This window comes from Apodemus sylvaticus, chromosome 2 (genome assembly GCF_947179515.1).
Source record: "Apodemus sylvaticus chromosome 2, mApoSyl1.1, whole genome shotgun sequence".
Classification (NCBI taxonomy): domain Eukaryota; kingdom Metazoa; phylum Chordata; class Mammalia; order Rodentia; family Muridae; genus Apodemus; species Apodemus sylvaticus.
In genome coordinates this window covers 12,102,029-12,390,386 of record NC_067473.1, presented here as the reverse complement: position 1 = coordinate 12,390,386, position 288,358 = coordinate 12,102,029, and the positions used below count along the sequence as shown (strand labels likewise).

The following is a 288,358-nucleotide window of genomic DNA, read 5'->3' as shown; positions in this document are numbered from 1 at the left end:
CTTTGTATACAGCCCCTTCACCCCCAAAAGGAACAGCTCTCCCTTATTTCTGTGATCATTTGTTATACGAGCAAAACTAAGGTTTTGACATCCCTCAGACATCACTTCTGCAGCCTTATTTTAAAGACTGAGAATATAACACAGTGGTAGAGTGTTTGCTCAGCACCATATGGCTTGATCCTCAGAACTATAAAATATTTTAAACTTTTATGGTTAAAGCCTCGGTTTTTTAGCTTACACTACACTGGCTAGCACAGAGGAATAAATGAACTATTCCCTGCGTTGAGATTATCCAGGCTGCAAAACTTTTGCTCCTCTCAGTCTTACTACATTTATCATCCATAGACCCTTGGCTAATTTCTCTTTCAGGAGTAAAATGAAAGATGGTAACAAAACATCACAACCCTGCAGTCACCAGCATGGGGAAGTTTCAAGCTGACTAAAAACATGAAAATAAATACAGAAAATTAACTGATAACCCAGTCATAGGAAATAGAAGCAACAAATCAGTTGATCCTGAAGTAGCATGGTCTGCAAATTTTGTTAGGATTTCTCACATAAATGGGCCCTGTTACCATCACCATCCAACTATCCTCATCACCATCCAAGTATCCTCATCACTATCCAAGTATCCAAGTTTTGTTCTTCCACCTGAAAAATATCCCCTTCAGTGTCACCACCACAGTCATTGTTACTTCTTAAAAGCATAATTAGCTTTTCCAAGTTTTACTCTGTTGATCTTCCCATATCTTCAAATCCTTAGAGCAGAACGGAGCAGTACTGGTTTTATTCTGTGCACTGTTACCACAGTCTAAATCATTCTTGTTGGTCACATGCATGATTTCACAACTCCTCATGTTTTGAATATATATGTTCAGAACTGATCATTTAGTATTAAGTGAAGGACTGATCTTCTGTGCTATGGAGTAGGAGTAATGGTATTCTCCAAAAAAAAGTTTATTTAAATTTTATATGTATATTTATAGGCAGAATCACAAGTATTATAAGCTCTTAAAAAGATAAAAGTAAAAATAGTAATAGAATGGTAGTGAGTTTTTCAGATATTCTTATTGATAGTCTTTTCTATATTCATCTTCCTCCCCTCCTAAAAGAGCCCCCTTCCCTAATTACTGAGTCAGATTACATGTATTCTGCTATTTTCATCTCTATTACCCCCAAACCCCCAAATCCTCAAACCCTGGTAATGGTCCCATTTTAAATTCCTCCTTTCTACAATTACTCTCAGATATGTACACACACGTGAAGAGATGCCAATGACAAAGAATATAAGATACTTGTCTTTCTGAGCCTGGATTTTCTTGTTCAAAACATTTCCAAGTTATGCTATCTGTGAATTTCATTTTTCTTTGCAGATGTATAACATTTCATAGGGTATATGCACATTTTGTTCATTCATTGGATGAAGGACAGTTAGGTAATTTCCATTTTTTAGCCTTTCTGAACAAAGCATCAATGACATAGCTGAACAATAACCTGCAATGTAGGATGGTAAGTCCCTTGGACATTTACCAAGAATAGGTTAGCTGGGTCATATGGTAGATTCATCTTAACTTTTTGAGATTCCCATAGTGGCTACACTAGTTTACAATCCCAGCAATAGTGAATGAGGGCTCCCTTTTCCCTGCATCCCCTCTAGCATTAGTTGTTGGTTGTTACATTTGCCATTCGGCCTGGAGTATGATGAAATCTCAAGCTTGTTTTGATTTGCATTTCTTAGATAGGCGTATAGGATGACAATAATATTATTAAATATTTTGTAGCCGCTTTCTTGTTTCTTTTCGGAACTTTCTATTCAGGTCCCAGACCCACCCATTTATCAAAAGCCATTTGGATCTTTATTCTATTTTTTTCAAATAGAATGAAATGAACTCACTTATTTTACCTTGTTCTATTGTTATTGTTTCAAAAGAAAATAGGTATATATATATATATATATATATATATATATATATATATATATATATATATTGATTATGATTTCCCCTCCCCTAATTTCTCAGGTCCACTTCATCACCTGTCCAAATCTACACCATTTCTGACTCTGTGTTTTTGAATTCCTTGTTTATTCTGGATATATTAAACCCTTTTGTAATGTATATAAGCAACTAATCTGTGGGATATTCACCTGGTTGTTTGCTTCTTTGCAGTGCATAAGATTTTTAGCTTTATCAAGTCCCACTTGTCATTTTTTGGCTTAATTTCTGAGCAAAGGAGACCTTTTTAGGAAAGTCCTTTCCTCTGCTTACTTCATATAGGGAACTGCTTATGATTTCTACTAAGAGCGTCAACATTTCAGGTTTCACATCTGGGTCTTTGATTAATTTAGAGTTAGTTTCTGTGTAAAGTGATAGATTCACAACTAATTTTACTCCTTTTAAGTGGACACAAAATATTCCCAGCAACATTTTTTGGAGATGCTTTCTTTTATTTACCTTACATCTTTGGAATCTTTGTTTAAGTATTAAATGGCTGAAGTTATATGTACTCATGCTTGGATCTTTGATTTTTCCCATTGGTTTACATGTCTGTTTTGGGACCAACACCATGGTGTTTTATTATTACATTTTTAAAACTATAGGCCTGTAATGTATGCTAAGATCTGGAATGATAGTCCCTCCATTAACATTCTTTTATCTCAGGATCAGCTTGGTTTTCTGGGATCTTCTATGCAATCTTGATTTAGCACCATCAGTGGAGCACAACTTTATCTCTACCTTGAGACTGTATATTTCACACAAGTTATGTTCTTTTCTCACTAAAGTGTCCTTTATAAATTTTCTAGTTTGTACAGGATTGAGTCCAGTACAGAACAGAATGTTCCTCATTAAAGTCACATTCTCCAACCCAGTATTACCACTGCTAAGGTTAATAACTTGTTCATCTTTTATCTTCTGTAGCTATTTTGCACTTAGATTATAACTCTCAGGAAAGAAGTCTCTGCCTCTACAGAACTTTCATTCATTATGTGAGGTGATTCTAACATAATTTCCTCTTCCCACTATTCCCAAACTTCTACGTGCTGTTGTGATTATAAAAAGATAAAGAGCTATTAATATATGTTCTGTGGAGGTGTGGTGATGTGTGTGGGATTGGCAGGCCTATGCTGAGGCATCCATTCCCCCTGAGAGACCAGCCACAGGGCAATATAGTTTAGAATAGAGTTTATTCAGAGCATGGGGAAGGGAGTTATGAGGATAGTAGAGGCAGAGAAAGGCAGAGAGGAGAGAGAAGTAGAGGCTGACCATGATCAGGTGGAGTGGTGGAGGGAATGGGGACAGAGGGGGAGCAAGAGGGCAAGACGCAAGAGAGAGGCAAGAGAAGAGAAGTAGACAAGGAGCCCTTTCTATAGTGGGCCAGGCCTACCTGGCTGTTTGATGCCAGGTAACTGTGGAGAGGGGCATACCTGGCATGTGCAAGGTAACTGTGGGATGGACCTTAGACAGAATCCTAACACCTGCTCCTCCGTGATGTCCTGACCATATTCCTACCTCATTATGAGACATAATTATCTATTGGTATTTTAATATCCTAATTTATATTAACTGAGGTGATTGCCAGCATATTAAACTAAACACAAGATCTTTTTTTCTAAATTTCCAATTTATCTCTTATCATGGCTTCATTTTCCTGTTAGTTAACCCTCTCCTTGCTCATTGTATAATGTAAGCTTATTGAGTATTGATCCTTTATTCTTTGATTCCCATAAAAGACCAGGTTATCTTGGATAATTAACCAAAAAATATTCATGTTCTATACTGTTCTATACATCTAATCAGTTTATTCTCCACCCATGTATGTATGTGATGGAGAAAAACAAGCAAATAAGTCTCTCCCCTCTATCTCCATAGACTAAGGTAGAAAGGCTGTGAGACATTCATTCAACCTCAAGGCAAATTCAAACAAGAATCTGTTTCAGAGCCATGTGTAATGATGCCCTTGGTGGCCAACTAGGAGAGAAGCATCTTCTCTTTTTTTCTGTCTCTGTACTGACACCAAACACATGGCTTTACATATATACATTAGGTAGGTGAGACTCTGTTACCGTGCTACACAGGATGAGAAATTGCTTGTTTAATTCATAAAGCTAGGAAGGGTTTCTAGGAAGACATGTCTCAGGCTTCTTGACATGCACTGTGTGGCATTTTACTCTGGCTAACTTGTTTTTCTCGTGACTCTCATGATGTAAATCACCAAATCAACCCTGACCTTGTTAAGGGATTTGGAGATCTACATTTACATATGTAAATGTGTAACATAGTTCAATTAGGGAAGTCACAAACTGCAAACTCCATCTGGATCCAAATTCAAATAAAAATCTCAAATCCATCTCTATTTTTATTAAAATACTATTTACTACTCATTATATTCCATATCCATTTGTGAAAAGGTGAAGAGTAAAAGTGTGGGATTGCTAATACATAAGAATATATGAAATTGTAAAGTTTCAAAATATAGTTTGTATTATTAGCCCGGCAGTGGCTTAAAAAAGATATTTGTTCTAAACATCTTATTTTATTGACAGGGAGCTATAAATTAATGCATGTGTATACATGTAAACTTATTCTTTTTTAAAGCTGAACATCTGACAACAAATTGGAAATTATTGCAATATAGTGTAATACATATGCGTGAACATGCTGTCCTTTAATTTGTGTGTTGACACTGAAGCCCCTGTTTGCTAATATGTGCTGTTAGGGCCTTTGAGAAGTAAGCTTAGATGAGATCATGTAGCCTAGTCAGGGTTGTGATGAAGTGATTCATACTTCTACAACAACAATAGATATAATACATTCTACAGTTTGGATCACTACAATCCACATAGAAACTTGACAGGCATGGTGACAGCCTATACTCCTTAACATTATGTATGCAGAGATAGGTAGACTCTAAGGTAAGCTGGCTAGATAGACTTTTAGAAATTATTAAAACTCCAGGTTCATTAAGGGACCCTCTATAATAGAGAGTCAAAATAAATAGAAAGTGATGATTGGAGAAGATACCCAATGAAAATATGCCTATCTCAAATCTCATAGGTAAAAAAGAAATATCTCAATAGGTAATTATAAAGATTATTTTTACTAATATATAAAACTTAGCTGACATCCATACTAGCAAAATGGTGAATGAATACATGTGTAAAATAATATTCATCTGTAAAGGTATGGTGTGTATGCTTCTAACCCCAGAGACTGGCTAATAGAGTCAGAAAGATCAAGAGTACAGTTTAAGACCAGCCTTTACTAAATAGTGTGTTAAGGCTACCCACAGAACATGAGGTTCTGCCTCAAATTCAGCAAAATCAGCAAAAATGTTACCTTGACCTATATTTTATCTAAGGCAAAGCTACATAGCTCCAGAATAACCATTCTAACTGTATGGAAGTTCAGAAGCTAGTTGAGATACACAGATCTTGGCTTTAGCTAATCTCAATACATAATGGCTTTCAATTTGCAAAACAATTCTTTACAATATAGCTTTAATTGGATTTTATAAATTCTCAAAGTAGCTTATAAAACCTTAAGAATTACTTCATTGTGGAAATTGTTAGGAAAAGAAAAACTGGCAATCAGAGTATACTTTTAATGCACAAACTTGTTTCAGTCTTTTCCTTCCCATACCTGTCTTAATTAGGGTTTCTATTGCTGTGAAGAGAGATCATGGCCCTAACCCTCATCCTAAACTCTTACAATGGAAAACATTTAATTGGGACTGAATTATAGGAGTTTAATCTATTATTGTTTTGGAAGGAAGCATAGTAGCACACAGGTTGACATAAGTAGCCAAGAATTCTACTGTAGAGTAAATTTCTTGTATGCTGTATTGAAGCATCATCAATCACTTAAAAAGATGATGGGCAATTAGCTGAGGCAGGAACTAGGATGTTGGAGTTCCAGTAGGGAGAGAACTGGGATAGAATCAGGCATTGGAAGAAGAAATTCCACGCAAATTCTGAGGAGACAGACCCATAAAACTGAGGATAGGTATCCAGCCATTTGACAGACCTTAGACAAGTTTAAACAGGATAATTGAGTTATGAACTAATGGGCATGAACCAAAACTGGTGGCCTAGGCATTTCTTCATAGATAGTAAGTCTCAGAGTCATTACTTTGGGAACTGTGGCATGTGGAAAAGCCCACAGTTACATTCTACATCTGTTTTGGCTGGTTTGCAGCAGGGAGAGAGAGAGAGAGAGAGAGAGAGAGAGAGAGAGAGAGAGAGAGAGAGAGAGAGAGAGAGAGAGAGACATGGGGACTGGCTTGAGATTTTGAAACCCCAAAGCCCATGCCCACAGTGACACACTTCCTCCAACAAGGCCACACCTACCTTCACAAGGCCACACCTACTAATCTCTATCAAGTAGATCTACTCCCTAATGTGTAAGCATTCAAACCATGAGCCTATGGAAGCCATTCTTATTAAAACTACCACAATGCATTTAATCTACATTACGTTTGCCCATCACTCTATAACTTGCCTATTCACTTAAATCCTTAATGTTTATTTTAACCCAAGTGTTCCATAAGCTTTATGCCTTGACATTTCTTCCCTTCATTTATCTACCTTCCACTTTCTGCGCACTCAGCTTCTCACTGGGTGAGCTCTCCAGGGTTCTCTTTCTTATAAGTGCTCTGTGAACTTCCTAAGGCAGCTCTGGAGGATGGCTGCCTGGGGAACACGCTTCTTTATCAGGAATTTGGTCAAAGAGACCAAAGCGAAAGCTCAATAAAGCAAATTGTGGGCGGAAGGACTGACCTTGGTTTTGTTTCAGAGATACAGTCCATCACGACTGGGTGGTCACTGTGGCAGGTGACAAAGTGACTACTGAAGTGTGTCCTAGTTTTTGGTTACAGGATTTTGGCAGCCAAGACCCATAAGAGGGGGAGGAATGGGTAGCTGTAAGCCTCACGAATTGCCCTCCAGTGATCCTTTAATCATGCCTCTCATCTCCCCAAACAAAACAACCAGTTGGGGACCATGTGGAAACATATGAGCCTGTGGGAGGAGTTTCACATTGAAATCACAGTAAAAGTTCAGGAGCCAGAGTCATTGAATCTTAGCATTTTTATTCTAGTCAAAGTGCAACCACACACTATTACAGGTATAACAAATGTACATGAGACCATACCTAATGTACAACTAATTTTTCACTAAAAATACATTGTGAAATCTATATTAGTAACCTAAATAACTTTACATTAATGAATGTCATAAAATTTGTTTATCCCTTCTGATAAGTCTTTAAATTAAAATTTAAAGTTTTAAACTAAAATTTTAAACTAAAATTTAATTATTTAATTGAATGATATTTATTTTGTTTTAAGATTTTCAGTTGTATGTTTCTAGAAGTAAGACAGTGGAGAAAGTTAAATTAATTTAAATATTTTATAATATTTTAAAGTGTTTTGCATAGACAGTTTTCTCTGTAATAAACATAATAAAATTAAAATCAGTTTCCAAATCTAGTAACAGTGCAAAGAGGACTACTTTCCTCTATAATGTTAGCTACACATAATAATTATATTTCAGTATTCAGCATTTTTGTTGTTGCTGTTTCTTTGATTATTTGCAGTAATAGATGTTGAAGTTGTAGCTTTGTACACGCTGGGCAGGTGTGTCAACAATGAGTTATATCACCAGCCTGAAGTTATTGTAGGAGACACTTTCTCTCATTTTAATTATACATGTTTATAAGCTGAAAAGATGGCTGCTTACCATCACCACTAAATTTTAAGGAGCTCTCATTTGGTTGTCCTAAAAACATGTTTTGCATCTTTTTCAAATATTTACTAGGAATCACATTAATACTGTATGAAACAATCCCCACTGCTCTGCATGTTGCTGTGGCTGGATTTTATGTTGTTCTTCATAACAAACAAAAATGATTAAATCTAATTCAGTGTAATTCTTCTCTGAGAGATCACAAGCTCTACTGAGTTCACACTGAAATCCCATGAAAGCTTTTTCTACCAACACAGGCTTTGGAAGAGAGCTCTACATTCCCTGGCCTGTTATGCCAAAAAGGACTGGTATAGGAAGAACCACCGCAAGCAGAATCTTGTACAGATAAAGCTGATTTGGAGGAGAAATGAAGTGATCAACACGTGAGAGCTATTCCTTAGTGTGTCACCACAGTGCTGGGACAACATGACATCTACACATCATCCCTGCCTCAAGAGAGGCTTACAACTCATAGCCACATAATCTCAAAATCTCCAGGAACTAGATTAGTGGTTTTGTTTTCTTTTTAACTCCTTTCCCCCCTTTTTCAAGACATCTATTTGGTACAAATGAGTCTCAATTCTCATCTCTTCTCTCGTTACTTTTCTGTATGTTCCATGTGACTTAAGCATTCTCTTCTGCATGTTTTCTAATGAGATTATTTATTTGTATTTCAAATGCTATCCCCTTTCTTGGTTCCTGCCCCTGTCCCAAGAAAGCCCCTATCCCATACCCCATACCCCTGCTTCAGTGAGTCTGTTCCCTTACCCACCAACCCACTACTGCCTCCCCACCCTGGCATTCCTCTATACTGGCACATCAGTTCTTCACAGGACCAAAGGCCTCCCCTCCCACTGATGTCTAACAAGGTCGTCCTCTGCTTTATATACAGCTGGAACCATAAGTCCCTCCATGTGTACTTTTGGTTTGGTGCTTTTGTCCCTGGGAGCTCTAGAGTGTCTGCTTGGTTGATATTGTTGTTCTTCCTATGGTTGCAAACACTTTCAGCTCTCTTAGTCCTTCCCCTAAGTCCTCCATTGGGGTCCCTATGCTCAGTCCTATAGTTGGCTGTGAACATCCACATCTGTATTAGTCAAGCTCTGGCAGAGACTCTCACAACACAGCTATATCAGGCTCCTGTCAGCAAGCACTTCTTGACATCAGCAATAGTGTCTGGGTTTGGTGTCTGCAGATGGGATGGATCCCCATGTGGGTCAGTCTCTGGATGGCCTTTCCTTCAATCTCTGCTCCACTCTTTGTCCCCACATTTCCTTTAGACAGGAGCAATTCTGATTTAAAATTTTGGAGATGAGTGGGTAGTCCCATTCCTCAACCAGGGGCTATGCTATTTTGCTTTTCTCAGATTCATCCCTTTCTGAACACAAACCTGTAACACCTATCTCCACTGGGAATCAATACCTACCCTAGGAATGCCTTTTTCCATTCTGCTTTGCTGGTCCCATTATTCTGCTTCAGAACTGCTTTATCTTTTCAATATTGTGCTTGCTCTATTGCTGTGTGTGTGTGTGTGTGTGTGTGTGTCCCCTCTTAATTTAATATTTCTTATTAATTCAGCATATATGCTCTAATAAAAACCATATTTACACCTTTTTTTAACCAAAACAAAAAACCTCAAATGACCAATATCTTCCTTAATACTTATTTTCCTATTTCCATTATTTCTATCATTTTTCTTTTTAAATTAAATTAATTAATTTAATTTCTTTTTAAATTAAACTTTTCCTGAATAGTTACACAGATAGTCTTCTTAGAAATTGTGCTTTAATCTTAAAGACCCCATTATAAACAAGAGAGAATCATTGGTCCTCCCTGTCACTGTACTTCCCAAAGCAAATATGCACCATGATATTATTTGTAATACACCTTTTATTTACCACAAAACTAGCTTTCCATGTGACTATGCAATGATTGATTTCTCCCATTCGATATCTTACATAAATGAAGCCCAGTTAGTGATGGAACTTACTCATTTTTACTAACCCCATCTCACAACGTGGATAAATATTTTGATCGTAGATTGCACTAATCTATCAGATGAATATTAATAATAACACATTGAAAAAATGTATAATTTTGTCTTCTAACATTTAGTAGCTTACCTGCCACTAAATAAAATAGGAGGAAGAGGCATGAAATTTGAGAGAATGAATGCTGAAAGTTATCATCAGGAATGAAGAAATGAAAGGAATTAGTCTGATAAATTACCAAACACTTTAACAATAATTCATAAAGAAAAGAACTATAAGAGTGTCACAAGTAACTTTTAACAATTACAGAAGAGAGGCACATTAAAAGCAAGAGTGTGAGATGAAAAACATACTCTGTAGTGACTACTAAAAATACTTAAGCAACAAGACTAAGACACTGAAAGGAAATGGATAGGAAGGAGGCAAGGCAATGCTTCAGTAGGTAATGAACAGAGGGAGTTACTCTGTATTTTACACCCTCTGTTTTTATATCCAGAAGGATGGGAGTCAATGAAAAGGTCAGGCTGAGGAGGCAAGCTGTTAGGATGTGATTGATGGTAGACCAGAAGTCAGGAGTGCCTTCAGAGGGACATTATTCTCCTTTGAATTCCTAGTTCCTTTCTTAATTCTTGGCTCAAAACAAAAGTAGAATAAATAGTTTTTGAATTAATAGATGAAAGAGTAGAGGTATATCAAAAAGAAAGAAACCCCAATGCGACCACTGGAAATGATAAAAGCACTGGTAGGCTAATAAAAATGCCTTGCCAAGAACAAACAGCATGAGGAATTTTAATGTACACCTATTTCCAGAAAAATGGGAGGCATAGTACTTGATGAGAGTGAGTAATGGACTAAGCGTGGGAGACTGGTTAAAATAGAAAAGAAATAGTTGTAGAAATACTGTAAGGGAATAGCGAGTAACAAAGATAAAATATGTTTAAGATACATTGACATTTCCAAATAAAATGAGAGAAATTCTCCCAACTCTCAAGCCCTCCGTACATATTGACATTTTCAAGGATGGACTGAAAATCAAGGATGTATTGACATCCATCCTTCTATATATTTTCACTCGTCTCTAAACTCCAAATATGGTACATATGCTAGGTGAACACAGAAGCCTTCAAGAGGGGGGCATACTTTTTCTTTTTAGAGCTGACCACTCAGTCATTACTGTTCTTTGCACATTGAGTAGTCATGAATCTGTGCATTCCCTATAGTTCACTACAAAGAAGCTTCTCTGATAAGGTCTGAAAGTAGACTTTGTCTCTGTGTATAACCATAAACATTTAGAAGGCATTTTTGGTGCCTTTTCAATTTAGCTAAACAGTGATGACGTTCTCCCTTAAGACCTGTGACCTTCCTATTTGCAGGTGCTTGATTGTTTTGACTAGGCACGTGTTCGTTCAGGTAGAGTAGGCTCCAGATCTAATCTGTTAGTAGTTAGCCCCCTAATATTGAGCCACTATTTTACTAGTAGTCACATCTTGTTTGATAGATTGGCATTGTAATTCATTAGACTGAAGCTTAATAAAACAGTTTGCTCCCTACCCCAAAGTCTTGAATAGCATATGGTTTTGAAATCTCACCAAACTAAAATGCAAACACTGTTTTTTTCATATGTGAATCCTAGAGTTGAATCTGCAGATGTGTTTGTTGGAATATCTGTAGAAGTGAAGAAACTAGAAAAAGGTTTCTGTGAAGTTGCTGCCTTAAACTGCTTTGTGTGCATGCATGTGTGCTTGCATGCATGCATGCATGCATGTGTGCTTGCATGCATGCATGCATGCATGCGTGTGTGTGTGTGTGTGTGTGTGTGTGTGACAAGTATAACATATATGGTATGAAAATAGAGAAAGTGAATATTGTGGACAGAAATCAAGTATCAAGTGGGCAAGCACATGACATGAGAGTGTGTTGAGGAAGTGTTAACCAAAACAAAGTACATATTAAAAATCATATTCAAACCTACTACTTTCCAAGCCAATGTTTAAAATAAGAGATGTGTTTATAAATATAAATGAATATCCACTTACAAATATATCACAACAATTAATAGAATACTGGTTAGAGTAGAAAAGAAATGGTTGTAGAAACCCTGTAATGGAAAAGAGAGTAATAAAGATAAAATATGTTTAAGATACATTGACATTTCCAAATAAATTCTGGAGTAGGCGGCAGTAGCGCTTGGTTTCTCCTATCAACGGCTCCAGTACACCTGCAGATAGAAATTCTCCAAACTTTCAAGTGTCATAGGATTATATCTGTCCAATTACATTAGTGAAGAGGAGGCCTGTGATTGGACAGGGAAAAGGGAGGTGGAGCTAAGAGTTACATAGACAGGGAGAGTCTCAGAGGAGAGGAGAAGGAAGGTGGTGGTGGACATCAACCCGCATGGCATTTACTAGCGACAAATAGTAGTGATATCATAAGGTAAGAATAATTGGGATAAAGATTTTATTATTATCAGTTGGTTCTGAAATTATTGTATCGGCTTCTTATAAACTGAGGATTTATTGATACATAAATCTGACTGGTCAATTATATAAACTTTTAGAGTCTTGATTCTACCAGGCTGCTGGGAATTATGATATGCAACTGTGAGTTGGCAGTTCCATTTAGTTACTGGAATGTGAAATCGCTCACTACATGGGTTTATGGCTATGGAAGAACTAGCAGCTCCAGGGATAAGAGCTGGGAACCCAGCAATTGGATACAGCGGAGGCTGGCTGGAGAGAATAACTCAGCAAGAACACGCTGGTGCTGGCACTAGCACAGGTTTGATTTTTTTTATTACTTTCTTTATTGACATTTCAGATGTTATCCCCTTACCTTGTTTCCCCTCTGAAAACTCCCTATCTCATTCCCCCGTCCCCTGCTCACCAACCCATCTACTCCCTCTTCCCTGTCCTGGCATTCCCTTATACTAGGGCATTGAGCCTTCAGAAGACCAAGGACCTCTCCTCTCATTGAGGTCTAACAAGGCCATCCTCTGCTACATGTGTGTACCCTTTGGTTGGTGGTTTAGTCCCTGGGAGATCTGGGGAGTACTGTTGGTTCATATTTTTGTTCCTCCTATGGGGCTGCAAACCCCCAGCTCCTTGGTTCCTTTCTCTAGCTAGTCTACTGGGGACCTGGTGCGCAGTCCAGTGGTTGTCTGAGAGCATCACCTCTGTATTTGTCAGGCACTGGCAAAGTCTCTCAAGAGAAAGCTATATCAGGCTCCTGTAAGCAAGCACTTGTAGGCATCTGCAATAGTGTCTGGGTTTGGAAACCATATATGGGATGAATTCCCAGATACAGCAGTCTCTGTATAGCCTTTCCTTCAGTCCCTGCTCCATATTTTGTCTATGTATGTCCTCTCATGGGTATTTTGATCACCCTTCTAAGAATGACTGTAGTATCCACACTTTGGTCTTCCTTCTTTTTCACCTTCAGATGACCTGTGAATTGTATCTTGGATACTCCAAGCTTCTGGGCTAATATTCACTTATCAGTGAGTGCATACCATGTGTTCTTTTGTGATTGGGTTACCTCACTCAGGATGATATTTCCGGCAACACTTAAGCCCGACATACAAAATGACATTTTCAAGTAATCCATATCCATCCATCTATATATTTTCAGTAATCTCTAGACAGATTCATTTTCCAAATATGGTGTATATGTTTAGCTAGATAAGGTGCATTAGTTTGAAAAAAAAGCAAGAAGGTAAGGATTAGGAGGAGGCAAGGCAAAAAGCAAATGATGTAATTATATTGCAATCTTTAAAAAGTAAAAAAGTAATAAAAATAGAGTTGGAAAGAACATTCAGATAATCTCTTCCTATGAGCCATTGCACACTTAATAAAAATTTCAACACCGGGTACATGATGCTTCTTTATGAATGATTATTTATAGAGTCCAACAGCTTCCAAAATAATCAGATTTTATTTTCCTTTTCTTTTAGTTGTCCATCAAAGTAAATGGTAAGACCCTCTTACCATTTGTGTGAAAATACTACACATCCTCATTGCAATGTTTAGAGGACCTTATCTGGGACTGAGTTAGAAAATTTATCTCAACAATTTTGCCTTATTTTAATAGCTTTTTATTACATTTGAAAAATTTTATATGCATATATTTTGAATAGTCTCACCTCTGACATTCTCTCACATTCCCCCCATCTGTTTATACCCCTCTCTTTCTATACATATTCATTTCTCACATTCATACCTTTATGTCTTATCACTCACTGAGTTTAACCAGAGGTATATATATATATATATATATATATATATATATATATATATATATATATATCTTGGATTCAGGGCACATCAATAAAGAGGATAAGGTGGAAATAATGTAATAGTTTGAAGGCAAGGATAAGGGCTGTAAAATACCATCTTCTTGGCATAACACAACCATTTTAATCATAATCTCCTTGCTTTTGGCCTTTACATGATTGGGCCTCTCAGTAGTCAATCACAAACCTTGGCAAAGCACAAGGGTCCTGTCCCCACTAGAAAACTTTTGGCTGCTAGCATTTTGTGGGGGAGAAGAGTCATTGTTTTCAGCTGAATATCCACTGAAGGTCAACCAAGTTCTATTGTACAATTCCAAGCACTTATGTTTTATATAGAGGTTCATTATTATGTCATTTTCCTCTCAAACTTGCTCTTGTTTTAGTCATCACTCTTCTGTTTGAGTTGCATCCTTTTACTGTGATATTCCTGCCACATGTGGCTCGTAATTCTCAGATAGCTTCGGAACTTGCAAAGACAATGCACAGATGCTGGTTTTGCTAAAAATTGTTTATGTTCCTAGGAAATCTTTTTTATTTACAGCTTCCCCCCACCTGCCCGAGTTTTATTTCATACTTTTATATCACTCCCCCTTCCTTTTTCTCACTCCAACTTTCCCCATTTATCTTTCCCTCAAACATCTTCTATGCCCTCAACTCTGAAGATAAATTTGTTCTTTTCTTTGATTACTATATACATATATGTGTGCATAAATATATGCATACACACACATTTCTTCTGAATATGATATTTTCCTGATTATGTGTGTACAGTCCATGGCTGATCACTCTGCATTGAACACTCAATAAAAGTTCTCATTCCTATGAAAGGCTAATTCTCCTTTCAGCAGTAGGTACTTGTCTGTAGTTCTAAGGATGGCATCCCATGATTATTCCCCATTGCATTTTAATATGTCCATTGAACTCTGGAGGGTCTGGTTGGTTGTTATTTTTGTCCTTCCTATGGGACTACAAACCCCTTCAGCTATTGGGTTATTTGTGTTATTGGTGTTTAACTTCTTGAACTCTTGATGAAATTTTGATGTTAGCCCTCTTTCAGATGTAGGGTGTGAACATTCTTTCTTAATATGTAGGTTGCAATTTTGTCCTATTAACAGGGCCCTTTGCCTTTTCAGTTTCATGAGGTCCCATTTAAAAATTTTTGATCTTTGAGTTTGAGCCATTGGTACCCTGTTGAGTAAGTTGTTCTCCTGTACCAATGAATTCAAAACTATTCCCCACTTTATGTTCTTTTAGATTCAGTTTATCCAGTTTTATATTGAGGTCTTTGAAAAACTTGGACTTCAGTTCTATGCAGGGTGATAGATATAAATCTATTTGTGTTTTTCTACATGCAGACATCTAGATATACTAGCATCTCCATAAGCTAGAGATGCTCTTTTCCCATTGTACAGTTTGCTTGTCAAAGTGTCTGTAGGTATGGAGTTTTATTTCACTCTTCTGTTGAATTTCATTGATCATCCTGTCTGTTGCTATACAAATATTATGCAATGTTTATTACTATTTCTCTGTAGTATGCCTTAAGTACAGGGATAGTGATATCTCTAGAAGTTCTTTTATTGTTCAAGATTATTTTAACTATCCTCAAATTTTTTTCCTTCACTCTATGAAGTTGAGGATGGTGTGTCAAGGTCTGTTAAAAATGGATTAGAATTGTTATGGGAATTGCATTGAATTTGTAAATTGGCTTTTGTAAGAGGGCTATTTTCTCTATGTAAATCTTACCTATACTAGAGCATGTAAGACTTTTCCACCTTCTGATATGTTCCTCAATTTCTTTCTTCAGCAACTTGAAGTTCTTGCCATATAAATCTTCTACTTGCTTGTTTGGATTTACACCAAGGTATTTTATATCATTAATGGCTGTTGTAAAGGCTGTTTTTTCTCAACCTGTTAATCATTTGTCTAAGAGATGCCCACTTTTTTAAAAATTAATTTTGTATTCTCCCACTATGCCAAAGGTTTTTATCAGATGTAGGATTTTTCTCATATAATTTTTGGGTTTGCTTAGGTATCCTATCATATCATCTGCAAATAAGAATAATTTGGCTTCTTCCTTTCTAGATTGTATCCTGTTAATCTTCTTTAGTTGTCTTATTGCTCTGGTTAGAACTTCAAGTAATATAGTGAAAAACATAGGGAGAGAGTGGGCAGCCTTGTTTTTTCCCTGAATTTAATGAAATTGCTTTAATTTTCTCTCCATTTATTTCAATGTTAGCTATTGACTTGTTGTATATTGCTTTGATTTTGTTTGATATGTGCCCTATATCCTTGATTTCTCTAATATCTTTAACAGGAAGATGTGTTGATTTTATCAAAGGCTTTTTCAGCATCTAATAAGATAGTCATGTGAGTTTTTCCTTTCAGTTTGTTTACATAATGAATTATGTTGATGAATTTTCATCTATTTGAAACATTCCTGCATCCCTGGGATGAATCCAACTGGAATTGATTGATGATGTATTTTATGTGTTTCTGGACGTTGTAGATTTAGGTTAAAATTTGTTATTATGTTAATCGGGTTCATAGAATTGCACTAGAATCCCTCATGCAAGATGCTGAGGGTCCCTGCCCTGAGCTGGTTCTGATTGGAAAATAAAGTTGCTGATGGCCAATGGCTGGGCAGGGAGACAGATGTGGGACTTTAGGATTTATGGTTAGTGGTACCAGAAGAAGAAGGAGTTAGGATAGCCATACCAGGAAAAGAATAAAAAGCAGGCTTCAGAGCTTCGAAAGACAGTGTATCAATCATGTAAGAGCCCATGAAGAGTGCCCCAGGTCTCCCACATTGGATCTAGGGTAGCAAGGATAGAATATAGATTTTAAAATGTAATAACTCAGCAGTATCAGAGGCATGGCATTGGCAACTTGTAAGTTTGGGAGTGGCCCAGCCATTGAGCTGATTAAATATAAGGCTGTATGTGTTGTTTGTGTGTGTGTGTGTGTGTGTGTGTGTGTGTGTGTGTGTGTGTGTGTGTGTGTTTCATTAAGGAATCTAGAGCATTGGGGTAGGTAGTGATGAATTCGGTCTGCCTCTGCCAGGCTATTTGAATAGCATTAATCACCTATAGCAAACTGGATTCAGTTTGAAAGTATTTTATTGTGCATTTTCATCAATGTTCATAAGAGAAATTGGTGTGAATTTCTTTCTTCTTATTATTATTCTATTTATTTACATTCCAGTTGCCCATCCTTCTCAGTCCTCCCTCTCACAGTTCCTAATCCCATTCCTCCTCCCTCTTGCCTCCAAGAGGGTACTCCCCTCACCAGGTTTTCCCATTCCATGGTGCCTCAAGTCTCTTGAGGATTAAGTGCATCTTCTCTCACTGAGGCCTGATCAGGCAGACTTCTGCTATATTTGTGCCAGGGGTCTCTGACCACCCTCAGTCTTTGAGAGCGCCCTGGGTTCTGGGTAATTTGAGACTGTTGTTCTCCTTATGGGGTCGCTCTCCCCTTCAGCTTTTTCAATCCTTACTCTAATTTAACCATAAGGATCCTCAACTTTAGTTCAATGGTTGGACATAGTATCTGCTTATGTCAGTCAGCTGCTGATAGTGAACCACAGGTCAAAGTCTATGTTAGGCTTTTTTGAGATTTCATTGCCAATGCACTTTTAATCTAAATCTCTTCACCTATGCCTCAGAAATACTCTACAAAAAAAGGAAAAAAAGAAATCACATTCTTCACCAAATTATCACAAGAACCATCCACAGACAACATATTAAAACTCTGTTTTGAAACTTTTTGAACCAAACCCCCATAGTCCAAATCACCCTCAGAATAGCTGTCTTCCTTGCTTTTACTAGTATGACCTATTCAGCCCAACTTAAACCATTCCACAGCTTTCCTATTCCAAAGTTACAAAATCTACATGCCTTCAAACAAAAGCATGGTCAGGCCTATCAGGACAATACCGCAGTCTCTGGTCCCAACTTCTGTCTTATTTAGGGTTTCCTTGCTATGACGAGACAACATGAAAAGGTAACTATTATAAAGAAAAACATTTAATTGGGGCTGTCTTACAGTTTCAGAGGTTCAATTCATTATCATCATGGTGGAAATCATGGCGGTATCTTGGCAGACATTGCATAAGAAGAGCAGAGAATTCTATATACTGATCCAAAGGCAGCCAGGTAGGGAGGGTTTGGATCAAAATGGACAGCCTTGACCTTACTTGAGTGAGACCTCAAAGCCCCTCCTCAGGGACATACTTCCTCTCACAAGGCTACACCTCCTTCAATAAGGTCATAACTCCTAATGGTGCCACTGCCCAGGGAACAAGCATATTCAAACCTTCATACTGTGTAGTGGAATTTTCCCCTAATTCACTATGATAATAAAAACAAGGAGCCAATCCTGGGTGAGAAGGGGGTGAGACTTTTGGATCCGAGAGAGGAAGAGAGAAGGCAGAAGGAGAGGATTGTTATTTTGGACTGCAGGAGCAAGGCAGATACAATGTAGGTCTAAGAATGTTAGTTCAGGTGGCAGATTCACCAGAATCGGCCACCAGAAATTTTGCACCATAGAATAGTTGAAAAATTTAGGAGGCTGGGCTCTGTTTTCAGTAATTGTGTTATCTGTTAATTCTAAACTAAGATTATCTGTTTTTTTTCCTTCTGCTGCAACTCAGATGGGACAAAGGAAAAGAACATAGCTGAGGCAGAATTTGTCCAGGCTTTGGGACAGGAAGATTGGGCTTAGATTGATTGATTGATTGATTGATCAATTGATTGATTCTCGGCACATTAATTTCCATAGTGGCTTCATTAGCTCTCATTGCTACCACCAGTGTTCTTCTCTTTCCAGCTCCAGCATTTGTCAGTTGCTTTGTTCATCTTGGCTGTTTTAACTATGGTAAGAGTAAATCTTACAGCTGTATTTATTATTATCATCATCGCCATCATCATCACCATCACCATCATCATCATTATTATTATTATTGAAGATAATGAACACTTTTTGAGTTATTTCTAAGCCATTTTTATTTCTTCTTTGGACAACTGTCTGTTTAGCTTCATAGCCCATTTTTAAACTGGGTTTCTGTTTCTTTGATGTAATTTGTACATTCTGGATATTCAAACTCTCCCAGAATTATAGCTGCCAAGGAATGCTTTCATTCCTATCAGTTTCTTTTTTTCATTCAACTGATTGTTACCTGGACAGACCAAAGATTTTGTTTTTAGCCTAGATAAACACTTAAACTAAAGGAAACAATATAATTCTTTTTCCAACTCTAATTTTCATTGTTTACATAAATGTCAATAAAGCTATCTTTCTTAACACCAGCCCAAGATTGAATAAAAAAGTAACAAAGTATCTATTAATATATACAGAGAATCCTTAGACATAGATCTCTCCCTCTCTCACTTCCTCCACCCTCTTCCCTTCTCCCCAAGCCCCCTCCTCTCATAATCCTTTACAGCAGCTGTAGCTAGATTTCTGCTGCTTTGTGAAAGGCATCAACAGCTGGAATGAGGAAGGTGTGTGGGGCCCTGGGTTTGTTTTCTTTCTTTACCTACTACCTTTTGACAAGGACTGCCATTGTTCAGGAAAAATTTCTAGATAATGGGCATCAGCCTTCCTTTTCAAGCTTCCTCTTTGATGCTGAATGAATGCACACTAAGAAAGAAGACAGCTCTGCTCTAAGTTAGAGGGCAGTAGAACTCTGCTGTCTGGATACTATTCCTTAGCTCATCTCCATTTGAACTTTGTAAGACCAAGTAGCCCCTGAGGAAAGTTTGAAGCAGCATGACATAGATAAGGAGTAGACTCTGGATGAAACTGGAAGTGTGGTCTAGTGCTAGCTTAGCTCCCACTTTAAGGATGAAATTGAGATGCTAACTCTGTTTATCATCTTTTTAATTGTTATCACAGTAGCCAAAACTTAGATTATTGAGAGAAATATACAATAGAGATCATGTAAGACAGAGTCAGAATCAGGTACACTATAGGCACTTAAGAGAAGCATGTCAAAAATTGTCTCCTTTTGTTTACTTAAAGAAAAAAGCAGATTAAGTTTATTTAATAGAGATTTCTCTGGTTTCATTGCTTATTTGTTTTTACAATTTAAAGATGTTTTATTAAACAGAAGCAGCTGTTTTTCTTTGAAGAATGACAGAAATGTGTAGGAAATTTCTCATTCTACAGCAATGCATTTACTTTAAACTCTAAAATTAAGGCTTTTTTAAATCCTTAAATTACACATATTTTCTGGGGAAGATGTCTCCTTTTCTACCCCAAGGTTTGGTCACTATAAAACTAAATTATTTGCATCTTGTGGTTGTTACTCTAAGGGATTCAGATAAGAAAACATTGCTCTACAGAAAAAGTTGTTTTCCCACCCAGTATTTTGAGACAGGATTTCTGTATATAGCCAAGGCTGGATTGGAATTCACAGTGTAGACAAGGCTGGCTTCAAAGTCACTGAGATCTACCTGTATCTGCCTCCCAAGTACTAGATTTAAAGTTATCTGCCACAAAGCCAATCAGAAGAATTCAGGTCGCTGAAAGCAGTGTTTTTCTTCAAAGCCATCTTTCTTAACATTTATTTAGTAAAGAAAGGCAATTGTCAATAAGAAATTTTAGTAAGTTCATTATACTGTAAAGAGCTTGCTATTTCTTTATAGATAGCTTGATCTGAATTGTAAACAAATTTTACAGTCAATGTTTTAACTTAAGACCTGTGTATTTTGGACAAAATATAAACTTTGCTGTTAAGTCATTGAAATTACAATGAAAAATTAAAATAAACAATATTTTCAGAAAATGTTGGGTACTTTAGAAACCACATGAAATTAAATTTTAAGTCATATTTATCAAAAGATATTAACTTATTTTAGTACTACTCTGAGATTAATCATGTAAGTATTTCCCTGGCTGGTAGTAGCTTTTATTGTATGATATGACTTTTAAAAGATACTCTTTCTGTCATTTTTAAATTTTATTTCTAAAACATCTTTCACATCTTTTGTATTTTTGTAGAAACAATCTAGTTTTTCATCTGGTTCATTCTTATCCATTAGTGATTATTGAAGCATTTTGCCATGGTTATGCTAACATCCCTGGCAGATGATTTTAGCATCCTTGCCATTTCCAGTGTTTCCCTTTTGTTCTGTGAGAAGCCGGTTTTAAAGAGGAGGGAGTCACTCAGAGAATGAACCACCTTCTGTTAGTACCCTGGGTTAGAGTCAGATTTCTCCATGGGGTGAAGGGTTATAAGCTACTTTGCTTCTAACCTTTCTTTCAAGCTTGAAGTCTGCACCAATTCTATGTGTCTTATTACATCTTTCAAGAATTCTCCCTCTTTTACCTCTGCTGTATTTCTAGGATTTTACCCTGCTTAGCAAGGAGAAGTATAGATGAATAATTGTGGTGTCTTCTGTACTTGAAGACAGAACTATATGTTTCACAGAGTGAACATCTGTTCTTTTACAAGTTAAGCACACTTTGTAAAGTAAGCAAATAAATAGCACTTTCTTTGCCAGATTATCTTTTCATCCTGAGTTTGACTAAAAATCTGCCACAAAGATACAAACCCCTATGCTTAGATAGATGTTTTTAGAAATGTAAACATATGAATTTGAGAATTGCTTTTCTAACTCTGTGAAGAACTGAGTTCGGATTTTGATGGGGATTGCATTGAATCTGTAGATTGCTTTTGGCAAGATGGCCATTTTAACTATATTAATCCTGCCAATCCACGAGCATGGAAGAATTTTCCATTTTCTGAGGTCTTCTTTGATTTCCTTCTTCAGAGACCTGAAGTTTTTGTCGTATAGATCTTTCACTTGTTTGGTTAGAGTCACACCAAGATACTTTACATTGTTTGTGGATATGGTGAAGGGTGTCATTTCCATGATTTCTTTCTCAGCCTGCTTATCCTTTGAGTATAGGAAGGCAACTGATTTTCTTGAGTTGATTTTATAACCAGCCACTTTGCTGAAGTTGTTTATCAGCTGTAGGAGTTCTCTGGTGGAGCTTTTCAGGTCACTTAAGTAGACTATTGTGTCATCTGCAAATAGTGATAATTTGACTTCTTCCTTTCCAATTTGTATCCCCTTGACCTCCTTATGTTGTCTAATTGCTCTAGCTAGAACTTCAAGTACTATATTGAAAAGATATGGAGAGATGGGGCAGCCTTGTCTAGTCCCTGATTTTAGTGGGATTGCTTCAAGTTTCTCTCCATTTAGTTTGATGTTGGCTACCGGTTTGCTGTATATTGCTTTAATGATGTTTAGGTATGGGCTTGAATTCCTGTTCTTTCCAAGACTTTTAGTATGAACGGATGCTGAATTTTGTCAAATGCTTTTTCTGCATCGAATGAGATGATCATATGGTTTTTTTTCTTCGAGTTTGTTTATGTAGTAGATAGCATTGATGGATTTTGTTATATTGAACCATCCCTGCATCACTAGGATGAAGTCTACTTGATTATGGTGGATGATCGTTTTGATGTGTTCTTGGATTCTGTTGGCAAGAATTTTATTAAGTATTTTTGCATCAATATTCATAAGGGAAATTGGCCTGAAGTTCTCTTTCTTTGTTGGATCTTTGTGTGGTTTTGGTATCAGCGTAATTGTGGCTTCATATAAAGAGTTGGGTAGAGTTCCTTCTGTTTCATCTGAAATAACAAAAAACCCAGGATAGCTAAAACCAACAAAAGAAATTCTGGGGGAATCAGTATCCCTGACTACAGAGCAATAGTGTTAAAAACTGCATGGTATTTGCACAGTAACAGACAAGTGGACCAATGGAATAGAATTGAAGACCCAGAAATGAATCCTATGGTCACTTGATCTTCGACAAAGGAGCCGAAAACATCCAGTGGAAAAAAGATAGCCTTTTCAACAAATGATGCTGGTTCAATTGCAGGTCAGCATGCAGAAGAATGCAAATTGATCCATTCTTATCTCCATGTACTAAACTTCACTCCAAGTAGATCAAGGATCTCCATGTAAAACCAGACACACTGAAACTAATAGAAAAGAAACTGGGGAAAACCCTTGAGGACATGGGCATGGGGAAAAGTTCCTGAACAGAACACCAATAGCTTATGCTCTAAGATCAAGAATTGACAAATGGGACCTCATAAAATTACAAAGTTTCTGTAAGGCAAAGGACACTGTTAAAATGGCAAAACAGCAACCAACAAATTGGGAAAGGATACTCACCAACCCTACATCTGATAGAGGGCTAATATCCAATATATACAAATAACTCAAGAAGTTAGACTCAAGGGAGCCAAATAACCCTATTAAAAATGGGGTACAGATCTAAACAAGGAATTTTCACCTGAAGAAATTCGGATGGCAGAGAGGCACCTTAAAAAGTGTTCAATATCATTAGTCATTAGGGAAATGCATATCAAAGCAACCCTGAGATTTCACCTTACACCAGTCAGAATGGCTAAGGTCAAAAACTCAGGAGACAGCAGGTGTTGGTGAGGATGTGGAGAAAGAGGAACACTCCTCCACTGCTGGTGGGGCTGTAAGATGGTACAACCACTTTGGAAATCAGTCTGGTGGTTCCTCAGAAAACTGGACATGACACTTCCAGAGGACCCTGCTATACCTCTCCTGGGCATATACCCAAAGGATTCCCCGGCATGCAATAAGGACACATGCTCCATTATGTTCATAGCAGCCTTATTTATAATAGTCAGAACCTGGAAAAAACCCAGATGTCCCTCAAAGGAGGAATGGATACAGAAAATGTGGTATATTTACATAATGGAATATGTACTCAGCAATAGAAACAATGAATCCACAAAATTTTTAGGCAAATGGTTTGATCTGGAAAATATCATCCTAAGTGAGGTAACCCAATCACAAAAGAATACACAAGGAATGTAATCTCTGATAAATGGATATTAATTAGCCCAGAAGCTCTGAATACTGAAGGCACAAATCGTATAACAAATGACTCCCATAAAAAAGTATGGAGAGGGTCCTGATCTGCGAAAGGGTTGATCTAGCATGGGAAGGGAATATAAGGACAGAGAAAAAGGAGGGAGGTGATTGGAGAATGGGTGGAGAGAAGAAGATTTATGAGACATATGGGGAGGGGGGATCTGGGAAAGGGGAAATCATTTAGAATGTAAACAAAGAATATAGAAAATAAAAATATTTAAAAAAAGAAATGTAAACATAAAAATATTCAGGAAATATTGTACTTAGATTAATTTTAAAAATCTTTAACAAAACTAGAGTTGTTTATAGGAATTGTCACGTGACGGAGAATAAACAGAACAGCTATCGTCAAGAAGCTGCTCCTCAGTCATGTCTCAATCTGCCTCTGTTGCTGCTTTTTAAATCATGGGATTAGAAAAAATGCTAAAATAGGAAATCATTAGTATTTCATAACGGAGTTGAATTAGGAGGAAGTATTATTACTGGACAAAATCTATTCTGGGTATAAAACATGATCCCCACCCTTTTATGAAACATTGTGTAACTTATAACATACTTTGGTTTATTTACACAGATTAGACCTTAATTAATAATCTTTCCTTTTCTGTAATGCTTCCTGAGCTTGTAATCACTAGTGAATGCAGTAATCCCTAAAGGAATTTATTTTGGAAAGGAGTTTTTGTTACGTTAACACACAATGTATATTCACTTACAACCTCATAACTTTACACATGGCAAATACTTTAAAAGTCTCTTCCAAATGACAGGCTATTTTGCCTATGAAAAAGTCTTCCAGATCTCAGCACTCTCCTGAGTAAACAGACTGGATTATACACCAATTTAAGAACTTGTTCAAACTTGAACTTCTGTTGAAGACTGAAATTGAATGTGTTTTCATCAGATTTGGAAAAATGCCTAGCAAAAGAAAATGAGACAATAATTTTGGGGCCTATATCTTAGCCTGATTTATTAAAAATGTCTGATATGTTTTTCCATTGCTGGCACTATAAATGGTATGTGCCATTAGCTGCAATACATTTCAAGTACCTTTATTGTAATTCTTTATATCAAAAATAAAACCAGGAGGATAATAGTGATTTTATTCCAGTTAAGTTTTAGCCTTTGACAAATCTTTTTGAGAACAGCAATTTTGCTCAACAAATTACATATTAATATCAATCATTGCCAATGAAATAAAAAACAATTATATTAAGTTTTTGAAAGACTATTTTAATGCATAAAAATATCTGGGCTATTGAAGAGTTGCAGGGAACCTTTACCTTTCAAGAAGACACAGTAGGAAGTCTGTCATTAAACAATCTGCTGGGCAATACCATGTTTAACTCTCCTCATTGTTTGATTTTACTGTATGTTTGTATTAGGAAACTGATTCACATCCTCTGCATGTGATCTAAAATTACTGTCTTAGGATATTTGTGATCAAACACCAAGGATCACATAGCACAAAATAATAAGGTACCTGCCCACGAACCACATCATTCCAATCCCTCTAGTTTTCCCTTTTACTTTTTGTGAAGTTTCTTTCAACTGAAAAATAAAGTTACTAGCCATGTTACCAGATATATTTTTTCTATATTATTGCTCACCCTTCCATGACTATTAAAATACTTGTGTAACAATCTGATGTCAAACTAAGAAAGAAATATGATTCAGACCAAAACAGATATTGAAAATACTTCTTTCTTTCTTTTAGGGGATTCCTCATGCTTTCTGCCTTATTCACCTGTCTTGATATTAATTAGAAATTTCATAGCTCTGCCTTCAATAAATGAAAAATAAAAATTTCAAAAACCAAAGCTCACTTTGTTGACTAATTTTCAAATAAACAAGAACTACTGTAAGAAACTCCCACTTTCATCTGCAAGGCTGCACAGGTGTCTCATATACCTGCAACTATGCAACTCACTTCCAATAGTCTGGAATTTTCCAGTTGAGTGTTGGGAAATACTGAAAGGACTTTGGTATTTATTATTATTATTATTATTATTATTATTATTATTATAATCATCATTATTATTTATTATTATTATTATTTAATCTTTTTCTCAGTACATTCACCATCTAGTCCCCACTGCTCCCCATCACCCTCCCTCTCTCCCATCTCCAAAAGGATGTCCCCACCTCCCATCCCCACTCACCAGACCTCCCCACTCCCTCAGGGTTCAAATTTCTGAGGGTTAGACACATCTTCTCTCACTTAGACCAAATCAGGCAGTCCTCTTCTGCCTGATCTGTATGTTGGGGGCCTCATATCATCTAGTGTATGCTGCCTGGTTGGTGACTCCGTGTCTGAGATATCTCAGGGATCCAGGTTATTTGAGACTGCTGATCATAAAATGGGATTTCCCTCCTTCTCAGCATCTTCAAGCCCTTTCTCAATTCAACCACAGAAGTCTACATCTGACTCTTCAGCTACATAGTGGGCCCCTCAGAGGGTAGCAATGCCAGTCTCCTGTCTGTAAAGAAACCACAGCATCTGTAATAGTGTCAGGCCTTGGAGCATCCCCAGAGCTGGATCCCAATTTAGGCTGGTCACTAAACCTCCCTTCTCTCAGTCTCCTCTCTGTCTCTGTCCCTGCAGTTCATTTAGACAGAAACAACGGGTCCAGTTGCCATCCCATAGTCAAAAGGTATCTATTCTTAGTAGGTGAGCAACTGTAAGTCAATCAAAATTCTGTAACTGTGGAAGTAAAGAAGAATGATATCAAAGGGAATATTTTAGTCTGCATCAGATGGCTCCCTCCCAAGAATTTCTGCAACCTGTGAGCCCCATGGATCCATGCTCCTAAGATGACACTGTGAAGCCTGGTCTTAAATACAATAATAAAAATAAAGCATTTAATTTATTCTATCATAAGTTGAAATATGATTCATTTGCATTTCTTCTCATTGCTTGGTAAGCAATTTGAAGAGTAATGCTTCCTAGTTTTAGTATGTTATATAATACGTGAAAACATCAGTTTTCTCTGTGTATGTAGTAATACCCTAAGCAAAAAGGACTATAAAGTTTATGTACAAATAATATAAATTTGGACATAGAGTAAAACATGACATTAAGTTTGTAGTGTAACTAGTTCATCTAAGCAATAATCTCTGTGACAATTCTGATGTGACTCTTGAGCCTCTATGTAAATATCATTTAATTGATACACGGTATAACCTATTGCCAAGGCAGCCTGACTTTTTACTGGAGATGTCCAACTGAAATTTTCTTATTCATCAAAGTTCTCTCCATAAAGTTTTATTCTCATGGCTTATATTCTCATGGACATTATGCAGAATATCTTTATCTTTGCAGTTAGTTGTATTTATCAGCACAGCCTGAGTAACACATTACATTTACATATGTCAGTTCCCTTCTAATATGATAATGATTTGTCTTTTTGTAAAGTTAGAATCAAGTAATAAATCACTTTAAGTAAAAAAAAAAATAAACATCTTACTGTTTCATGTTTTATTCTGAACCCCAGGAGACTTTCAATTAGCAGTGAGATATTGCCAACGACAAACAACACATCAAAGAAAAACAGCCATGCTATATAAGGAAAAGTTTTAGCTTTAAATATTAAGATATGTTGTAGAAATGAGAACTGTGAGATAAATGCATAGGGAACATTAATTGTTTTGAATACGCAGGGTAAACTTCATTCACAGGCGTTTGATTAAAGATGCAAAAGAGTAAGTAAATAAATCGAGGTCCTAGGGAAGTTTTCTACAGGAGTGAGAAGCTTAAGGATGTAAAGCATCCAAGCTGACAAGGAAGCAGGCAAGGAAATGATTAGTAGAAACAACTGCAACATGAGAAATGCTGGGCAGTGTAGACACTGCTCTGTAGACCATGGTAAGGACACCATGAGCCTACTGTGACATCTTGACTTGAGAACTTACATTGTCTGGTTTATTCTGTTAATGTATTCAGACGAGTCTCTCAGCAAGAATGGGGTACATGAATAAAACTAAACTATGGCCTTATATGGCTTGTAACGTTGCTTGCTAAACTCTCTCAACCCAAGTTTCTATTGTGTCTTCTACTTGACAACTCCCTTATCAGTGTCTCCTGGAAATGTGGTTCCAATAATAGGACACAATGTCCTAATGATGCGATAGGAGATGCTCAGCAGACAATGACTTCTCATGATCTGAATGCCATTGTTCCAGCTTTGCTAGATTGTTGTCAAAGCATTTCCTAAGTAATCTAAGTTATTAATGGGGAATTAAACACATATCTATGTTTATCTTTTGAAATTTTATCCTGACTAACTTAACCCAATGTTTCATATTTCCTGCATTATTTAAAATATAAATTTAGTGCTCAATAGCTCTATTCTTTTACCTAAATTATTAATCTATTTTTTCCTAAGGCAGGAACACGGATGGAGGATTTTGTGTTTGCCTGTCTAGTATCAAGATTAACAGGGAAGGACAGAGGTAATGCTCCTTTTTTCAAGTCAATGTAAGATCATTATCTACTCAATGATTATAATTCAGTTGTAAAACCACTCATTTTATTCTTTCAAAATGGAGCTAGAACTTACCCCAGCAATTCTCACCCTGGATGAATTGAGCATATTAATCAACTGGAACAAAATAATGAAATAATAAAATTTGTAGATGGAGAAACTGGAAAAAATTTATACTGAGGTCACATAGCATCCAAAGAACATGGTGTTCTCTCTCCATCTCTCTCTCTCCCTCTCCCTCACCCTCTCCCTCACCCTCTCCCTCTCCCTCTCCCTTACCCTCTCTCTCCTCCCCCCCTCTCTCTCTCTCTCTCTCTCTCTTTCTCTCTCTCTCTTTCTCTCTCTCTCTCTTCTCTGACTTCTAGTTTCACAACCTTTGTTTTATGTGTTAAGATGGAATGCATGTGGTTACCAGGAAGGCAGACATTACGAGTATGGACGAGAAAGGAACCCTAGCAGAATCTGGTTAAATGATAGTAGAAGAACAGTACTGGGCTCAGAAAGGTTCAAATAGATAGTGAAGTGAATGAGGTAAGTAGGGAAACAAGGGGCCAAGAGAAAGGTAATCAAAATTCAGTCTGGGTGAAACAAAACTATATGAAAATATATGACCCTTAAAGTCAAGTAAAAGATATGAGGGAATAATGCAATACATGTGACATAAAAAATGGAAAGAATCATACTGGAGACTAAAGTTTTAAGTGATAGCTGGGGGAAAGATGAAACTTGAATGGAGGTATTGAGGCACATCAACCCAAACCCTTTTGTAAGCTAAATAAAAATAAGGTTTTCTTTCTTTATTTTTTTTTTGTTGGTTGGTTGGGTATTTTTTTTGTTGTTGTTTGTTTGTTTGTTTGTTTGGATTTGGTTTTTTTCAAGACAGGGTTTCTCTGTATAGCCCTGGCTGTCCTGGAACTCACTCTGTAGACCAGGCTGGTATTGAACTCAGAAATCCACCTGGCTCTGCCTCCCAGAGTGCTAAAATTACAGGCGTATGCCACCACTGCCCGGATTTGTTTTTATTTATTTTCTATATTAGTTGTTTACGTTCAAAATGATTTTCCCTTTCCCGGTTCCCTCTGCCCCATACGTCCCATAAGCCCTCCTCCCTCTGCCTGTTCCCCAACCAACTCCCTCCTACTCCTCTGTCCTGGTAAACCCCTACAATGCTGCATCAAGCCTTTCCAGGACCAGGGCCCTCTCCTTCCTTCTTCTTTGGAATGATTTGATATGTGAGTTGTGTCTTGGGTATTCAGAGTTTCTGGGCTAATATCCACTTATCAGTGACTGCATTCCATGTGTGTTCTTTTGTGAATGAGTTACCTCCCTTAGGATGATATTTTCCAGTTCCAACCATTTGCCTAAGAATTTCATGAGTTTATTGTTTTTAATTACTGAGTAGTATTCCATTGTGTAAATATACCACATTTTCTGTATCCATTCCTCCACTGAGGGACATCTTGTTTATTTCCAGCTTCTGGCTATTATAAACAAGGCTGCTATGAACATAGTAGAGCATGTGTCTTTATTGCATGCCAGGGAATCCTCTGGGTATATGCCCAGGAGTGGTATAGCAGGGTCCTCCAGAAGTCTCATGCCCAGTTTTCTGAGGAAACGCCAGACTGATTTCCAGAGTGATTGTACCAACTTGCAATCCCACCAGCAGTGGAGGGGTGTTCCTCTTTCTCCTCATCCTTGCCAACACCTGCTGTCTCCTGAAAATTGACAAATGGGACCTTATAAAATTACAAAGTTTCTGTAAGGCAAAGAACACTGTCAAAAGGACAAAATGGCAACCAACAAATTGGGAAAAGATCTTCACCAACCCTACATCCGACAGAGGGCTAATATCCAATATAAACAAAGAACTCAAGAAGTTAGACTCCAGAGAGCCAAATAACCCTATTTAAAAAATGGGGTACAGAGCTAAACAAAGAATTTTCACCTGAAGAACTTCGAATGACTCAGAAGCACCTTAAGAAATGTTCAACCTCATTCTGTCATTAGGGAAATGCAAATCAAAACAACCCTGAGATTTCACCTCACACCAGCCAGAATGACTAAGATTAAAAACACATTTTTAAAGGAAAGACAACCCTTTTTAAATTGCAATACAACTGTAAGGTTTTCATACATGCCATTTCTGAAACATAGCTTATTACACTGTGAACTTTTCTACACACCTAGATCCAAATGCTATGAGTGAATAACTCTGTGATCACCCATGGATGAGACATTTGTATCAGCTTGATTCTCAACATCAAACATCTGAGAGGAGAGAACAGGAAGAGTGTAAAGTTGGAGGCTTGGAAGAGTTCTGTGAAATTCTGCCAGCTAGATATGGCATTGGCACATGGATTAATAACAGATCTGGTGGTTGCTTGAACAAGCCCTGGATAAGATCTGACTATCAAAATTCTAGCCTGGGGTGGGTAAGGGCTACCAAGTTCACACCCATAGATGAAGGCAGTTGATGGCTGGTAGTGGAAGAAGAGTTTTTTCTTTGTGATAATGGACACCAGTGGGTTTCCCATGCCCAGTGGGTAATCCTGTAGCTATGTCCACATGTACAATAATAACTGAATTCAGTAGAAAAAAGGAATATAAAAAAATACATGCATACAGACAATAACAAACAAATGAAGTAAGGAAGAAAATCTGCCCAAAGATCTTGGACCGAGATGTGGGAGTGCTAGGTGAAAATTTATGAATAAAACACGTTGTAGACAAGCATGAGAATTTTCAAAGGGTGAATTAACATGTCATTTATAAAAATAGGGAACTAATCCTGAGAGACAGTGAGTCTTAGAGAGCATCTGTAACTTTACCTGCTGAAACAGCTCTTTCAATTTATTGACTGTTTTAATTTATGAGACTAATTTGTGGCAAGGCTGGCTTCTATCTACGATACTGAGTGCACATAAAACCAGCTAGACTGGAAGAAATTAGTCCATGGCTTCTGGAGAAACATGTCTCATTGTCACAAAGCTCAGGTAACTGAAGAAATATATCATGTGATTGTGAATGTATGTGAGAGATAGAGAGAAAAGGAAGGAGGGATGGGATGATGAAAAGATGAGAATGAAATTTATGGATGGATTCACATTTATCTTTCAGAAAACCATTAGCATGGATTCCTGGTGTTGCTGCATGTGATATTATGGACTGTGTGCATTACTAAGGTAATAAAAATGCCACCGACATTACTATGAATAACTAATACAAACAGGACTTTTCAAAACCTTGAAAATACCTCCTTACACAATCCACTGCAGTCTTCTCTTCTGTGCCTCTGTTCATAATATTGCTCTTCTCCTGATGCTGCTGCTACACAGGATCCCTCAGGACCTGGTATGCCAGGAAACTTTCCTGTGAGGTCCACCTGTGCATGAAGAGGCTTCCCATCACAGATGCCTCCTCTTGGTGATGTTGGCTCACTCTACCTTATGTCATAAGCCACAAAGGTATGGGCTTTCCTATCCAGCAGACTACTTTATTTTTCTCCATTTAATTTACTTTTGAAACCATGTTACTATTTTATCTATTTTTCTGTTCCTCCCTAGATTGTATGACCCATGAAATGGGGACTTTTCTCTATTCAGCTTATTGTTGTATTTCAAGTACTTAGAATCATGCTTTGAATATAACAGTTAAGCCGTATTTTCAAAATTTATAAATGAATTATCCTATATATTGGGATTTCTAAAAACATTTATTTGCTAACTGTTAAAAACCCATGAAGTCACTGGAGAAAATTATTTCAAAAGTCATAATTGCTTTTATTTTTAATTAAATCTTATTGTTTATTCTTTCATTTGAAAATCTTTAATTGTATATATTGATGAGGTATAAAATGACTATGATTCATGACTATAAGCTAAAATGATTAGGTCAAGTTAGCTATCTTACTCAAATCCTAAACATTTTGTTTTAGGTCCTTTGAAATGTACCACAGGAATTTTTTTTAAACAGATGATAAACTGTTATTATGTCCATCATGTTGTAAAATAGAAAACCATAGTTTCCTGTTGAAATATTATGTTACAACCTTTGATCATCCTCTCCCTACTGTACTTGGGCCCTGTCTAGCCACAAGTTTAGTCTCTGCTGCCCTAACATCAGTTGTTCTGGGTTTCATATGAGTGAGACCATGGAGCAGTTGACTCTCCATGTTGTTCTATTATATATAGTGCAATCCACGAGACTGCAGATGACAACAGCTCCTTCTGTCTCGAAGCTGCATACTGTTTGTATATGTACATTGATGCATTCATGAGTCCACTTTCTCAGCCATTTTGAGTAGAGCTTCTATGAACACAGAAATGAGATAGCACTTGTAAGTCTGGATTTCATTTCCTGTAGATCTTCACTAATTAGTGGATTTTTTTTGAGATCACATTGTAACCTCATTTTTTTTTTATTTCTGAGGAGCATTGAATCTGTTCTTCATAAGGCATTTGATAAACCAAATGTCCACTAAGCATATCTGTGAGTCCTTTTCAGTCCACATCCTCACCAAAAGATGTTATCACTTTCTCATTTTTAGAACGAAATTCTGATAGATGTGAGAAGATACCTCACTGTGGCTTTGTTTTCATTTCCTGTCGATCACTCAAGCTGGACTTTCTTTTCTTTTATTAATCTTTTATGTATTACTTTCTCTAGCACTTATTGCACATTTAAAAATGGATTTCTATTGTATTGCTAATATTTGCATTTTTCAGATATAAATGCCTTATTGGATATATGGCTCACAAATATTTCTAACCAATTAAGAGCTTTTGATGGCACACTATTGATGTCTCTTGATAGCCTGCTCTTTAACGAAGGGAGATGGAGTGGATGTGGGTTATGGGAGAGGGGAGACTGAAGGGTTCTTGGAAAAGTAGAGGAAGGACAAAGTGTGGTTGGACTGAATTATATGAAAGTAGAATCTATTTCCAATAAAAACAAATTTAAAATGTTATAATTTGTCTTTGAATTTAAAGAATCTATTGGCTTATTGTCCCTATCGTAACCCACAATGGTTCACAAAATCAAAGTAACAATGGCCCCAATGAAGTATAACTCTTAATTTATCTGCAGATGCTAACATTTTCATGTATAGACATCTTAGCACCAATAAATCAGATGCAATTACACTTGATTACATAACTTATTTTCTAGCTATTTAAGGTGAGTTTGAAGAACACAGATCTTTAAAATAAAAATACACATAATAGAAACACATGGTTCCTAATTTTTGTCTAACATTATAAAAATAAATGAATAAAAGTAGTTTTATATCAATTGTAAATTTTTCTTCAGCCTTAGATATCAATGGTGTGGAGAGGAATGCATCTATTAGAAAATTGAAAGGTCAGTCTATATCAATAAATAAAAAGGCCAAGCAAGCCTTTTAGATAATGAAGAGATCTCTAGAAGGTTAATGAGTTTCTGCCATTAAAAAAATCTATTAGTCCTGGTCATGAATTCCAAATGTATTACAAAGATGATTGGACAGAATGAGATTGTGATAAATTATTATTGGCAATTTTATTGACATTTAATCACTCACATTTCAAAATTCAGAGATTCAGAGATCAGAATTCAAACCCCATTATTTTATATACTTGAGATCTTATTGAATAATGATTTTCTATTTTAAACCTTCTTCAACTGAATTAAGCAGCTTTGTCCTTAATGGATGCATTCTTCCATCAGGAGGATTTACACATTATATTTTGTGAATGTGACAGGGCACAAATTAGCTGAGTCTAGATCTAAGGAGGTTCCTAATAAAGGTTAAAATGTTGGTTTGACTCTTGGTGAGATTTGGGAGGTTTTCCATCTTTATCACAAATAATTTATTCCATTTCCAGAATAAAGAGTGAAAAAAATGATAGTGATAGGGACAAGCCTAAATTCATCATGGTTCGATGACATCTGATTTTACAAGATGGTCATTTCTGTTGACACCAGAAAATAACTTCCTTGAATAAAGTTAATTAACATTTGTTTTTTATTCAATATATTCTTTATTTACATTTCAAATGTCTTCCCCCTTTCTGGCTCCTCACTCCCCAAAAGTCCCATAAGCCCTCTTCCCTTCCCCTGTTCCCCCATTCACCTCTTCCCACTTCCCTGTTCTGGTATTCCCCTACACTGCTGCACCGAGCCTTTCCAGAACCAGGGGCTACTCCTTCCTTCTTCTTGGACATCATTTGATATGTGGATTATGTCATGGGTATTCCAAGTTTTTAGACTAATATCCACGTATCAGTGAGTGCATACCATGAGTGATATTTTGAGACTGGGTTACCTCACTTAGTATGATGTTCTCCAGCTCCATCCATTTGTCTAAGAAATTCATGAATTCATTGTTTCTAATAGCTGAATCGTACTCCGATGTATACCACATTTTTTTAATATCCATTCCTCCATTGAGGGACATTGCTACTTTTAACATACATCCAATATTATAATGACAGACTATTACAGATGCTCATAAGTTGAGGTTTTAATTAGGATGACACATGCCTGGAGTTTTGCATGTTTGAATGTGTATTACTACCATCCAAATAAAAGCCTTTCCAGAGACTGAAGTTATATGGCTGGGAAAATTTTACAAGGAGATTTTGAAGCTGGTGAGGCTATTCATCTTTGCCACAGAACACTTTACAATATGTGTTTGTGTTCCTCACAGGGATCTATTTACAGCATTTATCAAATTCAGAGCAAATCAGAATAGTTGCCTATAGTACATGCCACTAGCATAAAACCAAAAAAAAAATAATAAAGGGCATAAATTAAAATGTATTTGAAGAAAACAACATTTTAGTATGAGTTTTATTACTTATTACTAAAAGAAGATATAAATTCTGGTGAATATAATCATATACATTGTCTGGCCTTTTAAATGCCCACAATAAACATCCTCTCAAAAGCAAACTAAGGCATTTATTTACTGTAATTCCAAAGCATTCATCAAAGTAACATAAAAATATTGGACAGAGAATATACATCTTTATGTTTTTTAATGTTGTGAGAAACATAAAAGTCTATTCTAATCATGAATAACAAATATACTACTGAGTTGGAAAAAGTATTAATATTTTGACTTAAAGCAATTAAGGTATAATTGGCCTTTGGATTTCCATCACACAGTAAGAAATGAGAGCAACATAAGTGACAATTAAAGTCACCAAAATCTGCTTAATAAAATTTCTCAGAAAATAAAGGAAAATATTTGAATAATATGCCTATTGATATGAACATTCATTCTTAAATATATGAGCATGCCTATGTTTCAGAAAATGTGTGAACCATGAAGAAATAAAAGAATAAGTGAGGAATATATATATATATATATATATATATATATATATATATACATATATATGAATCATGTCTATTTGAACATTAATTTACAAATACTGATCATTAGCTCTCATGCATTAGTGCTAAAATAGTAAATTGTGGTATCACAAAATACTTTGAAGCACTAATCACACTAGTATAACCAGAAAGTACACATAGATCTACTGCATATATAAAATTATTGAAAAGTTTCAAATTATTGAAAATCTAAGACTAAATCAAGGGCTGATGAAGTGGCTATAAGCAACTCTGTATACAAGTGTATAAAAGTGTAGATAATTTATTAAAGGAACTTTTGTTAGATTTCTACAGTGCAGTAGAAGGAAGAAATATCATAGAGGGAACAAAGGAATACCAACAGTCTATAGAAACAAAGAATAAGAAAACACCAATATCATAAGCACATAATTCACAGAGTAGTGAGATTAAATTTCCTACTACAGATTCACTTCATTTAAATCTTGATCAGAGAAATAACTCCTCTATTCATTCTATTCAACAATTCTGTGTTTCAGAGAAGAAATTATCTGCATGATTGTGAAAAAACACTGGACAATTAATGGTAACTTTAACAATCTAATTTAATGAATCATGCATTTAATACACTTGCTTTCAACTTCTTTTTGTTTATGGAAAGTGGCAAATTTTAAAACATGATACTGTGTTTGCTAGACTATTCTGTCTTCATTACCACAGTTCAATAGACTATCTTCAATGGGTAGTGCGAAGCCTCTGGCTTTGTTCTGTTCTCTCAAGATTGCTTCTTCATTTCAAGAACTTTTGTGGCTCTGTATAATCTTTAGAATATTTTCTCTACTCTACTGGAAACTATCATAGAAGGTGGTAAGAGTTGCCCCAAATGTGTGGAGAATTTTGGACGGTAAAATTTCTGAAATAATATTTAAGTACCAGTGAATGTCTCAGAACTGATCTATATTAAATTGAACGTATATTTCATTTTATCCTTTGCATACTTACCTGGTAGACAATTAAGTATTCATATAATAAACAGCTAAAACAGATTAATAAGGATAGCAAACGGAATATTTTTTTTATTATTCGATATAATTTATTTACATTTCAAATGATTTCCCCTCTTCTAGCCCCCCCACTCCCCGAAAGTCCCGCAAGCCCCCTTCTCTTCCCCTGTCCTCCCACCCACCCCTTCCCACTTCCCCGTTCTGGTTTTGCTGAATACTGTTTCACTGAGTCTTTCCAGAACCAGGGGCCACTCCTCCTTTCTTCTTGTACCTCTCATTTGATGTGTGGATTATGTTTTGGGTATTCCAGTTTTCTAGGTTAATATCCACTTATTAGTGAGTGCATACCATGATTCACCTTTTGAGTCTGGGTTACCTCACTTAGTATGATATTCTCTAGCTCCATCCATTTGCCTAAGAATTTCATGAATTCATTGTTTCTAATGGCTGAATAGTACTCCATTGTGTAGATATACCACATTTTTTGCATCCACTCTTCTGTTGAGGGATACCTGGGTTCTTTCCAGCATCTGGCAATTACAAATAGGGCTGCTATGAACATAGTAGAACATGTATCCTTATTACATGGTGGGGAGTCTTCTGGGTATATGCCCAGGAGTGGTATAGCAGGATCTTCTGGAAGTAAGGTGCCCAGTTTTCGGAGGAACCGCCAGACTGATTTCCAGAGTGGTTGTACCAATTTGCAACCCCACCAGCAGTGGAGAAGTGTTCCTCTTTCTCCACACCCTCTCCAACACCTGCTGTCTCCTGAATTTTTAATCTTAGCCATTCTGACTGGTGTAAGATGAAATCTTAGGGTTGTGCAAACGGAATATTTAAGCATTGTATTACTTACCTATTTTAACATTATTAATTGCTTACCCTTGCAGTTTTTCATTTAACATTCTTGGTCATTTATAAAAGGAACCATGTAAATCAAAGCTACAAATCAGGAGAAAGTTCATATGAATGTGTTTACAATATGAATTACTCCCTTTTATGTTTCAACACTATTTCCCCATGTGTTGGCGTCCCTTTAACCTTCTTTAAATGGTATTTTATTGTCTCATAATATAGATCTTTTCCATGTTCTTTTTTAAAATTTCTCTATATTTTAAGACATTTGTAAATGAAATCATTCTTTGGTTTCCTTTTTCCATAGTTTATTGCTTTTAGAGTCTTTTATCTTTTGTAGCCTCACTGAAAAAGGTATTTAATCTCAGGTTCACCCTGAGAAGTGGGGTATGGTTCTTTGCATCTACTTTCTACCATGACAATAAACTATTTGGAACCACAGACTCTCTTTTCATTGAGATCCACCATGGAGAGCCATGGGAAGGCCTTCACAGAGAGCCTCAGTCTGGTGTTCCATAGAAGGCCTCTCTGCACTCCCAGCCCCAACCAGCACCAAACTTTATACCCATCAAGCCAAGCACTCTCTTCATGGGCCTAGCCAGTGCTGCCTCCCCCACCCCACCTCCACCCCTGCCTCAGGCTAAACCTAGTCCTTGCCCCCAACTCAGTTCTCCTCTCCTTTGGAACTCCCAGTCTCTACTCTTCTGAAGCTCCCAGAGATGCCTAGATGTTCAAGAACCTGAGAATCTCGTGGCCTGGCCTCATTGCAGGCCCAGGGATACCTAAATCAGCTCTGGATTTTCCATATCACAGACTATGCTTTTGTGCCACAGAGCCATGTCTTGGGGCTTCCCTACAGCCCACACCCATCCCAGCAACAGCAAGTAGCAGTGCTCAGTGGCAGAGCAGATTCAGGCCAACAGTTCTACACTCATTTGTATCTGAACAATAACTAACCATTATTTAAAAAAAAAAGAATGCTGTTTTTAGTCAATGTTTCCCTATGTAGCTAGACTGCCTGTTGATCTTCCCATTCACCTTCCAAATGCTGAGACTAAGGGCCTGTGTTACCACATGCTCCATTTGATTCCCCAATTATTTTCTTCTTTCAAATTAATTACTTATATTTGGTATTTCCCAGTTTATGCATAGATCCTGTCTACTATATGAAAATATCCACAGAAGATGAAATCATACACAATCATAAATAAGCAACCATTTAATACATTCAAAGATTTCAAATGAGTAGAATAAAGGCATGTTTTTCTATACAAAAGTGCATTCATTCTCATGTATAGATGAATATTCATGAATATTCTAAAATAATGAATGAAGTAATAGCAATACCAAGTAATAAGGATGAATGAATTAGAGGAAAAATAGAGTCACAATTTTAGTCTATCATAAACATGGAAATTAGTTTATGACTAATCACTAATTAGTCAGCAGGCTCTAAGTCCTAAATTACATACCACTACAATAAAAAAAAAAAAGAGGTTATGCTTAGAAATGTAAGCCTCTTTAACCATCCTTCTCAATTGTTATTTATTAATTCAGTGTTTATTTTTTGGGGATGATGAGTTATTTAGAACTTCAATTAAAGCACAAGTTTCCAAACTTGTGTTGTAGGTAACATTCAATTGATTGAACACGAATAGACAAATAGCAATATATGGCATTATGAAAAGATACAAATAAAACTTTTCTGGATTTTAAAACTGGAAGATTTCCCACTGATCTCATAATATTGGAATGTGTTGTGCAAACTGCTGAGAAAACCAATCAGTAGTTCTAGGCAGCAATAAAACCTGTGAAGAACTACAAAGGAAAGGTTAATAAAATACCCACCATGTTGCACCAGCATTACAGGTTAAATACCAGTCTAGGGGTTAAACGACACCTCTCTAATTGGTATCAAGGCTCACTGAATAGGATGGAACATATGTCATGTACTATAAGTCTAGCCAACTACCTATGACACAGAGGTCATAAATCCTAAAATGTGACTAATAATCCCATTTACCTATGTAGTTCTCCCTCATCACCAAAGAAGCTAAGGACATTTTTGCTTGTTTTTGTTTGTTGTTTGTTTGTTTGTTTGTTTGTTTGTGTTTTCCACAGCAGATGTAAGCTACTCCAAATATACACAATTGGTCAACTGCAAAAAACAACAGCCTGTAAGGTGTTTGGCTCCATTTGGGACATCTACACAAAACTACTAAACCTTTGTCTCTGGGAACATTTTAGGAGAAAGTGTGGAAATATTGAACAGCCAGAGGACAAGCACACCTGCTGCTGGAGAGTTTATTGCATAACTGATAAGGATGCTATACCCATGAATTTGTAACAATATGGCCACCTAAAGACCTACATACACGCACATGGGAAATTTCACAAGTTTCCAACCCTAAATAAAGCATTTCAGAAAACTAATGGTTTCTAGAAAGGAAGATTAGGTTTCCTTGAAGGATGAACCACCCGATGGGTTATCAAATTGTAAACTGTCAGTAAGAAATGTGTGTATATATCTTTGCATAGTAGCAACACAAAATGAAATCAGTAATACACACATACATATGTGTGTGTGATATAGATGCAGATGAAGATAGAGGTACAGATATAGATATAGAAAGATAGATATAGATTTAAAGAGGCTATCAATTTGGGAGGGAGTGTGGGGACACAGGAGGAGTTAGAAGATAGGGAGGAAGGAGTAGAAATGATGTAAAAATCACAGAACTCAAGTATGAAATTCTCACAGGGTAGGGAAATCTTTAAATTAAAAATATAAAATTTCAAAACAGTATTTTCCATTGAAAGCATTTTTAATTCAGATACATTACTCTCAGAAAAATGAAGTCTCTGTTCATAAAAATAGAACCACAGAAAATTATTTTGCCTTCCAACATATTGTAGTATTATTGATCCCAAAAGCATAAGCCAGTGACTTGGTTTATATTTAGTTTGACATAAAGAGAAAAACAGACTTGATATATTTTAATTCTTAGCTAAAGTGTAATATTGGCTAAAAGCGATTGGTGGGATTAAAAATCATTTGAAAATGCTCTTCATGATCATAACCTTTCTGGCAGCATGCTGTTTTTTTAATGTCCTTGGCAGAATAAAAATGAAACAGTCTGTCCAATAGTAACAGGTTCTGAGCCCAGGAATGTGTAATATTTCACTGTCTGGAGAGGATCTGGCCAAGCACACAACCCTGTTTCTACCTCTGCCCTAGCTGGAAAACTAGCTAGCAATAATAGCACTGTGGATCTCCCATGGATACCAAGGAAATTCCTGAACTCTGTGATCAGAATATTCTCTCTGCTATGAATACTGAGCAACTATACATGGGTAGGATGTTTTACCCCTTTGCATTTTATTGTTATCTGTTCCCAGCATCAGAAAACACTGGGGTTCCTTCTAAGTAGATTATTTATCTTTCAGTAATGAGCATAACCATTTATTTGGCATTGTGTCTATGGCTTATATAATGAAAGGATTTCCCATATTGCACTGCAAGAAGAGTTTTCAAGTTTAGTTTGTGTCAAAGCGGGTGCAATATTGCTAAATTAGTCAGATTTTGACTTTGAATACAGGGAAACATTGGACTCATCAAAACCAAGTTGTCAGGAATATCTGAGGTGGCTATACTACAGTAACTCTAGATGACTAACACTTCTCGAAACAAGTGGCAAAGACAGATAAAATTACAAAGGAGGGGATTTGTCACTGCAGACTTGCTGACTGGAGGGGAGCTGACATCCTGTGGGAAGCCTCCAGTCTTGGATCATTCGCTGCATACACACACACACACACCACAAACACACACACATACACCACAACACACACACACACTCACACACACACACATACATACACACACACAGTACAAGCACACAAGCATATACACATACACACACACATACACACACACACCACACACATACACACACATACACACACACACATACACACACATACACACACACATACACACACATACTACAAGCACACAAGCACACACAAACACATACACACACACAAACACACACACACCACACACACACACACATACACACACACATACACACACATACACACACACTACAAGCACACAAGCACACACAAACACATACACACACACACAAACACACACACCACAAGCACACACGCACACACACATACACAAGCACATAAACATGTGCACACATACATTTCAATAAATGCATACTCCTTGTAAAGAAAATATGGTACTATGAAAAGAAAAACATTACTATGACATATGCAAAACTAAAACAGAGGGAAGGAAAGGGGTAAAGATGAAGGAAGATGGGTGATTATGAACACCATTCTCCTTTGAAACACTACTTCAAGTCTACACATGAAGAATATAAAATGCTACATAGAAAGTAAAAGTCAATTAAAAGCTAGGGGCAGTATTTGGAAGTTTTATTGACCTAAGGAAATGAAAAACTGTAATCAGAAAATTAGTGGAAAGAAAGACTCTGTACATGTCAAGTCCCTAGTACCCAAGGTACCCCTGGATAGAAGATCAGAACACAGGATGAGACTGACAAACTGCAGCCTAAATGATTCAGTTCAGCAAAGCAGTTTATTCTGCCCTTCTCCCTATGGGCTCTCTAGCAGAGCACAAAGTAAACCTTCCTTGAGACATTTGGCCATCCAGGTTCTCCAGAAACCCTCTCTGAAAGCTCCCATCCTTTAGTGAGATACAGGCATAAGCCATCTCACTATTGATATTGGTGACTATGAGTTCTAGTTCTATATTAACATAAATGATATTTTCTAAAATCACAAGTTTAAAATATCTATTTAAATGCTATGATGATTAAGATAATACAATTACTATGGCAAATTTTGAACTGATTTTTTTAAAGACAGTGTAGCCTAGACTGACCTCAAGCTCAGAATAATTCTGCTTCAGCTTCTCTAGTGCTGAAATTATAGTTAAATTGATTTAAATATTATTTATCATAAATGATAGTATTCATAAACTGTAATATTGGTTTTTTCAGAAAATGAAGCACAGAGATTTTAAAAAAAAAGTCAAGAAAAAAACAAATATGGAACATTATAAAATTAACTACACATGTGTCATTATATTTCAAGTCTCAGAAGCAGAAGAACTGGAAGGCACAGAAACATATTTCAAAAGAAACTATGAATTCCAAAACTCTCAAATGTAATTAAGTCACAGATGAAAAAGCACTCTGTAGAAGCACTCCTCAGAACTGTGGAACTCAGTTCAGATACACTCTCAAGATGAATACAGTAGAAAACAATAGGCTATTAAGAAATCAAGAATGGAATTACATTATCATTTCAAAAAACAAAAGAATGAATTTAAAAAGGAGAGGCAAAATCAGGAGTGTTGGAACTAACAAAACTGGTTAAAACAGAATCTTTCTGGTCTGGGAAAAGAGGCCTATGAAAAGCGATTGCTAACATGGGGTCTACTTGTGATAATTTGAAGTTTCCCCTTCATATTAAAACGTTTTTTTTTAAAAAGAATAAAAACATCTCTTCTCTATACATCTAAGAACCATTTACAAAAGTCCTGATCATATGAGTTAAACAAGAAACATGCAAAATGTTATAGGTATTGGTAAATGTCTGTAAGTATTATTTTTTTTAAAAAAAATAGAAAGCACAATATAAAAGTCCCAAGTAATCCACAGGTAAAACTAGAAAAACAGCACACTATAATGATATACTCCATATGCAAGAATCACTGTGTGTGGTTTTTCAAGTTACCCTAAAAATAATATAATTAGTGACCAAACTAAAATTAAATGTCCTAGAGAAGATCTAATGATAGGTATACGAGACTTTCACCAGACATTACAAATAATACTTAAAGAGGACTACCAAGGTCTCATATTAATACAAAATTTATATATAATATTAACATTCATAATATTGGTCACCATTTCCAATTTTGAAATTTCAATTATTTTCCCTTCTATATTGACATTTCTCATATGTGCTGACAATCTAACACGCACTATGCACTTAGTTGCCACTGTATGGTAGACAACTGTGGCTAGGGACAAGACAACTGCTTTGTGGTATTTAAGCACCATAGTGTAAAAGGTATTTAGTAAAGTACAGACACACAGTGAATCCCTAATCAAAGTGTGAGATTAAATATAGACCATTGAAAATAATATATTAAGGAGATAATAGACAAACTCAACTTCAAATGGACCCTCAAGGGAGTTGAAGGAGTAAGTTTAGATTAATGCCCTAATTTGAAAAGGTACAGAAGTGAATTTAGGTGGTGCTGGAAGAGGATTATTGAAGCCTTCATGTCTGTGAAACTAAAGGAGGAGATTGGTAACAGGGCATGGTAGTCAATCCATTAAAGTTAAGTTTTGATAGTGATTGGTTGACTGGCTGATAAACCATGTGAAGGGCTTGCTGGGGAAATGGTGATTTTGGCTCCTACTTAGGGGCTGTAAGTAGTGCAGGAAGCAATGAGAATGACTGGGATAAGAATCCTGATATTTAGGATGGAAAGATGCCCTTGGCTTCAGATACACTTGGGAAACAGATTTAAAACCCACACTTATAAAGGTAGGTAGTATTCATATTAGCTGGGAATATTATGATATTAATATTTTATCCTGAATACTCTTGGAAGAAGACCCCTCTACCTTAGCAGTAAAGAAGAATGTTCCCAGTTTAAGAGTTAAAACTCCAGAGTCCTCTCAGTATACAATATCACACATACACCTGTATCTCTCTCTTTAGGACTATTTTCTTTTAATCTTTATTCACTATGGAACAGTAACCTAGCTTATGCATTCAATTTTTATGGATGCCAAGTGGGTACATATTAAGATTTACCAAGGCACTAATGTGTGTCAGGTGTGGTGCTTGATATCCCACACATACTCAATTTTCTTATTTTTTGGGATAAACTGTTTTAAGTCTATTAGTTCATATGCTGAAGCCACAGATGGAATTAAGTTCTGGGTCTGCACAATTCTGATGGCCACATTCTCTTCATACTTTCATCGTTTCCCTGTTTTGTTTATACTCTCCTGTGATTTGCACAATGATGGGTTTCCCCTGAGTTACGATTCCTGGCTTTTGACTGTGAATCTTAGCCACGGCCAGATTTCATAGTTTTATCTTCTGGCTTCATACTCTCCTGGTGCTGTTTGCTTATTAGCCTCAACTGTCTCCCCCAATCCTCCAGAAACTGAAACCTTCTTTCTTTCATATATTTTTGGTATGGCTAGCAAAATGTTGGCACTGTACACAGTGCCTTTTGAAATCTACTCTAGATATATGCTGTTTATTTCCTTATCCCTGTGTCTGTGACCACTGCAATGCCTACCAGCTGTTTCTCTGTCTGGCATGTGCCTTCTCCTGTGTGACAGGGGGAGGGACTTCCTGAAACCATCTTACTTTTCTTGCAGAACTTGGCTTCCACAGAAATTTGGAAGTGTTGCTAACTACATAAATTTGAAGAGTTGTCTCTGTATTTTAAAAGCATGACACACCATGCTTTAGCCCACTTCAGTAACAAATGAGCATCTATTCTTAAAACGAAAACCAAACGCAGAGAGATGGCCAGCTCAGCTCCTTTTTTTCTTGTGCCCAGATTTGTGCATTTTTGACAACAGAGTAATTGTCTTTATTAAACTAACTGGGTTGTAATTGTGCTGCCAGAGAGGAATGTTTAAAAAGTGTTAATTTTTAAAATATGGGGGAAAATTAGCCTTAGTCTAAAAAAAAAGCATTTGATTAAAGTAGTGGAAACCATAAGAGTAAATCTGGAGAATATAGTCCTGTTATTATTCCATTTAGAAATGAGAGAGTGACACTGAGAGAACTTATCTGCACTTAATGTGCTGTGCCTCCACTCAAGCTAAACCCCTAAGCCTCACATTTGATTAGAAACATCAGGCTACTGTAAGTTAGAAGAGCAAATGCATTCTTTGCTGGAAAATGGAAGGAGTGGCCCCTGTCCCAGATAGGTCAGCCAAGAGCTAGAGGGAGGAGAAGAGTGGAACAAGAATCAAAATTTATTAAACCATATTGTATGCATTTAAAAAGCATATTTTATGTTATTTCTTCCAGGTAGAAAGAAGAAAAATCTGTTAACAATTTACACTGTTTATTTTTGTCGCCCCAAGAAAGGGTGTCTGTTAATTTGGAGTAATAATGAGAACATCAAGTTTTTCATTATTTTGGAACTTTTTATGAATAAATATACTTTTAAACTTCTTCTTTACGTGTGTGTACAAGTTTCACTATCCAGCCATTGCAGATGTATAAAACTCCAAGTATCTGTGTTCCAAGACCCTGAGTCACTTTCCAGTCTGGCTTTCCCTTCTGGCTCTGTGGAGTGAGGACTGCTTAACCTTAAACTATGGTGAATGGACAGAGAAAGTGCTAAGCCCAGGTTCTCCTCAGAAGAGCATCTGTGGTTAGTAAATTGGGACAGCATTAGATTGCTTCTTACTTTCACAAGCTAAAAAGCAGCATTTCTTTTTTCTTATAGTACCCTTTTAGGCTGTCCAATAAATATTGCTTAAGAGGGGAAACTAGCCCAGAAATTTTTGAGACTGCTCTTTGGAGCCTGGTTTGGGTGGCTGATTCAGAACTTTTCAGCGTGTCTGGTTTCCCCAAGGTCACTGGCTTTGATTGGGCTCTGGTAGAGCTAGAGATATGCTGTCTCACGCAGATTAGGAACACAATTTTGGACCAAAAAGTTGATACGCAGTATTTCTTCTTCTTTTGTTCCAGGGCTTTCAGATGTGCCATGAAGCTGCTAGTGTATGCTCTCTCCCGTTTCTTTTTGTAGGCACTCAGGGCTATGAGTTTCCCTCTTAGCTCTGCTTTTATTGTGTCCCATAGATTTGGGTGTATTGTGTCTTCATTTTCATTAAATGATGAAAAGTCTTTGATTCCTTTCTTCATTTCTTCCTTGACCAAGGTATCATTGACTAGAGTATTGTTCACTTTCCATGTGTATGTGGGCTTTCTGTTGTTTTTGTTACTATTGAAAACCACTTTTACTCCATAGTGATCTGATAGGAGGCATGGGATTAGTTTGATCTTCTTATATTTGTTGAGATCTGTCTTGTGACCAATTATATGATCGATTTTGGAGAAAGTACCATGAGGTGCTGAGAAAAAGGTATATCCTGTTGCTTTAGGATGAAATGTTCTATATACATCGGTTAAATTTAATTGGTCCAAAGCTTCTAGTAGTTTCACTGTGTCCCTGTTTAGTTTCTGTTTTCCTGATCCGTCCATTGAGCAGAGTGCAGCGTCGAAGTCATCCACAATTATTGTGTTAGGTAAAATGTACGCTTTGAGATTTAGTAAAGTTTCTTTTATGAATGAGGGTGCCCTTGCATTTGGAGCATAGATATTCAGAATTGAGAGTTCTTCTTGGTGGATTTCTCCTTTGACCAGTAAGAAGTGTCCTTCTGTGTCTCTTTTGATGACTTTAATATCAATTTTATGTGATATTAGAGTGGCTACTCCAGCTTGTTTCCTGAGACCATTTGCTTGTAAAATTGTTTTCCAGCCTTTTACTCTAAGGTAGTTTTTGTCTTTGACACTGAGGTGTGTTTCCTGTATGCAGCAAAATGTAGGGTCCTGTTTACATATCCAGTCTGTTAGTCTATGTCTTTTTATTTGGGGAATTGTGTTTATTGATGTTAAGAGATATTAAGGAATAGTGATTATTACTTCCTGTCCTTTTTGATGTTATTTTTAAAATTTGATTGGTTATCTTCTTTTGTGTTTGATGAAAGGTTACTATCTTGCTTTTTCTAGGGTGTAGTTTCCCTCCTTGTATTGGTGTTTCCCCCCTATTATCCTTTGTAGGGCTGGGTTTGTGGAAAGATATTGTGTAAATTTGGTTTTGTCATGGAATATTTTGGTTTCTCCATCTATGATGATTGAGAGTTTTGTTGGGTATAGTAGTCTTGGCTGACATTTGTGTTCTCTTAGAGTCTGCATGAGATCTTCCCAGGATCTTCTAGCTTTCATGGTATCCGGTAAGAAGTCTGGTGTAATTCTGATAGGTCTTCCTTTATATGTTACTTCCCCTTTTTCTCTTACTGCCTTTAATATTCTTTCTTTGTTTAGTACATTTGGGGTTTTGATTATTATGTGAGGTATTTCTGTTCAGGTCCAGTTCATGGGCATCTCTCTCTTTAGGTTAGGGAAGTTTTCTTCCATAATTTTGTTGAAGATATTTGCTGGCCCTTTAAGTTGTAAATCTTTGCTCTCATTTATACCTATGATCCTTAGGTTTGGTCTTCTCATTGTGTCCTGGATTTCCTGGATGTTTTAGCTACAAACTTTTTGCATTTTGCTTTTTCTTTGACTGTTGAGTCCATGGTTTCTATGGTATCTTCAGCATCTGAGATCTTTCTTCTATCTTTTGTATTCTGTTGTTGATATTTGCATCTATGGCACCTGATTTCTTCCCAAAATTTCCTATTTCCAAAGTTGTCTCACTTCGTGATTTCTTAGTTGTTTCTACTTCTGTTTTTAGATCCTGGATGGTTTTGATCAGTTCCTTCACTTGCTTGTTTGTGTTTCCCTGTAATTCTTTAAGTGTTTTTGTGTTTCTTCTTTCATGACTTCTGCCTGTTGACCCACGTTCTCCTTTCTTTCTTTAAGCAATTTTTTTTTTTTTTTTTTTGTTTTTTTTATTCATTCACAGCCTCCTCCTGCGAGATTTTTTGTTTTTTTTTTTTTTTTTTTTTTTTTTTTTTTTTTTTTTTTGTTTTTTTGATTTTGGTTTTTTCGAGACAGGGTTTCTCTGTGTAGCCCTGGCTGTCCTGGAACTCACTCTGTAGACCAGGCTGGCCTCGAACTCAGAAATCCGCCTGCCTCTGCCTCCCAGAGTGCTGGGATTACAGGCGTGCGCCACCACTGCCCAGCTTCTTTAAGCAATTTTTGCATTTTCTCTTTATTGGCTTCTATCTTTTGACCCATATTCTCCTGAATTGCTTTAAATGTTTTTTTTGTGTTTCCCTTGTAAGGGCTTCTAATTTTTGATCTATTTTCTCCTGCATTTCTTTACGAGATTTATTTATGTCTTTCTTGTGTTCCTCTAACAGCATCATGACCAGTGATTTTAAATCCAAATTTTGTATTTCTGGTGTGTTGGGGTATCCAGGACTTGCTGTTGTTGGAGAATTGGGTTCAGATGCTGCCTTATTGCCTTGATTCCTGTTACTAACATTCCTTTTTCCATCTGGTATCTCTGGCGTTAATTGGTCCTGTTGTCACTGGCCGGTGCTTGAACCTCCTGTGAGCCTGTAAGGCTATTTCCACACCACTGGATGATTGCGTTTCTCCTGGCAACAAATGCTGATGAACTGCCCTCCTCTTAGGTGCTGATGGAGCCCTGTTGTGTTCTGCCTCTAGCAATGTTATATTTCAGTTGTCTCTGTGAACCTGGTGCTGTTTGTCTGCTCTGTCAGGGAGAGAAGATGGTGACAGGGATGCCCTCCAAGTGCCGGCCACCCCATAGGGCAAAGGACCCACACCTGACTGGCACACAGACAACCGCTTATCTGCCAAGGTCCTGGGTGCAGGCAGCAAACCAGCGGTCTGTGTCCCCAAAGATCTTAAACTCAGGATATCACAGTACCTGGGGTGGCTTGTCCTGTCCAACTGGGAATGAAGATGGTGACAGGAATCCCCTCCAAATGCCTACTACCCTGCAGGGCACTGGACCCATGCCTGGCTGCCACACAGATGAACTACCAATCTGCCCAGGTCCTGGGTGCAGGCAGCATCCCCGCAATCTGTATCCCCAGAGACCTTAAACTCGGTATATTTCAGTACCTGTGGCTGCTTGTCCTGTCTGACCTGGAGCTAAAATGGTCCAGTATTTCTTCTCAAAGCATGTCTTCTCAAAGGTAACACTCAGCTCAAGTTGACTAATCAGCAGGATTTCTAAGCAAAGTTGCTTCCAATCCACAGAGTACTGGTCCAGAACAAATCATTGTAGTTCTGGACAGAACCTCTCTTTCCTAGCACTGAAAGATGATGCCAAGGTTCAGAATTAGGCTGTCTAGTGGATATATACTTGGCTCTCTCAGCTGCACTAGCTGTCCCTGGCTCTGCACCTGGTCCACCAGTCTTACACCCCCCCCTTTTTTAAATTTTTTTTCACTGTTTTCTTGTGGAAACTTTTTTTCTCAATTCAGGTGATACAAATCCCACAGAAACAAAAACTGTCCATGGAAGCATTGGAACTTGTTTGTAACTAGGCTAGGTTAAATATGACCAAGTGTAAATAAAGTGCTTACAAGAGGGTTTTGATTCACCTGATTTCAGGCTGGGTGTATCAGGCTGGGTGCCATGATATTTTGAAGAGATATAGTAGCAATGCTAGTGTTAGATTAAGAGAAATCAGAGGATATGAGTAATAAAGGGGAGTTATATTTATATCTGTGACATTAAAAACATTTAAAGAAACAGTTACATATGATAATATTTTACAATATCAGCTACAAATGTACTAGTACAAAGATAGAATATGCCAAGATGTATAATTAAAAAAAAAACATTTTGAAGCCCTAGCCTCATTACTTAGTAGGTAATACCTTTTCAGGACGTCTTCTTTGAATTATATTTCTGTGTTTATGTTCCTTTTTGTTTTAGCATAAATTATTTAACATAAATAGCAGTTTCCATGAGGTAAACAAGATAAGCTTAAAGTAAGAAGTTAAAATTCTACTCTGAGGACCCCACATTGAACTCGAGTTGTAAGAGGGCAAGTCAGGTCTCAACATGGAGAGACATTATGCAAAGGAAGTAGAACAGCTGAGGAAGCTGCTTATTGGTGCTCTGAGCTTTAAAACCACAGATGATAGCTTCAGAGAACATTTTGAAAAATGGGGCACACTTGCAGACTATGCGGTAATGAGAGATCCCCAAACAAAACGTTTCTGAGCCTTTAGTTTTGTGACTTACTCTTGAAGAGGTAGATGCCACAATGTGTGTTCAGCCACACAAGGTTGATAGGCATGTGGTGGAACCAAAGAGAGCAACATCTAGACAGGGTTCTGTAAAGCCTGGTGCTCATGTAATGGTGAAGAAAATTTTTGTTGGTGGTATGAAAGAGGATACAAAAGAATATAATCCGAGAGACTACTTTGGAAAGTATGGCAAGATTGAAACCATAGAAGTTATGGAAGACAAGAAGAGTGGGAGAAAGAGAGGATTTGCTTTTGTAACTTTTTATGCTCATGACACAGTTGATAAAATTGTTGTTCAGAAACACCACACTATTAATAGGCATAATTGTGACATGAAAAAAGGCCCATTCTAAACAAGAGATTCAGTCTGCTAGATTACAGAGAATTCATAGATGTGGATCTGGCAACTTTATGGGGCATGGAGGAAACTTTGGAAGTGGTAGAGGAAACGTTGGTGGAAGGGGAGGCTATGGTGTTGGAGGTCGTGGCAGCAGAGGTAGTTATGGAGGTGATGATTGGAGATATAGCAGATTTGGAGGTGCTGGTGGCAACTATGGTGGTGGTCCTTGTTCCAGTAGTAGAGGAGGATATAGAGGTGGTGGACCAGGATATGGAAACCAAGGTGGCAGATACTGTGGAGGAGGAGGAGGATATAATGGTTACAATAAAGGAGGAAATTTTGGCGGAGATAACTATGGCTGTAGCAGGAACTATAATGTTTTTGGAAATTAGAGTGGACAGCAGTAATCAAAATATGGACCCATGAAGGGGAACCATTTGGTGGAAGAAGCTCAGGCAGCCCCATGGTGGTTGTGGGTCTGGAGGTGGAAGTGGTGGATATGATAGCAGTAAGTTTTAAAATAAAACAGAAACAGCTACAGTTCTTAGCAGGAGAGAGAGCGGGGAGTTGTCAGGAAAGCTGCAGGTTACTTTGAGACAGTTGTCCCAAATGTATTAGAGGAACTGTAAAAATCTGCCACAGAAGGAACGATGACCCATAGTCAGGAAAGTCATTGCTGCTTAAACAGGAAACCCTTCCTGTTCAGGACTGTCATAGTTACAGTTTGCAAAAAGAGGAGCTATTGATAAACACGATGTAGTGTCAATTAGATGTGCATTCCTGAGGTCTTTTATCTCTTGTAGCTTTTTCTTTTTCTTTTTCTTTTCATTACATCAGGTATATTGCCCTGTAAATTGTGGTAGCTGTGCCAGGAATAAAAAATTAAAGGTTTTTTATCTTTAAAATATACTACTCTGAGAAAACGAAGAGGGGAAAAAAAGGATTCAGGGTGTTTAGATCTCATAGTAACAAACACTGGCTGTGACTTGACTCTGATACATAGAGACAAGACTGAGCTTCCACACTGGGTGCCTTAACAGTCAGGTGAAAACCAAAGAAAAGTGTTGATTGTGTTTGATGTGTGAAAGCTTAATCACTATGAATAGAGTCTACTTCCTCCTGCCTCCTTATGTTGGGACCTTGATCCTCAAGTGGCAGTGCCGAGAAAGGGTAGAAGCACTGTAACATATCACTTAAGCCAAGCTCAACTTTGAATGTCGAAATTCTCATCAGGCATCTCGCATAGGTTTTGCAAGATGAATGTCTTCCAGTGTTCCAGTTCTGTGACTATTTAGTCTTCTCTTCTTCCATGTTCTTCATTCATCCTGCCATCCGTTTTGTGTTGATACTTCTACAGAGGCCCCTCCCAGTGGCTGAGGAAATAACAATGCCCATCTTCCAAGTTTTTAATCTAAACAACTTTCTTTATAGAGAATCCATCCTCAAGGATTGTTTATAACCATGAAAAAAAAAACTACTATAACATTTTGTCCATGTCAAATTTTCAGATGAAGAAATTCATTTTAAAATGGCTTTTGGACTTTAAAGACAAAGAAAGCTTCTGTCTTTGCTTACTGATAAACAATGTTAAAACAATCAACTGAATCAGTTCTGGGTTGTATATTAAAATGACCATGACCATAGTTAAATTCCAAGGCAGATGACAAAAGTCAGCACAAATCATGCTCTTAATGTATCCAGCTACATTTCTCTGTCAGACTGCACATTTTTTACTATTCTCCTAGACCAGGCAATGTGATTTGTAGGGTTATATTTTTCAAATATAATTTCAATGTTAGTAAGGGTTCTCAAACTCTTTGACCCCCCTTTCTAGCCGACCATCCAATGTTAGAGGAGAAAAGGTGGCAAACAGGACCTGTTTAGAAGTAGTTCTTTGGGGGCGATTCCAATCTCTATTTGTCAGAATACCAACAGTCCAGTTCAAAAGAGTCTGCAAATACTATTCAGCAACATTGGCACATTCTTGCAAAACCTGCTAGGCCTCTTCCACAGAATTGGCAGGAATCAGCTGGAGCAATCAGGATGAGCTGGAGTTCTCTGCAGAGTCTCTCTTAACAAAGTGAAGATCATTGAAGAAGCGAGACAAATGAAGATCTGCACAGCCAGCTCTGCAAGTCCTCCATCACTATCTGTTGAGTCTCACTCGCACTCTTTCCAAATATCATGTGTCCTCCCACAGGGTCTTGCCTCAGCAAAACACCACGTGAGTCTGCATCACATGAGACAACCAAAAACTTCCCCTTCAGTGATTTGTCTTAGTCAATGAATCAACAACAAATAAGCAAGAACCAAAAATTCTGTGCACTGATTGGGTGATTCCGTGTAGTGGTTTTGGAGCTCTTCCAGCATCCTATAAATAACATCAACATAGAAGAACTGATGGCACAGGTTGCATTGGTGACAGTCAAAAATCCAGCAGGGATAAAGTGGGACTATTCCAGACCAGTCATCTCCAGTCATCTCCAGCTAGTGCCTGGGCTGTTCATTCAGTACAGAAATGAGCTGATGTGGTTAGGGGAGTAGTGCACCAACGCCACACTATGCTGGAGTCTGATGAATTCTGAGTTGACCTTAAGGTGTAGCTGCTATTTCAAGCCACCAAACATGGTAGTATCAGCATGCTAATATCCAAACTAACAGAACAAGGAAATCAAATTTTACTTAATCTTTGAGAATACTATTATATCATTAGCATGAAAAAAAGCGAATACATGGAAGTTGGAAATTGTTTGATGGAAGAAATGACAGAGTAGACATATGAACAAAGTCAGAGCAATATTGTCATCTACTCTGTCTATGTTGGCAGTGCATGAGAGAAGTTAAGTTTCAAATCACTCGGGCCCAGGTGACCGTTCAATCTGGGAGTTATTTGAGGTCACCCGGCTTTGTCTTTGCGTTTATTTTTGAAGCTGGCAGACTGAGGGCTTAATGTAAATTAGCAACTGAACACTATTAGCTTCCAAGATTCAACCAGATTTTATCTGGCGAAACTTCTCTGTCCTATTCTCATAGTGAACAAGAAAAAAAATGTCCTAGGAAATCCTGCCAATGTGGGGGAATAGATGATTCTCAATAGGACAGTCTCAAATCTGGGCATTGGGTGTGGCATCTTCCTTTGTATATGTCCCCAATTTCAGAAGCATTGTTAGGATTAAAAAGCCTGGCTTCCATGCAGTACTAACTTGAAATCAAGAAGAAAGTTTTGTTTTTGTTTGTATTGAAATGGCCTACTGTGCCAACATTTTTGATCTGTTATGTATTTGAACACCAGCCAATGATGACATTTTTCTAGGTGAGGGGGGTAAAGCTCTTGTTGGTGTTAGAATAAAGAATTCTCCCTGTGTACCAAAGCAATAGAAATATGAGGAAAAACAACACACCATTTAACCAATTTAATCCATACCAACCTGGATAAACCTAAACAAGTCAATTCTTTTCTAAGATACCCACTGTACACAGAATAAGCTTGATACACAAATTACCTTCAGGCAGTTCTGATTTCTAATCACCTAATTCAAAGTCCTGTAAAGACACGTAACTTTGCAAAGCATTTTAATTACTGTTTAGTTTGATTGTATGAAAATGCTTTTTGAAGAGTGAAGACAATAACTAAAATTCTCTAATTTGTAAAAGCATTCTAGAATAACAGGAAAAATGTATATAACAGAATGAATTTTTTATGGCCTCAAATACGTAAGAATTGCATTGTCATTATACTGATAAAAACCTCTCTTGTTGCTTAAAAAATTGCTCAGTAAATATCATTGTAATGCATATTTGTTGGGCATGGGAATATAATGCATTCCTTTTTGACCTGCGAAGTGCATGACTTAGGAACTACCCCACTATGGCAATTGTGTTTGTCAGTTGGTCAGAATATATTGACCATCTGTCATCTTTTTCATTTCTGTTTGGCACTACCTGCTGGAACACTCAGAGTGCCTTTTAGTATTAAAATTATCTTCCCATTATGATCTGCTCAAGTCAGAGTGTTTCTAATTATTAGAGAGCATAACTGTTAAAGCTATCACTCCTCCTGTCAGGGTTTTGTCTGACAAAGCACGCCTGAGCAGAGTGGTGAGCTTAGTGGAAAAAAAAATGGCAGCAGCAGATGCAGAGGTGCCCACTGCTACCAGAAAGTTTAAATAAAAAAAATGGGTACAACATTGAAAAAAGAAACTTAGAAAAGAATGCCCAACTGAGAACAAGTTTGGTTTATTTATCTGTGACGTATGAGCATCTCTGAATCACTGCAAGCAAAGTTTAATGAATACAATACATGTAAATATTCCAGGAAGTGGACAGATTCTATTTATGTATTTGATCATCACCATGGACACATCCTTAGCAATGATGTTGATATTTCATTGTTAACATTGCTCAAGGGAAACATTCCAAGAACAATCCAGAACAACTGCAGAAGGAGCCGTCTTTCGTCAGCTCTACTACATGCCAAATCTATTTTAATTATCCTTTTTCAGTTTCCTCTAATACTATAAGATTAGCAGTTTAAAAATATTTTTCTCAACCATATTTAGAACCCAACATAACTAGACAGATGAAGCCTAAAATATCATAATATTACTTCTCTCACTCAAAGATAATTAAAACACTCAAGTAATACCACAGTACAGATGCTTCTTCATTCACAGTAAAGTTGATCAAGTATTAAGGTGCTAATGTAGATACTAAATGCTATAGGCAATTGAAGATCTTGTGATGTGAAATCATTCCTGCTGTTAGAACTGTGGAAATCCACTGTTCTGACCCAGTTCCTAAAGTCTTTTTCTGAGATACATGATGAAGTTCATGAAATACCTTTAAAAGATAATAAAAGTTTTATGGCCATGTGGCTTATGGTTTTTGTTTGTTTGTGTATTTCATTTTCACATTTATTTTCATAATAAAAATTTGTATATTCCCACATCTATATACCTACAAATAACAGTAAAATTGTGCTTGTGTCTCTATACTAGATCAAATTACAAATCTTGCCACTCTATCCCCTGTATTTATAACCAAGTCCTAGCATTTTCTGGTTATATGAGATTAGGAAAGTTTATTTAAATATTATGTTCTTGGCTTACAGATCCCTGTACTCGGATGGGCTTCTTTATCTCATAGGTTCTTTTTGTCTTTTTATTTCATTATATTTTCAGGTAAGTGCATGTTGTACATTGAACATAAAGATCAATGTAAAACGCTTAGTCAATTGTGTGCATTGTTTGTTTCCTTCCATCTCTTGATATTAACGTGATGGATGTATACTGAGTAAGTAGGGATTAGCAACTTCAAATAGTGACTTGAAGGATATTGAATTCATCAGCATTTTCTGCTTTGCCTAAACATGATGTTTCCTCTCCTAGAATGCTTTAGCTATTATCTTTATTTAAGTCTCGAGTCACAATGTATTAACTAGCCATGTACATTTGTTGTATATTAGCAATGACTTTTTACATCTAAATAATAACCTCATTATTTATAGCTTATTTTATTGTCTTTTCTCTCATCTCCTTCATTTCTTTCAACTCTATTATGTTCTGAGAATGCAAAAAAAAAAAACAAACCAAAAACAAAAAACAAAAAACAAAGAACAGTGTTTCATGCATACTTGGGAAGTTAATTAGATGAACGCATATCCATGCCTTTTGGCAATGCGTTCATCCCATCTCCTGTATTTTTTCTACTTTATATTGTTGCCATATTTTTATCTTATAATTAAAGTAGGTTGATAGAGATTCCATCCATTATGGAATACTACTTGCTTCATCATCAGTTTTCTCAACATGAAAGGTTGAGAAACCTTTCTGTATGGTTTATACTCTTGGAAGTGAGCAGATTGTAGAACGTTCTTGTTTGATTTCAAGAAATTGTAGTACCATTCTAGCAATGCATGAAAAAAAAATCTTACCCAAAATGAATACAACACCCTAGTAAAAATATGGAGAACTAGTAGAACATGCACTGTGTGATACTGACACTACAACTACAAGGAAATGTTTCTCCATGAAACCACTGTTTATTCTCTTTTCTAGAGGAATTGAGAGAACGTGGACTGTTCTGCACTTGGGCTTAAAAATAGGCCTGACACACTGGGTCTCATAATTGCTACTTCCAATAGAGAAGTAGCTGATTGAACTGCTCTCAAACACTGGTCACTAAGCACAATGGTGGGTGAAAAGACATAATTCCCTCAGGGTAATTTGGTGCCTAGCAAGATCCTAGAAAAAGTCCTGGAAAATGGCCAGGGACCAGGTGCTACAATGCTGCCTGGCAGTGTCCATTAACAAAAAGGCTAGAGTAAAGAAACTGAGAAACACATGCGGACTCCCAGAGAGCTGGCTGACATTTTCAGACACCACACATTAGGGAAAGAGCCCTGCCATTATGAGTGGGGCTGCGGAATTTGCACATTAATATTAATGAATCCTCATCTGAACCCACGGGCTGATGAGACCGGCAGATATCATGGCTATCTTCCTGTAATGAAGAGGATCTATTGCCATGTCCGTTTAACTCAGGACATGTAATTATAGTATACATATAGTGAACCTTAACTTAGACATGCTTTTGAGTAACTGGGTTTATTGTAAATTTCAGAACACATTCCTCAGGCTATCACGGATCTCGACTACAGTTACCTAAGCTGCAGACTTCAGCCTTCTCTTGCCTGGAAATACACAGAGGTAAGTTCCTCAGATTGGTTTTATTTCAGGGGATCAAGAAATCCTTTAACAACACTTTATAAACCCCCAAAACCTAAGCCTTTGTGAATGAGTCTGGGCTGTTGCTTTCCTTCTTGTCTACGATGGCCACAGACAAGGCAATGATAACCATCCAGGCTTCCTGTCTATCACACACATGTTGATTTTACTCAAGTGCCGTAAGTTTATTTCTGAATAAATCACTACCATCATATTCCTTAGATATGGTTTCACATGTTAATAAAATAGATTTTATGAAACAGGTACGTATCTGGATTCTACTTTGGCTGTATCTATGTCTCGTTCACTGTTGATAAGGACAGAGAGATCAATTTCCTTGTCTGCTGATTTGAGAATAATGTGTAAAACAAAGACTGGCTGTCATAATTGGCAGCATGGCTGGTGCTCTTCAATGGATTCAGATCATTTAATTAATATTTATCAGAAGCCCAGACGGAGACTGGCAGTCTATGGGGTGCCAGCCAGCCCCACCCTCTCTGCTTTTAAGCCATCTGCTGAGCTTATGAATGGTAGGCAAATAGCCACCTTGGGAAATATGTCCCTAGGTGCCCCCATGCTGCTTCCAGTTTGTTACTCCTCTCTAGCACAGTGAATGGCTTAACTGAATGGAAATGATAAGCAAGGCTTTGTGACTTGGAGTTTAACTATGCTTCCTCTGTAGGGTACTTGAATATCCAGACTTCTGTACTTTGTAGAGTATAGAAATTTACAGTTATCATGCCAAGCCCAGCAAAGCCCTGTTGGGGACAAAGTGACATGGTTCCTGCCCCTGGGACAGAGCTCCAGTGTGAGCCTCCAGGAGTGTCAGGGGCTGCTGGGGGTATAAGGCTTGTTTGTGTAAAAATGTACATATTTCACACTCACATTTCTGTGAGGAATGTCCTCTCAGTTAATGTTAATGACTCCATGATAATCAGACACCAGGAGTCCAGGAGTGGAAGGTCTGTAGATGTCTGAGCAAAATGGAAAACATTGGGACCTTCAGGACAACCCTTAAGACTATGGAAAAGAACTCTAACTGTATGAGTTCAAAGGATGCTGTATAAATTATGAGGGATTCATGAATCTAAAGTTACAAAGGCAACTACAATATGAGCCAGCTGGTCAGAAAAATAAAAAGACGGGCAGATTTCTGAGTTCAAGGTCAGCCTAGGAGAGACAGAGCTTAGGCCCAGGTGTGGTAGAAATGGTCGCTCTAGGACAGCTTCCCACCCAAGTAGCTTATCCTTTGTGCTTAACAAAGGCCAGCAGATCTCTGAAATCTTTTGCACTGTTAAGAAAAAAGTGTTTGCTTACTGTCTGTTAAGATTTGGAGTAAATGACTGGATGCATATGTAAAATAAAAGACTGGACCTGTGCACTGCAGGAGATGAGCTTTCTAGAGAACTTTTTAGTTTAAAAGAAAATGACTTGGAGAACTAACAGCAAACACACACACACACACACACACACACACACACAGAGTAGGTCATGAACAGAATGATCTTGAAGAATAGCAAGCAAGCACAATGTAGACAGAGAAATCTCGTGGAAGAAAGCAGAACATAGAGAAGCAACCTGTAAAAGTTTATCAAGCAGAACACAGGGTGTCAGCTTGTATCCATGATTTGACTTCAAGTCATTTCTTTTGCCACTTCCAGACACCCCTTCTCTCAGAACCCTTCTATGGATACCCCCCATGAGATCAGAAATGGGTCTGCTGGTGCTGGAGTTACACACAGCTGTGAGAAGGATCACATATGTTCTAGGAACTGATCTTGGGGCTTCTCTGTGAACTGTGCCTGCCTTAATACTGAAATAGCAGTATTTATTTATTTATTTACTTATTTATTTATTCATTTATTTAGACAACTGCAAAATAGCTTTCTCTCTAATTTTTTGTACTCAGAATATTTTTTCATATATTTTTTATACTTAATCACACATATCTTTTTTATTTTATTCGATATATTTTTTATTTACATTTCAAATGATTTCCCTCTTTCTGGTCCCGCACTCCCCAAAAGTCCCATCAGCCCCCTTTCCTCTCCCTGTTCTCCCACCTACCCCTTCCCACTTCCCTGTTCTGGTTTTGCCTTATACTGCTACACTGAGTCTTTCCAGAACCAGGGGCCACTCCTCCGTTCTTCTTGTACCTCATTTGATATGTGGATTATGTTTTGGGTATTCCAGTTTTCCAAGCTAATATCCACTTATTAGTGAGTGCATACAATAATTGATTTTTTGAGACTGGGTTACCTCACTTAATACGATGTTCTCCAGCTCCATCCATTTGCCTAAGAATTTCATGAATTCCTTTTTTCTAATGGCTGAATAGTAGTACTCCATTTTGTATATATACCACATTTCTTTGCATCCATTCTTCTGTTGAAGGATACCTGGGTTATTTCCAGCTTCTGTCTATTATAAATAGGGCTGCTATGAACATAGTGGAGCATATATCCTTATTACATGCTGGGGAATCCTCTGGGTATATGCCCAGGAGTGGTATAGCAGGATCTTCCAGAAGTGACATGCCCAGTTTTCTGAGGAACCACCAGACCGATTTGCAGAGTGATTGTACCAATTTGCAACCCCACCTGCAGTGGAGGAGTGTTCCTCTTTCTCCTCATCCTCACCAACACCTGCTGTCTCCTGAGTTTTTAATCTTAGCCATTCTGACTAGTATAAGGTGAAATCTCAGGGTTGTTTTGATTTGCATTTCCCTGATGACTAATGAAGGTGAGCATTTTTTAAGATGTTTCTCCACCATCCGAAGTTCTTCAGGTGAGAATTCTTTGTTTAACTCTGCACCCCATTTTTAATAGGGTTATTGGTTTGCTGGGGTCTAACTTCTTGAGTTCTTTGTATATATTGGATATTAGCCCTCTATCGGATGTAAGGTTGGCGAAGATCTTTTCCCAATGTGTTGGTTCCTGATTTGTCCTTTTGATGGTGTCCTTTGCTTTACAGAAACTTTGTAATTTTATGAGGTCCCATTTAGCATAAGCTATTGGTGTTCTGTTCAGGAACCTTCCCCCTGTACCCATGTCCTCAAGGGTCTTCCCCAGTTTCTTTTCTATTAGCTTCAAAGTGTCAGCCTTTATGCGGAGGTCCTTGATCCATTTGGAGTTAAGCTTAGTACAAGGAGACAAGGATGGATCAATTTGCATTCTTCTGCATGCTGACCTCCAGTTGAACTAGCACCATTTGTTGAAAAGGCTATCTTTTTTTCCATTGGATGTTTTCAGCCCCTTTGTCAAGGATCAAGTGGCCATAGGTGTGTGAGTTCATTTCTGGATCTTCAATCCTGTTCCATTGATCTGCCTGCCTGTCACTGTACCAATACCATGCAGTTTTTAAGACTATTGCTCTGTAGTATTGCTTGAGGTCAGGGATATTGATTCCCCCAGAATTTCTTTTGTTGTTGAGAATAGTTTTAGCTATCCTGGGTTTTTTGTTATTCCAGATGAATTTGAGAATTGCTCTTTCTAACTCTATGAAGAATTGAGTTGGGATTTTGATGGGTATTACGTTGAATTTGTATATTGCTTTTGGCAAAATGGCCATTTTAACTATATTAATCCTGCCGATCCACGAGCATGAGAGGTTTTTCCATTTTTTGAGGTCTTCTTCCATTTCCTTCTTCAGAGTCTTGAAGTTCTTGTCATACAGATCTTTTACATATTTGGTAAGAGTCACCCCAAGGTACTTTATACTGTTTGTGGCTATTGTAAAGGGTGTCAGTTCCCTAATTTCTTTCTCAGCCTGTTTATCCTTTGAGTATAGGAAGGCCACTGATTTGCTTGAGTTGATTTTATAAGCAGCCACTTTGCGGAAGTTGTTTTTCAGCTGTAGGAGTCCTCTAGTGGAGTTTTTTGGGTCACTTAGGTAGACTATCATATCATCTGCAAATAATGATAGTTTGACTTCTTCCTTTCCAATTTGTATCCCTTTGACCTCCTTATGTTGTCGAATTGGCTGAGCTAGTACCTCAAGTACAATATTGAAAAGATAAGGAGAAAGGGGGCAGCCCTGTCTAGTCCCTGATTTTAGTGGGTTTGCTTCAAGTTTCTCTCCATTTAGTTTGATGCTGGCTGCCGGTTTGCTGTATATTGCTTTTACTATGTTTAGATATGGGCCTTGAATTCCTGTTCTTTCCAAGACTTTAAGCATGAAAGAATGCTGAATTTTGTCAAATGCGTTTTCAGCATCCAATGAAATGGACAATTTCCTAGACAGATACCAAATACCAAAATTAAATTAGGACCAAATAGATCATTGAAACAGTCCCATAACCCCTAAAGAAATAGAAGGGGTAATAGAAAGCCCTTCAACCAAAAAAACCACAGGACCAGATGGCTTCAGTGAAGAATTCTGTCAGACCTTCAAAGAAAACCTAACTCCAATAATCTTCAAACTATTCCACAAAATAGAAACAGAAGGAACACTACCCAATTTCTTCTATGAAGCCACAATTACACTGATACCAAAACCACACAAAGATCCAACAAAGAAAGAGAACGTTAGACCAATTTCTTTTATGAACATCGATGCAAAAGTACTCAATAAAATTCTTGCCAACTGAATCCAAGAACACATAAAAATGATCATCCACCATGTCAAGTAGGTTTTATTACAGGGATGCAGGGTTGGTTCAATATATGGAAATCCATCAATGCAATCCACTACATAAACAAACTCAAAGAAAAAAAAAAACACATGGTCTCTGTAATTTTTAAAGTCTACTTTTAACATAGTTTTATGTCCAGTACAAATTTGAGCAAAAAAAAAATAATTATAGAAGCCTCCTTTATAGCATTGCTTTAACACAGGCATGTATAGCATCCAAAAATGAAATGCATTTAAAATTCAACAATCTATACTACATATCCCATGTCTGGTGCTGCATATTCTCTGTTAAAAAAAAGTGTCAAACATGATTCAACATTGTAATCTGATACTCTATAGTTTTGCAGCCCTAAAATTTCTCATGTTCAATCTATTTATTCTCCTGTTGACTATATTCTCATCACTACTAGTTTTCTAGAACACCTCTAGTTTACTATTTAATAGAAGGATCACATTCTTAGAATTTATATTAGCAAAACTTTACAGGTTGGCTTGGTGATCCTAGTAACATATATTTAATTTCCCCCTATGCAGCTGGAATTTTTATTGTCTTTGCATTCTTTTGGGGGGGTGTACGCAGTGTACTTACAATTTTATGTGTGCATGTGCATGCCTGTATGTCAGTACTATGTGTCCATCTGTGTGTCTTTTGCAGGCAGAGGCTGCTTTCAGAAGGCTGTGCTCATTCTGGCCTCATTCGGACAGTCTGTTCATTGAATCTGAGACTTGCTTTTTGGAGCTATGCCAACTGGCCAGTGAGTTCTGAGAATGCTGCTATCTTCATACAGCACCACAGCCCCTCCCTGCACTGGGTTTACAGACTACTGCAGCAATACTTTGGTTTCTATGTAAGTACAGAAGATGCAAACTCAGGTCCTCGTGCTTGTATAACAAGTACCATTGAACTGCCTCCTTACCCCGCCTATTTGTTGACAGGCACCTAAGCTGAATCCATATCTCAGCTATTGTGAAAACTTGAACAATAAACAGAAGGCATGCAAGTTGACTTTTAAATGCTGACATCATTCCTTTGTATGTGTCCATAGGAGTATATCAGCAGGCTCATATGATGGATTTGCTTTTCATCTTTTGATGGACACCCATAATCTTGACCTCATGGTCCTCTCACTAATTTACATTCATCTGTAAATTCATCCACATCCTCGTCTTTATTTTTTATTTTTGATTGCATAATAGCGATAAAACTAATATGAGATGAAATTTGATTGTAGTATTGGTAGTATCATATCACAGCTAACATTATTCAACCATTGTTCGTACATTTTTTGGCCCTTTTCTTTTTCTTCTTTGCATAAGTATCTAATCAAATCATTTTCCCATTTTTATTAGATTTGTAATGAATTGTTCCTTTGCTTTAAACTTTTAAATTTTTTTGGATACCTATACTTGATCACATGAGTAACTGGCAGGGATTTTCTGTAGAACACAAGATGTAGCTACATTCCCAAGTATACACAGGTTTGGAGCTCAAGCCTTAGTATACTCAAAAGAAAAATAGTCTTTTAAACCAACCATTTTGGAACATACCTGTAATACCAGTCTTCAGGAAACTGATGCAGAAGGACCTTGATATATTCAAAGTCAGACTGGGTTATGTAGTGAATTATGGACTGGGAAAATACATAAACAAACAAACAACTCACAACAAAACCAACTACCTTTTCTCACTCTATTCATCCCTTCTGTTGATTATGTATAAAATTTTAATTTGGATAACTGTATTTTTCAATTCTCAGATTTGGTTCCTGGGCTCTTTGAGTCATAAGCAGGCAATCGCTGACTGGGATGATATCTTTAAGAGTCTCCTATATGTTTTACTTTAGATTTAACTTCAGAATTCTAAGTCATCATGAAAGTCTTGGTTCCATTTTAATTTGATCTTTCTATAGTGTGAGTGACAAGCGTCAAGGGTCAGTCTTCTACTTGTGGTTATCACACTCTTAGTGATGTTTAGTAGGATGTCATGTCTCCAATATATATTTTTGTCAACTCTATCAGAAGTTGTTTTCTCTGTTCCGTTCTGTTCTAGAAAAAAAAAAGACTTGCATTCCTTCTTTTCTTTTATCTTACTGATTGTTGAGACATTCAGCATGATTCAGATTTGACTCACTCAGCCTTTTATTCCTAGAACTTATAATAAGTCCTTTTTCAACGTTTCTACCTTTTTTGCTAGCTTTTTAATTTATGTCCAACATTGTATTTTCAATTTCTTTAACTTTTTTCTTTATTATGATGTGTTTATGTAACCTTTCAATATTAATCCTTTGGGATATTTTATTTGGGTTGTGTGTGTGTGTTTGTGTGTGTATGTATGTGTATGTGTGTGCGTGCTCGTGTGTGGTATGGTGTAGGCATGTGCATGTGCACTTCCATGGCTTGTAAGAGACGTTTAGAACACAACTTATAAAACTCAGTTTTCTCCTCCATGCAAGTCCCAGGGATCACTAAACTTAGGTCCCCAAGCTTAGCAACAAACACTTTTACCTTTTACCTACTGAGCCATCTAGCCTTCTTTCTTTTGAACTTTTTATCAGGAATTACATAGATGTGATATCTTCACAATAGAGATTACCAACTCTGGTGTGTACAGTATTACATTGTTTCTTTCTCATGTTACTGTATTGAGGTTTGCATGTTAAATTACATGGATACAATTAACCATTTTTATGTGTCAACCTTCTTATTAAGTGACTTTCTCCAAAAAAAAGGTATCTTGAACGTGTGTAATGTGTTTAGATAATGTGTGTACAAAGTCAGAATCATAGACCCCTACCGTCTCTACAAGTCACAAAGAATGGCTATACTCTAGTAGTTTAGGCAAGTGAAATACAGAGAATAAAAGTACCAGTAGTATAACCAGAGAGACTATGCCTAAATAGACAAGGTGGCCTTGATCACAGGAGTTTTCTTGCACTTCTTGGTTTCTCTGTTACTTTCAGAGGTTTTGGTTCCTATAAAGGTGCTGCCCAAGTGCAGGGCCTCGGGCAACTTTAGCAATTAAAGAAGGAATGAAGCCTGAGGTTTCCCAACCTTTCTATTGCAATGCTTGCCAGCAATCATCAAGTGGGAGTGGATGTCCTCTGGAGCCAGGTAACATTCTTTTCAGCTGAGGCACTTGCTGGGGCAAGGGAGAGTAGACTGTGGCTGGTACCAGGAAAGATTTCTCTTCAGACCTTTAGCTATGCCTTCAAGCAAAAGTCACATTAGCCTTGCTAGAGTGGAGCTCTGTAGGAAGAAGCTATAGAGTTCTTTCCCACTTGGTTAGTGAGTGATATTTACAGCACTGAGTGAGTGAGGGGGCAGAATGTGCTGGATAGGCAGCTACCTGAAGTCCTGTGAAGCCACATGGATTCAGATGCTAGGCTTGCAATAAAGCTGCTCACGAGGATGTATCCTATGCTCCTTTCCATGTGTCTGTTCTTATTCCCTACAGTACAGCTCTACTAGTACATTTATATTAGAGTCTTTCCATCAAGCCAAAGGAAGTTTGAGGCAGAGTTACTCTTCCACTCAGTACAAGCTACTATTTATGAAGAACCAAATCTGAACTATCTGTAAGCATCCCAAATTGAAATAGTTTCCATTCAAACTATGGGAGGTTTTTTATTATTATTTATTTATTTATTTATTTATTTATTTATTTATTTATTCATTTATGAAATGAACTCCTGGAGAAACCTATCCACAGGGCTGGAGAAACATCTTCTTTCTGTCCACAACTCAACCCTGCAGCAATTGGGTGTTCAAGCCCACCCATCCACACCCAGAGACAACCTTTTTGCCTCCCAGAAGGCCAGCTCTAACATATCTCACAGAGCTTCACCTTACTACAAGGAAGCACAGGCTCCAATCAGAGACAGCAAGGTCAGTTAAAACCAGACATAATCAAATGACAAGAGGCAAACACAAGAACATAGGTAACAGAAACCACATGGTACCATCAGAACTCAGTTCTACCACCACAGCAAGCCCTGGATATTGTAACATGCCTGAAAAGCAAGATAATGATCTAAAACCCTGTATCATTAAAATTATAGAGGACTTTAAGGACAAAATAAATAACTACCCTGATTAGTCAGGATTCTCTAGAGTCATAGAATTTATGTGTAGTCTCTATAAAGTAAGGGAATTTGTTGATGAGTTACAGTCTGTAGTCCAACTCTCAAACAATGGTCAGCAGCAGCTGTGAATGGAAGTCCAAGGATCTTACAGTTGCTCAGTCCCATGAGGCAAGCAGGTGAAGAAGAGAGAGCGAGTTTTCTTTCTTCCAATGTCTTTACATAGGTGTGACCCAGATTAAAGGTGTGTGCTACCACACTTGGATCAGGGACTTACTTTGTCCCAGGTGACCTTGAACTCATAGATCTCCCTACCTTAATCTTCTGTGATTTATAGCCACTATGCCTCAATATCTCCATGCCAAGATCCAGGTAAGAAACTTGTATCTTCCAGCATCCAGATTAGGATTACAGGTGAGCCTTCCAATTCTGGATTGTATTTCATTCCAGTTATAGTCAAGTTTAGAACCAGGAATAGTGTTGTCACAGGAGAATTCAGGTGAACAGGTAGAAGCACTTAAAGAGGAAACACATAAATCCCTTAAAGTAATACAGGAAAATAAAATCACACAACAGGAACTGAACAGAACTGTCTAGGATCTAAAATTGGAAAGAGAAACAATAAACAAATCACAAAGAAGGCAACCCTTGAGCTGGAAAACCTAGGAACAAGATCAGGCGCTACAGTGCAAGCATCACCAATAGAAGACAAGAGATAGAAGGGAGAATCTCAGACAGAAGCTACCAAAGAAGATATTGACACAACCTTCAAAGAAATCACAAAGTGCAAAAAGCTCCTACCATAAAACAAACAGGAAATTCAGGAAACAGTGAAAAGATTAACCTAAGAATAATAGGAATAGAAGAGAGTCAAGATTCAAAAACCAGAAAATATGTTAAACAAATTCATAGAAGAAAACTTCCCTAACCTAGAGAAAGATATCTCTCCACTAATCCAATCTTATAAGGATACTAGAAGGAAAATTTCAGCACAAGAAAGTAAACTACACTCAAGAAAAAACAAGAAGGTGAGGACCTTACCTCAAATGCCCAATGGTGAGGAGTTGTAATTTCAAGAGACTACCTCCAGTAAGATAGCCAGGGCCCCAGTGGAAGGATGGGGCCACCTACCCATCTTCAATAATTTTGACCCAGAATTGTTCTTTTTTAAAGAAAGTGCAGGGACAAAATGGAGCAGCAACTGAAGAAAAGGATAGCCATTGACTGGCCCAATTTGGGATCCATCCCATGTGCAGGCACCAAACCCTGACACCATTACTGATTCCATGAATCCTGGCATGGCTGTTCTCTGAAAGCTTCTACAAGCAGGATTCTAAGACAGATACTTACAGCCATCCTTTGGACTGAGTTCTAAGACCACTGTGAAAGAGTTAGGTGAGGGATTAAGGAGGTGAAGAAGACAACAACCATGTAGGAAGTCAACATTATTAACTAACCCTGACACCTCAGAGCTTGCAGACTAAGCTACCAACCAAACATACATGGACTGGTCCTTGATGTGGCATACAGCACATAGGTAAAAGAGGACTGCCTTATCTGGCCTCAATGGGAGAAAATGTGCCTAATCCTATAGATACTTAATACCCCAGGGAATGGGGATGCAGGGAGGGGTTGTGAATTGGGGGTGAGTGGGTGAGTGAGGGGGGTGGGTAGAAGGATGGGAAAGCATCCTCTCAGGGCCAGAGGGGAAGGAGGATGGGATGAAGAACTCTGGGAGAGTGGAAGGGAAGGAGGAAACATTTGAAATACAAATAAAAAATGATTTAATCAAAAGTTTAAATAAATAAATAAATAAATAAATAAATAGCCATTGGAAGCTACAGACTGGACAGTCAAGGAGGCCTTGTTCTTATCATAGGTATAACCGTATGCTTGTAACAAAATTTAAGGATATATTTTTTAACTTGTAGGTGATTTAAGACCAAGGAATGTAAATGAAATTTCTGTTACTCAGAATATGTACACTCAATGGGAATCAAGATGGTAACTCAAAAATGAGACTGCTGCTATAAACATTTCAGCATATGTAACTATGTGGAAAATAAGTGAACCAACTAGATTTTCTTAGACTTCAGCTTTATTTCAGCTAAAAAAAAATATAAGTGTAATTATATGAAATATTAAATAAACCAAATGACTTAACAAGACATTGCTGAAATTATTGAAGATAGAAATGGATAGTTTTAACTTCCTTTTGAATTATCTTGGTACTACCCTTCTCTGTCGCCCTTCATATTTTCTTTCTTTCTTTCCTTTTCCCCTCCTTCCTTCCTTCTGTCTTTTCTCCCCTCTTCTTCCTCTACCTCACCTGCCTTTTCTTGATATTCTCCTTCTCCTTCTGCCTCTGCCATTCTGCCTTTTCTTGATATTCTTTTTCTTCTTCTGCCTCTGCCATTCTGCCTTTTCTTGATAATCTCCTTCTCTTTCTGCCTCTGCCATTCTGCCTTTCTCTTTCTGCTTGTGCCTCTACTTTTACTTCTTTTTCTCTTCTTCTTTTTCCTCCTCCTCTTCCTCTTCTTTTTTCCTCCTCCTCTTCCTCTTCCTCTTCTTCCCTCCCTCTAACATTTAGTGAATTAGTGTTGGGGGAAGTTGTACTGTGTGCAGAGGTACATATGTAGAGATCACAGGACAACTTTTAGGAGTTACTTCTCTCCTTCCAGTTTGTGAACGCTAGACAACAAACTAAAGCCATTTGGCTTGGTGGAAGGTATCTTTACCCTGTGAGTTATTACTGGCTCTCCTCAATTATTTTGTTAGTATTAATTAACATTTTTCATCATGACTGATGATTAAAATCTCAGTCCTCACACATGCAAGCTAAGTGTGTTACCACTGAGCAGTAGCTCCAGCCCTTTTTCATTTTGCTTTTACTTTAAGGCATGGTTTCATTAAGTAATTCATGCTGGCTTTGGTTACAATGTGTAACACATTTAACCTTGAAATTTGGATCCTCCAATCTCACCCTCCAAAGTTTTAGGATTAAAGTCTAAGCCACCTGATTACTAAATGTTTTCAAAACAATTGTGTTTGTTTTGTGATATTCAGTAGATACTCTAATATTTATATAAATGCATAGCCATACACAAGTCTGTTCAATTTTTTAATTCTGCTACTGTTTGGCCTCTGGTTCTTTTAAGGGGATAGTGTAGCCTTATTCAAAGAATGCATCTAGCTTTAAAGATAAACAACATAGTCCTTAGAGTCTAAGTAAAGGAACATATCCTAAAAACAACTCCTGAATATTGCTTTAGATATTTTTTCAGATACCAGGTCTGGAATTTGTTACATATACAGGCACAACAAATAGGAAAAACAAACAAACAAACAAATAAAGACCAAAAACAAAAACAAAACAAACAACAAATCCCAGACCTCCAATCCAAAATTACAAAATCACATTCAGAAAAAAAATATATTAAAGCTTCTCCCTGCCTAATTGCTATTTAGAGGAAGGCAGGCAGAAGTGGACTTGAGAATAACTGAGTTTTGGGGTTAGTCACAAACATGAACTTTTTCCAACAGGTTAACTTTGGTAGTGGTGTAACCAGAAAAAACAGTGACTCCAAGTTCTGTAAACAAATAGTCTCTTTTATAACAGCACCCATTCTACAAGGGACTTCTTGGTTTATCGTTTATTTGAACCATTTTTATTTTATTTTATAAACATTAGTGGTGAAATGTGATGTTTATATGAGAAGCAGAGAAAAACATTGTGTTAATATAAGACTTCAGGGAAGAAGCTATCATTCCCAGAATACAATGTCTGTGAGTCTTGCTTAATTAGGAAAAGACATATTTTAGGCAGTTTACAAAGTTAAATATATGAAGACAGAAGAATGATAAATTCTTCTCCTCTTTAGTCTAGGATTAATTGAATCTTTCCTTAATGTGGTTCACAAAAGGAATAACATTGGTGTGGGAAAATGAAGCTAAAGGGGCACTGGGAAAACCACATACGGAATGGGCATAGCACTGCTATATGCATGTTCTTAGACAAAGCTGTGTAAATAAAATTCAGAAAGCAAGTATAGAAGATGTAAGTATAGTGTTGTCCTCTGAGCACATAAAAGAAGTTAAAGAAATTGCTTCTCTCTCTGATCCTGCTGTTTCCTTTCATAAAAACCAATTCTATATACATACAGAGTGGTTTTATTATGACAAAAAAGTCAACAATCCTTATTTACACTTACATGTATACAACATTCTTATTTACATTTATAACTGGCTATCAGGGTTGATTTTATATTGTGCTCTTACTGCTGGATGAGTCATATACTTGCATGTAAATACAATTTGAGAAATATATTTTAAAAGTATTCTTTCATGATTGCATCTACAGAGCATTAAATAAAATAGAAAAGACTACTAAGATTATTCCAGGCAAAGCAATGTAGAGAGCAGGCCATGGCTATAAGTATTTTAAGAAACAAGGTGGGAATGGGGCCATGTTATTGGTTGGAGATTTTGACTCCTTTCTTAAAATAAGTGATGGGAAAGTCAAAGGACCTTGAAGCAGTGCAAAAGTTACATTTGCTCATCCTTCTTTAAAAATCATGATTCCTATAAGAACATAGTTATTTGTTGCAGGAAATATTAAAAAAGGAATCTGTCAACTCTCCACACTCCTGCTTCTCTCAACCTACCAACTCCCTGGAAGGGCTGGACCATGTTCCTCCTCTAGTGCTAGCTAGCACCCGGCAGACCACATGATCCACACAGGGTTCTCTCAACTCAGCCATCTCTCTGTGGGTCCCTTAGCAGATCTCTGCCGCCAGGCCCACTCAATGACCTCCCATGCAATGACCACCCACCCTATAGTCATCCATCACAACACCCAATTTCCCGGTAGAATCAAAACTCTTAAAGCTTATAGTTAACCAAACAGATTTATGTATCAATAAAATCACAATTTACAAGATGGCAATACAATAATTTCAGAACCAATTGGTAATGATAAAAGCTTCATCCCAATTATTTTAACCTCATGATATGATAACTACCTGTGGCTGTTTCCAGCCTCCCTGGTTCTTATCTGCTTCCATTCTCCTTTGCTCTTTCTCTCTCTCTCCTACACGTTCTGTCTCTGCAACTCTTAGGGCCACCTCCATTTTCCCTGTCCATTCACATGCCTCCAGCTGCCCTAATGTGATTGGACAGGGAAAATCCTGCAACAGTCATTCTAAACTCCAAACACAATCTTGGACCTAATGTTGGATTTTTAAATAGACCACAGACTAAAAGCTAAACTTCAAGATTACATACTTTTCAAAACATTAAATCATAAGATTAGCTTAGTGTCAGTACAGTTTTTCACATTGGTACCTTTTTCCTATGAATTTCCTTACTACTTCAGATTTTAAGATTTCCTACACCCTTGTCCCATATCTAATAATAATATTTTGCTTGTCAAGTTAATATATCAAAGATACTTACATGAGAGACAACTCTATTCTTTGTGAAGGGAATCAGTGATTTCAAAATTTAGTACAAATAGGTTTTTAATGTTTGTATGTTAGTAAATTACATTTAGGTTGTTTGCAAAGGTCAAACTAGTGAGTTTCTTTGAAGTTACTTAGCTAGCAAAATTTGCCAATCTGTATTCAGCTCTCTTTTCTGAGGGAAATATTCCTGCACTGAAAAAAAAAAAGAAGGAAAAGAAAACATAAAGTTTTCACTTATGTAAATGTAATCATGTATTTAGTTAGTTTTGTTCAGCTATTTGAATGTGACCATGCCTATATTATTTTATTTGATTTATTCATTTTTTTTTTGGTGAGAGTTGAAAATGGCCTTGAACTTCTGATGCCTCTGCTTCTACTTCTCAAGAGTTGCTGTCAGATCCAGAGCACAGTGCCAGGTACTTTAATACTCTACCACATGAACCACACCCCAACCCCATAAATACACTTGTTTTTAAAGACCAGGTTTTAAAAACACCATATTTATTATTTAGTTTTTACCTCAGAAATACACAGAAAGGCATTTGTCAGTGCAAGTTCCACAAGGAACAGATAGCAGCTATATAATGATAAAATAATAGCTGCTTCAGATGATACATATGTCTCTTTTTATTTACAAAATCCACATTCATACATATATAAATGTATATGTATGTATATGCAATATATTATAATAGTAAGCTAACAACCTTTTTAGAAATGTTTTTACATAACATTTGATTTGCATCTCCATTTTTAAAACCACAAAGGTCCAAGGTTATACACTATACATTAAATGAATGTACAAAATTACAAAGTACTTCAAAGAGTGAACCATTCAGATTTCGATACTACTCATAAATTGCATGTAGGTTGTTTGCAAAGATCAAACTAGAGAGTTTCTTTGAAGTTGTTTAGCTAGGAAAATTTGCCAATCTGTATTCAGCTCTCTTTTCTGAGGGTAATATTCTTGCACTGAAAAAAAAGAAGGAAAAGAAAACAAAGTATAAAAAAAGTAAATGAGGCTACAAATATTTTATTGTATTGTGATATGGTATATATTTTGGTAAAAATCCAAATAGTTCATTGGATATAACATAGAAAAATGCTATCATAGTTAATTTACTATAGATAGATAACATCTTTTAAAAAATATTAGTTCATCCTTTAACATATACATTATTATTTTATTAATATGGACTGATGATGTCACATACACTGACTACTTTTGTGTGTTTGTTTTATGAAACATTTGAGATATACATTTCAGACTAATATTTATTACTACTTTGAAAACATACCCTCAAATCTATTTACTCAAAAGCCACTGACTTTATTCTCAAAAAGTTCTTTGTGGTTCTAAACACATTTTACATACCCCTTTTTACTTAATGCAATGCTAAGCACCTAAACTTGGAGATTCATAATGTATCACTGAAGATATCTGAATCAAGAACTTGGTTTTAGGGTATGTGTGTGCATGTGTGTGTGGGAGGGGGTAGAGGAAATTTAACCCAGCAAGATGGCTGCTTTGATAATATTCAAAGACCTTCTAGGTCTCTATGATTTGGCTGGAATGCAGACTTGCCTATAGTATACACATTTGATCCATCTGGCTGTAATTCTTTAGTATATACCTCTAATCCCAAACGATGATTTCTAATTGAGGGGGAGACAAAATGATGCATCAGAGAAAGATTTGACAGAATGAGTCAGAGATAGGATACTTCCAACACTCAGGAGAACAGCCATTTAAGAGCAGCATAGAGGGAGTGTGTCAGTTGAATCAGTAGACTTCTTTCATGCATGGAATTCACTTCAGTCATTTGGGAATAAGTGCAGTAAGTGCAATGCATTGGAGTTGAATTCATTTGTGAGTTCATGCAGTTCAGTGTAGGTCAGAAGAGCCAGTTGAAGACAGAGAATAAGAAGGAGACAGATAATTGGAACAAATTGCAAGAGTTATTTGAGGCCAAGCAGAGCAATTCAGAGAGAAACTAGGGGAAAATCACATTGAATCAGTTATTATGGAATGGAGTTTGAGCCAGAACAGCTGAGTCACATCAACCAGTAAGGGTTCAGAAAGAACTAGAACTTACTCAGCAATAAGTATCTGAGATGACAAATAAGTTGCATGTGTGTGTGTGTGTGTGTGTGTGTGTGTGTGTATGTGTGTGTGTGTGTGTGTTTGAGTGCAGAACATTTCTGCTAAATCATGCTAATTATTGAATAAATTTAATTTTTAAAAATAAATTCTAAACATTATAGATGAACAAGAAATGAAAACTACTAATTTAGCATAAAATATATATTTAGTTCTACTTACTCACTTGGTTAAGTAGACAACACTGATGCATACCTATAGTTAATTATAATAATTATATGCATTGGTAAAATAAATATCTTTCCTCCCAAAATAATAGAGTCTTATTATGAGAAGGGCAAAGAGCAGGAATCAAAAATTGTAAGTTCTCAATTTTGTGAAATTTACATTATGAAATTAATGAAAATTAAAAAAAAAATTTCCTCAGCTAAGAAACCTGTGTAGGACCAAAGAAAGTATTTTACCTGTCTTAGGTGTGAAGCGATACTGAAGAGACAGTTCCTATGAAGAGTCACCATAACAATCACAACTCTTCTAAGAAGAACATATAGGTTTAGAAGTTTACTCCACTATCATCATGGGGAAGTACAGCAATGGACAGGTAGACATGGTATGGGAAAGGGAGCTGAGAATTTTATATCCTGATCTACAAGCATTAGGATGTGGACTGAGACCCAAAGCCCACCTCTTCATCATGTACCTCATCCCACAAAGCCACACCTGCTCCAAAGCCACACCTCCTAACAGTGCCACTCCTTATGGGCTTACTGGGGTCTTTTTTTCAAACCACCACACTATCAAAGCCCAATTTGGTTAAACAATGAGGTTTGCTGGGGTTATGTGCAGGATTATGAGTGAGGGGCTACTTACAGAAGCAGAAAAGATGCAAAGACCGCTACATTACCAAGAGATGACCCAGCATGGATGAAAGCATATGAAGACTGGAAATCTACTACACACTTTGGAGACAGCTCTGGAGGTTAGAAATGAGTACTTTGATGTAGCCAAGTTTGACCGAGACTCTTCAAGGCAACTAGAGTTGTCTGAGCCTTTCTTTGAAGATCCCTTACTCTTCACATAAACTTGGAGGTAAAAAGCCTAGTGTATTTACTGAGTTTCTGGGCCTTTGAGAAGCTAATGAGTTGTTTAGTTCTTGAGTGTTAATGAGCTTCTCTGTAGATTGGAATGTTTCACAAGTCTTTCATACTGAGTATTAAGGAGCTTCTGCCCAGGTAGACTCTTTTATTTCAGAGAAAATTACTAAACTACAATTAAAATAATTTTAAATGAATAATAATGTAAACGATAAATGCAAAAAATGAAATGGAAGGTAAAGGGCATTGTATAAAGAGGATTCTTTTTGGATAGAGTAGACAAAATTTTCCTATTTGAGACACTAGATAAAATTATAGAATAGGAGCTATGGGATAAGGGGGAAAAGTTCTATGTAAGAAATATGCAAATGTGGGCAAAATATAACGGAGCTGGAACTGTTAGAATATGGAAGAGGATAGACACAGTTAGAATATGGAAGAGAATTCATAGATCATAGTTACTTAGATTATGGAAATGGTTGTACAGGTCAGAGTTGGTTAGCATTTGGAATAGGACATGTAGATCACAATTGGTTAGAATGTGGAAGAGATAGGGTAGATGGAAGCTAGTCATAATATGAAAGAGGAAGAGTAGACTATATCTAATTGGATTAAGGAAGAGAATAAATGAATATGAAATGGTACAAAGGGTAGATCATATTTAGCTATAATTTAAAAGATGGTGGCTCTGTCACAGTTGATTAGAATATGAAAAAGTGTGGGTAGATCCCACTCAATTATATGGGGCCTGCACATTATTACCAGGATACAAAATGTGAAAGATAAACAAAGACACATTTGGAGATGGAACAAAACCCAAACCAAGTGGGGCTTTACTGAGCTAACACCAACTGTTGCTCTTGAAGAAGAGCTTATTTATACCCACATGGGTGACAGAAGAGAATGTGACAGTCTTGGAATTCTGCCTCTTACTGATCTAAGTTTATCATATGAGGCAATTTCTCTCCTTCCTTGTTTTTCTTTTCGCTTTCTTTAGGCACCAGGGATTTTGTGCACAAGGCCTTGTGATCTGCCACTAGTACAGCAGCTAGGGACTCTGATGATGGCAGATGATAATAGAATCACAGTCATGTCACATTACAGTTTTATTGTCATTGTTTTTTTTCAATCTTACTAGGTTTGAAAAAGATAAAAATCATAATTTTCTCAACAGAAACTCTCATGACTATGATGTGAGTTATCAAACTGAAGAGACAACAGAATCTTATTTCAAATGAACTGTATACAAAATATAAGACTAGGAAGTGAAGGTGAGAATACCTTATCAGAGGGATGGGTGCGTGGGAGGTCTTGTGCAAAGCAGATTTTGAATCCTTAGTGGACAGTTATAATGGATGTATTAGAAATCACCTAATTGTTTCATATAAATTGATGGATTGGGGAAAAGATTTTAGAAAAAGATAATTGCAAATCAGTGTTCTAGAGTGAGATAAAGACTGGGTGAGGACAGATAGACAGGAGCTATTAAAAAGAATGGAGGCCTACCAATTTAATTTTAGCAAACTCATTATTTAGCTGGCTTAGATCTTTGGCCAAAATGGAGTCAGTTATGACATCAAGAAGGGTGCCCCTTGTTGGATCTAGTCACTTCTGGGAAATAGAGACTGAAGTTCTGTACTTCTTAGATGTCTTTGGGTGTCTAAGTGGAATAAGAATATTTCATCAGAAGAGTGTGATGATGGTCTCCTGCTATCGTAACAGTCAGAGACATCCCTCTTTCCACTACTTGCTTACAGCAGTTCACATTCCCAGCAACATTTACTTTTTTCCTAATGCTCTTTTGCAACTCTCCTTAAACAACTCTTTTCCTTCAGCCTCAGGTTAGGTCTGGAGATCTCATTCTCTCACTGTCTCACTAATCATCAGTGCTTTAGAAGCCATTAAAAAATATTTTCTTATGACTATGAGAGGGTATCAAAATTCTTAAGAAGTGATGACCATCAGGTAATTGATACAATTAAATATACATGAAATATATAGAAAATTGGCATAAGAAATGGACACATCTACAGTAAGAAGCAGAAAGGTGTTGCATGAACAATGTCATTTAGCTATCATTTGTTTTGTCATTTTGAGGGGATTTTAATAAAACCATGTATCTGTTGGCCTTTAGTTATCCTAAAGCCCCTGATTTTTTTCAGCTCATACAGATGATAGCCCTGGTATCAAAGAAGACAAGCTTACTAATTCACTGTGGATTTCTTCTATGTCTTAGTGAATTCAAGTCAATGAATTCAACCAAGAGTGATTTTTTTTCTACTCACAAATGAGAATTTTTCTTGAGTGTGTATTAGGTGTTACTTAGTCAGAGATGTGGGAACAAATCTTTCTGATGAAAATTCTTAGCAAAGGAATTCTATTTAAACTAAAAAGAAAAAGCAAATAAACAACCAATAAACAAAACCAAACAAATTACCATGAGGATAAATAAAGATAATAAGTCTAGACCTTCTCAGCAATTGTCCACTCACTCCACAGACACTCCATCTCATTTTCAAGTGACTGTTAACTTTTAGACTTCATACACTCAGCCAATAGAAACAAACAACCACCACCACAACCAGCAACAACAAAAACCCTAAAGCAAGAGAAGAAATAAACACTGAGAAATACCTTCTAGCTAAGTATCTTTGCAAGTCACTGTTTCCTATTTGAGGTTTCATTTTTACACACTAGTAGCAGTGAAACCATTTGCATTTATTTTACAACTGGCACAGTCAAAGATGAAATCTTCACATATTTCTTGAATTATCTCTCTCATATTGCTCTACTTGGCATCTAATTTCTGTCTTTGCATTAGGAAGTCAAATAATTGGAGATTTTATTGCACACTGGTAGTTACTTGAGCTCTAGTCTCTTTCCAATGGATTTCACTTCACACAAATGAGAAACCATTCCATGTAACCACATTGGATGTCATATGAATTGCAAAGTTTCATCCTAGTGAGTTTTTGAAGATGAAGGAGAAATGAGTAACTGATGTGTCAGGCACGTTTTCTTATGAATGCTGGACACCCATGTTTATTCATTATCCTTTGTGGCTCCTTAAAGCTCTTCAGGAGAAAAACATCTCAAGCACTACATGTCAGCAATACAAAGCAACGACAAAGTCAGGCTCTAGGCATTTTAAAGCCCCCATATTAAAAATTCCTTTCCTGGGTGAGGTAGAGGTCATGGCCCTGCTTTGCTCTCCAGATCCTCCAGAGTTTTCGAAGCCAATGTAAGTGGAAAAATCCAGAAACTGCATTATTCAGTGAAAGGGAAGTCTAAAAACTGCAAATAAATAATGATGTGTAAAGAAATATCCTTTGAGCTACAAATTATAGTCATGTTAACACTAGCAAATAAGTATGGTAAAATAAACATGCTGTGCTAATTTTCTTTCTCAAAATACCAACATTGTAGCTTTCTGGTTGGTTTAGAAAATGGGTGAAGATTGTTTTCCTCTATAGATATTTGCAAATATTCACTAGTAATGTGCATTATTACTGGTGACCTTTTAAAATATATTTTTGAATGTGCAAGATTTAATGTTATAAAAATGATGAAAAGAAATACCTTCCCAAAGATAAGTCAGTTTCTAGGAAATATACAAATCTCAGGCTAGTGTGACGGTCAATCAGTATGGGACCTACCCTGCAATATGAGAGCCTGTATTTGGTTCTGAAACTGCACCCAACAATGTGCTTGTAATCTCATAGTACGGCCAGAAGCAGCAGTGTATATGGAGCCCACATGTTCGATTACAGATCTTGTCTCAACAAAAAAGGGGCATGATAAAAGAAGCCATCTTAGCTCATCTATGGCCTCCAAGTGCATAATACATACATACATACCTATCTACCTACCTACATACATACATATACATATACATATACAAAGGTAGGCATGTATACAACAGGCAAATACATAGATAAAATGTCATCAAATGCTACCAGAGCTTATCAATTACCATCTGTTCTTTTAAGGATTATTTCTCTTTGTTCTAAAAAATTGCCTAAACTCTATTATGTGTTTTGACTATATAATTTGCATATACAGATGAATTGTGTTCAGACTAATTTATAAAGACATTTTTAAAAACATGCTGTTATTTTGATAAATAGTAGGACATAAATATTTTAATTGACTATAAATTATTAATTCAAAGGTAAAATTATTCTTTCAATTCAAGGTAACCCTGATAGTAAAGCATTTCATAACTTGTATTTCAGGATGGTTGAGAAAATTAAATTCTGCTATTGTTCATCTTTGTCAACTTAACATAAAGTAGGGTCATGTGAGAATAAGGAACCTCAGTTGGGGAATTGGATTTCTCAGAATGGTCTGAAGACACATCTGTGGAACATTTTCATTTTTGTCTTTAATTTAGAAAAATATTTTAAATATTTTAAAGGTTATAATTACATCATTTGTACTTTCCCTCCCACCTGCCCATATACTATTAAATACTGAAATACAACCTGGTCAATCCATATAAAGCTATTTGTAGGTTTTGTTTCTAGTGGTAAACAGTTGGTATTAATTTGATATGCTCTTCCCTGGTGTGGTGGTTTGTATATGATTGGCCCAGGGAGTGACCCTACTAGAAGTTGTGGCCTTGTTGGAGTAGGTGTGTCACTGTGGGTGTGGGCTTAAGACCCTCATCCTAGTTGCCTGGAAGTGAGTCTTCCACTAGCAGCCTTCAGATGAAGATGTAGAACTCCCAGCTCCTCTTGTACCATGTCTGCCTGAATGCTTCCATGTTTCTGCCTTGATGACAATGAACTGAACCTCTGAGCCTGCAAGCCAGCCACAATTAAATGTTGTCTTTTATAAATCTTGCATTGGTCATGGTGTCTGTTCACAGCAATAAAACCCTAAGACACCTGGGGAAGATCAATTTTTCCTCTCAGTTCTTAGCATCCTCAGTTGTCTGTCATTCCTTCTCTGGGGACAAGGCTTTGAACCCCTCCTAAAAATCTTACTATCTATATTAGTGCTACGCTTGTTGAGGTCAGGCTTAAGGAGCCCTGTTGATGAGATTTTTGAGAGTATAACTTCTGCTACTTCTAAGAGATGCAATCTCACAGCAAACTTCTCTTTCTCTGTACTTGGAATCATTCTGTCCCTTCTGGCCAGTGTGATCTGTATCATCCTTACTTAGCTTAGATGGGCCTGGGCCATATAAGAAAGTTACTGAAAAATCCTGGGAGTGTAAGCCAGCCATCCTCTGTGACTTCTGCGTGTTCTTTCTCCAGGTCCTGATTTGAGTTCCTGCTTTGCCTTTATGTGATAATGGACTATAGGATCTGATGGCTAAAATAAAGCCTTTCTTCCCCATGTTGCTTTTGGTCATGGTGATTCTCCCAGTGACACAATCATACTAATCCCAATGCTTTTACACATTTAAGAACTGAAAATTTAGACTCATTGGTCACCTTTTTTTAAGTTCTTCTGTTGAAAAGTCCACAAGAAAAAAGTTATCTCAGAATGTGTCCAGGCTTCGGGGAGAAGGAAGACCATGCTTGAGGTGTCCTAATCCACTAGTGGAGCGTAACACTCCTAAGACAACTTGAGACACTCGGAGACCCTGGATGTCACTGACAGGAGCCAGTGAGTTGTAGAGAAATTGAAGAGAAAGAGAAGGATGTGAGCACAATGAGAAGAAGCAGAACTGGAGACTCAAGGGCAGTGAGGAACAGCCTGATATGAGAAGCCAGTGATGCCATCTGAGACCTAGGTGAGTTCCTGGTCTGTGCTACCACTAGGACCCATGTCTGGGTTTATGGTACTTTAGCACCATGGTCTCAGAGGAGAGCCACACCAGGCTTCTGTCTGTAAGCACATACTGGTATCAGCAATAGTGTTGGGGTTTGGTGTTTGCATATGGGATGGATCCCACAATAGGGTCGTATCTAGATGACCTTTCCTTCTGTCTCTGTTACATTTTTGTCCCTGCCTTTCCTTTAGACAAGAACAGTTCTGGGTTAAGATTTTTGAGATTGGTGGATGGCCCCATCCATCAACTGGGGCCATGTCTTTCTACTGAAGGTAGTCTTCTCAGGTTCTATCTCCACGATATTAGGATTTGAGCTAATGTCATCCTCTTTGGGTCCTGGGATCCTCTCACATCCCTGGTGTCTGTGTCATTCTAGTGGTTCCCCCTTCTGTTTCTGTACTGCTACATATTTCTATTCACTCTCCAAACCATCTGGGACTTTTGGGTTTAGGTTACCTCTCTCTCTCTCTCTCTCTCTCTCTCTCTCTCTCTCTCTCTCTCTCTCTCTCTCAAATATTTTTATTAGATATATTCTCAATTTACATTTCAATTGTTGTCCGCTTTATTGTATCCGTTTCTCTGTTGAGGGGCATCTGGGGTCTTTATAGCTTCTGGCTATTATAAGTAAGGCTGCTGTGAACATAATGGAGCATCTTCTGCATATATGCCCATGAGTGGCTTAGCAGGGTCCTCTGGTAGTACTATGCCTAATTTTCTGAGGAACCACCAAACTGATTTCCAAAGTGGTTTTACCAGCTTGCAATCTCACCAGCAGTGGAAGAGTGTTTCTCTTTCTCAACATCATTGCCAGTACGTGCTGTCTCCTGAGTTTATGATCTTAGCCATTCTGACTGGTGTGAGGCAAAACCTCAGGGTTGTTTTGATGAGCATTTCCCTGATCACTAAAGATGTTGAACATTTCTTTAGATACTTCTCAGCCATTTGAACTAACTCAAACAAATCAGTAATCAAAGGATAAGCAGGCTGAGAAAGAAATTAGGTAAACAACACCCTTCACAATAGTCATAAAAGAATAAAATATCTTGGTGTGACTCTAACCAAACATGTGAAAGATCTGTATGACAAAGACTTCAAGTTTATGAAGAAAAAATCAAAGAAGACCTCAGAAGGTGGAAAGATCTCCCATCCTCATGGATTGGCAGGATTAATATAGTAAAAATGGCCATCTTGCCAAAAGCAATATACAGATTCAGTGCAATCCCCATCAAAAATCACAACACAATTATTCATAGAGTTAGAAAGAGCAAACCTCAAATTCATCTGGAATAAAAAAAAAAAACAGGATAGCTAAAATTATTCTCAATAGTAAAAGAACTCCTGGAGAAATCAGTATCCTGGACTTCAAGCAATACTACAGAGCAATAGTGTTAAAAAGGAATTGGTATAGTGACAGGCAGGTATATCAGTGGAATAGAATCAAATACCTAGAAATGAACCCACACACCTACTGTCACTTGATCTTTGACAAAGGACCTACAACCGTAGAGTGGAAAAAAAAAAACACACCATTTTCAACAAGTGTTGGTCCAACTGGCAGTTAGCCATCAGCAGTATACAAATCAATCCATTCTTAACTCCTTGTACAGAGCTCAAGTCCAAGTGTATCAAAGACCGCTACATAAAACCAGACACAGTGAAACTAATAGGAAAGAAACTGGGGAAGAGCCTTGAGCATATGGGCACAGGGGAAATTTTCCTGAACAGAACAATAATAATGCATGATCTAAGATCAAGAACTGAGAAATGAGATCTCATAAAATTACATAGTTTCTGTAAAGCAAAGGATACTGTCAAAAGGACAAAACAGCAACCAACAAATCAGGAAAAGATCTTTACCAACCCTACATCTGCCAAAGGGCTAATATCCAATATATACAAAGAACTCAATGAGGTAGACTCCAGAGAACCAAATAACCCTATTAAAATGGGGTACAGAGCTAAACAAAGAATTTTCAACTGAGGTTACCTCACTCTCAGGATGATATTTTCTAGATCCATCCTTTTGCCTGGAAATTTCATGAAGTCATCTTTTTTAATAGCTCAATAGTATTTTATTGTGTAAATATACCACGTTTTCTGTATCCATTCTTCCATTAAGGGACATCTGGTTTATTTCCAGCATTTGGCTATTATAAATAAGGCTACTATTAATATAGTTGAGGGTATGTCTTGTTATATGTGATAAAGTCTTTGGGGAATATACCCAGTAGTGGTATAGCTGGGTCTTCAAGTAGAACTCTTTCCAATTTTCTGAGGAACCACCAGATTGATTTCCAATGTGGTTCTATCTGTTTGCAACCCCACCAGCAATGGAAGAGTATTCCTCTTTTTCCACATCCTTGCCAGCATCTGCTGCAACCTGAGATTTTGATCTTAGCCATTCTGATTGGTGTAAGGTCTGATTGGTGTATTGGTCTCAGGGTTGTTTTGATTTGCATTTCCCTGATGACTAAGGATGTTGAACATTTCTGTGGGTGCTTCTCGGCCATTGGAGATTCCAATATGTACCATTTACTTCTTAATTTTAGTTATGCAGTACTCTCCTCATAAATTCTATATAAAACTCTAATTTAATAAAATTTCTATATCTCACATTTCCAATTTTATTTTTCTAATTTATTTGTGCTTGTATTTTCTAATAGAATTATAAATTGATTCACATACTAATAAGTAACTATGAATTTTCCAATTCAGCATTTTTGTAATAACGAATGAATTTTAATCCTATTTAATTGAAGATAAAATTAGTTCACAGAAATCTTACCATGATAAAATATATTTAAATACTATATCTCTAAACTGAACATCATACTAAATAAAGGTTAAAGAATGGAGCAGTAATTAAATAATAATAACACAATATTTAGAAAATTCTAATTGCATACACACACACACACACACACATACATATATATACTTGTTTCAAACCATTTTACTATCATGGAAACAAATATAACAACATACATATTATGGTTGTTTGGATATGCATTGACCATGTGGTATTATTAAGAGATGTGGTCTATGGTGTATTTGAACCTGTTAGCCAACCACAATTAAATGTTTGGCTTTATAAGTCTTGCCTTGGACATGGTGTCTCTTCACAGCAATATAAAAGTTGTAAACTATAAAACATTTACCTTGACTCCAAGCATCACTCATTAACTGAAATTAAATTGCAAGTTCCAGTGAAGCATATGTTATAATCCTAAAAGTCTGTGAATAAATGGTTTATTGCAGAGATTTTTTCCTGATTTATTCTAACTAGGCTTTATTTGGTAAATGAGGTTTTACAGTAAACAAAACTGAAGAATAAATTAAATCATGAGAAATAGATCACGTCATTGTGAAGCAGCACGATGAAGCCTGAAGGGTCACCTCCACACCATAACTCCTCCATACGCTTGCAGCCATCTAAGGACTCTACCTGTGGTCCAGCATTTCCTCAAGAAATCCTTATTTTAAAACCTGCAATATAACAACAACAACAATAATAATAATAATAATAATAATAATGTAACATCTGTAATGTACTAATAGATGAAACCAAACTAACTCTCTTGCAAAATTAGAAGATCTAAAGAGATAAACACACTTCAAGTAGAAATCTGAAGAAAAAGAAATCTCTCTTGTAAAATCTGTTTTTCTTGCATTTCCCCAAGTTGATAGTGTATTGGAAAGGTTCTAAAATTTGAGATCTATGAAACTGGGATCACAATATTGGGTAAACATGTAGCATCAGAAATCAGTGTTATGGTTGAAAATGGCTGGAAATTGTTAAGATAACTTGAGGATAGGAGGATTGCAAATATGGACACATAAATCTGTGCATAAAGATTCTTTACATCCTTGACTGGACCCTTAATGTGTATAAGCAGAAACTCTACAAAAAAAATTAAACACAAATTAAAAAAGAAGAAAAACAAAAAAAAAATCTTAAGAAAGCTAAAGGTTATAAGTAGAGAATACTGATGAGATTTCAATTGTTGATGGCCATACTACAGTTAAGAATTCTGAATGTCCTTGGTTATAGCAGATTAAATGAAACCATAGGGCCCATCCACATCCTTATTAAATTTTAATTCTTCAAAATCAAATCTATGTCATACATGTTAGCTTATCACAAATACACTAACACAGCCTCTTGCCTAATTCCTTCTTTGAAAATGACAAAGCTTTTTGTCTATAATTTTGTCTTACTCTTACTTCCTCTGTGGCTCTCTGTGACATGGACACTCCATTGGGGATCTGGAATATGATAAGCTGCCCTATCAATCCAAATTGTCACCTGGTCACATAAGGCTCTTATAACCAGCTTTTCTTCCAGATACGTTTTCAGAGTACTTACGGTATTACACAGGGTATTCCCCAGGGGCTTCCTGTGAGTAGTCTCATGTGTACTCCATGATGAGTTTTCCATACCTACTAAGAGGATACTTTCTGGAAATTTCTAAAGAACCAATTTCCTTCTTTAGAAAAGAACCAAGGAAAGACCTAGTTTACAAAAGCTCTCTGGCTTTCAGTAAGTCAAAGTGATTTCTTCTCCCACTGCCTGGAATCAGGCCTGGGAAAGAAGCACTAGTTCATGAATAATTTTATCGACTATACAATATTGACTCTTCCATGTATATTCTCTAGATACGTTAGAATTTTCTTTCATAGAAACTTTGTAGTTTTATGAGGTCCCATTTGTCAATTCTTACTTCCTCTGTGGCTCTCTGTGACACGGACACTCCATTGGGGATCTGGAATATGATAAGCTGCCCTATCAATCCATATTGTCACCTGGTCACATAAGGCTCTCATAACCAACTTTTCTTCCAGATACATTTTCAGAGCACTTACGGTATTGCACAGGGGCTTCCCTTAGAGCATAAGCTATTGGTGTTCTGCTGAGGAAATTTTCCCCTGCACCCATGTCCTCAAGCGTCCTCCCCAGTTTCTTTTCTATTAGTTTCAGTATGTCTGGTTTTATGTGGAAGTTCTTGATCCACTTGGACTTGAGATTAGTGCAAGGAAATAAAAAAGGATCAATGGAGTACTATTCAGCCATTAGAAACAATGAATTCATGAAATTCTTAGACAAATGGATGGAGCTAGAGAACATCATCCTAAGTGAGGTAACATGGTCTCAAAAGAACACTCATGGTATGCAATCACTGATAAACAGATATTAACCTAGAAACTTGGAATACCCAAGACACAATGCACACATATCAAATGATGCACAAGAAGAGGGAAGGAGTGGCCCCTGGTCTTGGAAAGGATCAGTGCAACAGTGTAGGGGAATACCATGACAGGGAAGTGGGAAAGGGTGAATTGTGGAACAGCAGGAGGGAAGAGAGCTTATGGGACTTTCGGGAGGGGGGGAATCCAGGAAAGAGAAAATCACTTGAAATGTAAATAAAGAATATATCAAATAAAAAATTAGTTTACACTAAAAAAAAAAGAAAAAAAGAAAAAAAGAATTGTCTTTCATGTTTATTTGCCCTAATCCCCTATTAAAGTCAACACAGTTTCATATTAAACTTTTCCTGTTCAAATTATAGTGTTGTTTAATCTTCTAATTAAACTCAGATTTTGACTGTGTTAAGATATACAATATTAAGACATTACAAGTGATTCTCCTTTCTACATTCTGTGGGAATTAGATATTTTATAAGTGCTGGTCCTAGTGTTAAATACTTAGCAAATGCTTCTTTAAGAGCGTGCTTTAATGTAATATTTAGCACACTGCTTTGGCTCAGAGTAATTAATTGTCACAAAGTGATAAATTAAGTCTTTATATTCCTTTAATGAAAGAATCGTTTCATTGTAACATTGTTAAAAACTACTGTGCACTGCTATGTATTTTGGCACACGTTGTTACCCAGAACTCAGGAGGCAGAAGAAGGCAGATCTTTTTCCTGTCCAGGGCAGTCAGAACTACACAGTGAGGCCCTGTTTAAATAAAACAAAACAAAACAAAACAAAGCACAACACAACAAAACAAACAAAACAAAAGATCTAGGGTTATAATACTCAGGAGTACTTAGGTAGTGTTATAGTACTTAGGAGATATGCTAGCTAGTGCTACAAATTTATTTTTAAAAAATGTTCACTACAACTACAAAAATTTAAAAAATCAAAACAAAATAAATATTTATCCAGACACAGTGTTGCACACCTTTAATCTTTGTAGTCAGTCCTCAGAGTTAAGATGTCTGAGTTTGAGAGTGGTCTGGTCTACAAAGCAAGTCTCAAGAGCAGCTTGAAAGCTGTTATCCTGCAAGGAATACAAGGCTGATAGACAAACAACCCTCCACTGACGGCCACCTTCACAAAGCAAGCTTGAATCTCTGTATTACGTTGTTGTCCCTTTTAGCTACCTTTAGACTTTGATGGTATCCTGTATATTGCTTAATTGAAATTGTGACTTCCTGATAGTTCCTTATACAAGAAAGGTAATGAGACCTTTTAATACACCAAATCCCCTATGAAGGACAAATTTATTAAGGCTATTAGATGAAATTCTAACAGGAATAGCATAAAATTCTCATTTTATGCCATTGCTAAACTTTGTTTGAACTTTCCTGTTCTGACAACTGATTACCAGGGTCTATGAGTGGTTCCTGTAGGAAAATTACATCTTGTAATTGTTATTTTCTTTTGACCTTATAAAACTATAATTAACAACTGAAAATTGTACATATTCAGGATGTACAACAGGATGTTCCGATACGTGTTTTAAAGAGATAACCAAGATCCTGCAGTCATTAGAGTCATTGAGTCATTAAATGAATCTGTCATTTAAGGAGTTGTTTTATCCTATCAGGAAAAGATGTATAGTCAACTGTCCATAAGAGTTCAAGTATAGATCACATTACTGGCTCTAGTAACTACACTGTGGGTTTTTGAAGTTTACTATCCCTTCATCTGTAGGCTTATAACCCATGATCAAATTCTTGATCCCATGAGCCTAGAAACTGAAGGGTTTTTTTAACTTCTATGATCTCAATTTTTAAACTAAAATAATTAATTATACATTAATCAAATACTTTGATGTAAAACCAGCCCATGATTCTATGGGCAGATAAAACAAGTATTCATTCTTTAATATTTACCTGAATTCTTCTGGGAGATTTATCATTAAAAATTATTATTATTGGAATTATTGATAAAAACCCAACAAATGAGTTTAAAGGGGCTATCAGGGATTAAATCTTTTGGCTTCTCTTTTAAAACTCTGCTATTAGACAACCTGTTAATAGCAGTCCTAGTTTTTACCAGCAAAATTCTTCACATCAGAAGAAAAATAAAGCAAGTATATAAGGCAGATATATGAGGCTCTGGAGGAACAGGTGTGAGCTGGTCCCAAGTAGCTTTTCCATGTGTGAAATACTAAACTATTAAAACACATTGCAGATCTTTTCCCCCTTGCCACAGTCCTCACCACTCTAAGACTTCTTTGTCCTTGCTCAGAGCATTCTGTTTTGTCCTCTGCATGTAATGAAAACCTTGCTTCAAAGGAAGAACTTGACAGATGGTGAAGGTGAGATGAGGATTATTTGAAAGAGTGGACCCCAGCATTCCTGGACTCCATGTGCTTCTCACTCTGGCACTGAAATCTTACAGGGTCCTAGGGTAAGGCCGTGGGCATCTTTGGAAATTACATTATTTTTAAATGAAAGAACCCTTGTTTATTAACAGAAGTGCTTTTTCTGAACCCAAAGTTGTAATAACCACTTTCAATCTTGCTTGACCATTATCACATTTTAAGATATGATTGTCAAAACCATGTATTATATGCACAATCAACTTGGCTGTAAAATATACAACAAATGGAACATTTCAGGACAAGCCTCTGTTTTACGCTGCATTTTGATTGTCACTTACAGCTTAGCTTTCTCAGCTGATACTTGATCACGATATCAAATATACATTAGGTCTATGTTATAGTACTGGGCATAGTTCATAATTACTACAATCCCACGCTGCCGTAAATTTTAAAATTTATCTTCATATTCAGACCACACACCGAGGTAATTAGACAGTCAGTTTCCTATCTCCTCCTTTCTCTCTGAGTTCTCTTAACAACTCAGATTACTGTCCTAGTCCTGGGAATTCAGATCAGGACAGAGATTTTTAACATGTTTATGAAGGAAGCAAAGAGGAGAATAACTGGAGAGAAATCAAGTATGGGGTCTTTATTTAGAGATTGCATGATGGAAGCAGAGAATGTATTTATTCTAAGCCAGACTGAGCAAAACACTGAAGAAGCAAGGACAGGAAGTGGGTTTGCTGTGGTCCCCGGGGGACAAGGGAGGGGTGACAGAATCAGCCCTCTCCATTTCTTACTAATGTGATTAAACCACATGATCTTTGGCCTTTACAGAGACTTTGCTGTAAGAAGAAACCAATTGGATGCAGTCAGGCTGCTGTTACCATGTGGTCACCTGCTCTGGGAGCTGGTATGAAAATCCATAAATTTCAGATGTGTCAGTAGCTGGCAGCTGATAATAATTTAAAGTTCTATCTAATGTAGGCAACAAGCAAATTATTGCTTAGGAATCCAGGGAGGCAGCAAAATACCATTCACAAATAGCTTTTGTCCTTGTCTTTATTTTTTCCTTCTGGAATCTCAGCTGTCATCTTTATCAGGCATATCATACAAACCCCACTAGAAGAACAAACAAGGCACTTTTAAATTATAATTTAAAATGCTTTGTATAAAGCAAAAGTGTAGACATTTTGCAAATGTTTGCTGTAAATGTTTATTAGCATAACTTTACTGTAAATGCTCAACGTGTAAATTCTAGTGATCCTATTTTCTTAGATGTCAGGTTGCATCTTACTTTTCTACATATATACCACTTACTTTGTTTGAAGCCCCCTTTCAGCTTCCTCATGCCCTGAAGCTGGCAAAAAGCCTCCCGACTTGGTATTATCAGGACCAGCATCTTTCACCACGAATTACTCCTAACACTCTTCATCCAACCCCTTGGTTCTTTTAGGCACTTTGGCTGCCTTGCCTACTTTTACTACAAGATCCCTGTCTGTGCTGTTTGCTGTGTATGAGTATTCCCCTTACTCGTCCAGCCCCTGCTCAGGAGGTCTGGAGTTGCACAGTGTTGGGCTGCAGGACACTGCTCTGAGGGAGTGTGTCTAGGTAGGAGGCCTCTTGCAGCTCTTTCTGTGCCTTGTTGTGCCCTGTCACATTCACTATGGATTACAATCTTTCTGCCTTACTGAAATCTAAGATTTGGCAGAAAGGAGGCTTGAGATTGTCTAGTTTCTTGTTCACCCAGCATAGTGTGCCAGATATTTCTTGGTGAGAAATGAACAAATTAATTACAGGAAAGTCAGTTACATGATAACACTATGAGAGCCACCCATGTTATATAAGTGAATTTTGCATTAGGAATGAACAAATCTATAATTTTAAGCAAGTAAGAACAATCTCAGTATTTCTCATGTCATCCTCTAACATCTCAACATAATTAGTTATTCAGAATTACAATACAAAATAAAAGTATAGTAAGTTTTCAAAATACATCTCTCAGAGAAGGAAAATCAAATTAACAAACATTACTTACCAGATAAAATTACCACACATTCAGAAAAGGAAGTAAAACCAGAGAAAACTCAAGATAACAAGGCACTAGTGACAGCAAATGTTGGCAAGGATGTAAAGAAAGGAGAACACTCTTCCATTGTTGGTGGTATTTGCAAACTGGTACAATCACCCTGGAAATCAATCTGGATGTTCCTCAAAAAAATTAGAAATAGATCTACCACTCTTAGGCATTTACCCAAAAGATATCCCATCATACCACACAGCCACATGCTCCATTATGTTCATATGGGCCTTGTCTGTGATAACCAGACGCTAGAAACAACCCCGATGTCCTATGACAGAATATTGGATACAGAAAATGTGGTTCATTTACGCAATGAAATACTGTTCAGCTTTTAAGAATGAGGACTTTATGACTTTTGCAGGCAAGTCCAGAATACCTAGGGTACAATCCACAGAACTCAAGAAGGTTAATGAGCAGAATGGTCTAAGAGAGGATGCTTCAATTCCATTTGAGAGGCAGAAGAAAGCAATCACAGGAAGCAGAGGTAAGGATGGACTTTGTTGGAAGAGGGGACGGAGAGGAGAAAAGGGGAACATGATCAGGTATTGGGTGTGGGGAACAGAAGAGAAGCCCTGAGGGTCAGCAGAATGAATGGAAAATGCAACCTTGGAGGATGGGAGGTGGTGACACCCTTTAGAAGGTACCAGAGACCTGGGAGGTAAAAGACTCTCAGAACTCAAAAAGGTGGACCTTAGATGAAATGTCCAACACTGAGGAGAGGGAACTTGCAGAGTGCACCTTCAGTACAAAGAAAGGGCATCAAGTGGAGGGATGAAGTTTCCATTACACAATGAAAAACTCTGACTCCAAATTGTTTCTGTCTAAAAGAACTGGAGGGACAAGTATGAAGAAGAGGCTGAGGGAAAGGCAATCTAGTGACTAACACAACTTGGGTTCTTTCTCAAGGCGAGCTCCAAAGCCAGACATTATTACTGATGCTATGGTGTGCTAATAGACAGGAGTCTAGCATGGCTGTCCTCCAAGAGGCCCAACAAGCAGCTGACTGAAACAGATACAGATACTTACACCCAACCAACGGCTGAAGTCAGGACCACTATGGTTGAATTTGGTGGAAGAAGTTGAATAGGATGGAGACCCCACAGGAAGACCAGCAGTCTTAACTAACCAGGACACCTGAGATCTCTCAGACACTGACCTGCCAACCAGGCAGGAGGTACAAGCTGGTCCAACTCCCCTGACACACATAAACCAGTGGACGGCCTAGTCTGGTCTCTGTGGGAGAAGAGGAGCCTAACCCTGGAGAAAGACGCAAGGCCTCAGGGAGTGGGGAGGCCTGGCAGGAAGAGGAGTGGGATCTTGGAGACAGGAGGAGGAATGGGATGAAGAACTGTGGGAGAGCAGACTGGGATGGGATTAAAGACTGAACTTTTTTTAAAAAGTAATAATAATAATAATAATAATTTTAGAAAAAGAATTATAAAGCCTTCTAGAATCTGAACCCAAATCCAAGACTTTCAAATCTGAAGACAGGACAGATAAAATGAAAAATAGTATACTATACAGCAAGAGTGTATCTCTGTATGCTTCAAAACTTGATCTACCAAATAAGATATGACCATTGACCCAACAGCAATAGGATTGTTTATGTGAGTAACCAAATACTCTTCTGATTGGGAAGAAAGCCTACTTAACACGAACAGATTCCTTATTGGTTCTGAAAACATAACAAAAAGTCATGCCTACTGAAGCCACAACTCCCAAAGGATCATTTAGTGATGCTAAGTGATCTTGTTAAACTGTCCTCTAAATACGTTCATATTCATAGATATATAGTGCTCTCAGTGATGGTCAGTAAAGCTTTCATGGACTTAACGTAGAGTCAAACTGTTCAAAGTATTAACTGTCAGTACTCAGTTGAAGGTGCATCATTTTATACCAATACCCTCAAGGCTCAGAAACTGTAGAAAAAATATAATAACCAGAAGAAGCGTAATGCTGTAAAATGATGTCTTCTGGACATGGCATGTCTATTGTATACATTAAGCCATAGCAGCTGTGATTGTCTGCATGAGATCAAGCCATTTAACTTTCTGTCACAAAGGAAGGAGGGGCTCAGAACTCTGTACTCTAAACTAAAGAACTTCTTGCAAGTTGGTGGCTTTTGGGAGGAACCATTAACAGCTGAAAACTTCTGGAAAAAGAAGAATCTCTTTTCTCTGGGAGTGGCTACTTGCAGGTGGATGACCCCTCATCTGTGTACTTATGGCTAACAGAGAGATAGAGAAAACGAATGAAACTTGTGGGGAGGTGTTTTGAATGTGGGAGAAGTTGGATGTGGAGATTGGGGAGTGTATTATAAATATAACTTTCAAATAATGTACTACTGAAATGTCTTTGGAGATACTTTACAGCCATGATGGAAAACTACTTTCTCAAATTCATAGTTGGATAAATTAAGAAATATTACTTCATTCACAAAGAGAGAAATAATGTTATAACCTCCCCAAAGACTTCATTCACATACTCTTATGAGTTTTGCTACCTGGATAGTATCGGAGGACAAACAAGAAATTCGGTGAATTGATAGATCCACTAACATATCATTGGAGACCCGTACATAGCTTCCCAGGGAGCCAGCATTTTGCTGATGGTGTAAAGCCAATACAAAGAAAAGGCTCAGACATACTCTAACCCAGTGACTCTTCTGAAAAGCAAAAAATTTTTGTCTTCCTTTACCAACTATGTTTTTTTCTTTTCTTTCATTCGATATATTCTTTATTTACATTTCAAGTGAATTTCCCTTTCCTGGATTCCCCCTCCCTGAAAGTCCCATAAGCCCTCTTCCCTCCCCATTCCCCAATCCACCCCTTCCCATTTCTCTGCCCTGGTATCCCCCTACCCTGCTGCACTGAGCTTTTCCAGGACGGAGGTAGACTCCAGAGAGCCAAATATCCCCCTTAAAAATGGGGTACAAAGCTAAACAAAGAATTTTTACCTGGGGAATATTGAATGGCTGAAAAGCACCTGAAGAAATGTTCAACATCCCTATTCATCAGGGAAATGCAAATCAAAACAACCCTGAGATTTCACCTCACACCAGTCAGAATGGCTAAGGTCAAAAAGTCAGGAGAAAACAAGTACTGGCGAGGATGTGGAGAAAGAGGAATACTCCTCCACCTGGTGGGGTTGCAAGCTGGTACTACCACTCTGGAACTCAGTCTGGTGGTTCCTCAGAAAAATGGGAATGATACTTCCAGAGGATTCTGCTATACCACTCCTGGGCATATACCCAGAGGATTCCCCAGCATGTAATAAGGATACATGCTCCCCTATGTTCATAGGAGCCCTATTTATAATAGCCAGAGCTGGAAAGAACCCAGATGTCCTTCAACAGGGGAATGGATACAGAAAATGTGGTATATATACACACTGGAGTACTATTCAGCCATTAGAAACAATGAAGTCATGAAATTCTTAGACAAATGGATGGAACTGGAGAACGTCATCCTAAGTGAGGTAACCCAGTCTCAAAATTATATTCGTGGTATGCACTGACTGATACATGGATATTAGCCTAGAAACTTGGAATACCCAAGACACAATGCACATATCAAATGATGCAAAATATATTTTTTAAAAACTCTGTTTCCTGAGATTATATAAATCTGAGGAAAATCACACATGCACATTACAGACACAAAAGCCTGGCATTATTAGGAAATGAAACTATTTTAATGTGACTTGAAAGTTGTAGGATTAGAATGTGCTGTTTGTAAAAGTGAAATGTGTTTTATAAGTTGCAAATCCTCCCTGTTTTTCCATTGGTGATGAGTGTTTATTGTCGATTTTCCTTTATTTTTTAAGTCTAAAACCTGTAGATCAAACCAGGTAATAGAAAACAAAAACAAACAAAAACCAGATTACTTTGTAGTCTGTTGTAGACTGTGGTAATCAAAGTGAGTACAATATCTCAGAAGCACAGTTTTCCAGCACTTTACAAAGTCTCCAACATTTTCCTCCAAATCTTTTTTTTTTTAAACTCATGAACCACTTCTTTTTTCTTTATTCGATGTAATTTTTATTTACATTTCAAATGATTTCCCCTTTTCTGGCCCCCTACTAACCAAAAGTCCCATAAGCCCCCTTCCCTCCCCCTGTTCTCCCACCCACCCCTTCTCACTTCCCTGTTCTGGTTTTGCCCTATACTGCTACACTGAGTCTTCCAGAACAAGAGGCCACTCCTCCAAATCTTGATTTCAGGACTTCACACATTTTTAGATGACCCATGATATTGTCTCACTCCCTAAAATGTGATGCCAACAATGGTTTCTGTTGTGTATATGACATGGGCTGTCAGAAGATTATAAGAAAGCCACAGCAATTCTTAGCAATGCATTTTCTAATCTATCAATTTCATTTATGCAATAGTTTTCTAACAAAGGAATTAAAGAGCTTTCAGGACAGTACAGAGTCATGGACACATGTTAACGTGTTACACTTAAAAGATAGTTTAACATTTATGTTTGGTTGCATCAAGGAAACCAGAGAGTAATTTCCCGTAGAGCCAACAGTGTGATTCCCAGCACTAAACTGCATTTTACTGGCATTCCCTATTGAAGAAGCGTCATCTTAATACTCTTCACTTGCAACTCTTACACTTTTTATTTTTAAATTGTAGTAAACAACTTTCCCCCTAGGGATTCACATAGAATTTTAATTTGTTTTTAATATTTTCATTGGAATCTCAAGTCATAATTCAAATCACATTCTGACCAATTGTTTTCTGGAAGTATTTTGAACAGGCAAAAGAAAAATATAATTGGTTTCACAAGAATCCTGCCCATAATCAATTTGTCATCTCATCTGTAATTTTTTAATAAAATTTTGATTTTAAAAAATAATTAAGGGAACTTGGGGTGCATAGATGAAATATGCATGCAGAAATTCATTTTATGACTTGTATCAATATTTTTTGAGTTACACAAAAGTATTTTGCATATATCAAAATCAATATTTAAATTTAAACTATATACAATTTTTTTTAAAAAAAATCACAAAGTAGGAAATAGGCTTATCTTATTGACTTGCAAAGTAAAAAAAATACTGACTAGGTGGCTTGTCAAGGCATTTGATAAGTATTTGATAAGCCACAACAGAAACTCTGGAATAGAGAGAAACAGAAGAAAAATCAATGAGAAGTCAGACCATCATTACACAATCGAGCATTTAGGAAGAGAGGCAAGCAGCCCAGGAGTGCAGAATTTTGGCAGGTGGATAAAGGTTCTATATAATTTCTTATTTGCTGCATTTTTCACATCCTATTTATCCATATTTATTCCTCTTCTTCCTGTGAGGAGCATCGTGGGGTGCTTTCTCTCAGACACATGCTGTCATCAAGAGTGATTTGTTTTCTGAAGCATCGCTGACCCACCCAGAATACAGGAATCTGCTACCAGGAATTCTAACTGGCTCAGATTAGCATGGTGTTAAGCAACTAGCATTCAATTTTGAAATCTTATTAAAGGCATCTGGAAATAAGATGTACTGATATTCAGACGGCACACTCAGTCTTCATTTATTAAGATGGAATGAGTGTACTGTGGGAATATAAAAAGGATCAGAAGGAAGAGTGGAATGAGTGGGAACACATGAACAGTGAAGAGGGAACAAACAAAACCTCCAGTAGCAAGTATGATGTACATAAAACTTCAGTAATGTTGGTATAGTTCCAATGTTTATCTTATTTTCCATATTATCTTCCTCCACATTTCAAGGCTCTAAGATTTTGTGCAAATGAAACTCATTGTCTTCATGATACTTGTTACCAACCATGAGAGAGATAGGCGGGATCTAACCACTGACTCATAAGGATGTGCATTTACAGAAATAACTGAACATAAACTATTCCCAAATAGTACTGAGTTGAGTAAATGAAACATAATGTATACAGACATGGACAAAAAGTCTAGGCAAAAATGTAATCTTTCAAGAATTATCACTGTGCATTGCAATTAGGACACCCAAGAAGCATTATAAGTGATTTATTTTAGGTCATTAATTTTCAAAACATTCAAAAGCTAAGTGTTTGAATAAGTAATAAATATTATTAATGTCTTTTAACATATGTGGGAGCTATAGTTCTAGAATTTGCTAGAATGACAAAGGCCAGAAAACAAGTTAAGAAATGTTGTTTATATTTAAACTAGCTAGTTTTAAACTCTGAAAGATCAATATAATATACTTATTATATATCATAAATATATATTGATAAAATTGAAAGTAGAGCTATCTTTAAGACTGCTAAATTTAATGGATTGTCAGAAATGGAAAATGAAACAAATATTTCAGAAATTTAAAAAGGAAGCATTATTTATGTCCTGGAAATCAAAGATGCTGCATGGAAGAATTGAAATTTGATTTCTATTTATGAGCTGCTACCAATATTGTGCATGGTAGTACACATGTGTACACACACACACACACACACACACACAACTACCCCAATCTCACCCCTCACAACTTAATAAAGCTATAAAAGTTACATTTGAGCTGAATTATTTTAACTATGAAGCATCATTTTTGAAACTACATAAAAAGAACAATTAAGAACAAATACATCATTGTTAGATTCATATAGTATGTGAGATGGATCAAAGCATATTCTAGAGCACAGAATCTGATTTGATGCTGGAATAAACAGTTTGATTTTGAAAAGAAACACCCAGATAGTAAGAAAATCCTAAGGGACCACATTCCTTTTTCTGGACTAGGATTTTCCTTTAATCTCAATTGAAGAGCTGTTCAACTTCACTCAAGCTCATCAGGTTAGTGTCCTTTCAGTTCAAGACATAGGCAAGGATGTCAGCTGTCACCTAGATAATATACAAGAAAGGAAAAATGTAGAATAGAAAGCAAAGCTTTTTTTTTTCTTTTTTAACCAAAGTAGTCAGAAGTTTCAAGGCAGAATTTATATTGTCAATATTTGTAAATTATGTAGAATACATACCAATTTTAATTCAGTTAACTAAATAAAATAATTAAACAAGTGGATTAAATTAGAATAGTTACATTAAATACACATCTAATATTAACAATTAGGATGAAAATTAGGAAAGTATTCTATTTGTAATGGCACCTAAATATATATCTAGCATTTCTGTATAGCATAGATAGATAGATAGATAAATAGATAGATAGATAGATAGATAGATAGATAGATAGATAGATAGATAGATAGACAGACAGATGATAGATGAAATTGAAGTGAACTAGATCACTGAATGTAAAGTTTGATTTTGTAAAAACTATTATTTTTTTCTTGAATGTGAAAATTGAACATTCCTGCAATCACTCTTCAGTAGTTGATTTTTACCCAGGTGATAAAATAATTTTAAATAACTCACATTAAGACAGATAAAAATGAAAGATGATAATTTGCTTAGCTATTAAAATTGATTAAAACTATAATTATTAGAATAAAAATCACATATGGATTAAGATTGCCATAAGTTACTCTAAATTAGACCTAACATATAAGGAACACGATATATAATAAAAGGAACCTCACAAATTGATGATGACCATATTTCCTTTTTAACAATTTGTAAAGGAAAATTTAACTTGTTACCTTATACATCAACTTTAATTACATATAGTTATATAGCTAAATTTTGAATGATACCATAACAATATAAGAATAAGGTATGGGGAAACATTTAAATATTATTAGTGACTTGAATCTTTTGTTTGATGATTCTGTTTTAGAAATCTATTAGTCTTGTAATTAAATGAAAGCCTATGGGTTTCTATTGAGAGATGCATGGAAACATACACACACACACGAATAGAAAGAAAATTCTACCATAATTACAGTAGGTACACAATGAAGCAAGAAGGAACAAAGAACTCGATGGTATATTAATAAAGCACACATGATTGCTCTCACCTTGTCCTTCAGAGTCAATTTTTCTTCCAGTTGTCCCTCAGATCCTTGAACTAAATCCAATCCTGCTTATGCTTTGAGATAATAGAAATAAAGTTCATGTTACTGAGTAAAGATTCAGATAATGTTATTGAGTGTGTGTTGTATTTTAGTACCCATATCAAGCTACTTGTACTATCATATTCTCTCTAATATTTGAGACATTGCTGAAGGGAAACTGTGGAATGTTCCTGAGAAATGCGATGCCCCTGGGCTTTGTAAATTGTCCCTTTTGGAGTTAAGTAACTTTATTTGCTTCATTTTAACTTGAGTGAAATATATTCCCTGAAATACAGCTCCTTTTATTAAACTATGTGTTGTGTCCACATGAGGTTTGATGTGTGCCCAGGAAGTCTGGTGATAGAAGCTCGATGACCACTGTGGTGGTGTAGGAAGTTGGAAGAAGCTTGTGAGATTGGGCCTAGTGGCCCTTAGGTTAGCCACTTTTAGTACCACTTGAACCTTGAATTCTTTCAGGGACCCTGGGAATTCTCATCAAGATGGGTTGTTATAAAAATAAAAATCCTACCTCATCAATTTGTCTGCTTTCCTTTGTTATCATGTGATCCCTTATGTGATATCATATGTCCATTGATATAAAATGGAGACGAAATGACCGAGTGGCTTCATTTTGGAACTCCTATACATTGAGCTAAATTAATTTTTTTCTTTTTTTATCAGATTTTTTATTTACATTTGAAATTTTATCTCCTTTCCTAGTTTCCCTTTTGAAAACCCCCTAACACACCCCCTCCCCTGCTCATCAGCCTTCCCATTCCCACTTCCCTGTCCTAGCATCCCCCCTATATCAGGGCATCGAACCTTCTCAGAACCAAGGACCTCTCCTCCCTTTGATGTCCATCAAGGCCATCCCATGCTACTGATGTAGCTGGAGCCAAGGGTCCCTCCATGTGTCTTTGGATGGTGGCTTTAATCCATAGAGTACTCCTTCTTTGAATTTTATCATTGCAGCAGAAAATTAATTAATGTATTATATGAATCCCCCATACAAGTGATTTTTGCTTTATTTGTATTTCCCATAACACAAATTAATTGATAACCAAATATACACTTGTTTTCTGATGCCCAACATTACCACAGTATCCTGTAGTTCTGTATGAACATGGGTTATGGATTATATGTAATCTTTGTTTCCCAGAGTCTTGTTCAATATCAAGACATTTCAGGTATACAGAAAAGTAGATGTTAAATAAGTATGAAGATAAATTATAAAGTCACAATGTTTCACAATGTAGCATAATTCTAACATGCCAAATTAGCTCATCCAGCAAACTTGGTAACAACTTTTAACTATTAAATAGAATTTATTTTCATAATGAAAGAAAAGAGTCTACGATTATGTTAAGTAGCGACAGTGTAAAATATAGATCCATTTTGTCTCATGAACAAGGTCATTAAATTTTTATATGTAATGGCATATACCTTTTCTCTCTTAGATAATTCAGTGTGCCAGGTTATATGAACCAAGATTCAAACTATGAGTCCCCTGCTTCTGTCCTGGGAGCATCAGCTGGGCAGACATTGGATTAACAGATATACAAAGTCAAAATGGATTTTGTCGTAGACTCTCTGGAATTTAAGGATAAAGTTTCAAAAGACTCAGACAAGCTCTAGCAAATCTTGGCACTGGTACACAGCAATCAAAGTAGGAAAGGAAGAACCGGTTACAGTTGGGTGCTTTAAATGCTGAATGCTAAGTTTCAGATGATCTTAGGCATTATGAAATTGTCATTCTTGTCTGAGAGATTTAATTTCTCTACAATGTCTTCTAAAGCTACCCTTGAAGCCATAATTGTTATTAAAGGTTAGTTTAATTAACAGGTTTTGTATAATACATTTAAAAGTAGTCAGGTTTCATGGTATTTTTACAAGATTTTGTCACTATAATTAATAATTAAAGGAGTTTTCACATCTATGTTAACAATGAATAAGTAAAAATCAGCCTCCAAAAGACTAATGTAATCATTATGTAATCTCTTAAATCAAAGACACAGCCAAAGAAAAATTTCTAGCAATCAAATTTTCTATTAAAAAATTGTTATTTTTATATAACCAGATTTAAGATTTGTATCACTACATACATTAGGATGTAAAAAGTTCTGTTTCAAATTCTATTAAATATACCTTTAGAAATAGTGTCTAGAAAACAGAGAAAAGGTATGAATCATGAACTTTTATCCTTATTTTTTAAAGTTATTGACTTTTTGATGGTTGTAAGCATACAAAGAAATCTATAATAGGTTTTAAAGGGGTTCTTCCAATGAAAAAAGTAGAAAAACTGCCATATAATATTAAATGGGGGATTGTCATTAACACTCCCAAAATATGAACTATTTCCTTTGCATCCAAAAGCCCTCCTTTAGACATAATGTGCTAGGATGGAGGAAGTACCCATGGGAACTTCTGCTACCTGCTTGGAGGAGAAGGGGAGGGAAGGGAAGGATTGTAGGAAGGGGCGACTGGGAGGGGGGCAGTGAGTGGACTGTAAAGTGAATAAGTAAAATACAATAATGATGATGTCAAAAAAAAGTTCTTTCAATAAAAGGGATCATGGTAAAGTTTTAGTATATATACAAAATGGGTTTCCAATGATGGAAGAATAATCATTTATGATGAATGTACAATGTACATTTATGACAATTGCATGTGCTATGTCTTTGCATGGCTTTATTTCTGTCATGGGTCCATTTTCATTGTATGTTTTAAATATTTGGTGGAGATTTTCTGTGTCACCAGGAATATTGGGAAATGTTGAATATGAACAGGCCCAAATGGCAAATGTAATGATGGACTAGGCAATACTTCATTGGGTTTGGGGCAATGATGATGATTTGGAGGAGGGTATTAACAAATGACTTCTTGAAATCCAAAGTTCTATTCTAATTTCTATGTACATATTCTCCCAATTGTAGTTTTATTCATATAGCATCTGGTAGTCTGCTACCCAGTCATCATAGTTCATGAATTTTTAACATTCACATACTGTTGATCTCAGACTTTGCTATGAACTCAGCAACATTTTACCCCCAAAAACATACACCCACATATACTTTTGCATGAGCACAAAATTTCAAAAATATCACCACTTACCTATCAAATATATCCATTTAAATATAGCAAAGAACCTTTGTTCATAATGTTTCCTTAACTACATATTTTCTGTAGTCTAATGCATCCAGCGCCAATGATTTCCAGGGTATGCTGATTCATGTATGTGAATCACAGGGGAGGAGTCTTGTTTTGTAGATCAAACACCCACCATGGCTAATTTAATGCGATCAACATGCTAACAATCATTGGAGTTAAGTAACTAGACACAAGAGCACACAATCAGATAGCATTTCACAATGTACAGACACTAGAACAAGTCTCAAAAGCATGAGCAAGAGCTTGCCATAGACAATTAGAAAATTATTTGTTTAGTATATTTGTGAACCCTCATATAATAAAATATCTTTACTTGCAAATTTCTATAACTTATATTTTTAATAATAACTGCTTAACAGCTGGTAGAAAAATTCCTGCGAATTTAACAATCCTTTCTCGAAGGCTAGTGCAATCTTGTTTCACAGTCTTAGAACCTCCCTGTCTTCTACATCCCTGCTAATTATGGTACAAAAACAAAACATACGTCCAAATGAGAGGTTCTACAGAAAGATGACAAAGGGTCACTGTGACAGTCTGCCAAAACATGTACTCAAGGTCACCATCAAGATGTCCTGTGACATTTTAATTTTCCTTTCTATAAAAGACAGCAGCAGAGCTGTGGCCATCTGTCATTTCAGAGCCAGAGATGTCATCACGTTTAAATCCGAGTGTGAGTATGGAGGCCAGCCAGGGACAGCCACATCACATACACTCTGCCCTCTCTTGTATAACTTTCCTGGAAACACCTTCTGGCACACAGTAGTCCTAAGAACACAGTTCAGGATTCAGAATGTCAAAGGCTTTTATTGTTAGCACAGCCAGTAGAGAGCAAGGGAGAGTTCCACTATGAAGATCTTCCTCTGATCCAAGTTCAGTTTTGTGATAAGCCCATGAAGCACCTGTTATCAGCTAATCTCATTATTTTTTAAAGGTCTTAAATCTCCATTTTAACGAGAGCAACAAAAATCCTAGAGAAATTATGTCATTTATTCAAGGGAGTAAATCACATAGAAAGATTTGAAGTTAAGTTTGTCAAGTGTCAGATCCACTCCCAAGTAATTGTACCATAACCACCTAGGGTAGTGATGACATTTATAGTAACTACCTAAGGTAGGGATGACATTTATAGTAAAGATTGACATTTGAGTAGCACTTATAGTCTAAGCAATAGTCTCAGTGCTTCACAGGCACTAATTTAATACTTGACATATCTAGACATTAATTAGCACATTTTTCCCTATTGTAAGATATTAGCTCCTGTAGACATATCTTTGACTTAAGAATAGGATTCGTGAGAAATGTATAGTGTGAATCATATCAATTGTACTATCCACCCCAAATCAATAAATTTAAACATTAAAAAACTGACACTTCAAGATTAAAGAAAAGTGATGCATTGCCGCTTTGCTTCTAGGAAACAAAAGAATGGGAATCTAAACCAGAAAATATAAGAAATATGGATAATGAAAAAGCAGAAATTATATATTATGAATAGTCAGTTCAATTTGTCAAAGTCCCCAAGAAGAGTAGTAAAAGCTTTTTATGCTATCTATAAGTGAGCTCATAGGTAAAAGAATGATTTTGATTTGAAATGAAAAACTGATTGATTGATCCTTAAAGGATAAGAAACAAATCTCCAGCTATCCTTGAGGCACTCTCTTCATATAAATCTGCATGCTTAAAACCAATTAGAAACTAATTGGACCCTTGGGGAACCTCAGAGTCTGAACAACCAAGCATACACACACACACACACATACACATATGCTTACAAATACACATACACATACACACATACATACACATACACACATACATACACACACATACACATACACATACAAATACAAATACACACACATACACACACATATACTCACACACATACACATACGCATACAAATACAAATGCATACACACATACACACACATACACTCACACACACACATACACATACACGTACACATACACATATACATACACATACACTGGTTGGACCAAGGCCTTCCTGTAGACTCATAGCATGTGGGCAGCTTGGTCTTCATGTTGGTCCTGATCAATTTGAGCAGAGGCTATCCCAAAAGTTGCCTGTACATGGGATATGTTCTTCTAGTTGGGATGCCTTTTCTGTCCTCAATGGGAGAGGAAACACCTAGCCTTTCAGATACTTCCTAAGGAAGGGGTAATCCACATGCTCAGAGGAGAATGGGAGGGGAGACAGGGGAAGGACTATGCAAGGAGGTGATCATCAAGGGGCAGTGAGTGAGCTATAACGTGAATAAATGAAGATATGAAATAAAAATAATGAATAAATAAATAAATAAACAAATAAATAAAATTTAAAACATCCAATTAGAAAATGAATGGCTTCTAGGAATTAACTCCATCCTTTGTTTAGATCCTTAAATGAGGTCACCTAGATTTATTTTTTTTTTTTTTTTTTTTTTTTGGTTTTTTGAGAAAGGCTTCTCTGTAGAGCCCTGGCTGTTCTGGAACTCACTCTGTAGACCAGGCTGGCCTCAAACTCAGAAATCTGCCTACCTCTGCCTCCCAAGTGCTGGGATTAAAGGCGTGCGCCACCACTGCCCAGTTAAGAAGAGAGTCCTAAACATGTTCTCTCAGTTACTAACTGCAGAGCCTGTTGTGTTTGCTGAGACCTAGAAGACAAAGCCTCATAAGGGGACATTCCACATGGCAGGCACTTGTGAAGCCATGTCCCCCAGTGCACATCAGAAGCAGTCAATAATGAAGTTCTACACGCTGGTTTTTTTTAATTTATCCAACCAGAGATTTTCATGCCTCCATTCCTCCCATTCCCTCACCCTCCACTTCCCTTCTCCCATAGATTCCCTCCCCTGTATATTTACATGAAAAATGGCAAGATTCCCAGGGATATCAACCAAATACAACATAGCAAGATACAATAAGACTAGTCACAATCTTTCATATCAAGTCTGGATGAAGCAGCCCAGTAAGATGAAAAGGATCTCAGGAGGAAGCAAAAAGATTAGATATACCCTCGCTCCCATTGTTAGCAGTCCTATAAAAATCCCATGCTAAACAACCATGACATATATGCGGATATTCCACGATTGAATGTTCAGTCTCTCTGAGTGTCTATGAACCTTTCTCAGGTGATTCTGTGGACCATCTTCTCCCCATTCCTTCAGCTCCTCTTCTCGTGAGTTCCCTGAGAATAGCTAGTGTCAGACTCTGGGTTTCTATTTCTAATCCCATTAGTTGCTGAATGAAGCCTCTAAGCAATTAGGGTAGACAGAAATATATGGTTATAATAGAATTTCATTAGACCATTTCATTGATTGTTTTTGGTTGGTTGCATGGTTGATTCTGTCCTAGGACTCAGGACTATCTAGAGTCAGGCATGGACTCTTATGATGTGGTTCGTTTAGACCAGTTATTGTTTGACTACTTCTACAAGTTCTGCCCAAACATTGCCCGAGCACATCTTGCTAAGGCATATGGTAGGTCAAAGGTTTGTGGCTGAGTTGGTATTCCAGTCCTGCCCAAAATCTTGCCTTGTTAGCCAGTTTAAGAATCTATGAGGTTGACTCTAGCTAGGTCTTCCACAGTTAGGAGACCTGTCTAGGGACGCCCTTGTAGATCCCAGGGAGTTTCCATTGCACTAGATTTCCATATTGTCCCCAAAATGCTCCCCAAATCCAGTAGTCTCTCCTTGTACTGCCTCCCTCCACCACTATCCCACCTGATCCCTCCTGTTCCCATCCCCACCTGCCCCCATTTCACCAGAGATATCTATACAAAAGTCTGCACCTGTGGTGGATTTCCTTCAATGGCTTTATTTGCCTTCTGTGTGGGTAACAAATACAAAGAATGTCCATCCTCTGTCAGTCAAGCTCCTCATTATTTTGACTATTGACTACTGGAAAGTTCTGCTCCTTATTGCATAATTAAATGTATAATATCAGTATTATAGAATAGACAGTCTCTAAATCTCTCCTGTCATCTGAATCTACTTTCTTAACATACTTATTATGAACTATGTTTCTCTAGAAGAATAAAAACCAACAGAATGAATATATACTAAATAGCTTATTAGATCAGTTTATGCAATACAGTCAGAGTATTCCAACAATGGCTGTCTTCATATTGGGAATGATAAGAACAGATAGTTGAAAAATCCATGATGTTTCATGCCTCATAACCTGGTGGTGAAGCCCTGGAAGATTTCCAGAGAGTCATTTGTTTTCAGTCCGCCATTAAGAGTACAAAGAAGCTGGGTTCTGATAGCAGAAAGGAAGGTAGCCGTAGCCGTGGCAACAGAAAAGGGGCAGATGAACTCCCTGTTATATGCAAAGGCAATGAAGCAGAAAACACAGCTTCTCCTTTGGGCATACTTTTGTCTGTGTAGCGTTCCATGTGCTGTTGATCTTCTCAACTTAAATGACATGATCAAGAAAATCTTTCATAGATGTGCCTGGCAGCTTATCTTCTTTGATACCATGTCCAGTCAAACTGAGTAGCCTAAACAATAATCCTTTGCTTTCTGTCCTCCTCCCACTCTAGGCTATACACTTCACAGCACAAAGGGCCTTTGATGAAGTTCCTCCATAAACCTAGATTCACACCTTCCACTCTCACTTACAAAACCACTTCCTCTTTTATATCTAGGATAAATGTGGGATCCTCATTTAAAAAAATAATCTTTCCTGAAGACAAAGCTTAGAGTAATTTTCAGTGCACAAAGATCAGATTATAACTGAACAGCAAACTAATACTTGTTTTAAATTTTTGTGAAACCATAATTTTCTTTGTGTGTGTGTGTATGTTATTTATTTTTTGTCCCTAGCATGGGTAGGTACAAGAATCTATTTTGTCCTTTCTTCCTTCCATAATATTTTACACCAAGAAGGTCATCAGCAACCATTTTTCAAGAGATGATGAGTAGATGAACAGCGAGGTCTTGCCTGGTATGTGATCCCTTGTAAAAGAGCTGTCTTTACTACAGAGAAATGCTAATCATGTGTCTGTTTTCTGATAGTCACATCTACGATCAATCTTCTTTAATTATCTGATGTTTTGGGTTCTATTTGAATGCTGCTGTAAGTATAATTAGTAGTCAAAGCATTCCCAGGCAAGTTTGCAGCTGTCAACACATTACAACAAATGTAAAAAAAGACAAAGTGATGCCACTTGGACAGCTGGCATGACAAAACTTCCTTTTGTTCAACTCACTGACCCATACTTAAGTAGAAGTGTTGATGCTGTCCCTGGCTTTGCCCTGTGTAATTTAAAGATAATGAGATTATACTGTAATTGTGTCATTTCTTCTTTTCCCACTCCAAACCTTCTCATGGACCCACAATCCTATCCTCTGTCAAAGTCATGGCCTCTTTTTCTTAAATTATTACATATGTGTACATATCTATATATTATACATATGTATATATGTATATATCTGTATACAACAATATACAAAAACATGCACGTACACATAAACATATACCACGCACACACACACACACACACACACACACATACATATACACATACACACAGTCTGCTCAGTGCCTGCATGTTTTCAGGGATCCCCATGGGGTATTGGCTAATCACTTGATGTGCTCATTCCTAAGGAAGACCTTCTTTATGTTTCCACTGCTTCTTAATTGCCTGTCATACTTTGTCTAGTGAGTATTTCTTCTTCCACATTAACATATCTGTTTGTGTTGTACAGGGTGTACTTAGGCAGCCATGTTGGTGAGATTTCTGACATTTCTAGGAAATAGTATATCACAAAACTTCCTTTTCCTCTGAGTCTTCCTGTCTTTTTGCCCCTTTTTGCTTGATCCTTGAACCTTAGCTACAGAATTTGTATGCCTGCTCTATAAGCTATGATTGGGTTCCATAAGTATTTCTTCTATTTGGTTCTATCTTTCTGAGATGATCTCAATTTGTTGCAAAGAGAAATTTCCTTCATGAGTGATGAGAAATACATTAACATGTGGGATTAAATATAAATATTTAGAATGTAATTAGATACTAGGCAGTAGAGTGGCAGTTTTTCCTTCAACACCCGTGATTTTATTATCTTTGAGCAGTTTCCAAAAGTAGCCATGATTCCCCTCTTATTAAGTGGGCCGTAAGTCCTTAATTCCTTAAAGAGCCTTGATTACCACCAAGATATAAGTGCCATTGTTGCTCCTTTCGGGTTATTGTGCCTTTGTGGAGGCTCAACTCCTGTTTGCTTCTCTCCTTTACAAGCTTTCATGGATACATTCTGGTACCATGGAAAGGTTGAGGTTCATAGATCTTTTCTGATGATCATTTCTTTTAGAACCTTTTCCTAAGGTATACATTCAAAATTACCCATAGAAATAAATTATGATTTTTCACTTTAGAAAGTTTCCGAGTTCAAGAAGAACTACATAAAAAAGAAGTAAAAGAAAGTATAATTAACTATTTTATAAATCCAATTGAATGAAATTAAAAATTAGGAGGAGGTGGTAGTATAGGAGTGACTTTAATGAATGGAAAAATCAAAGGGAAGAAACTAAGGCATGAGACGTTACCATGTGCTGAGAGCCTGAACTTAGGAAAAACTGATGACTAAGGTCGCATTGCAAAGCACACTACTGTACTTAGAAACTTCTCTTTGATCCTATAGAAAATAGTCACTCAATATTTAATGATAGAAGTAGAATACAGATTTATTTTATGCAAAGGAACAATGATGGAGTAAATTGAATAACTACAAAAGAAGAAACTATAGCTTTCTTACCTTTTCCCAGGAACCGTGGCTCCCTGATTATACTTGCTAAAATATTATTATTATTATTATTATTATTATTATTATTATTATTATATCACTATTATTAATTTTTAAATCTCTGTAGAAAGCTCTGGTGACTCAGTGGAGCTTTGTCAGGAGTAGGAATATAGGTGATAATGACCAAGAGTGGCCGGATATCGTATTTGAAGCATTGGGATATCTGGACCACTTAAGATAATGGATATAATCTTCCAGGAGGCAGAAGCTGCATAGAATTATGCAGAAAGAACTAGAATACAACAATGTGGATCTTATTTATTATCTGAAAGTAAACTTTCCATCTTTGAAGTTTGAAAGAAAGGACAAAATATATGATTCTTGTCTCTCACCTTGAGCCTGGTATCTGCTCTGGAGAAGCCTTGGCTACAGGAGCTATAGAACCCAAGCCCAATCTGGAGGGCTACAGAACCCAAGTATCCCTGGAATAACTAAAAAGAAAAAAATTGACAGGCCTTAGAGGAAGATGCTTTTTAACAAGTAGTCTCACAAAACTGAAAGGAAAGATGGCAAAGCAAAGCCACATTTGTGGAAAATGTCGAAACTTGAGACTAAGTTGTGAAGTAGGTAAAGGAGCAGCATGGGAGCACAAAAAGAGTTGGTCCTCTACATGCTGGAAGCTTGCAGCCACTGCTGCTGCAGCCCTTCCTCCTCACCCTGCTCTGAAGAAGGAAGCTTTGGGCAGTAAGCACAATGTCAGTTGGTCATGCCGGTGAACCTAAGGTCTACAGTACTGAGAGTTGGAAGGTGTGTGATAGCCTGGGGCTTGCTCAGATCCTGCTCGGAACGACCTGCTTAGCTAGAAGATCACCCTGACTCTGGACAACAGCAGAATATCAGAGAATAGCCTCAGTGATGGTTCAATATTGTTGGCCTTTCAGAAACGGGAAACCTTGAGCCAGACCAATGACTGGTTACAAGGAATATTTTCAAGTACAGCTGTTTTAGCATTGAATCTGCATATTGCTTTTGGCAAGATGGCCATTTTGACTATATTAATCCTGCCAATCCAAGAGCATGGAAGATTTTTTTTTTCCATCTTCTGAGGTCTTCTTCAATTTCTTTCTTCAAAGACTTGAAGTTCCTGTCATGCAGATCTTTCACTTGTTTAGTTAGAGTCACACGAAGATACTTTATATTCTTTGTGGCTATTGTGAAGAGTGTCATTTCCCTAATTTCTTTCTCAGCCTGCTCATCCTTTGAGTATAGGAAGACTATTGATTTGCTTGAATTAATTTTATATCCATCCACTTTGCTGAAGTTGTTTATCAGCTGTAGGAGTTCTCTGGTGGAGTTTTTGGGTCACTTAAATATACTATCATATCATCTGCAAATAGTGATAATTTGATTTCCTCCTTTCCAATTTGTATCCCTTTGACCTCCTTTTGTTGTCTAATTGCTCTAGCTAGAACTTCAAGTACTATATTGAATAAGTATGGAGAGACTCCTGGGCATTTACCCAGAGGATTCCCCAGTATATAAGGACCCATGCTCCACAATGTTCATAGCAGCCCTATTTATGAATAGCCAGAAACTGGAAAGAACCCAGATGTCCCTCAATGGAGGAATGGATACAGAAAATGTGCTATATTTATACTATGGAATACTACTCAGCTATTAAAAACAATGAATTCATGAAATTCTTAGGCAAATGGGTGGAACTGGAAAGTATCATCTTAAGTGAGGTAACCCAATCACAAAAGAACACACATGGAATGCACTCAGTGATAAGTGGATATTAGCCCAGAAGCTTGGAATACCCCAGAAACAATTCACATATCAAATGATGCCCAAGAAGAAGGAAGGAGAGGTCCCTGGTCCTGGAAAGGCTCAGTGCAAACATGTAGGGGAATACCAGGACAGGGAAGCAGGAGGGAGTTGATTGGGGAACAGGGGGAGGGGAGAGGGCTTATGGCACTTTCAGGAAGGAGGGATCCACAAAAGGGAAAATCATTTGAAGTGTAAATAAAGAACATATCCAATAAAAGCACAAAGAAAAAAATGCTGTTTTAGTAACCAAGATATACCATGTTTTTTCTCCCACTTAGATGTACAAACACGCGAAGGGGAGGTGGGAAAGATGTAGGAACTGAGCATTGCATCAACAAAGAAACATCCATTTTCTCACTCCAGCCTTCTAGAAAGACCTCTATGGTCCTTGCTGCCCCTGCAGACATGTTGGTATCAAATGGTCAGTACTATAGCTGGGGAATGTGCTGGCGTTCACGGTCCACATTGCCAATGCAGGTTGTGTTGATGCCCGAAGTCTATGTGCAAAGCTGATGTCAGTGCTGCTGTTAGAGGCCCTGTTCAAGTCCATGGCTTGTGTGAAGGTCCATGGTCTGTACTGCTGTCTAAATCAGTGTTGATATCCATGGTGTCTGAGTCATGGCCATGCTGCTACATGGGGTCATGCTATTGTGTGTGGCCTGTGCTTTCTCTGGGGTTATGATGGTCACTGTGGGCCAGGGCTGTGTTGATCTCTGTGGTCTGTCCTGCCACCGGGTGACCATGGTGAGGTATGTGGACCTACCTGGCTGCTTCCTGAGGCCATGGAAAGTCTGTGACTGTGCTGTCACTGACTGTAAAATGGCAAAGAAGCTTTTATTGCAGAGCTATTGATGACTGCAGAGTCACAGTTGGTAATGAGAGTCTTAGACAGCTTCTGTGACAACCTCTCCTCCTTCCCCCAGGCCCCCAAAAAAGAAACCGTCTAGACAGGAAGCCATTGAAGAGAACTCTTAAAAATTGTGATAGGGACACTGATTTGGAGCTCTTCACATCTGATGGCTTCTGGCAGAGGTGGAGGTGGGGAAGGATTCAGTTTTCTTGAAGGGACTGACCACAGGAGTTTGAGCATGTTCCAGTGACTATATGGGACTTGGTAATTTCTTTTCCTTTTCTGGTGGGAGGTTACAGAATTGCAGGGTTGACCTGGAAGAGCTGAGAGCTGAATCTGAGCAGGGTGTGTTATGAGAAATTCCCACATAATAGATAAACAGATCATATTGGAAAAACTAAATAAAAATAATTGATTCTTCATTTTCCACATGTATCTCCAATTTAATCAATGTTTCCAGAAGTCATTTTGTAATGTCTCTAACTTGGCAGCAGCAATTTTCTCTTCAAACCTTTCCTAAGACAAAACAGTAGAATATTATTTTTTAAAAAATGAATATAGTATTTTCAGACTTTCACAAATATGTTTTTTATGTAAATTATTATTTTAGTTATGGTTTCCGATTAATTCTACATTCACTAACTCATTTCATGAACCATTTTGATTAAACATTAAACATGGGCATATACTTACTCACCAGGTCAATCTGAGTAGATGGATAATAGAATCTCCAAGGAGGAGAAAAGCAGCAGTTTCTTGTCTTGAAAACTCTATGTACAACTCGAACTTTCATCGTAGTATTAATTAGTTACAACTATCCTTTGGTCGCATCCCCTGCAAGCCAGCCTACCAACCACTCTTTGATTGCAGGAAGGAAGTGGTTCCAAGGCTAAGAGCCAAGAATTTCTCATTCCATTCCACTCATTGCTTCTGTTACTGATTTATTGAGTAACATTAAGTAACAGTTCTGTAGCACTTCCCTTTGCCCTACCAAGCATGGCAATGCACGGGAAATTTCAGTAATGTGGGCACAGCCTAAGGCATGACTAAAAACTAGGTGGAGATCAAAAACACATCTCTGGCATGTCTTCACAATGTGCCAAGAGATGGCTCATTACTGAGTAGCTACAGAGAGACATGACTCAGCCGGTTTCTGCAATAGGCTGCCAAGGCAGCTAAGAAAAGGTAGGAAGTCTCTGAAGAACAGTGAGTGTGTGTGTGTGTGTGTGTGTGTGTGTGTGTGTGTACTGACCGTGCTGACTGTGGAAGAGGAAAAGGATTCTGTTATTTAGAACTTGGTCTCTTAGGGAACAATGTGATTATAAATACTTGGATTTTTGTCAATGTAATAGTATTAAAATGAGTACAAGTCTGCTCTCTGCTTACAGTTTTCCCCAATGCCACCAATGGATTTAAAAAAGCCTTGAGACCAACTCTTAATTTGTGGGCATTAACACTCCTCTTTGCATTGAATGTTTAGCGAAATTATAGGATTTTTCCCCATGAAAAATGAAGAATATTCTGTTGACAGATAATTAAGAGAGCTGTTAACTTGTTTCTTTAGAAATAGATACTAAATATGATATGGGCAACTGGGTAGGAGTGAGAAGACAGGCAAAGAGAGTCAGCCAAGTCAACAGCCCAGATAGCATCTAATTGATATTTTGAATCCTAGCAAGTGATTGTAGATACGCAGTTGATTGGAGGTTTGAAAATTTGATGTTAATTTGTGACTTGTGTGCCATTGTCTCTGCTATATATAGATTCTAAATGTTGTTAAATATGAATGTCTGTATTATTCATCATATCTCTTTTACAATGGAAACTGGGTAACTAAGTCAGAGAATGATCTCTGTATTCACTTATTGGGCAATAGCTGTACAGTCCTCAGTTGTGGAAATTCATGAGTCAAGACTCACTGGACAATTTCAATATGGTTTTGAAATAGTTCTATAATTGTGTTTTCTGGGTCTCTACTTCTGGTGCTACCTAGTCCTAACTACAATCTGGTCATGTTCATGGAGCTGAAGATGGTCAGTGGCTAACTGAAAACCTACATTGAAACCTTCACAAGGTTGCCAGCTATCTTTAACTGAGTCAGGCAATTGTCTATTTCATCAGGGCAAACATTCCTGTTCTAGTTAAGTCTATGTACGTTTGGGCTTTGAAATGGGTAGTGTTCTAGAAACCACTTTGGGTGGAGAGATTTGTCATCCACATATCAGTCAGAGTTTCCACACACGTGGACTGACTCTTATTCATTTTTCCATTTCCCAGAAGGCTGTCCTGACATTTTTGTCCTGCAGGGCTCATATCAAGCTGCAGTGTTCCTTGTCTACTAATTCTTAAAGTGGTTATGGCAAGGAAAAGAAAACACTTAGAAAAGTGTCATGTGGGTGAAAATTCGGATTCAGTACATTACACACTGGTAGTATACGCTATAGTAACTTCTTCCAGATCCTTTTTCGTGCATTAAATTTGTTTCCCTCTGGGAACTGAGAGGAGAGTTTTAAGGGCTTGAAGTAGAGTCCGTCTACCACCACTTAACAATGTTGAAAGACCGTAAAGACCACAAACTTCCTTGTGATCTAACTCTCTTCGTTCTGGTTGGGAAAGCTCTAGGGAGTAACATACACTAAAGAGCTCATGCAGTCATACTAACTTCTCTACCTTGTGCCTGAGGATGGCCCTGTGCCATGACTTTACTCCTTTCCTACCTCCTCATACTTCTTCCTATTGCTGGAGTAGTAGCTGGAGGCACTTCCTTAATAAATCTGACACCACACAATTGGCTTCTGCTAAACCTGACCACCACAAGGGAGACGTGAATGAAAACTGAGGGAGGGGAGTGGAAAAGAACCACTAGTAGTTTGGGAAGAAAAAGCAGAGGATGTGGAAACAGGCTAGAAGACCGCAAGGTGATCTGGGAAGAAAGGCCTGCAGTATGTGCAAGCAGGATGCGAAAAGGGCAATAGTGCAACCCGGGGCCACATGGGTATGGGGGACCCAAACCTGATTAAGCACGAGCCTTGAATGTAAAGTCCTTGAGCAACAAATTTCAACATTTGAATTTCATAAGCACATAGTCCTTGTACTCTAGTGTTTACTCTGTAAGCATCACCGTTCTATCTATAAAATGAACTAGGATGTGAATAAAATATTTGGAGTGACTTACAGATATAGTCCCCCAGTTCAGGTATTGAACTGGGGTGAAAAGTTTGAGAAGCTCAAGGATGAAAAGTTGCTTAATACTGTCAGAGTAGTAAAAAGTTTACAGGACATGTAATGATGACATAGCATTCAACAAAGAATTAGCCACACTAAAATGTTAATAGCACTCATCTGAAAAGCTTAAATAGAAGAAACCAAACCTTTCAAGCAAAGGACTTTTTAAGAAGAGAAAACTATGCAACAAATTACAATTTATCTACTAATGAAATAAATACAGCATCACTGAATATACACATTTCAAAAATTTTTATTGGCATTCATGATGTGCTTAACACTATACAGGATATCCTTACAGTATATAAAATTTTGAAAATGTAATTATTCTTTCAGTCCTACGTTTTGTGAGCCATTTTATATAGTTATTTGACTAGAGATCATAGCAGACAAACAGACAAATATGTATTCTTTGCATGGAATTGACATTCCATTGGATCAGAAAAAAGAAAACAGGAAGATGATAGATACATTTATATTTAAATATATACTAATCAGATGTAATAATACATATGACACACACATACATGCACACACACACACACACACACACACACACACACTTGGGATACAGGAGCTAGAGAATAAATTAAATGGCTATAAACTTTGTCCTTACCCTATAAATTCAAAGACTCCCTGAACTTCTACATAACGTCAAAGGACAAAAATTTATTTTTTTATGTTGTCAGTTCTCTATAGCAATGAGGAGAGAATTTCATACAGCTCACTGAGCTGTGTAGTAAGGAGAGATATAAAGTGATGATTGAAAGAGCACTGGTCAGGTGACTAACTGATATGTATTTTATCTGCGACTCTGATGGACATTAACCTTATTGCACTTGTAATTTACTAGGCTGACTGTGGGATTCCAAACCCCCTTCGAGTCTAGGATGATACATGTTAACATAATTTTAAAGTAAAGAAGTATTCAACCAGATTTTAATGTAATAAAACAGAAACATGTTTAGAAGGTAATATTGTTTTCCATCCAAAAGACAACTAAGAATATCTTCTAAACTAAACAAACAACTCTTGATAATTTTTGCCAAGTTATTAATTTTCACAACCATAACGACGAATGCAAACCCTCTGCTTTAGTGCATTTGATTTGAATTTAGCTTTTACTCTCCATACAGAAATGAAGATGGGCAGGGTTTTATAATAAGGTATTTATAGAGACCAGCTATAAATAATTGCTGTAGAAAAAGATAAGGTGGCCTACACTCCCAATGAAATGACCACACATTAGAGAGAGTCCAGTCCTGAAACTGGAAATGGAATGTTCAAATGTTCATTTCTAAAATGGACTCACCAATGTTTTTATGCCAAAATTAAAATAATTTAATCTTCACACTAAATTATAGTGTGACCTAAAGAGATTTACAAATATTATTTTATCATATGACAAAAGCAATGAAAGGAAGGTGAATAATGAACCAACTTTCTTCCACAGAATAGAACTGAATGAAGAATGTAGGCCTAATGGTTTACGGAAATTCACGTACAAATAAGATAAGGTCAGGGTCTGGATCCACTTAAAACCCATTAAAATGTCATCAAAGCTACTGATCCACTGCACTTGAAAGATAATTATACTGCCTGGTGATAAAGAAAATATTCCCAAAGAAGCTGATTGTCTTAAAGTTCAAGACCAGTGAATGATTGAAAAGTTGTAATACTGAATACCTACATTCTTGTTAATTTATTAAATGAAAGAGCACAGCACTTAAAAAAGACCAAGATTGACTTTAAATAGAAACAATTGTGTGAACAAATCCTGGGACATTTTTTTCAACTGACTTAACACTATCACTTATGGAAGAATTTTTGGAGTGCATCTTTAAAATGTTTTTGTAAATGTTTCCTTCTTATAATTTTGATATTTATGTAAACAGATGAATACAAAATAATATCAGAGGGTCAAGTGTAACATTCAATACATCCATCTAAACAGGATCATCAAGTTGGATTTTAGTAATCTGGTGTAATGCTAGCACCCAAGGACTGAGACAGAGGAATTATATGTTCAAGGCCATCCTGAGTTGTATCAAAAGACCATCCCACAAAAACAAACAAAATAATTTTAAAAACAAAAATGAGAGAGGGAGGATTGCATTTTGAAACTTTCACCCTGTAGCTAAGGAAGGGGCGCCCAGACTTAAAACTGAGGGCAGGGATAATAGGCTTTTCTGTACCACAAATAATGTTGTTGATTTTAAGGGATTTTCAAGATTCTCATGTGCAGTAACCTCTTAGAACAGCCAGTATTTAAACAAGTTCTGCTGTGAACACATGTGTGAGCACCTGTTTCTTAATGGGCAAATCTTCCGAGTGCAACCAAGAAACAAAACCAAATACCAATGACAGAAGACAATGTAACAGCCCGTTCATAGAAAAAAGCAGCAGGTGGGAGTTAAAGGGAAGGAAAGCTTGTTTAAAACTATTGACAGGCTATTTGAATAAAATTTGTTGCTGCTGTTGTTGCTGTTGTTTTAAGTAACCGAGTGTTATCCTATATTACTGTTGAAGTGATTAAATATTCAACAGTAAGGTAAACAGAGTAGAGCTATTCACAGGCTTTCAATATATTCAGAAGACAGAAATTAGTAGGGAGATATATGTGGGTATGGGAAGGGAAGAAGCCAGCAGCTGGACAGAGAGTCATTAGGCACTGCAGAACTATAGAGAGGTGCAGGTCTGCAGACATCCTTCACTGTAAAATATGAGAGACTTGTTTATTGATCTTGTCTTTCCCAAAATTGATTATGGAACATTTGCAAGTTCTGTTAAACCACTTGATCAGCCTTCCATTTGATTTATTTCATCTTGAAGTATAACCCAGTGATTGAGTTCTGCTGAGCCCACAGTCATGGACCAACATATCTGAATAACCTAATTTTACTGGACAACTTAAGAAAGTTAGAAATAATAAAAAGTCAACATGAATAAATAAATTACCTAGAAGAAATGTACTTCATGAAAAAGGAGGACATACCCACAAAAATAACATAGGAACTTTAATTTCAAAAAATGCTTTGAGACATAGTTTCATGTAAGTTGTCCTGGTCTTGAACTCAGTATATTCTAGAGGATGATCTTGATCTAATGGCTTTCCTGCTATCATTTATCTTTCCAAGTATTGGAATTATAAACAGTACTGAAAATATGAAATAATTTGAAAGAAATAAAAAAGAATAAGTGGAAGGTAAGGAGAAAGCAGTAAAGGTAGAGAAAGAGGAGGAGTAGCAGAAAAGAAAAGAAGAAGATGAAGAAGAGGAGGAGAAGAGTGGACAAAGAAAGAAGAAGACAAATCATATTAAATTTAACCTTGAAGTCATATTGAACTGTGTAAAAGTGGTTGCTCATGTTGGGCTGAATCCAGGTTAGAAGGATAAGTTATTTCATGAAGATCAAAAAAGAAGATGAGCCATAGATACCAACAAATAAAGACTAACCAAACAACACATTGTTGTTGTCCTTGGATGTCTCTAGAAACTGATATTAATACCCTAATTGCTGAAGATACCACATGCTTTAGATATAGTGAGCTGACCCGGAAGCTTCCTCCCTGAGCTACCTCTGATTATATATAAAGATGTTATGCAAGATTCTAAGGGAAAAGAGAAGGTAAAATTCTTAATCAGCTTTAAAGTCTATGGACAGAGGATGCCAAGGATGTAATAGTAATGAATATATGTTGAATGTAACCAATAATCATTTAATTAGAGATGAGGATTGTTCAACAGGAGGAAATGGATGCCTTATTTTAGCCTACCTATGACTGATGAGGTAAATGGTGGACTTTCCTAAATCAATTACATCCTTAATTATTCTTATATTCTGGGATAGGTATAGTTCTTATTTCTCATTAAAGAAGCTTATTTTGTAGCAGATGGAAACCATTACTGAATTGTTAATGGTTAAAATATGAAGAACAATTTTCCATGGGGTGCCCATATATTCCCAGTGAATATATCTACAATCCAGTGTCTATACCTGAGACTCTAGAAACACATCAGGAAAGGGAAAGAAACATGTTAGAGTTAGAACACCAGGATGAATGCTATGAGACAGTGTCTTTTAGATATGACAGGGCATTTCATCTATGAAATTTTAACAACATGGTTGCCTAAGGAAGACTTGCACAATGACTACACCAGTTGACATACAATGTGAATGAGAGAAGTCTCAAAATACTGAAGAGCTATAGGCTAACAAGATAAGTCAAGTCATTTTCCTCTAAAGAGTCTCCTGATAGGTTATTCAACACCAACTGATCACACCTACAAGCATAGACATGTAACAGTATAATTGTATAGTGTTATATGTTATTTATCTATAAACAGATATACAACTCAGCAAGTTATATTTGTAGATACATATTCAAAAATCTATACACATTTGTGGTGTTGGGACTGCCTGTTGTTTCTGTGGTGTTTTGGCTTCTATGAATGTGCAATTGATAAAAATATATACATGTATGCATGTATCCATGTTGCAGGAAATATTAAAAAATGAACCAACCAAGTTCGTGTGCTCCATCCAGGTACTCTCTGCCCACTAACTCTCTGGCAGGGCCTGAGAGCCCAAGTTCCCTTCACTGCCATGCCAGTCCATGCAACCCGGTAGAAACAAAACTCTTGAAGCTTATAATTAACCAATCAGAAGTATGTATCACCAGACGGTGGTGGCACACAACTGTAACCCCAGCACTTGGGAGGCAGAGGCAGGTGGATTTCTGAGTTCGAGGCCAGCCTGGTCTACAGGGTAAGTTCCAGGACAGCCAGGGCTACACAGAGAAACCCTGTCTTTAAAAAAAAAAAGTATGTATCGATACATTCTCAGTTCATAAGATGCCAATACAATAATTTCAGAACCAATTGATAATGATAAAAGCTGCCCTTCTAGAAGAGATAAATTATTCCAATTACTCTGTTCTTTATGATATCATAACTGCCTGTGGCTGTTTAAAACCACATGCGATCAGGATCTTCTTCCTGTCTGTCTGCCTCCCTCTTGGCTTCTCCCCTCCTTTCTGTTGCTCTCTGTCCCTGAAACTCTTAGCTCCACCTCCCTTTTCCTTGTCCAGTCACAGGCCTCCTGTACAGAGCCATATTGGGGCAGTCATGCACATGGTCCGAGTTTGACATTAGTCAAGGACAATCCCTGGCTTCTGGCAGGAATCTGCTGTTAGGACATAATAGGGAAATAGGTTAAAGCAGAAATTTTTATCCTTGGGTAGTGTGCTAAGAGTGTACTTGACTATGGTCAAGGTTAACTTCTCCCAGATAGCCAGGATCCTGCTCCACCTAGGGTGGAGTGCTCAAAGTAAAGGTTAAGTTCATTGTTCCTCCAGGTCTAGGAATTCCTGAATTAAGCAGGTGACCCACCCAGCTGCCGGAGCAGTCAAGACGAGGACCTCCAAGAGAAGCTAGACAACTTCCACCAGAACTCAGCCCGGAGTCTGGGGGGGAGGGTTCGGGGGGGGGGGGGGAAGGGTTTGCCCAAACTGTTAAAACGTCTGGCACCATTAAAGTTTCTGGCTTTGATCAGTGAATATTGTCTTGGCCCTTGTTCTTTTCACCCCTTCCCTATTCATCCTTCAGCTTCTGTTCCAGCAACCCACTTTGTAATAACTGCAGGCAGCTATGGAATCCAACAGAGTGGCGCCCGGATGCAGGGATCAATTCAAGAAGACTTCCTGAGGTGACCATGTCTTGGCGAAGCTTCGCGGAAAATGGAAAAAGGAAAAGATGGTATCCTGCACGGTGAACTAGAGGATACGGAGGAAGTGAGGCACTATGGACCCAGTGCTGTACTCGCTTAGGGGGCAGACAGTGAAATATGGGGAAGGAATTTGGCAGGCATTTGTCCAAAGCTCCTAAGAGCTGATTCAGGTGAAAAAGAAAAGGGTTTTAAATATAGGCATAGGTCCGCAAAAGAGCTGCTTTAAAGAGGAAAATTGATGCAATTGCTTAACAACAAGCGTGCTTTTCTTTCTGTGTATCTTTCTGTGTTTGTCCCGGTGCACTGACTGTCTATGTGTACGTTTATGTCCTCTCTGTGTTTTTGTGTGAATGACTGTTTGTTTCATGTTAAAAAGAAAAATTGGTAAGGATTTCATCTGCTGTCAACCTCTTGAGCCAGCCACAGTTTGTGTGGGGATTGATTTAAAGCCGCGCCGCAGCAGCGCAGCTCACTCACCCAAGAGGCAAGCATGGCTGGGGAAAAGCTGCTTTTAAAAGCCCAGAAGCCTCAAGTTTGGGAAAACTTTGGTTTGGCTTGTGAAATTCGGGTAGTCGCTTTATACTTGTTTCTAATTGGTTTTAACAGTATAAGGTTTTGCATGTCTTGACTAAAGAGTTATAAATTAATTGGTTATTATTTAAAAGGTATAGTGTTATTAAGAAAAGGTTAGTTTAAAACTGGTGATTCAGTGTTGGAGCCATCTTAACTAGCTACATGTGGCCTAACGCAACTCATGCCTTGTTCTTGTTTATAATTGGTCTTAAAGGTATATTTTGCATGTCTTGACTACATAGAATATTGGCTCATAAGTCATTGGACATGATTTAAAAGGTATATGTTATTAACAAAAAGTTAGGTTAAAGCTGGTAGTTTAGGGTAGTCACCATTTTTAAACAACACGTGGCATGACTCAACCCAGGAAATACAGGCCTTTAAGATTCTTCTAAATTGGCATGGTGTTTTGTGTGAATCTTAACCTAGAAATTAGACTTATAAAGATTAAGATTTAAAATAATGTCTCTTTAATAAGTTACACTGGCAGACAAACCTTGCGCTGTAAAAATGTGTTTGCCATTGATTTTAAAGAAAATAGATTGTTTAAAATTGGGATTTGCTTGCAAAATTGCAGTTGTGCTCTAATGCAAGGAAAAATTGAGTTACAATAAAAATCGCCAGTGTGTCATTGGCTGCAGTTTTCAGTTTGCAGGTTCATGATTCTTAACATATTTTGTAATTAAGATAATTTTAAGAGTGATACAGCTGTGGCTTTTATAGGCCCATTTCCACTTTTCCACAAGTTTATAGGATCCAATGGTAGGAGCAAAATTTAACCCTCCAAGATTAAAAAGGAGATCTCAGTAGAAATATATTTGATATCAAGCATGTTCCTTTGACCATGGAATTACAGGTTTCTTTTGTTTAATCCTCAAAATGTCCTTGCAGGACAGGTGGTTTTGGGTGTGGTCTTAGATAAAAGGCTCAGATTAGAATATATTTACATTTGAGGAATCTAATATAAAGTCCTTGCCAAGGACTTAAGGTGGATCCTCGGGTGGATAAAAAAAAAATTACATTTGAGTTAATGCAAACTTAGAGCTGCCTCAGGGGAAGCTAGTGAGGAAGCTTTGAGAAATTATTTCTGCCTTACAGGCCCCACGTAGAGAGTGTTTGGCTTAAAAAAAATTCTTATCCAGGTGTGGGTTAAAATGCTGTTCAAATCTATGAAAGGTCAAGGAGGCTATAAAGGCATTAACATTTGGCCTGTCTACTCTCTACAAAATTATTGTGGATTTAAAGGGTTGGTTTTTGCTTTACATTCTGATAATTATAAAAGCATTTGCTTCTAACTTTAAAGAAACAACAAAGCAATTTCATTAGAAGGTTTTTGCCTCAAGCGATGGCTAATAATAGTCTTACCTCATGTGAGAAAAAATGTTTTGTCTCTGTTTCAATACAAGAAGTTAGGATCTTAAATTTTTCAGTGTACAATGTTCATGGAATGTTTGTTACAGGCCTTTGCTCCTAACTATGGACTTTTAGAATTCTTAGGTAAATGGTTTTCAAAGGTTGTTAGGATATATTAATTGGCTTTCTCCTATATTAACCTTATTTTAAGCTTGCCACAGGAGGTCTTAAACCTCTGTTTTCAAGATAGAAAACGTTTGTTGCTTGCTTCAAGCAGCAATCAAATTAATTATTATTAATGGTTGATCTATTACATGGCAAGCATTTTTAGGCAAAATTAATAATTGTTATCCAAAAGATAATTTGTTACCATCAGATCACATGTTCCATTAAGTTTTCCCCTGCTTCAGCACAAATACTATAGCAGCTATTTTTGAGATGTTAAAAAAATCAAGCTTTTAATAATAGTATAGCTATATATATATATATACATATATATATATATGTGTGTGTGTATGTATATATATATATATATATCATGGTTTAAAATTGCTTAAAATTGTTTCCTTTTTAATACTGCTAATTCTTAATTTTTACAGTTTATGCAAATGTAATTCAAATTTCAAAGAACAAAGGATATGTTCTCTAAATGACTGTCCTTTAGGTATTTGAAAGCTAACCCAAAGGCTAGAGAGACAGATACAATATTCTTATATAATTAATCTTTTAAAAAGAGTGCCTGGACAAGACTCTTTAAGGCAAGGCACATAAAATTTGTATCCCAGACAGGCTATATAAAAACAACCGGATGTACAAGCATATTATTTATATCATCAAAAGGGTAATGGCTTAAAAATTAATTTTGTATTTTTGTGCACATCAAATTATAAAGATTTGTTCTTGATGTCCTCAATTTCTACCTCTACCACATAATGGTGTTAATCCTAGAGGACTTAATTATTACAGAAAAATGATACTCATATTTCTAATTTAGAAGATTAAAAAATATGTGCATGTGACTAATGATTCATTTCTTGGCTTTCTAGTTGCAACTGCTCTAACAGAAAAAGCAACTAAAATGCTACATTTATTTTATATAATTACAGTTATTGCCTATGTTATGGTATATACTTTGTGTTCCAACTCAACTTAATAACACAATATCTTCTTAAAAGAGAGAAGAGAGGGGAAATTGTGTCCCTGTGCATATCATTTAAATTATGCTTGTATATTTTTAAGAAAATTTTAAAATTTGGATGCCAAGGAACTCCTTGCTGAGTGTATGACATCCTGTAATTAGGCATATTGATGTCTAGATGAAATGAAGGAATTCACTTATTGACATATGCCATGATCCTGATTTAATATTGGGGAAGAAGGCATGTCCCCTATGTTTTTCCCACAGAATGATGCAGAAGCATGCTAGCTGCCAGAGTGATTGGTGTGGCATGCTGAAGATATGCTGACTCTGTGCTTGCTGAATGCCCAGACCATGGTAACATAAGAGCTATATTGGGTATATGTTCTTGACTTACTTTAACTGTCAAATGTCCCAGGTTAGACAAATTGCCTAGCTTCAAGCTTTTAGACTTTGTGGGACAGAACATGGAGACTGTTAAGCTAGCTTAGGAAAAATTAATCTAAAGAGGAGTTATAATGACTCTTCTCCTTATTGTGATCAGCTGACTCAACCATAGACTGGTCTAGAAATAATTCCAATATTGAAGATTCCAATTTTGAAGATGGCTAACAATCTTCAGCCAGCTGTGTTAATTTAAAATATAGTCTCGACTTTTCCTGAGAAGTAACAGCTTATCTCTTGATACCCAAGGCTACCTCTCCCACCCCAGAGGCCAAGCTTTGTGTTGTTTGAGTTGTTAATTTGCAACTGAGTTGGATACTTCAGGGACAAGTTAATCCATTCCACCTTTAACTCTTGACCTTGTTAAGCAGACTGGCTGTCTCCACCCAGGCTCACCTGGATGGAGGGATTGCATGTCTGTTAAAGACACTTGCAGACCCCCTGGCTTCAAAACTTACACAAGTGGATCTCCAAAGAGTGATCCACATAGAACTCAGATCTATGTGTGTTTGTTTATGAACAAATATGGGTACCAGTGAGACGTGTGAGGCAAGGCACCGCATGGGGAGGTGAATTTCTGCTTCTGAGTCCCCAGGAAGTATACCTAATTGCATAGGGCTTAACGTCGAAAGGCTGTCCTTAAAATAATAAGGGAGACTATTACCCCTCCTCTGAAAAAGACATTATACAATATTTAAGAGGAATTACGGTCAATTTTTCCCCTCCTGGTTAAGGCCCGCCTTCTTATGAAGGATATTTATCCACTTGTTTTCTACCTCCTCATTTTCAAATTAATAAAAAAGGGAGGAAATGTACAGAGCCATATTGGGGCAGTCATGCACAATCCCTGGCTTCAGGCAAGAATCTGCCCTTAGGACATAATAGGGAAGTAGGTTAAAGCAGGAATTTTTATCCTAGGGTGGAGAAGCTCAGTGAAGGTTAAGTTCATTGTTCCTCCAGGTCTAGGAATTCCTGAATTAAGCAAGTGACCCACCCAGCTGCTAGAGCAGTCAAGATGAGGACCTCCAAGAGAAGCTAGACAACTTCCACCAGAACTCAGCCTGGAGTCTGGGGGGAAGGGTTTGCCCAAACTGTTAAAAGGTCTGGCACCATTAAAGTTTCCGGCTTTGATCAGTGAATATTGTCTTGACCCTTCTTCTTTTTGCCCCTTCCCTATCCATCCCTCAGCGTCTGTTCCAGCAAGCCAGTTAGTAATAGCTGCAGGCAGCTATGGAATCCAACAGCCTCCTGCTGCACTGATCTTTTAATGTAATTGGACAGGGAAAATCCTGCCTCATATACGTGTGTGTATGTGTATGCATACGCATATGTTTGAACCTGTGTATAAGTATTATAAAGGGCTTTCCAAAGGAGCAGAACCAACAAAACATATGTATACACACATACTTGTATACGCACTCAATAACATTTGAGAAGCCAGAAGTCTGTGAAAATATTTTAAATTAATCTTTCTACAGTTCTTTAGACACATTGGAGAATTCTTTTTAAAGGACAATTTAAAATTATCAATTATTAATGTATTAGATAATTATAATTTTTATATGAATTTAAAGTAATGTATATCTATTTAAACATTAAAGAAAGGGAATGATGAGTGACCTTTCTAATTTAATAAATTAAATGTAAACAAAACATTGATGAAATTTTAGGCCTTAGAAGATTGTGTCTTATTAAGATTCTAGTAAAAGAAATTTAAAACAAAACAAACTGTACTTAAGTATGAGAATAAATAAGAACATATTCAATTTCTAGAATGGGTAATCCATTTCCTTTCTATGTTATATAATTTTCATAAAAAATTATTTAAACTATAAACTGAGAAATCAGGAATATATATAGAATTTTACCCTTAAAAATATTTCAGGGAAGAATCTAAAAATTAACTTATACCATTTGTGTTTTTATTAATTGATTGCCAGCTATTAAAGAAGTTCTTGAAGTTTGTTCAAAAACAAATATAAAATTCAAGTGTGTTCTAAAGGTTGAAATACAAACTAAACACCTTTGGTGACAAAATTGTGACCCTTAAAAACATATTACACAAGATGTGTGTCCTAATTTGCATGTGTTGAATTGCCCTACTATAAAGGACAACAAAATATTTGGTTTAGGTTTCATAAGTCCACAGAACTGTTTAGTTGAATTTAGCAGCCAGCTACCAAGAGGTGATGTGTGTCCAAAACTTACTCAGTTCCTGGCTGTAAAATTCCCAAGAACTCAAAAATGAAGTCTCACACCATGATAACATTAAAGAACATGAAGAACAAATGTTATAGTAATAAGGAAGAAAACTGAAACTGTACGTTATTGTATTTAATTAACCAATTAACCTACTAATAGCTTTACTAGATGGACAATCACCTTTTAGTATATGAACACAAGAGTTTTAGGCAATCCAGTTGACAATTTGTATACTGGGTACATTCTACCTTGTGGTTTTAAATCAGCCTTGCCCTGATAATGATGAACATAGGCTTAAATGAACCATGCAAGCTTGTTTCTTGATTGCAATTAAACCTATCTTCCAAAGCAGCAAGTTAGATGTTTGCAAGGAATACACTGTATTTATATAACTATGAATGGACTTGAGTGGATGATAACATCATTTGCATTCTTTCTTACTGGTGTGGTATTTTGCCTGGGAACATCTTACCAATTTTCTTTTTTCTAAACATATTTCTTACATTTCTAGCTTCCTGTTTCCCATGTCTGTTTTAGGTATTCCTAAGAAATCCAAAACAGACTGAGACACTGATTTTTCTCTCGACCTGTCTGTTTTTCCATGGCAAAGAACAAATATTGTTTGGATTTGTTAGTCTAGTTGGAGAGACAATAGGACAAGTATCCAAAATAAGCAGAAATTCTCAACAATTTTAATAAACTAAGAAGAAAGTAAAGGCTTCGAATCTATTTATTGTACGTCTTTATTAAATATAAACTCCATGAATGCTAAAAGCAGGAAGCACACTTGTTTTTATATAGCACAACTGAATTTGTTACCTGGGGCCCAGGTAGAGAAAGGTTGCTTAAGTCTCTGAACCAGATTCCTTAATGCACGTTGGATATACTTACAACTTTTTTAATGTTTATTCTTGAGATTAAAAGGGCTGATCTTTGCGAGTGTTTATAGGGTTGGTGAATGTCACCTGAATTTCAGGTGGTTAACTATTGTGACTAAAAGTAGGTCAATTAAAGAGAGTCAGTGCCTCGGGCCTTTAAGCTTCCTGCTCTCACCAGTCTGTCTAGTGGAAATCCTTGCTAGACAACACAATCAAGTTTGTCATATGCCATTCATTATAAGAATGTGTCTGCCAGAGTAAAAGTTGTTCGTGCAATTTAATACTCTTTTCTAGTCGAGCCTTAAAAGTTCAAGAAGAGTAGGAAAATACTCAATTCTGAAGATTTCATGGAAAAGGCTTTGGAACACATTGAAGCGTTATAGATGGGACCCAACTAGTCACAACTAACAGTTCAGCATTTACTTCTCCAGCTGTTAGTATTCCTCAGTCTCATTGCTCATATCTGACAACCAGATGTGCTTCTACAGGCCTCCAATAGCTACTCCAGGGAAATGGATATGGGAAAAGGTGAGGAGAATGCTTTAGGTACAACAGTTCGACCAAAGCAGTTGCTTTCCTCAAAGGACTAAGACCCAGAGCATGTGTACATAAGAAACATTATCCATTAACTATGAAACACCTGTAACTGCACTTAATCCCAGAAACACAGACATCAGTCTCACTGGGCTTTTTGTCTGGTAGGTACCATAAAGACAGAGTTCACATTTTACCCTGTGATGAACGTGTAGATAATTGCAACCTTCTTTTACCATTGCTGTTAGACTCATATGATATTTTTGAAACAAAACAACAGCAACATAAGCACACACACAGAGAGTCTTACTATGGCCATTTTTTCATTCTATTGTACAAGCTAAATTCCCTAAAAAATAAAAACTGTAGCTCTCACCATGCTTTAGCTGAATATGCTAAACTGTATCTAAGATGTTTAACAGTGTTTTAAATATATTGAAAATTTGGGCTTGGTAATTTTAGTTAATATTTATTTACTTGCTGGGCTGGAGGGTTTTCCAGGGTCTCAGATATATTAGGCAAGTACTGTACCACTGAACATTCTCCCCCACCCCTACAGTATAATTTCTATATATACATACATCTTATTTCAAACTGTAATATCAACAATAAAATTGTTTTCCTGGTGAGGTTTTTCCTAGAGAAAACTGCTATCATTGATAGTAATTCATCTTCTTTTCTATTCCTTCTCCTCCTTTTTTCATGTTCTTCTTCCTTCTTCCTTAGATCCTGAAATTAGAAACCCTAGAGTCGTAGAGTCACAGAGAAAGATTGACATAAGAAAAAGATGAACAGTCAGGACCAAACAGAAAAACCCTGTCTTGAAAAACCAAAAGAAAAGAAAAGTGTGAAAGAAAAATAAACAAAAAGAGAGAATTAAAGTATCAACAGTCGGGGATAAAGAAGGGCAGTGAATTGAGAGAGAAGATGGAGATACACTCATCCTGTTTAAAACAAAACAAAGCAAAACAAAACAAAGCAGTAACGAGTTTGATGAAGGAAATTCACAGCCCATCAGATAGCCATTCCACTTAAAGATTTCTAGGACAGATCTGTTTGACTGGCCTGGTCTCAGAGCTTGTTTTTCTCCCAGGCTGGCTAAGTCAATGAGACAGAGGGGTGATGCAGCCAAGGACGATATTCATTGGAACTTCAGACTTCCAAAAGATATGGTGTTCTTCAGTGGTGCTTCACAATGGCAATGGTTTTCCCTAAGACCCTTTAGTGGGAAAACTGTAGGGAACTGGCACCCTCCAAATGCATGTGGGGTGTGGCCCTTGCATGTCCACTCTTTGAGTACTTTCTCCAAACAGCTTCTAAAGTTTAGCTAATGTTATTTCCCATCTGTAAGGAGAGAGTCAAAGACAAGTGCCTAAAAATCATGAATCTCCCCTGGATCCTCTTTGGTCAAAGCATTCCAGGCTCCAGAGCAGTTTGGAGAAAATCTCTGATGTGTCTAAAGGTTTTACACTATTGTTTAATGTCCAGGTGAGCCTGAGGCCTGATGACGACCTTGGGCTTGAACTTTTCCTGGTTAGTTCCTATCAGTGTCTCTATGACTCACTTAGAGGTGTGTCCTAACTGCAAATGTTTCACAGCTAAGTAAATACCATTAAACCCCAGGAGCAGATTGGAAACTATGTACTCGGGCTCGGTAGAGAGGAACTTGGTGCAAGTTTCACAGGCTGTGATTAAACCTAAGCTGTGTCACACTCTCCAAAGCTTCCTGAGTAGTCACGAAACCCAGAACTAATGCTCTGGGATGTTGTAAACATATTTTGAGTTAAAAATCTCTGCTAAGTCAACATTTGACACTCATTCACCTAGTGGTTTGTGTTGACCTCCCTGATACTTAGATACAATGTGTAAGAAAATTCTACTTTACCTGAGTTTGTATATTAATTAGTATCAAATAACTTCACAGTTTTCAATTGATAATCATCTTCCTATTAATTCAGTTTGCAATTGCATATACTTGGAGACACTGATTCAGTTTTTGCTTATATGCATATAAAAACAGTTGGGGTAGACATAACGGTGATCTTAGTTTCTTAAGAACATTAAGTATAAATAATGTTTACTCCTGTTTGCTTTTTAATATAGTCAGATGTTTCTGGCTTGCCCTTATCTCTTATAAACCTCTGTCAAGAAGCTTCTCATATTTTAATTACATCTGTCTTCAAAAAGATAGCTTAACCCTTTCTATACTAATTTTTGAAAGGATGCATTTGTTAAATAGAAGGTTTTCTCAAAATGATCTCATAACTTTGAAGAGAATTCTTGAAATACTATTTACTTGTTGAATTCAACTTTTCAATGAGTAAAAAATAAAGAATTATATTATGCATAGTCAAATGATACTTGTATTTACTGTAAAATGTAATGACATGGCATCTGAATTCAATAAGGAGCAACTGGTAATATCATTTAATATTTTAAAACCAAAGTCAAACTATCCATCTGATTTGACTCAGTTTCCATCACATCCCCTGTAGTAACCACCTTCCTAATCTCTGTTTCTCTGAGAAAATTGCTGTTAATTTTATAGATAAGTAAAGATGCAGAACATTTGCTTCTTTGTTTTAGGCCTATTCCACTCAACCGTGGTATTCTTCATGCTTGTGAAAAGGGCAGACCTTTTCTGTAAGTCTGGAAAGTGTATACAGTGGAAGTTATGGTATAGTGTCCCAAATCTGGCACATTCTCGCAGTTGTTTCATGATGACTATGACTGATACCTAGGCTGATTGATTGTTATGAATATTGGAGCAAGGACTATGAAAAGACAGAGATGTGGATCTCCTGACCTCACATACTTCAGGTAATTATTCAGAGGAGTACTTGGGATTATATGCTAATTTTGTCTTTAGTTTATAAAGATATTTCATACTGTTTTCCACAACAGTTGTGCTAATTCATATCATCTGCCACAGATCGTGCCTCCTGTCAGCAAGTTTTTCCATCTTTCTTTTTGGTATTAACCATTCGACAGCTTTGAAGTCGAATCTCCTGTCATCTTCCTGTGGCTTTCATTTGGATTGCACAAGTGCTGAGTGATATGGAGCCTTTTGCAGCATCTCTTCTTGCCCGTTCATGAATGTTCTTTTGAGGAAATCTCTTCAGGTCCCTTGTCCAATATGTACATAGGTTAGGTGTATACTGCAGAGATAGTCGACCTCAAAATGCAGACCATCGCAGTCAGGTGAATCCTGCAGCGATTATAAACTTCTTTGACTTGATTTCCAAATATCTCCAATATCTGGCAAAAACCATACAATTATGTCTGTTGGACATCAGAGGTGGTATCTACATAGACACGAAGAAGATGCTCCCCTGTAATCACTAGCTCTGGCAGCTCTCCTTCCTAGGTCCTACTAAGCAGGGATTCTCTTTTGTAATCTTAGAGGTGTTTCCCGCGACAGCTTTGATTAGAATTTAAAAATTCTACTTCGTTTTGTAAGGCAATTGCGGAAGTACACAGGAAGTAAATGGCACTCAAGGTTCCCTCACAGAGCGACACCTACTGGTCTGAAGCTCACAGCGATTTTTTTTAAAAAGCAAGCTCTGCTCAGTTTACAGGGAGTGAAAGTCTTTTCCTTTGATGTTCAATCATTTAATTCACTACGTCCAGAAGAACACCACACACACACACACACACACACACACACACACACACACACATATCAAAGTCAGTTGCGTAGCTTAACGAGTTTTTCTGAAAGCGGGGCTGTGAATAGCTCTCCGGTGTGTAGATTTATGAGTCCCAAAGTGTTGGGACGATTGGAAACAGCATTCTTGAAAACAAAACAAAAGTGAAAAAATCTTACAACTTCAGTTTTGGGAGTGTCCCGGAGAGGAAGGTGCTGGATATGATTCAGGGGGGAAAGGTCAGCATAATTACTGATTTCAGGACATTAGGGAAACGCTGCAGGAAACAATACTCAACAGATTACACTTCTGGGAAAAGGGATTAGGTTTTTCCTCCTCTCGCTTTAGATATTTTGCTGCAGGGAAAGACAAGATCCGTGCCCTTTTAAAACGGTAACTCTTTGCCTTAAAAGGATGCAGGGATCCTTCCTCTGGCAAAACAACTGCCTTTGCACTCGGATATTTACAGCCTAGCCAAGCCTGCGTGTTTTTCCAAGAGGCGCGCATAGCAAAACTGTCTGAGCGCGCTCAGCGAGTGTTCACTGAGAAAGGCAGTGTGTTACGGAGAAGAGTCTAGCCTACAGCAGAGCCTTCCCGCGCCGAGGCCAGCCTGTGCTCCGCCCTCCGGCTCGCTGCCACCGGCGGCCAGGCGCACCCTGGGTGGGGCGGCGGCCCGTGCAGATGCGGCAGGCCACGCGGGGCCGCTGCTGCAGCCGGCTGGGCGGTGCGCCCGGGCAGCCTCAGCCGCGCGCCGCGTCGCTGTAATCGGACACCGAGCGCTCGCCCCCCGGCGCCCGGCCACTTGCCATTCACTCGGAGGTGCGGGGTTGAGCGACGTGGAGAAGGGCTCCGGGTGTCGCAGCTGTGCGGCCCGGGATTCTACTACAAAGAAACTCAGCACCGGCCGGCAGGAATCCCACCCTCGGGACTCTCAAAGTCTTTAAAGGTCTTCTGGGAAAAGGACCTAGGGGACTGGGAATCCGAGCCCTGAGCAAGTGGCTGACTTCTGGACCTTTTCCCATCTCGGTAAGCCGGACTCAGATTTTCAGTCTTAATCAGCGAAATAGAACTTTTCTGGGTCTGTGTACTGACTTTTTCCCCCCACTTTGGTGTGCTCTAGTCTGGGCATTTTCTTAGGAGCCCACGCGGCTCGTAAGGAAAGCGCTCCCGGAGGAGCTGAGCTTGGCTGGAGGTTGCGGCACCTGCCAAGAGTTTAAGTTGCTCCAGAGCCTTCTAAGGGGGAAAAAATCAGTGGAAGTGACATAAAATAATTATACTCTCGTATTTGCTGATAATGGATGATCAAGTACTAACAATCACTTTTAAGTGTGCGAGTTAAAGGGTCGAAGTTGTAAAGAACTTGGGTGGGGGGGATGGCAGTCATAGCCCATCACTAGATGGGACTGAAACCAGGGTGTTCTGTTAGATAGATCAGCGCTATCTGATCCTCATGTCAATTCTAGGCAATATTCTTCGCAATTTATGAAGTCTATCTTCTTTAGGGGTGGCATATTGGATTGTGCATTGGTAATAGCAATATGTAAAAATGTACAAATGTTTTTAAGTTGGTTAATAAACAAACAGACTAAGGTTGGACATATTAATAGTATCTCTTCCTCCTGGTTTTAATGACTAAGTCAACAAATCCCAGGGGTAAAATTCTAAGGGAAAGTTACCCATAAAAATCAATTTTCTTCTAAGTTAATTTAGGGATGACAGGGTGAAGAGGTTGTGGAAGCAGGAAGAAACTGTTTCTCTTGAAAATTACCAACACAAACATCTCTAGGGTTTCCTCCATCTGTGTGGTAAAGGCATAGAGTTTCATGTTGAGCTCTTGCAGCATATGTGCTACCAAGAGACCCGGTTAGAGTTTTCTTTAAGATTGCATGCTCTGCTTAATTGTCCTTTTTCTTCTGTCAGAGAAACAGCCTTTCCAGTTTTTAACTGCACTTCCTTATTGAATAGAATCAATAATGCATTTTCAATTTAAAAAGCCATATGACACAAGATCTGTAAGGATGTATTTCCAGACTAGACCTACTTGTCATTTTGCTGTATAATTACACTACATGAGAAGTGGTGGGATTTCTTTCGTGGTCCTGAGTCGACATGGCATGATGTGGCCTATGGGGCTCACACGGGTTTGTTCTAACAGTACCTGGACTCCCTTTATACATAGACATTAGTTAATAGCTTATATTAATTTTATAGCTACAATTTTCAAACAAGAATATTGTCTCTTTGATTCATTGTTTGAAATTTTGATGGCACACTCTCTGGTTGATTTATGTATAATATGCCTTGGTGGATATGAGGCTAGAGTGGATTACTCACCAAGAGGTCACTGGTTTAAATTTGGCAGGAGTCCATGGTTACCTCATCTGCTTCACTTAACTACTGCCTGGTCGTCTGCATACATTGGCAGATAACTGACTGAAGTGATTTACTAGTCAGGGATGGAGCACAGGTAGATTTATGTATGGAAACACCATTCCAGAGGCAATGAGAGCAGAAGAGTCAATGAACATGCAGTGAACGGGTGCCCATGAATAGGATTGCGGAATCTACTGTATTTATTAGGGAGAGTATTTTCAATCTTCAGTACTCTATCAGTATAATTGAATGGGTTCTGGAAAGATGAGGTATTGAGATGCGTTGTGGGGAATCAATCAGTTTTTTCACTGAAGCTTTGTTCTGCTTTGATGTCAGCATCATTTTTATGGGAAGATAAAACAATTCTCTGTTGCAAAGACTTCCAGACACAAATAAATCCAAATGTTTCCATTTGAGAAGTAAAGTCATAGCACCTCCTACTGCTTGCTAACTGCAGACCTTAGGCTGCAGTTCTCAAAGCTGTTATCTCTAGCTTGCCAAAAGTTTAAAGAATATTCCACAAATCTCTTATCTTTCCTTTAAAGGTATTTTCCTTTGGATATTAACTTCCAAATCAGAAGAAATGGCATTCCGGACGATTTTTGTCTTCGTTGGAGTATTTATTTGTTCCATTTGTGTCCAAGGATCTTCCCAGCCCCAAGCAAGAGTTTATTTAACATTTGATGGTAAGAAATTTGATAAAACTCATAAAAAATATTATTGGAAATATCGCTTTTTTAAATTTCTTATCCAGATGAAAGCTTAACATATTGAAGAGAATAAAATCTCATTATTTAGCTCTCAAAATACTACCAGGACACTCTTTAAATGCCATGAATATTTATTATTGGTTAGCGTTTGCATTGGAGGGAGTATTTATGAAAATATTAAGATAGCGTTTGCTACCTTAAGTTTTATCTGAGTTGAATGTATAGTCCAGGGAGATAATAAAGAGCTCAAAGTGTATCATCTTTTATGTCATCTGGTTGTGCTGGAATGTTGCCCCTTCTCACAGAATTCATCAATAGAAAGGGTTGCATGGGGTTAGTCACTGTAATAACTCCAGTAAGCTCCAATTATTAGCTTCCAAACTGGAGTTGTTCTTAAGTTTTTTTGTTTTTTTTTTTTTGTTTTGTTGTCTGTCTGTTTGTTTGTTTTCTAATCCAAAAGCATTTCCCATGGCTGGTACTTTCTTCTTTTCTAGTGAGGTGAAAATTGCATAAAAATTTGGGACAATGCATTGATTATTGTTGTATAAAACATTGTTTGCTTAAGCTTAGAAAAGTAATAATTTGAAACCCTGATTTATATAAAAGGCCATATGGTGCTTTGAGGGTGTGGATACTAAATGTATATGTGAGATTAATGTATACTGTTCACATCCATTCTTTATGGATGGTTGGGTTAGTCATGTAACCGCTATGAAATATGAACTAGGTGAGAAACATCACCTTCCCTTCAGGACTACTTATATTTCTCTTTCCAGATTTTACACAAACCCTGTCATAAGGTATGCTTAGTTGCTTTTGATGAAGGTACTCTAAGGCCTTCACATAGCAACTGCAGAAATCACATTGATTGACACTTACCAGTCCTTTTTTCGCTTTCTTTTCAAGTTCTTAAGTGCTCCCCCAAGGTCACTATGAGCACTGTCGAAGCCATATTTAGAGCTTATTGAGTGTGAGTTTCTAATTGCACCCTTAACCTTTGTGCCTGACATTTCCCCTTAAAACCATAGTCATTCTGTTTAGATGTGAAGAACAGGGCCAACAATGACTGCTTTGAAATCCTTCTACTTTTCTTGAATCACAAAAGCATTTTACAGTTGCTTGTATTTTATCTCTAAGGTTGAGATTATCAATGCAGAATAAGATAAAAAGAAAGAAGAAAAAAGAAAAAAGAAGGAAGGAAGGAAGGAAAGAAGGAAGAAAGAAAGGAAGGAAGGGAAAGAAAACCTTAAGAAAAAGTATAATTACCAAGGAGATGCCATGGTCTGGTAGACCAGATATCTGAGTCTGGTCCCTTCTGTGGTATTAATACCATCACAGACTTTCTGTGTAAATATATATAGCAAGTGATGATTCACTTAGGATATTTCAGCAAACCTGTCTTTACAGAAACAAGTACAATTTATATTTTCCAGAAAAAGCTGTGTCTTTTAGAAGAAAGTGTCAGTACTCTATAGGAGAGTGGTTGCTGGGCCATAGAAAGTGGAAGCTATTATAGACTATGTTATTGTATGTCTAGTGCTTAAATACTGATAAATCAAAACATATCCACAAAGACTAGGTGGCCCCAGTGTGGGGGTTATGTAGACTATGGCATGGTAAAATAACCAAGTTATCACTAAATAGGTCTTCACACGTGGTTCATTTCAAAATTATTAGGACTCAACAATTAGAATAGAATCACATACCACAGAGCCAACTTTATAACTCCAATACTGATTTGAAAATATATACTCACAATAATAATCTAAATTAAATTTTTAATTTTAAGATAATAACTTCAAACATTTCTACAAAGAAGTAGTAAATATTTATATGTTATGAAAATAATGTAAAGAAAAAAAGTTAAAATGTACAAGGTTCAATAATTAAGATCATATTCTTTAGAGTTTACCATTTACCTAATTAACACGGATAAATTTCTTATTATTTAATAAATCCATTACTTCATAGTAACTTTATTTTATAATAATGCAAAGAAGTTACAAAGTTTCCTCCAAAGTGGTTTTTTATTCAGGTGTTTTTTGAGACATTGTCTAACACTGTAGCTTTGTGGGCATGAAACCTATTATGTAGCCCAGTCTAGTCTTGAGATTCTGACAATTCTCCTGATGCAGCATTATGATAATTGTAAATTTTAGTCTTGCATTACAACCACTAACTTTTAAAAGTTCATTCTTAACATCAAGGTATAAATTTTATATACAAGGTTGTAGGGTACATGGTTGCATATTTAAACACAGATCTGAGTCTTATTTTATATTTCAAATCTATGGCACTATTTTTGAACCTGAAATCTAGAATTTGAAGGCATTTGAGGAAACTATTGTTGCATCAGACAGAGGTTCGTTGTTTCACCTGTCTCATGTCTGCAAGTCCTCTTTAGTACCTTGTCTGCTCCCTCTTTTGTCTTGTAATCTTCTCACTCCCTGAACCTGGCTCTCCTGTCTGTCTCTTCTTGTGTAAAACATTATTAAAAACTGTTCAGACTTGTCTTACTTGAAGCCCAAGTAAACACTGCTGTCAATGTAAAGGTGTGTGAAAAAGAACTACCTTCAACATCCACATTCCTTCCCTTCTTGCACTGGATTGATGGAGTGATAACATTTGGGGGACTGTGATTTACAGACTGGCTTTCCATGTTGACCTAGTGCAGGTCAAGGAGATGGCTATCACTCCTACCTGGAATGGATATCAGATGAAATAAATTAGTTACATTCCTGCTAGCCGAGTCTTTCATATTATAAAATGGAGATTTCTATTGGTTACTTTGTACGTTTTACATAATTTTTTATTCCAAATCCCTTTGAAACAAATAGAAACGTGCTGCCAGTGCTATATGGACTATTTATTGCCATAAAAGCCAATAGATCCAAAGATTCGTATTTCATTGCTTTATTTATGTTGATATTTTTTTGTCCAAATCAGTAAGGGTTGCATGGGAAGACATGGCTACCTGTGTTCAAGGAGAAAGCCTAATATACTAGACAAAGCCTTGTAAAAAAAAAGTTCCATCTTCTCCCCACAGGTATTCTATTATATATTATTTCAGGAAGTTAGTGTTCTATAACTTGATAAAATGAATCAGCTATCTTTAAATGCTTAAGAGATGTTTCTATAGTTCAGATAATGTTATCCATATTGAATTATATAAAGCCCAATTATTGTGGTAAGTAGTTTAAAGATTATTTCTCTTTAAAAATGAAATATATTCCTAAAAATAAGTTATCATATTTCATTTTTATCTTTCCTTATTCTGTAGGGTCTGTATTAATGTTTTCTATTTCATTACTGAGATCAGTACTATGCGTACCCATTATGTCTTAGTTCATTGCTAAACAGATTTTTAGTAATCTCTTTAGATATGCAGAATTTTTAAGATTTTTCTCATGTTTTCTATTAAATAACCATTAATTTACCTACTAAAATTTACTATGAACTATATTTTTCCTGTTCTTCAATGTGTTTTTCTTTTGGGAAATTCCTTGCATGGAAGCTCCCCTAAAGGAATTTAGTTTTTTCTTCTAGTATACTTACTTATTCATGCTATAGATTTTCCTCAAATGTCTACAACAGACTTTGTTAACATGCGCTTATTCAGTCAGTTTTTTCCTATTTGCTTAGCTTCTTCTTTATTTTACCTCTATATTGGTGATTCAACAATATTTGGATTTAAAAAGTATTTTTTTAGATTTCCAGTTTAACTTCCTGAAGAAACACATATTGAGTGATCACAATTATATAAAATTTATTTAAACATTTTATAACAGAATTTGGTCTATATTAAAAATAATGTATATTCTGCTTTTATTGCACAAGGAATATAAGGAAACAAAAGTAGATATAGATTGTTAGTAGTGTTTTTATATACTTATTTATTTTCTACCTATTTGCTTTTCAATTGCTGGCATAAGCAGATGGACTGTTAAACTATATATTCATGTGTTTCTCCTTCATATTCTGTCAAGTTTTGTTTCAAGTCTTTTGTTTCCATTTTTATACTGATATATCTTGAAGTACTGTACTCCCCAACTGTTGGATACGTTTACATTATGAAAATCTCTGATTAGTTCTGGTAAAAGTATCACACACAGTTTTGATTTATGTGACATTTACTTTTGTATAGAATAAAACTATTATGATTTATTTATCATTAAGTGAGAGATATTCATTATACATTCATTGATTTAATGTGAAAATATTAGGACATGTATTCAAATATATATATGCACCTAATGTTGTATATATGTATATATATATATATATATATATATATATATATATATATATATGTACAGGAATATACATCTATGGATATATGCCTAAAGGCATAATGAGAACTAGATTTAGCTGAAATAGAGAATATCAAAGCTTAAATTCTTGATCCATAGCTCTGATTCTTTTTCAAATCTTCAGTTCACCAAATGGTCCCCTTAGCTTTGGCTCGGGGTTCTTTTGAGGCAATCTTTTAAAATATCTGACAATGTATTCAATAATATTTTGTATAATGAACAATAGAACCTGAACAATAGAAAGAAACACAGTAAATGTTCTTAACAATCTGTATGTTGAGGGTGTCTTATACTTTCCAGGTGCGGTATATTGGGACAGCTGTGTAATCTCCCCAACCCAGATGTTATCGTCTGTAAGATAGTGTATCCGTTATGAGTGTTCTAAAAAATAAATGAATTATGTTTTTAAGTATGGCCTATGATGCATATCTATTTTAAAGCTGGGGTAGGTGTGTAGAATTTAGCATTTGTAAATGCCCCTAATTTTAACTGCGGTCTTCATTTGTGCTCTAAAGGACTCTTTTCTACTTGTTCTGTAACAGTGCTTCTCAAACTTCCCAGTGCTGCCACCCTTGAATCCGGCTCCCCATACGTGGTGACCCCTAACCACTACTCTAGAGACTGGCATTCATTGTAATGAATGAATCTTGAATTAAAATAAGTTTTGATATCTTTCTATCCTACAATACCTTAGCTATAATAACCTCTTTAAACTATAGCCATCGTGAAAGCCATATGAATTTGGCTACCTTAAATCAGTGATAGATTCCACACAGAATACAATAAGTCCCTGCTGATCTGTCACTCTAGTAGAGTGTAAGTATCACAGAGTATTCAACTGCTTGGCACAGATGCCTCTATCTTCATCCTGTGATGCATATTTAGTGATCAATATTTTAAAAGTCTATCAAGCCTGATCTAGCTAATACCCCACAAAGTATATATGTTCCAAATATTGAGAATTCATATAAGTCTTTCTTAGTTAATCCACAAAATTCTTCCTAATTTTTCTATTTCTTTCCATAATAGACCTTTGAACCTATAATTTTTCACTAATTGAAAAATGTTATATATTTGTGAATCTGTCCTAGATCTTGTTTGAATTCAATACATGCCAGCACCTCTAGAAATGATCAGACTTTTATATACTCATTGCCTCTCAAGTATTTACTGTTTTTAAGATTTTTATTTTAAAAAAATCTCATTTATTATGATGATCTTGGACACGACGAGAAAGCAACGTCCTTGGTTTGCTGTCGTGAATGTCATGGCACGGTGTATGACCTGGAATGCTCCACAGTAGTTAACAGTGACAGGAAGCCTCAGGAGGAAGAGAATGTGGGATCACCACTGCTCCCTGACATCATGATGATATCATATGTATGAAAATTTTTCATGAAAAATGAGTAAATATCCATATATATATATATATATATATATATAAACTTTAGAAGCTCATATATATCATGAAATGTGCACATATATTGTTTAAAGTTTTAGATTTTTTCCATATCAAATGTGAATACATTGAAATTCAAAAATGTTTGCCCTTTGGAATGCTTTTAGTATAGAGAAATTAGAAGGGATCCAGCTGTAGCTTTTCACTGTGGTATAGTATTTAAAATAATGAGTTTTATGTGAGTTTATGGGGGCATACATGTATTATTGTTATCAAAAGTAATAAACTTTAAATACCTATGTTTTACCACTGAGTGACAGCTGATATTTTTAAGGTGGTTCATTAGAGACAATCTGTTACTAAAGTTATCATTATGCCCTGTGTGATAGCCCATTCCTTTACTCAGCACTCTCAAGAAAGCAGCTTCTAAATCTGTGGGAATTCAGCACTACTCTGATTTATAGAATGAGTTCTAGGCCAACCAGGACTACATGGTGGTAGCCTGTCTTGAAATTTTACAAAAGAAAAATAAACAATGTACTCATGTGGAGGTTTTGCATCCTCTAAAAACATGTAAAATACCACGTGCTACCTAAAACAATACTAAGTACTGAGACGTCACTTTTGCTGAATATATTCTTAAGTCAAAAAATAATATCTTAAACAAAGTAATATAAGAATAAGGTGAAATGAGCAATGGAAATCTTTCAGTCTGACAATCATCTCTTTCAATAGGCTCAAGTTTAGCTCTCTCTTCACATTTCCTTTGGGCTTACAATTCATAACTATCAAGGTCCTCATTAAAAAAAAAGCAAGGTAGAGAAGTTGACTCTATGAGTCTGCTATTCATTGCTGGCCTCGGCTCACTAAAATAGCAGAGACATCCCACTGGAAGACTGCTATTTAAACATTAGCTTCTGATTATGTTACGTGGCCCTCGGGAAGAAAGTGACACTCATGGCATTGAAACCCCCTGAGGATTTCCTGTTTGATATGTCTTTTCTTGCTAATACTGACCAATCTCCCAGCTCAAGCATCACTTATGAATGCAACTGGTTTCAATGCACAGAAGTGACTGAAGACAAGTTCAGAGTTTGGAAACAGGAGCATAAAGGGTAGGGAGGAGCCTTGCCCCAGCCCTGTGATTTACCCTTCACTCTGTCTCCCTTTTTGCCTTTTTCCACTGCTGAATATTCAGTAATAAGCTGTGAAAGTCCTCAGGCCATGAATAGTATGCAAATGAGAGAATTTCATTTTGGATTATAAAAGACAAAACATCTTTTATCTTATACTATCTCCCTCCTTTGACAAGCACCTTGGTTAATTAAGCAACACATAAAAGGACCCTGGAGAATTAGTGAACCACATGCAAAGCTCAAAGAATTGTTATTGGATAATAAACTGAAAATAATGAATTAGTTTTCCGTGAACTCCACTAACATTGACATTAGCAGGCACAGTGGTTGAAAACAGATTGTCTTGTGGTTACCCAAGAGATAAAAATAAAGCCGGTTGTTCTTGATTTCTCCATTCATTGGAGAATGCTCATTGTGAATGTGATAAATCTTCTGAAGTTTTTAGTTCTCAGGAAAGCAGGGTACTATGGTACCTTTGTAGCCTCCTTCCAGTAGCCTAAGTTAACTGCCATTTAAGGATCCTGTTCACCTGCATTTTTTTTTTTTTAATGAACCCAAACTCAACAAAGCGCCCAGTATAAATAAAAAGCACTTAACTCTTTCTTTCATGATGATGTTATTGATAAATGCAAATGACGGTCAGATGTTACAAAATCAGAACATTGAGGAGGCTAACTCTAGGATTTAACATAAAACAGCATGCTTAAAACAATTAAAACATTAGGGGATAAGAGAATAAGAGAGGAAACCCAGTTTTTCCTGCTATAGGAGTCTGGCAAGCTTACATAGAGACAAATCTCATTTATAAGCTTGAATTGAAGAGGAGAAAGTTAAGTTCAGGTATTGCAAAGAATGACTTGAAAAAATAGAACAGAAATAATTTCTATGATAAGCTATTTATATATTCTTAGAAATACTTTAAATGAATTTGAAAATCTGTATACTATTCTTGAAAACATTATTTTTATTCTTGGAAAATTTCCTCAGATTCTATTAAATTTTGTTCTGATTCCAAAATATGAGGTTATAATACTATGCCAGTATAAAAGTATATGATGCCTCAAAAGGATGCAGAGGTAATATCTCAGACAAGAGAGGTAGAATTTTGTCTTTTTCCTTTTTAGTTGTACAATTTTTGTCTTCTATGTTTATAAAAATGTTTAGTAATTTGTATTTAATTTATAGTAACAATCATTAACAAGGTCTTTATTGTAGGGAATGTTCCAAATAGTTTGTGGTACTTCATGTAACACTAAAAATACTGTAGGGTGAGCAGTATTTCTAGCCTCAAAATGCAGATTAGAAAATTAAGAATCTGGCTTGATATCCTAGGAATACAAATGGAAATAGAAGCCGTCACATCAGACTGGAGAACTCTGGAGAGCTGGAACCATTTCTACAAACACTTGTAGAATTAGTTCCAGGACCTACTAAAATCAAAGTAAATGAAGATGGCATTTCATAAAACTCACTCTCTCCCATTACATCAGAGGATAACACAGTCCACTGTAAAGTCCAAGAGGTCGAAGTGGAATAGAGAATGTCAGGATAGGAAGAACCAAAATATCATGCATGTGGTGTGAGCCAATGGCCTTAGTGTTCTACACAACACAGAGGGTAGCTGTAGATCATGATAACCTATTACGTCATTCATAATGAATTAGATATGAGGTATTTGAAGTAAACCGATACAGATACAAAGACCTGACCGCAGAGTGGTATATAAGTCATTGAAAAGTATGTCCTGAAGGCCCTGAGTTTAATTTGTATCACCAGGTCAAATGACCCTGCACTCAGAAACTACCCATATATCTAGAACTAATTTCTGCTTGAAGAAATGGAGACATTTCTCATCATTGCATAATATAAGGATAAGCATGCACTGAATTATCACCCATACTGTGATGATAATATGTACAATTATTTTTGTAGATACAAAACAACAACAAAAAGTTTAAAAGTAAAATGGAAGCCAGAAGAGCACTAAAGTGTTTTTGCTGTTCCTTGAAATGGCAAATCACTATGAGGTATCCGTGAATCCTTCCCAGAACACAGATGTTCGTTTGCTGCAGGAAAGATCTGGTCTTATGACTGGGAGAGGAAGCCGAGCTCAGGTGAAACCACTCTATGGGAAAGCATATCTTTTACTTTCAGTATTTGTCTTGCAAAGTGATCAAGGCACATTCCATGCATCCTATGCTCTCAAAGAAACAGTGATTCACGTGCCCTTCTTCATAGCCCTGTAGCATTACCTAAATAGAGCACCAGAACTCACTCAGTTTTCCCACGTCCTCCACATCTTTTATTTGAGGAGCCCTCAGAACACTATACTTTTGGTTTTCATTCCATTACTATGAACAAAAAATGATACAGAAAAGCAATGTATGCTTCACATCCCTGAGAAGACCCCAACACTCCTTTGCATTCTTCACTTTCAGATTTGGATTAGGGTTGCTTCAATTGTCAAAGAGAACACATTACCGAGTGAAGAAAAGAGAGGTGAGACTGTTGCTAACACAGAGGACCAGCTGGCAAGAAAAGCCCGGGACAGGCAGAGCCCAGGGCTTAGCTATGTGCTATTTTAGGTCAGGGAGAAATGTGCTGAGCTGTAAAAATGGCAAGTCCTCTCTTCTCATCCAAGGGGCAGGCTTCTCCTCAGCCATCATTTCAAGCCTCTCTTCTTATCCAGTAGGAATTTACAGCCTTGGAGAGCTCAAGGTTAACACATTAATTCTGCAGAGTGCATTCTTCTTTTTGAAGAATTCCGTGTTATCTCTTCTGTTATAGAATTTCTCTGCACAGAGGCCCTAAGAGACTGAGTCATTGTTCACCTCCCACAGCTTGATGGTAGTTCTAAGAGCACTAGACGATAGGAAAGCATGAGAAGATTAATCACAAACAGAACATGTGTCAAAGCAGAGACACTCTACAAATCAAAGCACTAACCCCCCCCAAAATATCAGGTCAAATATGAATATTAACAAATGTAACTCACGATAGTTTCTTTAAACTATATGCAACACTTAGCTTCAACATACCTTAATTTTTAAATTGACTTTAATTATCTTAAATTTTAATGAGATCTCGATTTTGATAATATTTTAAGACAACTACACAATAGATTTTTATGTTGCCTATCTATATATTATGTAAATCTATTTACAGTACTAAAATCAAATCCAGAGTCTCAGTTGGCTGGACAAGCATTCCACAACTGTTATATACCCATATATCCAGGCCAGTAACATATTGCAAATAATTGTATATAAGAAATATATTTCTCATAAAGAGAACTCAAAGACTGAAACAAATCAACTATCATATTCATTACTTTAGAAAGGATTAATCATTCTTTTAAATCAGATGTCCTTTTAAAAATTATTTGATTTTTAAGATAATAATATAATTGTATCCTTTTTTCCATTTCTTTCCCTCCCAGTCTCTGGCATATCCCTCTCCTTGCTCTTTTTCACATTCATTGTCTCTTTTATGTTAACTACTGTGACACCACTACTCATATACATATACAGTCCTGAATACCTAAGTACAATATGTTCAGTCTGTGTAATGTCATGAAGGCTGCAACCTTACACATGCTAATTATTTATATTTATATCCTTTAATTATTGGAAATTAATTAGAATGATTCTTTTGTCTTTTCTATGTTGCTGCTCTTGCAATCAGGTTAACTTGATGTGTTGCATGTATTAGAATGCAGGATTCCCATCACCAGTTTGTACATGATTTTTCCTACATGTTAAATGCATCTTCCATAGTGATTTGAAGCGATGCCTGTAAAAATGCTAAATATTATGGACTAGCAGTTGAAGTGCTTGATTATAAAAGTATAAAAGTTACTTCTTCATTAGTCACTTTAGTATTTGTCAGTTTTGTATAATGCAGTGCCCGATGTCTTTCTGGTAGAAAGAGATCAAAGAAATTAAAGAGATTTCACAGAAGACAGTATCTATGATCTAAGAGGAAGTGCAGAACGTTGACCTATCAAAATAAAATTTTGATTCAGTGTCAGATTAACCATGCTAACAAAGCTTCTGCCAGATTATTTCATAAAACATCTTTTTTAAGATCAAATCTTCACTCTCTAAAAAAGTGGCTAGATCTTGGAGAATGGATCTGTATCTGAACATAAATGGGGAAAAACACATTTTAGTTTAACACCCAGGAACAGACTGTTGATCTGGGAGCTGGCTTACCAGGTAAAGACACTTGCTGTCAAGCCTGACACTCAATCTATTGAACCTATATGGTGGAAGGAGAGAAACTACTCCCACAAGATATCATTTGATGTCCACACTCAGTGCACTCCCAGTATCATGTGTGCCTCTGTGTGCTCTCTCTCTGCCTCTCTCTCTCTCTCTCTCTCTCTCTCTCTCTCTCTCTCTCTCTCTCACTGTTTGTCTGTATGTTGCTCTCTGTCTCTGTCTCTGTCTCTCTCTCACACACACAAATATATGTAATATAAAATCTGTATAGAAAAACGCTACTCGGTTGAAAATAAGTAGAAGAACAAATACTGACGATCAAACACTAATTACAGTAATGCCAAGGGAGAAAAATGATGTAAATTATTCTTTAATTTGACAACAATTATTGGAACATTTAATTTGTGTCATTGGGCAACCAGACACATCACCATTTTTTGAACTCCATCATTATGTATCTGTACCTAAAAGTTGTAGAAGAAGATGGGACGAAATTGGAGTCTTGCTGCCATTTTACAGGAATGTGAGTTTGAAAATAACCATTCTTTATAGAACTGATCTCTCTGGCCTCAAGAGCTTCCAATTTTGTTGATCCTTCTAGCCAGATTGTCACTGTATAAATATAAGCATATGGGTTCCTTTTCCTTTCTCTGAACAGTCATACTGGGGACATTTCTGGAGACTAGAATGTTGAACTGGAATAAAACAATGAGTGTATTATCATCACCAAAAGAGCATTTTGAATTTTATTAGAAGAAACCAATTAAGATGTTATTTTCAAGCAAAGAGCTTGGCATGGCTTCAGAAAATTACTTTCCAGAGTCAGGCAGGGGCTTAGCTGGCACAGAGAACCAATCTTGCTTAGAGTTTTGACAGCATTAATGCACATGCCACGGTGCTTTTCTTCTTTAAGCTGATTCTCCTAAAAGCCATGCTTCCTGCTACTGTTCTACATAATTGCCTCAATTCCAATTTCCATTAGTCCAGCAAACCTGCTGCTACTAGAGTTGCGAGGCCTCTGTGTGAAAATCTAATTATTCAAAACCTTTTTCAAGGCAGTCAGCTGATACCCATGATATAGATATATTTTAAGTTTTTGATATATTAAACAGGATAAAAAATGATTGTTTATGCCATTTTAATCCCTTGTTATTCATTTAATCATCTTGTGAGCAGTTGTGTAAGAACTTGTCTACTATAAAAGAAAAATGCACATTGTAGATTTTTTTGGACATGTAAAATGGTAGATGTGGATTAGCTGCAGGACATTGCAATATTTGAATTAGAGGCTAAAGTTGATGATTGCTTTCTTTCTGATTATGTTCATAAGGTGTGTGTCTCCTTGAGATCTGCTTATTTTCATGTTTGTTTCCTAGAAACTTTGTCATAAGGTATGCTTGTTTGGCACAGTGGATGAAGAACTTACCACATGATCATCAGGAATGGAGTTAGTCCCCTAAAGTCCATGAGAATGATGGGTAGGTAGATGGACCAGTTAGCATTTAGGAGACAAAGACAGGGAACGCCCACCCCTAACTAGCTAGACAGACTAGACAACCTATTCTTCTGGAGACCTACAGTCATTACATAAGCTGGAAATAATGGAGGACAACAGCTCACATCAACCTCTGGTCTCTACAAATACACACATACATAGATATGTATAACTGGATATACAAGTATACTCATGTACATGGGAATAGGCATATACGTACATGCACACACATGCCAGCACATGTAAGAATTTAAATACAGTATATACTTACTTACATAATGATGGATGCATGCTTTGACACAGCCTTTTGTTTATGTATGTGTGTTTAGACAATGGGAGAAAAAGATGAGCATGCTGACCATGACATCATTTTTAGGATCACAAAAATCCCAGTCTCCGTTCTTTTAGCAGGAATGGTGTTAGAGAAAGCTATGTGTTAAGATGTGCTATTTAGTCACATTTGGAAATTAAAATCAGTGCCAAGTGGCATTTCAGTGAAATTTCCTCTAAGATGACTGATTTCCAAATTTCACAGTCAATATATGCAACTAAGACAGAATTTAAAACACTTTCTAATATTGCTTCTGAGGTGGGGAAAAGGATATAAGGAGGTAAAAAGGGATATTGGAGTTTTAATACCTGAAGCTCTCTTCACAGACAATTCTAAAGTACGTATTAGTATTCAGGCACAGACACGCAGATCTCATTCGCTTCAAATTGGAAACTGGAAAATACAATTAGAGTGCATTGTTAGGAACTTAAAGATCAGTATGAGAACAAAAGTTGTCCTTTTTCATGAGGAACTGTATGTCCTTCCATCTCATTCTCTTCCTGCCTGCTTTATGTGTGGACATAATCGAGTAACTGCATAAAAGGAAGACAAGTTCTGCAGGTATATTAGTCCAGTATTATGTTTTGTATCTGTCTATGCAAAGAAGAAACACAGCACATGCTCTCTCTTTTGGGAGGCCTCCCATTAGAGTAAACGGAATGAGTCAACCACACAAAGACCTATTATGCCAGCCAAAACTTGGTGTGTACCATAAAAGAGGCAAAGGGACCATACAGAGGAGGTGATTCATGGAAAACATACATCTTATATTAATTTAGAATTTTAGCTTCAACCGTCCCCCCCACCCCACCTAAGCATTACTCATGTCTCTAGCAGTTCCTGTAGTTGTATCTCTGCCACAGACAGAAATAGGAGTGAATAAGGTAGAACACCAAAGATAAAGCTATTGCTTAGCACAAGGTCTCTAACAGTCCGAGTCAAAGTGCTCTTATTGGGCTTTGTTTTGATTTTGCCTCCAAATTCCTACCAGTTCTGGTAAGTCTGTAGTCATTATGGCTGCATGATTTATCCTTGACAAGGTGGACTTCTGCTTGCAAGATGAACTCTAAATGCTCAGATCACTTAAAATCTTACCACCTCCAGTGGTGATAGCCACAGTTTTGACTGTTTTCCTTTATCTTTTCAAGACCCCAGTCTTCCCTTTGTCTCCTCCTGTAACAGCCATGATTAAGAATTAAACCAAAAAGAGTACCTGCTCACTGAACTGTTGTTTTCTGCCCTTTTCTTTGTTTTCCTTCTTCAGAGCAGCTGATCTGATTCAGGACCCTGACCTTGCTAGGCAAGTTCTCTACCCCTGGGCTGAATGACAAACCCCTGGTTGCTCATTTTAATTCAGAGCTTTGCACAAACTTACAGCTCCATGCCTCCATTTCCCTCACAGTGTGGGGATTGCATGAGGGAATGTATTTTGAATATCAGGTACCCAAAATGAATTTATCAAGATGAATTGAAGTATCTTTCATGCTCAATGACAAATTCTGTTCTAGAGTTTAGGGGTTTCTTTCCTGTAAGCTTTGTTCTCATTGCTTCTTTGCCAATTCACTGACAGAATATAAGACTTGGACTCCGTACATTCTGTAAAACTCTATAATTGTGAATTTTGGAAATGGCAAGTAGGTTTGAACTGTGACTATAGAACAGTGATTCCCAACCAAGGATATCAACTGCTCTCACCTAGAGGCTGTTAAAAACCCTGATGCCAAGACCACCTCAGACTAATTGATAATTTGTTCCTATTGTAAAAAGTCCTGCAGTTCTCTTCTGAGTTCCATCTTTTTCTCTCTGTCTCCTCCCTCATTTCCATCCCTATCCATTAGCCATTTTCTTCCCTGTTCTTCCCAGGGAATGAGGTAGCATATTTCTCTTATTTTAAAATGACTGAGTCTTAGCTATTATGTTACAACAACATTAAATTGCTCATCAAGTTATGACGGAAGAATGTAATGGATCATATCCTATCTTGGCTTTTCTTACAAGTCATAGAATACCAATGATTCCCAAGTCTACCTTAGTGTGTTCACATCCTTCTTAGTAAACTATCCTAACATGGGTCTTAAACTTAATCATTTTACCAATGCTACTACTGCATAAATAAGAAATGCTTAAGACATATCTAGGATTACAATGTGAATATCCAGCTGGGTAGACTCCATTAAGGATTGTAAAAATCAAAATGTGAATTGAATAATTATCCTTCCCATTAATGGAGCCCAAGGAAATAGACTTTCTCGTCAGAAGGTACTCTGCTCAATATTAAAATAGAAATATTAGTATATTACAATCATGTCGATGAAGAAAGTTATACTGTTTCACAAAATAGTTGACTTATTTGCTGATTGGAACATTGCTGACCAATGTAAACCAGCTTTAACTATAAGTTGGCAGTTTGGAAATCTGAGTGGCTTTCTTATAATCTCCATTTTCTACTTTGATTTCTGGAGTTTATTCATCTAAATTAGATGTGGTAATTCCCTGTACCACCCTCAAAGTAGGCAATCTATGACTCACTTTCCCCTACCCAATGACAGCAGAACTGTTAAGGGCAGTGTACAAATGAGGTGTTGCTGCAGTATTTCCCAGTTTATCTTTAAGTCACCCAGCCAACTATTTATACAACATTTGTCCTAGGCAACATACTGTGAAACATAAGTTACACATAGGTGAATACTTCATTTTTTCCCTGTTCGTCATTTCAGCAATAAGGAACAGAAACTACATATATATATAAACCAAAAGCAAAAGCAAAAGCAAAAGCAAAGCAAAGCAAACCCAACCAAAACAAAAACCCACAAGAAAACCAATGGTGTGTTAGTGCAATGCAAAGAACTAATCATGAAATGATTTCATTCATGTCTTCATTTATTACACAGAGAATCCTTTCTTTTTTTATTTAATAGATGGTTTGTATGGCTGAAAGGGATGGTGCTCATAGAATTAACTTGCTTTAATTATCCAAAACACAAACAATTGATTCTTCTTTGCACGACCTTTACTAGCTAAGGCAAGTGCAGAGCCCACCACACAAGGCTCAGATTTTTCCACCACTTAAAAACACATAACGCTTGTGAGTTTCATTGACTAGGCTACAGACTGAAAATTATATTAATTTATTCTGATCCGATATGGTCATTGTGAATGATGTAATGTTTGTAAAACAAATGACATACATTGACAAATGCTGAACATAATTATTTGAGATAAAATAAGTAAATTAAAAGAAGTACTAACTTAGGGAAGACTTTTTATTCTTTGTAGTGACACACAATAATAGAAAGTTAATATCTAAATAAAATGACAGTTCTTGTAAGAATGCCATGGTTCCGGTTGTATGGAGATAAAGGAGAACCCATACTACACAATACCACACCAGTTTTTATCTTCATTTTCCCTCAGCCAGCTATGTCTCTTTGAATCTTAGTTTTATATCATCTTCTTTCATATGAACAGATCTTTTCTATGTCATTGATTATCTTTGCAACCTTCATTTTAATTATCATTTGCCTTTCTGAGATCCATGAAGGAGGCTGAAAGTGACTGAGATTGTCAAATGCAAGGCCACTGGTTAAAGCTTATATCAGTAGTTCTTTTACTATTACATCTTTCCTGCCATTTCCATCCTCAGAAAGAGATATCAAGTGCCCATGACTATCCATGCATCACATGTATACACAACACACACACACACACACACACACACACACACACACACACAGAGAGAGAGAGAGAGAGAGACAGAGAGACAGAGAGACAGCAAGAGAGAGAGAGCATTGGTTTGTGTTGTTTCTTATTTGTGTTGTTCTGGTAGAACTACATTTTTTGTTCTCATACAGTCATAACAACCAATATTAAATGCAAAAATGTTATCTATCTGTTGTAGAATTAGGCTGTTATTTTTCTAGTAGTTACTAAAGGGGACTCATAGGTGGAAAAATAAAAATAGGATTTTCTATTTCAGACATGTGAGTCAGGGGAGCAGCCGAGATTTCAAGGCTGCTGATTTCTAAGTTTGTGGGTGAAGGGTTTAGCATCATAGACTTTTAGTAAGATTGTGGTCAGTCTCAGCATCCCAGTGACACCAAGGGGTTTGTGTATCCTTCTCATTGATACTTATACCCCACAGAGCCTTCCCATTTGTAACACATAGACACATTAGGTTTTATTTTCCTTTTTCTTTTCTCTTTCTTTTCTAAGTTGTAGCATCAGCACTTATAAAGATGAAGAAATCCACATACCTTAGGAGAAAAGCACATACTATAAACTAGTCTTAAATGGTCAGGGCAAGGGGAAGTTCCATTTGAAAAGAATCAGAAAGTCAGCAGAAAGTGTAGACTAGGTGTATTACAGGTTACCATAGGCTAATGTCTAGCAATAAATTTTGTAACAGCCACTTCTGAAGACTAACAAGTAGGGTGAAGAGAGAGAGAGAGAGAGAGAGAGAGAGTCACAGCATACACTTTGCCCCTACAAGAGCTTAGTCTAAGGAGTTGAGGAAGTGGTTTCCTTTTTACTTCATAAATGTACACATGCATGCTTACATACATACATACATACCAGACAGACACATGTGCACATAAATTCGCAGCACACATACATGCATATACAACTTTGACCAAAGGCAATCTGCCATGTGCCTGTCCTTGACAATAGGTTTGATTGTGGCAGCAGCCTAGTAAAATGATACTGAACACGTGAAATAACTGGGATCTTATGGCTTTTGTAATGGATGTATATAGATGTGAAAGTCTTTACAATTACCTTGATTTGACACAAATGCTTATATAAAGAGGCACCCATAGTCATTCTATGGTGAAATTTGGTTTGAGGTTCAAAGCCTTGTAAGTTTTCTATGACTGGATCATGTTATTAAAGAATAATAATTATATCTCATACTAAGAATTAGAAAGATATTTCAAAGAAAAGGATGTATCTCTTGGCGAACTTGAAAATTAAAACACATAGAAACCATTATGGTGTGAATTTTAGCACTGAGATCATGCCTGCTGTAGTATGGGGATGCTACTTTGTATAGTCAACACAAAAAAATAAATGCAAATCTGCCATTTCTATTCTTGTGCTCTGTAATTTTCCTTTATATCTTATTGTTTTAGAAAATAGTATGACATCTTAGAATTTCCTCAAATCGTGTTTATATGCCTAGAGATAATTGAAATGGTAGATTGTAGAACGTTTGAAAATGAGAATCATAATTATATTTTCTATGCAATATATGTTTTTTGGCTATATTGGGATTTAGAGTGAAACTTCACCTTGATTTTTCCACATTCTGGAGATATATTTGAGATTAAGACAAGTGTTATAAAGTCCAGCAAGAGCAATTCTTTTTGGCATTGTCTATTATGCATTTTCCTGGAAAGTCCATTCTTCTTGCCGCCTTGTCATGGACTACATTTTTTATGGCCATTAATTTCCTTACAACTCATAATCTCTGAGATTTGGTGATGCTTCTCTGTGCTAGCCACATGGTTTGATGTGCATATTTAAGAACCTGAATATGTTTTGTGTATCAGAGGCTTGAATTTCAGCAGACTTTAACACTTTTATGAAAAGTTTCCCACTTTTTGAAATTCTGGTGCAAAGAAATGTGTTATAAAAATTGAGACATCACTGTGGATGGCCATGGGACCCAATTCATAGTATACTATATTATCCATCTAAATAGTTGGAGCTAATGAGGTGATAAACAAAGACATTTTATTAACTTTGCCAGTGTAACAGCTAAGAAAACAAAAACAAAACCCATACCAAAAAAAAAAACAATAACCACCACCACAAACACACACACACACACACACACACACACACACACACATTTGCCTTCTACTTTCCATTGTGTTCTACTGTTCAATTTTTTTTTATTCATGACCACAGTGTACCACACATTCCACTTAGTGTGTTACTTTACACCACATGGAGGCTAAGCTTTATTTGTAAAGAATGGGTAGGAAAAGGTTTCACTACAATAAATGGCCCCTTCAAAGAGAATGTGGGTTTAGGGGATCCAAGTTTGTTTGTGTACTATTCAGACAAATCAGTGACTTGGTGTTTGATGATTACTACCAATGATTAGAGATGCTTTATGCTGCAGCCTTATTTCGAACAGTTTATATGAGGCAAAATGCTAAACAGTATTCTAGTACCCAAAAAGAATATGTACCACTTTCCTGTATTTGGGACCAGAATTTTGTTACTGAGAGAAATACTAGATTCCATCTAGTCTAGCCCTTTTATGGTATAGCTGAATGACAGTAAAAGAGATTAAGAAATTTTGCCTCTGAGCAAGAGGAGTAAAAGTGGTCTTTACCTGTTAGTTGTCTATTTAAGGGGTCCTACATCATTATGTTCTGTCTTACTTAACTAATAAAGAAGTAAAAGTAGGACTTGAGAAAATACAGTGTAAGGACAAGAGGGCCAAAGAGCAGCACGACAGGGCTGGAAGGCAATGGTTTTAACTTGTGTTTCTCAGTCCCTTTGGGAGGTCACATATCAGATATGCTGCATATCAGATGTTTATATTACATTTCATAACAGTAGCAGAATCACACACGAAGTAGCAGCAAGTCCGTTTTATGTTTGGGAGTCACTACAACAAGAGGAACTTTGTGAAAGAGTCACAGCATTGAGAAGGTTGGGAGACAATGCGTGAGAATCCAGGCATAGCTCATTACTTAAAATGCCAACTATGTGTAGTTAGTGTCTAATGCAGAATAAAGAAAACTGATCTAGGTCATCTTTGCTCAAAATCGCCAACTACTTTTTATGAGTATCAGAGAAGGTACTAATTCCTCTACTTTGAAGACCTTTACTTAGGAAAAAATTGTGTTTTTTTTTTTTTTTATTGAGCTATATCTAGGACATCTATATTTTAAAAATTTATTTCATTATTGGGTGAAAAAAACATGAAGATTGAAAAATGTAAAGTTTAATTTTAATAAATAACCTAATAAAATGAAATGTTAAAGCGTTAAACCACGAGGCGATATAATTATATTCTGCTTTATTAGGAAGGCACAAACTATCAACACACAAATTGAATTTAGTGCTGTTTCATAATGCACTATATGAAACATTGTCACAGTATTTAAATGAGAAACAGAAGAGTGTATTCTAAATACATCTCCTGCTTCCTATGGTAATTAAAAGTATTCCGTGGGGTTCATAAATTCATCTTTTTTAATTTTGTTGTCTTTAAGGAGATTAAATACTATAAGTGTTATTCTTTCAAAATAATGGCAAAAGTAAAATTTCTTTGGAGAGCTGTCTAGTTTTTTCATTGTTCATTTGTGGCAAAGTTTAAAATTGCAGCAATTTATACCAATAGTATTTAAAAAAGTACAACTATTTTCAGTTACCTTCCAGTTATGGTATAATATATATCATAAATATTATATATAATATAATATTTTATGTATATATAAACTTTTTAAAAGTTCATTGTGTTTATAAACATTTTTAAATGATAAACTGATCTTTTTATAATTTCAAGTAACTTTTTATAGTATGTGGAATATTATCAATATATTATATGAATTACTTTTGTAACATTGGAATCTTCATAATCCTGTTATAATCTAGTACAACACAATTTTCCTTAAAATGATTTTAAGTTAGGCTGATCACCTAACACTGTGTGTGAGGCTTTGGATTAGGAAGAACATTTGTTCATTGTCCATTTCTTGCTTCTACTAAAAATATAATCCTATTAGGAGACAAGTGTACAAGAAATGACACTCTTAACATTTAGTGTTGAAGGCTAGCGAGATATTGGGAGAATATAATATCTGAACTATACTGCAGAAAGATAGAGTTTAGGAAAACACATCCAAGTGAAAAGAAACAACAGATCTTTGGTTAAAAAGAAAATTTTTAACCAAATTTACTTTTTAACCTTAATTTACTCTCTCAAGTCTCCAAAACAAATATAAAATGAAATTGATGGTGTTGGCTGCAGAAATGAAGATGAAATGGGATTGGAAAGACTATCTTCCTAACTCATTTTTTCAAATGATGAGCATGCTGGTCATAGAAAAGAAGCTGGTTGATGTCTAAGGTGTATACAGAAGACAATGAGGGAGTAGTACTCATGCTTCTCTCTCTGCAGGAACATAACTAATAGAACGAATACATATTAAAAGATTTATTAGCCTGACTCACACAGTTCCATCTGAGGATTCCGTGCATGGGTGTCTCACATGAAAGATCCTAAGAATCGCATAGCTACTCAATCCATTTGTCTGCATGCATCGCAGGCCCAATCTGGAATTGAAGGCCGAGAGCATTCCAGGAGAGTCATAGGTATTTAGTACACTTTGCAAACCAAACAATACTGAATTTTGGTACCAGGGAAGGAACTTAGTGGCACCAGGGTAGATGGATGTGCCCATAAAGTAAAGGCTAGTAGGCTAAAGGCAAAGCTTCCTCTTTCTTCTCCCTTACCTGGGCTCCCACTGGATGGTACTAGCATTTAACCCTATGTTGTTCCACCTCAAATAATCTCATGATTAAAATCCCTCAAAGGAGTGCAAAGGGGCTATGGTTTTAGCTGATTTCAGATCAAGTCAAAATGACAGCCATGATACAGAAAGCTACATTAGGAGCCCAAAATAAACAAACCAGAAGATGGTTACAGTACAAGTAGCTACTCTTCTTGCCACACCTTGTGACTTCCCACCTAGGTCCATCTACTCATCAAAGAACCCTGTAACAGGAGGTTTCCCACGATAAAAGCATAATGTTGAGGTCCCCAGTCTTTACATACTGCCTCTTCCTAGCTGCTATCTTAAAAAAAAAAATTTGTAAACTATTCTGAGGAATATCAAAAGAAACACAGGTTTTCTTAGAGCAATGAATACTTCAGTGAAAACCATCATAAAATAAGCATTAACAAGAGTTATTTACCCACAGTGAGATAGGGTTGCTCTCTGCCAACCATTGGACTGAGCAAAAGGTCCCCAGTGGAGGAGCTAGAGAAAGGGCCCAAGGATCTGAAGGGATTTGTAGCCCCATAGGAGAAACAATAATATGAACCAACCAGTATCCCCAGAGCTCCAGCGGACTTAATCACCAACTAGAGTACACATGGAGGGACCATTGGCTCTAGCTGCATATGTAGTTAAGGATGGCCTTGTGGGACATCAGTGAGAGGAGAGGCCCTTGGTCTTGGGAAGGCTCAATGCCCCAGGATAGGGGAATGCCAGGGCAGGGAAGCGGGAGTGGGTGGGTTAATGAGCAGGGGGAGGGGGATGGGTTAGTGGGTTTTTGGAAGGGAATCAAGGAAAAGGGAATAGCATTTGAAATGTAAATAAAGAAAATATCTACTAAAAAAAAAGAAACTTAAGTATCTGGAAAGCAAGGCAGCCCTGCTCTGATCTTCCTGCAGTCCTCAGTCTGGTTCAGGATGTTTCTGATCAAAAACTCTGCCACTGAGCTATATCCCTTAGCATGATAGTCTTTTTAAACATTTTCTGCTAAGGATATTGTGCCTGTGTTTGTGTTGGTGTACCAAATGTGTGCCTTGGAGGCCATAAAAGCCATTAGATTCCTTGGAACAAACTGGAAAAAGAGATGGTGTGATCCACTGTGTAGGTACTGGGAATCAAATGTGGGTCCCTTAGAAGAGTAACTCCTGCTCAAAACCAGGGACCCATTTCTCCAACCCAAAGAAGCTGTCATGAAACTCAGGATCCACCTGTCTTACTGGGTACTAAGCTTATAGACATATGCCAACCACCGTCATATATATTTTTATAAATGTTTGTAAATACAAATGTCAAAATGATGTACTGAACTTGAAAGCAATAGTATATTATTATATCCTATTATTATATCCATTATTATATCCTAACTCTGATAAAAATTATTCCGTGACTGATTTTTTCAAATGAATCAACCTAATTTCACAATCTCTGAGGATTACAATTGATTCCCCCAAGTTTGCTTCTAACTATCCAATTCTGAGAGAAGGGCAAAATGTTCTCTATTAACTCAAGAGTTAATAGTTTGCTTTCCACTTTAAAGTTTACAATTACCTTTAAAATAGCTTTTAAATCAATAAATATCTTCCTTTATTGATAGTTTTTGTTGTTTTTATTTTTTTCTGATAGGAACTCACTGTATAGTATAGGCATAGCTTGAGGTTGCTATGTAGTCTGGGCTAGTTCAGCTCTGTGATGTCTCTTCTATGTCAGACTCCTGAGTGCTGGGACTGCAAACATGAACTATCACATTCAATGTCTCCCAAGTATTTTATTACGTAAATTGAGAAAATAATAATGTGAATGAGGATTATACATGTTTTCCTTCTTTCCTTTCTTTCTCTCCTTTCTTCCTTCCTTTTTTTTTTTTTTGTTCTATCTTCCTGTATCTCCCCAAGTTTTTCAAATTATTGAAGAGTTTTGGAAAAGTGTGTTTTATTTTGTAAATTTTGACAGTAGTGAGAGAAGATATGCTGTTTATTTGTCTTGTTTCCATTAAGGATACAGAAGAAATCCTGTGGGCCATGGATAGGGATGGGTAAGGGCACTAGAGTGGGGGTTACTCTCTAACAGAATTTTCATGGTCAAGATGTACACAGGATTAGATCTTTAGCTCCAGAAAGGGAGTTACAGGAGGGCTTGGATGCCTGTTTGGAGTTCTGATATTTTATTCATGAACTATCAAGAAGTTAGCCAAGTATCACAAAATTCTGAGTATATCAGAAATTCCTGCAAAAAAAAAACCAAAAAAACCCCCCAAAAAACAAAACAAAAAAACAAAACAAAAACAAAAACAAAAACAAAACAACAACAACAAAAAAAAAAAAAAAAAAAAAAAAAACCACTGTGAAATCCTAACTTATGTTCTATCAAACAGATAGCACTGAACCAAGGTATAAAACAGTCTACACAGGAAGGACTGATAGGTGCGAGTCTTAAATGATAATCTTGTTAATTCAGCAAAGCCTGCAGCGGGATGGAAATACTAAAGTGTAAAGGGGCTAAAGTGTAATGCTGCAAAGTTGTGAAACAATAGTGTTGCAGTAGATGATACCTGCATTTGATGTGTAGGACATTGGCTTAATGTTCTTAGTTTTTGGAGAAAAACAATCCTGTGCTACAGCTATCACATGACCTAGAGCAAAATGTTTAAGAGTCTTGCCAGTCTGTGCAGTTTCTCTGAAAATCTTGTTCTAAGCTCTGTTTCTGCTTTGGTGTTTCTGGAACTCCATGAACTTTGTATTTTCTCATGTGTCAATATAATTGGGCAAGTTCACTCTCAAAAAATGCAGGCGTTCAGCTTTTGGACCAGCAGATTTTAAGGGAGAAAGGATATTTAATAGAATAGTTTAGCCTAATCTAAGTAAGAAACATTGTTCATCCCAGACCCTGAGCTGTTTAGAACTGTATTCTTGAGGCTTTTTTTCCAGATTCCTCTTGAAAACAGTCAGCGTTCTGAGACTGTTTTCCTTTTATTTTCCATACTTTTAGCCTTAACATTAGTCATTCTGTTAAGAACCCAGGGATGTGTGAGAGAAGGATCTGGGTGTAAGGGAGGGATCTTTGACAGCCTGACAGCCTTGGAGGGCCTCGTCTTCAGCTAACATGGACTCATAAAGTCAAGAAAGCTGTTTAAACGATTCCTTTTTCTGCTTTCAGTTTATTCATAAAAATGTTTCATCAAAAAATCAGGACAACCAATGTTAAAGATTTCTCTATTAAAAGTATTAACCTTAAATGGGTGGAAGACACAGCTATCAGGTGATAGATTTTTAGCAATCAGGTTAATTCCTCCAATGTATTGGAATTCTCAAAACCAATGCTTTCTATTATAGTATATCTACTTTGATTCATCTCATCATAGTTTAATTCCGTTTTTCAGTTATAATAATAGACTATACCTCAGACAATGATAATTTCAAAACTGAATTATTTAAGCAAAAAGGTGCCTACAGGTTACAAAAATAAAATTTACATGGCTGCCGCCCAGCTCAACTCTAGATACTTGACTTGGTAAGCTATTTGTAAATCTATTATTAAAAATTATCTGGTTGAAAAACATAGTTATTATTGTATATTTCTACAAATGAGTCTTTGATTATTTTTTACAATGTTTGCTTTATTGTTATATTTACCATTATAAATGGTGCTTAGATGAGCTACATATCCATTTTTAAAATACAGCATTCTTTGGCAAAATATACTGGTTTGAGTTTATCATAAACAAAATAATATAGATTGTTATAACAATATAGTAGCCATACTGTTTTGAAAAATATGTTTTAAAGATTAAAATATAAGTTAGAACCTCTACTATGCATGATTTGAAAATTCTGTCACATAATCTAATGCAAAAAAGGAGATATGGATATAACCACATGAAAATACCAGTAGCTTGTAGTTTTTTAAATAACATTAAAAGGCAATGTTATATAATAAAATCGCTACAAGATTCAAAAACAGATACCTTGATTTCAGATGACTCAAGTTGGTTCCTAGCACTCTCATGGTTGCTTACAAATCTCTGTAACTGTGGTTTCAGAGAATCTAGCACCCTTTCTGTCTTCCGCAAGGTCTTACACACATATGATGCACATGAACTCAGAAACACACATACACACAACAAACAAACAAACAAACAAAAGACTAAAAACGTAAGCATGGATAAATCTATATATTGTGGCTGGAGAGATGACACGATGTTTACGGTGGAATGCTGAAGTCTTGTGTTCAGATTCTGCACCCAGGTAACAAGCTGGAGAGGGCACTGTGCCTGTAACCTCAGCATTTTTACAGAACAGCCAGGGCTACACAGCATTGTGTACAGCAGGAGCAATACATCACTGTTCCTTGATGGCTGACTGCATATCCATTAAAACACGAGATTCAGGTAAAAGGAAAACCCTGTCTCAAGTAAACAGGACCTTGAATGACAGAGAAGAACATTTGACTCCTTCAATTGTCTCATATGCACAGGCATACATGTGTAGACCTATACCAGACACACATACGTCATGCATGTTTTTTAAACCCTATTAAACATGCTTAATACTAGACTGTTTCCTTACATTTAATATACTTAGAGGCTTTCTGACTTTTTTCTACAACATGTAATGACTAGTACATATCCATTTTTACACGAACTCTGTATTTAAGGTAAGCAGGTCTTTCAAGTGACTCAATATATTCATGTTCTCGTTACCTCTAAGACAAGCAAAACCCATTACTAACATCCTAATAAGGAGATTGACAGATTAAAGGTATTAGTGTTAAAACTTTGCCTCAGGTGACTGTATTACTTAATACTATAATTTGTTAGACGCCATACAATGTTTTCATTTAGGGATTTGATTCATCTACTTAGTTGTCAGTTTAATCTTTCTGCCTTATTTTAAATTCATTTCTGAAGGGAGGTTCTTCTTGGCTTGTAGTCTCTGTTTCTGTCATTACATTAAAATGGTTTTAGCTGGGCAGTGGTGGCGCTCTCCTTTAATCCCAGCACTTGAGAGGCAGAGACAGGCGGGTTTCTTAGTTCAAGGCCAGTCTGGTCTACACAGTGAGTTCCAGGACAGCCAGGACTACACAGACCAACAATGTCTCAAATAAAAAAAAATTGGTTTTTAATGACATCTTACCACTGGTGGTGGTTTTTTTTTGGTAGAAATTTTACAACAAAATTAGAAACACTGGATTGTAAGTACATGTTTGACCTAAGATATTTTAAATCAATTTGGCATATGATACCTTAAATTTTGGATATGCTCTGTGAAATTACAACACATTAAAATAAAATTTTTGTCATGGAGCATTTTCATTTAACTTGTTGTTAGCTATATGTGTAAGACCTAAAGAAATACATGGCATACTTAATCAATATATCCTGCCAATGATTTTACACTTGTGTGTACATCTGGAGATCCAAGTAATCAATATTTGAATGAGAGAACTACTAATCATAATTTATTACTCAACAATACAAGATTTCCTGTCTTATAGATTTTGCTATTGAAAATATTTTTTAGTGGAATTACTAATTCCATTAAATTGTTGGATTAATTAATTGATGGGATTATTAATTTCACTAAATAAATTCAATTTTGTTTAGTTCCACATTCAAACTCTATTAGCTTTTTTACTTTTAGGGACTGAATACACGTTGACAGATTTTAGCAGAAGAAAAATTTCATAAAACTTATGACATTGCTTATGACTATTTGAACTTTGGCTATCTGAACCCTAAATTACCAACCTTCTAAACCATTTGTCATAATAAGACTAGTGCACGGCAGATTTCTTTAAGGAAAATAATTTGAAGGGGCATTTGAGATAAATTACTAGGTAAAGGCACTTGTCACTAATCTGATGGTCTTACCTTAGTGTTCAGAACCTAAATGGTGGAATTCCCTCACCTCCAAATGCACACTGTGGCACCACACACTCATACACACACACACACACACACACACACACACACACACACACACACAGAGAGAGAGACACAGACACACACATAATGTAACACATTGTTTTTTTTAATAAAATGAAACTTAATTCAAGATGTAAAACACCCAAACTTTTTCTCCCCATTAATTGTGGATATGTAAAAACATATATTGTGTGTATTTTTGTTGACCATCATTGTATAATAGACATATTATTAAATATTACAAATAAGCCCATAAAAGTAAACAAAGTATGTTTTATATTCAATTTTTTGGTGGGTCATTACTCTTCATATCTTCACTAAACATAAGCATTCCCTAATGATTTGGGACACCTCCGTCTGAAGGAGTCTGACAATCTGAGTATGTTATAGACTTGGTAGAATCTTATAAACACACAGCTGCTCAGTCTCAAGGGAGACAACTGGGTCAGAAAAAGCAATCCATTCTCAGCAGGTTTGTTGGAGTAGATGCTTAGCTCAGCAGGTTTGTGTAAACTAGCAGCACACTGGGCAAAGGCATGGCAGATTACAGAACTGAGTAAGGAGACTCCCTGATTTGGGGAAAAGACTCAAATGAACCCTCTTCTGAGCGAATTAGGCTGGGATGGAGGTACAGAATGGAGTGTATAAATGCCTTTGTTCAAGAGAATATTCCTAATGGGTTTTAATATAACAAGTTTACACAGATGGAACAATCACTTTGAATCAACATGTTAACATATCAATGAGACTCTTCATTTTTCAGGCTTAACAGTTATTGTTATTTGAATCCCCGAATTTTTAGAGAATTTAATGGGGATGATATAACTCTCTTTCTTGTTTAGATATTAGGTATTTAGATAAAGAAAGTAGGATGAGGTATATACCAATGCCTCAAATGAATATAAAGACATTATGTAGCTTTTCGAGACACTAAGTACAATTCTCTTACAGAAATAATACAAGAAAGAATTGTGAATTGCAAGGATATAAGCCAGTTAACAGACTTAATCTGGAGAATTGCCCATGGTCTTATTGCTGAGGCAGTGCTTTCCTGGAAAGACAGTTTATGGAAGTTTTGCATGAGAAGGATTTCATACAAAGAATAACTTGAGCACAACACAAACATGAGGTTGACACTTCCTGGGAACTCAGGTTTTCTTAAAGTGTTTTCCAAGGTCTGCTTCAGTGTGCTGCTCCATTGTTGCTACATATTCTGGTCTTGATGTTTATTATTCTCCAGTGCCTCAGACCGTTTTCCTGTATTATCAACATATACAACCCGGGTTCTGATCATGTCATCGCAATCTGGTGACCTTTAGGCAGATATTTATGGTAGACATCAAAGAAGCTGTAAACACATAAAAATTTTCCTCTGCACAGAAAAGCTCTCACTTCACCGTAGTTATGGGACATGTGGCCAGGGTTTACATCTGCACTACCTCCCTCTAGTTTATTTGGAAAACAGTGCTGCCATTTGTAAGGCGTTCACTGCTTATATTCTCGCATCAACACATTTGCACCAAGCAATTTCACTCTGCCCAGCCTTCCTGTTTACATGGATGGAAAATACTGTCTGCTTATCTTCATCGTGGACTTGTCAGACAGAAGTCTGTGACACATGTGAGTCGTTTATTTATTTCTATGTTGCCGAACAGTAGTCTTTTTTGTGCCTCATACTTTATTAGATATTCTTCTCTTTTATTATTGCATAATTGCACAGACGAATGAGTTTCATTACTTTAATGATCTTCAATCTCCTATTTCAAATCCTCCTTCTACTTCTGCTGTTCCCTTTCCTATACCTCCAGTCTCTCCTTTGGCCTTAATATCTGTATCCATTTCCTTTTTTGCTTTAACTATTATTGTAACATGTATTCTTGGTTATCCAAAGCTTCAGCTCCCAAATAGAAACAACACTAAATGGATATGTCAGATAGTCTAGAGTGTCTGATTTTGAAAACTGAGATAATAAGGTTGAAATTTTTGTAGCAATTAAGGACTAATTTTGCAGGTACAGAGTCTGCTGGAATAAGAGATGAAAACAACACAATCTTAGGGTTCTAGATTAATCTAAATGTTATCTGTAAATTACAGCACTTCAAATGTAGAGTTATAACTGAAATATTTCATACATTTAACAGTGAAACTTTACTTGCATTTGCATTTGCATTTACATAAAATTGCAAATGAATTTCTTTGGAATAAGTTCTAGTGATAAGATGAATATGAAAATACTTTTCAATTTTTATTAATTTATTCTGATATATCATTCAATTTAATACAACTCAAGTTAAACATACTAAGGCTAAGAAAATTTGGTGAAATAAAATTTCTTCTCCCACTGTGGCCTTCAAAATCAGTGACAGTGATAGGAACCTCAGTGTTCAAGAAAGGAATGTCCTGGTTTTACTTATGACAATGACCCTGATCCTGGAGCCTTTAGAAATTTTTCTTGAAGGAAATAATGTTGCCTAGGTGAAGAGAGTGGGGATTCTTTTGAAATAGGGATAACTGATGGCATAAAGGATGAGTTGATACCTTGTAACATTTCCTCCTGACTTAAAGTTGGGTTTTGATATTGAGAAAGTCTCCAGAGCCGAAGTAGTTACAAAGATCCTGCTTAGCAGTCCTGAGGGCACCCTGACCCTGCACAGGTGTCTACTGTGGGGAAAAAAACAAGGATGTGTGAGCTAAGAGAGAAATACAACTGTCATTCAAAATGACATGTTGATCTTATGTTTGGATATTGAAAACTGTCTTGTGTGAATGAGAGACTGGCCTCATGTAATAAAGCATGTAATAAGGACTACAGCAAAGCTACGTGGAAGAAGAACTGACTCAAAGGTGCGTGCAATAAGGCATGCATCAGATTTTCCTGGAGAAACCTGTTCTGAACGATTATAAAATTAATGTACTTGACTATTCACATGCCTTGCCTCTGATTTAGTTTTTACTAGTTCCAGTCAGGAAGAGACCAAGGACAGCTCTTCCTGGAGCTGGGCTTTTCCATGTGTGTGCTTATGTGTTCTGCGACCTACAAGAGAGTCTAAACTTCATGTTCAGTCTCTAGGTACCAAGAATCAAATATTTTAATTTGTATTAATTTAGGGTTTACTTTGTTTATAATCATGTTCATTTATCTGTCTGTGTAGGGACATGTGCTTGTGAAAGCAGGTTCCCAAGGAATCCAGAGATAGTTATTATGCCCCCTGGAATCAGAACTGTACATTGTTGCAAGTAGTAAGCTAGAAGAGCAGCAAGCACAGTTACTACTGAGCCATCTGTATCACCCCAGAATAAACAGCTAAGGCCTCTTTACTTTTGGAAAAAGGATGATGTATTAGAAATAATGCTTGTCCATTTGTGCATTTTCGACACATTACTAAATGAAACAATGAACTTATAAAGTAATAAGAGGCATCTTAAGTGACTGAGAAAAGAATGTAACCTAATGTAATAGAAGAATGTGTCTCAAGCAGTTCACACATGAAGAGAAAAAAAGTAGCATTTCCTTGGACCACCCTGTTTGTGCCTTGTGTCCTTATTCCATTCCAGTAGATGTATTTATCTTCCATTTTTCTTTGTTGCATAAAAGAGTTAGGTGAACATTACTTCTTGGTCTAGGTATTTCCTTTATAGCCTTTTCTTTTTAAAGAAATTTTATATGTGTATATCCATTTTTATGTGGAATGCATCCAAATTAAACATTGATGTATAAAACTTTCCCAGATAACCCACAGTTTTCTATTGGATGTCTTTACTCTATCCTATGGTTTAGACAAAAAAGAATAAAGAATATATCCAATTAAAACAAGAAAAGATCTCTTGAACCTAGGCATGCATGCAAGAAAAATAAATTATATGAAGTGAGACATGAGGTAATTGTGACTCCTTCAAGGGAACACCAATCCTAATCTGCCCTAGCATAGCTCCTGAGATGAAATTGTTCACTGACATTTTGCTTAGCTGATAACCAAATCTCCAACGAACACTTCTATGTACCAAGAGCTCTATTAAGTGGCTTTTTATATGATTGTATTTTAACAAACATGGAAACTCTATGAGGTATACCTTACCTCAAGTGAAATACTAGAAAAATGTACTCCTTAAGAGTTCTAGAATGTAGCTTGAACATACCCATTTCTAAGACCACAAATTGCATGCCTGGTACTCCTGTTCCGTTGAACACTATATTATAGGTACATATTTTGCTTCCTGTACTTTTGCTACTCAACACTAGACTAAATCTCCACATCTTTGTTTTGTACTCAGGCATTTGAGTCACCACATTTTCACTATGAGATCATTATCGAGTATAACTAAGGTTATGTGAACACAAATATTATGATAGAATAAAAGATTACTCTTTTAGCATTATTATTGCTGTGATGAAACACTATGGAAAAAAGCAAGTTGGGAAAGAAAGGGTTTATTTGGGTACCTTTCCACATTACAGAATGGAGAATATGTACAACTTGGAGACATTTCAGTCATCTAAAGCATCCATTAGCATCAGTAGCATTTGGGGGCATGAATTCAGTGAATTGTATTATCAGTCAAACTTGTCAAAGTCAGCATTTATTTTGGCTCCTTCATGAATGGTCAGGGGAAATTCCGCATTGCATGTACAGAACTGAATAAAACATAGCTACTTTTTCTGTACCTTAATAATCTGTATTAAGAATATCTACAGCATTTTTCATTGATTAGAATATTTCCATTTGGATAACATAATGTATTTAGAATATATGCTATTAAATAGCAATATTACTTGCATGACTAGCTTCATTCATTGCTATTTGTTTATTTTCTTTCAAAATGATTTTTATTTTATGTACATTGCTGTTATGTCTGCATGTAAGTCTGTGTGAGGGTGTCAGATCCTCTGGAACTGAAATCTCAGACAGTTGTGAGCTGACATGTGGGTGCAGGGAATTGAACCAAAGCTTGTAGGAAGAACAGCCAGTCAGCCATTGCTCCAGCCTCCATTTTCTCTTTAAGTCATATTTGTATATGCACATGTGCAATCAGATCCACACATAATAGACATCCTGAGGGTGTTAAGATGCTTGGAAACTATACTTTCCATGACAAATGGTTTGTGGCTTCACATCTTGCCCCTCATGCGGTCTTCATTTTCATGCACTGGCTGAATAGAAGGTTTTTGCCCTACTAATTGGTTATCTGCACAAGAGACAATATGAATGCAATTCTTGTAACCTTATTTCAACTCACTACTGCTGCTATGCAGCCAATCACAAATGCAGTTAATTGCTCCCATGATTGCTAAGATAAACATCACATGTAGGAGAAAAAGAGGCTTAGTTTTTTCCACATATAAATGATAAGCTCAGGGTGGATGTAGCAATCCTGGCATTCACTTTCTTAATCAATTACACATGTAAAGGCCTTTAGGAGTGCCAAAAGTTGTCCATTATTTTTTGTAGGGATTTTATAAATCACAGAGTGCACTCAGAGGATGTATCAATTAGATTTTCTTGGAAGCTAGTGGTGCAGTGCTTGCAGTAAAAATGACTTCAACTTAATGTGTATTTGAACCTCCTCCTTTATTACAATTATTTTCACATATACTGATATAAAAGTAGCTATGAAACTGCAAGCAAAGATATATTTGAAGTTTACTTGTAAAAAAATGTTTACGTCATTCTTATCAAGTCTTGTCTGAAACATCTAAAAACTTGGGAGAAAGTGTGTGTGTGTGTGTGTGTGTGTGTGTGTGTGTATGTGTGTGTGTGTGTGTGTAGGCCAGTGGTTGATGTTGACTGTATTCTTCAGTTGCTTGCCATTTTACATTTTTGAGCTATGGTCTACTGCTGAACCTATAACTCACCAAATCAACGTTGCTGCTTTGTCAGTGAGCTATGTGACTCCACTTGTGTCTGCCACTTGTGCGCGTCACTTTTCACAAGAAGTACAGAGACATCTAAACTCAGGAGAACCCCGTGCTGGCATAACAAGCCCATTACCCATTGAGCCATCTTCCCAGACCCATAGTTCACTATTTATCATAAAAGACGAGGTACTTCCTAGGAACAGGTTATATTGTGTTAAATGAGACCCAGTAATAAGTGTGCAAGAATGATTGAGTACAAAGTACACGGCCAAAAACATAATGGAGCGCTTCTTTCTGTCATACAACAATAATGTATAAGTACAGGTTAGTATGAAGTTGCACTTTTTGTCTAAATGAAAAAACACTGAAAAACTTAGACATGTTGAAGTATTTGCAGATAATGTAGCATGAATTCCTAGCCTAAGAGACAGCTGTGATGTTAAGCATAGCACCTCACATCAGGGTTATTGTGGTCATTTAACACATTGTTTAGTACATGTCCCAGTGGTATTTATACAGACGTGAGGAACACTGATGCACAGTACTCTTACCGTAGAAGGCCTTATGTTCTTAAGAAAGCAGATGGATATACAACAATAGCATATAAATTAGCAAATTATTCTGTATGTTAGGTAATGTCACATACAAACACACACACACACACACACACACAGAGAGAGAGACAGAGAGACAGAGAGACAGAGACAGACAGACAGACAGACAGACAGGTGTGTGTAGAACATGGAACATGAGTGGGGGAAGGAAATCTACAATATTAAAAGCAGGCCATGAGCTGAGTTACTCATAAAGTGTAGTTACTTATTGCCTGGATTTATGGTAAGATAAAATTACAAAGTTTCTGTAAGGCAAAGGACACCATCAAAAGGGCAAATCGGCAACCAACAAATTAGGAAAAGATCTTCACCAACCCTACATCAGATAGAGGGCTAATATCCAATATATATAAAGAACTCAAGAAGTTAGACTCCAGAAAACCAAATAACCCTATTAAAAAATGGAGTACAGAGTTAAACAAAGAATTTTCATCTGAAGAACTTCGGATGGCAGAGAAGCATCTTAAAAAATGCTCAACTTCATTAGTCATTAGGGAAATGCAAAAAACAACCGAGATTTCACCTTACACCAGTCAGAATGGCTAAGATTAAAAATTCAGGAGACAATAGATGTTGGCGAGGATGTGGAGAAAGAGGAACACTCCTCCACTGCTGGTGGGGTTGCAAATTGGTACAACCACTCTGGAAATCAGTCTGGCGGTTCCTCAGAAAACTGGGCACCTCACTTCCAGAAGATCCTGCTATACCACTCCTGGGCATATACCCAGAGGATTCCCCACCATGTAATAAGGATATATGCTCTACTATGTTCATAGCAGCACTATTTATAATTGCCAGATGCTGGAAAGAACCCAGGTATCCCTCAACAGAAGAGTGGATGCAAAAAATGTGATATATATACACAATGGAGTACTATTCAGCCATTAGAAACAATGAATTCATGAAATTCTTAGGCAAATGGATGGAGATGGAGAACATCATACTAAGTGAGGTAACCCAGACTCAAAAGGTGAATCATGGCATACACTCACCAATAAGTGGATATTAACCTAGAAAACTGGAATACCAAAAACATAATCCACACATCAAATGAGGTACAAGAAGAACGGAGGAGTGGCCCCTTGTTCTGGAAAGACTCAGTGAAGCAGTATAGGGCAAAACCAGAACGGGGAAGTGGGAAAGGTTGGGTGGGAAAACAGGGGGAGGGAAGGGGGCTGATGGGACTCTCGGGGAGTGGGGGTCTAGAAAAGGGGAAATCCTTTGAAATGTAAATATAAAATATATCGAATTAAAAAAAAACAAAGACTTCTCAGAGTGCTTTATGTGACTGGAATCTAGTCCATCATTCTGTCTCTACAGCATTTCGGATAGGGCACTCAGATGTCTGCAGGTTCCCTGCTTCCATTTCCTCTGCCTCTTGCTTTCGCTGTGAGCCAGGTATCATGTGCTCTCCTTACTTAGAATGCTTGATTACTTGTACCTTGGAAACAAGCACTGTTCTTGTCTTAGGGGAAATATGCTCCATCATCCTCTGTCCTTCCCAAGAAGCCCTACTCAAAGGATTATTTTCATTTCTATGTGTTCACATAACTTTTATTCCTTACCCCCCCCCCCAAAAAAAAGAGCCCTCCTAGGCCCAGTGTTTCAGTTACTCTGCATTTTGAGTTACATAAATTCTTTTTTTTAAAGATATATTCTTTATTTACATTTCAACTGATTTCCCCCTTTCTTGTTCCACCCTCCCCAAAAGTCCCATAAGCCCTCTTCCCTCCCCCTGTTCCCCAATCAACCCCTCCGTCTTCCCTGTCCTGGTATTCTCCCATATTACTGCACCAAGCCTTCCCAGGACCAGTGCCCTCTCCTTCCTTCTTCTTGGGCATCATTTGTTATGTGAATTGTGTCTTGGGTATTCCGAGGTTCTGGGCTAATATCCACTTATCAGTGAGTGTATGCCATGTGTGTTCTTTTGTGATTGGGTTACCTCACTCAGGATGATATTTTCCAGTTTCACCCATTTGCCTAAGAATTTCATGAATTCATTGTTTTTAATTGCTGAGTAGTATTCCATTGTGTATATATGCCACATTTTCTGTATCCATTCCTCCATTGAGGGACATCTGGGTTCTTTCCAGCTTCTGACTATTATAACTAGGGCTGCTATGAACACAGTAGCCAACATCAGACTAAATGAACATAAATTCTTTGTACACATTCTCTTAGGTGATGTTTACAGGTCTCTCTCTTGCTCAGTGATTTCTCAGTCCTTAGTAAGTAAGATCTTTCTCAGCACACCCCATTGGAAGGGTCACTACTCTCCCTACAATTATTTTTTACATTCATCTGATTTGAATTTTTCATTACATTCAATACTGTGAAAACATCTCCTTTGGAGCTATAATGATAGTATTGCTTCATCTCATTCCTTGTATCATGTGAATATTTTTAGAGGTTATGGGTATTAAAGTCACATTATGAATCTTATGCTGGCCTCAGATTTGCTGGCCTCTTGGTTCTGCCTCTCAAACAATGGGATTTCAGGCATGCATCATCATATCTTGCTTTTAAATGTGCTCGCAAGTCTTCAAAATCATCCTTTCCTTCCTCCTATTTGACCTTAGTGACCCTAGGGATGACACTGCATTTTCTGGGCAACATCATCTCCTGCCATGGCCCTGTGACCTTATTGACGGTTCTTGCTTGTATAATTACCAGCATACAGCTTTGGTGTATGCAATGTCCACATATCTATGCCTGTGACTAATATGACCCTGGGCCTTGCATACTGTCAACCTCACAACCTGAATTTTGCTCCCCTCCTGGACCACACTCTGCCCTTGAGAATTCACAACTGAAAGCTTCCTCAGTCATCAATTTTGGGAAATTATATTTATTTTCATTTTATATACTTCAAAACAAAATAAATTCCATTATTAAATTCAGTCTCATCTGAATAGCTCAGAGTGTAAAATGAAGTTAAAATAAAGAAGAATCATTTTAAAGTTTTCACTACATATGAAAAATTACACAATAGGTAGGAAAATGGTTTCCCCTTGTGTGTGACTTCATGATATGTGATGGAAATTTTTTCTTTCTTGTTTTATTGCTTCCACTATACTATATACAGTCTTACATATAAATTATTTCTTACATTTCAGACACACATTTGGAGGAAATTTTTAAAATACTATGGCATAAAAAAATAATGCAGAAAAATCCAGATAAGAAAGTAATCATATAATTATTAAATATGTGTAAATGTACTGTTTATGAGCAGAGAGAAACAGTGTAAATACATATTTTCTGTTGCATCTGACAACTAATACTTGCATTCAGTAAGAGTGTAAATACTGTTTGAAGCATCAGTGCTCACTATAGATAACCGCCATGGAAACACATATTAAGTTTAATTATTTTTCTAAACTCTGTTATGAAAATTCTTGAAGATAATTTAAAAACCACATGCCAAAATTAGCCAGTCCCAAAGTCTGAATGGTTATTCTAACTGATAATTGAAGCTGTGGAGCCTCACATTATATATTTTATGCATTTATTCATCACCAAAAAAAAAAATCCAAGACAGAATTAGAACTAGAAAGGCAATGAACTTTCATTTCCGTTGTTGTAACTTCTTCCCAAAGAACCTGCGCTCAGTTCTTTCTCATCTCCTTATACTTAGCCTTTCTTGTTCTCAATTCTTCATGTTATGTCATACCTCATGGACATTAATTTACACATACAAGTAACTATGTATGCTTCATTATGCATGTGTGAGAAAGCATGAAGCTGAGATGACACAAGATCAGATGAGGACTGTTCATGATTAAAATTTACCGTAAACTTTATATTATACGGGCGAAAAAAATCATCTTTCCATATGAAGCCTTTCTGTGAACACTGAAGAACCTTACATTCCGAAACCGAAGTCAAATATTCAAATATGAGAAAGGCTTTATTAGGCACAGCTCACACATACCCAGTGCTGACAAGCATAATAAATTAGGAGTCTTTTTAAAAGTACGCGGCACCCACTGTAGAGAAGGTTTCCAGGTAAATAACTGTTCCGGAATATTTTATTTTCCCCTGTGCTCTTCTTCTGCTCAAGCTCACTCAGAAATCAACTGTAGGATGACCGAAGTAGACTGTGCACTGACACTATTTGCAGCTAAGTGGTGTCTTCTGACCTGACAGATGGCACCCTGCCTGTCGTCAGTGGCTCCCGGGACTAAGCTAACCACCAGCAACAGTGGGATACAATGATGGCAGTCTACTGGGTCCAGTTTTACATGACCATAAAGCTCGGCCTCAGAAATCGCTGGCAGAAGGGCAAGAGGCAGAGAGAGCCGTGAGGGAGTGATTTAGAAGGGACGAGCATGCGCACTGTACTGAGAAGAGTTTTCACACTTCAGGAATGCGGATTGAGGAGACAGGAGTGTGCGCACTGTGCTGAGAAGTGTGTTCACACTTCAGGAGTGCGGATTTTCCAAATGGCAGACCAAATGGTCAAGGGAACTGAAAAAAATGCGTATGACTTTGTGTAGCCTAATTATTATCAAAGTGCTATAATTTACACTGTAAAGGAACCCATTTTATGATCAAAATAACTTTGGACATGTATTTCAGACTAGAAAGCATCAATTATGTTTTAATAATTTAGTAAATAAGTGATACATTTCATAGTTCACAACAAAAATTAGAATGTATTTCTAGAATTCCTTAATTAAAAGAGCCTTGATTAGACTTTCTTACTAGTTCCCATATGCAGATAAATATAGGTGAATGACATTGTGAAGTAAACCCCAAGGAGATTGGGCAGAAGTTGTTACACAAATCAAATGGGAGATGTTTCAGGGCTCAAAGCAAACATTTGTCTCCAGGGACGCTATTCTCAGTCCTGTCACTTTTCTCCATGCGATCCCGCATTAATATTTTAAGGATCAGCCACCCTGCTTATCATGACAGCACAAGGAAGATTATGTGCCATGAAACCCAATAGACAGTATTCAAATTTATAAAGTTACTAAGCTCTTGAGCCACAGGAAAAAATACAGTATAGAATGCTTTTTAATATATGACTTAATAGCTTATGGTCCTCCACATATATTTGTGTATAGATAGTCTTGTGTGTTAGAAACATTTAATTAATGAAAATACATATAAAAGTGGAGAGGACATTTGTGAAAATCTCAAAGTTTATTTTTTACTTATTTTAAATAATGTAGATGACTTATCATTACTGTTGTATGTAGGAAAAATACCCAGGAGGTTACTGCTGACACTTAGTGCATACATCCTTCCTAGAGTCCACAAGAACTTTGTAGTTTCTATAAACGATTTCACTAATTCTGTAGGCGCATCTCATAATGAATGATATTTACTGTCACACCACTATGCATGATGAAAGACAGATGTATGTGACAGGTTTAACAACACACAGAGCACAACAGTGACTGCGCTATGCGTGACACATGAGGTTGAATCACCATCAGTTCCATGAATCTCTTCACATGTCATACAACTGGTAGACCTGAAAACACAACAGAGTTCATCACTCCCTGAAACACCATAATTCAAAGACTTTGAATTGGAACAAATAGTCAAATTCTACAACACCCCCCCACACACACACACACGCATACACAAACACACTACTCACCGCATTTCTTCTGGTCAGGAAGGTCTCCAGGGAGAAGAGCTATGTAGAGAGAATTTAAACTTTGGCTAGGCAATAGGGGGTGGTGGAGACTATAGTTTTATTCCATACAGTAGGCGCTCAGCAATTCTCTTGCTGCATATGAAAGTGGGACTACGATTGCCTGGTGCTCTAATTTCTTTAAGAGGATCCAGATTTTTGTGTAAAAAAAAGTTTAGAAATTGACTCACATCATCATTATAAAAATAGTAGCAAAGAGACTGGGTAGACTCAGCACCCAACATACGCCGCAGATGTCAGAGAACTCGGGCTGCGGGCTGAGGCCTCTGTGCTGTGCAGCCGGGCTCTGCTTGTCTTGTGTCCATAGATCCAGCTGGCCCGAACCCCTGCCCTATGCATTCTCGCCACAATGCCCTCTTTTCGGGTTCTCAATTTTTTCAAGACCTTGGCCTCTTCAGGTCTTGACTGCAGCCTTTTTCTATGGTTAGATCTGAGGCCTTTGCATTTCTCAAACCTCAGCTCATCCTTCAGGTTTTTCAAGTGATGCCTCATGAAGCCGGATATTAGCTCAAAATGAGTCCCACCTCTTGCTTCCAATCTCTTTATCACCTGCTTGTGGTTTGCAAATTGAGCTTCCAGGCACTCCAAATCCTTAGACATGGAAAACACCAACAAAGGTTTCATGAGAGAGTGAGATAGAGCTTTTATCTGTTCCCATTCCTTTGGTTGTGAATACAGAATTGTGCAGAAAAGATACACACTTGACCTTGAGACAGGCTGAATAAATACATGATGAGGATTTCAGACTTCTGTTAAGCCAGACGTTAAAGAGATTGATAAAGACATGAAACGTTACCGGCTTTCCCGATAACTGTATTTAAAAGTCAGTTCTCATAAAAAAGTATTTTTCTGTAAAAATGATAATTTTTGGTCACTACACCTTTCAAGTTTATTATGCTTAAAAACATTCAGCAGGTGTAGTTGTTCAAAATCTTTCTTTACCACATTCAGACAATAAAAAGGCTTGAGAATAGAAAATTTGAAAATTAGCATATGGAAAGGAATTAGATCCTAAATTCGTTTTACTTCTTTACTCATTTCATTCTCAAAAATGGAGGCATCATGAGAGAAGGGGTTGTGAGGTGCTCACCACCTTCTGAGAAAGCAAGAAAGGCGGCTGAAGCGGAGAGCCACAGGGAGGACATGGAGCGAATCCAGACATCTCCTGGGAGCTCTAATGAGCAACATAACTTAGAGCTGGCTGTGTAGTAAGCTTTGAATTCACATCAGCAAACATGAAACTGTGAAATCAGTGCAGAAAAGTGAAAGATCTCTGAAAAGGGCAAGTTGTAGGGTTAAAACGGTATATAAGAAATATTACTCTACAGTGAAAGGCAGATGACATAAAGTTCCCATTTTTATGCCTTTTCCACTCTGTCACAGTTGTCACATTTCCCCATGGACATTCTGGGAAGATAAATGTTTCTGAAATCTTAGTGCTTTTCTTTTTTCTGTTTTACCTCCAACTATAAATACATTATGTGCTGAGGACTGAGGTCACATTAATTAAGTGGAACACTGACAGAAAACACAATTTAGCTCATTAGCTGAGCACCACAAATTTATAGGCAGAGAAGTGGATTGACTTTTACAGGAGAACATAAATTCAAGGTGGCCAAGTCTTGTTCAGAAGTCCAATGTTAACCTCTGAGCTCACTGAGGCAAAATTACACATATCCTTTCAAGGCAAGCCCTAACTATGAAGCCAGGAGGTTAGGTGCCTGAGCTCTGGAGTAAAGTGCTCTGTGGAGGTCTTTCTCCTTCCCACCCAGGGGCAGGAGTGACTAAAATAACAAGAAAGTTTAGATTGTTCTCAGTGAGCCATTCTCCAAAGCACCCCGCTCTTTCTCTTTCTCTTCTGCTTTTGAAATACAAATCCCATAATAGAGGGTATTAAGAATTTGGAATCTGGTGCCAAGAGACATTTAACGGGCCGCATGATCTTGGGTAATGTCTATAGGTCTTTGTTCTTAGATTTTTGTATTTGTAACACAGGGCTTACAACTCCGATGGAGTTGTAAGAAATAAATAACATATAGAAATATAAAAACCACCCTGAACACGTAAGAAATATGTCCCCTTCAATATTAGTGGTTCTCCTTGAGACAGGATGAGGAATTACAGTTTGGTGGGTGACATGGATTGTTAGCCAATGGATTCTGAATAATTCATTGGTTGTGTCTGAGCTTTGGTATCTTTGTATAAAAATGAGAGCAGAAAATATATGAGTTTTGTTTTTAAACAGAGAAAAATATCTTTATCAAAGGGATTTCTTGTATGAGTTAATAGGGTTCCTAGTTTTAGGCAGTTTTGAATCCCACAGAGAAAGAATTAGTACAGCCTAAGAGAGTGCACTCACTCTTCTGAGTCCTCGAAGAAGCACTGATAAGATGCCACGGTAGAGAAAACAATGATTTCCAATGGTGGAAACAGACAAAACAAGCAAGAGAAAGCACATTTAAGTTGTAATTTGGACATACAAGGAGAGCACTGCCACTTCTTGTGGCAGCTGAGATAATTTAAGCACGACAGCAAGGAATGGCTGAGTTTTTTGCATAAACACACATTGCTTACAGTAAGTCCTGGTGCAGAGGAGACTCAGGGTAGAATGTATTAGAACTTCTGACAGTACACATGTACGTTTGGCTTTTATCCTTCAAGAAAGAGGAAGAAACAAAACTTTTGAGTGTACTAGTTATTGACCTTTTGTCATGAAGGAAAAGAAAAGCAGACCTAGGAAGAAGAGAATGTAACACTTGGGAAATAGGTGGTACAGGTACCTGCAGTGGCCATTAGAGACTTAGCGGCAGGTTCAAGACCATAAAGTATTTGTCATTTAGGGTAAAAAAAAAAGTGTTAAAGATGAGACTAAGGACTGAACTCCAGAAACTGGAACATGCTTTAGGAAAAGGAAAGGCTGCTTGGGAAAGAAAACAACTCGCATACTGACACAGTTCTTAAATTTTATCCCACGTTAAATACCATCTGTCTCAGTCAGGGTTTCCATTGCTGAGAAGAGACAACAAAGCCAAGGCAACTCCTCTAAGGGACAACATTTAATTGGGGCTTGCTGACAGATTCAGAGGCTCAGCCCATTCTCATCATGGTGGGAAGCATAGCAGAGTCCAGGCAGACACAGTGGTGGAGAAGGAGCCGTTAATGCTACATCTTAATCTGAAGGAGCCGATAATGCTACATCTTAATCTGAAGGCAGTCAGGAGAAGACTCACATCCTCAGGAAGCTTTTCCCTTCCACAATGGGTAGAGCCTGAGGACAGGAGGAGACCCACAAACATAGACCACCCCCACATTTCCTCCAGCAAAGCCACACCTCCTAACAGTACGACTCCCTATGGGCCAAGCATATTCAAACCACCACATCACATGAAGAAAACCCTCTGTCAAGATATACTTGGTTGCCTAAGGCTCTTCTGGTTCATTTATAGTGCTTAGTGTGGAGAAGGCCTCCAACCAATAATTATTTTGCCTTTAATACTGATTATTTTGGTGTGGAGTCTGCGAAGGTCCAGAATGAAGAGAAGGAAATGAAGGTATGTAGAAAAAAATGCCTTCAACTCCACATTATTGTTTCTTCCGTGAAACTTCAAGTGGCCAAAAATCTGTACAGAGACATAGCTGCTCACATGTAAGAATTGAGCTGTGAACTCCTAGGTATGCATATCAAGCTCCTCTGTAATGAGATGCTGATTGTGTCATATTAACATTTGCTAGCTAATTACAGTTAATTGTGAACATTAAATTCATATGTGATTGCTTGTAGCACTGCCAAATTGGTATGTGTAAAAAAAGAGGAAGGAGCTATACAAATTCACTCATGCCTGTTAGTAAGCACCATGATAATTTGGAACACTCGAGTTTTGTATATATATATTAAAAAGAAAATATGCTTTTGAAATTTTTCCATTATCTCATTGTAATTAAATAGTAGATATTTGCAATTTAATTCATTAAAATGTACAAGATATGTTGTGATTTTAAATAGGAATTTAGCTTGTCTTCTAGGAATAGTCAGCTATCTTTTCAATATGTCTAGTTTTAAAAGTACATTTTAATATTTATATTTAATATTGTTGTATTTGCTATTAATATAGTAAATATATTAGTGTAGTATTTAAAATATTACCAAAATATTTTTCTTTGATGAAAAAACTTGCTGTTAATTCAATAAGGTTCATATATGACTTTAGATGTGTGGTTTACAGAATGTTGTTGGCTGTTTGCTTCAGTCCTTTATGATACCTGATGTTTTCACAGTAGCAGAGACTAAAACCTTTCCTGTGAGAGACTAAAGCTCTTTCCTGTGGATTCCTGCAGCTGCTACTTAGGTGATTCCCTGTGACTCTCAGTGCCTCTCTTTCTCATGACCCAAACAATGGGGGGGGGGTTGTTTAAATTTTATGAACAGCCTTTACTTTCAGAGACTACACATGGTAATCATCGGGTTATAAACATATGATTAATGGATATATTAACAAATCAAAACTCTGTTTTGCAATATAGGAAGCCAGGACAGGAATTCCTGCACTGGATTCCAGGACAGGATTCTGCACTGCTGATCTCCCAAGACTTCATTTTTTTGGCTGTTATTGAAAGAGACTGTGTAGCAGCCTCTAGCATAGAAACCCAACGTTGGTCAGATTGATTCATAGATGTCTAACATGGCCTATACAGTACAGAGGCAATGGTTTGGCTTTCAGGAGTTGTAAGTGATAAAGATTTCATAGTGAAAAATACATTGTCTATTTTCCCTGAAAACCTAGCAACCAAGAAGTGATTAGTCTCCTTTAATAAAGGATGCTTTCTAAGTTCTACTGTGTTCTCATTGGCATCCTCTGCCATTTTCTAACCAGATAGACACTCCCTATTTAACATCCGTTGTACCCGCCCTTGGCTTGTTTAACCTGTGTCAATGAAGCTACTCATCTAGTAATGAATCATTGAATCCTTTGGTAGGTACAGTTGATGTCTGTCTGTCTGGCACAGGTCTGAAATGAGAGCAATAGCAGTCATGCACTAGCGCTGGTGAGTATGGTCTGAAGTGCTGGCAGGTCTGGTCAGAGGTGTGGATTTGGGAAAACAGAAATACATTATCCCCCTCTTTTAAAAAAATGTATTACTTGACAGAGCAGCAGAGGAGTGAGCCTGTTGGAAATCACTCTGGAGGTCAGGCAGGAGAGAAGAAAAGCAAAAGGCTGGCAAGAAACCAACCAGAGGAATCAGAAGTAGAAATGGTGACATTTTCAAATCCAAGCAAAAGAAGTCTTTTCAAAAAGTGGTAAAAGAAAAACAAGTATAGAAAACTAAAACTGAAAACCAGATCTTATTTTAACTCAACCTGGAAGAGGGTTTTCGGAATCTGAGAGGCAAAATGAGAGTTTCTAAAACCTATCACATTCTCTCCAGAATCTGAATGTTATGTGACACAGTGAGGTCTGTGTGGATTAAAGGTTTCCGGGGAAATTAAAATTGCTAATCAGGTCCAAAAAACTGTGACATCCTGTACTATCTGAGTGTCCCCAAGTAATCACACAGTTCTTAAGATGGGAGAAAAATGGGGGTAGTTTCAAAATGGTGTGGTTTGAGAAAGCTGTTATCAGCTATTGATGATTCAGAAGATGGAAGAGGGGCTACTTTACCTTTCTTGTCACTGTAGCAAAATATCTGACAAAAAGAAAAAAAAGAAACAAGGGTTTGTTCTGGCTCACACCTGAGTGAGTACAGCCCATCGCGATTGCACAGGCATGGGAGGAAAAGGGCCATGAAGCACCTCATTCACACCCAGGGGAACTGGGGCCAGAAACAGGACTGGGGGAGCAAGATCTGCCAGCTAGAGACCAATTTCTTCCATATATCACTGGGGGCAAGGTTATTTCTGGCCTTAGATAGGCTGGTTCTGTATCTGAAGCTATATGGAAATAATAAGAAAAGGGTAATGGTGAAGAGATAAACTACCCACATTCAGTAACAGTCCAGTTGTTACTAAAGCAACGCACAATGAAAAATATTAATGGACAGAGAGTCTTGTTATATGTTGTCCCGTCCTGTGTATTCTATTTAAGGATTAGATGAATCTAATTCTCATCATTATTTTTCTGGTGTAGACAAACTGTTCTACAGATGGAGACTGTAAGGAACAGCCAGTCTATTTGTCCAAGGTTACATCAGGGCAGAGTAGAACAGTATCAACAATGAGTATTTTGTATCCTTTTAGAGAAGTCACAAATTTACAGAGCATTTAAAGAAATAGTGTAAAATTATTAATGTACTTACTTAGATTCAATGGATGTTTCCTAACTTAGAAGCTCTTTGCAAGTGATACCTCCTGGGAAAGAGACTAGTTTTCTCCAAAATGATATCAGCCATAAGGCAGGGCAGGCTGCACCAAGCAATACTCCATGGTTTTGGTGTGCTTTTTGTCTTTCTTTTGGGGGTGTTTTTTTTTTTATGTCATTGAGCTTTCTGTTGTTGTGTTGTTTGGATTTCAGTGGGTTTTGATTTTATTTGGAGAAATAGCATGAAGATAAATGAGTAAGGTATTGAAAGGATCTGGGATCAGTCAGAGAAAAGGTAAAGATTATAATGCAAATATATTGCTGGAAAAGTTTGAAATAATAAAAATTTTCACGATTAAAGAAAAGAAGGAAAAGAATATTTCTTTTTCATGACTTTTTCATCAAGGAACAGGAAATGTGTATGTCTGTTTGCATACACATAGTGTTATTTCTGTGATAGACATGTGTATATATATGATATATATGTACATATATATGATACATATATGTGTATCTATATATGATATATGATATATGAAATATATATCAATTCCCTTCCAGCATTCACCAGTATGACTACTATCTAAATTTATAGAACTCTGGAGACAAGACAGACTACTGTAGAAGAGTCCTGGATTCAACATTATAGAAAGATGTGAGGACATGCTTAACCTTGCAATTCTACTGTTAGTGATTTCCACACTGTAATCTTTTAAATACTTTTTCTAAGTGGGTGGGTCTCAGTAGGATCAAGAAATCTGCCTTATGTGTACTTCAATAAAATATGACCTCTGTCTGTTATTAAAGGTTTACTTTATTTAAAATATTTTATAGAACATTAACTCTAAGGTATTACTATGAATTCCATAATAATACAGTAAATTTGCGATTTAGTTGTATATTTCATATGTTAAAGAATGAAAATTCTGTATATAAAATTGTCCGAATGAATGTACCAGCTTGTCCCCTTCTGATATTTCTCTCTTGTTTTGTTTTTTTCTGTTATCTGAAACCCATCCAAATTTCAGGCTTATATAGCTTCCTGCACATTCTGTAAGCATGGGAGTCAGCTGTATAGAACAAGGACTTGCTTCTGCATAAAGTTCAGATCCTTATTAATTTCCATCCCAGAAGTAGCTGCTAAAATAAATAAGCAGGGGTATTCCATATAAAATGAATGTCTCCCATTAGTGCTATGACAGATGATACACACAGGAATTAAGGCTTACTCAAGAGTATAGATATGGGCCTGGAGAGATGGCACAGCTGTTAAAGACTAGAGTCACAACCGAAAAAACTATAAGAATAGAGATATGATCGATTAAAGGTAAGAGCATGTGATCTTACCACTATACTCCAATTAAAAGTTGTATGTATAAAAGTCAATAAAAAAATTCTTAGTAGGCATTTGGAGAGTAGGGCCAAAATAGTTCAGGAGAGAGGGAGACTCTAGAGCACCAGATCTATGTAACTCAATGGGAATGAAAGCAGTTTTGTGTGTGTGTATGGTGGATGCTCTCAAAGGTGTTAGGACATCTTGATGTTTATTTGCCTCCTTTACTGTTTCTCAATATATTTCCTCAATATATTTTTTCAAACCCTAAATAATTGAACATTATGTTAGCAGTACAATTATACCCTTGCATCATTTAACTAAGCTCTGAGTAGAAATTCACTAAGGAAAGGACACTGGTTAATTCAATACAGTAATCCCAGAGCTGAGTATAGTGGTCGACACATAATAAATCCAAGACTAATCTTTGAACCAATGACTTCTGCTGTGTCAATAGTCCTTCAGTTTTATAACGTTGTAAATCTGCTTTTTAAAGTATTTTGTTATTTAAATTCATGTGTGTGTGTGTGTGTGTGTGTGTGTGTGTAAAGAGCAAGATTTTGTTCTAAAGTTGGCTTGTTATATGTTTAACTTGATATTTTTCCATAAATACTTCTTGTAAAATATTATGGAGACATAAAATTAGGCAACTTTTAAGATTTGGATGGTGTAATGTTGGTTCAAATCATGATCTAGAAAACTGAAAGTAAGTATGGAAAATCATGATAATGAGTGGCAAGTTTAACAAAACTTATGTTACATTCAGTATAGCTAACAATGTTTCAAAACTCACTAATTCTGAAGCATTAACTATTGAAATAATTTAACAGACAGGTTGATTCCTTTCAAAGACAGGCATTCTAATAATTTAGAGATAATGGTTCTGTTAATAGATTTTAAAAATAAAGTGTTGCTATACACAAAAGAAAAATACTTATGTTTTCATGTGTTCATGAAGGCATTTAGTCAACTGGATAAAGGCATTGTGAACTAAGTAAAAATCTGTATCACATTCAATGTGCCTTTGATTTAAAGTTACATATAAAGGTATGTCAATGTGACAAATACCTCCTAAAGAAGAAATGAGAGAACCATATTTTTGAAGTACACCCCAACAGTCACCAAAGCTGTCGATCTCCCCAATGGAATTTTCCACACCACCCAACACCTGATTTCATTGAATCTTATGAAAAGAAGCAAATAAGCAAAACAGTGTTTGCTTGGGTGGCCTGGTCGTTGCTCATCCTCTACTTTGATTGAGCTCCTTGGCCTTCTTTGTTGTTGTCACTGCAGAAGAATAATGGACATGGACCCTTGACCCCTGGGATCTGGGATCTGAAACATCTAGCCTGGATTTCTGCAAGTTAAACTGAGAACTGAGAGCCCGCCTCCCTCTCTCCTCTTTCTTGCTGTGATTGTTTCAATCCCACCAAATGGGCACAGCGCAATGCCTCAGTGGCAACAGCAGCTGAACCTAGTGCTATAGGTTTCTTCATATTACCCTGGCATCTTTTTTAAGCGTATGAGCTTTTTTTTTTTTTTTTTTTTTTTTTTTTTTTTTTTAACTGTTCACGACTACATCTATTATTGTATTGCAGGAATTTAGGTTTGTTATCAACTACATAGTGTTGTGCCTCCCTGAAAAGGAGATATAATCAGAAGGTGATATATTTGGGTTGGAGATAAAAATGTATTATACCTTATCAAAATTATAGTGAAGTAGTCAGAAATACTCTTTAGGAAAAAATTCATAATCCTGTATGTTTGTGTGTTAATGGGTGGCAATGACTTCAATACACTGACTTGGAAATAACAGACAAGTGCTCTACTATTGAACTCTATTGAAAACATAAATAATCTATTTTATTAAAAACCTGTTTTAGAGATATGAATTTATATAGTCAGATAATGGCCATGATCTCTAGGGTAAACATTAAGAAATAGTTAATATATCCTAGGAAATGGTATGATTAGTGAGCAGCATTTTGCTTTGAAACATTGCAATTTATATTCACATGGTAATTCAAGGTTTGTTTGAGTAGAATTAAGATATTCAAATGAAAACTTAGTGTGTGCCCCAAAAATCGACACTTGTTTTTTATACTTATGAGTGTTGTTTACCAAGGTTAAATATGGACTTGTAGCCCAATGGATGAAGTGTTCTTGAAACCCAATTATTAAAGCAAAATAATAATTTGTGTCTGGCAGACATACAAAGGACTCTTAAACCAAAACAGATGTGAGAGGTGTTGCAGATTTCCCGTCGAGGTCTCATGCAGGAACATTAACTGCTAGCCATGGAGCTGAGACTGAGCTCTCATCACCAAATAAGGGGCTCAGCTCTTGCCTTGTGAGGGGACCCCAGCAGTGAAGTGAAGGAGGGTTACACAGGCACCAGGATCAGAGGCTGTGTTTGGAATCTGAATGCTCCAACAAACAGCCACACGGATCCATGGGTGATGTAACTCCCTTTGGTTTCCTCATGTGCTACATACAGAACGTAGATCTCAAGGATGCTCAGATGATATAAAACCCTGCCTGAGCTGCTGAGCTGCTCCCGAGTCTCAGACAGGCTCCCTTGAGCATCCCTGGCATCGTTTGCCCACAGCCACAGTCCTTTGAAGCAAGTCTCAAGGAAAAAAATTAGAAATGATAGGACAGATATGATGTGATGTATTTTCCTACAAGAATCCTAAATTCTGAGACAGGTATTGCCAAACTTAGTCACCTCAGGAAATGATTGCTCTGACTTGAAACATTAAGATTACAACATGGCTGAATATGTATGAAGATATGCTAATCTACCATCATGTCTAATTTCACAGTTAAATCAATATGCTTCTTTTCACATGTAAAGTTTCTCCCATTTTATTAAACATTTCTTTTTTATTATACATATAAAATTAAAGTCCAGTGAATAAAAGACACTGTTCCCTGTAGTCATTCATTGCCTCTTCTTTGAATTTCTATCTCCACTTCTGCATATATGTCTTGAGAGGTGGGGTTGATAGCAGCATTCTACTTAGGACTGAGTGTTCCAAAGTCTAGTTGTGGGTCTCTTCATTCATTGTCTTCTAGTTTAAGGATAAGCTTCTTTGAGGAGGGTTTGCTGAGGTGGTGATCTGTCGTATGGCCATATGCTAGTAGATATTTTTTGAATGTGGACTTTTTAAATTATTTGGACATTTTTCTCTATGTCTTTTATTATTTGTTATCATTTTCTTTTTGTGTTCTTTTTTTAAAAGAAAGGCTATAAAGTTGGTCAGATAAGTATTTGTGGAAGGAGTTTAGGGAATGGGAAAATACAATCAAAATATACTGTATAAACCAATTTTAATTAAAAATATACCAATTAAAATAAAATGTGACAAATGCTTGTAGAAAGAAAGATCTTGAGATGTAGTTTTAAAATGATTAAAAATGTCAAAAGGTAAATTTAAAAAGCTAAGAACTGAGACCTTTTTCAGACTTGGTGCAGATAGGAAGAATCAACTAGAGCAGCCCAAATTTCCTCCTTTATAAGGGCCATCATATTCTGTCTAGGAAGACGCTACAACTGTAGAGTGGAAAGATTTGCTTTCTCCTCAGAGTAAGACTCTAAAAATAAGTAAAAACACACACACACGCACACACACACACACACACACACACACACACACACACAGAGAGAGAGAGAGAGAGAGAGAGAGAGAGAGAGAGAGAGAGAGAGAGAGAAGAGAGAAGAGAGAAAAGAGAAAAGAGAGAGGAGAGAACAGTGACTAGATAGCTATTTTAGGCCCTCCTTGCTCTGTGAAGTGCTATAGGCAGGCAGAGCTGAAATGCTGGGTCTCTAAGCAATGGCCATGGGCTTCAGGAGGTGACCATTTCAATATCCTTTTCCAGTGTATAACCGGAAGCTTCCCAGCTTTGATTGTTCAGCCTACTGCAGCTCTGCCTTCTTGTATCTGTTTGTCCTCACCTACTTCTATACTTCTATTTGGATTTGATTCGTATGCTTTTCTTTGGACTTGGGCAAATTGTAAGCTCAGATAGATTATGTCCATCATTATTTAATGCTTTCCTCATACATAAAAGGAAGAATCTTCTCCATAAAAAATTATCTTGGTTTATGAATCTGCAATTTCAAACACTAATATTAAGCTATTTTCAAGAGAAATATACTATTTTCCTGTACATTATTTACAGATATATCTCAGTTTGGAGATACATTTATATACATGACCAGTTTGGAATATGTTTATATACATGCCCACATAACTGATTGTTTTCTACGGAATCTTGTGTGTTGTCATCTTTCAGTCCTGGGGGAAGCTCTGCAAATTCACGCCCCTATTGCACCATTGTGCAATCCAGTGTTCCTATAAGCTGCTAGAGTCTCATTGTACTCTGGAGATGTGCACTCTGAGGTCCACACTGAGGAATTGTGACTCTATTGTTTACAGAGGGTCTACACACCCATCCTCACATGAGTCTTTTGGAAGCTCTCTTCATGTGAAGTTATCTTAAGAAGTAGATCTTATCTTCAGTAACAAAGTATAACACAGTTTTGTTTTGGTTTTTACAATATGGCATGCTATAAATGTGATTAAATCCTTTACATATCTTAAGGTAAAAGTGATTTTATAGAGCACAACAAAGCTGTCCATATTGTGGTTCAGTTTTAAAGCATAATAGACATTTTGAATGAAAAAGCCTATTTACTAAAACTTATACAATTTGACCATAAATTATGCCTACCTATAGTTTTAAATATCACATTTAATAAATGCATACTTATCTAAGTAAAGCATTAAAATTCACTTTTGAGTTAGCGAAATACCTCAGTGCAATTAATAATTAATTTTGAGTCCCTCATTATTTTCTTCAAGTTGATTCCTACTTATAATCTAAATATTTCCTTCAAATATTGGTAAATATCAAGAATGTACACCTATACTCTAAAACTATTTTCTGGTAGATCTGAATGTTTGTAAATATATGATATTGAGTTTTAAGAACATTTCTTGAGTAGAGATCTATTTATATCAGGAAATGATTGCTAACTAAAGCTATCCACTCTGGGCTGGTGTGCAGCTCATTGGCAGAGCACGAATCTAACATGCACAGAGACATCAGCTCCAATGCCACAAAGTAATCCTGACCTTCGATGACTGATATAAATTTTTTAATGTAGATACTTCTAAGAGAACCTGAGAAAATTAGCCAGGAGCAATATAATTTAGGCCTTGGGTTTCTAGATTGTGGAGGGTTGTCCTTAAGGGACAAAAAAACCCCACAGACACACCAACACAGACAAATACAAACATACACACACACACACTCACACATGCATGCACACGCAGCAGTGACAACAGAACCTTGTCTTTTTCCTTCTCTTTGTTTAAAATTCCTTCAGAAACAACATATGACTTATGAGCACGTCTAAAATTTAAATCCCCTGTGTCATTAATATAGCACCTTCACTGCTTGAAGCATTTACTAACTTTTCTAAGAAGTGCTTGTTTATGGCAAGGATATGATCCTGACAGAGAAATATACATATAGAAAGAAGGAAAATGAAATCATAATATCTTCCATTACAAGAGCAATGGGTGGAAAGATGGACGTGGAGGTGCAGAGATTTTTCTCCTCAACTCTGTTGCTGGAGAAATATGTGAGGTGAGGAGCCTTCCACTTCCTCATGGCAAGTGGTGATTAGAATGAAGTAAGATGGAGGAAGAAGGGAAGCACACAGGGAGGAGATGATGCTGACATGTTGACTTTTACTTGAAGCTCAGTCCTGAGGGTCCTGATTTTCCATGCTGTGAAGGAGGAACAGAATGACCACTTAGAATGATAACACCTTGAACTTCAATCATGGCTGGTAATGCAAGGGCTGAATCACCCCTTGTTCCCACCATGCTCAGACGTCCATCAGATAAAGAGTCAGACACAAATTCTCTTCAGCAGTACAATTAAGTTCAGTTGAATTTTTGCTGGGAACAGAAGTTCCAGGAAGATAATAAGAGAAGGCTGTGAAATTTTGATAGAAAAAAATTACATTCACAATGTCCCTTTGTTTATTAATCCCTTAAACACTAAGCCTGAAGGACAAAGAGTATTTTCAGAGTAAATTCCTCTTCTTACCGGCTTTCCCCAGCCCTGGGTTGCTTGCCTTTTGCAAACCCCATGCAGGGCCATCCCCACAGCTTTGATTCTGTGCATCCAGGCAGTACCACCCTCTCTGCCTTTACTAAGCCTCCCTGACACAGGGTTATCATTTTGCTAGTTGATTATTAATTAATCTTTCTTGTCTTTTTTTTTGTTCTTGTGTGGGTGTATTTTCTTGCCTCAAAATTAAAAATGCTTCCTTGCTCCTCATAATGGAAAACAGATAAAATCATCAAATATCACAAAATACAGCTTTGAAATGTCCAGTTTAAATTTCAGTGCTCTGTCTTAGTCATTACTATCCTGACACTTTTATATAATTACAACTGTTGGGTTTTCCCTGAATATTTATGGTAAGCTTATTAAGAAATAATAAAATGAGTTTGTTAGGAAATGATAAAATAATTTTATAAAACAACTTAAATTTAATTAACTACTCTCGATGGAAATTTCTTTTGCTAACTAGTAGAAGGCGATAAAAGCTGTATTATCTGATTGTGTGTAATCCAGACATCCCTCTACATGTGCCCTCTCTTAAGAAGGAATAGATTCATAAACTTAGCTTGCTCGTACATGCCTGATAATGACAGTGTTAAGTACACACAAAACAATTAAAATTTAACATGATTGATTGAAGGTTTGTTTGCTTTTGTTGTTTTGTTTTTTCAAGACTTTTATGTTGAAGTGAAATTTAACACAAGTAAAACCTGCTGTATTCCTGGCTCATGTTAGTACTTAGCATCTCACAGAAGGATTGCCTTCTGTTTCCATTGTGGTGACTCTCTTTGGGTCTTTCTGCCTCATAGAGAAGAATACGGAATTGGCAAGTGAGGTGTCTTAGGACTCCACTTTCTTTGAAGGTGGACTCATTATTGAAATTCCTGTGCTCCAATCTTCTTCATTTGTATCAGGAGAAATGTCTCTCTCACCTGAGAGGAACTAGCCATTCTACTTTACCAAGAACAGCCACACGTCATTGTACTAATTGTTGAGAAATCCTTATTACCAATGTTGTCTCCCCACACACTTGAAAATGATCTATGCGATATGTTCTATTGAGGATAATGTGCACATCCTTTACTTGCATGTTAATGTAATGGTTAAATGACATGAACCATAAGCAGGAAGATACAGAAATATTGTTAATAAATTATGTTGATTACATGGTGTATTTATTATAATTCAATTGAAAGGAAACATTAGTTACATAGGAAGTTCTAGAGTCACAAGCCACTGTAGCAGACATAACAGACAATGGAAAAGCATGCGCATCTGGGAGGCATTCGAAGTATCTAGAGACCACCTGATAATATTTCATATTTATCTACATTTAAAAACCCTGTGCTGTATTAATGAACCCACATTCCAAACATTGCAAAGCACTACAATCATAAAATGTGAAACTAGGAAATGATATTATTGGTAGGAAATATGCACTATTGCTTGGCTTGATCTTTCAAGTACATATTTTAGGTAAACGGCATGCTATATATCAGGTATTACTTAGCTGTTTTTAATTGTTGGACAAAATATTTATTGTCTGGATGAGTGTTAATAATTTCTTATCAGGAAAAACAGAATAACGGATCAGCCATCTATGCAATGGATGCCCACCTTTTCTCCAGTGTGGGCATAAGTCGCAGGACTTTACAATAACAATGCTAGTGTACTTAAGAACTGGGTGCATATGAAAAAGCACTGAAAGTTGAGAGTATCTTGTCCCAATTGTTGAAAATACTCAACCCGATAGACATGATTGCTCATAGCCTAATTTCACTTGCACATATTCAAAATACTCAAACTGTAATTTGCAAAATATTACAGCCCAAGCCCTACTTTAAGACTATGTGCAAAATTGGCCAGACCTCTTGATCACATGACAGACCAGGAGCTACGCTACTATGCCTCATATTGACAGCCAGAACTTATAGCATGCTTTCTACTGACTACCCATGGCTTTCATACCATTAAAATGCTGAAAAATGTATAACCTACCAGATATGAGGAGCTATCTAATATTGAAACATACTAGACTGCTCTTTCCACACCGGTAACTGAGTCATTGCCAAGAACTTTGGGCTAATCCAGAATTGACACTTAAGAGGTTCACTTCTAACTCAGTACAGAGTCAGTTACAAGCCTGGGCTGCTGAGTTTCCCAGGGGAGACTCTACCCCATTTTTGAACATCATCCTATGAAAGGGGCAAAGGGAAATGGCTGTTCTCTAAAGGGATCATTGCAAGGGATGAAAGCTCTGCCTTTTTATGAACACTAACAATCTACTGTTTTTTTCAAGTTCATGTCAGGTCTTCCCCAGTTGTCACCACAGTCAAAGGCAGATAGATGGAAAGTCTTGAAGGCCTTTTGTTGCTTTAGTACAGAGCATTTTGTTTGGGTTGATACAATGTTGCATAATAATAAGAGAGCTGAGAGTGCATTCTTTCTAATCTCAAAAAACCTTTCTAAAAGCACAAATGTGTTCCTTCAGGATTTTTCTTTATAATTTCTAAGTTATTAGATCATAGGAGGAAGAGCAAAATAATTGTTTCAAACTACAATTGGGTTTTTATTATAGACAATACACCATTGTTTTTCACTGACAGGATACCAGAAACAAGTTTACTCTCCACTTTTTTATTTGTTTGTTTGTCTTAATCTCTTTTATTACCCCGAATATATTTGTGACTAACAAATGGCAGAAGATACTGTACAGAAGGATAATACAAAGCGTTTCAAACAAGTAACTGGAATAAGGTCGTGAATAAGTGTTGTTGTGTAACAATCGGTGGTAAACTGGTGCAAGAGAGGGTCTTGCCTCTCCATGGGGACTTCTGGCAGACATCCTGTCAGGGCTATGATGAAGAAGCTCTTCTATTGCCAGAGCAACATGGCTTGGTCTGTTAGTGGCTGTGTAAAGAAATGCTCCATTATGGCAACACAATCCATTGTGCTTGCATTAGCTGGTCTGGAAGCTCTACAGGACCGTGGTAAACAGAGAGTGGTAAAAAATCCTGGGATTCAAAGGTGTGAAAAATCAAGCCATGCCAAACAAACGTGGACCCCTTCTGTCTTATGTTTTCTCTATGTGCCATGTTTTCACCTATCTCAAGACCATGGAAAAGGTCTTCTGTATCATGGGATTAGATACTCTGATTCATGAATTTTCACAGTTCTGTTTTTATTATACATCTCTCACAGAAACCAAATTCTGATCAGTGTTTTCACCAGCTCACCTTGTTTCACCTGTATCCTCACATCTGTTTATCTTCCTTCTCTTGACTATCTCTCCTGGAAAGGTGGAATGATTGCTACAACAGGTAATAGCATCCACCATTATGAAAATGAATTTCATTATTCATGAGAAAGAGGTTGTGATATGATATCATACAGTTTACTCATTTAAAAAGGAAATTCTAAGACTTTAGAATCCAAGAAAGTATTCTTTTCAGCCATGGTAATTTTTATATATATTCCAAGAAAAAGCATTAAATGTACTTTGCAAAATCTCAGCAGTTATGAAATGCTAGGTTTATAACTTCTGTGGTGTGAAATTCCAAGACGAAAAATATCTCATTATAAGTGGTATACAATGAAGGTCAAGGAAATAATCTTGGATATTTTTTCCTAAAGAACAGTAAAAACAAATTAGTGTAGATTCTTCCAGAGTGTAGAAGATTGAGCAATTATCCATTCATTGTAGAATTAGGTAGACACACTGAAGGCTAAATTTAGAAGCATAGCTGCAAAATGATGTGTGCAGATGACATTCAAAAGCTGGATTAAAAGGCAGTAGTATCTGCTGCATTAAGAAACGTGTCGCTGGGAAGCGTAATGAGGGGAGGGTGTTGAAGTGGGTTTCTGAGTGAACTTATCAACTCCTGCATAAAAGACTGCTTTTAGCTCTGAGGGAGAACTTCCAGATTTACAAAAAGACAGACCTCCTTGATCTACATTCTACAACAAAAGCTGTCATCAACATACCCTCCCTACATTGAAGATTGAATGCAAATATAGCATGTAAAATGACAATCTTCTATGGAGTTCATGATGGCATAAATCGTGAAAAAGGGAAGAAAAATACTAAGTAAGAAATGGATTTTGAGGAAAGGATGGGGGAAAGAAAGTTAACTTTGGGGGGAAATTTGGATTTTGCTGCATTATGTCTCTTTCTAAAGATATTTCAGAGAAAGAAAATTCTTAATACTTTGAAGAATAAAAACATCATTGACTATAAAAACAGAGGGAATTGAGAATTTATAAGTGGTATACAATGAAGGTCAAGGAAATAATCTTGGATGTTATTTTCTTCCTGGTCTGAAGGAGGAACTGAATGTCTCCACAGGCATGCTAAAGGCATGAATTATTTGGCAGAGTAGAACAGGGGGCCTGCCCACTAACATGACTGAGCTTGATTTTCATTGTCTATGTAGCCCTGAAGGCAATAAAAAATGTCATGTAAAATTAGCTTTTAAATGAGTAGGCTATAGAGTAAATAGGGGAATAACTTAGGGAACTTCTCATTCTTTGTATGTAGAACTTTTTATTCAAGAATACATAATTTTGTCAATAGTACTTCCTACTTAGAGCTACTGTATCAGTTATGCACATAGTAGAGAGAGAATAATGATGGACAAATTGCAGAAGGCAGGTGGCTTAAAATGTTTATTTATAATTCCATAATTTAGTCTTTTGGAGTTTATTCTTACACTGGATATCTAATAAAGTAAATTAGAAAAACATATATTTAGATTTACTTCATTTATATAACTAATCATGACTTAAAATCATTTGACTATGATTTAGACACTAAAGTGTGTAGCGAATAATATATATTCCATTTATAAGAGAGAATAATATAAGAAACAAAGAATTACAATATAAATAAACCTATAAAAAAGAACTCAAAGTTAGCATTGTAGTAGATTTTAAATAGTTTTAGGGATTCTCAAAATCAAAGACAAATTCAACAGTAAAACGTTGGTTTTATATCAGACCCTTTCATTTTCATACAACTAAACCATTTTATATGACTCCACCATTTCATTTCACATAACTAAGATCGAGGCTTAGGCGACATGATCAAAGGTTAAAAAGCTTGCTATCACATTTAGATGGTGGTATACCTGTGATGCCTTTGCCTTGTATAGGGGATGCCCACTCTTTAGCAGAGTAGAACATGGCACCTCATGATATAATCAACTTTAGCCATTATGTATGTGTGTTGCCCTTTAGTTGGCACAGACTCAGTGTCTCTCCTGTTGGCTCTATAACAGTTGCTGAAGGTGTCTCAGTATGAGATTTTTTTTTGACCAATCACAGTACTGAGTTGTGGTATGTCCTAAATTCTTGAAAAGTAAAAAGAGAATTTTAAGTAAAGTTGTTAAAACTTGTGGAAAGAGAAGGACAAACCTAAAATCTTTTATGTCAAGAGAAGTGGGTCTCTTCTATAAGTGACTGAGTATATACCTGTGAGCAGTCCATACAGCCAGTAGAGGTAAGGGAAGCATGTCTTCAGAAAATGATAGTAATTTGGCAAGATTACCAACTCCAGACTGAAGAAATTCTGGATTGTATTTGAATGGCTGAATTTTAAATTTTTCATTGCCTTAAAATTTCATTTTTACTGTGTGCTACATAATTGAAAAAAAGAGCCTAGGATGTTTCCCCTTCACCAGAGACCATCTGAGAGCAGTCTATACTGCTTTGTCCTTAAATTTCCTGCCTGGTAAATAGAAAATGCCACACAGCACTCAGGCTTGTGATAAATAGCTCTTTCTGTTCTCTTTTCCTTTCCGATATCTCAGATCAAACAGAGAATTAAAGTCTTTACCAAGGTCAGTTTAAGTAATTTTCATTAAACATGCATCCTTATTCAGTCGCTTAAAGTCTTTGAGACTTTCTAAATTAAATGCAGTAACATTTTAAACTGCACCCATAGGTATGGATAATCTGTTTTGCCTATAGACCTGATGAGACCCACTCAGGGTATAGGAGTTCTGCTGCAATGTTTAGAACTCAGAAGGGGTTTGCACAGCTCTTCTAGAGAGTTCGAGTCATATGTTCTAGTGCTACAACGATATTGTTTCCATTTCTCCCTGGGCAGTGTTTTGTTATTAGGTGACTTTGAAAATGTATGACTAGTTTGAGGATGATTAACACACTGGCCAGAATATAAAGATGATGCCAGTAGTTGCACTGCTCAGAACAAGGCAATACAAATGCACCTGCTCTGCTATAATCTGTTGACTTTAGCCTAAGAGGCCTAACATGAGAGATGGATAATATCAGTATCCTTACTTTACCAATAAACAAATTAGGCTCCAGACACCAGAGTAACTACTAGTTACACAAGTGTGTGTGCACCTTTACTACAGGTCCCACATTGTAGACCATTCTCTACCTTATAAGATGATGACAAACTAAATGTTATTTCATGTGGAGTCTTCCACAGCAATGTGGGGAAACATTTTGTTCATTAGTGTTATTGGTAACTTTTAGAGGGAAATTTGCCAGATGGTCCTTTGGCAATGGAGCTGAGGGTCTTAGGATAATATAAACATGAGAGACTTTATAGGAAAAAAGTTTTGAAGCTCCAATAATTGATCACATCGTGAACTTTTCGATGGCTGTTTTATATAGAGTTTTATGAATAACCCTGGGGTAAAAGGTTGTCAGTACAGGAGTTTGCACGGTCTACAGAGCTTCTTGAACTATCCTGTTTCCATCTCACACATCGTCAAGACTCTTGTGGATGAGGAAAATTGGCAGCTATAAATTATCACTGATTTTCATGACTGTGTTAATGGATTTTGGTTTCAAATATGCTACACTGTTAGCACTATTCACAAATGTATACTTTCAGTGCACATCTGCTAGTTAGGTACTGACACCAGTTCTGCCTCAAATCAAATATGTAAAAGAAATTTTAGACAAAGTCCAGAAATAATTTTGAAGATTGTCAGCTATGACCGTTAGAGAATATTATCAACATAGTTTATTTACATGAGATGTTGGATGGTTCTCCTCAAGGAAATAGCCCTGATTTCTGAATCTCACAAAGAAAACAACCATGGGAGAACCTAGGCTGACTTTGGGAGTGGCCTTGATCCTCAATCTAGATTGATAAGGTCAACAAATAGTGCTGAAAAGATCCTGTAAATAGTTCCTCGTAAAAAGAAGCATTTTATCCCTTAGAAATTTTATATGCAATTTGCATATCTCATTTTCATTGAAATATGAAAAATCAAAGTTATCACAGGGACTGTAAAGGAAGCCAAGCCCCTTGGCTGAGGATGATCTCACCTCCCACAAAGAACAAAGAACCGAGTTTGGTTCCCCCAGATACTGGCACTTCGTAAGACAAATCCATTAGTTGGATTGTCATAGTGGTTAGAGAAGATACTGCTTGTCAATTATTAATAGAATATATAGGCATTTTGTATGGATAGATTGCTGGTACAAATTTTGTTGTGTGAGTGGTAGATCAAAAGGCAAATTGGATAAAATTGAGGGAATTGTTTCTATTTTCATCATTTACTTTTATACTGATAATAAGAATTATTTTTGTAAAAAAGTTTGAGGGGCTAAACTCATTTGTATGATAGAATACATCGTAATAAGGATAAGACCAGTTTGTATTAAGTACAATTAGTACTTGAACAACTCAAGATTAATATTTTAAAGCCCAAACAGTACAGCAATACTTCATTTAAATCTGAAACTCCTATCTTGGTGTGAGACCCCCAGCTATGATAGACAACTACAAGACCATGGTCCTTCACAATCACTTCCATACTCAATTAGCTCCACAGTCCCAGCAGACAGGTGTGATTATATCCATCTTTCAGATAGAGATTCTTAAGCACCCACAGTTTAAATAACTTGCCAAAATCAGCATTGCTAGCCAAATGCAGAGCCAAGATCTGAGGATAGATCTGTTTTCCAAAGCCAGACTTTGTTCCAGGAAAATGGATTAAATTAGCAACAAAATCCATTTATCTGTATGTTTTGTGAGTGAGTTGATTTTAAACTTGAACTGCCTAAAATGTAATTTTCTGTGATGTTTTAAAAATGCACCCTTTGTTATTTTTCATTTTAATTATTGCTGAAGTAACAGAGCTTGCAGTGTATTTTAATTTGGGGAAGTACAATGTATTCATCTGTGATGAAAACAAACCAGAGGAAAATACCTGACTGGAACCCTATCTGCGTGTTCTTCAGCCTGTGCAGCAAGATGGCTGTCTAGACTTAATCACATTAAATCATCTAGACGGTTGAGGAAACAGTCCTCCATGTCTTCTCAGCTATTAAAACTAGTTATCTTGATCAATATAATAGGTTTTCCTTTCAAGGCTCACAGATTAAAATGTCTATAAGTAAACGGAATAAAACATTTCCATACTTTAAAAGTATGATTCTGATTCATTAATATTCAGATTAAATTTAATATTTCTGACACTTTGCTGTATCCTTTTACATATACTTATTTACACCACTTTTGAATCTGCTTTATTCCCTATTTGTGCGTTTAAAATTAAAGGGACAGTCACGGCTAATATTTACACCATGAAGGCAGCAGCATTTTGTAAAATAAACTTTGAGTCCTGCTTTCTGACTCTCTCCTTGAAGCACATGAAAAAAAAGTGATAAATATTACGATTTCAGAGCAAAAACAAAGAAGTGTAACAGTGAAGTCTTTTTGTGGGACACTGAGTGATACATTCTCAGATATAATGCTGAAAAAGAGAAAAATCAAATGGTTTCCCAGTGTAGCATGAAAGTAAGGGGATAGACATGAGTTTAACCCACAAGGAACATAACCAGATCCTTTGTTAGACTCTTGAAACTAATCAAAGGGCAGTGACTCGCACTCCCAGCTACTGAGCAGTGGACCCTGCTGTACTACTGACTTTATGGTTTAGACTGTGCCCGGAGAGACAAAGAGAGACAGCATGGAGAACAGAACGGGGCTCTGCACTGAAGACTGACCAATGCGTTTAAAACAAAATGAACTTGTTCTCCGGAGCTCTCCAAATTTGTGTCTTGTTTGAAAGCCAAGTGCAATAACTTGGCTAAACAATGAGTCACATTGAACAAAATAATATTTAGATAAAATGGCTGTCACTTTAGGGCAAATATCTCCATATCTCTTTGTTCATAATGTCTGACACTTTAAATTTGAGAGGGCACAATATGCAGTTTATTACATTTTTTTTTCCTGTACTCAAGTTAAAAATGGGCTTCAAAAGGCATCCAATGAAACGGTAGTTCAAGAACTCACAATGGTTGGGGGAGCCGGGTTGGTCAGTCCTGAGTAATGTAACTTACTCAAAAACTGGGTGGTCTTATTTTGAAGGAATTAGAGATAAAGAATTTTTGGCAGTGTGTAGCTTCTTTCCAGTTAGTAATTTGCATTTCCTTCTTCATGTGCTCCAGTCATTTGTTAGGTACCATACAAGCGAAGCCTCCTAGAGCTTGTATATGCACAAGTGATTTTTTTTTTCAGAAAGCTCACATAGCCTGAGCATTAACCAGGGAGGAATTACATGTATATGCACTTACAAAACACTGAGTACTCCTCATTTCCAGGTGAATTAAGCATTAAGAAAATTATTCATTGGTCAATATTTCCCAGATCTTTTCTATGCATCCCTTGTCTCTGGAAACATGCAATAATTTCTGGCATACACATACTCTCTTCTTTATGCTCTTGATATTTCATAGAAAATCTCATAGAATGTTGCCACTGGCTTAGACTGCCATTGAAAAACTTCATCCATGATTATCTTGCACCTTCTCAGACTTTCTGTTCTTGTGGCTATCTCTAGTGATGTGGGAACAACCTAGCGGCAACCTGCGTTTGGCATTTATACAAGAGTTTGGTTCTTTAAAGGTTGTTTGTCACAGTCAAGGAATTCGTAGCCTTCCTTTGCACATTGATGGGTGCTTTCTTCCACCCAGAACATCCATTCCAAATTGCCTTTGTTAATCCCAAACACTCCAAACCATCTTTTGACTCTTCCTCAGTCAGTCGGTCTAGATTTCCATGCAAGCTCGGTGTGTTCTCTGGGAAATGCCTTTCACATCACTGACTTTATTTGTCTTTGGGTCACTGTTTGCTAGACAGTTCTTGAGCCCTGGAAAAAGACAGATATCCTTGGCTTTAACCATTTTTTGTCCTTTGCTTCATTTTCTGCATTTAATACACTGAGCCTTATTATTGAGAATGGCTCAGCTAATATTTGTTGAATAAAGAAAAGTCAATTATTTCCTTCTGTCTAATTAGGAAGTCTTAGTCATTTTTCTCTAGTATTACAAGATTATCTTGTTCACTGTGTGTGTGTGTGTGTGTGTGTGTGTGTGTGTCCATCCCCAGATGACCTTTGAGGATACCAAGAATTTCTTTCTTTTTGTTTTGTTTGAGGTTTTTGTTTGTCTGTCTGTTTTTTCTAATCCATTGACTGAAATATCATCTGTGGAAAGGTGAAATCAGTATGCTTTGAACAATAATTCATAAAGTAGAGTGAAATGCATTATGTATAAATGTAGGCTTTTTTGTAGAGAGACACATGACTAGAAGTACTGAAGATGATCATAAAAGTGAACTGTGCAGCCCTCCCCCAACATTTCTGGCCTCTTACTTCCATTGCTATGAATTCTGCTCCCGAGAAGTTCCCCTCAAAAGTTACCATGTGTCCTACAAGGTCCAACTTAGTGGAAAAAAAACAAATATGGGGAAATGTGGAACAGACAAATGATACATATCGCTGTAAGAATCATTGCTGATGCTGTTACAGTGGGAGGTGATAGGAAATAGATTCATGTTTCTTTTCTAGGGATTTGCTCAACAGTAAACCCAGGTCCTGTCCTCATTCCTGCCCAATGCACACACACTGCTTCTAGTGTTTTTCATTGTCATTAATTTATCCAGCCACTCGAAGTCTTTGAATATTCATGCTTTACACTTTTCTTTTCCTGATCTTATTTAAAATTGTTAAAAAACAACAATATGAAAAAATATTCAACAATATTATTCTACAATAATATTTAAGACTGTATATAATCAGATATAATTAGAAAGTAGAAAGCGTCTTCTTTTATTGGATATTTTATTTATTTACATTTCAAATGTTATCGCCTTTCCTGGTTTCCCCTCTGCAAACTGCCTTTCCCATCTCCCTCCCCTTGCTTTTATGATGGTGCTCCCCCACCCACACTAAAGCAGCTTCCAATAATTTCTTTGTCTTCTGCTACACTGGGTACCTTGGGACCACGGTTGCTGAACACCTTGCTCCAGCACATCTTTACCAGAAGTGTCCAGAACACTAGAGCACAGCTGTCAGGGGAAAGAGCTTACTGTTTCAGAAGTTTGTTTCTGTATTCACGTCTCATAGGTGAATGCTGAAACAGGTGTCTTCTGATCAAGGAGCAGGATAAGTAAGGATGCTCAGGGCATCTATGCTATCCTCCTACAGTTTAGAGATAAGTTTGGATTTAAGTCTCTCTTCCAGAAATTACTTCCTTCCATTTCAGTGTCTTACATTTCAGTGTAAGGCATCTGAGATAGCTTCTTAGTCATTTGGCTAAGATCAAGTGTAGAAGGCATCTGAGAACTGATTTTTTTTTTTTACCTCAAGTGAACTTGACTATTAACTCCCCAACAAGGATCCTACAGTTTGTGTCCAGACCTTCTAAGTGAGCTTAGAAGAAAAGTCAGAAGTCAAGATTTCTTTGAATTGAAGCACTCATCATAAATGCTTATTTCTCTATCATAAATTTGTTTAAAAAAGAAAAAAAATCTTGTTCTTTGGTGTAGCCTCATTTATCTTGAAGAGAATACAGTTTTAATGATGTAACAAAATTTCTAAGAAAAGGTTTCAGAAATATTCCTTATCCCTTTAAGATTCATTAAAGAATATAAAAAATATATCAGAATAAGGGATAATCCATAATGATATAAATACATATTTGTAATGGGTGATAGTTGTAATCAATAGAATTAATTGTTTTCATAGGTATTTTACTGCTGTAAGAAACATAAGAGCTCATTTTACTTTTTAAATCCTTAGCTTGATGTATCCCTGTTATGACAAAAAACAAACAAAAAAGCCAAAAAACAAAAAACAAAACAAAACAAAAAATACCTAAAGGAGAAGGAAATAGTTCACTTACACCTGGAGTGGAAAAACGCCATTGTCACAGGAAAGACATGGCAGCAGGAGCTGGCACAATTCACCCACAGTTGGAAAGCAGAGGGATGCTGCTTCTTCTGAGCTCGCTTTCCCCTCATTCAGTGGGGACACACAGCTTTAGTGAGCTACTGCCACACTGTTGTGGATTTGGATTATTGCTTATATTCTGTTAACCGGGTTCCCAAATTACATGGGAATTCGCACATCTACATGTAAGACACCATGGGTCCCTGCCTCCAGTTGGCTCCAATTGGTAGAAAGTTGCTGGTGGCCAGTGGCTGGGCAGGGAGACAGGATCAGGATTTTAGCTATCCCAGGCAAGGGAACCCATTGGAAGAAGGAGGACTGAGTATGGCCATGCCAGGGAAGCAGGAGGATTGTCTAAGAGAGCTACAGAAGGCAGAGTAACAGTCATGTAAGAGCTGATGAAAAACAGACCCAAGGGCCCCTCCCTGATTGGGTCTTGGATAGCAAAGACAGGATATAGATTTTAGTAAATATTAATTTAGGGGTATCAGAAGAGAGGCATTAGCATCATGAAAGTTTGGGAGTGAGTGGCCCTGCTATTGAGCTGCTTGGGGCATAGTAAAAGGTTGCATGAGGGTATCCTTCATTCAAGAATCCAGAGCATTTTGGCAGGTGGTGAAGAATACACACCACTGTAGGCAGGGTGATTTGAGTAGCTACATTAATTAATACAAAACCACACGTACTGTAAGCCAGCTCACCTCAATGAGCCTAATGTAGATAATTCCTCCTAGACATAACCTAGACATATTTATACAGAGGCTAACCTAGTCTGTATAAATCCTCACAGGACTCTAGATTGCAGCCAGTAGAGGACACCAACCACTGCACAAATGGACAGCGTCCTCTCTTAGGTTTCCTAGATGCTGCTTTGAAGGTACAGAAGTAGTGTCTGTGTGAGACAGAAAGGGTGGGGGAGGGAGGGAGAGAGACAGATTTGTGAAAACCCTGAATGGACATAATATGAGTTAGAAATTCAGCACCAGCACCAGACTGCAAGGTTAACTCTTCTCATATTCCATTCCTCAGACTCTTCATAATAACTTCTTTAATAAAAGCCTTAATTTTCTAAAATATGATGATACTACCCCACTTTTACAGAATCATGACCAAAGTTTTAGATTATAGACATTAAAATACCTTAAACTGATTAGCAAAAAATACAACATGAATGGAAAAATACTTTTGTCTCATATTTGGAATCTTGAATTAAAAAAACAAAGTATATTTTACCAATTGGGCCTACATCATCTTCTGACTTTCATACATGGCATTCTGAACCTTTGCAAAACTTCTAAAAGAGGGAAAAGGCCCAAGGGAAATAAGGAAATATCAGTAAGAGAACAGGATCTGAAAACACAAACCATTCCTAACAACTCAGTCTCATTTAAATTATGTTCAAATTCTTATTTGAGTTATACATATAGCTAGAAAATAGCAGGAAGAATCTTGAGATCCAGAAGAATAATGTATCTCACGGCCTTGAGGCACAAAAATGTAAGACATGTTTGAAAATGAAAAAAAAAAAAACAGCTCAGAAATTACACTAGTAGCAATGACTGGGTTTTTTACTGAAGTAATCTAGCTAACTCCTAGCAGGCACTGAAGGCCAGGTTAAAATGTTGGACTTGTTTCCAAATGTAATAGAATGCAATTTGAGAAAGTTATTAAGTAGGAGTTTTAAAGTACAGTGAACGTATAACTCGCCATCTAGACCATGAGTGTTTTGAGAATCAAAGGGGCATTATTGGCAATTAGGCTGGAAAAACAGGCACAGACTGGGTCTGTCTGTGGCAAACCAGAGTGAGACTCGTTCTTCATAAAGGCCCCTGTATGTTTGTTAATCTTCTCCCTTATGCAATGCCTGGGAAATCCATTTTGCGTCACAGTTGCCTTTCCTTGGCCAGACTCACTGAATAGAGCTGTTTCCCTTGGTCCTTTTTTCAACCATGTGCTACTTTAGTTCCTTTGCTGTAATCTCATTCATCCATCAGCAAGCAGAAGAAAGAACCTTTTCTCTTCTGCAGGAACCATGCGTGATCATACTCTCTGCACCGAGCCTCCAGGCCCTGGCATAGATTAAGGACGGCACCACTAAGCTGTGACAGACTTGGGTGCCGGTTGCTTGCGGTGTGGTCTTTACGATTTCCAAAGGGGCAAAGAAAATTCAAGACACTGAAGCATTTACATTGCTTCTTTAATTCTTCGCAGACTTATGTGCAGGGCAAGAACATACCAGAACTCCAAGGGTGCTGTGTCTTTATGTTTAGAAAAATGAGGGGAGGGGCAGCTATCTGGCTCTGTTCACATATTTAAAAACTATCTTTGCTTTGCAAATATTCCAGTCTTGTGAACTGGCTTAGGGTGACCAGAGAAATTTGCTGAATTTTAAGGATTGAGGGAGGTCCCAGGGCTGGATACAGAAGCTTTGAGATTGAGTGAGGTGAGTGTTTAAAGCTACATTCCATACTCTACTGAGGAGTCCACATGTGGCTGCTATTTGGGGCTGTTAATTTTGAGCAAATGTGGTTTTAACAACCTGCCTGCTGCTCTCTGTTTACATTAGGAATTAAGAACCATAATTTTACTGAGCTGCCCTTTCAACTCCTTATCTACTCTTTTTTTTTCCCCTGAAGGGACAGGTAAAATTTAATTTCTTACCCAGTTTCAAAACAGTGAGCCTCAAGGAGACTTCTCTACTTAAAACTCTTTCTAACCAAGACATCCAGAAGAGGAAATTATCCTGTCAAAATCACATTCTCTGAAGTGAGAAGCACCGATACGCTTTCTACCTGGCATTCGCTCTCCCTCAGGAGAAGTTTCTCCCAAGACTTCCTGCCGGCTAGCTCCACAGAAGTAATAGAACAAAGGGCAGGGCGGCGGGGTTAAATTGTCAAGAAGGCTTATCTTCTTACCTGCATCATATATTTGAGCAAAGCATCTAGCCTGCAGTGCTAAACAAGCCATAAATATGTGCTGAATAAATAAACTGATAGCATAGCCTGAGCTTTAAATATAATTAATGAGTAACCATTATATCTGCCTCTAACTCAGAGAGTCCTGGGAATTGATTTTCACTGCAATAATTCTTCACCTAATCGGGACTTTTATAAAAGACAAAAGACAGTGTAGTATTCTTAGTAAATGATTTCCCTTAGCAGGGAGCACGAGTATTCTCATCATTCATAAAAGGATCCCCATGCGTTCTACCAAGATCACATATCTGAACATATGAATAAATTTTAATGAAGAACACTCTTCACTATATGGCTTCACAGCCTCTCAACACTAAATTATTACTATTGCTGGTCTAAATTACTTCTCATGTGGTTAGGAATAGTGCATCACTGACAGACATAAGACGTTACATACTGACTCATATTCTTATTGCTGGAATGATATTTTAACTACTGCAGACTGGGGAGCTTATCTTGCTAGGAACCCTGTTGTCCTCCCAGTTTTAGTAACATACAAGGCTCACAATGATTTCTCTTATGCAGAAATGTCCATCTGAGCATGCAAATGTTAGGTAAGCATCTTATTCTGGAAAATTTCTCTGAAGCAACTTTGGCATAAACTACATTACAGTAGTTTTCCATCACGGACATCTACTATAATGTGGCTATCAGGGCAGAAATGTGTATTTTTATTGCTCTTTCCCAGGAGATTTTCTCAGGAACTTGGAGACCTATGCTGTCCTTGGTGGACTCACTGTGTTTTCTAACTTTTGTAGTGCTACAGGCTGAGTCCTCAGCCAAGCTCCTCAGTCATGTCAGCAGGGCCTGACAAACAATACCATGGCCATTATGCTGTGCAAAGGATGCTGTTATTCTTGGGATTTAAAGGAAGTGCAGGTCAGCCTCATCAGTGGCCTTGTATAGAGACCGTTCCTACTAAAAAGAGCACCGTCTTCCGTTCCCTGAAGTCTAATACTTAGATCACTCCTTTCCTGTGTGACAAAGCCACTGAGCTATGGCTCCTCACACTGGATCCACATAGAAGGAAAAGCTACATTCTTGGGTTGTTCCTTTTATGAATGACATATTCATTGCTTTGAACTACCCTTTCTCTGCCCACAGTTCCAGAGCTCAGTTATCACTGCTCACAGTCATTCAAGTGGAGTTTTCACAAAATTCACAGGAACTGATCACAGAAGTGAGAGTTGTAGAGTAAATCTTCTAGGATAACAGCTGTCAACTGCCAATGGGCTACAGATAATTAAATTTGAAGATGCTTTATGGTCATCACAATCAGATAAAACTCTCAGACCAGAAAGGTCTTTAACTTGCCGTAGTTACTTCCCCCTCTCACACCAACTTTGTTTTCTGATGAAACAGAGAAGACCTGCAAATTGATTTTAGTATTTATTTCCTAGCTAGGATCACATGCTTGCTTTTATTTTAATGCAGACTGGGCAACAAAATGGTGAAAGAACCCAATGAAGGAGGGAAGGTGGAGAAAGGGAGGAGAAAAGGGAGGCATTTGAGAATCTAGCTACACTATGTTATATACAAACTGTATTAGGCAGGGGGAATACTTCAGGGGCTGTAAATACAAAAGGCAGAACTGTTAGAAAAACAGCTTAGTCGAGGTTTTGAAAAACATACAGAGGTTGTAGGTGTGAATTAGCCCAGCAACTGTGTGAGTCCAAGTTTTTCCTGTAACTATTAATCCAAAGTTAGCATTGCTAATCTCACAATAACTGGAACTTCAACATTTTTACTCATTTTAAACCTCTCCATATGTTGATTCATTTTGTTTCCATGGGGACAGTCATTGGAAGTTACTATTGCAATGTGTATGTGTGTGTATACATATGTATACACACACACACACATATACACATATATACATATTTAACAATAAAAAATAGAGGCTATTATGTGCATGTGAATGGAAAAAGGTGGAAACAGACATACCAGGAGGTAGAGAGAAGAAAGGACACAATGATGTAATTATAATAATTAAAACACAAAAAAAAAATAAAAAATCAAGAAGAAAGGCAGCTGGGCAATCTATAAGCAATCCTTGGAGAGTCCATGAGTGAGTCGTGCTTTTCCATGGTCTTATGTTTCTTGCTTTTGCTTCTCTTGATGCTGGACTGTCATATGGCAATGTAAGTGAAATAACTAATCATACACACACACACATACACACCATAAAAACTATACTCTTACTCTTTTATTGAAGAAGAAATGGAGGCACAGGAAGGTTAGTTTGCTTATTTTTAAACACAGCCATATATCCTATTTTGCCATCAGGCAACATTATTGGCTAACACTGTGTTAAGTCATGACACCATTCTGAAATGGTGAGCTGAGAAACCTGGCTAAACATGAGTCTGCTTGGCCTTCCGAGGTGTGGCTGATGCTTGCTCATAGATGGGATCCTTTACTTCCTATAGCAATCTTTATTGTGTTTTATTTTGCTGTAAGCCAAACCGTGGCCATTAACATTTTTTCTAGAAATATGACTTGTGGTCTATGCCTACAGATGAAAAATCAATATACCATGAAATCAGAAACCTTAGAAAGCACCCACTTTCAAAGCTCACCCCTGTTTAAGATCATCAGCACAAGAGCAAAGGAATTTAGGAAGGACTGAAAAGAAGTCTTACACTTTGCATCTGAGCCTCTTCTCTGCAGAAAAAGCTGCCTGCATCATGAATGTTGATTTCCTTATTGTCCTGGTGCCTTCCTGGCTCTCAGTGTTCAGCTCCCAGACAGATATTCAATGTAAAAGCAGCAGATTAATGGACCCGAGTCACTGATCATTGGGAGGTTATAAATCTGAGGATGCAAATATCTGAATCCATGCTTTCCTTTCATAGACACATTGTCATTCAAATGGCATTGCCTGTTGAAGGAGAGACAGGAGAGTAATCTCGTTTACAGGAAAGTATGTTAAGGCAATGGAAATTGCTTTGAGGAAATGTGTCAGTTATTCAGTTATTTGGAGATGATACTAAAATGGCCAATGTACTGAATTTGAGAATGTGCATTTGAGAAAATGGCCAATTATACTGAATAAGACATAAATAAGTAAGATATTCTTCATGCTATTGATTGCTCTCTCTATTCACTGTAGAAATTTATATTTTAACTGGCTGATCACTTTTGGTAATAAATTTGAGATTCTTGTAAATGAGAATGGTTTTTGAATCTTAGAGTCTGTGTGAACTTTATTTGCTGATTTCTTTCAGCAGAAAGTCAGGAATTAAAAATCTATGTTAACAAATATTACTTTTAAATTTAATTTTAAAGAACTTTGTATATGGAGCGTTCATCTATATCACCCGTTTTCCTCCCTCCTCACTCTTCAACTTCCCCTCATGTCATCCACTTCCAAATTCCTGTTCTTATCTTCTTTAATTGTGTGTGTGTGGATGCATACAGATATGCATACACACATTTAATGTTGTCTGTACATATATGCCCAGGGATGGCCACTTTATATTGGGCAACCTATGTGGGTGCTTGTAGCTAGAAGAAGTTGAGTATTCCTTTCTTGGCAGCCATTGCCCACCAGTAGCTGCTCATCTAGTGGGAGGACATTGTGGAGTTTCTTCAATTCATATTGAAATGTCAATCTGTGCTGCGATTACTCCTGTTCAGGCACCTATATTGTTGAGAATCTATGGATACATTTTCCTTGTCTAGAGGGCACTTTCTAGCCATAGGCATCCTGATTCTATGGTCTTACAATGTTTCTTCCTCCCCTTTTACAATGTTGTCTATGTTTGGGTGGAGACATTGTACTGGTGATGTATTAAGGAGTGTTAGACACAACATGAACACTTATTCTCAGCATTTTGACCAGCTGGGAATCTCTGTAGTAGTTTCTATCTGATGTAGAAAGCTTATTTGAAATGGAGTGAAAATTACACTATTTACAATGCAGTTAGAAATTATATTAGTTTAGGGAAATGACTAGACACTCATATTTAATTCTTGGCTTCTTCAGACACAAACAGGTGGCAAAGTTTACAGTATCAGGTATGAATTCCCATTTTCTAAGTGGGCCTTAAGTCTAGTTTGACAGCTGTTGGTTATGCTAATTTTTGAATTTAAAAGAACTCAAAATATTGAATATAATATGTAATAGATTAGAAAACCAGAAACTACTAAACACATGGAGAAACACACACACACACACACATACATGGACAGACACACATACACACACACCTAAGTTATTAATAATAATAAGTGGAAATATTAGTAACATAGAAGATATGCTTATGTTTATTTTTGCTTCTTTGATAAACATTTCTCTAAGAATTTTCAGCAAAATCATAGAGTTATTGTGCCATCACACCGTCTTTAACATTCCTTGTTCTCTATTTCAGAGCTTCGAGAAACCAAAACCTCTGAATACTTTAGTCTGTCCCACCAGCAGTTAGACTACAGAATATTACTGATGGATGAAGATCAAGACCGAATATATGTGGGGAGCAAAGACCACATCCTGTCCTTGAATATCAACAATATCAGTCAAGAACCTTTGAGTGTAAGTTTACCATTTTCTTGAAGTAAATTTTTATATTATAGTTATTTAAAAGAATTCAAAATATTGAATATAATATGTAATAGATTAGAAAACCAGAAACTACTAAACACATGGAGAAACACACACACACACACACACACACACACACATGGACAGACACACATACACACACACCAAAGTTATTAATTCACATTTCCTCCCACTTGGTTTAAAAAGTTTAAGAAATTGATTTAAACTGCCAATGAATGAAAAATATTTTCATGTATTTAGAAGAGAAAGGAGTTGGCTGATGAAAATTTCCCACGAAAAGCCTGGTTAGAATAAAGGAAGAAATAGCATATCATCAATGTGTAATCGGCAAAGTGTGAGGAATGATGCTATTAGCTGCATGGATATTTGAATAATCATAACCTACCTTTATCATTTTATTTTTAAAGTAAGAAAGCAAAATTATGCATCAGTAGAGTAAGAGAAAACCTGTATTAACTCAATTAAAAGAGTAAAGCTATCTAGATTTATGATAGACAGGACAATTCACATTTATTATATTAAAGGCTGACAACTCAAAAAGTATTTTTCTCTGCCACACATAACCCAAAACAGCAGTAATTTAGAATACTAACACAGTGCTTCAGTAAGACAGTGGTTACATGTTACATTCATGTATTACATTGATAAGGTCTGAGGAGGCCTGCTTTAAGTAAATCTGTCCATCTGGCTGTGTGCTTTACCAAAGGTAGCACTAAACTGAGACAGCCACATAAACATGATCCATATGATATAAGCACTTGGTAAAACTGTAAGTCCAAAGGGCAAATGGGACTCTGCACATTTTTCTTTATAATGACTTTATTCAAATGCACAGCTACAATTTTCATGTGTTATTGAAAAGGCTTTGTTAAATAAAAATGGATTATATAAACAAAACACCAATGGTATAATAACATAATATCCCAATAATTTGAATTCAGAAGGTATAGGAAGAATTTTGAAAGCCAAAAAGAGTAACACCTTAGTGAAATCAGATAGTCAAAAGCAAACTGAGAATATGGTATTACTATGTACCTGAATGGGATAATACAAACTGTATTTTTTGTTTCTGATCAGGTTTTCTGGCCAGCATCAACAATCAAAGTTGAAGAGTGCAAAATGGCTGGCAAAGATCCTACAGTAAGTATTTAAAGCATGCATGTGTACATACACACACGCACATGCACGCACACACACACACACACACACACACACACTACATATACACAGAGAACCCCTTTTTGCATTCATCATATACATACTATTCCCACCTATGCACACATGCATGCTTGACACCACACACATACATGCACATGCACACATGTGAACTCTCCCTCTCTCTCTCTCTCTCTCTCTCCCTCTCTCTCTCTCTCTCTCACACACACACACACACACACACACACACAAAGATACTAACTACTTAGTCATCAAATGTACATAGTTTGAGAACAGCTGAATCTGAGATTAGTGGTGTTGGAGAACGTTGGCAGGACTAATGTTGAAAGTGTCAATGTGGTGCAAATGGAATTCTTGTACCATCTGTAACTTTAGAATTCCTGACTGGTTAAACTTTACTGCCATGCTTCATTATTTAACACAGATACTTTTCATGATTGATTTCACCAATAAATGTTGGACCAAGTGACTCCGACCTACAGAATTCTCAGCAGGCTGCTGAAATAATGATGCTGTGAGTGTCTGGAGAAACTCCCAGATACCATGGGAACTCTTCTTAAGATTCTTGGTGAAAAAATAGTCATGAGCCTGCACATTCCAGATAAATAAGTCAACAATGATTCATAGTACATTTGTTAATTAAAACAATTAGAAACAGCAATCAAAGCAGATATGCATATTGACAAATGTGCAGCACTACACTTGTGCAAATTGGATTCCCTTAAATGGACTTCAGTGGAGTCAAGAAAGGAACCTGAATTGATTTCTGTGAATGTCTTACTCTCATTGACACTAAATTATTCTTGAATATTACATAAGAAATTAATGGAGCTAATCTATGATGAACACAATCCTACATATCTCTATCTCTATCTCTATCTCTATCTCTATCTCTATCTCTATCTCTATCTCTATCTCTATCAATGCATTTTTGCTTCAAATCTTGACAAACACCATGATGAGATTAGTATCTAAAATATGAACGCCCTCTCACAAATAATTTGATAAAGTTTTCCTCTTTACATTTAGCCTTAGTCCAAATTGTACATTTGATAGAGAGCATTAAACCCCAATTGTATATCTACCATAATTCTAGTTATGAAAGACATAATTTGTATAAACATGGAATTAGTTTTGCTTTTTTCTACCATATCTAGTTGAAAAAGTTTGACCTATTTTAAATAAGTGAGAAAATAGATGAAAATTAAGGAATGCAATAGAAATAAAATTGTTGTATAGAAAATCTAGTATACTTAAACTTATGCATCTGGGCTTGAGATCATATTAAGTATTAGCATCAACATTTTGTCTAGAAAAGTCTGACTGAGCATATTGCAGTAGAGAGAAGAGGTGTGAAAGGATTGATGTCTGTATGGAGCCTTGAAAGTAAGTGCTCCAGAGAGGTGTTGAGACAGACCAGTCACCATGAAAACTAACCCATAATGAAATGGAACTTTTTCAGTATGGCCAACTCTAAAGACAGTCACAGATATAAACTTCTGTAAAAACTGAAGAAAGTCAAGGCAACCAAAGATTCTAGAGAAATGGTTTTCAGTTCATTGGTCCCAGCCTCTTAGGGGAGAAGTCAGACTTCACAGGGATCCCTAAGGCCATTGGAAGATGCAGATATTTAAACTGTGATCTATATGGGAACAAGATCACAGTTATGAAGTAGCAACAAGGACAGTTTTAAGGTGGGGGGTCACTAAAACATGAGGAACTGTTTTACAGGGTGGCAGCATTGGGAAAGTTGAGAACTGCGGCTCTAGAGTCAAAAATCTCTCAGTAATATTCCACAGGAGTTCTTGCAAACCGTTCCCAGGCATGACCCGTGCCTAAATCTTACATTTTCAATTTTATATTTCACCCAGAAAACAGAAACAGAAAGGAAGTAGGAGAAATATGACAACACATAGTTACAATGTAATAGAAACTTAGTAGGTCAAAATCCAGGTAAAAAAAAAAAATCGTGCATTTTGTGGCCATCCAGGGAAGCAACAGAATGCAGGGCAGTGCTGTGGAGAAAGGTGCTCTTCTGGGATTGTTTTATCAATAATTCCCCATGAGCTGAACAATTTTCCTTCACTCCCTGGTGACAACATTTTCTCACCGGTGCATGTCTGGTCATGTCTTGCCTTTCAACACAATAATATCCCATGGCAATATTACTGAATTTCTTTGTTCAAGAAGGTTTGCATTTTTAATCCATAGCAATTGCTACAGGGATCATATGTAGACTGTAGATATTGGTGCAAATTCCATTTCCAAATGGTGATTTTAATGCTTTTCTAAAGTGTCTTAGCCAAGTCACTTGGCCATTTTCTCCCTTTGATGAAATAGAAGCCTATTGTTACATATTTTGCGATGATTAAAAGTTATTTGATAAAATCTACAATCTGTACATGCCTGCATTTTCCCATAATTCTATTGTGTAATAATATCAAGCATGGGTATTGTTAATTCTTCTTTATGACCAACAGCTGTACACTTCAGAAGTCATCCATGGAGAGATCTGTTCTATGAACTTCGATGACAAAACTGAACAGGTTTTGCTTTTGCAGATAAAAGTAGTGAGTCCTTGGAAACAATAATCTATTACATTCTTTCACCTACCCATTCTACCTGTGTAGGAAAGGAGAGAACCAAACAAATACATCTCATGTCCTATGGGTGTAACCCTTACAGAGACCTCTTACTAGTTTAGCTTTAAGGGGAAAGGCTAGAGAAAACAAAAGAAGCAGCGATAGATAAAATGAATGTTCTATAGACAACATATTGTGTTCTCCTTCTCAATGACACTAAGTGTTTGCAAATACCTTCACCCTGTTGAAATACTTACCACCTAATTACATACTATTTCACTTTCAAAACATAGAAATTGACTATTTTATTAGTTCTTTAAGAATTTCACACGTTTTGGTTGCATTCTTCCTCTTCCTTCAACTTTTTCTCAGTTCACCCTTATTGACTTCACACATACACTCACACACAGGTAAGCACACACACACACACACACACACACACAGACACACATACACAGAAACACACACACACACACACACACACACACGGGCACAATGCTGGAATTTGCTCAGTATGAATAATGGAATTCTCATCGGCCACGCCTGTAAGTGACACATGCCGTTACCTGGCACGAAGCAGGGTAAACAGAGACCTATTGTTATGGTCTGGCTCTAAACTTCCCTTTACAGGCTTATGTTTTGCTGTCTCAGTGTTCATTTTGTGGCACTATTTTGAAGGTTAAAGTGCATTTAGGAGGTGGCCCAACCTAACACCATAGATACTAGCCTTGGAAGACTGTACCTATGTTTGTTTCTGGATTTCTCAGTCAGCATACTGGACCTTGCTGGGTGAACACTTGCGACAAACTCCACCTCCACAGTACCATTTTGCCATGCTTTCATATCATGATGGATGAAATCCCCATATATATATATATATATATATATATACATATATATATATATATATATATATGAATATTCCATAATGTTGTGGGAATCTCTCTGACATCCCTGTCCAACAACTCATGTGGATAGGGGAACATGTTTGAGACAACTCAAGTCAAAAATCACACCAAGTAATTATAAAGTACCAAAGAGACAGCCCTAAAAACAGGTAATACACACAAACACACACACACACAGGTGTGCACGCACACAGTTACATATATGCACACATATACACACAACGACACACACACATGGACAGACACACAGGTAACAACAAATAAAGAAAAAAGTTGTTTTCAAAGAGAATGGATGAAGAAGTATATAGGAAGCATTAGAGAAAGGAAAAGGAGGGAAGAAAAGGTGTAATTATATTTAATCCAAAAAAAGAGAAAGAAAATGGAATCTTTGGTATTTTACTATTAAAGTCTTCAGTACCAATTTTTTTTTTATATTAGTATTATGAACAGGACTAGTACTAATTTGTGAAGGACACATGGTCTGCCCAAATCAAAATGTCCCTACTACTTTATTAATATATTGCTCAAAACAAATGTTATTACTGTCATTCTACTGCTACAAAAGTTGAAGCCACAGATTAAATCCAGGTCCTGTTTTTGTGAACTGCATATTTGATTTCTATTTAATCCTACTAATATCTTTCCTATGTGAAGACAAAGACCCGATGACAGACCAACTCCCATGGCCTCCCTGTTTCATGACTTGAGATTTTGTATTCAATGTATCCACTTCAAAACAAAGAAAATCCCACCAATTCATGTATTTGTTTTGTTTTTATCTATTTATTTATTTTCAATTATAGATATGTGTGCATGTCAGTGTGTGGTTATGTGCATGTGAGTGCCTTCCTGCTGAGACTAAAAGTTGATTTTCAATCGACTGGAACTGGAGCCATACCTAGGTATGAGCCACTTAATGTCAGTTCTGGAAACCAAACTCACATCTTCTGGACAAGCCACTGAGCTGTCTACACAGATGCATGACTTTCTTGTTTGACTGTACAGTTTTCATTTGGAAAATTCTCATTCTGTATCTTGACTGTCAACACTATATAAGACCAAGATGAAATTATATTTATTCTGAAGCTTTATACTGAGTTTATATACAAATGTATTTATACATGTATGTAATAGTATAGAATCCTATGATGACCTCATGGATCTTACCACACGTTTCATATATATGCTCCTCTTTGTTTGAAGGCAGAAATTAGACTAGGCATTCAAGTGTTCCTATCCCTAAATGCAGTGTCTTAATAAATATTTGCTGAAAGGGAATTTACACAGCAGTTTATGTCAGGATAGATAAGGTGAGAAAATGAAGCTGTACAAGGGAAGAGCAGAGCTATCAAGGTTATCTCAACTGGTCAGCGTCACTTGAGTGTTCTATAGAGGAGGGTTGGGAGGCGCACTGAGTATCACATGGTAGAAATTTGTCTGCAACTAGTGAAAATGCTAGAGAAAATATGGACAACAGCAATGGTCAGAGTTCCAGTCCAAGGCGAAGACTCTATTTAATCTCTTTTGGAGATACACTTTCTTATTAGGAAATTGAAATTCAGCAACTTAATTGAAGCACTGTTGTGAGATTAAATGAAACCCAAGTATGTGGATAGAGGGGCCTGAAATTGTTAACTATATAAAAATGCTAAGGTTGCATAAGTATTAATAACTGTGAAATGAAAATGTGGGTTCATAATCTATGATGTAAGATAAGACGGGAAAACGTATGGATTAATTATTATGCATGTATTTGAACCTTTCCTTACTGTAACTATCTATATGAATGAAGGCAACCAAAGCACATTTGGTTTATCTTTCTAAAGGCAACAGAGATTCAAAAGAGAAAAAAAAATAAAAAATCACATAAATCCTTAAGAAAAATATACTTAATGTTCAATACATATCTGTTATATAGTGAAACACTGAGTGTCTGGGAAATAATAATAGTAAAATATAGGAAGTAATTACTTCCATACCTTCTATCACATAGGAAAGAAAATATTATCAATAATAAATAGATATGTGCTAGAATGAAATAAGTATGGTTCTATGAATGAAAATATAAAATATATTGTTGACTTTTTCCTTTTACTATAGCAACAATTTATCCAAGTTAGTTGTCTACAGAGCTCAAGATAAGGCAGATGGAAACTTTCCTTCCTAAGTTTTCACCGAATTATGTCTTGTTGGAAGTTAAGCTATAGAGAATTCCAGAGTGGACTGAAAATGAGTGTGAAAAAGATAACCACATTTCTCTTTGCTCACAAATCTTACCACAGACACGTTATACAAATGTGTTTTGCAGTTTATTCCGGGTATTATTTTATGATCTTTGGTTATATAATTAACCCCAGGACCTCTAAAAACAGGTGTCAAAAATAACACTGTATATGTGACACAGATTATTACTGTCAACTTTAAAACAAAGTGTATAATCTGGATTTAAAAGATTAATTTCTTTGACCTTAGAATTAAAGATTTATTAATAATTTATAGTAGAAACATTTGCTTAGAATTCCCATGCACAAAAAGAAATGTATACTTGCTGACAAGTAAAAAATGAATATAAAATTGATGGAATATACAAGGTAATATAAATTTTTAATCAAGTTTAGCATTTATTGTAGCACTTTGCTTTGTTGTACTGTGTAGTAACATAAATACTAGCTATTTAGTGGACCCAGAAACAATGAAAGAGAAGCACATATTATAGACTATGCAGGGAAACAAGACCATTAAATTTGATATATTTACAGCCTTTATTAAACAGTAAAGACGCACCTCAGATAATAAAATTATTTTCAATAAAGTTCTTCGAGAGAAAAATGACTTTGTAAAGGGGATATCATTCCGTTTCATGGTTGATTAATTTATAATCAGCAAAAGTAATGAGTTTATCAACTATGGAGTTTGGAGTGATTAATTGGGCCATGGAGAACTTACAGACTCCTGAAAGGTCAGAGATAATTTAGAAGGACAGCAATGACACCTTTGCCCATTTAGTTAAGCCGGAACCAAGCAAAAAACAGGAAATGAAAAGTGTATTTAGTGGGGACGCTGGACAGGCAGAACAATTCCACCATAGGGAGCTGCAGCTATGTGTGCATTCTAAGATGACTCTCATGTGTTAATTAGAAAAGGTGCCCATTGTTACCAGGGTGAACTCATGATAATACAGAATATGAATGACCACAACTTCACTTCAAACATGTTTATAGTGTGAGTGTATGGGTGTGTGTGCTAGTTGTATGTCTGCATTACTCTTGCATTAAACTATTTTACTACTGCCTGTCTTTCTATCTAATATATCATCTGTCTGTCTATCTATCTATCATCTATCCAGTTGTGCATGATTTCTTTGAGTAGGTGCAAACACAAGTGGAAGTATGAGAATGTATTTTCAAAGGTTTTATTTTGTTTTTCCTGTTTAACACTGTAGTTTTTGGGGATGAAACTCAGGGCTTCAGGCTTGGTGACAATAAACGTTCCTGTTGATTCACTTTTCTGGCTGGACACTGTATGTTATGGTTTCAACACCAATGTTGTGATCATAAAAAGAGAAAGAGGTTGAGAGAATGTGGTATACAGAGTTGTGAGGGAAGGGAGTGCCTCAGTGGGCCCATGCCCAGGCATCCCTTCCCCCCATCCCCGCCCCGAGGGACCAGACACACACAGACATGGTATAGAATAGAGTTTATTTAAGGCAGAGGATGGGAGTTAATGGAGTAGTGGAGGCATAGAAAGTCAGAGAGAGGGAGAGAGTAGAGACGTGGAGGCCGCCATGACCACATGGAGAGAGGGGAAAGGGAAGGAGAGCCCAAGAGGGGCAAGAGGAGTAAGAGAGATGAAGAGAAGCAACAAGAATAAGAAAAAGAGGAGGAGCCTAGCACTCTCTTTTATAGGCCAGGCCTACCTGGTTGTTGCCAGGCAACTGTGGGGCAGGGATTACCTGGCTGTTGCCAGGTAATTGTGGGGTGGAGCTTAGACAGAATCCTAGCACTGTATGCCTTCATTTCTCAACTTGATCACATAAAAGAATGAGTTGGTAAAGCATGAAACCTTACATAGGTTCAGCTTAGCTGACAGATGAGCTGTTAAAGCATTTAGCATGCAAGCAACAAGTGTGAAGACCAGGGTTCAAGTCCAGAGTACCCTTGTAAATGCTGTGCTGGGTGGACTTAGTGGCCCAGCCACCTGCCATTCCAGTGTGCAGATGGTGACCCCAAATGTTAAACTGTCTGATCAGTTTATCCATATCAGTAAATTCTGGATTCAACTCAGAGGCTTCTGTGAATATGTTGATGAGTGATTGAGAAAGACTCCTGACATCAATATTAAATCTCCATACACAAGCACACATACGTGATTGTGCATAAACACAACCACCTGCGCATACATATATGATGCAACCTCATACAGCATATGAAGCATTACAGTAAAAAAATGAATTATTTTTATTGATACTGCTTTTTCACAAGATAGATGAATGAAATAAGCCAGGCTGTTCTCTTACTGTGTTTTTGAAGATGTCTCCTAACGATAGCATTGAAAAGGTAGAAAATGTGCAGATTAAAGTTAGATTCCTTAACATGTTGTGGAGAATAATGAGAGCATTTTCACATAAAGTCTTCTAATTAGGAAAGATGAACTAGAAACAGCGAAGGTTGTATGGATACTCGCCTTGTCCACCTGTGCTCTGTACACGTAGAAGGCTCTGTCCGCTCTATTGACTGAAATTGCCTGGAGTTCTGACATCTCCAGCACACGTTTGGTTAATCTCAGCTGAGATTCTGTAATGATGTTGCAGCCAGCTACTAGCAGCTGGATTTTCCCATTGCCAAATTCCAACATCTGATTTCTTATTCTGTAAGTTAGATGGGTGTTTCCAGATTGCCTCTACAAGTTGTACACAGTTTCTTCAGGATTCAGATAACAGCAGAGGTCATCTTCCACATTGAATCTCAGGTTAGCAGAGTGCTGTAGACAGTAGGAAGCTGTGGCCTTGCTAAATGCCTTTCTTTTGCTAGCACGGCTGCGGGAATTTCGTCCGGGTTATTCAGACCTTCAACCGTACTCACCTGTATGTCTGTGGGAGTGGAGCGTTCAGCCCAGTGTGCACCTACCTGAACCGGGGAAGGAGGTCCGAGGTAAGCCTCAGTTCCGCTTGTCAGTTTAGGTGATATTGCCAGAAACTTAATGGCATTTTAGAGTTAACGATTTGGGACTACCAAAGAGAGCAAAATAGTTTCATATTTTCAAACACACGACTATAATTAATTTTGATGTTGTCTGTCAAAGCAAGCTAAATTGTGCTCACTGAGCTTTCAAGTTAAATGTTTTACTTGTTTCTAAACATGCAAGCTTTAAAATAAAGGAAATCTGTAATTTCTTATTGTATAAAGTATTAAACTAAGAAGCAAGAAAATACCATGCTTATTCTGACTTCTCTAAATATATGGTCTTTTAACTTATATTTTACTTTCAGTACACCCTTACGGATACTTTGGGATGTGTTTGAAACAGTACATTACATGTTTTGTTGGAAAATAACTTTCTAAATTGGTAAACCATGCTTTCATTTAAAACTAACATTAGCCTGTGTTCATTCATTCTCACCTTACACTTTTATTTCTTAAGGTGATATGAGTTATTATGGTATGGTGTTTGCTGACTACTAGTCAAACAGTCAGTTAATGTATAGTCAAACAGAAGGCTGGCTGCATTTGAACTGTGCTATCAAAGGCTGGGTTTGTTTGCCTAGTACAGCTGCTGACTGTAGAAGCCATGCAGAAAACCTGCGGAGGCTTCCCCAGTTTTGATTCTTTATTTCTGCTAACACGGTTATTTTAGAATCTGAATTACTTAAAATAATATTTAGTTTGTTATTTAACTTAAATTGAGAAAGTCCAGTTCCTAAGTCATGTCTTAATTGGCTTTTAAAGATCAGAATTGTGGGTATGAAACTCCAGATATAACTATTCTTTTTGAAGTTTTGAAGTTATTTTTTTCTAGGTAAGTAGCAATGTTCTTTACTGTTAATGTAGGTAGACAATGGTTCCTTTTTATTCCATTTTATTTAATTTATATATGCACATATGCAGTAGATGAATAAAAATTATATGGTCTTACCATTTTTTCTCCATTTAATCTGATTTGCATTCCTTTCGTTAAAGTTATCTCTGTTCTGTGACTTCTCAGGTTTCTCCTCCTCTAACTGTAGAAGTTTCTCAAGCATATATCTTCTCCTAAAAACTTTTATTCCAGTTCTCTAAGACCTTGTCAAACATTGTAAATGGAACTCTTCTTCCATACAATAACAAAACCTGATGAGTGGCCATGTTGATGCTCGCCTGCTCTTTTTGTCATTGACTCCATAGATAATTAATGTCAGCAATTGTGAGCCTCTAGGGTTGCTCATTTGATCATTTGCTATGCCTTCTCAGGACCTTTGTGCTTCTATATGAATTTTAAGTGTGTTTTTCCTAATTCTGAAAAATTCAACGTTGAAATTTTGATTTTGTTGAATGTGCAGACCACTATCAGATATAAAGTCATTTAAGCAATGTTAATTTTGTGGATTGGTAAGCACAGGAGGTCTTTCCGTTTTCTAGAGTTTTTGTAAAATTCTCTCTTCAGTCTCCTAGTATTCACTGCAGAGGTGTTCACCTCCATGGTTAAGCATATCCACTAGGTAGGTTGTAAGCTTTTGTGAATGGGATATTTTTCCTAATTTCTTTCTTAGAAAATTTGCTGTATAGAAAAAAATGCTATTGAGAACATGATGAAAATGGCATTCTACTCGCTGCTGCTAGGAGTGTAAAACTGCATAGCTTAGGGTCAATATGGGGGTTTCTCAAAAGATTTAAGTAGCACCAATCTAACCCAGCTATTCTACTTCTGAGAACATGCAGAGGGTGCTGCCTTGCTTTCTTTTCTGTTGGTGTGATAAAATACCCTACTCTGCCAAATGAAGCTTAATAGAGAAAGAGTTTAGTTAGCCCATAGTTCCAAGTCACAACGAAGTCACAGCCAGTGTATCTTGAAACAGCTAGTCACAGAAAGTTTGAAGCCAAAGATGAGAAAAAACTACTCCATATTTTATCTCACAGGCACATCACAGAGTTTAACTTTCTGTGTGAGGGGGCAGTGGCATGTGGGTGGTGATGGAATATCTGGGATATAAAAACAAAGGGGGAAGAGAATGCTCACTGTGTGCACAGGTTCAGGTGGATGGAGTCAAGGGAGGATTGACAAGGTGTGTGTGGAAGTGCCTTAGAGAAGCTAACTCAAAAGTTATTAAAATGCAAAGTATGGACTCAAATATTTCAAAGTCAAGAGCACAAATACTAAGAAAAGAAGAAGGATTACTGATAAACCAGGCAAGAATAGTGCTGAATTCTTAGAAATAAGTGAAGAGTCTTCTTTCTTCTTGAGGTAGATAATTAATATTTCACGACATTTTCCCAGGGTTGACTTTAACTAGACTGTAATCAGGATCGTGTAGAGAAGATGATGCTGTGTGATGGAGGAGCGAACCACTAGAGAACACCCAGTCTATTTTATCACAACCTCCTCTGCCAACACTGCCTTATCTAGGGAAATCTGCTCCTGGCTCTAGGACCACAAGCAAGATTATTCAATTTTCCTGCTTTATTTCATGTTTATAATTATTTTCTTCATAAAGCAGATGTGTTAGGTGTCAGGAGGCTGAATTTGCATTCTGTTTTTATCTTTACTTAGCTATAATTGCCTTGGGATAACTTCCAGTACATCAGACTTCATCTAGCAAAAACAAATATTTTCTTCAAGTAAACAAAACTTCTGGCTATGTATTTTCTCCTTATTTAATAAAGCAATTTCTGAATAGCCTCTAAACTCTGGTTACCATGACACAAATTCTCTTAAATTTTAATTGTTTTCACCACAACCATGACAGTCAGCAAGGGTCAAATGATTATCATCTAGTACCCAGACTTTTTAAAATTAAAATATAATTACACAATTTTCTTCATTCTCATCTTCCCGATACTTCTCTCATGTTCCCTTCTGCTACAAACTTAATTTTATGGCCTCCTTTTATTTAACTATATATATATATATATATATATATATATATATGAAATAAGTATTATATATAATATTTATTATATATATTATAAATATAACCTGTTACACAAATATTAAGTAGCAACATATTCCTTTAGGGTTTTTTAACAATTATTTCATTTATTTATATTTTAGTAGGTTGCTGATTTGTCCTGTTGATGGTGCCTTTTGCCTTAGAGGAGCTTTTCAGTTCCATGAGGTTCTATTTATCAATTTTTGATCTTAGAGACTGAGCCATTGGTGTTCTGTTCAGGAAATTTTCCCATGTGCCAATGAGTTTGAGGCTTTTTCCCACTTTCTTTTCTAATTGATTCAGTATACCTGGTTTAGGTTGAGGTTCTTGATCCGCTTGAACTTGAGCTTTGTGCAAGGTAATAAATATGGATATATTTTCATTTTTCTACATACAGACCGCCAGTTAGACCAGCACCTTTTATTGGAGATGCTTTCTTTTTTCCACTGTATGTTTTTGGATTCCTTGTCAAAGATCAAGTGTCCACAGGCGTGTGGGTTTATTTCTGGGTCTTCAAATCTATTCCATTGATTGAATACCATGTGTTTTTTTTTTTTTATTACTGTTGTTCTGTAGTGCAGTTTGAGGTCAGGGATTGTGATTTCCCCAGAACATTTTTTATTGTTGAAAATTGTTTTGGCTATCCTAGATTTTTTGGTTTTTCATGTGAGGTTGAGAATTGCTTTTTCCATGTTTGTGAAGAATTGTGTTGGAATTTTGATGAGGATTGCATTGACTCTTTAGGTTGCTTTTGGTAAAATGACAATTTTAACTATGTTAATCTTACCAATCTCTGAGAATGGAAATCGTTCCATGATCTGTGGTCTTCTTTGATTTCTTTTTTTTAAGGGATTTGAAGTTCTTGTACAGTTCTTTGACTTGCTTGGAAAGAGTTACTTACACCAAGATATTTTTATATTTGTGGCTATTGTGACGGGTGTTGTTTCCCTTGTTTCTTTCTCAGCCTGTTTATCATATGTATAAAGGAACACTACTAATTTGAGTTAATTTATATCCTGCCACTTTGCCACTTTGCTGAAGTTGTTTATCAGCTGTAGTTCTATGGTAGAAGTTTTAGAGTCTCCTTTGTATACTATCCTATCATCTATAAATAGTGATACTGTGACTTTTTCCTTTCCAATTTGTATCCTATTGATCTGTTTTTGTTGTTTAATTGCTCTAGCTAGAAGTTTGAGTACTATATTGAGTAGATGGGACAGAGTGGGCAGCCTTGTCTTGTCTCTGATTTTAGCGGGATTGTTTCTAGTTTTTCTCCATTTAATTTGATGTTAGCTGTTGGATTGCTGCAGATTGCTTCTATTATGTGTAAGTATGTACTATGAATTCTTCATGACTCTAAGACTTTTAACATGAAGGAGTGTTGTATCTCATCTAAAGATTTTTCAGCAACTAATGAGATGATCATGTGAGTTTTTCACTTGAGATTGTTTACATAGTGTATTACATTGATAGATTTTTGTATGTTGAGCCATTCCTGTGTCTATGGAATGACGCCTACTTGATCATGGTGAATGATTGTTTTGATGTGTTCCTAGATTCAGTTTTTGGGAAATTTATTGATTATATTTGCATTGATATTTATAAGTGAGATGGATCTAAAGTTCTATTTCTTTGTTGGGCCTTTGTGTGGTGTAGGTATAATAGCAACTGTGGCTTCATAGATTGAATTAAGTCGTTTTTATTTTGTTTCTATTGTATGGAATAGTTTGAGGAGTGTTAGTATTAGGTCTTCTTTGAAGGTCTGGTAGAATTCTGCACTACAATTATCAGGCACTAGGTTGATTTCTTTCTCTCTTTCTTTTTTTTTTGAGAGGTTTTTAATGGCTTCTTCTATTTCCTTAGAGGATAGGAGATTGTTTAGATAGTTCACCTGATCTTGGTTTAACATTAGTACATGGTATCTGTCCAGAAAAAAATCCATTTTATCTAGATTTTCCAGTTTTGTAGAGTATAGGCTTTTGTAGTATGTTCTGATGATGTTTTGAATTTCTTCAGTTTCTGTTCTTAGGTCTCCCTTTTCAGTTCTGATTCGTTAATTTGAATACTGTCTCTGTGCCCTTCACTTAGTTTGATTAAGGGTTTATCTGTATTGATTTTTCTCATAGAATCAACTCTAGGTTTTTTTGGGGGTTTTTTGTTGTTGTTTCTTGTTGTTGTTTTTTTTTATTCTTTACATCATTCTTTCTGTTTCTCACTGGTTGATTTCAGCCCTGAGGTTGACTATTTCCTGCCTTCTACTCTTCTTATGCGAGTTTGCTTCTTTCTGTTCTAGAGCCCTCAGGTGTGGTGTTTTTATATGGAATCTCTCCAATTTCTTTATGAAGTTGCTTAGTGCTATGCATTTTTCTTTTAACACTGCTTTCATTTAGTCCCGTGAGTTTGGGTATGGTATCTTTTCATTTTCATTGAATTCGGGGAAGTCTTTAATTTCTTTTTTTGATTTCCTTCTTGACTAGGTTATTGAGTCGAGCTGTTCAGTTTCCAATGCTATACGGGTTTTCTGTTGTTTTTGTTGTTATTGACAACCGGCCTTAGTCCTTGGTGATCTGAAAGGATGCATGTGATTATTTCAATCTTCTTGTATCTATTGAGGCTTGTTTTCTGTCTGATTATATGGTGAGTTTTGGAAAAGGTTCCATGAGGTGCTGAGAATAAGGTATATTTTCTTTCTTTTTTTTGAGGTGAAATATTCTATAGATATCTGTTAAATCCATTTGATTCATAACTTCTCTTAGTTTCACAGTGTTTATGTTTAGTTCAGTTTCGATGACTTGTCCATGGGGAGATTGGGATGTTGAAGTCTCCCACTATTATTGTGTGAGGTTCAATATGTGTTTTGAGCTTTCATAAAGTTTCTTTTAGGAATGTTTGTGGCTTTGCATTTGCAGGATAGATGTTCAGAATCGAGACTTCCTCTTAGTTTATATTTCCTTTGATGAATTCCCCATCTCATTTGATAACTTTTGGTTAGAAATCTATTTTATTACATATTAGAATGACAATTCCAGCTTGTTTCTTTGCACCATTTGCTTGGAAGACTTTTTTTCTAGCCTGTTACACTGGGGAAGTGTCTGTCTTTATTACTGAGCTGTGTTTCTTATTTGCAGCAGAATGCTGGATACTGTTTGTGTATCTGGTCTGTTAGCCTGTGTCTTTTTATTGGGGAATTGAGTCCAGTGATGTTGAGAGATACTAAAAACAGATGATTATTAGTTCTGTTATTTTTGTTGCTGGAAGTGAATTATGTGTGTATGATTGTCTTCTTTTGGGCTTATTGTGCATTGTATAGTTTCTTGTTTTTCTTGGATGTAGTTACCCTCCTTGTGTTAGATATTTCTTTCCAGTAACCTCTGTAGGGCTGTATCAGTACAAAGATATTTTTTAAATTTGCTGGGTATAGCATCCTGGCTGGCATTTGTGTTCTCTTAGGGTATGGATGACATCTATCCATTATATTCTGACTTTTAGATTCTCTGTTAAGAAGTCTGGCATAATTCTAATAAGTCTGCCTTCATATGTTACTTAGCTTTTCATATTCTTTCTTTGTTCTGTGCATTTTTTTGATTGTTATGTGACTAGAAGATTTTCTTGTGGCCCAATCTATTTGGTGTTCTGTGGGTTTCTTGTACATTTATAACAATCTCTTTCTTTAGGTCAGGGAAGTTTTATTCTCTTGTTTTGTTGAGGGAGACAAACAGGCTATAGGGGGTGGAAGAGTATGAGGGCCACTGATTTGGCCTGGGTAGAAATGTGGCCCTGAAGGAAAGTGGAACTCGACAGGATGGGTAGGTCCTGGGTCAGATGGGCTCTGTGTCCAAGCTGGCATGGGTATTGGGATGAGATTCTCACCTATGTCTTTAGTTACTGCAGATCCGCTGAGAGGCATGCAGGCTGTAGGGTACGGAGGGTGTCTGGCTGATGGTCCAGCCTGGGTGGGAAAGCAGATCTTAAGGGAGCTTTGGTTTTAAAATATCTTATTTTGGAGACAATATAATCATTGCTTAGATTGCTTCATTGTTGTTGCTTTTCTTCCTTTCGATAGGGTTCCAAAATTAATCCAACTATCTATATAATGATTTTACATTTTCAAGATAGGCTTAGTGATGTTGATTTCAGAAATATTTGGATCAGTTCTTGGGACTGCAAAGTGTAATGAGAGTTAGTCCTGCTGATATTAGGACATAATAATTTACAAATGGAATGCTTCATTCAGGGCAATTAAGTCTTAATATAGCACATTGGAAACACACAGGTAGAAAAAATGTTTTGAAGATGGTTTATTATATTTGATAACAGTCATTTGAAGTAAATTAATCATAATTATGTTCCATTTTCCTTATTGTACTGTTTTAACTGTGTAATTAGTATTATAATCTGATACATTTTTCTACTACAAAGGACCAAGTCTTCATGATCGACTCTAAGTGTGAATCTGGAAAAGGACGATGCTCTTTCAACCCCAATGTGAACACCGTGTCTGTTATGATCAGTAAGTATGAAAGTGGGAAAAGGGATTAAAGAATAAAGAATACATAACTTATAAATTAGTTCATATGTTTGAAATATTTTTGATGTACATGAGAAGATCATGAATTGGTGTGTATTTATCTGCCTTTTCAAAGGTTTGATCCATAAAATTGCATCTTGTTCTTTGTGTGAATCTGTCAATGTACTCTAAAGGTTTGCTATGACCACTTGATTGAAATCAAAAAATAATACAGATGTTTCAAATAAGTCTATCCGTTAAATGCCCAGCAATGTTATGAATTATAATAACCCTGTTTTTTACAATACACAAAGCATCTACTCTCTCAAGTCTAATGGTCTTTTACTATTTAGAGTATTTATTATAAAAAATATATACATATATGTATATATGTCTATTTATATCTATATAGATATGAGTATACATATACATGTGTCTAATGATATGTTTATCATTAGAATATGTATATATATCACATAGAGAGAGAGATACTCAGTTTAAAGATTCATTTGAATTTTTATCTATATAAAAGATGAAAACTCTTAAAATTCTTCCCAAACTGTTTAAGCATTTTCATTAATAAAAAACGAAGCAGGATTTTTACTGTCTGCTATAAGAAGCACTGAAAACATGGAGAAAGACATGAAGTCAGTTTGACATGCAGGCTTTTGTAAGGTTTTTCATATAATTGATAGTGTTGTGTTTGAAAGCTGTAAACCAACCACTAAGTTTCATTCCCTTCCCTCTTGTGTAAGTATATTTAACCAAGAGCTGTGCTCATCAATATTATTGAACAGTGGAGATTTACAATCCATGCTTTTATGACTAATGAGCTGTAACAAAATGGGAAATGATTATGTGTTATATTGACTTAATAGCCAAATCTGTATACACAACCAATATTCAAACAAATGCTTAAACAACTGAAGTATTCAAAAATGCTTGATTCTTATCTTCGTTGTCAATCTTTAAAATGCCATTATGGGTTTTCGTTCCTCCTGGGAAGAAGAAATGGATATCAAAATGCCTCTCATGTTAGGTCTTTAACTGATAGGGGCTCTAGTTCAAAACCTGATGAGCTCATTTTAGAAACATTTCTTCCTGAAGCCTGTCCAATCCAACAGGTATCACTGAGAATGTCTCAAATGTCACAGTCCTGAGAGCAATCTAGAGCAGAGCACAGAAGCAGGTCAGGTCAATGGACAAAACATTAGGGCTTGACACTTGCTCCAAATGTTGTCCAGCTGTTTAGTACTACAGGGCTACTACATTTCTTCTTACCAAGTCAATGTTTACAGCTCCATACTTAAGATAAAAATTTAAATAATTTATCTTTAAATGATTAGTTTTCTCATCAATATTGTTTTTTACAATATTATTGTACTTTCTTTGTCATCAGGTAATAAAAGTATTATGGCCATCTTTTATGTAAAATCTTAAGTTTAACATGTGATGAGTACTATTGTAATTGTAACTCATTTCTGATAATTTATGAATAAAAATGTAAGACTCAGTTTGTTGAATGACATAGCCATACCTACCAAGCTTGTTCCTTATTGAAAAAATTAGAACAAGTTGTACTTGGGTTTTCTCTAACCATAAAGAATCATCACAATGAGAGCATAATAAACTGAGTGTTTTTGTAAACTGTAGGCAACAGAAACTAATTGATGGCTGCAAACCTCTACTGATGATTGGGACAATGTTTTTTGCAAAAGCTCCTTGAGCACTAAAGTGAGTTCAAAATGCATGAGAATTTCTATGACAACTTTTCCTTTTTTCATAGATGAGGAACTCTTCTCAGGCATGTATATAGATTTCATGGGAACAGATGCTGCTATTTTCCGAAGTTTAACTAAGAGGAATGCAGTTCGGACTGATCAACACAATTCAAAATGGCTGAGTGGTAAAGAAACATTCACTGCATTTTCCCCTTTGATATCATGCTTTAAACTAATATTTAATTCTATGTTGGTAATAGGAAAAGTAGTTCAAAACTAAAATATCAGGCTTTTACATGAGTAGTAGTAATATGTCTCTCTTTTTGTGTTTTTTTTAATCAGATATTTGCATTATTTACATTTCAAATATTTTCCCCTTTCCTCATTTCCCCTCTGAAAACCCCCCATCTCTTTCCCCCTGCCCCTGCTCACCAACCCACTCACACCTACTTTCCTGACCTAGTATTCCCCAACACTGGGGCTTCAAGCCTTCACAAGGCCAATGGCCTCTCCTCTCATTGTTGTTGGAAAAGGCCATCCTCTGCTACATATGCAGCTGGAGCCATGGGTTCCTCCATGTATACTCTGTGGTTGGTGGTTTAGTCCATGGTGGCTCCGGGGGTACTTGTTTCATATTGCTGTTTTTCCTATGGGGCTGCAAACCCCTTCAGTTCCTTGGGTCCTTTCTCTAGCTCCTCCGTTGGGTACCCTGTGCTCAGTCCATTGGTTGGCTGTGAGCATCAACTTCTGTATTTGTCAGGCACTGGCAGAGCCTCTTAGGAGACAGCTATATTACTCTTCTGTCAGTGTCTGGTTTTGGTAACTGTATATGGGAAGGATCCCCAGGTGGGGCAGTCTCTAAATGGCCTTCCCTTCACTCTGTGCTCCACACGTTGTCTTTGCATCTCTTCCCATGAGAATTTTGATGGCCCTTCTGAGAAGGACTGAAATATCCACACTTTGGTCTTCCTTCTTCTTAAGCTTCATGTGGTCTGTGAATTGTATCTTGGGTATTCCGAGCTTTTGGAGTAATATCCACTTATCAGTGAGTGCATACCATATGTGTTCTTTTGTGATTGGCTTACCTCACTCAGGATATTTTATACTTCTATCCATTTACCTAAGAATTTCATGAATTCATTGTTTTTAATTGCTGAGTAGTATCCCATTGTGTACATATACCACATTTTCTGTATCCATTCCTCCATTGAGGGACATCTGGGTTCTTTTCAGCTCCTGGTTATTATAAATGAAGCTTCTATGAACTAGTGGAGCAAGTAAAATTGCAAAGCTTCTGTAAGGCAAAAGACACTGCCAATACAAAATGGCAACCAACAGATTGGGAAAATATCTTTACCAATCCTACATCTGACAGAAGGCTAATATCAGATATATACAAAGAACTCATGAAGTTAGACTCCAGAGAAACAAAATAACCCTATTAAAAAGAGGAAAAAAAAACAGGCTACAGAGCTAAACAAAGAATTCTCAACTGAGGAATACCAAATAGCTGAGAAGCACCTAAAGAAATGTTCAACATCCTTAATCACCAGGGAAATACAAATCAAAACATCCCGGAAATTCCACCTCACACCAGTCAGAATGGCTAAGATAAAAAACTCAGGGAACAGCAGATGCTGGCGAGGATGTGGAAAAAGAGGAACACTCCTCCATTGCTGGTTGGATTGCAAGCTTCTAAAACCACTCTGGAAATAAGTTTGGCAGTTCCTCAGAAAACTGGACATAGTACTACCTGAGCGATACTTATACTTCTATACTCCATGTGTCAAATATATAAGATAAATAAATAGCCATCATTCTTATTCAAATTGATTTATTTATAAATGATACAATAGTCATGGTCTTAGGTAAATACAAATGTCAGTTATAGCCATCATGAATACTGGCTTTAGTTCTCTTAATTGCTTTTATACATTCATAATTCTAAATCAAAGATGTTTTTTCTAAATTCATGCCTTAAGATATAATAAATGGATCACATTTGATCCATTTAGCTTGTTTACACTAAGAATCTATAATGATATAGAATTACTTATTAATTTTTATTTTTATGTGTTCATTTTACATTCTATTATCAGCTACCCTCTCTTCCTGGTAACCTGTCACACAGATCCTCACCTCTGTTATGACTTCCTCTTCTCTTCTGAGAAGAGGGAACTTCTTCTGGTTTGTTTCCTGTTGTCATGTCATCTATTGTCCTGTCCCATCCCCTGTCATCATGCCCACACCCCACCACCCTAGTACCTGAAGTCAGTGAAGGACTAGGTGCATCCTCTCCCCAAGAGGCCAGACAAGGTGTCCCAGCTAGAGGAACGGGATGCATAGTCAGGCAACAGAATCAGCCAGCACCTACACCATGTGTTGGGAGACGCCATGAAGACCAACCTGTATATCTGGTACATATGTGAAGGGTACAGGAAGCACTAGGTCCAGCCCTGGCTCGTTTTGGTTGGTGATTCACTCTCTGAGAGCCCCCAAGGGTCCAGGTTGTTTGACTCTGTTGTGGATTCCCTATTCACTTTCTGTTACATGTTACTTTTTTTTTTTTAAAAAAAAAGACCAATATAAAATAGAAATTAAAGGTATAATGATTTTTCGATAATACTTGTTTAGTTGTTTCAAATTCTCAGGCTCACTAAGAATTCACACCCTGAAAGGAGAATAATTTGATTTTTTCTGTAAGATTACAATCAGTCTCTGTCATGTAGAGGGGGAAGAAACCACTGAGTACTTGCCATGCTACCCCCAGGAAATCTGCAAGCTCACTCAGAATTGCCTATTTAGTTAATGATGCCATTTAGCATGAATCACCATAATTAAGCTTTCTGTTTCACCGATAGGGCAACATATGAAAGCACTGATTGTCATTTTACTTCTTCAAATCATTCTGCCAGTGTATCTAGAAATAGAATATTCTAAAACAGTTGTTTTGCTCCTGAAAGAAGGAAAGCTTCTATGTCTGCACTAACCATATTTTTCCCCCTTAGGAAGTTTACTCTTCATTTGTTTGCTGTCTTTTAAGGAAAAATAGTGTTATGTTTCTCCTGCCCCATCGCTACCATGGCCTCCTCTTTCCCCTGCTCCCCCTCCTCCTCCTCTTTCCCATTTGATTAAAGTTATATCTTGTTTCCCTTAATTGAAAATAGACTTTTTTTGCATAATATATCCTGTTTACAGTTTTTCCTCCCCCAATTCCTCCAGTTCCTCTCCATCCAGAGCCACACCCTTTTTATCTCTTACAAAGAGGCACTGAAGTCATATTAATAAAATAAAATATTATAAGATAAAATAAAAAACAAATGAATTCAAATAAGACAAAACAACTAATCATGAAAAAGAGCCAAAGAAAAGCACAAAAACCTCATGAAGACACAGACACAAACACATTTACATATACAGAAGTCCCATAAAATCATGAAATAAGAAGTGTACATACACAATGACCTATAAGGTAAAACTAACACAAAAGCCAAACAATTCCCTGACCTAACATTAGGGGACAGAGGCCTTCCAAAAATCCCATTGATTTTTTTGGGGGGTGTGGCCATCTACTGCTAGGCACAGGACCTGCCTTTAAGAGTGGTTTGCTTCTCCAGCAAGACTCCTTTGAAGAAAACAAACATCTGTCAAACTAGAGCTCTAGTTTTCCATGTTTGATACTCTCAATGAGATATGTTGATACTACTTCTTTCAATCTTTACCTAATTACTGCTGGGAAAGAAATGAGTCTGTGTTTATTTCAAGGAATCATATGTGGTTTTATTTATCATGAAAACGTCATCTTTGTATCTCTTTTCCAGAACCTATGTTTGTGGACGCACATGTGATCCCAGATGGCACTGATCCAAATGATGCTAAAGTCTATTTCTTCTTCAAAGAAAGACTGACTGACAACAATAGAAGCACAAAACAGATTCATTCCATGATTGCAAGAATATGCCCTGTGAGTGAGCTGGAATGTCTGTTTAAAGAAAGAATTTAAATGATGCAATATGCTACCAATATTCATGTGTGATTTTATTACTTACTGTTATCAATGAATAAACTATACAAAGAAGATTTTTAGTATACCATGCATGGTACAGTTTATGTGAGGCAATTATACCACATCTCAGTAAAATTATTTAGGGAAGTATTTTGATTATTGTTCTAAACATAAAACTAATTTTGCCTAGATTTTTTTAACTTCATACTGTATTGCATTCAAATGAATGGGAAATTACATATTACCAAAGGAAACAAAATAATTCTTGTAAATGAAAGACACTTGGATCTCAGTAAAACATAATTATGGTAGAGCTGGAAATACCAGTGGAAAATTTAAAAATACAATTCTCCTCTTAAAGAGCAAAGCATCTGCATGTGAGCAGAACATAGAAAAACATTGTTAAAATTCATGATTTAATCTTCTGTAGGCTTATTATAAACTTTATTGGCTTATTTATGACAATTTGTCAGATGTAGTTATTGAAGTGTCCAATTTCTACTTATCTTTAAACTGCAATATTCTGTGGCCTAGAACATAACTGTTTCTCAATATTTGCATCAAAATATCAAAGTTAGCAGAAATGAAAAGCCATTGGAAACAGTTGAGGACAAGACTCATCAGTAGACTATATGAAAGAGCAAACCCAATGCTCTGTGTGTTGGCCAAGAAAATGTATATAATATACCACCCACTCAGAAATACTAAGAACTGAGTAAAAATAGTGAGAGAACAGTGGTAAAATAGATCTAGAGCCATGTGATATGGGATATACCCATTCTCCTGAATTTAGTAAGCTCCAAAAGCTAAGCATATTTTCATATATATTTAAGAGAATGAATACTTGCTTTGGCAAGACGCAAATATTTATTTATCACCTATGAGAATTTATGTCACATACTGTAAAACTTGAGTCATGTACTTGTATCTCTACAGAGTCCATTTCTTGTTGGCATTGTACCATAAGATTATAGATCCTAGTCTTTCTGTATGACGACTGCCTTTTCTAATCTTTGGATTACAATATATCGTGAATTTAAGTTGAAAATTTAATACACGATTGTATCCCCAGTCATCTGAATTGTGTTTATGAAATGCTTTCAGAATGACACTGGAGGACAACGTAGTCTTGTCAACAAGTGGACCACATTCTTAAAGGCAAGACTTGTATGCTCAGTCACAGATGAAGATGGCCCAGAGACACATTTTGATGAACTAGGTAGGTGGATGTAAGAATGAGCATTGTTTCTGAGAAGGACTTTATGAGCATCAAGTGCCTTAAAGAAGTCACAGAGAGGATGCATCTTCCTTGGATATTTATAGTATAAAAGGTGTTCCACTTTGAATGGAGAACCACACACAGCTCAGCAGTTCCTTTAAGTATTTTAGTAATCTCTTTCAGCATTGAGTGTACTGTTGAATCCTTACATATGAATGAGTATAGGGTAGAAGAACTTGTATAATTTATATATAAGTAGGATGTGTACTTCTTTATAAATGAACTAATATATATATTTTTAATACTCAGATATAAATTTGAATATTTTAAAATCAGATTATTTTATAATATCTTCATTTAAATTCTTATGTGCTTTAAGTCAATTTATATAAGGGCATACATATATATTTATATAACTACTGCATTTAGGATAATATTTGGAGTTTAAGGAAAATGTTCAATTATAAATTACAAGAATTATGCTCCCAACTAAATTCTTCTTGGTGATTCAGACTAAGTATTTCTCCTATGACAGAAGGCTTATGATTTCTTTTTTAAGTTTTAATTATTTATTATTTATATGAGTACATGGTTGCTGTCTTCAGACACACCAGAAGAGAACATCAGATTCCATTACAGATGAGCCACCATGTGGTTGCTAGGAATTGAACTTAGGACCTCTGGGAGAGCAGTCACTGCTCTTTACTGCTAAGCCATCTCTCCAGCCCAGGCTTATGATTTCTACATCAAGTAAAGATTAATAGTATAGCTATGAATAGATTTCTGCATTTAATATTTCTTATTATATGTCATAACATTGTGGTAATTAAGGTTCATTTAGAGACAACTCTTTTTAAACATTGTCTCTTAAAATGTATAATGTAGTCATTTACAGATTTTGATTCATATGAGTTGAACTATAAATATATATTACAAAATACAAAGAGTTATAAACCCGAAGGAGACTGTTGTTCACCTTAAAAGGCATTTTTATCAAATAGTATTTGTTTCTTCAGGAGTCAAATTTCATGTTTTAACTTATTATATTATAAATACTTATGTCTCTACCCTATAATATCCATTGAAGTCTTGTTAGAGGCATTGTTATAGGTAAGGTATTCCTAAAATTTTTGATCATAAGCCTAAACAATTTTTTATTTCTTATGAAGGAGGGGCCTTAAGAAAATGATTATCTTCAGCATTGCCACTTTAAATCATAGGTTGAAAGGAAATTGACAGTTTCATTATTTTAAAACTCAAACTAGTATGTCATTAGTAAAGGACTTTGAGAAAGCACAGAAACAAGCAACAGGAGAACATCGTGCCATTCCTACCATAGACACTGTGCTCTCTCTTCTGCCTTGCAGAACAAGGTTTTCAAATGTCTAGTCCCCATTATCTACCACTTAGCAGTTATACGTCATCATCTCAATAGAGATATAGTCTACATAAATGCCTCCAAGGACAGGCTAACATCATATTTACATTACCAGGCATGTATCATCACATTATACCAAATTGTATTGATTTTCATGAATAGCTAGCTTTCTGAGGACTATTTTTCATGGTCGAAATTAGTGTCTTGAGGTAATCAAAAATAAGTAGTTAAAATTTTGGAAACTTTAAAAGAATGTCCTTTTCCTTTGTATAGAGGATGTCTTTCTGCTGGAAACTGACAATCCAAGGACAACACTTCTGTACGGCATCTTCACCACATCAAGGTAATTACTGAGTAGTTACAGAACTTTTCAGTCAAACAATTCCTTTTTTATATTTTTATTTTTGCCAGATTACCAAAATACATTTGATCTTGATGAATTGTTCCAAAAACATTTGCAAAGAGTTTTAAAAATAATTACATGTTGTTCTCTAGAAAAAAATTAAACTATGAATTAAATTGTAGAAGTAAAATGTTTGAAGTAAAATGCTTAAATAACAGAAGTAAAGACTAAGATTTTTAATAAAAGCTATAAAATCTTACGTTTTGGTTATGATGGCTATATTTTATTTCCTGAATTTTGTCAGTGGTAGCACAAGTATACACATTCAACTCATAAAAGTGTGTATATTTAATTATTTAAATTTTATAATAAATATTCATTAGGAAAACTAAACAATTTTGAATTTGCATCTAAATAACTTTCACTTCTTCACTAATCTACAGCATTTATTATAAGAATCTAACAAAAACTAAACTGGTTCTATTATTCTGCAATATGATTAAAGTTTTGTATTTAAAAATTGATTTGATAGGAGTCCAATGGCAACTTTATTACGTTTTGCAGTGCCTTTCTCATATACCCAAAATTTCATACGTACATCTCAGTAGATTAATTTTGTACTAGGGTGTTAGTATGAATTCAGCCACAAACTCCAGACATGTCTATTGAGCCACTAGTCCTTTGTATGCATTGGTTCCTTTTTAGTTAATAGAAAACTTCATAGTAGTCATTGAAAGCATTCTTTTATAAGTGAATTTTAAACGTGGCAACAGGCTGAGGAGATACCTCAGTGAGAAAGAGATCTTGCTGTCCATGAGACCCTGACACCTAAGGAAGCACCAATCATGACATCACAGGTTTGACCCTGGAGGTGATTGGGGTGTAGAGAGAGAGGTAGGTCCTGGGGAGCTTGCTGGTTAACTAGTTTTACCAAAGTAGCAAGGCTCAGGTTCATCAAGCGGCCCTAGATTGAAGGACTGGAGTAAGGCTGGCAATGATAGGGGAAGCTACCTGTTGCCCTCCCCTGACTTTCGCCTGCACACATACAGTTGCACACACCTGTACATAATATGTTTAGACATATGCACATGTACACTTGCTCATACACCACACATGAAAGAGATTAAAAAGGAGCATCAAATGTGGTGGTGCAATTGTGAACTATGAGCTTTACAAAATCAGAGAGTTGACAAGACTACTGATGAACAATCACTTATGTGTGCCCTGCAAGAAATCTGAGCAGACATCCTAGACAGTGTGCTCAGCTTCCGTTCCAGCACACGAGTAGTCCCACACCACTCGTAAAGAACTTAGCAGCAAAATTAACACATTTTCAATAAAATATTGATTATATTAAAATATGTTCTGCTTTTATATTTGTCAGAAGCATGATTTTCAATTATTCTGACCTAATGATTATGGAAACCATTCTTAATTGTTGTCCACTATTATTTTGATACAACCTTGGATTCCAACCATGCTGTTAAAACGGGATGGAAGGATTTCCCTATTTGCGAGATCTAGGTTTTAAGGCCAGAACAAAATGGGAATATATTTCCATGATTTTCTGAGGAAGTTAAAATGTAAGGTACATAATGTTCAAAGAAAAGCACATTTATAAAACTCTAGTTATAAGAAATGTATTTATTTTTGTTCAGTTTTTGTTTCCATGTCAGCCCTAGAATAAAAGTTCAGTTATAATACCATAAAATTTCAGCTATAGCAACACAATGCTGGTTTCTATTCATCACTAATACATTCACTCAGATATAGAGGTTGAATACATGCTAAGAGATCTATTTGACTTTTCTTACACATGTCTCATTAAATTGTGGTTTAGGTTTTGTTTTGATTTTTTTTCTTCTAAGTGGATTACAAGATATGCTCTAGTACCCCCAAAAATGATTTAAACAAATTTATAACTAAATATACCTTAATGAAATGGTCTTGAATCCTTTGGGGAAGCATGGGTGTGCTCACATGCCTGGCTTTGAATGCATCTTATATGTGGAAGTATTTATGAATCTGTCTCTCTCTGTCTCTCTCTCAGTCTCTCTGTCTCTCTCTTCTCTTCTCTTCTCTTCTCTTCTCTTCTCTTCTCTTCTCTTCTCTTCTCTTCTCTCTCTCTCTCTCTCTCTCTCTCTCTCTCTGTGTGTGTGTGTGTGTGCGCATGTGTAAACCAGGAGAAAATCTCAGGTGTTCTTCCTCAGGGGTCATCATCCAACTTGCTTTTTCAGACAGACTTTTAGAAGCCTGCAGCTCACCCAGACTGGGCAGATTGGGGGGTGACACCCAGTGCCCCTGTCTGCCCCTCAGTGGGGTTACTATAACACTTCACTCATCATGGTTTTTTTTCTTTCTTTCATGGGTATTGGGTATTGATCTCAGACTCTCATGCTTACAAAGTCAGTGCTTTATCAACTGAGTTCTCCCCTTGTGCCTGGATCTTTTCATGGAGTGATTAAAATTACACATACAAAGACAACATGGATTTCCCCATCTGCCAATCAGGCTATCATAGAAGAGCACAAGAGTTATGATACTGTTGTAAGAAGACATGATATTCCCTTATTAGTGGGAATTATTACAAGATAAAATCAATATTCTGTTCACAGTTTTTCCGAGTTAAAAGTCATAGTTTGTGGGTTTTTATTTTATTAAATATAGATTTTTTTTCTCACATAATATATTCTGATTATGGCTTCTTTTCCTCTCCTCCTCCCAGCTCTCCCCACATCTCTCACATCTGGATCCAGTCCCTTTCTGTCTTTCATTAGAAAAAAGACTCCTAAGAGATATTAATAAAATTTTATATAATATGATAAATTAAAAAAATAACACATCAGAAAGGGAAAGAGCAAACAGGCAGAAGGAAATATCCCAAGAGAAGACATGAGAAACAGATTCACTCACACACTTCCAAATTCTATAAAAACGTTTAATTGGAAAGCCGTACTGTATACACAAAGGAACTGTGGGGTGAATAGAGATAAGAAATATATATATATATATATATATATATATATATATATATGTAAATTAAAATTAATAAAATAAAAAAACTTAAAAATAAAAATAATAAAATATTTTCTTTTGGTTTTAAAATGGAAAATTCCTGACAATGACAGTTATGAGACAGGCGCCACCAAAGATGTCCTTGAGTCCAGTTCTTGTTGGCTATCTCCTGCTGGACATGTAGCCTACCCTTGAGAATAGTTTGTTTCCCTAGTCAGACTACCTTAGAGAAAACTAAATTTGCATTTGCAAGCAGTTATCAATTGTAGTTTACTTCCGGTTTAAAGATAGGGGTCTGTGTCTACTTCTCTTAGCTGTTTTCTTACCCGTCTAGTGCACATCCGGATGCCCATCTCTAAGTTCACATGTGCTCTGATAATATTGATTTCGAGGCTTTTGTTTCTTGATGTCCTTCTTTATTTCTGGCTCTTACACTAAGCCTCCTCTTTCACCTTCCACTGAGTTTGCTGAGCCGGGTGGTGGAGGGATCTGATGGACACATCCCTATCAGGAAAGAGTGTTACAAGCTCTTTCACCCTGTGTAATATCTGGCTGTGGGTCTCTGTTGGTTCCCATCTGCTGCAAGAGGAAAGTTCTCTGTTGCTGGCTGAGCAAGATGCTGGTCTGCTTCCCCGGCCAGAGTGCTCAAATTCACATTTTTAAATTCAATTATCACTGAGTATTTGTTACTGCTAAAATAAACTAATTAGAAATTTTATCTTTCTAATTTTTGGAAATGTTAAGAACTTTGCTCTAACTTATTATTGTTTTTTCCTGAGTTAATTAATTAAATATAGCAATGGTTTGTAATCTATGCCTTATTTCAAAATGACTGGATGTTATTAACTTTTTAAAGTATGCAAAAGTATTTAACTCTCTATGGTAATTATCAGCTTTTTATTTAAACGTTACTTATGTGTAGTATACATTATGACTGGCTTCTTTATTTATTTTGTGTGATATATGTGTGTGTGTGTGTGTGTGTGTGTGTGTGTATGAGTGCATGCATGCCACAGCACACGTGAAGGGTCAGAGGACAACATGTGGAAGGTGGCTTCCTGCTTCCACATTGGGTGTTAGCAGAATTCATATCAGGTTGTAAAACTTGGTGGCTGGTATGTTTACCACACAGTCATCTTACCATGGCAACAGTAATATGTTTTAAGAAAAATAAGAGAGTCATTTGTTTTCATTTTCAGCTCTGTTTTTAAGGGATCGGCAGTGTGTGTGTATCACTTATCTGATATACAGACTGTATTCAATGGGCCTTTTGCCCACAAGGAAGGGCCCAATCACCAGCTGATATCCTATCAAGGTAGAATTCCATATCCTCGCCCTGGAACTGTAAGTACCTATAAAATGTGCTCTCATCATACTTAGGCAAATATTACATTTACATTACTAAATATAACTGTGGTCATATGGGTATGCTCATTATAATTTTTCAGGTTTATGGTTCCAGATTAATCCTCTTTTGGTTTGCGATTTTACTAATATGCCATGTATGTTATAAAATGTGTTATGAATATGTTAAAATATCTGCTATTTTTATAAGCACTATAATTACCAACAAAATGAGATCCCAACAACTTAGTTAAATATGATAGAGATTTTTTCTAATTTTAAAGCTCTAATGTTGGAAATTTCAGTTGAAGACTAAATGTATTAACACTAGAGCTAGCACATGCACACGTGCACACATGCACGCTCACAAACACACACACTTTTCATTTCTTTTGCTGATAGTGTTTCACTGTAAGCCTTAGCCAGTGTAAATAATCGCCAAGAAGGCCAGTCTGGTCTTGTACTCACAGAGATCCACCTGCCTCTGCTCCCCAAGATCTGGAATCAAAGGCATGTGCTACCATGCAAATCCTGCTATTTGTGTGTGTGTGTGTGTGTGTGTGTGTTTTATATTTTATATTAAAATTTTCATCTGGTATAATGATGAACACAGAATACATGAAATATTAGCTTGGCAATAACTCAATTTAACTGTGTTTTCTTTAACTTATGTGTCTGCTTGAATGAACAGTAGTTAACTGAAAAAATGAGTGAGTAATTTTTTTTAAATCCTTGTCAAATGAAAAGGCACAACTTTCTAGAACCTTTGGGAATAAGGTTAAGTGAAATTTATGACTGTGAATGCTTGCGTTAAAAACTTAAAATGGAATTGGACAGATGTACCATTATTAAGGTCACTTCTTGCTTTGGCAGAGGACCCAGAACCTATGTGGTGGTTCACAATCATCTACTACTCCAGTTGCAGTGAATCTAGTGCCCTCTTTTGACCTTTGTGTGTACCAAGCATACACACGATACACATACAATCATATAGGAGAAACACTCACACATAAAATAAAATTAATAAGTACAATTATAAAAATGGGCCGGAAGCAAGGCTCAGAAGTTAAGAGCATTCGTGGCTCTTGCAGAGGACACAGGTGTATTCTCAGCACCTATATGCAGGTTCACAACCATCCATACCTCCAGTTCCAGAGTCTCAATGCCCGGCTTCTCAAGGACCAAACACACATGTGATATACATGCAGACACGCAGGCAAAAGACTGGCCAATCTCATTGAATGAATAAATCTCATAAAATATCAAATATCTCAAATAAACTACCCTGTGCTTAAAAGTCTTAGAAAAGTAAGGCCAACACAAGTTCAAAAGTTGTAGGCCTTAAAAATAAGAGAGATCATGCAGGTTTGTTCGTTGTTTGTTTGCTGTTTGCTTGTTTGTTTGTTTGAGATAGGGTTTCCTTTTTCTAGCCCTGACTCTCCTGGAACTCACTCTGTGCACCAGGCTGGCCTCCCAAGGGCCAGGATGAAAATGTGAGCCACTGCAGCCTAGCTTCATGGCAGACATTAATGAAGTGTACAAGTAAAGAACATGTAAATGCAATCAATCAAGCACACTATGGTCATGATACATGAGATTCACTGATCCATAGCTGAGCTAACAAGAAGAAAAAGGAGACTCAAAATAATAAAATGAAAGACTCCTCCACAGAAATACACATAACTGTTAAGGAATACTGTTAGATCCCAGAAATCTTGATAATCTAGAGGAACTTATAAATTATTAAACACGTATGACCTGACAGAGTAAAATCAAGAAAACACAAATAACTTTAACAAGTAACAACACACAAGGAGACTGAAGCAGCAATAAAAACTCTCCCTAAGAGGAGGACCAGATGTGTTCATTGCTCCATTCTACAAAACTTTTATGGAAGAGCTGACAAGATTACTGATCAAACTTTCATAAAATTTTAAAAAAGCAAGGAACACTTCTAAAATTATTCCACTGAAGTAGTATTCTCTTGAAGGTAAAACCACATAAAAACATAATGAAATTAATAAAAACCTATGAACTGCTCTCTCTGATGAACACAGAAACAAATATTCTTCCCCCCTTTTATTTAGTCTTCTCTAATACTACATATCTGAACCACAGTTTCACTTTCCTTCCCTCCTCCTAGTTTCCCCCTCCTCAAGTCTCTCCCAGATCCATTGCTTTTCTCTTTCCCTTCAGGATAGATCAGGTCTCAAAGAATGCCAACCTAACAAAGCATCACAAACTACAGTAAGAGCAGATCCAAACTCTCATATCAAAGCTGGATGAGTCAACCCAGTAGGAGGAGAAGGGTTCTCAGATCAGTCAGAGAAATCCCCACTTCCACCATTAGGAGTCCCACAAAACACTCAAGCTAAACAACCACAGTATGTATGCAAAGACTCTAGTCAGTTCTTTTTTATTTTTTTTATTTTTTTATTTTCTATATTCTTTGTTTACATTCCAAATGATTTCCCCTTTCCCAGTTCACCCCTATTCAGGCTCCGTGATTGCTGCCTCGGTCTCTGTGAGCCCCTGTGAGCATTGCTTAGTTGAGTCAGCGGGCATTGTTCTCATGGTGTCCTTGACCTGTCTGGCTCCTACAATCCTTCCTCCCACTCTTCCCTGTGGATATGAGTGTTCTTAATAAAACTCTTAAAAATCATACTTAAGATATGCATCTCACCAAGCTTTCTAAAGTGTTGGTTCACTTTATTTTTAAACCACAAAAGAGCATTTTTATACTGTCCAGTCTTTTGTTTCCCGAATGTTTTAAGTTATTCTATGAAGTTTTTAAATCATCCGCTAAGCTTAAAGAGACTTTATCTCCCAAAAATTAAAAAGTAAATAAAAAAACTTAAGACCGAACATTGATTTGTGTGTGTGTGTGCCTGTATATGTGTGTGTGTGTGTGTGTGTGTGTGTGTGTGTGTGTGTGTGTGTGTGTGTGTAGAAGAAATAACATTTGGTTACTTTTGAAAATTATTAGAATTGTTATTGATCCCTAGAAATACAATACTTAAAATATTATAATTATCATGTCTAGCAACTAGCTTGATTACAGAATTTGTAATTTCCATTGAAAATAGTGTCCCCTTGATGTTTATAGCTCAAAAATAACCTGGGCAGAACACTGACTACTGCTTGTAAATTGAAGAAAAACTAACAATAGATATTGTCACCTCAGGGTGCTTCACATTTGATGGCAGATCTGAAGCAAAGCTGACCTAGGAGGAGAGAAATGAGGAAAGGATGAGAAAATTTCATGGGAGTAAAACTCTCTCTTTATTTCATTCAAATTACTTCATATATTCCCAGAAGCCTCACTAATAACTTATCCAAGGGTATTTATAATTGTAAAATGATTAAAGTTTGACTTAATTAAGTTTATACTTTAATACAGGAAAGTAAGAGGTGACCGTGATCTGGTGTAGTTTCTTCAGAGTGTGAACAGATAGTACAGGAAGAACGAACTTGGAAGCTCAATAAAACTTTATGCACCCCTATCCTGCTATTTAAGTGAAAGAAATCCCCATAAAGCATAAAAAATATTGAAAAAGAGATACATTTATTAACCTGAGGCCTCCGAATCTCATGAAGAATATTCTAAGGCTGACTTGTTCCTTTCTCTCTCCCTAGAACTGATTTTGTATATTATTTGTTCTTTTTCTCTCATTTTTTGTTTTTGTTTTGTTTTGTTTTCATGACAGAGGTTCTCTGTGTAGCCCTGGCTGTCCTAGAACTCACTCTGTAGATCAGGCTGGCCTCAAACTCAGAAATCTGCCTGCCTCTATTTGTTCCTTTACTCAACTGAAGACGTCCCAGCATTAACTTGAAATCGGCCATGATGGGAGATCTTCATGCAGCTGAAGTCAGCCTCAGTTCCCACTATAGCTCTTTACCGTGTGGCACCTTAAAGTGCTTTGACATGTATACAGGGGCTTTGAGTATCACACAGAAAACCACTGTTGAAAAGCAATCATTGTGTACACTGTGGGAAGAGATCAACCCTTCTCCACAAATAAACCAAAACTAAATTAGAAAATTCTGCTAACAGTGTCATTTTTTAAAGCTCTTAAGAATAAGCATTTCCCTCTGTTGTAAAACAGTGTGGAACGGGCCAGGGATTAGTGACACACATCTGGAACAGACTCTGTGCAAAAAGGGAGTAGTCGGTGCTTAAGACATGCTTCTATAATGTGGTTTCTTACATCTGCTATTGAGACCACAACAGCTCCTTTAAATCCAGAAATTGTCAGATGAGTGGTCCCTAGGGAATCAAAGGGGCAGGGTGGAGGAATGAACCCAAAACTTCTCCTAGGGAAGTATGCTTCTCTGAAGATCTGGTCACTCCACCCTGAGTCCAGCAAAACAGCATGAAGTCAGCTTTCTAACTTGGTTGCCAGTGGCGGCCTCAGCTCAGTGCTTCCTGCTTCTGTAGCCAGAAAATCTTTAGCCAAGTGAACTCGAATGGGCCTTTTCCTCTAGGGTCAAGAATGCTGTTCCTGTCTCTGAAGTCTTCCCAACGAGGGATCAACTGTGATTGTCATTCTTCATTTCTGCACACAGTAGTCAGGTTGCTGGGTCAACCTCATAAATATATAACTTTGTTTTTAAGTAAAGGACACTGGCAGAAATCTTATACCCCCATTCTCGTGTTCCCTGTAGGTGCTTCCTTCAAAGCAGGGTGTGTAGCTGTGCTAACAAATAGCCCAACCAGCAAGCCCAAGTTAAGTGCTGGGAAGGCTGCCAATTGTGTCATAACGTTTTTCCATAAGTATCTCAAGTTTGTGGAAGAAACAAGACACCTTTGGTATGTTGCAAAGGGCATCCAGAGACTGCAGACTCTCTTGGCTGAGCTAATGCATTACATTATCCTGTTGCTGTGAGGGTAAAGCTTCTGTAGACTCTTTGTGTGACCTGTACACCCAGCTGAAGCAGAACCCAATAATGTGTTCATTTTATACTCCTCAGAAGTGCATCAGAACTGTATCCTCCTTTATCCCAAGATCCCAAGGACAGTTCCCTAAAGAGCACAGTCTTGTTGCTGTTCTAAAAGTTTCTTCACTGATCCTAGCAGTCATGTTTACCCATGATCCTAAATTTTTTCTTTTCTTTATTTTTGAGATTATAATTTAACTATATTTCTTCCTTTCCTTTACTCCCTCCAAGGCCTCCCATATACCACAACTGCTTCTTTCTTTCTTTCTTTCTTTCTTTCTTTCTTTCTTTCTTTCTTTCTTTCTTTCTTTCTTTCTTTCTTTTCTTCTTTCTTTTCTTCTTTCTTTCTTCCTTCCTTCCTTCCTTCCTTCCTTCCTTCCTTCCTTCCTTCCTTCCTTCCTTCCTTCCTTTCTTCCACTGCCTGGCTTCTTACTCTCTTTCAAATTCGTGGTCTCTTTGTTGTTGTTTCATGCTGGTTGGACTGTTTGCTAGCAAATGAAATTTATAAATTTATAGTATTTATAAATGTGTGTATACTCATAAATATTACCTGTTCAGTCCTACACTTGATCTTAGCCAAAAGGCCGAGAAGTGATACCTGTACAGTCCTGTATTGTTACTTTTATATTTATTTAGTGACGTGTGTATGGGGTGGTAGGTAGGTAGGTAGGTAGGAGGTCGGGGGTAGGTCGGTAGGCAGGTAGGTAGGTAGGTAGGTAGGTAGGTAGGTAGGAAGGTTGGGGGTAGGTAGGTAGGTAGGTAGGGGGTAGGTCAGGGGTAGGTAGGTAGGTAGGTAGGTAGGGGGTAGGTAGGTAGATATCTTCTACCAGGTAAGTCTTGGAGATGGAACTCAGGTCATAAAGTTTGGCAGCAATGCTGCTGAGCCCTCAGTGTCTCTATAAATTGATTTTGAAAATACTGACTCACTCATGTTTATGACAATTGGTCCTGAACAATGCTCTGTCATTGACATTTTATCTGTCTTCTGTCTTTACTTTGCTGTCAAAAAGATGTTTTTCTTCTTTATTAGTGTGCTTGTATCTAGAAAGCCATAATTTCTTGTTTTAATGTTCACTACAGGACTCATCAAAGGGCATTTAGAAAAAATAAATATTCAAAGAATGTACACCTATGCCATTAGTTTAGAACTATGTTGGAACTGATGGACCTCCATCACAGATCTGAGGAGCAGAACATGGGAGGGTTAGAGGCAGGGGTGCTATGACCACCTGAATATAATCCAGGAGTTAGGGATGCAGCTGTTAATGCTCCCTCCCATTTACATGACAATCCTAGGGTTCAGCTTTTCCTGCATTTCATCATAGTCAAAATGTCTCAGAAACTGGTATTTACCTCTGCTTCAAAACAGGATCAAATAACTGGGAAAACAATACTTAAGGAGTTTAACTAAAATTACTAATGCTAATCTGTGTGATAACATAAACCTACAGAATGAGGCTGTTTTATGGTGGAGTTTTTTGATTCAGCTATCATTTTTTGTTGTATTTATATCATTTCTACCCCTTTGCCCCCTGAAAATTCTCCCATAACCCATCCCTCTCAAACCCATGACCTTTTCTTTAATTATTATTGTTCCTATTATTATTATTATTATTATTATTACACACATACAAACTTATGTATGCAACATACTTTAGGGGTAACTACATGGGAATGACTAACCTATTAGGGCCAGGTCTGACTCCTCCTCTCTCAGGAACGCTTCATTTTGTGGTAAGTCCTAGTTAAATTCCACACATGCACATTGGTATGTCATCTGGTGTCCATTATGCAGGTCTTTTCTAGGGACACCAGCTAGAAGCAGGTGTGTTCATCCTCTTGCTCTATAAATCTAGTACCCCTTCCTACTTGGGGCTATTCTATCCTTAGATGTAGGGTTATATTGCATATGTATAGGCTGGGGTTCAGCACCCTGCAGTCACCTCCTGTTTACATTTTGACCAATTATGAGTCTCTGTAATAGTCTTCATCTGCTCAAAAATAAAACTTCACTGATGAGGGGAGATAACTATACTTATCTGTAGATATAAAGATACAGATTTGCAATGCCATTAGAAAGTCATTTGCTCTAGGAGAATATCAAAGTTGAAGGTTCTCCCCTAGAGTCTAGGATCCCTCCAGCCACAGGCAGTTGGGTAGATATATAGTGCAATAATGAATTCAATTTAATTTATGGACCCTTAGTTCCAATAAGATAGTCAATATTGGGCACCTGTCTATTATACTGAACAACAATCAACTCGAGTGTGCAACTGAACTGCTGAAATTTCTTGAAGAAAGCATAGCTTGTAATATCTCAATGTCCTAATGTGCATACTTACCTGCATATGAAGATGATAAAAACACTATTATACACTAAATACTTGGCAGTATTACACTGAGGAAATGCACCAGTGAAAATAGAGTTTGAGAGGAGGAAGTCAACATTTTATCTTGTCACCATTTCTACAACTCAATTTGCCTTGACGGCTAATCTTATGGCTTGAATCCGGGGAATGATTCATTATCAGAACGGCTTCTTTTCTAAATTCAAAAATGATGTCATCCTAGGCGAGTCTTATTTTTAAGGGAGGAGTACACTGTACATCCATAGCAAAAGTTCAAGAAGATGAGTCACTGAGTGTAAAAGGGTAAAGATTCCTGATTTAGGACTGGCAAGATGGCTAAGAAGGTAAAGGAAATTGTCTTGCAAACTTTATCACCTGAGTTCGATTCCACGTAAAGTGGAAGCAGAGAACTGACTCTGCAAAGTTATTCTTAACACACACACACACACACACACACACACACACACACACACACACATCATCATCATCACCACCACCACTACCACTACCAATATCAACAATTTGCATGTAGCAATTAAAAGTTTTTAAAAACTGTTGGTTTGAGTTCCTGTTTAACCAGCATGATTTGGAATGACTTTAATAAAGTTCTCATTGAGATGTTTATTTTTAAGTAAAAGTTCTAAATAGGATACTGATATTTAATAAGATCATCACATTCACATGCACAACAATTAGTGAAAAGGAAGCAAAGAATCTAAAAGAAAGCAAGAAGGGATACAGGGGAGAGTGTGGAGGGAGGAAAGAGAGAAGCATAAAATATATGATTACAGTAAAATCTCAAAGACCAAAAGAAAGAATTATTAAAGGAAATCACAAATCAAACTAGCAACTGGAAATTATACCAATTGCCCAACGATTTGTTTTAACTGTGGAGGTTTTACAATGTACCAGCAAGAGTCTTACAACTGCTTTGGAAGGTAGTTCAACAGGGCAAACAATAATTAGTGGTGTCTTCTGCATGTCTGGAGCTGCAGAAATTGCCCTTGCATTGTTTTTTCCATATTTTCATTCAGTGGGTGTCATACTGCACTTTTTCCACTTTGTGTGAAGAATGAGGGCTGACAACAGCAGAACCCACACTTTGAAGAAGTATGGAACACAACTGTCAGCTCGGAACAACCTCAACTTAAATTGTTTGTCCGCATTTGGCCTTCATTTTAGGAAATTCAGAAAGAGGAATACATAAATACATATATATTTTTTCTTATAATGAAAACATATTTCCAGATCATGGGAATATTCAGGGACAGGCCGACCTTTATTATTTATTTCATCAACCTTTTCATTGTTCCAGTTGCTTTTCTCTAAACACAGAGAAAGTGTGTATGAGTGTGTGTGTATGTGCTTGGCATTATATGTTTGTATATGTGTGTATATGTGTCTGTGTGTCTCTGTGTCTGTGTGTGTGTCTGTATCTGTATGGGTGTATCTCTGTGTGTGTCTCTGTGTCTCTGTGTATGTCTTTGTGTCTGTGTGTGTCTATATCTTATAAAGAAATTTTTTGTTAAGTTGATCTTGGTCTAAAACTTCTTGATGATAATAGGTTTATGTTTGAATTCTGCTGGCAGATTTGAGCCAATATGTTACTGTCCATGTTGACACAAGGACACTGGCATCACTGTCTAGTGATCGCAAAGGTTCATCGTAGAGGATGGCACATCTTGCTTAGTTTCCAGTGTTGCTCCTCTTTCTTAACTACAACGTCAGAAAAGATTTGACACATTTCACATAAAACTCCCCATTTCTGTCTTATGTTAAAATCTAGCACTCTTAACCTTATGTTCCTAATAGGTATCAACAGTTGGTTTTAAGGGTCACTGTCAGCTTTGAATGAGGTATAACTTTCTAGTGGGTCACAGTCTTTATAGCATACCATAGGTACCAAGATGCTAAGAACAGCAGTTTTGGGAAACTTCCTTAAATATTAAGTAAAAACTACAGCAGAAATAACTTTTTGCAATAGAAATGTAAAAGCCAGTTATGTTTCTGAAGATATGTGATGAAGTATTTAATACATTTAGGCTCACGTCCTTTGTACACGTTAATGTATTGTATTTGACAATTTGGCTCAAAGGAGTTAACATATTGATGCTATTGGTTGCTGTGTTCGAAATTCAAGCTTTAGCAGTTCCGTTTTACCTGAACGTTTTGGGCCTGGCTCACAATGGAATCGTCTCCCTCTGAAGCCATTGTTGGGCTCCCTGCCAGAAATGTGGAACCTTCCTAGTTGTCTATGTTTTTAATGCCATCACTGCTTCCTGCCCCTGAAAACTTGAGGCTCTAATCTTTCCTCTTCTGGAGATTCCACAGAAGGGAATCTCCTCTTTCATCAGGCCCTTATACCAAGATTGTAGGCACCATCATCTCATGAACTCAACCACATCTGTCAGACATCAACTATTGCCAGTTTTGTTATATGCCAATATACTGAGCAAAATTGACAGATCCAATTCCTGCTAACACATCTTACAATCCAAACAACAAATATGCAAGAATGATTAAAACAATCAATATGAAAACAATTTCATGAAGGGTTATGAGGTGAAAAATCCAGCTAAAGAGACAGAGGAGAGATGGAGAGGAGCTAGTTCCATAGATGTGGTCACTGGAAGAAGACGACCTAGGCTGGAGCAGAAACTGTGAGGTGGACAACTGCAGGTGCCAAGATCTAAAGAGAATTGCACCTGACATTCTGGGATAGCACTAATTACAGGGGCAACCTTGATTCAGTGTAGAAAGGAGATGGCAGATTATTCTAAGCTGCTGGTGTTCTGCTTTTTTTTTAATTATTATTATTAGATATATTCTTTATTGACATTTCAAATGTTATCCCCTTTCCTAGTTGCCCCCCACCAAAAATGCCCTAACCCATTCCCCCTGCTCTCCAGTCTACCCACTCCTGCTTCCCTGTCCTGGTATTCTTCTATACTGGGGCATCTAACTTTCTCAGGACCAAGGGCCTCTCTTCCGTTTGATGTCCAACAAGGCTATCTTCTGCTACATATGCAGCTGGAGGCATGGATTTCTCCATGTGTACTCTTTAGTTGGTGGTTTAATCCCTGGGAACTCTGGAGATACTGGGTGGTTCAAATTGTTGTTTCTCCTGTGGTGCTGCAAACTCCTTCAGCTCATTGGGTCCTTTCTCCAGCTCCCCCATTGGGGACCCTGTGCTCAGTTCAATGGTTGGCTGGAAGTGTTCCCCTCTGTATTTGTCATGTACTGGCAGAGCCTCCCAGGTGACAGCTATAACAGGCTTGGCATCCACAATAATGTCTGGGTTTTGTAACTGTATATGGAATGGATCCCTAGGAGGGGCAGTCTCTGGATGGTCTTTTCCTTATTCTCTGCTCCATAGTTTGTCTCTATCTCCTCCTGTGGGTATTTTGTTCCCCCTTCTAAGAAGGGCCAGAGTATCCATACGTTGTTCTTCCTTCTTCTTGAGCTTCATTTGGTCTGCGAATTGTATCTTTCAGCATTCCAGGCTTCTGTGTTAATATCCACTTATTAGCGAGTTCATACCATGTGTGTTCTTTTGTGATTTGGTTACCTCATTCAGGTTGATATTTTCTAATTCCATATACTTGGAGGCAGGGGTTTGGAAGAGGGGTTGAGGAGTTTCAGGGAGGGGGGAAACCAGGAAAGTTTTTAGCATTTGAAATGTAAATGAACATTATATTCAATAAAAAAAGGAAAAAAGAATTTCATAAATTCATTCTTTTGCTTTAAAGCCAATGGACATGGTAGAACTCTCTCTTCCAGAATACATTATCAGATCTCATCCCCAACACTGAGCTGAGCTCCAACCTACAGATTCCTCTAGGGAAGGGAGATCATCTGGAAAGAGACTCTTATACATCAAAATTCAAATTAAATATGACAACGGCAATCTAATTTATTTTTATATTATCACAGCACTAGGTTGTGTCCACATGTATTCTTGCCAGCAATAAACTACCTGGTTCAAAATAGGAAATAGAACAATGACAGCTGAAAGGACTGAAAAACTATAGCATATTCAAAGGCACATCACCTCCTCTGTACAAACACTCTGGGACAAGGAGACAAAAATCATTCAATCACCTCAGGAAATGCATGTTATATAGTAACTTTCCACAGATGGTGATTTCTCCGTCTCTAAGATCAGACTCTTTATGTTCTTCTCAGCAGATCTTCAATGTACTTTAAACAAGTCAAGTTGACTTTTTAAGTGTTTTGGTAATGGTTATCATTAAGATAACGGGATGCTTTTTATTAATTTATTTTCTTTTCTTTATTATTACTTTTCTCAGTGCCCAGGAGGGGCCTTTACACCCAATATGAGAACCACCAAGGACTTCCCAGATGACGTTGTCACTTTTATTCGGAACCACCCTCTCATGTACAATTCCATCTACCCCATCCACAGAAGGCCATTGATCGTCCGCATAGGCACGGACTACAAGTACACAAAGATAGCTGTGGACCGTGTGAATGCTGCTGATGGAAGATACCACGTTCTGTTTCTGGGGACAGGTAGGTGTTTAAGCTCATGTTGTACTGTAAAGGAGTATGCAGTAATTTAGATAAAAAGGTAAGACCAAAATATTGAAAATAAATGTTTCCTTTCATTTGGCCTTTAACAAGGGATTTAGTCTCCCCTTGTCTCATTTTCTACAACTGTAAATAGAGCTAATGAATTACTTATGAGGCTGTGATGAAGAGCTGAAGTTCATATACTCAAAGCACTCAAAATAGTTCCTCAGCCATATTAAAATGAAAAATAAATATAAAGAGGTAAATTAGGGGCCAGAAGCAAGTTTTAAATATGCGTAGTGTTCTTCTGAATGGAGCAGAATCTGTGACTTCTTAATCAAGTCTTAGAGTCATTTTCCAGAGTGAAAAAGATAGACAAGACAATCTCGGTAACCTTGGTAAGCTGTCTAAAGTATAGACAGATATTTGGAAAATATTATAGACATTTGGAAAATATTATGGCTGCTGTGTTAATCGAGCCAGCATCCTAAATTTTCAATTTCGTTTATGAGAAATTCAACAAAAATAGTCTTATTTACAAAAACTTTACTTACTGGGGACGATGAGTTATAAGTGTTTTATAGCATTAGTTCTCACAGTGTGGTCCTCAGACTAGCGAGATCAATATCACCCAGACCTTGTTAGAAGTACATCTGTGGGCCCTCCGCCAAGAATGGCAGATATGAAACCCAGCCATCTGTGCTTTAGCAAGCCCTTCTGGTGTTTCTAATGCATACTGTGTTTGCAAAGCTCTAGAAGGGAGAGAAGAGCCTTCGCCTGATGGGCAGAGAAGATTACAGATTCCATGCCGGCCTGAGTCGATTTCCACAAAGTCTCTGAGGTTCTTCCATATTGTCCAAGCAGCAGGATCTCACATATTTACTGCCCTGGAGGCAGCAGTACAGATCTCATCAGTTGTCTTTCTAGAATGCAAAAACAACTCCATGAAGTACGCAGTGTGTCTTCTAATTAAGGAAACAGACATAAAACATGCCTGTGAAAGTCATTGTAAAATGTGGAGGTTGTGGAACATGTAGTCTGAATTGAAGAAGCCTTGCTCAGATTTCAACCAACTTCAATAATGTGGTAACTTTTTCTTGGCTAAATAAAAATTTTCAGCCTGCTTTTCCTAGGAAGTTCTTATTTTATCCCTTCTTACAACTAAAACCCTGGATCTGAATCTTCTATTCACACATAATTTTTGTTTGAAATCCTAGAGACAGAGAATGGTCTAAAATGTATTCTTTGGCAAGCCTAGAAGAATCTGGATGATTGCTGCTCCTGCTTTGCTTCTGTGGCTTCTGACGCATAAAATCCTTCCTTCCTAATCTAATCATTCCTTATCTCTCCTCTATCCTGCCATCTCTAGGACCTTTGCTGTCAATTATAATCTCAATCCCTAGATACTTTTATTTTATCCTGCACCAATTTTGGCTTAGGAAGCTTCTTCCCACACACAAAGCACTAGGAAGTATTCACTCTGATGCCAAGGTTATTTCACTGCCGACTTCTTGAATGTTCTCATGCTATGACCACTAAAATACATCCCTGCCCTTGCATTTCAGAATCTCTCCTGTCTGTTGCTTCATCCACATCCACGGGGCATACAATTCTTGTCCTCATTCTTCTTGTATATTGGTATATCTGGAGGCTCTTTCTATATCTTTTTATTCTTATATACTCTTTGACAATCTTTAATTATGTGTCATGAGCAAATAAATTTTAAATGTGTGTCATTAATCCTTGGCAAATGAATGGATGAATGAGCATTTCAAATTCTGTGGTACAAATTAACTTTATACTCTTTCAAGTCTTTCTAACTGATGCTTAATAGACATTCCCACGTTGCATTCTCTAGGGCACATTGTTCTAATGCTTTGATTTCTTTGTTATCTATAATTTCTCTATAGGAATACCACAGGTTTTTGAGTATGTCCACTGTTACTCAGGCAATAAAATGAATTCATGCATGCTCCCAGAAGACAATCTTCATTTACATATGCTTGTTCTTGTACATGATTACTAAATTAATACAAAGAGTTTTCTTTAGAACAACAAGATATTCAAAGTGGAGTTTTCGTGAAAAAAAAGCCTATGTTTCTTGAGAGACAGTGCCATTTTAGAGTCCCCTTTCTCTCCACGTCTGTTAATTAGATGACTGTTGTCCATTTGCTTCTTTATTTTTTATTATTTTTTAATTTTCTATATTTACATTTCAAATGTTATCCCCTTTCCTGGTTTCCCTTCTAGAAAAACACCCTATCCCATCCTCCCACCTCCTGCTGGCTAACCCACCCACTCCTGCTTCCCTGTCCTGTCATTCCCCTATACTGAGGCATTGAGGCTACTCAGGACCAACAGTAGAGGTGAATGTTGATGTCATCGTGAGATTGAATTCTTGTGAAAAATCTGATTAATAAATGTAGATTTCATAGGTGGAATTGTGAAGTCTTTTAAAACTGTTCAGGAATGTTATTTAAATAGAAGACGCAAGAAACATTCCTAAAGGATGCATTGGCTTTTCTTCCCACATAAGTCAAAGACTTTTTATGTGTGTATTTAAACATGTGTGTCATTTCAGAAACTGTGTTTGGGCATATGCTTTTAATTGTAATGGAGGCTTCCCTAATTATTGCTTACAAAGCCTCACGAGTGTCTTGAGATTCCTGGCCAAGTAGAGAGTGCATGTTGCGGTAAGGCCTCTGCCCACAGCATCTCTCAGGAAAGACGGTCACTGTCTTAACCACTGACCATTACTTATGTTGACTAGCCAGAGAACACTGTAATTTTTGAACAAATGTCTCAGCATTCATGAACTGGAATAAATAGTACACTGATATGAAATATTTCTTTCAAAAAGATTTCCTTGGGTATATTGTTAGACAACCAGCTAACCTTTTCTGTCCTGTGCATAATTAATTCTGTATGTGAGGAGATGTCAAGTTCTTTGGATGTTGCCATTTTTTTCTAGTAAAGGAGAATATTTCCATTGTCATGAATGAACATGGTACATCGATTATGGTGACAATAAAGAAAGCTTGTATCATGGTTTCCCTTATACTCCACTGTCTTGAGACCTTCAGGCAGATTCAATGAAAGTGTCTGTTATTAAGAAAGCTTCCATAGAGAAAACTAATGTGAAAGGTCATTGGTACTCAAATAGGATATTATGTACTTATGTAAGTATACCCAGTATGACTATTATGAACGACAGTGTGGCCGACAGAACCACCAATTTGATCATGTGGGCTCAAACCCTGACTATTATATAACTCATTATCATTATAGAATTTAGCTGAGTCTTAGATGCTGATAATTAAACTTCATCATCAGACTGTCAGTTTAAATGATCAGGCTGAAGAGGTTATCTCATCAGTTAAAGGCTATGGCTCATGACCCAATGTACAAAAATCAAAATTAAATTTTCCTTTGTGTTTCAAGAGGTCAGAGCAAAATAAGTAAATGAAAGGAGAGAGAAGAGTGACAGAGAGGCTAGGAGAAGAGAATCAGCAGGGTTGGAGACAGGTTACAGGCAGCAAATCCTATAGAGATTCATTGGTCTTTTATAGAAAAAAAAGATTACTGGCCCTTTGGAAGTTGATAAACATAGAATTTCATAAAATTCATCTTTAAAGGTATTTTCTAATCCCTGGAGACCATATAAGCATTCATGTTTTCCCAAATAAAATTCCTTTTATGTTGAATTATATTGAATGCTATTTTAGTACAGTTTTAAGTTGAGTATACTTAATTATTTTCTAATAATTCCTGCTAATAACTTTTAAGAAATTGTGTGTGTGTGTGTGTGTGCATGTGTGTAAGTAAAATCAGCTATTTGTTTTATTCCTTAATCAATTTCCTTTTATAAAAATCTTACTCTGTAACCCAGTCTCAAAAAATCAACCATGGTATGCACTCACTGATAAGTGGATATTAGCCTAGAAACTTTGAATACCCAGGACATAATCCACACATTAAATGATGTCCAAAAAGAATGGAGGAGTGGCCCCTGGTTCTGGAAAGACTCAGTGCAAGAGTATAGGGGAATTCCAGAACAGGGAAGTGGGAAGGGGTAGATGGAAGAATAGGGGGACGGAAGAGGGCTTATAGGACTTGTGGGGAGTGGGGACCCAAAAAAGGGGAAATCATTTGCAATGTAAATAAAAAAATATAAATAAATAAAAATAAAAATGAAAAAAAAGAAGATTGGTAAATGCTATCATGGGATTAATAATTCTCCTTTAAATTTGCCACTTACCACTAGCATCCAAGCCACTGGCCCAGAGCAGACTTTATTACACAGTCAAGAAATTTTAGTCTATTTTCCTTTTGCTTCTGGAGTTATGAAAATACTTAAGTGTCTGGGTCAGGTTCAGACACATTCTGTCAAGTTTCAGTTCTACACATGAATCAGCATACAATCTTTGAGGAAAGGGTTAGTGTTCTTGTGAATGGTGTCAAAGATTTAGGATGATTTAACGGCATTGTGGGATTTTGAGAGTAGAATCAGTGTGAGTGGTCCTCCTCCACAACTCCTATATGGAATTGGAGTTTCTTATTAGCTCCTGTTTTACTGGATGAGTCCTGAGCTGGAATGCTGGCTCCAGGAAGTCTTCCCAGTATGCAAAGTTTTGAAGTATGTACCACATGTGTGAGCAGAGCCTGAAAATGCCTGCCTTCAGCACCACAGAATGACTGCTTTCTTTATACCTAGAGGTGTTGGCAGTCGCTGCTTTTGAAATGGCATCCTGAATGCACTGCTGCTCCAACAAGGCTGAGATTTAAGGAACTCTCAAAAGTACTCACATAAAATTTGATAGCTGTAGAAATGCATTTGAGCTGGGAACAGCCTACCCTCAATTGAGAACTACACATGAAAATACTCCAATGATGATATACACATTTCTCTGTCATTTTGGAGCCAAGAACAAGTCTCCTTAAAATCAGTGGGGTTTTATAACAATGGGGGTTACTGCTTGTCACAATATATCCCCAGAGAGTAATCAGGGCATACTTGGAAACACTCACACATGCACATGAAGGCCCATATGCATGTACACACAATCATGCCATACACACACAAGAAACCTACTTAAGATAGTAAATGATGGTATGAGATGATACTTTAACCAAAATATATTTATAATCACTGAAAATAATTATTTCAAACATTGGAATATATTCCTATAATCCATTCTTGGGAACTGAATTTTTTGGAAGGCAGAAAAAGTATCATAGGTTATTTAGCCTGCCTAAACTATGCATTGCTTGCTTACTGTTGTGTCTAAGCAAATAAATTAATGCTAACATTTCTGAAATATCTTATTATTACAATGATGCTTGCTTTTCCTAGGTACATGAATAATTACTTAGCCACCATACATTTTCTCCTAGGAAGTATAAGAATATAGGATCCATTGAGCTGGAAAGAGGACTTGGCCTTGAAAAGCTACTCTCATAACCAAAACCTGAAGAAGATAGGCTTTGTGGGCTTAGGTGACTTGATTTGGTGTATTTATTATTGAAATACAAGTTTCTGAGCTGATATATCAGGCAGAGTAGCTACCTTATCGTAATTACTTGGATACTTGGGTGAGTGAGAAAATGAGCGCTGTGTATTATCCAGCATTGTGTCAGACGTCATTCTAGGTCATGTAAAACCATTTCTGTATTGGCTGCAAAGGATTCAGAATACAAGCAACCAGTGACTAATTTCACATTCTAGACATTTATCTTCAAGTTCCTATTTTATTTAGCATAACCTATTTGCATTTCTCTTTTACTAAAGATAATTTTATTTTCATTTTCTCATTTGACTTTGAATAACACATTTTACCCACACTTGCCAAATTGATGTTGCTGATGAGTTGACAGAACACTGGCCTTGGCATTCCTTTGTGCGAACAATATCAGACACTTAACCTCATCTAAATGTTGTCACCAGGTTCTACATGTGAGCCAGATGTACCTAACAAGGCGACAGAGAAGACAAAGACACACTTTTCAAGGAAGCAGACTGGATTTTGTGTGTAGATTAACTCTGCTAAAATTTAATCTGTCAATTTAATACATTCTTGCCTGCTTTAGTCCCTTTTGACATGAAGGTATATACTTTTTGTGACAGGAGAACAAAGAACTTCACCTGAGGTTTTGGGATATTGCTAAATTTATTTGGGATTATACCTATATTCAAAATATCTCACACATTTAACCAAACACATAGGAAAGCCTGCCAAGTTTCTTCTAGCTTTACTTGGAAGGTTCTGTGCATGGCTTGATATATTTGAAGGAGTTCTGAGTGTGCAAATGCATAGAACTCTCAGCAAGAGGCGAGTGATTTGCTCTGTTTTTTACTTAATCACTGATATTTTTCTAGCTGGTTTGAGGACAACTATAGTCAAACTTCACTGTGTTGTCTCTGTTTAGTCATTTCCACATAGGAGCATCAGCATGTTTTGACCCTTCAGATATTGATTTATGAAGTCTGTTGTTTGTGTATCAGGCATAAATCACTGTTCTAGGTTTTTGTTCTTGCAGTACTGCCAGCTTCCTAAGGACAGCCCTCAAAATCCTTGTCCTAGAAGAAATGGCCAGGAACTTGGACCTCCTATGACTCCCCATAGGCCTGTAGTTGTCTATGGAGGTGGGCGTTTGTGTGGGAATCAGCTCTGGCAAAGACAAAATGATTGCTCTTGGGAAGGTTTAAGTTTTAGAAAGTTAGAGGAAATGTGTTTAGACTGTAGTGAATATTAAAATAGAAATGTTTTAAGGGAGAACTTCGAGCTAAGTGTAAGGGATTGAAATTGCATGTTTTACTTTTCAAATATACATGCTTAGTGTTCTTTCATACTCATGTAGTTGCAGAATACTGAACATCCAAATAGCTCTTCCTGAAAGGTCAAACTGGAGATAAGAACACTTAAATAGCAAAGGGTTTCCCCAGGTGTGTTTAATGTTTCTGACCTTGAGAAGGGGATTTTCCAAACAGTGTGGGTGTGGTCAACACACACTTGGGTCAGAAAGAGAGAGAGAGAGAGAGAGAGAGAGAGAGAGAGAGAGAGAGAGAGAGAGAAAGACAGAGAGACAGAGAGACAAAAACAAAGAAAGAAACATAAAAAGAGAAGTAATTTTCCTTGGCTATAATAAAAAAGATGGGAGACATTGGAAGCTATGTCAAAAATGTAACCCTAATGTCCCTGGAGATGGAAGAGAGCAATCATGGAGCAATATAGAAGTCTCTAAACAATTGTAAAACACAGGAAGCCAGTTCTCCCTAGAACATACAGAATGGGATGCTGAAAATATTAATTTTGGCATACTGAGATCCATGTTGAATTTCTAGTCACCATAACACTAAGAGGAGAAATGTGTGCTATTCAAAAACACTAAATCACTAATAATTGTTTATGTAGCAATTTGAAATTAATTCAATCAGCTTTTAAAATCTAGCTTATTTTGTTAAATATAAACAACTTTACAATAATGATGAAACAAATTTTCTGTTTCTTAAACTCTAAAAGGAAAGGCAGCACTGACTAATGCATAAAGATAATATCATATTTTAATTTAAGCTTGTTTCTAAATTTCTGAAATGTAGCCCAATAACAAACCACAATGCCTTGTAATCAAAATGCTTAGTAGACAGGGTCATTTTCTCAGTCTGTTAAGACTGAGTATCATACAATGCGCATAGTCATGAAACTGAGGTTCTATCAGCTGGCATTTCGCTGTTGCCTGCAGGGAAAGTCACATGTTCCTCTATGAGTTGGACAAAAAGGTGACTTATAGGAAGATTACTTTAAATATGCCATCCACATTTATATTCAATTTAAAGCATTTTATATTATGTCTTAATGCATGTTTTGCAAACATGCATGCATGTGCTTTCATGATATAGCATGTATGTAGAAGTCAGAAGAGAGATATTTGGGAGGTACTTGTCTCCTCCACCACATACATCCTGACTCATTTGAGGAGTTACCATTGTCCACTCAGCCATTCCATCCACCGCATAATACTAATGCAGGAAGTACATTAAAATGGCCAAGAGAAAAAGATAGCTTTCTGTATAGCAAAGCCATGAAAGGGCACCTATATAAAATGGAAGCTGGAATTTGGAGATTGAAGGAGATTATCTAAATTAAGAATCATAAAGAGGAAGAGAAGAGATGGTGACAAATTTATTGTCATCATACACTCACACACATGCACCATACACACACACACACACACACACTGCAGCTTTGCGAATAGAGGGAAAGGAACACTATTGATCAACCAAAGCAATAAAAATTAGTATTGGAAAATATGAAATGTTCTTTTAAATGGCACATTTGGTCGTTTTTATCTATTAACTATCAAACACTGTTTTCCATCAAAAATACAGCTATATTATTTAATTTTCAGTGTAATATATATATTATATTTAGTAATTACTATAATTTCAAAGTTTCATTAGAATAACACTGTGTTACCCAAGTGAAATTATTCTTCCCTTTTATAAGTCTATAAACTAAGAATTTGATGAACTAAATGGCTTGTTTAGGATTGTGGTGCCTTCGGAAACAGTATTAAAATAAAGCTGAAGTCTGTCTCACTTTGGATTGAAGTTTTGATAGACTATCCAGAGGGATAAGTCAAAGAGAGTGTTACTACAGACACACTTCAGCAGAGAGTGCTGTGCTACAGATAGAGATAGGAGCCTCATTAGCCAAGTATGTGTTAGATGAATCCCTGACAGTGCTTAGGCCCAACTAGGAATTACAATTGTAAAGATGTAACTGTGAAAATTCCATGGTTGCATAAGAAAATTAAGTGTATTTTCTAGTAAGAGTGAGGATTGATTATGAAGTAAGTGTAGAATCAAAAGAAATGATCTCATGGTGACCTTCAGAAAAAATGGACATGCAGTGGACAAAATTGTTACAGTTGCATGTACTTGTTGCATGCTGGTTCCCACAATATACTATCTTCTTATATACTATTGGCACTGAGGATGAAATAAGATTTTAATTATATATAGAAGTAACCAGACAGTAGGAAAAGGCCAGCAAGGCTAAGTTAATGGTGGGTCTGGGTATGACCACAGGGGAATGAGGGCTTCCTTATCTGTAAATCCAAAAACAAGGTGGTTTTAAGGTATTTTGTGCAAATAATTTAAAGTTCAAAGCTAATGTAAATGAGTACATCTTACAGTTAAAATAGTGCTGGAAAGAGGCTCACAAATACAATTCATTAATTTTAGAAGAGAAGTTCTTTCCATGAGTAATATATAGGATTTACTAGAAAGGCTGAGCTCAGTTCTATGTTAAGAAATTTGTTGTTGCATCCTATACAGGACAAGAAAACCCTTACATAATACATTGGCATTGTTTGTAGAAAATATGTTTGTTTGAAATTTGAAGCGGTTTTTAAGTGTGTACATATGTGTGTTAAGTATTTGTGTTTGCACAACACATAGATGTCATTTGTTGTTCTCTATCACACTTCCATAATTTTATTTGAGACTTAGTCTTTCCCCAAGCTCAAAAATCACCAGATATCTAGCATGGTGGGCCAATGGGCTTCAAGAATTCACCTGTCTCCCCTCCCTGGCCAAGCTAGAGTCATGAATGCTTAGAAGCAGGCAAAGAAGGAGGGAGAAAGCAAGGGCAGAGACATGGATACAAAAGGAATAGCAAGAACTGAAAAGACCAAAGAAAAGAAAGAAGAGAAATAAGAGGGTGATTAAAGAAAAAATAGAAAATAACTTTAGTGACAGATCATAGCTGGAGCTGCTGGTGGCAATTTAGAAATTAAAGAAGAAGGCACTATTTTATAAGAAGATTGGATGCCGTGACTGGAGGAGAGACTAGTAATAAGGAGAGGCCAGGAAAGGAAAGTTCATTTATATACACCCTCTCTAGAGTTTACAAGGAAGGTTCATACAACTTCTCTCCTTTGATTTTGAGCAGCCTGTTAGGTGTGTTGGGAAAATGTAATAGCAGTATTTTCTAGACAAAGGATTTTTTTAGGTGATAATTTTGGATTACATGGATAGGAACATGATTTACTGATCAGCAGTTCAAGATGTGCTGCTAACAGGGCTACTAGGCAAGCAGCTGTTTCACCATTGGATGCTTACTGCAAACAACCATTTACAGAGAAGAGATGTGCTCATCGCAGATCAAAGTTCTGGGAAGCATGCCTTCCAACAACTGCTGTTGGGGAAACACAGCTGTGGTGTCCTTAATTAGCAGGGAACCTTAAGTCACTCCCCTTCTGGGTAGTGCAAACTGTGCTCTTTAAAACACGGTCTGATTTCACTCTGTACTTTTACTTGACTCAATCTCCTTTCTGTTTGTTTGTTTGTTTGTATTACATTGTAAATGCTTATTGTAAAAACATGTTTACAAAAGAAGAAAAATAAATTACAGTTTACCATCCTTTATTTCAAATCAAATTGTTACCATCTAACCACATCAATCTAACTTTTCTTTTCTGGCACTTAAGGAATTAAAAGTCTGGGAAAATCCCAGGGGAAGTATCAGACAACAGCAGGCAGAGTCAGCTGGCAAAGAAAGCCTTACTCTGCCTTACTGATTCAGGTTAATGGGTTTTTTGGTTTGTTTGTATTTGTGTTTGTGCTTTGTTTTGTCTTGTTTTGAGATTAGACCTAAACAAGGTCTTGCTTTTAAATATGATCTACTTAAATCTCCGTCTTTTTTGGGGGAGATTATGAATTTATCAATGTGTTAAGATTTGGATGAAGCTAACATCTTGGCTTCCAAAAACATTGCTTGCTTTCTTCCCTCCCCACAACTGCACAACCTCCCATACATCCTCTCTGCTCTGTTCACCATGAAGGTATCCATTCCCTTGTCCCACACACGTCTTGCTGAGCTGCACTGTCTTCTAGTGCTCCAAATTCCAACGTCTGTTCCTTATCTCCACCTGATCTCTATGCCTGCACTCTTAGAGCCTCATTTGGGAAACTGTCCTGACATGATAATCAGAGAAAATATTCTTCTACAAGTTATCCTCTGATCTCCTCACTTACACCAGGGCAAGTGTATGTGCAATCGAGCACTAATACAAGAACACAATTAATTAATGACATTAGAAAGAGTTTTTTCATATGGGTAATCAATCCTTACAATGTTTCCCGTAGGAAATTTCTAACTTCCTTGAATTCTAGTGGCCATTGATCATGAGTGCCCTTAAAAACTTTTTTCTTATATTTCCTTCAAAAGTATTTGAAATCCCTCTTTCCTCATTGCCATATCCACTCCAGTTTTAACCAATAAGAATACTGTTACAGATTGGATATTCTTGTGAAATTTCATAATTATATCCTTGAATTCTTTAGTATCAAGAATGTACTGATTATAATTTTTCATAGAAGTTTTACATATTTTTATTACATTGTACAGGATATATTTCAAACATTAGTGACAAATGTTATCTTAGCCTAATGTATATGAAATAGAAATAATTTCCCACAAATATAGATTAAAAATTACTTGGTAATTCTACTTATGATGAATGTAAAGAACTTCAAAGAACTTAAATACATTTATGAAAATTAAACTGTCACTTGAAAGTCTCAAGCACTTGAGCAGGCATATGCTTCTTCATAAAGTTTATATATATGTAGTACTTCAAAAATGCCTTCTGTGATTTAGCATGGGAAACATGATCTGTATTTTTAGTAAACTGTGGGTGATTTTGGGTATGGTGATCTTAGCTGAGGTGATCTAAAGGCTGTGTGTTTAAAACTTTATATAACTGAACATAACTAGATGTGCTAAGGAGCCAAATAAAATTAAATACTATCAGCAAGTGAAACTGAAAATCAATTAATTCTATGGTGTCAACTTCTTTATAATTCAGAGAGGAATTTCAACTTTCTGAAAGGTTTCCCCAAGGAAATCTTTTTTAATTTAGGTGTACACAATGCACGCACCATTATATGACCCTATAGACTACTCACATCAACCAACTGTGGAAAAGACTGACAAGTTAGCTTTGATGGCTGCTGCTGGCTCAAGTATATCCCCTTAAAAAAAAGGCACTTAAGATGCTATGATGGCCAAGGATGGAATAGGGTCAGCACCTGTGACTGTGGCTGATGAGAATGTCAACAGTTCTTCCACAGTCGATCAGGACTGTGACAAGGTCACTTGTTTCCCCCCTTTTATTTTCACATTGTAGAAGTAGCAACAAAAGAATGCAGCAGCAGTAGGTTGGTGATCCAGCAGAAAATGACTTCCACTTGGAATGGATGTTTAACCTGGCTTTCAAAGAGGCAGCCCCTTGATTAGATCCGGTTTTGAAAACTGCTGTGGTGGGGAGCTTAGTCACACTTCTTTGATGTCCATAAAGCTTTCATTTGCCTGAGGTTTTACACCTTTGCCTGGGTCCTTCCACAAACGGCTCTGAAAATGACACCAAGGGAGTGTGGAGTTCTAACATGCTTGTGTATTCTTTTCCAATTCTTGACTTTTAAAACAAATACTAGACCTTGCAGGACAATTATCTCTACCTTGTTCACTGAGGTAAAATGGAAAAGGAAGAGATTTGTGTGTGATTTGGGACGATATGTTTGTCTTTTCTAAAGGGAACAAGACTGCATTTTACCTGACATGAATGATTACTTATTAGTATGCTCTCAGAATCGCAACTGTGTGGATCATTTGTAGGGTATGGCATAAAGTAAAATTCAGTGTTCCTTCCTAAAAAATAAGGAAGGCTTTTAAGGAGGTGATAAAAGGCACCAAATCAACCTGGTGACCTCCCTGAGCATAGGTACTTATGTGACTGGGTCAAACAAAGAGGAAGCTAGTTTAAGTGGAATTCTTTCAGGAGTTAGCAACTACTGAGAGGGGAGGGACTAGACCTGATTAAGGAGGCAGAGTTTCTCCAGTCCAATGGCAGGAGCAACTTGTTTCCAGGGAAACCGGGAGACTTCAGCTAAAATGCAGGCAGGGGATAAATACCAATGATGACTCCTGTGACCTGCTGAGTAATGAGCTATGCATCATCACTTCCCTGAGACAGCCAACACCTACTGTGTAATACATGCAGACTGGTCTCTGGCTTAGACAGAAGAGTGCTTGAAGGATTGTTGTTGTGATCCCTTGTACTATAATTTCAATGAAATTTTGATAGTATAAAAGTAAAGAATCAGAAAGAATGCTTATTTAGGAAAGTTTCTTTATGTATTGAATAAATGAAAGGAAATTAAACAATCAGTGTATATTAATGAGTCTTCTGATACCTTTGTACATAAATTTACATTATGGAAATCACTTCTATAGTTTGTCTTGATTAACCACACATATCATGAGTGCTTTTTTTTTTAGACTTTTTTTTATTATATATAAATACACTGTAGCTATCCTCAGACACCCCGGAAGAGGGCATCAAGTGAGCTACCATGTGGTTGCTAGGATTTGAAGTCATTACCTCTGGAAGAGTAACCAGTGTTTTTAACAGCTGAGCCATCTCTCCAGACCCTTTAAGAGTGTTTTAATTTATTCATGGATCTATTATCTCTATAGTCTAGATGAAGAAGCTAGGTTCAATAAAAAACAGATAACTCAATATATCCGCAGTTTGGTAGTTTAGATACATAGAGGTAAAGTGGTTTCACCTTCTGAGGATACCCTATGTACCAGACCAGATGTATTTTACATGATTTTAATATTATTGTTTCTTAGTAAGAACTCAACCAAAGTGGCCATATACCTTACCCAGGCTAATTAACACAACAAAAGGCTTCCCATTTGGGAATTTAGACAGTAGAACTTCACCATAGCATCTTTCAGTATTGCCTTCAGTGTAGCTGACTCTCCAAGGGGGTTTCGGTGCACAGTAGCTGGAATGATTCTAGCAAGGCTATGTGGAAATATTTAATACCCTGATGAAGGGGAACCATGCTGTGGCGTAGTCCCATGCCCTGACTTGTTTTTTGGCTTACTCCTGTGTGAGCACAGAGGCAAGGATGATGTTATGGGAGTTCTCCCTGGAGCTGGTGAATACAGAGGCATCCTTTACGATGTAGACTGAGAGTGGAAGGCATGTTCTTTCAAAAAGCTGCTTGTTGATATTAATGAAAGGAGGGAAAATGGTTAGATATAAGTTGTAGTAACAGACACCCACTGAGAAAGTATTGACTGTGTACACACAAGCTAAGTGAAGCTGCAGGAAAAAAGTGAGAGACTGCATCACTGTAACTCTATTGTGGGCATGATGCCTTTGCCAAAGGGAAAAAACATGTTTTTATAATGGTGAATACTTTCAAAGAAAGCCATTCTTAGTATCCCTAAGAAGAAGATATCTGATAACCATATTTTCTTCAAAGGGAGCGATACAGAGATGGCTTTATGTAGATGTCAGTGCTGGGAATCTTTATGGCCATTCTGGAATGTGTATCTCACAATGCCTAACATTTTAACATGAACTCTAGACTTAAAACCCATAAATTTTATACCATGAACACTTGAGTGTATTTATCTTTTTATCTTTACAGTCTTGCTCACTAGTGACCTTCGATAATTTTCTACTGAGTCAATTAGTTTAAATGGATGGCAGATAACCAGAATTTACTTTATTTTCAAGTGAGTTATATAGCCTGAGATACTGTAAATATATTTTCTGTGCACTTACCAATGACAGATAAATTTTTAAAAATCTAGAATATGAAAACCAAGACATGAGATAACCTATGTTTTCTTTCAAATGAGTCAAATATATGTTCTTCCCCATATTTTATAAGCCACTTTTATAGTTTTTCTAGATTATGAATAAATAGAGTATCTCTACCAAGAGCCTTTTAGAAGAGACAAATGATTCATAAAATAACATTTGCTTTCATAGTACATTGACATATTAGCAAGAGGCTTCTGGCTCATCTAAGAACATACAATTATTTGTCCTTTATATTGAAGAGTGGATATTGTTCATTTATTTTGTAAATACACAATAATTTGATATTCATATACATTATGGAATGGCTAAAGCAACCTAACTATTTGAACCTTTCACAGCTATGTTATGTCTTTAAGAGACACTGTAATTAAGATACACTTTTGCAGAGGAAGTCTCGACTACCGTGGAGAAGGCTAGAATGCAAGTAGTCCTTACACACTAAAGTAAGGAGCCAGAAAAGGTTGTGACATTTATCATACATAATGTCAATCAGATTCGACACTCCCACTCTTGCCTTGATTTTTCTAAGCCCTTGAAGACCACATATACAACAGGAGCATCTTCATAAATGTGCATGCATGTATACACAGAGACAGAAACACACACATACACATACACAAACAGACATGTTGGGGGAGGAAGCACACATCTTTTTCTAACATGTCATACTCTCATAATTTTCTAATTAAAACTTTTGGTTATATGCAATTTTTCTGGATAACTCCATTGATCATTTTGATGGGTAGTCTTTGAAAATGAGGAACATCTGTAACCACATTCATCCATTTTCCATTACAACATATTTGTATAGCATCTCTAAGAGGTTCCTTAATTCATCACCTGGGAAGATTCTAAGGGAGCTGCTCAGAGAAGGGAAACAATGTGAGTTTGCAAATTGCACAAGGCATATTCAATGCTTTGGAACCACTAGTAATTTTTGGTTGGTTTTACACAGTTGGCACTCACAGAATGACCTTGAACACTTCTGAAGTCACACTCCCATGTGCTACACCCTGCTAAGATTAGTGCTTGTACTAGCAAACATGAGGCCTTACTGTTCTGCCTAGCTTTAGTAGTGTTCTTTCTTTTTCAAATCATTCTATTGGTTTGTACCATTTTGTAAGTCATGATTTTTTTTAAATTAAGAACTTTTGTAAATCTTTTGGTAAGATTCATAAAATATGAATTGTAAACACAAGTATAATTTTTTACATTAATGTAACTTATTGATAGACTTAAACCAATGATAGATATTAAGGTTTAAGATTTGTGTTATTAAAAATACCTCACAGTTTGCTAGGTAACTCATCTTGTGGACATTTCTCAAATAAACTTGTAAAAACCATCTTATCTGTTGAGGATGATAGATAATTGTAAATTATAAATTCACAGTTGCAACTGAGAATATTTATAACTTGATATTTATGATCCATTTTATGAATTATTCTAAGAGTTACTTATTTTAACTAATAATTACATTTTTCTTTACCAAAGTACTTATAGTTTTTTTTTCATACTCTCATTATTAAATCTCAACTAGTCTTCTTAGATCTATAATTCATGTAACTGGTAAAGTAAAATAACCACATGTATAAAAGTGTCTGCATGACTTTATAAAACAATCTGAATTATACATATCAGCTTAGAAACCATTTTTTTTGTAAGAATCATGATTATTCAATACGTCTATGGGATACAAGAACATTTTTATTGGGCCATGTAATTTCAAAATTTCCCTTATATCTTAAGAACACACTAATAAATATTGTCAAACAATAAGTAAAATCTTATCAGTATGATTATTTCATAACTTTTTTTAGCCAAAAATAAACCACAATTATTTTTCTCATTTCAACTGCACATTGTAATGTATTTTACACTGTAATGTAATTTTAGCTTGTGTAAACTGATAATCAACATTTGTTGTCCAGGACTGATGACTTTATACTATTTTGATAGCCAAACATTTCTACTCGGATTTCCTCAGATATGTAAACCAAAACAGATTAAATGTTAACAAAATGATAGGATATCATTTTATAATGTTGGCTTGGGGAAGTAGGAATGTTTTTACCAGCAAAACTTAAGACTTCCTGTTATATTTCAAGAATATATACCTGACACACAAGTTCTTTTACAGATTTATGTATGTATAATTTTGTGTTTGTGTGTGCATACAAATGTGCGCACACACACACATATATACACACATATATGTGAATATGGGTTCCTGATGACAAACTTTTGAAAACATGCGGATGATGTTTATAAAGACATATTTCTTCTTGGAGAGCTGTGACTCAACACTAAGCAAAATATAAGATTCCATATTTTTCTTTTAGCTGTATAGATTCTCAATTTAAATACATGGTATTAGACAGAAATTCAGTGTATTATAAATGTTTAATCTGTTTGAGGACTAGACTCTTGTATTAACAATATTCTGAGTCTGAAGGCAATATTCTATAGCATCTCCACCTCTCTCCCATCTAGATCGGGGCACTGTGCAGAAGGTCGTGGTACTTCCTACCAACAGCTCTGTCAGCGGGGAGCTCATTCTGGAGGAGCTGGAAGTCTTTAAGGTTTGGTTCCTTCTACTGTCTATCTCATCACATGCATGATGACATCATTCCTTTACTCTCGCCAGTAAAAATAGCTAATAAAAGATTAAATAAGCAAATGTAATAAATTTTAAGAGTAGGAAAGCATCAGATAAAAGGAGAAATAGAGAACAAATATTTTCGTGAAGTATTTTCTTATACTTCAAGTTATCTCAACATAAAAGGCTGACATTTTTTACCAGCTATCATCACAACTCAAAGAGATTTGGTCATCATTATTTTTAAAATATGAGCCCTTCTTGCCAAGGTCTACGGGAGCCTGTAATGAAGGAGGCTTTATCACTCGCTTCACATGCCACTATAACCCGAATGCCTTCACATTAGTGATTATATATATGCTTCCTCATACTTTCACAACCAGTCATTTCAAGAAAAGCTGCTGTTGTTTGATTGCTTTCCACTCAAACACCACGCTGGTTAAATAAAACCAACGTCCCTTCTTGGTACTTGAAGCTTTATGTTCTGGCTGTTCCTGAGATTCCACAGTATTGTACTCCTTTTATCTTGGGTTTTTAAAAATGAAATAGAAAAAAATCACAACGTGTACACTGGAGAATTTCACTTCATTAAGATCTCTGCCATTCATGACACTGGCCAAGACACCCCTTCCGTCTGCATAACTTAGACAATCTCTCTGACTATAGGCTGACCTCCAGCCTACTTAATTTCCCAAGTGCTACAATAACAGCCTGAGGCCATCATACTCTGCTGCCTGTTCTTCAGGTATGGGAACTAGCAGAACTAATCTGTACTGGTCCTACCTAGCTGCTTCCTTCCTAGCATAACCACTGCTCCTTTATAATGATCTTTATCTGGAAGCTTGGGGAAAACACAGCAAAAAAGAACTGTAAAGAAACCTTAGTGAGGAAACCTGTCTTTCATAAACCATTCTTTGCAGCAATGCCAATTAAGAGACATGGGATCCCAAAGAACAGAGCCAGAGGATTTTAATCGGTAGTACCTTGGAACTCCCAGAAGTAGACAATCTCTCACCATTTAAGTTTTGCTTAGCTGACTTGACTCAAAACAAATTGTCTCATTAAAATCATTATTGTGCTCACTGAAGCTATTGGTTTCATAAACATCTAATTGCTTAAGAAACAACACTGGTAGATTTTGCAATTACATTTTACAATTGAAGAATCAAACAATAAACAGAGTGCAATATCAGTTGGAGATTCTCCAACTACTATCCAGTGTAATATTATGCTTATAATTTTTAATACTTGATTCTAATTTTCAGTAGGTTCTTTGTGACCATCACACTAAGATAAATACTGACTGTATCTATCCCAGCAGCAGTTTGGTTGCTTGGCTTTGTAACGAAATAGAATGTTTCACTGCTTTAACTAAAATTGTGTTACATAGTATACCTTTTTTTCATGCAACCAACTAGGAACAAGTTGATGTTTCCTGAAGATACTAAAAAGTTATATAATACAAACACTTCATTTTTAATACTTAAGTATCAGTTTTGGTTATCTGGAAATGTTTAATGAAGTGAGTTTGACACAAGTCTAAATATATATATTATGGAAAATCTGTAAAGATGTGTGTGTTATTCTGATCAAGTGAGAACTATGTATGGACTGGTACATGATTTGTTCTGTCTTTATCCTCAAGCAAAAAGAAACTCCTAGTGGAAATACACAGTCACACTTCATGTGTGGGACATCATTCAAAAAGGTGTTTGAGTTTCCTTACTGATGTCTGTGTGGCTGTTGACACAGCAGAGTCAAAAGCCACTATTGGCAACTGCAGTAATTGTCTTTGGCATGTGTTTGTCTCACATTTTTGAGGTGAGATAAAAAAAAATCATTGGGTGTGCATGATATATTATGATGGTCATGTAAGTATAAAATAGATTTAAGTAGAAAATATCCTTAGTTAAGTCATATGGGCATACTGCAGAAATATCAGTGTAGTGTTTCTAAAGAATAGGAGGAGGTATTACTCAGCACAGAACCATAAACTCCTCTTTAATCCTATATTCATGTTTCTGAAGGTGTCTAGTTTCTTTTAGCTGAAATTGAAGTGAGGTACATTGAGCCATTAATTCAGTAACTGTAAATCGTCACATATGTTGCACATGTGTATGTGAGTATGTTAATGAAGGATAATATAAATCATATCAACTGAAAGTAAGCGACACTACCATTGTCCATTTTAAATGTTAACAAATATATGCAACCCAAAGGAATTAGAATGGTGACAAGAATTGGATTTGGGAGCTTCACCCTTCCTGAATTAATCATGGATCAGCATCAGAATATCAGAAATTTAACTTTAAGTTTAAAATTAAATGAAGTAAAGTTCTCAAGTGGCTTTCAGAAGGATTAGCATTGCAGAAAATCCTTTCACAAAAGACACTTATAGCTATGTAGGTGTTTGTTTTTACCGATGAGAATGCTATAGCTTGGTTAGCTATACCAGGTCTTTCTGAAACAACTCTTGAGAGGTGAATAGTAACAACTCGTGCAGAGTTTTCCCCACCTCAGCCTCCTCCTGCACAGATCCAATGCTCAAGTCAATGTTCAAAATACTCCTTTCACTGATCTCCTTTGTCCATTTTCATTTAATGCTCTTGTCATTAATGCATAATAATTGTACTTCTTTCAACTTTAAACACATGTTATATGAATCTATCTGTAGTCTCAAAGAAGAAATACACACTACAGAGAGTATATGCACTGGAAAAAATGACTTTTAATTTTTATACAACTGAAACTTTACATACAAACTGCTTCTAAAGATTAAATGAGCAAGTAATGTACATTTTCTAATCCTTTAGAATCATGTTCCCATAACAACAATGAAAATCTCATCCAAAAAGGTAAGAACTGTTTTGTGTCATGTTCTATGAATAATAAAATATTCTAATTATGAAAGCATGTTTTTTAACTTCTGAAAGACTAGTTTAATATTGACAACCATCAAGAATCCTCTCTAATTTAACATATACCTCACTCTCTGTTAGTGAAAATTGAATGTTTGCATCAAAGCTAATGAGAGCAGACCATATATACAAAAGGCATTCCAGCTTTTTATATATGCTATATCCTCAACTATAGCGGTGTTTCTATTCTAATAAAAATCAATATTTAAAAGGAATGAGCATAGTATTTAAGCTGCGATAATGTCAAGACATCCTTCTCAGGGGCTAGAATGAATAATCTACCCACTTCTGATTTCCTGCCAGCTTTATATCTTTGAGAGAATCATGCGATGTTATTTCTTATGGGTTATGTATGTCTATAAAACCCTTAGTGTACCCTATCTAAGGGATGTGGATTTGGAAAAGTACTAAGTGATGGTGATTATCAAGAATTAAGTTAACCTAAGTTTCTTAAACATACAAATATTCAATTATCACAAACAGGAGATGGGATTCTAACTTTTCATGTCTGTTATGCACCCTGCTCCAATTCTCAAAGCCTCAAGATCTAGCACCCTACAGTCAGGATGAGTTATCTTTACTTGTATTTTAATCTCAAATTGACTATAAATTACAGGGAAGTTGTTTAACTTCACTGACCTAAGTTTCTACATCTAGAAAGCAATGACTTTCTCACAAATGATGTATGTAAATTATCTAGAATAAAATGGCACTAGCTAGTGCTGTCTCTAAGAACCTTGGGTTCTATTTTTCTTGGAACAGGGACTAAAGATGTTAGATGTTTGAACAACTGACTTTATAATTGCATTGCTCTTTGCCATATCCAACATACTAGACATGATGTGGTACTCGTAGTCAGACTTCTGATCTTTTCACTTGACTGAGTTTTATGAGAACAAATAAATATGACATAATGGAGTTAAAGATCTCATCTGTAAAAATGTTTGCATGGTGCATAACAAACATTTTCCCAAGTAACAAGAAGTCATTTGTCATTTTGCTAATGTCCTATGGAGTTGATCTCAAGTCAGAATTGTCTTTGAAGCCAGCAGGGAAGTTTTTTGTTTATGATGGCTTAATGGAAAGACACAATATAGAAGCAAGATTCAAAGTCCTCATAGTCATTTGTGTGGCATCAGAGTCATATATAAAATGTATCTCAATGTCTTTATAGGTCATTTGTTATGTTGGTTTTCAACATCTTATACTGCAGATGGCTTAAACTATTTCAATGAGGCAGTGAATGTCACAGCTAGGGTAATAACTTGGTTTACTGAACATCTTTGGCTTCGCTAAACATTTTATTACTTTCTGAGGTGGGAAGACTACAGTTTGTGAAGAGAATGTTATACCTGTTTAGTTATGAAATTGCTGTCTTTCTTAGTACTCAAATTATTAAATCATACATCTTGTACCTCTGTTTCTTTCAATTTTACTCTTTGTACCCAACTGCAAAATATTGACATTACTAAAAATTTAAAGTACATAGAATAAAACCATGCTTTCTCATTTTTCAAATAAACTAGGATTGTTAAAATATTTTAATGAGTCTGATACTGTCAATTGCCTCTCTTCTTTAGATACATGTTTAGTTAGGCAATGAACACTATTGGAATAGAACGTAGAGGCCTCCTGCACACTAAGCATGTTCTACCACTGAGCTTCATCCCCAAGCTCCTTTTTTAACTTTTCATTTTGTGGCAAAGTCTCATTAAGTGCCTGAGGTGGTCTTGTGAAGTCACTCTGCAACCAGGAAAGCCTTGATCTTGTCACTTTTCTGACTTAACCTCCCAAGGAATTGTAATTACATAGTCTGTCATAGGGTCCAGTGGTAACCATTTATGTCCAGTGTTCCTGGGTGAATTATAATTGACAAAACACAGAACATGCTGTTGTTTTCTCAAGATGTAAATGAATATATAGAAATCCATCAATTTCAGACAATTTCTCAAAATTCAATAAACTTGAATGTTAGACACAATAGACTGAGATATTTTTCCTGTGATTGGAACTGAAACTTACAGATTGATTGTTCATTGCTATTTTTCTCTTTTGTTGTAATTAATCCATAGTCATTGCCAATTCACTTCTGAGCATTTTATTATCCCTGGGACATTCATGTTATAGAAGAACACTATAACACATGAGTAAATACAGAATATTAAATTCTCAAATAATTAGTAAAATGTGTTTTTAAAATTTTCTCAATATCTTACAAATGAAGGGGGTAAACTAATTTTTTTTTACTCTGGGGTAAATAAAATTGATAGACAAAGAAGAAACTGTGAATCATATTTAAATGCAAACCTTTATATTAGGGCTGGTCAGATGACCTTACTAGATAACAAGAGGCTACCATGGGCTCTACTGTACCACAGAAGGGAGAGGAGGATGGAAGCTTTTCACCACAACTCCAGGTGCAGTAACTTACTCAAAGGATTATGGAACAGTGGAATACAGAAGGATACCCAGTATCCTCCTCTGGCCTGTGTGTGAGAACACAGGCACACACACACACACACACACACACACTGATGTGTTCATGTCACATGCATGCACATCCAATCCAAATACCCCCACATAACAAATAACTACATTTTCCAAATAATCTAAAAATAGTATTAATAAGAAATGTGTTACTTTCAAATACATGTATCCAAATGTTTTCACTTTAAATATGTCTGATCATCTAGAAGATTTTTCCTTCTGAACAAACCTGCCTTTTATTTCAAAATTGACTTGTGCTGTTGGACTTTGAGATTGTGAAAGCTTCCTCGTCATTCGCTAAGAGACAGCAGTCAAAGGAAAACGAAAACATCGTAATTTAAATCTGCACTAAATAGGTCAAATCTTAGAGAACAATGAACTCCAATGTTTAAAACCTATTACCATTCTACATGGTACACTAAGAGGTATTATTTTAGCAGAAAGTGGTAATGTTATAGGCATATAAATGTAGGAAAATTCTGTTTATTTTGGCTTTATCCTCTCCTTGCTTCTTGTTTTGAGTCTGTTTCTAAAGAAATCCATGGGTTTGTGGCCATATATTAAAATGTGTTCGTGCTGAAAGTCTTAATTTTTAACATCTGAAATAAGTCATCCTGATTCTTCTTACAGCAACAGTTGTATGTGAGCTCCAACGAGGGGGTTTCCCAAGTCTCCCTGCATCGCTGCCACGTCTACGGCACAGCCTGTGCTGACTGCTGCCTGGCAAGGGATCCGTACTGTGCCTGGGATGGCTACTCTTGCTCTAGGTTCTACCCTACAGGGAAGCGGTGAGTGCCAACCCTGCATGGGAAAACCCCAGTGTACCCCACGTGTCTTCAGGGCAGACATAGTTAGGTTCTATGGCCAGTTTCACTTTAAAAGGCAGTACAAAATGAAGCCACGTATACCATTGCATACAGCCTTCCAGGGAAAGAGATGACATACATTATGATTTGAGGTTCTCATCTTCTTCCTGGGAAAGTCAGGCTCTAGGACCCATCAGACATAGGAGGTGGCATTTTGAGCTCTGTCTTCATGACTCTCTATATTTTCCTACAACAAAGTTTTTGAACTTCATATAATTAGTAAATTATACAGATTAATTTCAAAACTTAGTGTTTCAAGTAGAACTACCTGTGCCATTCTAGCAAAGCTAAACACCTGGCTTGTTTTCCAAACCTAGTTGTACATGCTTCTACCTATTTGAGCAGTCAATGCATAATTGCTGGATAGTATAAGCATTCTAGGTAAGATTACCCCAGTCTCAGAAAAAATTAAAAGCAAGTTGGAAGGTATTTCCAGTGAAAACACTGATTAGATATCAATGAACATACAGACCTCAGAGATAGTTGAGTTCCTAAACATTTAAAATATTTTTTGTGAAACAGATTATTATAACAACCCTGTTAAAGTTTTATATCAACCCTATTAAAAATTAGTGGGGGATACAGATGACTAAAGACTTAAGAACCACTGAACTGTCCAGGAAAGCATTTCAGATTTTAATTCTTTGTTACATTTTTATTATTTAAAACCATTTTTAATTTTAATTTCTTGGATTTGGTTTTTTGAGACAGGGTTTCTCTGTATAGCCCTGGCTGTCCTGGAACTCGCTCTGTAGACCAGGCTGGCCTCGAACTCAGAAATTCGCCTGCCTCTGCCTCCCATTTTTAATTTTAAATGTATTCTGATCATATCTTCTCATTTCTCATGTCCTTTCAGATCCTCCATCCTACCCACCCAACTTTAAGTTTTTTCTTCAAAAATTAAATTCAATTCAACAATAAAACCCGGAATACAAAATAAAACAATGCCCTATAAAAGCAAACAAACTGTAACTAAATGGAAACACACACACACACACACACACACACACACATACACATGTATAAACAACTTTGGCAACCATTATAGATGGCTTTTAAGCTGTATGAGACCCTTTCATATATCAAGGGCATCTTGTCACTTTTTGTCTGCTAATTCACCAGTATTTATCTTGAAATAAATCCTTTTCAGACACTGTTGTAGAAAAATATCTGTAAAATATGAAAAGCAACATCAAAAATTAAAAATCTGTGTTTGGGTATAAAATATTCTCAAGAGAGAAGATAGACCACAGATAGAGAAGGTTACCAGTTTGTCAAATAATTACAAGGTATCTGGATGGAAAAGTGAAAAGAGGGTTATATTATGTAGGAAGCAGCTTCTGAAAGGTAGAGAGGACAGTCAGAGAGAGCCATGGTTGGCACAGAAATGTGAAACCAGGACAAAATGTGAGAAGGGCAATACCAAGACATCCTCTGGAGGAATAGCACTCTAGAAATGTGCTATCAGACATTCAAAAGAAAACACCCAAGATCATGACAGGACAATGAAAGGAGAAGGAAGACTAGAAAGAAGTTTGCAATGCCAGATAATGAGGACTATATCAGTAATTTATTGGAACTCAGTCTTGTTGTTTAGAATGGAAATAGAGATGACTGATGGATTTAGGATGACATACTGACACCATCTGACTATTGGCTCCCAACACAGGCTGGGTGTTGCTTTCATTGGAGTAATGGCCTTGGAAGCAGTTGGAACAGAGCAGGAGGACAAAGGATCCAGACGCGGGTTATACTCTAGGTCACATATAGGAGTGGTTTGCATGGATGGCAGAGGGAGAGGTTGCAAAAGAGTGCTCTGAGTTTGTACACTCACAGAATCATTTTGTTGTCGGTGTGAGGGCTTAGAGAACTAGAGAAGTCAAGAATTCCCAGTTTCTGAACAGCAGAGCAGTAGGGAATGCCTATTGTCTGAGAGTTGACCCTGTGAAAGGATCAGGTAGGAGGGAGAAAGAAGATATCAAAGCACATAGGTCTATGAGCCACTCCAGCAAGGCTATGGAGTAGCGAAGGAAGGGTGAGTCTCAAGGAGAGAGGAGTGGCCTGGACTAGATCTCTCTTTCTTCCATGCTTGAGGTTGAGGAGGACCCCATGGTTAACCCAGAGGCTTGCTTTCTCCTCAAATACTCAGTGTTCTCCTGTATTTGTCATAGGAGTTGGACAGGAAACCCTTCACTTCTATCAGCTTTCTTTCCCAAGCAATTGTTTTTATTTACACTGGCCAAAGAGGCGAGAACCTGAAAGAGGCATGTGAGGGACTCAAATTTCAAACATAATCTCGAATAAATTTGATTTTTATGGCTACCAGCAGATTTTTCAACAATATTTGTTTTGTAGTTTAAATATAATAAAAGTAGTATTTTGAAAGTGTTCCCACAGTTTTTGACCAGGTGACACATTTTTCTTCCTAAGAGTTCTAGAACTAAGTATGGTGTCTCTAACACCAGAGTTAGAGTCCTGACCATTTGGACAGATTTAATCCCAGACAAAACTCATACATGATACTTTCTAAAGAACAAAGTAAAGTGGGAATTATAAATAAGATGCAAGCAACAGCGTGTATGTAAATATATAAGCTTGTAACGTGAGAGAGCAGAAGGCAGAGACCCTTCCTTGCAAAGACTTTGTCCTAGGCTGACAGGAATCTTTACTTTTCACATAAGCAATGCATCTCAAGTGAAACTTTATTCCATATGAGTAGTATTAACACATATTTGTGATTCATTTTACATTCTAGATGTCTTAGCAGGCTGCCTCCGCTATTTCAAATCCAGTTACATTTTCTAAGATTCGTACTGCAGCCTGGTTTCATTTTGCCATTCGACTGCCACAAACCATAAATTTAGTCGTGAATCTGTATATACAAAGTATTGCAACTGTCTTACACTGATTGCTCTTCCTTTTGTGCCTAGAATTCAAACATACGTGCTGGCTAAAAAATAAAGTAGCAGTTATCTCATATTCTACCCCAAAGACCTATAAAATGCAAAACATACCTGTACATGTGTGTGCACGTGCACATGCACATACACACAAAGATGGGGGGGGAGATGATCTTACCAGTATTTATAGCTTACCCATATTTCTTTTTGGCTAGTACAAGTTTCACTAAAATTATCTATATTCTTTAAATATTCCAAAATATTTTCAACTTAAACATGCTTGCTGAATGTAAAGTGTTTTTAGAGAAGGAGTTGATTTAGTCTCCCTGTTTTGAAGACCCAGATTAAATGATAGTTGTGCAAAAGACCATTTTTTAATATTTTCAGGATTCATTTCCTTTTCTGTTGGTATTATCTGTTGCAAACACTACATAGATAAATGTATTGTGACTAAAGAAAAATTTACATTTTACATATAAGCAGAGAAGTACAGTCACAGCCAGAAAGCAAAATCCATACATTTACACAACATTAAATATTGTCTAAACGATTTTTTATTTTGAAATAATTAGGTATATAGTAAACAATACATAGTTTTTCTCAATATCTGTGTGTATTATCTTGAATTCAGGCAGATAGTAAATGTAAGATAGGATAACCAGTTCCATCTTTATAAACATCTTTTCTGTGAAAGTAGAAAATGATTTCATTGTTTATCCAAAAGAATTGAGACTAATGATGAAACCTCAGCAAATTGAGCCAAATCCCAAATCCTACATGTAATCTAATATCACGCTCCCTACCAGCATGGCTCTGTTACACGCCAGGAATGTTTTCAAGGGAACTGACACATCCCAAAGGCTCTCACTGATCTCATCATTTGAAAAGAGTTATAACACGGTTTTTTATTTGAATGTCTGGAAGTTGATGTGGCAAGTTCTCTTTGCCTAGTTTGAGAGGTTATGCACTGTAAATGAGAAGCAACCCATGGTGGTGACTACAGGGCAATAAATTTATACATTGTGAGTGATATTGAATGTCTAGAAACTGAGAGTGACCAGGTGAGCAGTAAGAACACTCACAAAGTGTTCTTTTAGTTTATGTTCCCAAGATGTACAATAGAAAGCAGTGCAAATACAAGGCAGGAAAACCAGAATAGGATGTTGATTATATTTCATTACATAAGAGTGAATGGTATGTCTGCTATTCTGTGTGAGAGAGAGATACTATACACATATAAAATTGAATGGGACAATTTAAAAATCAATCTTTCTATTAAGATATTGGTGGAAGGCACAAATTGCATAACAAATGACTCCCATTAAGAAGTATAGAGAGGGTCCTGATCCTGGAAAGGATTGATCTAGCCTTGGAGGGGAATATAAGGACAGAGAAAAAGGAGGGAGGTGATTGGAGAATGGATGGAGAGAAGAAGGTTTATGGGACATATGGGGAGGGGGCATCTGGGAATGGGGAAATCAATTGGAATGTAAACAAAGAATATAGAAAATATAAATATTAAAATGAAAAAAAAGATATTGGTGAACATAATGTACCTATCCTTTTTTATAATTTTACATGGAGATTTTTAAGCTATGGCTGACTTAGAGATTTATACAGCTTTGTGTGTTTCATTAGCACTGTGGGCATTTTTATTTCTATTAATTTTGATTAATACATGATCATCTGACCAAGATATTAGGACTTACCAATTAATCAAATTAAATACTATTCTCATTCATAAACCATTTAGCTCTGTGATCCCAATATTTAAAGTGAGGGTCCGTATGACTTTCAGTGTTGGCTGTATATATCTAGCTGCTCTCCTCTCCATTATGATTTGAGATTAACAGATCACATGAACCTGAGTCGCGCACAGTGAAATCCATAATGAGCAAATCCCAGACAATTTATATAACTAATCTTCCATGACAAGGGTTCCAGCTCAGTTTTAAAAATGTTTTTCTATTAATAGGTTCCTAGCAAAAAATCCATTTGATTTGGAGCAGAGTAAACCTTAAAAATCTCCTACTAAGCTTTTTGGGGGATAGAGAAACTATTACAGCTTATACATTTTATGATATTAAATAAATGTTAATATCTTTAACATGAGAATATTGCTATTAATAGGGTAAGGCATCATATCTATAATTTTCTAGCATTTTTCATATATATTCATATATCTTTGTTCTATTATACTCTATAATATATATGTATACTTGTATGAGAAAATACAGCAAATATAAAAATATGTACATAAACATTCTAGAATTCACTGTACACATATCTCCATGTTTGGAAACCTGAAAATCGTTTAAGTAAAAGGTATTTTCCTTTGTATTTGGCAATCCTATTTATGTTTCAAAAGAGTTTAAAACATCTATAGACTTTTAAACAAAAGCATGCTTATTTGAGGAATGCTTTTATAAGAAGAAAATGTTTATTGTTTAGGTGTTTTCATTTTAGTGCATTTTGGATTAATAGCTATGAAATAAAACTTGATGCCATTATTTAGACTATCTAGCATCAACTGGGGATTTTGTGGCTGTATGCGCACAGATGATTCAGGGAGAGGCACTGAAGAGATGTCAAGGAAAAACGGGTCCCACCTATCAGTCAGGCTCTAGGCATGGTCAGATACCTGAGTGAGATAAGGAGACCCCCCTAATCTGCTCTCTACATTAAAGCCCGGGCAAACAGAAGGCTGACATATTTAAACAGGGCTATTTTTAATGTGGCCTAGTTGTCACTAATGCCAAATCTTTTAAATACTTTTCTGCACTTACAGGAGGAGCCGAAGACAAGATGTGAGACACGGGAACCCACTGACACAATGCCGAGGGTTCAATCTGAAAGGTACGAGAAGAGAGGAAGCACTCATCTCATCGGGGTGCACAGTAGCAGCATTCTGTGCCTTGTTTAGTCAGGGATCTTCACCATGGCATTCACTTAGGAATATGTCATCCTAAGTTGGTGAATTATTTGTTAATGATAATTAAACTCTTCATGTGAATACTGAACTACAAAGCACAAGTGTTCTGCAGCAATCGGCTGCCTGTGTGTGAGCTGGTAGGTCTCACATACAAATGGAAACACAGATTTTCTTAGCTACTTGTTTCTTTCTGAGGCAAAAGTTTTAATTTTGAAATTGCCTAACCATACAGTTAACACCATTTTATTGAAGAAAACATCTACAACTTTAGTTATTTTGAATCATCTGTTTAGAACAATCACAGTGCATAACAACCTGCCAGGTATTGTATGATGATTACTGTCTTCCAAAACTTAACCACAGAATTTGTTGACAATTCACTAATCATTCCCTGTCCCCTAGTGTCTGCCAGGAACTGTCCTCCCATCCTAAGAGTCTCAGTATTCCAGAGACTTTGTATGGTGGGCTCACACAGGAACAGGTCTCCCCTCCTAAGAGTCCCAGTATTTCAGATACTGTGTACAATGGACTCACACAGTATCTACGAAGATTTGTTTCACTCTTTTCATGTTTTCAATCTCTTTAAAAGACATGAATTTTTCCTATTTATAGAATTCATTATATGTTCATAGCACATTTTATTTATTTACTTATCCCTTTCTAGAGACATATACTATTCCCAATCCCATAGATGTAGACAATAAACCTTCAGAGATCCAGGCTGAGACTCAATCGCAGGCCTGTGTCCTGTTCGACAGTTAACCCAACCTTGCCTCATTGTCCTGACAGAGAAAGTCCATTTTGTTAAACTATCCCTTGATCGCTTTCCTCTTCCTCAAACAGCTCTTCCTCCTGGCCGCCTCATGCAGCAAGCATGTGGCTTTAAAGATCAAGCTATATTGAAATTTTCATGTAATAAACCTTATAAAATTAAAATCACAACAGCAGCTGGAGGGAAGAGTGTCAGTCAGGTCTGCAGCCCCAGCAGTCAGGTCTGTAGCCCCAGCAGTTCTGAGCTAGGGAGGAAGACTCCCAGTTACCACACATTTGAGCCTGGGCCTTCATGTAGTAAAGGATGCCATTCCTGCTCCTTACTATGGTAGCTACAAGATATCACTACGAGGTAGACATTTATTTCATCGTTTTATACCTCTAAATCGGGGGAATGCATCCATTCTGCATATGCTATGCACGAAGCATATTTACAGAACATTATGCCAGCTCCTGTTTATAATGTCCCTTTTGACAGTGGTGAGAACAGTGACATTTGACATACTGTCAAATATCTGTGCTGACTTTGAGCTTTGGCTCAAGGGCTTTCTTGTGATAATCTCATTCATTGTTTAAAACCTATACCAACATCAGTCTCTATCTCTGATTTATAAATAAAGTATTCTGTTGCTCATTTAACGTCTGTCTTGTTTCAGCAAGTGCTTTATTTGCTGTAAAGCTTTTATTGAAGTTTTAAAATGTTATATTCTGTTGCTCATTTAACGTGTGTCTTGTTTCAGCAAGTGCTTTATTTGCTGTAAAGCTTTTATTGAAGTTTTAAAATGTTATAATCTACTGTTTAGAAATGGAAAAATTGAGCACAGAGATGGTGCAAGTCTCATGTTACACAGCCGGTAGTATGGATGCACAGGAATTTATCCCAAGTTCTTCTTACTCAAAAGCCTGGCTACCCAACCATCGCATCACACTGTGGACATTCTACACTTTCTGGTTGAGCTTCTTCTATTCCACACTGAGTATTGTTTCATGGATGGCATGAACCAAGATCCCATTTTACCTGGAGCTTCAAACAGCATTCACAGTATATTTCTTCATATAGTACACACACACACACACACACACACACACACAAGTGTGTGTGTATGTATAGATATTGTACATATTATATTCCTTTATGACTCATACACACACTTTCACAACTGAGAACATCTAACTAAAAGGCTATTATAATTACATAATCATATAATAATTAGATAACTAAAGCTACATTACAATCCTCAGTGCAGAGCAATAAATGTGTACCAACACAACTTTAGGTAATTTAGTAGGGTCTGTTTTACTTTACATTTAAAAACTGCTAGAGCGTACAGAAACATTTTCTCTAATGAGTAGCTGTGCCTACTCCCTTTTCGTGACAGCCATCCTGAGCACAATCTTAGAGACAGAAGCATTCGCAGAGAAGAGTCATCACTGAAATCAGTTCTCTCTCTCTCACTGCTGTGATTTTTGCTTTTCAGCATACAGAAATGCAGCTGAAATTGTTCAGTATGGAGTAAGAAATAACAGCACTTTCCTTGAGTGTGCTCCCAAGTCTCCGCAGGCATCTATCAAGTGGTTGCTGCAGAAAGACAAAGACAGGAGGAAGGAGGTGAGTGGCCGCCCCCGCATCCCCAGCCATCCATCATGGCTGTAGAAGGAGCACTAAATCACCATTCCTCAGGGGGGCACAGATGAAACTGGGAAGGAGAGACATAGAAACATCCTCTTATGTCAGTGGCATGTCAAGTGCCATCCCCTTTAAAATCTTTTGTCCTTAGAGTTGAAGGATTAATTAGAAATGCTCTCTGAGAGCCACAGCTATAGCCTAGTGTTTGGAACAAGAGTGCAAGTGTTAAGACACAGTCAAAAAAGAAGCATTTGTGAAAGATACACGATGTCTTCAAATCCAGAAGCTAAGACTGCATACAACAGCACCTTTGTGTGACTCACAAAATAAAAGGACCTTTAAAAATGTTCCATTTTCCTCCACAAGAAATTCCATTGAACATTAATTCTTTGAAGCAAGGAACATTTTTCTGCTGTGTGGTCATGTTTCCATTGCATTAGCATTCATGACCTTTATATGTTATTCAGGTAATTTATGTGACCAGTGTATATGAGGCCATTGGATTTATTTATTAGTATGAAAAAAGTCTCCTAGATTTGCAAATAAATACATTTCTACTCTAAAATTTCAATTATTATAAAGAAATGTTTGAAAAGGATAACATTGCAAATTGACATATTGACACATTGTAAATGCTGAATTCAATAATATTGTTATCACACTGTCTTCACAATTGAGAAGAAAAAATTACATGCACATATATACAGCCCCTAATTCTGAAATTGCATGTTGTTAATACGCTATCAGTTTTGATGGAGCCAAGTGGAAATTGGACAAGGTCCTGCATTTATGTGGGTTCGAATTAGGTGATTTTATTCCTGTGCATTGTTAATTCAATCTACACAAGTGCACAAAACTGAAGACTGTAGTAGGCAGATACTCTCAAAATGACTGGGACCTCAGTTCCACAGGAAAAAAGATGGCCAACTCTCACACTTGCCTATTCAAACGTGTTACGTAGTCTTTCACAACTCTGAATTTCATGAAGCTGAAGCATTAAATTATAGGCTGATGACCATTTACACAAATGGACATTCAATTCATTGGGAGTAAGGACAGGGGGGATGGACTTTAGACCTCCCTATGTTCTCTGAATTAGTTTAAATTTTGTACCAGGGATTTTGTAGAGAAGTTTGATTCCCTGTACCCACACCAGGAAGCTCACAAACTCCTGTAATTCCAGTTTCTGGGAATCCAAATCACATTGATTTCTGCAGGCTGGCACCTTTAGGTACATGACACATAGTAACTCAATCCAAATGCAATCCTTGACTTGAATTTTTTTTAACCTTGAAAAGTATTTTTGTACAGAGCTTTTGTAATGTAAAAATATTTACCTGTAGTGCATCACCTCTCTCAATTTTGGAGATATTTCTGTTTTTGTTGAGAGAGAGAGAGAGAGAGAGAGAGAGAGAGAGAGAGAGAGAGAGAGAGAGAGAGAGAGATTCCAGAATATAGATGTCATCAAATTTCCCTCCACATGGACTCTCATTCTCTTCACTGACAACACAAAACCTACAGTTGTAAACCAAATTGATCTCATGTATGTAGCCAATATCTATCCATTGATCTCTTTCCATTATACACTTTATAGTGACTCAACATTACCACATGTTTTATTACATTGTAGAAATGACATTTTCTTGAAAGTCTTGTAATGTCCTTGCAACTTATTTTTAGACATTCTATAGTGTGTGACACCACTTGGGCAAGACCATTGGAAGTATTCAAAACCCTCTCTCTCTCTCTCTCTCTCTCTCTCTCTCTCTCTCTCTCTCTCTTTCATTTTGTGTGTGTGTGTGTGTGTATGTGTGCTGAGAATACTTATTGAAATAAAAAGAAATGAACCACATCATATCTGTTTTGTGCTTATACAAGTGAATAATTTTGCAAATATAAAAATAATTTTAGGACTAGATGCCACATAAGAGTTCCATTAATATAACTGTTTCCTATGAGTCAGGTACAAAACAAACAAACAAAAAAACACAAACTAAGAAAAAAACCAACCTATTAATTTTGTGTTTGTGAAGAATGAAACTACTTTTGGCTAAAGAGAACTGCCTTAGCTAAGGTTACTATTGCTATGATGAAACACTGTGACCAAAATAACTTGTGGGGGGGGGGTTAATTAGCTTACACTTGCATATCAGTGTCCATCACTGAAGTAAATCAGAAAAGGAGCTCAAACAGGGTAGAAGCCTAGAGATGGGAACTGATGTAAAGGCCATAGAGGAATGCTGCTTACTGGCTTGCTTCCCTTGGCTTGCTCTTTCCCTTCCCTTCCCTTCCCTTCCCTTCCCTTCCCTTCCCTTCCCTTCCCTTCCCTTCCCTTCCCTTCCCTTCCCTTCCCTTCCCTTCCCTTCCCTTCTTCCCTTCCCTTGCCTTCTTTTTCCTTTTTCTTGCCTTCCCTTGCCTTCTTTTTCCTTTTTCTTGCCTTCTTTTTCCTTTTTCTTGCCTTCTTTTTCCTTTTTCTTGCCTTTCCTTTCCTTACCAGGGATTAAGCATTATTTTATTTTTAATGTCATAAGAGATATAATGAAAAGAGTACACATCAGTTTAATGCATTTTTCTTCCTTTCATTTATTATTTTTGTCTCATACGGTACATACTAACCATAGACTTATGGAAGCATCTTCTCAGTTGACGTTTCTTCCATTCAGATAACTAGCTTGTGTCAAGTTGGTATAAAACTAGTCAACACAGAAACACATTTTCCCATTGTGTCTTACTTTACTATGTCTTTGTTTAGTGCCCAGGGGACAAGATTATACATTGCAGAGAAAAGTGTTATGTGCAGTGGATATAACCATAATGTTGTATACTTTGAGAAGGAAGATCCTCAATGCTATTGCCTAGTTGTGAAAGTCAACCATGTATTGTATATGTTGACTGTGTTATGCTAAAAGCGTAGTCTTCCATTTGGGACATTCACTGTATTTCTCTCATAGGTTAAACTGAATGAGCGCATTATAGCCACTTCCCAAGGACTACTGATTCGCTCTGTTCAAGATTCTGACCAAGGACTCTACCACTGCATTGCCACTGAGAACAGCTTCAAACAGACCATAGCCAAGATTAACTTCAAAGTTTTAGATTCAGAAATGGTGGCTGTTGTGACAGACAAGTGGTCCCCATGGACATGGGCTGGCTCTGTGAGGGCTCTACCCTTCCATCCAAAGGACATCCTGGGGGCATTCAGCCACTCGGAAATGCAGCTCATCCATCAGTACTGCAAAGACACCCGACAGCAGCAGCATCTGGGTGAAGAGCCACAGAAGATGAGAGGGGACTATGGCAAGCTCAAGGCTCTAATCAACAGCAGGAAAAGCAGAAACAGGAGGAATCAGCTTCCAGAACCATAAAACCTTCATCCATGGAGTTTTCCTTCCAGGAACAAATGCTCTGTCTTCACTAGTCAACTATTAAGTAAAATCTTGTGCTTCACCCATGAGAAATTCCTGAAAAAGCAGGAGACTCACTCTAAAGTGCGTTCTCAGTGGACAGAAATGAGCATGCATTTTCTTGTATGATACAGACTATGATACAGACTAGCACTAGACATGTCATGGTCCTCATGGTGCATAGAAATATTTAACTTATCCCAGATTTTATTTATATCTTTATATGTCTTTTCTTCAACAACAATGCAACAGCAGAAGCAGAACTGTTACACCCTTGGTTGAGCGAGGGCCATAAATTACCCTGTGCTGTTTCTTCTATGCTCTAGGGGTTTAGCTTTCTAATTGTCACTGGTTTTTATACATGACAATGAATTCCGGTTCATGATTTTCACATAGCAAATGTCATAGAAATGCGTGTGACATCCAATGTCTTGTAGGTTACACAAATGACAAGGAAGACAGTATCCAGATGTTACGTAAAGTCAAGAGCAACTCATAAAGAGAAAGTGATGAGTTCATAAGCTTCCTGTGATTTATGTTCTTGCTTGTTCCTTTGTTTAAGATTTCAAGATGTATCAGTTGCTGATACCTGCCATCAATCTTTGTTCTCTTGTTTCAGAAAGACAAAACGAATAGCCTGTACTATTCAGGCCTTTGATGGAGAGCTATCAGTGAGACATTGGCATTTCTACTGTTATGTTATCATCTTCCAAACAAAAGCACTTTGTTTTTTGGAAGTTATTTAAGTTATTATAGACTTGCATAAACTCTTGCATTATTTAATTGATTTACTGTTTTGGTTTTAATCTCCTAGCCTACCTGAAAAATTAAAGAAAACAGGGATGCAACATTATTAAAACATGCAACTTTTCCATGTAGAGTGGAGCTATCCAAAAGAAAAAGGGAGATGAAAGTATACAATTTGCCATGTAAAGGAATTAGTAAAATGTAGCTTGTTTTCCACATTAGGGTTCAAATTCTAGGAGTGATTTATATATTGGAGAAACCAGTTTCACACACCTTACTGGTTTTTCAGGCAAGTATCATGATTTGTAAACATATCTGTGATGGGAAGGTTATTATTACATCAAGAAAGAAAATCACAACAAATTATAAAGAAAACAGACTTCTTTTGAAGAATAACTATTTTCACCCAGACACTTTTTTCCACTTAAAATACTTCTTTAGGAATGTTGATACACATGTTCAGGGACCTGTGTAATCACTGAAAAATTTTAGTACTCTCTTGTAATTATATACTTGGATTGTTTTATGAGAAAATTATAATACTAAGATTAGTTTCTACAATTTAAAGGGATAAAAGATAGGAGTCTTTCATTTGTGTCTTTTAGTTAAACAACTTTCATTTTATTTAACTTCATTTTAATACATTTGTATTTTCAGATAAAAAGAGAAATTTTACCAAACATTATTGAAACACACTTCTTATTAACAGTTCATCTAGAACATAATTAAAGGGGATCTACATCATTTTATAATGCTATGGACAAAATTCCAGGAAGTAAAATTATGGATAGGTGTGTAAGTTGGTAGTAGACTACATGCTTAGCACACACAAAGGCCTGGCCTCAAACAGACAGAAAGGAAGAAAGATGCTGAGGAAGGAGGGCAGGCAGGACAAAAAACAAACTGACTGGAAAGAAGGAGGGCAGGAAGTAGGAAAAGAAGGCAAAGAAAGGTGGAGGGAATACATTCATTATCAGAAGATGTAAAAGAAAATGTTAGTTAAATGATCTGGTGTTCTAAGGGTGCTCTTGAGTGTTACAGAAAACAGCAGTTAAAAGAGAGAGCATAAATGAACCCAAATGTTACAATAATCTATAGTGTTAGCATATGCAAACTGATAGCATGTATAAAATGTTCACACTTTGGCTTTTGTTATACACATAAAAATAGCAGTGTGTTTACGTGCAATGCTAACACCATCCTCTGTGTTTGTAATTAAGCTTTTGTATGAACAGAGCTAAAATAAAGTGACTTCCACGGCACTGTTACCCTTGCTCCACTAAGCTTCAAACTGCTGCTCACTGGTGTTTAGTTCTATGCTATTATTTGTTCTATTTAATACCTCCTGTTGTTTTTTTAACCATAATTGCATTTTAAATATTCAATTATTTTCCTTTAAAGATAGAGAAATTACTGTTCAGTGTAACCCGGCCAAAAGTAAAACATATGTATTTCTCAAAGACATAATTGCTACATGTTGAATATGGGTGATAACTTGGTTTTATTTTGTTTACTTGGGAAAATTAATGATTTAACCTGTTTTTCTTTTGTACATAGTACATGAAATTACCTAGAAATGCACTTTTTCCCCAAAATGTAGGTTCGTGACTAGATTTAGCATGATGAAGCTGTCTTTACAGTGAATGCTCACCCTGTGTAGAGTAAGCAAACGATGTAGTTAGCACATGAGAATTTAATTAGATGTTGAAAAAAATCATTTGTCTGGAAAATAAAACATTGAACTCCCACAAGGATGTCTTTCACTTTTCTTTTTAAGGTGGCATGTGTTAATGTGACAGAATTATTAAAGAATTATTTATTCAGTGTTAGAAAAGCAAACCATTAAATACTTCAGAATTAACAAACAATGTATACATATTTCTATCTTTTAGACCAGCAGCCTTCATTCAAGTCCAAACTTGAATCCATCCAGAGCCATCCACCTCTATGCATATTCATAAAAAATATTAGCATATGCAAATAGATACATCTTTAGGCTCAGTATTTTATGTTTACCATGCATATGTAAATTATTCATAATATATCATGTGTATAATTTGAAACAGTTATAGTTTGGGAATGTATACAAATAAATCCACTCTACCTACATTTTAATTCCAGGCTCATGATTTTATTTTGAGAAAGATTTTGTGTTTCTCTCTACCTCAGTATTCTGCATAAGTCCCCACCTGGAAAGTTTTTGGACAGAACACATTATATATGCACATGTTTTTAAAATGTTATGACATGGCCATATTTGCTAGAACAATAAGGAGTATTTGAATTCTATGTGAAATTCAACATCAGTCTTTCAGGAAGAAAATCTGTGGTCAAAGGATCAGCTGGTCGCTTTACAAGTAACAAAGGCATTTATAAACATGGGAGAAGGAAGCCCCAAACCAGCACATACAATTCATCTGAGTGAGGGGAGCATCGCCACTTTGTTCTGTCTGTTCCAGGGGAATCTACCTACATCAACACGAGTCTTAAGAAACAAACTAGCTGAAGCAGCTCCTGAAACAAGATTGCTCAGCTTTGCTTTGATTGTCTTATTGTTCTTCAGTTTCCTTATGAATTAAAAGATGCTCTTTAAAAAAGTAATTCAATGTGCTTAAAAAGAAGCTTTGATATATTTCTGATCGTTTATGCTTCTTATCTAAATGAAAAAAATTAAGGAAACAAAGAACAGTTGCTGACATGTTTGGGGCTAGCCAAAGCCAGGAGAGGCAGCCAGCTTTGCTGTGTATTTAAGACTGTTAAAAGCAAAAAGTCTAGACAAAGACATAACAAGACCAAGCAAAACAGAGTGCCTGTTTAACTGGATATTCAGAGGCTGTGGTGGATGTCTGTGCACAACAATACAGTCGTAAAAGATCATTGTGGAAAAATTTTAATATTTTTTCTAAGCGTTTATCTACCATTCATTCAAATAACCAAACGCTACAAAAATTGAAACCTCTCCCTCCAAAAAAAAAAAAAGAAAAAGAAAAAGAAAGAAAAAGAAAACAACTCACACACACACACACACACACACTATATATATATAGTGCATATATGTATATATATGCATGTATGTGTATATACGCATGCCATCGGTGACTTTTACCATCCATAAGTCATTCACATGGCTGACTGCTTGTGCACATTCCCCTCCTCCTGGTCCCGCAATGGTAACATCTTTAGCGTACAGGCATCATGTGGCAGAAGAGCAAGCTTCATAACGTAACAAATGCCGTCTTCATCCTAGTGACTCTAATGTATTTATTGATTCACCTCATAAAATCCTAGTTTCCAAATAGTTAGAATTGTGGTTTTCCCAAGGCTATTATGTTGCCATTCTTGAGTGTTACTAACATAAAGTGCTATTAAAGAATGACATTATAACAAACACATTAAAACTGTTTATTCTAGGTAGGGTTACTTCTCAAACCCAAGAACACAAAGAGGGTGTGCTTTTATTCAAAG

General features: G+C 36.7%; 1 protein-coding gene and 2 pseudogenes across 1 annotated transcript; 2 read left to right on the top strand and 1 right to left on the bottom strand.

Moving 5' to 3' along the window:
- The first annotated feature begins 50,425 nt into the window (after positions 1 to 50,425).
- On the top strand, positions 50,426 to 51,640 carry LOC127678285 (heterogeneous nuclear ribonucleoprotein A3-like; annotated as a pseudogene).
- Positions 51,641 to 131,114: 79,474 nt separating this feature from the next.
- On the top strand, positions 131,115 to 287,008 carry Sema3c (semaphorin 3C). Its single transcript, XM_052173113.1, has 18 exons — positions 131,115 to 131,749; positions 133,642 to 133,782; positions 206,621 to 206,781; positions 207,889 to 207,951; positions 216,508 to 216,627; positions 224,019 to 224,109; positions 225,893 to 226,012; positions 229,649 to 229,791; positions 230,938 to 231,052; positions 232,704 to 232,773; positions 236,988 to 237,132; positions 248,729 to 248,951; positions 266,136 to 266,224; positions 269,055 to 269,096; positions 272,277 to 272,434; positions 278,201 to 278,268; positions 280,594 to 280,724; positions 283,694 to 287,008. The coding sequence occupies exons 2-18, from the start codon at positions 133,680 to 133,682 to the stop codon at positions 284,105 to 284,107; spliced, it is 2,256 nt and encodes a 751-aa protein (XP_052029073.1). The 5' UTR covers positions 131,115 to 131,749; positions 133,642 to 133,679; the 3' UTR covers positions 284,108 to 287,008.
- On the bottom strand, positions 242,528 to 242,666 carry LOC127679625 (uncharacterized; annotated as a pseudogene).
- Positions 287,009 to 288,358: the final 1,350 nt, after the last annotated feature.

Bases quoted from the DNA above. Each gene is read 5' to 3' on its own strand.
- Sema3c (XM_052173113.1), top strand. From the start codon at position 133,680: ATGGCATTCCGGACGATTTTTGTCTTCGTTGGAGTATTTATTTGTTCC. The intron at 206,782-207,888 runs GTAAGTTTACCA...GTTTCTGATCAG, and splicing joins TCAGTCAAGAACCTTTGAGT to GTTTTCTGGCCAGCATCAAC. The intron at 224,110-225,892 runs GTAAGTATGAAA...CTTTTTTCATAG, and splicing joins CACCGTGTCTGTTATGATCA to ATGAGGAACTCTTCTCAGGC.